At 38.2% G+C, this 288,358-nt stretch overlaps 4 protein-coding genes and 1 long non-coding RNA gene across 9 annotated transcripts; 1 reads left to right on the top strand and 4 right to left on the bottom strand.

The window, feature by feature from the left end:
* Positions 1–14,632: 14,632 nt before the first annotated feature.
* xbp1 (X-box binding protein 1) lies at positions 14,633–19,238 on the bottom strand. The gene is made up of 5 exons (XM_079813966.1): positions 18,825–19,238; positions 18,227–18,323; positions 18,014–18,130; positions 17,426–17,592; positions 14,633–17,278 (listed from the first exon to the last, which is right to left on the bottom strand). Exons 1-5 carry the CDS (start codon positions 19,046–19,048, stop codon positions 17,092–17,094), a joined length of 792 nt encoding a protein of 263 aa, XP_079670092.1. The 5' UTR covers positions 19,049–19,238; the 3' UTR covers positions 14,633–17,091.
* A 30,460-nt stretch (positions 19,239–49,698) lies between these two features.
* znrf3 (zinc and ring finger 3) lies at positions 49,699–147,097 on the top strand. Of its 2 annotated transcripts, none has more exons than XM_079815795.1 (8): positions 49,699–50,254; positions 110,022–110,144; positions 134,516–134,590; positions 137,867–137,998; positions 139,386–139,493; positions 139,610–139,777; positions 143,617–143,719; positions 143,805–147,097. In XM_079815795.1, exons 1-8 carry the CDS (start codon positions 50,033–50,035, stop codon positions 145,454–145,456), a joined length of 2,583 nt encoding a protein of 860 aa, XP_079671921.1. In that variant the 5' UTR covers positions 49,699–50,032; the 3' UTR covers positions 145,457–147,097. The 2 variants fall into 2 exon arrangements, with proteins under 2 accessions (XP_079671921.1, XP_079671922.1); XM_079815796.1 differs by having other exon boundaries at positions 49,790–50,168; positions 143,805–146,871.
* LOC307124566 lies at positions 105,100–106,933 on the bottom strand. Its single transcript, XR_013816278.1, has 4 exons — positions 106,845–106,933; positions 106,671–106,730; positions 105,260–105,382; positions 105,100–105,166 (listed from the first exon to the last, which is right to left on the bottom strand). It is a non-coding gene; the product is annotated as an uncharacterized lncRNA (long non-coding RNA).
* On the bottom strand, positions 138,886–160,111 carry coq5 (coenzyme Q5, methyltransferase). Of its 3 annotated transcripts, XR_013816414.1 has the most exons (9): positions 159,893–160,111; positions 159,291–159,440; positions 151,377–151,598; positions 151,184–151,290; positions 150,840–150,928; positions 149,399–149,510; positions 147,605–147,764; positions 143,583–143,699; positions 138,886–139,805 (listed from the first exon to the last, which is right to left on the bottom strand). XR_013816414.1 is itself a non-coding variant. In XM_079815797.1 (7 exons), the coding sequence occupies exons 1-7, from the start codon at positions 160,092–160,094 to the stop codon at positions 147,663–147,665; spliced, it is 984 nt and encodes a 327-aa protein (XP_079671923.1). In that variant the 5' UTR covers positions 160,095–160,111; the 3' UTR covers positions 146,323–147,662. The 3 variants fall into 3 exon arrangements, 1 of the variants encoding a protein (XP_079671923.1); XR_013816415.1 differs by lacking the exon at positions 143,583–143,699; XM_079815797.1 differs by lacking the exons at positions 138,886–139,805; positions 143,583–143,699 and having other exon boundaries at positions 146,323–147,764.
* A 9,202-nt stretch (positions 160,112–169,313) lies between these two features.
* On the bottom strand, positions 169,314–265,492 carry kremen1 (kringle containing transmembrane protein 1). 2 transcript variants are annotated; one of them, XM_079814969.1, is made up of 10 exons: positions 265,212–265,486; positions 217,804–217,966; positions 202,061–202,152; positions 182,136–182,260; positions 179,294–179,447; positions 179,096–179,205; positions 178,760–178,982; positions 177,356–177,571; positions 175,638–175,722; positions 169,314–173,566 (listed from the first exon to the last, which is right to left on the bottom strand). In XM_079814969.1, the coding sequence occupies exons 1-10, from the start codon at positions 265,285–265,287 to the stop codon at positions 173,419–173,421; spliced, it is 1,392 nt and encodes a 463-aa protein (XP_079671095.1). In that variant the 5' UTR covers positions 265,288–265,486; the 3' UTR covers positions 169,314–173,418. The 2 variants fall into 2 exon arrangements, with proteins under 2 accessions (XP_079671095.1, XP_079671096.1); XM_079814970.1 differs by having other exon boundaries at positions 169,316–173,566; positions 177,398–177,571; positions 265,212–265,492.
* Positions 265,493–288,358: the final 22,866 nt, after the last annotated feature.

The raw sequence follows: 288,358 nt of genomic DNA, 5'->3' as shown, positions 1-288,358 counted from the left end.
AGAGCTGTTTTTTACTGCCTCTACTGTCACCCGTGGCAGGCATCCATGTGTTTCTTCTATCAGTTGATGGCCAAGACAAACAGCACAAATCCACCTCTATAGACTCAATACACTATGTTAGTCATGTGTTTGTGTGTCTCATTCTTCCTGGCATAAAGACACTATTTGACAAATAAACCATGTCCGGTAAAATGTCATGACCTGTGTGTCTGCCCTTTAAAATAAGCAGAATTTTAAGTGTAAAGCAGAATTTCTTATCCATCAAGATAAGCTGTTCTATTTTTCCCCCAGAGGGAGAAACTCTAGGGTCAAAGTTCACCCAGGAGGCCCGTGGGTAAGTGCTGTTTTTCAGACATTTCTAGAATGCCTCAGCGCCTGTGTCCGGGACACATCTCCGCCTCTTTCAGAGCTCTTTCTGGCGATTGCATTATACTTTTCCTGATCACAGAAACAGTGGCCGTTGCAATGTTTTTGTTGTTCTAAAGGGATGCAGCAATTTTAGCCACATTAGTTACAGTACATGCTTCTGCCAAGCAGTTAAATAGAAATGTTCCATTTAAGAGGCATGAGAGGAGACAGAAGGTTGCCCATTTGGAATATTACTTATTTAATGTGTTTTCAATTGAACCAGTTTGAGCAAGAGAGCGGGTGTGTGTGTACATATTGCATGGTGTGTGGACATGCGTCCACTTGGTTGTCTATGCAAGTGTGCTAAGAAGTGAAGCCTGTTCTTGAGCTTCACTGCAGTGTCAATTCTTAATAAACAAAATTCAATATTTACCCTTCATTTACCAGCAGCCCCCTCTAATGTACACAGAATGGAAAGTTGGCCATCAGTCATGTGACATAATGAACATTAAACCTTGTAATTCTCTATCATTTCCTAATCTTGATCTAAAAATAAATATGGTCTAATTATAAATAATTTATACTTCAAATAAATGCTTTTCTTTAAAACATTATATTAATCAAAGAATCTATAAGCAACAACTATTTTCAACATTGATAATAACAAGAATGTTTCTCAAGCACCAAATTGGCATATATTAGGATAAATTTCAGGACTAAATTACAGTTTAAAATATATTATAATAGAAAACAGCTGTATTAAATTGTAATAACATTTCAGAATATTGCTGTTTTTACTGTATTCTTTATTAAATAAATGCAGCCTTAAAGAACATAAGAAACATTTTTCAAATTATAGGATGTATGTGTATGTGGCATATTTCAAAAACAGTAAAACAAAATGTTGTATTTGTTTTAGGAACCCACCTTTTAAATTCTTAAAAACAAAACATGTTTGAGGAATTCCGATACTTTATTGGAAAAGCCTGTAAGGCAGTGGTCGGGAACCTATGGCTCGCGAGCCACACCTGGCTCTTTGACAAAAATAATGTGGCTCAGGTCTCTCACCCTTTACCAACAAATTATCGATAAAAGAAATTAGACACATCAACAGAGATCCGCTCTCTGCAGAAAAAAGCAGCCAATTACAATTCCCTTGTTGTACAGCCAACCGAAGTTAATGAAACGTATGATAATAACTAATATTCAAGTTGTACCGGCCGTGCGCGTTCAGTGCTGTTCACGAGTGTCACGAGTCGCGACAGCAATCAATAGGCCTACCCTCTTACGTTTCTGTGGTAACAGCTTCTGCTCTGGGATTCAAGCAGCTGTGGCTTGTTTAAGGTAACCGAAAATCATTTTTAGAACAGCAGCGTAAATGTAAAAGTAGACTATACAAACTTGAATATATCCTTTTATTGAAACTGGTGGTCTGCTGTGGAAAAAGACATTTCGAAACATTTCACACGTGGGTACTTTCACTTTTGCCGCAGAGACCCTTGTGATAAATAAATGTGTATTTATGATAATCCACGCAGATTTCAGTTGACGAAAATGAATGATAAAAGCGTGATAACTCGCGAAAGACAACTGAATCACTGACAGGATGCTGTGCACGCGCTCTGAGCGCAACACGGACAAGCACAGCTGCACAAAAAAATTACGTTCACACACACGAAGAGGATTTATAACTCAACCTCACAAAGCCCTGCACAATTAATTGTTCGCTGCATATATGTGTTTGTTTTTAGTTATGGACCTAATAATTACTATTGTTGAAATTTTATTGGGAAAAAAAGCATGTTTTTTAATAATTATTTAATATTATTTTTTACTGTGGCTCTTTTGGAAAAATGCATTAACCAAAAATGGAAAAATGGCTCTTTGGTCAAAAAAGGTTCCCGACCCCTGCTGTAAGGCAACATTCCTGCAAAAGTCGTTTGTGACACTGTGATGGTCTTGACTTTTCTGATAGTGTCATGTGTCACAGCGGTGATGTAAATGTGACATTTCATGACCTGTTACTGAAAAATTACCTTTTTAAATTGAATTGAATTTAAATTGCTTAACTTAAACTGTGTTGTGATAAAGTTATAGTCATGCGTATATAGTGGAGGCCCCACCTCACAACTTACTGGACTTAAAGGTGCTCTAAGCGATGTCACACTGTTTTTTTAGGCCAAAAAATTTTTTTGTCACATACACACTTTTAAAAAAATGCGGTCTCTGTAGTCCGGGTAAGCTCCACAAACTGCAACCAGAACAACCTTGGGCAGTCTGGACCACAAAGCACCCCCAAATCATTCTTGTCGGCTATTGGCTGGAGCACTGTTTGTTATGCTTTGTGGTCCAGACTGCACAAGGTTGTTTTGGTTGCAGTTTGTGGAGCTTACGCGGACTACAGAGACCGTGTTTTTTTACAGTGTGTCCAGGGGACAGGCAGCTAGCGGATAGGAGAGGAGATGTTTGCTGTATGTGACAAAAAAAATTTTGGCCTAAAAAACCCGTGACATCGCTTAGAGCACCTTTAAAGGATCTGCTGCTAACATCTTGGTGCCAGATTTCAAAGCAAAACGGGTTTCAAACGGGTCAGGGCTGTTTTGGCAGCAACAGGGAGACCAACACACACATTGTATATACATTTTATATTATCTATTTTTGGCAGCTGTTACAGAAACATTTAATAATCGGATGTAAGCTTATTTTTTAGGCAGGGATACATAGACCAGAAAGGTGGGGGGGGTAGTCATACATTACCACATTTTTAATGGACATCTATGGCCATAAGCTACTAGAATGTGAATTCAAAGTCCATTTTGTCTCAAACAAGCCTACGCAAGATATAATTTCCATCAGTTCAGTGACTGTGTTGTTCTAGTATGCTCAATACCACACATTAACCGCAGTGAGTGGTGAGGTCAAGAGCACAGGAAACTAAAATGTATTTGTCATTCTGTGTAAATGCCTAAAATAGGCTTTTGTTTCCGTCTGAATGTTTGTGGTTTTGTGGGGGGCAATGATGATCATTAGGTGTCTGCACATCTTCATTTGATGTTCCTTTTCAAACTGACGGGTTTGTCTTTTTGTGTGTTCCTGGTAGATATAAAGTTCATCCATTCATGCCCCAACTAGAAAACCTGGTTTATAATCTTTACAGGAAAAGAGCATTGTGTAATAATTCTCCCTACTTCCTTTAGTTTTCTAGTGCTGCAATCTAAAAAAGCACATGTAACATGTTACTTCTTTATAAGGTGAATAAACATGGGATTATGCCCTATAATACAGTGTGTGAATTAAGATTATAGAGCATTTGAATAACATTTGTTTTAGATCAATTGTTGTTCCTTGCCTTTATTGGTTTCACTTTGACTAAAAACTGCATATGGGTCTGCACTCTTGTATGGTGACGGTGACAAAATACATATAAATGTTAGAACAATGGCAAGATAGATCTTATTTCAGTGTCTTGTCCAGGGTTGCCTGGTCATATAGGCTAGGTGAGAAAAACAATGGCCAACTAATAAAAATAGCTCAAACCAGACATTTTTAAATAATAATATATTTTCTAGCCTCTTTCATGCATTTTCACATTTGCTTCCACATGTAGGCCTTCTGTAAGTCATGTGAGCAGCAGCATTCAATATTTTCCTTCAAATAAAATGCAAATATTAAGTCAATGCAATTTTTGAAATATAAATATGAATTTTCAGCAGCCATTACTTCAGTCTTCGAAATCTTTTTAATATGCTGATTTGGGGCTTAAGTTGTCACAGTTATTTGGTTTTGTTCATTCTTAAGTTTTTACCATGGACCCTCAGAACCCTCCGTTTGGAACAAAGCAGTTTGAGCCCACTGTAGACTTTGAGCCCTTCTCCGCCACAAGCCTCAAGTCCACGCCATCAAGGATGTGTGTGCCCAACATCGCCGTGGAGCCTGAGATGCGCGTGTCTGACCAGCTGCACGTGGCGGCTGCATAAGCCACCATCTAGGGAGCTTTCGTAGAATCAGAGGGAAAGTATAAAAGCACCTCCCACCACTGATACCCCTTTTCCACCAAGGCAGTGCTAGAGCTAATTCAGAGCCAGAGCTAGTCCCAGTTCATAGTTGGTTCGACTGAGGAGCCTTCTAAGAACCGTTTGCTTTTCCACGGGCTGAGAGCCACAACAGAGCCAGGTCTTACGTCACTGTATACGTCTCATCTCTCTCAGCAACGCTAGCGAGGCAGCGGCAGTGTTGCCAAGTCTACGGTTATGCCGCGGGCTGTTTTTTCATGTCCGCGGGATGAAGCGACCCCAATTATGTGATATTTAGCCCCTGGAACGCGATTGGGCTTGTTTTGAGTAGCAATTGGGCGTGTTTGTTGTGAAAACCTGGCCACCCTGGGCAGCGGGAAACACAAACACACCAGGCTTGTTCGAGATGCATCGCAGACCGATCCACGTATGATATAAAAAAAACACATGAGTGAATCAAAAGCATAAGGAGTCATATGCTCTCGCTGGACTCGTTGTCATACGGCGATCGGTCTCTACGGTGGCCCAGTAGTGCACAACACAACGAAATTTAAAAAGCATATATAAGTTCACAACACAACGAAATAAATCCACAACACAACGGAATGAAACCACAACACAACGAAATCAAGCCACAACACAAAGAAAAATCAACAACACAACGAAATCAAGCCACAACACAAAGAAAAATACACAACACAACGAAATCAAGCCACAACACAACGAAAAATCCACAACACAACGAAAAATCCACAACACAACGGAAATGCTCCCGACCACTAGGGGACTCTTGGAGTGCGGTAAAGTTAGTTTTCCTTGCCTTGTTCTATATAGATTCGCCAATCTTACAAATATTTAAACTCTACGATCAGTTTTAAGTGTGCAGTTGTATATCGACATGAAATATCAATTAAAAATCACTTACGTGCATAATAGCTGCATATTTATACTCGAGAACGCTTTGACCCGCTGCCTCGGCGCTAAGGGAGCGTCTGGCAATTCCACCAAGTTGAAACATAATTTGTATGAATTAAATGTACTTTTTTTTTTACTTTTCAAATTCCAATGTTGTGTTGTGCATTATTAAGTCAATTTTACCAATACAATCAAGCTGTGGAATTTTAACATGTCTGTTTTTAAATGTTAAAGTAATTTTAATTCATACAAATTATACGTTTCAACCAATTGGTAGAATTGGTAGACGTTCCCTTAGCGCCGTGGTATCGGGTCAAAGCATTCTCGAGCATAAATATGCAGCTATAATGCATGTAGGTGATTTTAAATTAATATTTCATATAGATAAACAATGTTTAGCCTACATACTGTTAAAACTAATTGTGGTATTGATTTATTTGTAAGATTGCCGACTCTATAGAACAGTGGCAACTTTACAGCGCTCCGAGTGGTCGGGAGCATTTCCGTTGTGTTGTGGACTTTTCGTTGTGTTGTGGACTTTTCGTTGTGTTGTGGACTTTTCGTTGTGTTGTGGACTTTTCGTTGTGTTGTGGATTTTTCGTTGTGTTGTGGACTTTTCGTTGTGTTGTGGACTTTTCGTTGTGTTGTGGATTTTTCGTTGTGTTGTGGACTTTTCGTTGTGTTGTGGATTTATTTCGTTGTGTTGTGAACTTATGTATGCTTTTTAAATTTCGTTGTGTTGTGCACTACTGGGCCACCGTAGGTCTCTGCACAGCACCGCTGCGAACAAGCCTTCCATCAACAATGCAAACGTTGCGTTACTATTCATTCACATGGCTTTACGATCCTACATCGGCATCAAAACACAACGCAAACACAGCGAATCCAACGCATTCATGCAGTTCGCCGTAATTTGTATAGACGGAGATTACAAACGAACAGCAGCTGTTAGCTCCATTAGCTGCTATTTCAAAAATGGTGGATCTAAAGTTTGTGTTGGTCTTGTTGACCCCGCCCCCAGCGCCTGACGTAATCGGTTCTTACTTCTAGCCCTGTTCTAGCCCAGCAATGTTTTGGTGCTACTTAAGAACCACTTTTCCTGGCTCGGAGCTGAGGCTTTGTGTGTGGAAACACAAAGAACCGATTTGAAACTAGGCTCTGGCTCCGATCTAGCTCTGGCTCTGCTTTGGTGGAAAAGGGGTATGAGAGTGTAACACTGGCAGCACCAATTTCAGTTCTTCAATCAGACGATTCTTCTTTGGTCTCGTCAGTCCCAAAGACAGTTACCACAATAGACGAGTGCACCCTTTTCTTCTGACTATTTTTAACCGTCCTCCATCATCCTCAGCCATTCCCGTTACCCATCCGTCACTGTCTCCCACCATTCCCAATGGATCCATCAGTCCTCTCAGCGGCACGGATCCATCTCGGGCCAGCTGGGAGGCGTTTTCACCTGGGAAAGACTCCGCCTACAACCTCAGCGGACTTCGCTCCTCCTCGACCTGTCTCCCATACTCCTCGCCTTTGTTTCTCCTGCCCACGATTCCAGCGTGGGCCATCGAGCATTCGGCCTCGCCGGGCTCCCACGGTCAGGCGGCTCCACCTGGGTCAGACCTCGCCACACCTGCGCTTCGGATTTGCTTCCGTCCACTGCGGTTCGGCTCTCAACCCCTCGTCTACAGCCTGCTCAGCCATCCCTCGGGCTCCGCCACTGCCATCGGTCACCACAGCTCTCCCTCTACACACACTCTCACATCGCATGAGGTCGTCACTGGGGCTCAGTCACGGTCGCCAGGGCCTTCATCATCACTCCTTTGCCTCGGACCTTCGGCTATGCGGTGGACTCTCACTCCAGTGTCGTCGCCCTGGTGGTGTCAGGACTGTTACCACAATGGCTCCTGCCTCCATAGACGCCACCATGGAGCATCGTTCTGGCTGTGGCCTGGGCACCTACCATTATCCCCTGCTCAAGGCTCCTCCCTGGCTTTCACCACCATCTGCACCACCCTGGACCCTTCAGTTCTGTCTCCTCCCGGATAGCCGTCCTCCGCCTGAACCTCCTCCAGTCTTCTATGCCGGCATGCCTTCCCTTTGCCATCCCTTCGCCATCTCCGGGCTCCTTGCCTGCGGCATCACCTTGGCCACCTCCAAAGCCCCCTCCGTCCCTCCCCACTTCTTCTGATACGCTGTGAAGTCGCACCTACCGGGAGGGGAGTTCTGTTATGGTTGTTTGGTTTTGTTAATTGTTACGTTTTTCACCATATGGACTGTTTGTGCTTGCACCTTAGTTTGTCGTCATGGTTGATAATTTGAGTCATTATCAGTTCAGGTGTGTCATTGTGTTCAGGTGTGTTTCTCATTATTCTCTCTCTATTTAAGTTCAGTTCGTTTGGTGTTCATTGTCGGGTCTTGTTTATGTTGGCGTCAGATGTACGTCTGCATGTGAGTTTTGTTGCTACCGCTGTTGGATTACTCTGTGAATTATTAAACTGTTCCTCTCCTTCTTCTTCATCGGCCGTTTGTTATCTCCACACAACCTCGTAACACAAGTCATATTTCTTATTGATATTAATGTTGAAAACAGTTGTGCTGCTTAATATTTTTGTGGAAACCGTGATATATTTTTATAAATAGAAAGTTCAAAAGATCAGCATTTATTTGAAATATTTTGTACATGTAACATTATATGTGTGTGTGTGTGTGTGTGTGTGTGTGTGTGTGTGTGTGCGTGTGTGTGTGTGTGTGTGTGTGTGTGTGTGTGTGTGTGTGTGTGTGTGTGTGTGTGTGTGTGTGTGTGTGTGTGTGTGTGTCTTTATTAGTCATCCTACCTGATTAATAACTCGTTTATTAAAATCGCATAGCTTGCCATTGTTGTCTCAGCATGATGCAATCGCATGGACTTTCTACAGGGATGTTGATTGTTGTGCGGCTATAATTTTGTGATTTGATGATATGAGTTGTCGTGTTCAGGAAATGAAACCATGGCAACAGCAGAATGTGGTTTAATCAGTCTTTCCACCTTTATCTGACAGCGTTCTGCCTCAACCATGAAATGGAAGGTATAATTGTTAAAGGTCTTATAGTAGCTAAAGGTCGCCGGTTCAATCCCAACAGGGATCACTATCAACACTCATGCATTGCAGAATACATTTAGCCCAGGGTTGCTCCTGAGAGACTATCCTTGCCATTTGCACACCACTGGCAGGGCCAAATGGATTCTAAACAGCATTTTCTGTTGATTGTGGAGCAGCATTTGTAGAATCCATTGTGGCGCTCTAGCAAACAAACATGCAAGGCATAGGGAAATGTGCAGACGTTTGTATAGAAATTACACCTGTTTAACATCTGTGGAAATCAAAGTTATTTTATTTCAGCTAGTTGATGAAGCAACATTTTTCATTTAATTTAACTTGATGTACTAAATAACTAAACTATTAATACAAAATGATTAGACGTTTACAAAAAAAATGACAAAAACAAACAAGAAATAACTGATTTTTTGGTTTGTTTTTGTGTGTTATTTACATTTATTCATTTAGCATACTGAGGAATACAGGAAGTGATCCGTCATGAAGAGGCGAAAATCACAAAAAGGGCCTGAGATACTAAGTTTGGACATTACTTAGTGTAGCATAAGCTAGAATAGGGAGCTTAGGCTTTTTTATTATAGTTATCGTCTAAATCCCACAAAATCCATTATTTATATTATATATTATTATTACATGTTTTACCAGTGACCTTAACTTTCCAGTGCTCTCAATGAAATAGACTCTAAGGGTACGTTTACACTTAAACAATGTACAAAGGAAACGTTTTTCCTTTGTTTGTTTTTTTCTTACAGACGACAACGTTGTCAAAATGATCCCTGTTCACACGGAACAGCATAAATGAATGAAAACGCTGTATTCAGGCCAGTAGTTGGCGATGTCACTTTATAAACAAACACTACGCACCCCATGTCACCGTTTCCAAAAATGCACGTTTTTGTTGTTTCCATGGAGACGATAACGGCACTTTGAAACCTGTTTTCAAAAGCTTGCGCTTTCAGGCCCCCAAAAAGTTGTTGTCGGCCAGAACACATCAAATGTTTTTAGTTGAAAACGGGGTAGTGTAAATGGCCCCTAAATCAGGGGTTCTCAACTCAGACCCTCGAGGTCCATTTTCCAATCTGAACAAGCTAATCAAGGACTTCAGGGTTGATAGAGAATTATAGGCTGGGGAGTTTGATCAAGATTTGAGCTAAACTCTGTAGGAAAGTGGACCTCGAGGGCCAGAGTTGAGAACCCCTGCTCTAAACATTGTAGAAAGATCAGTCACATGACATTCGCTCTCACTGACCTTTTCCTGGACCGCCCCCACTTGGTGGAATGACCTGCCTATCTCAATTCGTGCGGCCGAGTCTGTAGCCATTTTCAAAAAACATCTAAAGACACATCTTTTCCAGCAGCACCTGACCAATCAAGAATAGCACTTATCATTCTATTCATTTTCTGTCTGTCTAATTTATTTAAAAAATAAAATAAAAAAAAATCTGTTCTGTGCTAGTTTAACTGAGACTTGTTACAGCACTTGCATATTGTTGCCCTTGACTGTTCTAGTTGCTTCTATTGCTCTCATTTGTAAGTCGCTTTGGATCAGAGGTGGACAAAGTACACAACTCCATTACTCGAGTAAAAGTAAAAGTACTACTGGTCAAATATTACTCCGTTACAAGTGAAAGTTGTAAAAAACAATTTTTACTTAAGTAAAAGTATAAAAGTACTTGTTTATAAAAGTACTTAAGTATCAAAAGTAAATTTCCTTTTTTATGTCAATGCATTATTTTATTATTGTTGCATTGTTGTATGAATGCACGCTATAGCCATCATGGTAATTTAACCCAGTCAGTGATGCTCCATCCAACATGCTAGCATAAGACCACCTTGAACTAATTTAAATACTTGTATAAAAGTTACAAAGCTGCTGTCACTTTAAGGCAGAATGCATGAATCCTATACACTGATACACATCCGATATTCCCCAACTGTTTACGTTCACTTAAGACATAATCAACTTTGTTTACGTGAATACTTTCCAAAATGAAAATTTTGACATTTTGTGTATATTGGTCTGTTTAAGTGCGAAAAAACACAAAAGAAAGCTCTATTCAGTACTCGTGCTCTGGCATCTCAGAGGCACAAAAACCAGACTGAACTGAGCTCTTTCATCATGCTTTTTCATGATTCATCCATATGTCTATGCTTCTCTTTCTCCCAGACATTTACATTTTTTAACATTTTATGAGACATTCATCAAGTGTATGCCAACAAAACTAATCTTTAATCTTTTCAGAAAACAGAAACTTACTTTCTAATATGGCCATGGGTGCACACACTGTGCCGAGGAACCGTCTTCTTCCATTTTACTGATCAGTGTTCAAAAAAATGACCCTACAAAAGTGTTTACTTATTGGCTGTCTGCAAAAAAAAAAAAAAAAAAAATTCATCCACTGACTTGCAAAGCTGCTACAGAAACGACTTTCGACTTCAAGGACCTTGGAAGAAATGTAGTGGAGTAAAAAGTACGATATTTGTCTTTCAAATGTAGTGAAGTTAAAGTAAAAGTTTCCCTAAAAAATTATACTTCAGTAAAGTACAGATACTCAAAAAGTGTACTTAAGTACAGTACTCAAGTAAATGTACTTAGTTACTGTCCACCTCTGCTTTGGATAAAAGCGTCTGCTAAATGACTAAATGTAAATGTAAATGTGACATATATGGCTCAGGTTATTGGTTCAGAAGTTTCCAGAACTAAGTGCTCTTGAATGCAAGGCTGCTTTTAACTCCACTTTTAGTCATACACTCATGAACTTCCCTAAGCTCTTCCCCTCTGGGAATCCCCACTGCCATTTTGAAATGCGTTCAACTTCGTCTAGTGGACGAGGGAAGTTTATCTGGATAGACCCTCAACCCTTTGATTTTGACCGAGTGAGCGAGTCTACTCAACTCAACAGAGATAGACCACAATGCACCATGACACACCCTCCCCACACAATTCTAGTGTATGATATTAGAGTTATTTTGATACTCATTTAATACTTCTTAATCTGACTGTTTAACAAAGTTATATTTTTTATTATTATTGTTTGTGTATTTTTTTAGGATTTAATATAAACATATTAATATATTCATATTTAAAGCTGCAGACCATAACTTTTTTTGGTTAAAAATGATCCAAAATCAAAATTATCTCCTTACCTTAGCCGATTCACAACGGTAAGTTTGTAATAATGTGTTATATGTGAGTGTTACTGGTAGCTTTCCGTGGGAAATTTGAGCAATGACGCCCAACTTACAGACTGTCGCTTTAATATTTGTTTATATAAAAAAATGTAACAGCCCAGGCATACATACAGGCCTAAAGAATGGTGCATAAAACAAATTCATAAGGAAAAAAAACGAAATAATAAATCGGCTCCATTGCGGATTCCAAGTGATCAAGGGTTTAGGGCGTTCCATTTAAACGCATTTCAAGGGTTACACCAGTAGTGGGCAATGACGTAACTACATCCAAGTGAATGAGGCGGAGGGAAGATAGCAAAGAAAAGACGTAAAAAATTGGACTTAAACGCAGCCAAGGATGGCAGCATTCAGGTCACGTGCCAGTCGAGAAACTGTCATTGAGGTGGGAATGTTAAAGGATAGCTTTTACCAGGTGTTTTATAATTCCTTGGGCCTAAACCATAGGTTGCTATGGAGTTTGGAGTTAAGTGCCTCCTAAATGAGTAGCCAAATAGGTAAATAGCAGGGTATGTACTTTTTTTATATAAAGGCAATGTTGCATAACTTTGCTAAGACAATCTGAACGGATACTTTTAATGATTGGTTATTGTAGTCTTTGTTTCTGAGCACACACAAAGCACGAGTTAAGAAATATAGGAAACAAGTGTTGTTTTCAGAGAATGGAGAGTAAAGCAAAGCTGTCTTGTCTCGGTTATGCTTCCTGTTTTGGTCATCTTGTTGGTCATGCAGACATGGACTGTGTTAACACCCTCCCCCCTCACTCACACTTACTCATATATGTCTCAGCACACTATACACACACACACATACTAATTTTACACCAGGACTGTTTTAAGAAACATGCACTTGTGGACATTGTAGAAGGGCAGTTTTCCTAGTACAGCTAGGGGTATTTAAGGGGAGAAAAATATGAAAATCTAAATGTAAAATATGAATATCCAGACCGAAAACTTCTTGACAATAAAGCTCCAGGCCTCCTGATTAAGTGCAGATGTTATGTAAATAATTTAATTTGCACAAGAGACTATAAAGTCTAAATGTCTTGTCATTCAAGAAGGAAAATCAATCGAAGAATGTTTGTTTTTTTGTCATTGTAAGCTTGTATTTCTGGTCTTGGTGACATATCGAGTCAGCATGAAACGAGGCGCAACAAACACACCTGTACAGGAAAGACTGGCAGTTATTTTCTCGTATAGCTTCTATTTCCGTTTTTCATGAACTGATATGTCATGTGATTTGGTGGTTATTCTGCGCCACTCGTATAGGATTAAGAAAATTATCTTAATTAGTTCTAGTTATATTGGTATATATAGTTATATAAGTGTAAAAAAGGCATGATATCAAGTTAATACTTGTACTGCCACTGATGGGTTCAATCTAAATGCTTTTATTAAGTTCAGTGTGTTGTTTCAGTAACATGAAAACACTCACAAACTTGGAATGTTCTTCAAAGCCTTGAAAACTTAATCTCTGTGAAAGCGGTTGCCCTACTTGACCTTCTGCATCACATGTCTGTTCTCACCCCCCTGTCTGAGTCTGAGCTGAAAAACTATTCAGCATAAACGCTTCTCCACAGCTGACTTTGATCCGTAATACATCCCAGCATGGTTTCTCCTTCTCCTTCTTTCTGTGTTGAGACATAAATTGTTGTTTGAGTTGATGTCAGGCAATATGTAAATTGTGGATACATTACTTTTCACCTGGCAGACAATAAAATTGGCAATAGAAGGAGGGACTACCAATTGCATGCACACTATATTGCCAAAAGTATTGGGACACCCCTCCAAATCATTGAATTCAGGTGTTCCAATCACTTCCATGGCCACAGGTGTATAAAATCAAGCACCTAGACATGCAGACGCTTCTACAAACATTTGTGAAAGAATGGGTCGCTCTCAGGAGCTCAGTGAATTCAAGCGTGGTACCGTGATAGGTTGCAACCTGTGCAATAAGCCCATTTGTGAAATTTCCTCACTACTAAATATTCCACGGTCAACAGTCAGTGGTATTATAACAAATATGGAAGCAATTGGGAAAAACAGCACCTCGGCCACGTAAAATCACAGAGCAGGGTCAGTGCATGCTGAGGCGGACAGTGCACAGACGTCGCCAACTTTCTGCAGTCAATAGCTACAGATCTCCAAACATCATGTGGCCTTTAGATTAGCTCAAGGACAGTGAGTAGAGAGCTTCATGGAATGGGTTTCCAAGGCTGAGCAGCTGCATCCAAGCCTTACATCACCAAGGGCAATGCAAAGTGTCGGATGTAGTGGTTTAAAGCACGCCGCCACTGGACTCTAGAGCAGTGGAGACGTGTTCCCTGAAGTGACGAATCACGCTTCTCTGTCTGGCAATCCGATGGACGAATCTCGGGTTTGGCGTTTGCCAGGAGAACGGTACTTGCCTGACTGCATTGTGTCAAGTGTAAAGTTTGGTGGAGGGGGGATTATGGTGTGGGGTTGTTTTTCAGGGGTTGGGCTTGGCCCCTTAGTTCTAGTGAAAGAACTCTTAATGCTTCAGCATACCAAGACATTTTGGACAATTTCATGCTCCCAACTTTGAGGGAACAGTTTGGGGATGGCCCCTTCCTGTTCTGACATGACTGTGCACCAGTGCACAAAGCAAGGTCCATAAAGACATGGATGAGTGAGTTTGGTGTGGAGGAACTTGACCGGCCTGCACAGAGTCCTGACCTCAACCCGATAGAACGCCCTTGGGATGAATTAGAGAGGAGACTGTGAGCCAGGCCTCGAAGAATGCGATTTTAGAAGAATGGTCAAAAATTCCCACAAACACACTCCTAAGCCTTGTGGAAAGCCTTCCCAGAAGATTTGAAGCTGTTATAGCTTCATATTAAACGCTACGATTTAAGAATGGGATGTTATTAAAGTTCATGTGTATGTAAAGGCAGGCGTCCCAAAACTTTTGGGAATATAGTGTATCAATGGCCTGGAATGCCCAGTCAACCACTCCCAACACCCTAGCATCGTGGTGAAGGATTTTTCCCATGAGCAAGCGAAAAGAATACAGAAAAATCGAATATGGTAGTTTGTTATTTTTTCATTTTCTATTTTTAAAGTCAGATGGTAGATAGTCCCCGAAACTGAGACAGGTGGGGCATTTGTGGGTATTTCCCAGTGTCCATCAGCTGCTGTAACTGTGACTGTAAGATGAGAGTTACTGTGGGATTTATCTCAATCACCCAAGTTGTTGATGGTGTCATTTTAAGACCTTGAAGAACATTCTAATTTGAGCCTTGGCTTTTGTATATAGGCCTGTAAGTATATTTTGAGAATTAACGACGATGTTGCTTGTCTGGCAAACTATTTTGTTAATCCATAGTCAGTAATGTTTGCATATGTAGGCCTATCCTGTTATGTCTTACTTCTACAATATCTATTTTAGCTCACATGAAACAAAAACCCACAATCCACGCCTTCCGCTCTTCTGCGCTGTCATGAAAGTAACTTCGCAATATCAAACGACATGAGCTTTCTCACCTCAGCAAATTTCAGGAAACTCACCCAATGTGACATTGAGCATGTACCACAGTGTGGTATTGCAAATATGCCAAGTGTATGAAGGGAGATTTCCTCTTCAAAAGGATGTTTGGTGAAAAGTTTTGTTTGAAAGAGAGCCATCACATGTGAAAGTTTCTTCAACACAAATCAACAAATAAGAATGATTTCTGTGACACTGAAGACTGGAGTAATGGCTGCTGAAAATTGATTTAGCTATTTTACATCTTAAAATATAGTAAGTTATTTTAACTTGCAATGATCTTTAACAATATTACGGTTTTACTGTATTTTTAATCAAAACGCAGCCTTGGGTGAGCATAAAAGTCAACTTGCAATAGCTTTAAAAGTGTGGTGTTGGCTGGAATTTAAGCCCCTAAGGGGTTTTGGAGATCTGTTCCCCTACCCAGTCTCCACCCTGCACTGAGAAACCAGGCTGATTGAATTAGCCTGGGGATAAAAAGGTGTTAACCACCCTACACCATCCTTTAACCAAAACACATTACACCCCAGTTGGCCCACTTTTGACTTAAACTTGGGTAAGATTTCAACAGGTCTATAGAAACTTTTTGCAAAAAGGAACGGATCCTCTATTGCAAGATTACACGTTAACATGCCTCAGTGAGTAATCAGATTAAAAGGCTGTTTTGACATGATAGGCTTCAAAAGTAAACGATTACACAATGGCTATCTTATCACCTCTTGTTTTAGAAAAGTACAGAAAGCAGATGGCAAAGTCCCAAGGGCAACTTGCCATGGCACTTGAACCAAAAATACTCACCATTTGCACAAGTACTCTACGTGCACAGCATTGGGATACAGTCAGGTAAAGGAGAGTTAATGTTATTTTCCAGTTTAGATAACACACATTTTCCACTAAATTGGAAGGTTGTCACTTGGTTAGAGATATAATATTCACCCCACAATCTTACTTAAGCAATCGAGTGCATAAAAAAAAGTTCATCCAAAACTGAAGTCATGTTGTTTCAAGTTTTCTGACTAAAAAGATGCTTTGAAAATACAGTTCAAGTCAATGAGGTCCAGTGTAGTTTTAGACCCCAATAACTTCCATTATAGAACTGAAAATATTCTGCAGAAGACAAAATAGGTTTGGAAGGACTAGAGGGGAAAGTAAATGGCAGAATTTTAAAATTGGGTTAACGATCCCTTTAAAAAGGAAGCTAAAAATGTATGGAACAGAAAGCAGATAAGAGCTCAGTCACATGTTCAAATTCCAAAAGTCAGACAACGAAGCACGTTATGCAATGCAGATTTTTTTTAATGCAATATGATTGAGGAGAGCATTTACAATAAAATTAAGTTGTATATTAAGCATTCGAGACAGATTACATTACAGAAAACTCTAGAAAAGAGAGATACAAATAAATAGATCTACTTTTAAAACGATTAGCCCCCCATCCCCTTCCCCAAGAAAAATACTGAGTTGCATTTGAACTGTACAGAGTCGCCGCAAGTCTTGCACACAAACAGACCTGCAGTATTAGCCTTAAAGCAATGCCTTTGGTCTAAATCGTGAGCGGTTATACGCTACTGTCGAACTGTCGCTGTGAAGCGACATGGCAATAGCTTACAATAAAAGAGCAAAGGCAAGCGTGTTGGATATTGCATGCATTTTTCAGACACTTATCAGTTGGGGAAAGAGTTCAGTTGCAAACATATCATCCCAAGAGCCCTCAGAGCAGAGAGGGGATGAAATGTTGCTGAAGGGGGAGGGAGATCTCTCGTATCCAGAGTCACTGTACGCATCTGTCAGACACTTCTCGTAGCTGCTGAAGGAAGAGGCGTCGGAGAGGAAGTCGTCAACCGCGTCTGGATTCTGATCCACCGCGGGGATGACCACTTCCTCTGGTTCGTCTTTAACGGACGCCGTTTGGATTTCCACCTCGATTTCTTCATCGACCTCAGAGAAGACAACGGAATCCTCACTTTTGACATCGCAAATGCTCTCCTCGCTCACCACCTCGGCGGGTTTGGTGTAGATGTGGTCAAAGTGGATCAGTTCATTAAGGGCCTCCAGCTTAACTGGTGCGGGCCCCAAAGCTGCAGGTGGGGAGGCAAGTACTTGTTCTCCGGCACCCCCAACCAGCTCAAGCTCCTGCTGGGCTTCCTGTGCTTCTGCGAGATCCGCCTTGAGGAAGAGCTCTGGGTCAAGGATGTCCAGAATACCAAGCAAGAGATCAGACTGCAGGAGACGAGAAAATTCAAAGTTAGATCTTGCCAAAAGTCATTAGTGAGAGTAAACTGTAATGGCCAATGAGATTTGCTTGCAATGTAAACTTTCAATGAAAGCGAACTCGAAAACTCGGAAATCCAACTGCAGGATATTTACCTCAGTGTCTGCAGGGCCAGGGCTGTGAGTATCCATGGTGAAGTCTTCAGATTTGGGGACTGCTGGGCCTGCACCTGCTGCGGAGGCACACGTAGCCTGAGTGCTGCGGACTCAGAAGACCCGGTCACCAAACCCAAATCGCTCACCGAGGACTCCAGTATCTGAACCTAAGAGAATGAGAGGCGTTAGTGGAAAGTGGAAAAAAAACAACACTTTACTGCTCTGTTAAAGGGATAGATCACCCAAAAATGAAAAGTGTAATTCAAAAAAAAAAAAAAAAAAAAAAAAGACTCATGTCATTCCAAACATTCTGTTGAAGATGTTGGTAACCAGACCAGTTGACAGCACCCATTGTATTTGTTTTCCTACTATGGAAGACAATGGGTGCCATCAACCGTCTGGATACCAACATTCTTCAAAATATCTTTTGTATTCAACAGAAGATAGATAATCATACAGGTTTGGAACAGCTTGAGGGTGAGCAAGTATTGACAATTTTCCTTTTTTTTGGTGAACTATCCCTTGAACCACCCGTTTAACAACTACCAATAGAATGTCAAACTGAGTTTTGACGACTAGTCTATTTACCTTCTCCTTTTCTTCCAAGGTATCCAACCCCAGTCTCTGTCTCAACTCCTCATTCTCAGTGATCAGATCGCTCGTTTTCTCTAGCAACAGCCTGTTCTCGACATGGAGTTTCTGATTCTGTGGAAAACATGTAAAATTAAATCTTAATTCTGAGCAACTATGGAAAAAAACTCAAATCTGCATTGCAAATTAGAAAATGGTCAGCCAAAGTACCTCGAGCTCCAACTCCAAAACTTGCTGCTCCAACTCCCCCATTTTGGCCTTTTTTCTGTCTCTTGCTGTCTGTGCAGCAACTCTGTTCTTTAGTTTCCTAAAATAAAAAAAACACAGTGGTTTAACATTTTTGGCTAAACAATATCTAGCTTTATCTGGGGACATTAAATATTTTTAATTGATTTAATCATTTCTGTTTATTCAATTTATATTTATACATTCCTATAACGACTTGATATAAGTTTATTTTGGTTGTTTTCCCTTCAACCCATTTTTGCAGGTCAAAGTGTTGAGGAAATGGCGCATGCGCGGTCATGTCCCTGCCACGCAGGCAGATGTGAATATTGATTCAGAGGGGGAGGGACTGACCGGCAAAACCCACGGGTCTTGGCTGGGATTCAAATTCGTCCATATGGAAGGGTCAAATTGGTTCATATTTAGACATTCCTTGAGTTTATATATCAGAACGTCTATATATATGAAGCATATTAAACTAAATATTAGCCCTCTGGTGAATCATTTCGGTTTAACCCGGTTTCAAACCAACTAAACAGATTAACGTTACAGGCTAATGAAATTAAATCCCAGCTCGCCTCACCTTCGAAGTTGTTTTTCCTCTGGACTCAGATGTGTGAGTCTCTGCCTTTTGCGCATTGGTTGTCCAGAGACGGTGGAGTCGGAGTCTGAAGAGGCTTGGCTCGGTATCATGACAGATATTGAACGGCTGTATCCGCCCTGTGTCGCCGCGGACGAAGCGCTCTGTTTCCCCGATATCAGAAGGACTTTATGGGCTCCTCCGGTCCCTGCTGTAACTACGACCATGTTGTGTGTTGTTCTGGCTTAGGATCTTGTAAAGACCCCTTTCTGTATTGTTTAGGGGTGGGAAATGTCCAAAGAAAATCGTCTTTATTTCCCGTATTAACTCCCTCTTCGATTTCTGAAAATTGAAGAAGTAGAAACGCTCGCGTTCTTTTTCTACCGTCGTGGTGCACAGCGATTGGCTGACAGGACCACTGACGTATTTTGGACGTCAGTCTCTCCTTGGGTTAAAGATGATGCAAGTTTCATTTTTACGCCATGGGCTTTCTAATGATATTGTTTTTCACTTGGATTTTTTAACAAAAATCTTGAGACTTGAAAAAATGAATTTTTATTTGCAGAATGTGACCAATTTCGATCTAATTGCAAATAAATTTAAACAAAATTGTAATGTAGTCCAAAATGTGGGCTAAAGCCATGCTCATTATTATTATTTGAAATAAGGCATTATGTTGAGTTGCTTATTATTATTTTGGTTTGATTTTTATGTGAAACTTTCCACTTAGGCTATTTTATTTTTATTTTTTCAACTCTACACTTTGCCTATTGGCATGAAAAGCTAGTTAAGTTAACAAAATTCAGGTGTTCATGTATATTTGAATGCTTCTGGAACTACACTACTGTCCATATTGATCACGTTTTCCTTTTGAAGAGGATTGCATTTTTTAATCCTTTCAATTCATCAGGAAATTACATCAAATGGCCAGGAATCCTTTAGACCTTGTTTCAGAAGTCTGATGCCTTTTTATTTTATATTAATATTATAGAAAAGTACTACATTGAATAAGTTGAATTGAACTATTGCATGGTGATTGCATCAGGAAATCTTTCTTTTTTTTATCCCCTCATTAGAAAACGAGATCAAGTGATTAAGATCCCCTTCAGCTTTGTTGTGAATGCCTGTTCATTTCGATCCCTTTACCATTTGAAGAAGGTTAAACTAGCTGTAATTGGAACAGGCTCATTAGCAAACATTTGCTTGAATGAAGATGTAGGTCTACCGTCAAAGGAACAGCTGAACAAAGGAGAAACTTCTGAGGGGACTTTCATGTCCTAAAAAATCCCTCCTGAGAGTGAGAGTGAGAGTGTAGGCAAAGTGGATTTCCCTGTTTGGACAGCGTACATTTGCATGAAGTCTATGTTTGGAAAATACTTTTACATAAAATCTGTCAAATTTGTTGTAAAGATTTTAGAAACTGATTGAATTTATCCATATGTTTATGTTGATTCTTGTGTGGGAGGTTTCATGACATGGTTTCAGGATTTGTATCATTTGAAATGTGGAAGTACATTTGGAATAGCCTAAATTTTGTATGATCTACAGGTGGTCCTCTGTATAAGCATCCTGTAACAGTGCAGGAATTGTGTATTAAAGGTGTAGCTGTGAGCGGCAGCCCGTTGAATGAGAAGTCTGTCACCTCAACTTCTAGGTTTGTGTGGAGAGCAAACAGCGGCTGTTTGCTTTACACACTACTATAGTCGTTCAATCAACATCGTAAATCTAGATCTAGAATATGCAAAATTCAGTTCCTTAAGTTATAAGAAAAGCCATTTAGATTGACATTTTCCATGAAAAAAAAAACAGTATGCTGGTTATGTATGTTTTGAAGCACGGCAGCTAGTTTGAGCTGGTTTAAGATGGTCAAGTGCTAGTCCTAAGAAACTAGCTCCAACTCAGCTTAAACCAGCCCATGACCAACTAAGGACCAGCATAAACCAACTCAAACCAGCTGCCATGCTTTAAAACATACCTAACCAGCATATGCTGTTTTTTTTCCCAACAGGGTTGTGTCTAAAGCAATACAACTCAAACATGTTTAAATTTGACGTAAATGGAGAGTCGTTCGTCACCCTCATGTCGTTCCAAACCTGTATGACTTTCTTTCTTCTGTGGAACATAAAAGAAGATATTTTGAGAAATGTCTCAATGGGTCTTTTTTTTTTTTTTTTTTTAGGTCAAAACTGTTTGGTTACAGCATTTTTCAAAATATTTTCTTTTGTAATCTGCAGAAGAATATATGTAATCTTTAGAATTACATATGGGTGAGTACATTATGACAGAATTTCAATTTTTGGATGAACTAACCCTTTAAGTGTCCAAAAACACCCCGAAACATTTATATTTTGAATTCACATTCCTTCCCTGTTTCTTAGAACACTTAGAACAGTTGTTTTTCATATTTAGTTTATGATGTAACATGCCTGTAATCTAGAGTAGTGGACTGTGAAGGGAACTGAAACCTCAACTTTTGGACTTGTCATTTAGCAGATGTTTCTCCCACTTAAGCTGCTTATAGTACTCTAATCGGAGGGACGGTCCCCCCTATAAGTGCCCTGCTCAAGGACACAAATGCTGATAGGGCAGAACTGTGGTCACTGTACATCTTGTACTAAGCTTGTTGGGAGTCTAAGCATTTTTCTGTTCATTTAACTGTTCTTTTCCTTGTCCCTTCAAAAAGTATACCAAGAGCACATCATTGACACATTATGTCATTTCTCCTGCATTTCACCTGAAAAACCTCAAGGAGAGTCCCCGAAGTGCACTGGTTTTCTCTCTAAATAAGCTAATGCATTAGTCGTTTTTAGTTTACTTCCTGTGAATCAGGAACTATGTTTGAGCAGAGAATGTGTTTGGATGAAGAAAAACAAATATGAGCGTTGTCAAATTGACTGGATGATGAAACTTGCCAGCAATTCCTGTTAAGGAATGAATTGACTCTTGACAAAGTTGTTGTGACATTCTACAAAGTGTGCTAATACATTGTGGGTTAAACTGACCGTTAAAAGTGCAATGTAGTGTCATTGGTGCTAACATAATTGGCTTTTTTAGCATTATAATTTATTCGGAGAGGCACCTGTGTACTTGACTGCAGTTGAAAGTCTAAAAATATAACAGCACTCAAACTCCAACTGGATCTTGTCTAAAAGAGTAGCAATTTCGTATGAATTCATACACTGGGATTCATAGGGAAATGTACGATTTTTAGCTAAAGCATGAGCAGACCATACAAAAGGGAGATTGTACACATTCATATGAATTAGCCACCAATTTGTCCAAACGTAAAATAATTATGAAAGTGTGCTGTGACTCAAATTCTTACAGTACTTTTTCAGTTTCGGATCTTTCTTACTTTCCATAAATGATACAAATAAATAATGCTAAAATTATGCAAATTATGTTAAAGCAATGCTTATGGAAATTAAACAACAACTTCTGTTGTATAGGGTTATTATCATTAACTAAAAGTAATACCCTAAACAAATTAATTCCTTAAAATAAAAAATATAAAACATTAACTGAAATAAAACGTAGATTTATTTTATTTCAGCAACATTTCTCATTTTCGTTTAGTTCAAGTTGAAGTACTGAATATTACAATTTTAACTAAAATGTAAAAGAAAAATATAAAAACAAAATATTAACAAAAACTGCAATAGTATTTCAATGATACTAAAATAACACTGCTCTGTGTCATGCATCTGTTTATAGGCTACTAATGACTGAACAGTACATTGATCACATTGAAACATGACAAAGCTTTATTTATTTTTACGCTTATATGGAACAAATAGTAAAGCTATTCAAAACTAAATGAAATAGAACGCTGTTAAATTGTGCAAGATTTCATTAGTACATAGCGTGTACTGAATCAAGTCTGAGTAAAGGGTCAGATGGAGCACAGACGATAGTGTAACTCATATACTTGTATGCATAATTTAGTGTTTGTGGCTAATGTTGTCTTGCATGATCACTTGTTGTGCAGAATCAACAGTGACACTCCAGTTAGGGTGGGAACGTCTGTGGTATTTTACCTATTGTTGTGTATGTTATAGGGATAATGGGGCGTTGAAGGGTCACACCCGTTCTCACACACACACACAGCTGGTTTACTCCCAAGGTTTAGACGATGTTTACCCAATCCTAGATCACACTCCCCTGTGTGTATCCACACCGCATGCTGCTTTCCCATCCATGTCAGTCAGAGAATACTGGCAAACGTGAATTAATGATCTGAGCACTAAAGTTTGGGTCTTAATGGTCACTTTTAATCCACTTTTTTAATTCAGTGCTTTGATAAATAAAAGTATTCATTTAAATAAAACTTTTGAACTTTAGTGTTTATCATAATACAAGTGTTACGGACATCCATGCGCTTGTACAGGTCTGAGTGAAGCAACAATTGTGTAACCAATTGCGAAAACTCTGCCATGGAAATTATCTCTGATCAAACGGTCTGAGTAGTGGATGTCTTTTTAATGTTATATCTGGCCACAAGATTATCAGCATTTGCATGTGTTTTAAATACTGGAAATAGATGCATTTCTTAGAAGAGTGCTTTTTTGAAGAACGCCAAACCTCTTTGTGGTCTGACCATAAATAGGCCTTTTACAGCCATTATCGAACCGATCTTGTTAACTTGAACTGCGCAACACTGACTATTCAAAAACAGTTGTAAACTAATCGCTTTCAAATCTATATTATTAGACATGGGTAACACACTACAAGTAACACAAGTTACGTAATCGTATACTCAATAACTTGAGTAGGTAGTTATTTTGAACAAGTAATTACATCACGATTGCTTAAAAGTATGTTCTATATAGTAGTATGAATGTGTGTAGTATGAATGTAATTTCAAGGGAAATGAAGGACGCATTTGGACGTACTATATACGGCATGCTGACATTATCATGTGACCTACCAGCGGAAGGAAGTATGCGATGTGCGTCACCGCTGCGTGAAGGAAGTTCCCAATTTAAAGGCTACTATTTCCCTTGAAGTGCGGCCTTATAGCCCAGAATTCATTGCACGCTAATTGCAGAATTACACTTTTAAACGTGTTGGGTTTCAACTTACTCAAATATCTAATGATACACAATAAAAATGTTAAATAAAAACTTAAAAGCAGTTTGAAATAGTATCTCACTAAGATGCGATTATATATGAAGACTTCAGATGCAAAAGCCTCTAAGTCCGTCTGATGTTTTTCTTTTAAATAAGCATTTTTGTCAGGTTTCTATGTATAGGCTTCTACCTAAGTACCGGTACTTCTGAATGGGCTGAGGCTGGGATTTAGAGGGTTTGAAGTGAAAGTATTTTATGAACGTATACTATATGCAGAGAGCATTCACTCATTCAGTTTCGTTATCTCATTTTTGACCAAAGTGGCTTTTAGATAACCTAGAAATCTAGACGCACCCTATAGCGGCATCAATTTGCAGCCAGGGTAGTCTAGCAACTTTCCGTTGGCGTGTGAGTTGGAAAAACCACACTCTGGTCAGGCCAATCAGATCGTGTATAGAGTAGGTGGCATAATGACGGCAGAGTTGTGGCGGTTCCGCGTGCTACTCGTAAACAAAGAAGCTGGCGAACAGCACTCTTTCCAATCGGCTTTGGCCGCGACTCTGGAAGACTTGGAGTTAAGCTTTTCTTTGAGAAAAGGACAAAGAACGGCACTGAAGTCATTCTTAAGAAAGGAAGATGTGTTCGGAGTTTTGCCGACCGGATACGGCGAAAGTTTAATCTATCAACCAGCTCTGCTTCACCTTCTTCGTTGCTCTGGTTGGTTGTAGCGCTATCCTATTGCGTGCAGAGGGAATTTGAAAGACAACCGTTTATCCCGCCCCTCGGATTGAGCCCTGCCAATGGTGAGTTCCCAGACCCAACATCTTGATGTGGGTCTGGCTGGTCAGGCTAGCTTTTAGAGGCTTTTGCTTCTGAACTTGTCATATTGTTTATACTCTTTATTATAGAAATTGAACATATTTAGACAGTTTGTGAACCCTGTTTTGTCTTCAGACAGTTTAATATAACTTTCTAGTTAAGTCAAACTTTACTGTCTCTCATCAACTATCACAGTAACTAGGCGACAAGAACAGTCCGTCCCATTTAACAACGCTCAGTCTGACCTCCACAGCCTTTGAAGGCGAGGCGTTTAAAGTTAGAGTCCTTCGAAGGATGCAGCCTTTGAACTGTTCGAAATCGCCCCCTATATATATATTCACTATTCCCTACATTACTCCACTAATATAGTTCACTTGAGGGAGTGAATGAAAGCGAGTCAGTGAATTCAGGCACTGAGCGCGCTGGGAGGGCTGCCGCTTTTAGTTTCTGTTTGCTGTTTAAAGGGTTACTTTAGTGATTTTGCATTAGGCTTTGTATCAGTAGAAACCCGGTAGTATATTCAAATTATGGTACTTTCCCCCCTCATATCCCCCTGAGACGAGAGAATTATGCATTTTATTTCTGGAAAAAATCCTCAGATTATGCAAATATCATCATTTTGTGTCATCTGAGGATTTTTTGGCCAGAGGCTAAAGATTACAGCCACTAGATGGAGCTGTTCAGCATGTTTTCAACCCGCCGATAGGGGAGAGATCTCATGCACAGAATGTAAAAGACACAGACGGCCGCACGGACATTCATAACGGAGCGATGCAGAGCAAAGTGAGTGTTTCAACTTTTCAATGAATTCCTGTGATCGTTTAGTTTCCATATGCGATCTGAAAACGTGCCAGACTGGCGCTTAAAGTCCCAGTGAACCGGAAGTTGCAACCGACTTTATTTCAGTGATTTGACGTATTTCCGAGAGAAACGGAATACAAAATGAGCAGAACAGAGGGCGTGGTTTGTTTTTTCCTCCCTGTGACCTGATTGGATATAGAAACATAGGCGTTTCATTCAGAAAACGCACCTCCTCGCCATCTCTGTTTATTAGCTCGCGGGCAGCAGACTGTCAGTTGGATGGGCGTGTTTAATGATGGCATGTCGGCGTCGAAGCCCAAGTCGTCAAAGAGACGTCATCAAAAAAGGCCTACCAATGTAGAGGGGAGGAGCATTTTCAGATTTTGATTAAAGATTACGAAGCCAAATAATTTTTTGATGCGGATTGACTTGCACGGATGGATTGTTCACCACAAAACTAGCAATTTGCGCTAACAAAGTAAATATGGTCAATTTTGATTTCACGAGGACATTAACGTTACCTCAGCTCTGCTCAGCTCTTCGTGATGAATGAAATCTGACACTGCTGCGTCTGTGCCGTGACTTTCGTTCGGCTCACTCACACTTTATTGAAAAGACACGTTTAGTTTTTAATTGTAGTGTTTATTCTCTAACTGAATGAAATGATTGTATTATGAAGATCAAAACGACGGTGTACGGAGTGGCCTCGTAGGGCAGCGAAGCAAGTGCATTCTGGGAGTTGATGTCTTTCATCCACATGAGACAAAAATACATTTTCTGTCTTTTCTCAGTCTAGAAGGCATCAAATTCAAAAATAATTTCTCTACTACATAAATGACCCAGTTTAAATACACATTCATCTTCCCAGCGCTGAAGTACCCCTTTAATAATCATTTTGAATCATTTGAATTTTACGTGGCAACACCAGTAGTAATGAAAAGATTTATCTTGAACTCTGCCATGGAAACTAACATGTATAAACCGTAATTAAACAATTTAATAATCAATTAAAAAGTCATTTATACCTGTATGAATGTGATATTATGCTGGACCTGTGCGGTTTGGAAAATGAATGGATGATTGATTCAGCAGCAGGCGCCATCTCCTGGCGAGACACAGGAATTCAGTGCATTAGGGATATTCTCTAGCCGCTGAGCAAGCGTACATCAGTTGTAGCCTACACTCGTTATTGCGGTGCATTGTGGGATTGAACGAATGCACTCAATAACGTACACTATGGTTTCGGACACCACTACAAATGGCTGTCCCCTCAAATAGTGCCCTATTTAAGGGTATAGGGGGTGATTTCGGACACAGCCAGAGTGTTGGGGCCCTATTTTAACGATCAGAGAGCATGGTCTAAAGCACACGGCGCAAGTGTCCGAATCCACTTTTGCTAAATGGTCGGTGAGTCCCAATGAGTCATGGGTGTTTTTTGGGTGTAAACCAATCAGACTAAACCAATCAGAGTCTCATCTTCCATTCCCTTTAAAAGCCAGTTGTGCTCGCGCCATGGCGGATTCGCTATTTACTTGGTAGAATTTGCGAGCGGATTGAACGCTTCTCCAGAGAGGAATCCTTTAATTTTTCATATTTAAACATTTTTGTGTGCTGCTGCGCGTCCCTGTGTGTGTAATAAGCAGAGTGTATGCGTGTTGTGCACCCGTCTATAGGCACATATTACTACGTGCTCTTTAAATAGCGGCGGTCAATGGCACAGTCATTTTCAGTTGCCTAAAAATAGAAATGCGCCAACAATGCACCTGAACACACCTCATTTTCAGACCAGCACGCCCATGGGCAAACAAATGGGCACAAATGCATTTGCTATTTAAACAACGTGGCGCAGGACATGAAAATGATAACTGCATCGGGCTGAAATGAGCAACAAACAATTGCATCGCATTGTGTCAGGTGTATGATAGGGCTCTTGAACTTTCTTCTCCTGCGTCCTATTCTTCTGCAATCCAGAATGGCAGCACAGCTAAAAGGTTTGTTTGAGCTGCGCCCTCTACTGTGCACGCGTGACTTTGCATTTCCTTCAGCCTGAGGCTTTTTCATTTCACTTTTGATGTGAAAAGGCCTTCACGTTTAGCAAAAATAGATATTTTTTTTTATTTATTAAAAATCAACCAAGCAAACCCATCCCAGGTGAGAAAAAGTGACGCAAAAGTAATGTATATGCATTACTTTCCATAAAAAGTAAGGTATTTTTTATGGGAGTAATGCAATATTGTAACATCACTTTTAAAATGAGCTTTCCCCAACACATAAACCTGCAAATTAAAAATGTTACAAGAGAAGTTTATTAAACCTTTGAACAAAATCTAAAAACAAAATCCAAAAAAAGTGCATATGTGGAAGAAAGGAAGAAAAACACCTGTTTTATTCAGAGGTCCAAACTGAGCAAAAATATGCAATTTGGTGCAGTTGCTGATATTTAGATAGCAAAAATTAAGATACAGTTCTCCTAGCTTGTAATGAAAATCAGTGGGATCTTTATTTTATGAGGACATCCATGCTGCATACAAGATGAATTATCAGTTTTGTTTTGCATATCAATGTCTTCTAAGCTAACATACATGGACTAAAACCAAGGGATGAGGAATGTATGAATGAACAGAGATAAAGCTATATTTATGGACAGAAAGTAAACATGTTTATTACATGGATTAGATGGGTTTCAAGAACGTTTGAGCATGTAACTGATTATTATCATCATGATTGAAGGTGTCCCTTGATCCATAAAAATTTGTTGTGTAAATTGCACAACATTTCACAAGTGGTGTCTTGCTTATTGTCAGCGTGTCGTGGTGTCTCTGCCAGGCTGTTAGCCGAATAAGCTGTGCTTTGTTTGTGGAATAGCTGACAGTGCAGGGTCTTTGTTGCTCAGCCCCCCTTGGCTTTCCCCTCCACTCTGGCTGCCTGTAAAAACAACAACAACAACAACTACATGACCCCAAACAACATCTCTCACTTTCACCCACAGGCCTTGCAAGAGGCTTTTGCTGAGAGGGGGGTGTGAATGCATAAGGAAACGGTTCCATGTTCGGCGTCTGTATCGTTTCGTTAGATGGTCATTTGATAGTTTAGCCTGACAGAACAGATCAGGTTTTCTGTCATGCACTGAACTTGCTCTTCTGTTCACTGCTTTTGCCAAAAGTGAAATGTTTGTTCGCTCTGATTCAATGAAGCTTCTTGGTCAACAGGTTAAGGGTGTTTTTCCTCTGAAGCACCTCCTGGTGGAAAATAAGAGATCACAGACCCAGAGGTAGCAGCATCACCACCTGAGCCGTAATTATCACATTTGAAAAGAACATTAGCCTGGAAAACTTCTTAAAGCAATACAGTAGTGGCCAAGAGGAAAAATTTGTTTTTTATGACCATATAGTGCAATTAAACAATCAAAATATTATGATATATGATGAAATATGATATATATATATATATATATATATATATATATATATATATATATATATATATATATAGCACTTTGTTGATTCTCTCTTGTTTTTGCATGTGTTCCTAATTTATTTGTTTGACAGAAGTCTGAAGATTATGTCCGTAAAATTCGGCATGTTTCATTACATTATCACAAATAAAACAAAAATGACTCCAAGCACAGCTAAGCAAATTGTTAACACATTTTTTAAAATATTATTTAAATAAAGGGTGAAGATGTACATTTTTCTAGGCCAGACATCACTTTTGGCCATATATATACAGGTAGTGGTCATATAATTAGAATATCATCAAAAGTTGATTTATTTCACTAATTCCATTCAAAAAGTGAAACTTGTATATTATATTCATTCATTACACACAGACTGATATATTTCAAATGTTTATTTCTTTTAATTTTGATGATTATAACTGACAACTAAGGAAAATCCCAAATTCAGTATCTCAGAAAATTAGAATATTGTGAAAAGGTTCAATATTGAAGACACCTGGTGCCACACTCTAATCAGCTGATTAACTCAAAACACCTGCAAAGGCCTTTAAATGGTCTCTCAGGGTGCTTTCACACTAGCAGTTTTAGTGCGCACCCGGATTCGATTGATGTCAGAGTTCGGTACGTTTGGATGATGTGAACGCGGTCTTACGAACTCGGGGTGCGCACCCGCGAACCGTACCAGAGTCCGCTTAAAAAGGGTGGTCTGGGGTACGGTTCATGTGAACTCCATTACGGTTCGCTGCTGATGTGAACGCAATCGTACTAAATCGCGGAAGTGAACCGCTATTAATGACGTATGATTTGATAAAAATGTGTGTTTCACTCATTTTCCTGACGAGCGTGACTGACATACTGCAAGCAGAGAGCTGTAAACCTCATTTCTGCTCGTCTTCAGTATTCTTTAGAGCATTGCAGTACATTTGCGCAGAGGTGGACAGTAACGAAGTACATTTACTTGAGTACTGTACTTAAGTACACTTTTTGAGTATCTGTACTTTACTGAAGTATTATTTTTTAGGGAAACTTTTACTTTAACTTTACTACATTTGAAAGACAAATATCGTACTTTTTACTCCACTATTTCTATCAAGGCCCTCGAAGTCAAAAGTCGCTTCTGTAGCAGCTTTGCAAGTCAGTGGATGATTTTTTTTCTTCTTTAAAAGTTTTTTTTTTTTTCTTTTTTGCTAAATGTAAATGTCTGGGAGAAAGAGAAGCATAGACATATGGATGAATCTGAAAAAGCATGATGAAGGAGCTCAGTTCAGTCTGTTTTTATGTGCCTCTGAGATGCACGAGTACTGAAGAGAGCTTTCTTTTGTGTGTTTTTCGCACTAAAACAGACCAATACACACAAAATGTCAATTTTCATTTTGGGAAGTATTCACGTAAACAAAGTTGATTATGTCTTAAGTGAACGTAAACAGTTGGGGGAATATCGGATGTGTATCAGTGTGTTGGATTTGTGCATTCTGCCTTAAAGTGACAGCAGCTTTGTAAAAAGCTTTGTAACTTTTAAGTATTTAAATTAGTTCAAGGTGGTCGTATGGAGCATCACTAACTGGCTTAAACCACCATGGAATAGCGTGCATTTATACAACAATGCAACAATAATAAAATAATGCATCGACATAAAAAAGGAAATGTACTTTTGATACTTAAGTACTTTTAAAAGCAAGTACTTCTGTACTTTTACTTAAGTAAAAATAGTTTTTAACAACTTTGACTTGTAACGGAGTAATATTTGACTAGTAGTACTTTTACTTTCACTCAAGTAATGGAGTTGTGTACTTTGTCCACCTCTGCATTTGCGGCATATAGACGCAAGTGCCATTACGTACTGAAGCTTTAGAAACAAAACCAACGGTTAAAAAACAAAAATATAAAAGTGAGGTGAGCAACGCTATGCATTTTGCCGCCTTCACGATCACTGTCAGCTGCTGCTTTGATGACGCAAACACACCCCGGTTCGAATCCAAATAATATAATATGAACACAGTCCAGCGGGGGCAGGGGGAGGGGGGAGCAATCGAACTCGGGTTCGGTCCAGGCAATCGAACCAAGTGTGAAAGCACCCTCAGTCTAGTTCTGTAGGCTACACAATCATGGGGAAGACTGCTGACTTGACAGTTGTCCAAAAGACGACCATTGACACCTTGCACAAGGAGGGCAAGACACAAAAGGTCATTGCAAAAGAGGCTGGCTGTTCACAGAGCTCTGTGTCCAAGCACATTAATAGAGAGGCGAAGGGAAGGAAATGATGTGGTAGAACATGTGTACAAGCAATAGGGATAACCGCACCCTGGAGAGGATTGTGAAACAAAACCCATTCAAAAATGTGGGGGAGATTCACAAAGAGTGGACTGCAGCTGGAGTCAGTGCTTCAAGAACCACTACGCACAGACGTATGCAAGACATGGGTTTCAGCTGTCGCATTCCTTGTGTCAAGCCACTCTTGAACAACAGACAGCGTCAGAAGCGTCTCGCCTGGGCTAAAGACAAAAAGGATTGGACTGCTGCTGAGTGGTCCAAGTTATGTTCTCTGATGGAAGCAAATTTTGCATTTCCTTTGGAAATCAGGGTCCCAGAGTCTGGAGGAAGAGAGGAGAGGCACACAATCCACGTTGTTTGAGGTCCAGTGTAAAATTTCCACAGTCAATGATGGTTTGAAGTGCCATGTCATCTGCTGGTAATGGTCCACTGTGTTTTCTAAAGTCCAAGGTCAACGCAGCTGTATACCAGGAAGTTTTAGAGCACTTCATGCTTCCTGCTGCTGACCAACTTTATGGAGATGCAGATTTCATTTTCCAACAGGACTTGGCACACCGTGCCAAAGCAACCAGTACCTAGTTTAAGGTCCATGGTATCCCTGTTCTTAATTGGCCAGCAAACTCGCCTGACTTTAACCCCATAGAAAATCTTTGGGGTATTGTGAAGAGGAAGATGCGATACGCCAGACCCAACAATGCAGAAGAGCTGAAGGCCACTATCAGAGCAACCTGTGCTCTCATAACACCTGAGCAGTGCCACAGACTGATCGACTCCATGCCACGCCGCATTGCTGCAGTAATTCAGGCAAAAGGAGCCCCAACTAAGTATTGAGTGCTGTACATGCTCATACTTTTCATGTTCATACTTTTCAGTTGGCCAAGATTTCTGAAAATCCTTTCTTTGTATTGGTCCTAAGTAATATTCTAAATATATATATATATATATATATATATATATATATATATATATATATATATATATATATATATATATATATATATATATATATATATATATATATATATATATATATATATATATATATATATATAATTATCATAAATCATTCATTATGCACTTCACTCATGCACCCATTTCCCCAAAGACAAAAAATTGCTAAATCATAATTATGACATAAAAAGTCTAAAATTATGAGATGAAACGTCATAACTATGAAAAAAAAATATATATATATATAAAAAACAAAAAATCTAAATATTTTTTTATAATTGACTTTTTAATTATGACTTTTCATATCATGCACTTTTGCGCATCTTAGGAAAATAGAAGGCAACATCAGGTCTATCAAGTCTTGGACTGTCAGCGGAGGGACAGAAATCTCTGATTTAATTAAAAATATCTTCACTTGTGTTCTAAAGTCTTAAAGGTTTGGAATGACATGAGGGTGAGTAAATAATGACAGAATTTTCATTTCTGGGTGAACTTTCCCTTTTACTAATATAGCTAACTAACAAAGAAACCTTAGGCCTACTGTAAAGTGTTGCCAACTTAACTAAACGAATGAACTAAGACAAATTAAATGCTATTTCATGAGTCTTTTATGAATAAAAAGTCATAATTATTAGATGAAAGCTCTCATTTATGAAATAAAGAGTCGAAATTATGGTTTCCAAACATAAGCCAAACCCTCTGCGTGAGATTTTCCATGTAGATGAGGGCGACGAGAAAGGTAACATGTAGACATTGCTGCCGTCTGGTGGAGAATATAGGAAGCGCACATTTGTTTGTGAGAAAGAGATGTCCGCCCTCTTCATCCTTTATTCGAATATTATTTAAAATTTGTTAACGATTTGGTAAACATATTACGTATACGTAACAAAATAGTTGTGCTTGGAGGTAATTGTTTTATTTGTGATAATGCAATGAAACGAAAGCAACATTTTTGTCAAGGCTATCAAAGAAATAACACATGCAAAAGCTAACAAGAGGGGACAAAAGGAATACTAATAATGTAGTAAATGTAGTTTGTCTGTTTACTGTTTTTATACTATATTTTATGTTTATCTTATATTTTTTACTATATTAAATTAAGCAAAATGTGTCATTACTCCTCTCACATAATTAATAAAAATATAACATAAATATACATGCAAAAATCCATCTCAGCATTATTAAAAGGTGTCCAAACGCAATGTGAAATTAAGAAAGTGAGACATAAGCAACCTTTGAACATAAACATCTAATTTTGAAGTTTTGTGTGTTTTATGAGCTTGTCACTATGATGACAATACATTTGGAAACGCTTCAAAGAGACGAGCGTGGCCTTTTATTGTGTGGACTTGTTCTCTGGAGATGTTGGTCAGGGTTGTTAAAACAATGAGGTTCAAATTAAAATGTGCCCAATTCATGGATGAACTTGCCAAGACATCATGTGGTAGCCGGCTTAGTTTCCATTCACTCTGATTTGAAGTCATTTCCTGACACACTGCTAATGTGGTTTAATATGTTGCCTCTAAAAGCACAGAGAGTGCTCTGTTTCTCTCTCTCTCTCTCTCTCTCTCTCTCTCTCTCTCTCTCTCTCTCTCTCTCTCTCTCTCTCTCTCTCTCTCTCTCTCTCTCTCTCTCTTTCTCTCTCAGAGGTACATGCGAGGTGTCATCTGAAATATTGGGAACACAGGGATAGTCCACCTAAAAATGAACATCGGATATCATTTATCATGCTGTTCCAAACCTGTATGACATTCTTCTGTGAAACACAACACACTGTAAACCCTAAAATTCAAAATAATTAACTGGTTTGAGTAGAGCCAACTCAAATTAAGCAAATTAACTTTCAGTGTTGGTGGTAACGCATTACAATTTCTTAAAAGCTGGGATTTCTATTTCCCAGCATGCTTTGCCATGACACTCAAAAGGGAGAGTAAATGCTAAAATTAAGAGTTATATAATGTATAATGTATATAATTTTTTTTTTGTTTGTTTTTTTGTGTGCAAGATTAATGTTAAGTGGGATATTTATTGTTTTGCTAGTTTAGAAGAGTTTCTTGGACGGTGTTGAGTGGAGCATGAGCTTAGTTTAAGAACTGATATACAGTATGTTAAGTGTTTTATATTGCTGCACTCATTCAGCAAGTGCTATGCTATGCTATGCTAATGCTATCAAAGCATTGTGCACTATAAAAAAAATTCAGGCCTCTCCAATTAAAAATTTTCTAGTTACTGGTCACATCTAAATTTTTCAGTTGGCCAAATTGAATTTCTGTGAATTGATTTAATTTTATTCACAGAAAATAAATTTGGCCAACAAAATTTTTTAGATGTGACCAGTAACTAGAAAATATAAAATTGGAGACCTTTTTTTTTTTTTTACAGTTTGTTTGCAATCAGCAAGGTAGCATTTATTGACTTAGCTAGTTAAGTAAGCAGAACTTGCAGATTTTTTATTTTGTATTCATACATTTTAATTGCTCCTAACTTCAAATATTTGAGTAAGCTAATTCATACATTTATATTACAATTATCAACTTAAATATTTTTTGTAGCTTTAAACCATTTCTTAACTTAAAAAATTGTGTGTGTTTGTGTGTGTGTGTGTGTGTGTGTGTGTGTGTGTGTGTGTGTGTGTGTGTGTGTGTGTGTGTGTGTGTGTGTGTGTGTGTGTGTGTGCGTGCGTGCGTGCGTGCGTGTGTGTGCGTGTGTCTATACAATGAAATTCAGTGGGGTTGAGTGTTATTTGATTATTATTATTGTTCATTATTGTTTAGGCAAAAACAGTTGACGAATTCTTCAAATATGTTATTTTCTTGAGTAAAACATATAAATACATATATACACTCAAAAAGAAGCTTTTTTAAGATTTACACATTTAAATTAATAGTAAAATTTCATCAAATTGAATTGAATAATTAATTAAGGATTATTAAATTCAAACATTTAACATTTAGTAATTATTCAAATCAGTTCAATAGTATTTTACTATTAATTGAAATGCGTAAATCTTAAAAAAAGGCTTATTTTTTTTGAGTGTATATATGGCTAGATATCATTTTTTCATTATACACAAATAACATCCTCATTTCTACTTTTACTCAGCAAATTCCCTTAAATAAGAGATTCTGAGGCTTGATCACTTAAATAATTTACATATCAGCATACAGATGATGTTATTTAAGCTTTATACAAATGTTATTAGCTTATATATTACAGTGTGTGTGTGTGTGTATTTTTTTTCTTCATTGAATCAATAAATTAATAAATGTATGATGGTGAAGATGTTCTCCTTTTCAAAGTTCTCAAGCACTCGCTCTTTCATGTAGAATAGATCATTGTAACATGAAAACATGTTGGTCACAGAAAGAACTTAAATGATCACAAAATCACTGTCTTTGATCCACACAAACTCTTTCTTCTCTCTATTTCTCTCTGGGTTTGTTTGAAGTTCTGCCCTGCGCGTGCGGATCAAGTCTGTGATCCACAGTAACTTTGAACAATCTACATTTCAAGGCACCCTTCCTGAAGCTCTACTTCTTTAGTGTCTTGGCTGTACCATAAAATAGACTTTCTTTGACATTTTAAAGTTTTCCACTCTGAGACCAAAGCCTGTTGTCTAATACAGTGATTTGATTCTAAAGTGCACTTAAAGTCCTCATGAAATCAAAATCGATCTTATTTAATTTGTTAGCCCACATTACAGGTCTTAGGGTGAACAACTAATCCGTGCAAGTCAATACACAGAAAAAAATTGTTTGCAGCGGGAATCTTTAATCAAAATCTGAAAAGTAACTTCCGGTCTTGAATGGCGTTCCCTTTCCGATGACGACTGTGTGACGGCTTGGGTTTGAATATCCTTAAACACTCCCCTCCATCCATTAGTCTGCTATGAGCGCGAGATGGAGAGGAGGAGCGCTGAAGTAAAACCCTGCCCTCTATTCAATATTCCGTTTCACTTGGAAATACGTCACAGCACTGAAATAAAGTCAGTTGCAACTTCCGGTTCACTGGGACTTTAAGGGACTGACATAATCATATTTTTAACTAGATTTTTTTTTACATTATTCTGATGAAAAAAGTCAGGGCTACTATTTGGTGTTGTATGTGGTTGCCAGGGTGAAGCTATGCACTTTCTGATATGTTTTTTTAACATGTTGCTATTTGGTTTCTTTGGTGTTGCTTGGGTTTCCTGGATAGTTGCTAGGTGGTTGCTTAGCCCTTATAGTAGAATGTAGAAAAATAGAAAGCACCACTAAAGTCACCATGAAATCAAAATAGGCAATTCTTTCTTTTTTCCCCCCTCTTTTTTTACAGAATGTTGCATTGTTTATTATAAATGATTTACGAGTGCACATCATTATTTTTTTCATTAATATGTTCGACATCTGTTCTTTACATGACGTGTATCCAATGCTGAATTGAAACTGAATGCAAACTGCCTAAATATAGTTGGCAATGCCCAACTTCCTACGATCCTATCAATTCCTGATTCTAATCTAATTAACTCGGATATAAACTGATCAGGCATAACATTATGACAGGTGAAGTGAATAACACTGATTATCTCTTCATCACGGCACCTGTTAGTGGGTGGATAGGCAGCAAGTGAACATTTTATCCTCAAAGTCAAGAAGCAGGAAAAATGAGTTTGACAAGGGCCAAATTTTGATGGCTAGACGACATCTCCAAAACTGGAGCTCTTGTGGGGTGTTCCTGGTCTGCAGTGGTCAGTATCTATCAAAAGTGGTCCAAGGAAGGAACAGTGGTGAACCGGCGACAGGGTCATGGATTGCCAAGGCTCATTGATGCACGTGGGGAGCGAAGGCTGGCCCGTATAAATCAACAATAGTACATTGGTGTATTAACATACTGTATATCTTATTTTAGCCGCGTTTCCACCGCAGGAACTTTCCCCAGGAACTAGGAACTTTGAGGTGGTACTCTGTGTGTTTTGACCGCAGGAACCAGGGTTTAAATGAAGTTCCGGGTAAATATTTCCCCCTCCAAACGGCCCTGCTCCCAGGGTAGTACTTTTTCAAAGTTCGGGAACTTTCGGGGGTGGAACTTGGGCGCTGAACATGCTGATTGGTTGAACTCACGCAGCGTTTTATGCGAGGTTCGTTCCTTCTGCGTTCAGTTCAGTAAATACAGTTCAGAAACGCGGCTTTAGAGTATGCTTAGATTTCCCAGTATAAGCACATTACTGTAATCAATGCTGGGGGGAACAACTCAAATATTAACTTTTCTGCAACAGAAAGAGATAGCATTAAACGCAATTTTGCAAATATCTCTAAGATAAAAAAAATAAGTCTTTACAACATTTTGTACTGGTCAATGAAGAATCAAAGATCACGCCTAGATCACGTTTGGACATCTTAATGGAGCTGATGAGGGGCGCCAATAAACATGACCTCAGTTTTATCACCATTTAAACAAAGAAAATAGTCAGACAGCCATGATTTTTATCTCAGAAATACATTTTGTGAGCATTGAGACCATGTTTACAATGAATATAGATCCGTGTCATCGGCATAAAAAAAAAAGAGTTTGCAAAGCTGACCACGTGTGAATAAATAAAGACCAAAAATCAATGGTCCTAAAATTGAGCCCTGAGGGTGTTACATACAGAGGTGACACGGAGAACTGATGGCAGGGGTAAACAGAGTTTATTAACAGAACCAGGAAGTGAGCAGATGAGGTGAGTATCAGAAGTGTGAGTCCAGTGGAATGGTAATGTCAATGGGTGATACTGTACTTCTTGATTGCAGGTTGAACGGGAGAACAGGGCGATGGAGCGATGGAGACAAGGAGCCAGGAGACAAGGAAACACTCAGGAGACTTAGGGAACAGGTAGGTAACGCAGGTGAGTCCGTGGAAGCAAGCAGTAGCGTGAGCATGTGCAAACGAGACCAGACAGTGACTGAGTGAATGCGTGGGGCTTAAGTGCAGGCAGTGATTGCAGTGATGATGACGTGCAGGTGCATGTAATCAGTATTCTGGTGAAGGTGCACATTGTGTCTGGGAGAGGGTGGAGCCTGGCGTGCTTGTGACATTCGATACTGTGTTGGGAGTTGGAGCTTGTAGGTGACAGGGTTGATCTGCTGCAGGAAGGTGAAGGGGCCAATGAATCTGGTACTCAACTTCCTGCACTGCAGATGCAGTCTGATGTCCCGGGTTGACAGCCAGACCTTCTACCCTACCTGGAAAGTGGGAGTCTCTGAGCAGCGAAGGTAGGCTGCCATCCTGCGTCTGCGGAGGGCCCGTTGGTGTTGGTGATGTGCAGAGTCCGAAGACCCTCTCACTCTCCCGGAACCAGTAGTTGACTGCAGGGACGTCGGAGGGATCCCCTGACCACGGGAATAGGGGAGGTTGATAGCCGAGTACGCACTGGAACGGGGTGAGGCCGGTGGTAGTGAATTCTGTGCGTACTCGGCCCATCCAAGGAACTGGTTCCAGGAGTCCTGGTGGCCATGACAGAAGGTATGGAGGAAACGGCCTATCTCCGGAATCTTGCGTTCCTCTGCCCGTTCGATTGGGGATGGTACCCTGACGAGAGGCTGACGGTCACACCTTGGAGGGAGAAAAAGGCCTTCAATACCTTGGAGATAAACTGGGGACCCCTCTCCAATACAATGTCTTCAGGGATGCCATAATACCGGAAGATGTGATTGAACATTAACTCTGCGGTTTCCATGGCAGTGGGCAATCCTCGTAGCGGGAGTAGGCGGCAGGATTTCGGGAAGTTGTCAACCACTACGAGGACACAGGTACAGTTGTCCGAGACAGGGAGATCCGTGATGAAATCCATTCCAAGGTGTGACCAAGGGCGGTTGGGAACGGGCAGGGATGGAGCTTTCCAGCAGGCAGATGACGTGGACTCTTGGACAAGGCACATTCCCTACATCCCTGCACGTACCTTCTGACATCCGATGTCATGTGTGGCCACCAGAAGCGTTGTCGTAGCAGTGTGAGGGTTTCATTGACCCCGGGGTGGCCAGTGCCGAGTGACGTGTGGGAAGAGGAGTGGAGTGCATCGTGATCAGGTGATATACTGCAAGCCTGGGGGACAACCCGGCGGAGCGCTGGCGGAGGCATTGGCTGAGGGCAGGGTTTCTTCAGACCAGGCGATGGGATTGACGAACAGATGGGTTGGTAGAATGGGCTCAGTCTCTTCGGGTTTCTCTTCTGGGCTATGGATGCGGGAAAGGGCGTCCGCCTTGATATTCTTGGAACCTGGTCGGTAGGAAATGGTAAAATGGAATCAGGTGAAGAATGGCGCCCACCTAGCTTGGCGGGGATTCAGGCATTTGGCTTCTTGGAGGTAACCCAGGTTCTTATGGTCGGTCAGTACCAGAAATGGATGTTTTGCGCCCTCTAGCCAGTGCCTTCACTCCTCCAGGGCTAACTTAATGGCGATTGCGGCTAACGAGTTTGCGGTTGCCGATGTCGTAATTAATCTCCGCCGGGTTGAGATTATGGGAGAAGAAGGCACATGGGTGGAGACGACTGGGGTTCCCCTGCTGCGGAGATAGGACCGCTCCCACTCTGGTGGTCGAGGCATCCACCTCCACGACGAAGGCCAGCTCTGGGTCGGGGTGGATGAGGAGGGGAGCGGTGGTGAAGGCGGTCTTGAGTGTCTGGAAGGCTTCAGTGGCAGATGGGGTCCCGGACAGAGACTTGGGCTTACTTCGAAGGAGGCTGGTGAGAGGACTGGAGATGGAACTGTAATGTTGGATGAATCGATGGTAGAAATTGGCGAAGCCGAGGAATCTTTGGAGCTTTGGACGAGAGGAAGGGGATAACAGAACTTGGTGATGTTGTTGAGAGCACGGTAATCTATGCAGGGCCGCAAGCCTCCGTCCTTTTTTGCCACGAAGAAGAAACTCGAAGCAGCAGGGGAAGTGGATGGACGGATGTAACCTTGCTCCAGCGCCTCCTTGATTTAATCCTCCATGGCCTTCTCCTCCGGGAGTGAGAGAGGGCAGAAGTTTGGGGCAGAAGATGTCGCTGAAGGGGGCGTAGCAGGAAGGGACATCCACCGAACGTCTCTCTACCGGATGGACGTGGCGCAGACTGGGCGATCTTGGGGACGAGGAGATTGACATACCGGTGGAGAGGGGAAACAGCTAATCGCCCCACTTCAGGACCTCTCCTGTTTTCCAGGAGATGAAGGGGCTGTGCTGCTCCAACCATGGGCGCCCTAGAATGATGTCAGCGATACTCTAGAACCAGCAGATGTTGATGTTCCATATGGAGGATTCCCACTTGAATGCTGATGGGGCCCATGGAGCGACTGACCTGTTTCCGACTGAGTGGCCTTCCAGTTATCGATTGGATCTGGTAGATGGTCGGAGTGGCAGTCGTGTGAAGTTCCAAACACTTCTTTGAAATGTGCGATGAAACTGGAGAGGGTCTGAATCACAGGATTGTTTTTGGACCACAGAGATTCCGCCCAACGGAGCGCTTTACCAGATAGCTGCAAAGTGATGAACGTCACCTTGGCGCGATCGTGTGGGTACAGGTGCGGCTGCATCTCCAGGACCAGCGAACATTGCAGTAGGAATCTGTTGCATTCCTCCGCCGAACCAGAGAAGGGCGTCAGTCTGGCCATGGGACTGGCGCACTCGGAGGGTGAAAAAGCAGTGGTGTTGTTTCCAGAAGTGCTCGCTGGTGAAGGTGCAGGTGGGCTGGAGGGAAGAGCTCCTTGAAGGGATCCGGGGAACAGGTAGGTAACGCAGGTGAGTCCGTGGAAGCAAGCAGTAGCGTGAGCATGTGCAAACGAGACCGGACAGTGACTGAGTGAATGCGTGGGGCTTAAGTGCAGGCAGTGATTGCAGTGATGATGACGTGCAGGTGCGTGTAATCAGTATTCCGGTGAAGGTGCACGTTGTGTCTGGGAGAGGGTGGAGCCTGGCGTGCTTGTGACAAAGGGATGCCAGTAGAAACTGGTCCGAGACCAATATTCCCCTCAACAAACTTTCTGCGTCCATTCAAATAAGATCTAACTGGTGCCAGAAATACCAAAAACAGTTTCAAGGCAATTAAGTAAAAGATTATGATCCATAGCACACAGCAAGTTATGTTTCATGCTGACTTTCATTTACAGCAGAAACTTCATATTGAATAGAATTTGGTGTTGCACTTTAAACCCACAAATACAACTAAATCAATGTATTTACATAATTTGTTATGATGCTCATATTGCAAAGTCATCATGATCATTATTGATACACAGAGTCATGTAGGGCGACTTGTACATTACATTTTTCTTTTGAGTGTGGGAGAGACAATGAAACATTAATATAATATAATTAATATGCGTCATGAAAAGAACAGATGTCGTTTCAAGGGGGGAGGGGAGGTTAATTTTTTTTAAATAAAAATATATTTAATACATTTCAAAATAAAAATAAAAATTGTTATGTTTAATAATAATATTTTTTTCAAAATTAGTTTTGAAGGATCTAAGGATTTTCTTTTCATTCCTTTTCTATGCAAAGCACTTTGAATTACCATTAACTCCCACTGTGGAAGGTTTATCCCCTGGTTTATTTGTGTATTATTGAAACTTGGACAAAGACCTGCTATTCATAGATCAAATATATGCAATAGAACATATAATAAACAGAGCATCCGTACACATTCCCGTATTTAAAACATAATTGTGTGGTGCAGTATACAGAGCAACTGTGTGACTTCTGTTCAAAGCTCTTTTCCTGTGAGAGTTTTATCTGAGAGGAGGGGCCAAAGATCAAAGCAGAGTGATTTTCAACACGCACACACACTCTCTCTCTCTTCTTCCTACATTTTCTCATCCTTCTCTCCAGCACAATGCCAGTTGGGTTACTAAAAATACCGGAGAAGCCATTTTGCATGTGAGCAATCCTCACAATGCTCTGGGAACTGTGCTCATAAATCAAATGTCCCCATGGTGAATCATGCCTTTGATGGGGCCCTGCTGACGTTATCCTCTAATGAAGAAAAGAGATGATGAGGAGGCCCTAATTTTGCGTCTCTAACTCACAACACTGGAGTGTATTATTACATAAAGCAATTAAGAGGCCCCTGGACGCCCACAGATGGAAATGTTTTCTCCCACTGACTCCGGGAGATATAGGGAGGATGTTATAGTCAGCCGATGTTGTATGCGTGAGAGGATGTCAGCTTTTTGTGTTTTGATTCGCCAATAAGCCTTGTTAAAAGTCACTAATGGTAAATCATTTTATGAGATTCACACAAACCTCAAGAAGTGCAACAGATTAAGTTTGTTTTATCAATGCAATAAACAGGCAATAGTTAATAGTTAATTTGTGCTGACCATTAGGTATCAATTGCTTCCAAACATCTGCCTCACAACACACACACATTTCCAAGAGAGTGTATAGCAAAACCTCGCTCACACATGGCTTTAGTTATTAGATCCACAGGTGATCAGCCTGTGGCATCCAGAATAAAACATGTTGTTTGTCACAAACACCACCAGAGGGCAGAGTTGAATTGAATTAACTGCTTGAGGGGACTTTCAGAACCACTTTCATCCTCTCTCTCTCTCTCTCTTTCTCTCTCACACACGCAACAAACAAACAATTACAAATGGAGAAGTGCTGTAATTGTTTGTGGTTTGTATGGTGTATACACCTAGTATATGAACCAAAAAACAACAACAGCATTTCTCCATATGTAATACAATGAAATGCACAGCATTTCAGCTTCTTTCTAGGTTGAATGTTTCTTGATCTTCGTAAACCATAACATTACACATTAACTGACTTGGAAGCTTTTACCCTGTCGGAATCATTTATGTTTGCTATACTTGCAATGTAAAGATTATTTTGGCTATGAAAATTAATCATACAACTATGAATTATTACATTTAAAATCTATGATGATCTAAACAAAAAGTTAAATAATCATAAACCATTGCAACATTCATTGCATGAAAATGAAATTTGTTCCAAAAACGACTACAACTTATTAATAATTTCCACAACAAATAAAAACAATGTTAAAAAAAGAAAAGAAAATGATCCTGTGATGCATGTACACCATTCAGCAAGAATGCTGATCAAAAGTGAGAGTAAAACTTGCAAATTTATTTAAAAAAAATTTACTCTGAAAAAAAGGTTTCATTAGTTAGCATTAGTTAATGTATTAACTAACATGAACTAACCATGAGCAGTACATTTGTTACTGTATTTAACGTTAGTTCATAAAAATCCAGCTATTCATGGTTTGTTCGTAAGTTCACAGTGCATTAAATAATGTTAACAAGATTTTAATAAAGTATTAGTAAATGTTGAAAGGAACTTTAACAAAGATAAATAAATGCTTTATAAGGGCAGTTCATTATTAGTTCATGTTAACTAATATTAACTAATGAACCTTATTGTAAAGTGTTACCACTGTATTTTTACTGTTCTTACTTTCTACAAAAATAAATAATTTTTCTGACCCCAAACTTTTGAATGGTAGTGTACACTGGGTTGGACATTATTAGAAGTCAAAGTAATGCAACTATTTGCACTGTGAGTGTAAAAAGTGTGTTATATGAGAGTTTACTAAGCAAAAGTTCTTGTAAAGAAGTGCCCATAGCTGAAGAAATACTCTTTACTCTAGTTTTAATGACAATCTACAATCTGAGTAAAGTGATAAACGTAATTGTATCTTTTGAACTGAGACACACGGAAACACGCTGCTTTATTCTTTTTGTATATCTTTTTAAATCTGATTCAATTTATGCTCAGTCACATGACCTACATGATTCCTTCCAGCTTTGGAAATTCTGCTTTTTTCGTCTTCTTTGTTTTAAGTAATCATCTGTATTTTGCTTTTATTTTTGACAGCAAACACACAACTTTTTTTTTGCCCAGAACAATAGCGATATCCTGCTTATCAGAGGATTTTAGCTGTTTATATTTCTCTCTCGGGACATGAATCAAAAACAAAACAGAAGAGGTTCTTTGTTCATCAACCCTTGAGGGCCTGCATACAATTTCACATTGATATGACACTGGGGGAGATGGTAAACATGCCATTTTTATGATTGTTTAGCATTACAGCCACTTAAACGCTGAACTGAGGCCACTATTGTTTAACTTATGGCACCTTTGACACTTTTCGCTCAGTCATTATTCTCTTGTCTTGTCTCCTAACAGATAGAACAGTCTGTTCACAGATGTTGATACTCCCACCCCGCCCACAAAAATGAGATTCTAAGCACTTCTTTGACCAAAATGATGCAATGTTATTATGACGAACAAGTGACTGTGCATGCAAACTATGAAGCTTGGAAGGACCAGCGGGTGAAAAGAGAAAACGCCAATTTTCCTCATTTGTGGTAGTTTTATAGATCACAGCTGAGGGTCTTCTTCAAAAACAGATGGAGTGGCGTTCTCCTCCTCGTCCTCGTGATCATTAGCATACAGCTTCAATGACATCATCAGCTGAGGGTCGATCTGTAAATAATTGTCATGCTGTAGGCAAACCAGCCTTTTTAGCATTCTGCAAGCTCTTTTGGGTTTTCCTGTGTTGAATCAGAACATATGTTGGCCATTTTGGGATCCGTTGTTTGTTCCTGATTCCTGACCTTGAGGAGCCGTGCAGTTGGTTTTCATAAAGCGAGTGTCTTCAAAAAAGGCCACTCGCCTTTTGAATATCTTGGGGTATTATTGCATGCAAATTCATAATCTGATTGTCTGAATAATGTTTACATTGGTTGAGCTAACAGTATTCAATACTATATTCAAGCTCTGACTTGACAAAAACAAAAATGTAGAATAAACGTGCTTTATTTATCAAAGTGGTATAGAAATGTGTATCTGTTTGATAATATAATGTCTTTGGGTCTTTATTTTTATGCCTCTCCGAATATTAAATGCAACTTTTTACTATACTTCCCAAGCTGAGTAAGTTATTTAGCAACATAAAGAGGCTTAAACATGATTACATATACATTATTTGCAAAAACAAATTCCAGTGTTTTATTTTTTCCTTGTTAAATGGTCATCGTGCCAAAGTTTACTTTCAAAATGCACACTTAACCAAGGCATGCTCTGTAAAATAAACAGATTTTCAATGTAAACTTGAGCTTCCTCAGATGAAATGCGTCCAGTCGAAAGTGATTACAAACGAGGGCACTTTGCTGTCAGTCCAAGGTCAAATCTTTGAATACTTCAAAGCTTCTTTTATTTTTGAAGCGTTGCGGCATAACTGAGCGCATAGGGTCTTTGATTTTGTCGTATTCCTCATGTGAATCAAAGGCGAGATCAAACCCTTTAACTTGATTTAATAAATGGGGTATTTTTGCTAATCAAAAGTACTGCACAGAAAAAAAAGAAACCTTAACCCTCATTTTCTGTTGAGATTGGTTTTCAAGAGATCCCAATGCTTCTTGTAAAAATACTAATAATAGTCATTTCAAAATTAGGCTAACCTTATGTTCATCTGACCTCATCGAAAACCCATTTGACAGATGAATATTTAACCTTTCTGTTGTAGCACAAAAAAACTATGTATAACTTATTTCAAATGTAATAATCAATTAAACAGGAATTTATACCTGTATGATATTACACTGTAGCCAAAAGGAAAAGGGATTGATGATTGAGCTGCGGGCACCATCTTCTGGTCAGACGGCATGCTACTCTCACAGTGCATTGTGGGTATCCTCTAGCCGTTGAGGGTACATCAGTTGTACGCTCATTATTGCGATGCATTGTGGGATTGAATGAATGCACTCGACAACATCCACTATGGTTTCGGACACCACTACAAATGTTCCCTTAACCCTTAAACGCTAGCCTGGCTCCGCCCTCCTAAGTACTTCCGCTCAATTTTCATTTTCCTTCAGTACTCCGTCTGGCATTGCGGTATATTCTCTGGTTTTCCCCGGTCAAATTTTAACCGGTCCAACCAGCGAAAAGAGGGAGTGGCTGAGAACGATGACGTTGATGTCGTGCGCTAGTTTGTGATGATATATGTCACGACCAAACATTAGCCACAACCATTGGTTATGGCAGATCCAGAGTGGCTCTGGGCAGATCCAATAGTTTTATACTTCAACAGAGTACCCGCCATCAAGGAAGTAAACGCTTATCAATGGAGAGTAGCCAGACTCTCTGTACAAATGAAATGTAAGAGAGTCTGGTAGGACCAGGCTACTTAAGCGCATGAATGTTTCGTCAATCATTATTACATATTCGGGTCTTTAGCGACCCGGATCTATATCTAACACAGATGGATCTCTACTTGTCGCGATAATGTAAAACTCTTCTGATATAAGAGTATTAAAATAAAAGCATATTTTGTTACCTTTTGGAGCTTGGAAGGGTTCAGTTTGAGCAGATGTTTCATACCACCATCACTGTCCTCGTCAGAGCTCATTTCATTCAGCATCTGGCTCATATTCGCAATTTCAAACATATTCTCAAAACGATCATTTTCAACATCTTCAAAATCAATATTTTGATCTCTGACAGTTTCTTCAGATTCACCATCAAGTGACTGTGATACTAACATTTGCGTTCAGTACTTGCTCTGCACTAGCCTGGATGCCAGCCGAATTTAGCCCCGCCCAAAAAAAGTTTTGCTCGGGCAATTCGGTCTGGACTCGCTCCATAGAGGAGGAATTATGCCCGAACAGAAACTGTTCGGACCAATGAAATTGTCAGGGCGGGCTTTAGACGATGATGGACAGATGATAAACAGTAGCGTAATCATCCACGTCATCGAAGGCTCTTGGGTTGAATTTGCTCTTATCCTAAACGGAGAACTTGTTCGTATATGCATTCACCTTCACTATTTCTCTCAGAAACGATGATCGTGTTGGTAAGTACTCTGTGTATCCTTAAATTATTTTATTACTGGCAAAGATTGTTTACACTCATCTTTTTCTTGTAACGTTACTTAATCCAGCGTGCGTGCAGACAGGGTTTCCAAGTGTTTTTGCAATGTCGCGCACAATTGCTACTCAAAACTATAGCCCAAAACTATAACTTTCCGGGGGGTTCTCCGGAAAAAAATGGCGTTTGGTTGGCAAAATATGTTATTTTGGCAAGGTTGCCTGCTAAAATTCGCATTCCTGGGTTTATATAATCACATAATTGGGGTCGCTTCAACCCGCGGACATGGAGAAAAACACGGACTTGGTTACAGTGCAGTTGAGTTCTGTTGACATTTGACAACTAACGTTACGCGTCGCTCCGTTGCTCTGATTGGTTGTGGGTCTATCCAATTGAGGTCTTTCCTGGCTCGGTTGAAACACGCCCCATAATCAAAGCTCAATGGAGCGGTACCAGACTCATATTCTGACTAGAATTGAGTATGGCCACGCCAGGCTAGCTCTGCAGTAAATCGCTGAGCCCTTTCAAGTTAGGCTGATAATACTTCCTATTCTTTTGTTTTCTGCCTGCGGTAACTATGAGTGAAACGTCACTTCATCACTGTGTATTAGGCATTGCCACCTTGTGGAATAAAGGTGAATCGCACTTATTCAGTCATCAAAGATTCAATTATTGTTGTGCAGAAAAAATATACTTACAGTTACACACCTCGGGTCGTTAGCGACCCTATACAATTTTTACAAAAAATGACAGGCATTCTTTAATAATTGTATTATTTTTTTCTTGTTATATTGTAATGATTTGATTGAGGAATACTAAGATGGTCGACGTCTAACTTTAAAAAATGAATGAAGAGGAAGGTAGTGAAGGACGTCCCGGGTCACTAAAAACCAGAGGTATGCATTTAATGGTTAAACAGTGCCATATTTAATTGTATAGGGGGCGATTTCTGACACAGGCCTATAGAATTTAAATTCATCATAAAATTGAAGTTGCAATAGTCTTTCCTTCCCATTGTGTGTAGGAAGACACATTGTGTGTTCTCTGATGATGTGTTTACTGTCATGTGATCTCATGTGAGTGACAGGTTGTCCCGTCCTCGCCAGTTAACACATCATCAGAGAAGAGATGTCACTATACTTTTCCCCCCCACTTATCCTCTTCATATATGTATATGATTATCTTTACTTCTTGCTTGAATTTACATACAAATGTTTTTTTGTTTTGTTTGTTGGATACTTCTTAATGTTCTCCTGAAGGTATTTGTACATTTTCATGTTTTTGAATAAAAAAAGTGAGGGGAAGTTATTTTGATTAAAGATTACGAAAGGACATGAATTAAAAAAATAATAATAATGATGTGCATAAGTAATTTATAATAAATACTGCAATATTCTACAAAAACTAAAGAACTGTCAATTATAATTACATGGTGACTTTAAACATTTTTTTTAAACTAATAGCTATATAGGCCTCCAGATTATCAAATTATCTCAGAAAGACAGGCCAGAATAGGCCTACTTGAAAAACTTTACACAATACATATCGTGTAAATCCACTTACTATAGAACAGTAGCTAACGCTTAATAATTTTGAGAAGGTTCAGTTCTCTTTAAGGTAGTCCACCCTAAGTTCAACAAGTTCCCTCACAGTCGGATAGCCTAATTACAACTAAGGGAAACGTTTACCAATCTTACAGCAAAAGTAATAAAACGATTTTGTAACTATAATATAGGCTATACGAAAGGACAATCCCAGCAATTAACTTCAAAGTTATTACTTCACATGCACATTTCTGCGTATGAATCATCCAAACAGTGACGCTCCTCCTTAACGATTCAATGCATAGAGGAGCAGGGGAGTGGAATTGACGTTGGCGAATCGGTTGTTTTGAACGAGTCTCTTAAAAAGAACGAATCCTTTTTCACTTCGATGCAACTCGTATTTTAGTTTGCTAAAGATTCTCCCTTTTGAAACGTACGTCTGTTGTTCATAATACGAATTATGAATGTGTAAAAATGACCACACAACTACAATTAAGTAACGTTACCGAATTTTAGTAAAGCAGCTGACAAATAATTATCTGTTTAGTTGTCATTTATGGGAAGGCTTATTATCCTTAAATAGCTACTGTTTATGGTGTCTCCTGATTGGTAGATATGAAAATTAAAGAATAATGAGAAAAAGATAACACAATATGTTTTAGCTAACATTCCAATTAAGATATGAAACATTATTTTTTAATGTTCTCTGAACGTTCAAACGTCAGGTTTTTGTTAATGTTTTAAAATGTTTATACAAACGTTCCATTTTATCATTATGCAAACATTTTGTGAAGTGAACATTAATCTTGAATGTTCTCTGAACATTCTGAAACAAGTTGAACATGTTAAAAATGTTGAACGGACATCCAGCTAAAACATTTCAGGATCCACGAACAATGTAAAGAACGTTTTTGTGCTAACAAATAACTTTGAATGTTTGTTCATAACTTAGCCATAGTTCTCTGAGAACGTTCTGTTGGCAATGAAATAACCTACAGGAGTTAGGCTACTGAGCCAATCTTTTTAATGAGCTGATTCAAAAGAGTCGGTTCACTCGGATGAACCAAAACCCCACCACTAGAATAGAGAGGGTCAGGAAGATCGGTGGGTGGGGTTAACCCTTTGTGGAAAAAAAAAATATTAAGGAATCACGTGTTCCCAGATCAAAGGAGATCCGCTTTGTACAGAGAGCGCGAGCAGCAGCCAGCGAGGCATACGCGAGCAATGCGATAGTTCGGGCAGCAATGGTGAAATAAGCCACGACATTCTTTCCAAGGACAAACTTTTATTTTTAATGATCGCTATTCTCATTTCGCACCATCCATTGCGGGTTTTTCTTTTTTGTTGTCGTTTGTATTTTGGGAGGGAGCTCTCTCCTCTCACATTTGATTCTGAATCAACACTCTTTTGAAGACCCTTGGAAATTATGTTCCGATCGGCGCCGATCCAACCGGCAAGATGATGATTTTACCGAGGAGTGGGTTCGGTCGTGGTGCTGATTCGGTGGTCTTGGTGTTGTTTTGGGTCTTGGGAAGCGTCGTAGCCAAGGATACTGCCTTTGTGGAAGTTGTGCTTTTTGAGTCGAGCCCAAATGGTGATTATACCACTTACACGACAGGTCTGCAAGGGCGCTTCTCCAGAGCCGGAGCCACTATCAGCGCAGAGGGCGAGATCGTGCAAGTACGTTTCCGTCTCTCTCGGTGCACTTGCATGGGAATTTTACACTCTAACAACTTCGTTTCTGTGCGGTGCATTCGCTCTCCGCAACTTTGTTTTTCTCTTTCTTTTCAAGTGGGTTGTGGGGTTGCACTTCACTCCGTGAGGATGGTACAAGACCAGAGAACCGAGCGGTCGCAAAATGGCCTCTTGTCTTGCAAAACATGAAAACGTACTTGCAAAAAAGTTACTTTGATGCATAACTTGCATGGATGGTGTACGTTAGTATACTGCAGAAACGACTAGGGACGTGCAGAAACAGACGTGTTGTAAACTTTGTAGCGCAGATGACAGCAGCAAACAAATGTCAAAGGTTATCAATTTTAATAACAGCATTTCCTAGATCTTTTGCAGTGCTAAAATGCCAAGTGTCAATGTTGACTCATAGTAACAGGATTCCCACAGTCAATGAAACCCTAGAAAGATAAAATAACTATACACATAGGATTTCCAGGCCTTTAAAAAGTCATGAAATGCTCCAGGACTCTCCCATGACTTTTATTCATATCCATAGTTAATATAATTATTATAGTTTTGATTTCCTGTTGAAATCAGTGCATGCGTTTTAAGACTGTTAAGATGACTTGAGATGATGATGATGATGATGATGATGATTATTCTTACTACATAATAATTAGAATGGTGTGGTTTAAATATGTCCATGACACCTGTCATAAAGGTCCTTTGTTTGAAGTTCATTGAAGGCTAGGAGGAATCTTCTCCGTAATGCTGTCCAGATGACCGCTCTGCTTAAATAATATCTCCACAGGGACCTGTGCTATTTGATAAATTGTTTATGAACCATCACACCTCTGGGTGATTTATTTTTCATGTTGCACGCAAGCGGGTTTGTGTTCTCTAGGGAAAGTTTAGCAATGCTTCTAAAGGGTGCCCATTTTCATGATTTGTTGAAAGTTTGTAATTCTTCCCTCTCCTCTTGTGAAAACAGAGAACAGGCATCAAAGAGCGAGCCGTTATTGAATGCCACGCCAAGAGGAATAATCTGTCCCTTAAACACTTGCTTAGAGTTTAACACTGTTGGCAGAGGTGCACTGTGGGAAGTTATGGTGACTCTGCCTGTAATGTGAACACTGTGAAAGAAGATGCAATGATCTCGCTGCAGATCAAAGCGAATGCCTGATGCATGCAACACACTGTACCTGGCATGCTTTACCTTTTTGATTGATACAAAAAAAATCTTTTTTTTTTTTTTAATGAAACCGTACAAAAGTATATACTCTAGCTGCATGCAATATCTTTCACAAGCTCCTACTATTTCTGTGCTTTACATTCCTCCTTGCGGTTTTAGTGTTGAAAAATGAAAAATATAGGCTTTTTTACATCCAGGTCTACTGTGTCTGTCCCACATCATTCGCTACTATGTGTTTACAGTTGTGTACTTAGTAATGTTAGAATGTCCGCATGTATAGGATTAGTGAGTATCACATTCTTCAAAATGGCAAGTGGTGATCATCATTTTTCAGTGATGGCAGAGGAGATTGCTTTCTCTGTAGTGGGGTGAAATGAGAGATTTAGTGGTTTAGATATTTAGACTGGCCGTACATCCATTTAGCACGGGCCATTTGGCTCTATCTTTAAACCCTGCTGAGATGCCGGACCTCAGCTTTACGTTGAGAAGCCTTTGAGGTTTGCCATATTTTCAGACTTAGTTAAACCTCGCTTTTATCACAGAGGCCAAGTTAGGATTCCTATTGGGATGGTGTTGGTGATATATTCCTGCTAACGCTGTAATCATTGTGCGCACAATGTTTTAGATCTTTTCCTTCGCTGTTTGTTCTCTCTCATTTTCCGAAATGCTATGCCATACCAATCACGATTTTCTTCCATCATTTCATGTCAACTCTTAGCAATGTCATAATTCCATGTGGCTTTGAATGGTGTTGAGATGTGAGAGATGTTTTTGCTCTAATGATCGTTTTGTTGTGGAGCTGATTGAATATTTTTGACACGATGTCATAAGATGTTGATATTTGGTTGCATTTTGGTTGTGACGTCAGATGACCAAAATTCAATGTCAGTTCAACGTCTAATGACAACGTTAACTTGACGTCCAAAACCGACGTCAGCTGGCATTGATATTTAGTTGTTTTTAGGTTGTGTTGTAAAGTAACCAAAATCCAATGTTGAGCCAACGTCGTAAGGACGTCAGATACTGACATTTAGTCGTGAGGTATGGTGACCAAAACCCAACGTCTCCTTAACGTCATAATGATAACGTCCACACAACATCAAATTATAACATCATTAGACGTTGTTGGTTTTAGGTTGTGTTGTTAACTAACCAAAATCCAGCGTTGAGCCAACGTCTCAAGCCGACGTCATTCTCCAACGTTGGACAGATGTTAGAGGTTGACGTCAATATGATGTTAGGTTCTGATGCCGATTTTCATTTTCAACCACAATGCAACGTCTGTCTGATATTGGGGACCAACGTCAATCTGACGTCATATTGACGTCCGGTGCCTGCTGGCAATGTTTGTCTTCTGATTTATGTTTGACAATATAGTTGCGTAATTCACTTGCACCATTCTCAGAGTCTTAAGGCCTGTTCACACCAAGAACGATAACTATAACGATATCTTAAATGCATTAAATGCTAGAGTTCTTTAAAGCAGGATGGATTCTGATTGGCTGTTTGTCAGCTGGAAAAAAAATCGTTCTTAAAGTGATTCAACAAAACCATTACGATAACAGCACATCAAAATGATTGTGTTGTTGACTCTGCTATTCTTTTACATTTAGTACTATATCTTTATTATTATTATTATTATATAGTTATCGTCTTTGGTGCGAACGGGCCTTTAAGCTTGTTCTGCATTCTTGCTCAAACATTTTCTTGTGCCTATTCGTCCAAATTGCTTTTATGCTGCTGAAAGTTTTCCTGCAAACCACAGATGCTGGTCTCAATGCATTGGCGGTTTAATTATAAAGGAGGGTTGTTGTTGAGAATCCAATTAAGTTAATAAGTGTGGGTTTTGGACCGTAGGATGTAAATTTCAAGTACATTAAGAAAACTAGCCCTAAGCCCTGGTACATCCTTGTCAGTTTTCCCTTGAGTGAAAAGGAGAGCCTGGAGTACCACCAGGGCCAAAGCAAACAAATTAACTCAATTTGCTACATACTCTACCTTATGGGGCAGGAAGCAAAGTGACTTGTCTTGGCTAATACGCAAAACCAATGTTCTCCTTGGCTAGAACCTCAATTGCCTCAATTTTGTCTTCTCATAGCATGAAAATCAGTGTCTTTTTAAATAATTCTTACATACTGTAGTTGTGGCTTTTCTCTTGGAAAGGTCTTGCTGATGGTGTTTTGAATATAGTGTTTCGTTTCTACAGCTAGTTCCATGGCCTGGTGTCCAGTAGAGACTTGCTAGCTGCTGGTTTTTACATTTTAGAACATGCAGTTGCATCCGATGTTTGGACTGTGATGATTTTGGCAATCGCTGACATGGTTATCAGTCTAATATACTGATGCGTGACTTGCTACTGCATTTGATTGGCTGAAATATTGTTTTTGTAAAATGGGAAGGCTAATGGTTGACGGTTTTGTCACAAAGTTTAGGCCCGATCATTATGCGTGCAACATTGCACGTTCAAACAATAAAAGTCTGCTGAATGTTTGGATAGCTTTGTCTTTTATGCTCTTTTTGTAGTGACTTCCAACCAGGGCTACTTGGATTTTTATTTAGCCTTGTTATACCTTGATTTTTACCTCCGTTAAACAGAACTTTCAAATGTATTTCAAGGTTGTCAGCAGGTTAAAATAACTAACCATGAATAATCTCTGGACCCCCCCCCCCCCAGTTCCTTTTTAAGGAAAGAAAACGTGTGCATATTTGATAAAATTGTCTGTATTATACCTTTAACATTATATATGCATCTCGGTGAAAACCTTTTGGTTTAAAAGTGACTTTAATAATATTGATTGTAATGCTAAATAGTATTCAGAATAATATAAGTTATATACTATCGTTTAAAAGTTTGGGGTCAGTATGTTGTTTTTGAAAGACATTAATACTTTTATACAACATTAAATTGATCAGAAGTGACAGTAAAGACGTTTCTGATGTTACAGAACATTTCTATTTAAAATAAATGTTTTTGATTATTTTGTTCATCAAAGAATCCTATACATCACAGTTTTTTCCCCATAATTTTAAGCTGCATATCTATGAAAATAAAAGAAATGTTTCTTGAGCATCAAATCAGCATATTAGAATGATATCTGATGGATCATGTGACACTGTAATGGCTGCTGACAATTCAGCTTTGCATCACAAGTTAATTTTAAAATATATTAAGTTAGAAAAACGTTATTTATTAATCATATAAATGCAGCCTTGGTGAGCGCACGACTTTCAAAAACATTCAAAATCGTACCAACCTCAACATTTTGAATGTTAGTGTATAGTTTGGTATAATAATGGATATCCAATATTAACAATAATGATATCATGCTATTTCTGCTTGATGGGATTAAAACAAAAAATTGGGAAACCCTGAATTACTAGTTAAACAAGCTTTAATAGAGAAGTTAGCCTGGTGTGATTGTCATAAGTCACACCTGTCTTTTAATTTTTCAGGGAGATAATGACTGTCACACCAACTGTTCTCAGTGTGGCACCAGACTGGTTTAGATTTATCTCTCATCTACCATCATAACTCAGTGCATCATTGTTTGTAGTTCATGACCGTTACTGCTGAAAGTCCCTTATATAAACAGAAATGAAATGGTCTGTGTGAACGCTGGTGGTACAGGCGATGACATGTTGTCATGGCGGCATTAGAATGATGCCATCTCCACATTCTCTCAGGCAGAACTTTAGTGTCAAATCTACACATGGCTGACCTAAAATACCTTGATTGATGACTCGCCTTATCACCTCCTGCAGCAGAACTAGAACAGTGCTGGTGGTTTTTAGACACTGTTCTCATTAAGGCCATGTCTACACTAGTACGTTTTTGTTTAAAAAAATATATTTTTCTCTCAGATTTGGCCTTTGTTTTAGGGCAACGAAAACATAGCTTTTTGAAAATGCTCTCCAAAGTAGATACATTTGAAAATGCCATCTTTGCGTCATAGTGTGGACTCTGAAAATGGAGGCTTTTGAAAACGATGACACATTTTTAGTCATGTGACGGGAAGATGAATGTGTATTTAAACTGGGTCATTTATGTAGTAGAAATGTGAAATTATTTTTGAATTTGGTGCTTTCTAGACTGAGAAAAGGCGTCCAGTCTGGCGCGTTATCAGATCGCATATGGAAACTAAACTTTAATAGGAATTCATTGAAAAGTTGAAACACTCTCTTTTCTCCGAACCGCTCCGTTATGAATGCCCGAGCCGAACGGCAGCGGGTGTGCGCATTTACATTCTGTGAGTGAGATCCCTCCCCTGTGGGCGGTTTGAAAACATGCAGAACTAGCTCCTGTGGTCTATAGGCTCTGGCCAAAAATCCTCAGATGACGCAAATGAGGGGGGAAAGTACCATAATTCAAATATACTACCGGGTTTCTACTGATACAAAGCTTAATGCTAAATCACTGAAGTTACACTTTAAGCATGATAGTTTTGTTGTTATTGTGAGTTTTGTGAGCTCGTCCTTACGGTGAGGTAAAGTGACGTCATCCGCAGGATACTGTTCTTTGAAGCGGTCCAATATTTTGCCGTATTTGTTTTGGCTGGTCTCCCAGTCTATATTCTTGCTCGCTTTTGCAACTTTATACTCCTGTGTTACTCCCCCTCACTGTCAGGCCATTTAAAAAACTCAGTGCATTTCCTCAACATTGCCGCAACGTTTCAAAGAGCCGCAAAGTAAATAAACGCCTAGCGGAAATGGCGCAGGTCGAAGCGTCTTAGGTTTTACATTTACATTCCATTTATACATTTAGCAGACGCTTTTATCCAAAGCGACTTACAAATGAGGAGTACAGAAAACGATCCGTCATGAAGAGTCGAAGAAATGCAAAAAGTGCCTGAAATACTACGTCTGTGTACATTACTCAGAACCATGACACTGAACCTTGGAAAGTTTTACTCATGCGCAGTGTGGGAATGTAAGCGTTTTCAGACGATTCAGTGTGGATGAGCAACTTTTGTAAAACGATTGAAAACAATAGTGTGGATGGGGAGCGTCTTTAGACGAAAACTCAGTTTTCAAATTTACCCTGGATTGTGTAGACATAGCCTAAGAACTGTATGTGGGAAAGTTCTTCTTTTAACCTTGTTCTCACCTGCTTGTTGTGACTGATAACCGTGGGAGTGAAATCAGAATGTGTTGGAAATTGACTGAGTGTTTATATTTGAGTGGAATGTTTATGGTTGGGATATGAGTTTCGCTCATCATGGCTCTATGGTGCCTTGTTTTTTGTTGTTGTAATACAATGTTTTCAAATGCTTTGCACATCTGACTTTGATTTTTGGGATTCTGAGGGACGCTGACACTGAACCATGGAAGTGACCATATTAAAGTCAAGGCTTCATTTCACAGAAAAGCCAACTTCCTTTAAGGAAGAACAGCGATATGGGTGATTTGGTTCTGATTCACTCATCACTTTTCAAGCAAAAACATGTCATGTATTATTATTATTATTATTATTATTATTAGTAAACGGATAGTTCACAAAAAAATTTAAATTCTGTCATTTACTCGCCCTCAAGTTGTTCCAAACCTGCATGTTTTTCTTCTTCTATTGAACACAAAAGAAGATATTTTAAAGAATGTCAGTAACCAAAGCGTTGATTGGGCCCCATTGACTTCCATATACTTTTTTTTTTTTTTGAAGTTAATGGGGCCCATCAACTGTTTGATTGCAGCAGAAGAAAGACATTCATACAGGTTTGGAACAACTTGAGGGTGAGTAAATGATGACCGCATTTTCATTTTTGGGTAAACTGTCCCTTTAAGGTCCCCTAGAGTTTTACTGATTAAGATTTCATCCTCATGGCATATCTAACTCATAGGTCTTAATTTATTAGGAGAATTTCTAAAGAATTATTCTGGTCACTCTTTTCCAGTGCCGTTACACTGAACGGGAACTGAGGCTTTGAAACTTCAAAGCTGACACAATAGTGTTGTAATATTGACATCCACCCTAGCACTCTTTGGCATATTCATTAGTTTGAGATAGAAGTGGTGATGTCCGCTTCGTGAACAAATCATTATTTTCAAAGAAATTGGTTGGAATCGGTCTGAATGACTCATTTATGAATTGGTCAGATCTGAGAGGCTGCTCACTGCAGAGCCATGGGTGGAACGTGAAGTCCAACTCCCCCTCTCTGGATTTAATTTGGACGTAATGGGTGGCACTAGATTAGAAGGTCTACACACACCCTAATCCTACCCATGACTCTATCTCTCCACCCATTATATCCACAGAGTTGGAGCTCGACTAGGTCAAGCTCAACACATGACGTCCAGAGAGATGGCGCTGGACGTCAGTTGAATCTGCTGTGAGCACCACTTGTCTCAAGTTCAACTCTCAATCACAAAGGTTAAATGGTTAGTTCACTTAAAAATTAAAATTGTCATTGTTTGTGCTCCAAAGAAGAAAGAACGTCATACAAAGATTTTTTTTTTTTTGTATACAGTTGTAGTCAATGAAGTCCAATGTTGTTTTGGACCCCATTATTTTCTTCTTTTGTTTTCCGTAGAAGAAAGAAACTTAAAGAATACAGGTTTGGAATAACATAAAGGGTAAGTAAATGATGACAGAATTTTTGACTGAACTATCCATTTAACAGCTCATCTGAGGGGAAGATCGTCAATGAACAGCAACTACTACTACGATTCCTTTAAAAGACCATGAGGCGACTTTCCTTATTTGCCATGTTGAGAATTTGAGGTCTGGGTGCATTCCTAGATGCATAAACCTCAATTTAGGACTATATATTTTTTCATTTTATCTTACAAAATCTGTTAAAGTCAGCCCACGATCTGTGGCATGATTGATACAGTGTCTTCCCTCAAAGCTCGCTGTAGTTGTGCGCTTAAATTAGGACCATAATGAGAGCTTGGTTTGGCCTAAGGAGTCTGCATGCTTTTCCCACAGACTGAAACCATGGGAGTCCAGAGCGGCCCTCCACGAGACAGTGGGTACCCGAAAACACGGGCCCCTCCCTGTCCACAGCAACAGTAGCAATATTCAACAACCGTGGGTTTAAAAGGTTAAAAGTGCTGCACGACTACTTTTCCATTTATTGGTTTTGTGGTGGCAGCTGTATTTTAAGACGTATCTACTCAAACCGCTAACCCGTCGGCCTTTCATAGCCGTGCCAAAGTAATTTGAGGCTGTTTTTTTTCTCCCTCTGTCAGAGTAGAAAAGATTAAACTGTTTTTGTCTCCTCTTTTCTTCTTTTACCACTGTCTGCCTCACTCTGATGCGCTTGAAAACAATGCTTTTTGTTGGTTTTCTTAAGGAGCAAATAGTTTAGTCCGAAATGAATAGAAAATTCAGACCGTCGGCTCTATTTTACCCAGCGCAGATCCACGGATGGTTTCTTTTATTGTGTTTTCCATGAAGAGACTGTCCTATTCTTGCTTCCTGCAAAGGCTTGAGCGATCGCTCCGCTCTCTCCTTGAACCCCCCTATTGATTTGTCCATCAAAGCTCATTTACAAGGACTGGATGTTCACTTGAGAGGCAAGTGCGGTCCTGATGGTGACTGACTACACAGATTGATTAGCTTATCACAGCTCATCATTCCAGTTGCTATGGTTACACCTCAAGAATCTCAGTTCCGAGAGTTGAAATGTGGGGCTTTTTGGAGGACAGACCTTGAATCCAATAAATAAGCTATTATTGGTGTTGAGTGACAAAATTGTATGGCTGATGTGCTTATACACTTCATTTAGTCTCTACTTCTCCAAAAGCAGCAGTGGGGGCAGAGGGCTATGGAATGACAATGCTCTGGGGCACACAGGGGCTCAGGCATGCTTTGTTGTTGTTCAGGAATGTGCTGACGAACGGCTGAAGTCCAAAACGCAGACCCATTGTTTCCTTCAAGCTCTGGTTTTCAGTCTTTCCCTCATTCAGTGTCTGACTGTCTCCCTGTCTGTCGTGTCCTCGTACTTATCGCTGTCTGTCACGCCATTAGACACTCTGTCATGCCCTGACTCTCTGTGGTACTTGCCTTCTTTTCTTTCTTTGTCTTTCTCTCTCTTTTTTTGCCCTTCTGCTTAACCAGTTAGCATGGACTTGAAGGTTTTCCTCAGCACTTGTTCATATGCTTCCTTTTCCTCTTCGCTCTCCAGGGACTCTTTGACATCATGAAGACGAGGGGTCTCAGAAAAGGGTTTGAGTTATTGTCAAGTCTAAGGCCCTGTCCCAAATGGCACACTTCATGTGCACTTTCGGTCTTGTGGACTTACAATGGCCGCTGTGTGCGCGTGTCCGTTAAGTCCACGAGACCGTAGGGTGTCCCATTTGTCATTTTAGGTCTCAGAAGGGTGCTCACGAGCGCCCCCTTTGAGGTCGATATGCGCCCTCGATGCGCACTTCTGCCGAGCCCGCACTGGTGCGAGCTACTCAGCGGACTTCTTCCCGGCAGTCAAAGCGGCAGTCATTACATCGTGAAAGTACGGACTCAGAGGAAGACCGTGAGGGTTTATGGTGCCATTTGGGACAGGGCCTTAGACTTCAAGTCTCAAGTCATGTCCAAGTTGTGATTAAAAGAGACTTGAGATTTGATTTGAGACTTCAATATGACTCAGACTATGCAACTTAAGACTGGATTCAAATATTTTCTTTCATAGCCCTAGACTTGACTTGATTCAAGTTTTCATTCAAGATTTCAAGTCTCAAGTCTAGGTCATGATGGGAAACACTTGAATCAAGTCGTAAGTTTCAGAGTTTTGAGTTACGTTTTGGATTCTTAAACATTAAGAAAAATAAATGATAGAACAATGGACAAATGTGGATTAGACCTGAATGATTGATGATTTTGTAGAATCATTGCATGTTGGTTATCTTTTTTATTTTATATGAGCAAATTAGCAATTTTATTTTTTTTAATTTACATGTCAGTAGGTATGTGATTTTTTTATTTATTTATTTATTTATTTATTTTAATTTTTTTTTATTGATGTTGTTAATTTCTAGATCATGTAAGCAGCTGTTAAGGTATCCCATATTATCATAATGGTATTAATTTCTTTCCAAAAAAAAGTACTTTGTTTTGTGAGGATGCATTAAATTGATCAAAAGTGACAAAACAGCATTTACAATGATACAAAAGATAATTAAACACTTGTTGTTCTTTTGAACTTTCTATTCATCAAAAGAATCCTGAAAATTATTTTTAAATGTGACACTGAAGACTAAAGGCTGCTGAAAATTCAGCTTTGCCATCACAAATATGTTAAAATATATTAAAATTAGAAAACAGTTATTTTATATTGTAATATTTCACAATATGTCTGTTTTTTTTTAAACATTATTTTAGAGCAAATAAATGCAGCCTTGTTGAACCTTTCAAAAATAAAAAAATCATATTGACCACAAACATTTGAACAGTGGTGCACAATACCTTAATTATTTTCTTGTGTTTTATGGTGAAATGTTCATTTTAAATTTCGGGGTCAGTTGGCAGACTGCTTTTGAGCAAGAGCAGAAATGTCATGGGCTTCATGGACCAACAGGATATAACAGAATTTATATCTCTGTTTGCCTTTAGGTTTTGTCTTTTGTTGGCTTATAGCACATTGTGGAATGTTGTCATACCTTGTGTTGCTAATTGTTTTTTTTATAGTCCTCACACTTAGGTTCCGGTCTTAAGTTGAGTTATCAGCCAAACAAACAAGTAACTGCAGCAAAATCTAAGCTTCGCACTAGTATTGTAATATTTACCACATATCTGCTTATCATTTATGCTACCTTCTTCTTTTGTTCTAGAACACTGGGTTCAAAGTATACCGCAGTGCACACCAGCAGAGAATTACATAAGCTGTAAGAGTTACACAGAACTATCAAAACAAACACTTATTCCTTTCCCCCATTTACATTATATTGTATTATATTGTATTATATTGTATTATATTAATTATATTATTATATTTATTATATTATATTAATTATATAAATGTTATTATACATTATATATATTTTTTTAATTATATATTATATTATATTATATATATATTATATTATATATTATATTAAATATTATATTATATTAATTATATTACATTAATTATATTATATTAATTATAGTATAGTATACAGTAGATTTATAAATGAAAATTTACCTAGAATTAATTATTCAATACATTATTTCTCATTCATTGTCATTTTCATGTTAGCTATTTCATTACTGGCATTGTATTGTGCTTATTTCTGGCTTTTATACAAAGTTCACTGTTGGAACTGAACTGGCTGCAATGCGTCTAAAGAAAAACCCGACTGATTTGGGGAAGTACAGATAAGTTCTTCTCTGAATCATGTGTTGTAACCCAGTTGGCTTATGAAGGCACTTATTTGTGTCTTTGTTAAATTAAGAAAGTCCTCTGTCTGTGATGGATGATCATTCTCGTTTGTTCTTTTGTTCACTCCACATGGCTTCTGTATAATTGCTCCCCTGTTGTTTCCTATGGTCACCAGGTGTTCATTTTGTCATAGACGAATGGATGCACACATCTCATCCAAGGCGTTGATTCTCTGCGGCTTCCGAAATAGACTACAATGCCTGACAACTGTCTCCTGGCTCCCTTTTTAATGAGATGCTCGCGGTCCCTTCGGTATAGCGGCTTCCAGCTTTGAAAGATTAGGTTGTCTGGTCCAAGCGGCAGAGTTATCTTTTTGGTTAATGTTTTGAACTGGTCTGTACTGTATAAAGGAGGTAGATTTATCTCAACTTGACCAGAATTTCCCCTTAAGGAATGTTATTTATTTATTATTATTTTTTACATTTATTTATTTAATTTTTTCGCCACTTTGGATTAGTTCTTCTGAGGTTCACATAGTGAACAGCCTGTTTTTTTGTTTTGTTTTTGGGATTTGTGTTGTTTTTAAATATATTAAAACATTTAAAATGCTTATGTACAATATTATAATTTGTATAATATATTTAAAAATATATATTTCATTTTTTTGTTTGTTTTTCTTCTTGGTTATATTTTTAAATTGTTGAAAATATTTTTTACTTTTTATTTTAAATTATTTTAAATGAATAAATTAAAATATTTTTTTATAAATGTATAATATATTATACAATAATAGTAATAATAATAATAATATCTATATATTACATGTTTAAATACCTAGTACCTTATACCTTTAGTATAAGGTAAATACATTTTAGTATTTAAATGTTGTTGTTTTTTTCAGTCCTAGTTGTTATTAATACTGTATCCATACATATTTAAACAGGCTGTGTCTAGCTTATAAAGTTGTATTTGTATGTTGGTAATTTCAGGAAAGGAAAAAACATTTTGGTTGTGCTTCCCCCCCCAGGCAGTTCCATGTTGAGATGACTTTCAGCACCTTGTCTATTTATGTGGTATTTTTCACACCGTTTTCTCTGGATTTACTGCCTGTGCGGAGGCCCTTCCCTCTCCTTTTACCTCATTACACATAACCAGTCAGACCTGAGAGAGAGAGAGGTGGCTTTGGAATCTGGTTCTGGGTTGAGCACAAATGTGCCGCCTGAGCTGATAGGATCGGCCGGCTGGGAGGCCACTGAGCACGCTCAGATCAAAGGCCCCCGGCGGGCTCTTCAAAGGGCTGGCTGAGCAATGCCTGACTGATAAAGCTGCACCACAAACGGCTGGTGATGTAATCACAGGCCTGCAGCGAAATCCACCCCTGCACAAATAAAGGTGGAGGTGTTCGTTGGACAAGTCGGGGAAAGAATAAATGCTTTGGGCGTACAGACTTTTGGGGTTCTCATTTTATGAATAATTTTAAGTTTTGCGCCCTATTTTTTTATTTTTTTTGTTATCACGGTCTCTTTTTATCTGCACACACGCAGGCATCACATAGTGGAATTGGTTAAGGTTTTAAACCGACTGAAGACACTTGAGTGTGGGGGTTTTTATCAGATTCGGTTAATCCATTGGGCGTTCCTAAAGTACACAACAGGTGGAACAGAGTTGACTCTGTGCTTTGTAAAGTTTATACAGGAACAGCATTGTGTGTGTGTTCATCTACGTGCATGCATGCTCTTTGAAGTATGCGCAAGGAAAATGGTGGTGCTCTAACAGGCGGCCAGATAATGTATTGACAGCTCCCGTGACTAAACACACACCATCACAAGAATGGGTTTTCTGTGTAGTAGTAGAAGTGTGTTTTTAGACTTAACTGAGAGAACATCTTGTCTATTGTGGTGTTTGAAGTCTTATTGGCAGTAAGTGTAATCAGTAACGTGTGTGTGTGTATACACTGTAAAAAATTTAAGGCCTCTCCAATTCAAAATGTTCTAGTGACCGATCACATCTAAATTTTTCAATTGGCCAAATTGAATTTTATCCATTGTGTTTATTTCTCACTGTCCCAAAAGACAAAAATGACTAAAAACATATATATTAAGCAAAATGAACACAGACAATTTTATCACATTACTTTATTAACAAGTAAATTCCAACACAGGATATTTGGTGAAAAGACCTTATTTTCAATAAGGAAAAACTGTGAATATTCAAGGAGTCTCTGCATAACAGGATGATAATGTGGTGAAGAAAACGCGGCACTGCATAGGGTAAACCTGCAAATAAAAATTTAAAACTAACATTACTGGCAAAGTTTAATATTAATGTGCAAGTAAGGGCTCCCTATATAACGGTTTCCGGGTGCAATCTTTAACAGTTCACAGTCGGCTTGTTTTAAGCGTGGAACACACTTCAATCCGAGTTCCCACACGAACATAATAGTATTCAGTCCATTTTATTACGAAATTCAAATTACGGTCATCTGTGAAGGCGAACGCGGTCATCTGTGAAGGCGATCAATCATCTCTTACTAAAGAATAAACATGAATGACCATCTGAAGGTATGCTGAGGATACATTACAACTTACTGTAATGCATATATGTGGTGTAATCGCTGTGTTTCAACGGCGGAAAGACGTCAATATAACTGCTTGTGAACTAAACAATGTCATGTAACGTTAGCATCACATTTACCTCAGGCAGTCATTCAGTGTCCACAGAATTGTATTCACTAGAGAAATCAACTCTTTCACTAAATATATGCTCTAAATTAGCCTATATATTCATTATATTCTACTTAACCTGTTAGTGATGTCTTGATTATTTCATTCATGTTAAATAAACCTGTCATGAAAATAACAGACACTGTGTGTAAATTATTATATTTCAACAACGAATTGGAGAAAAAAACTATTTTATAATTAGATTTAGAAGTTAATGCAAAAACTGCCTTATGTGAAGTTTACATGTTTGCATGCAATGTGTTATTTGAGTGTTGATTATTATACCTTAAAATAAATAGCAACTGAATTTAGGCTAATAGTTTGGGCTCTATTTTGTTAACCTTTAATATTAATGTGCTAGCCTGGATGCCAGCCGAATTTAGCCCCGCCCACAAAATGTTTTGCTCGGGCAATTCGGTCTGGACTCGCTCCATAGAGAAGGAAGTATGCCCGAACAGAAACTGTTCGGACCAATGAAATTGTCAGGGCGGGGCTTTAGACGATGATGGACAGATGATCAACAGTAACGTAATCATCCACGTCATCGAAGGCTCTTGGGTTGAATTTGCTCTTATCCTAAACGGAGAACTTGTTCGTATATGCATTCACCTTCACTATTTCTCTCAGAAACGATGATCGTGTTGGTAAGTACTCTGTGTATCCTTAAATTATTTTATTACTGCCAAAGATCGTTTACACTCATGTTTTTCTTGTAGCGTTACTTAATCCAGCGTGCGTGCAGACAGGGTTTCCAAGTGTTTTTGCAATGTCGCGCACAATTGCTACTCAAAACGTTTGGTTGGCAAAATATGTTATTTTGGCTAGGTTGCCTGCTAAAATTCGCATTCCTGGGTTTATATAATCACATAATTGGGGTCGCTTCAACCCGCGGACATGGAGAAAAACACGGACTTGGTAACAGTGCAGTTGAGCTCTGTTGACATTTGACAACTAACGTTACGCGTCGCTCCGTTGCTCTGATTGGTTGTGGGTCTATCCAATTGAGGTCTTTCCTGGCTCGGTTGAAACACGCCCCATAATCAAAGCTCAATGGAGCGGTACCAGACTCAAATTCTGACTAGAATTGAGTATGGCCACGCCAGGCTATTAATGTGCAAGTAAGGGCTCCCTATATAATTTACAGAAATATCTTCAATAAACTTCTTGAAATTCATTCAAGGACAGACACTTTTTTTCTTCTTCAGTAAACCAGAAATATAAAAATATAAATAAAAAGCAATTTTGTAAAACTGCTGTACCGAACCGTGATTTCAAAACCGAGGTACGTACCGAACCGTCAGTTTTGCGTACCGTTACTCCCCTACTGTCAGGTCTTTTATTTTTTGTGTCATGCGTCACAACACTTCCTTGAATTCCAGGCATTTCCGTGTTGTAAATAAAATCATTTTTAAAATATTAAATGTGTCATTTTCTTTAAGTCACACTCAGAAATGTGACCCCCCCCCCTCCCCCCACGACACTGTCACCTTTTTTACTCTGAGGAGTTTGCAGGTCTGTACTTTTGATGCCTCTTATGCTCACCAATTTATTTGATCAAAAATACTGTAAAAACAGTAATATTGTGAAATATAATTACAATTAATAACCCCCCCCCCCTATTTTAATATATCTTAAAGTATTATTTATTCCATGTCATTTTCAGCATCATTACTCCAGTATTCGGTGTCACATGATTCTTCAGAAATCCTCATGATATTTTTTTTTATTATAATCAATGTTGAAAACCATTGTGCTGTTTTATATATTTGTGGAAACCATAATAATTTTTTTCAGGATTCTTTGATTTAAAGTTCAAAGGAACAGCATTTATTTTAAATAGTTTTTTTTTATATTATAAATGTCATACGGTCTCAATTATCAATTTAATGTTTTCTTTCTTCATAAAAGTATTAATAAAAATAATAAAAAAAGTGTAAATCTTACAGATCCCAAACTTATGTATGGTAGTTTATTTACAGGTACTATGTAACCAGTATTTAGTAAGATCCCCCCCCCCCCCCATAGTAGATTGTGTCAAATGTTTTCGTTTACATTTTCATTGTTTTTTTTGTTTTTTGACAGATTTATAATATCTTGAATTAACAATAAAGTTATTGGCTATTAGCCATATCATGAAAATAATTATCGGTCAGAATTTCAAATATTGGTGCAGTCCTATTGTGAACACATTAATGTGCACTTTTGTGCTCCTGGACTTTTAGCTGATTAAATGTGATTTCTACGGTCTTGAAACCGCTAGTAATAGTTATAATGATTTAGTGTCACTGTAGAGCTTGAGCATCTCTTTTTAATAGAGGTTGATTTCATGAACATGGATTATGGTGGAATTAGGATCGCTACATGTGTGTGGGTCAAACCTCAAACAGGTTTATTCAGAAACCTTCAAACACAATCGCTCAGTGTGTAGCTGGTATGAATGGAGCTAGCGTTTCTACCCAAAGGGGCTTACAGGACTCTGAATGCTTTAGAGATCTGCTGTTTGTTGATACAACAGTTTCTAAAGGTTATAAAAATCCCTCTCTCACTGTTTCCTTTGGTGCCTGTGACTGAGTGTATGTATTTAACACTCTTTACAGCTTGTGTTGGCAGGATTTGAACCCTCTATTTTGTTTATTTATTGTTCTGGGCTCCATACGGGAGGTGGGATTTCGAGAGGATCTAAGGTACACGTTTATTCTCTTGATAGACATCAAGATCCTGATGGTCTAGACCACACATGAGGAATCGGTATTCAGTGGAATAACACAAGATGAGGACTCCAGTCAGGATAGGAACAGGACATTGACCTTGGTTTACACTTTAGGGTGGAATTAGATTTTGTATTAAAATGATTAGGTTGGATTTGGTAAATGTAATGCCCCTTTTCTGCAGAATTTTAGGATATGATTCTGTGTGTTTTGGTCTTGCAATTTATTGTTCTGTGTAGGTTGTGACTTGTCCGTGTGATTTTTAACATGGCTTTGCATGTTTTTTTGAATCTCTACTGTATATATAGTATGGTAGGAGTGTCTCTTTAAAGTCACCATGAAATCAGAGTTGACTGTCCTCATTTATGGAATATTGCAGTGTTTATTACAAATAATTAACTTCCCCTTCCCCCATAATAATCTCTTCTGTAATGATGTGCATTTTGCAAACAACAACAATCCAATGATCCAATCAATTCCCAATTGACAAAATCAAGTTCCGCTCTATATTTTTTCTTGTCCGAGAAGCAGTTTCACTTGTATACTGAGTGTCATATTAGAGAAGAAAAGACCAACACAATTTCCATTTTATGCTGACTTAAAGCATCAGTGACATGCTTCTTGACAGGCCCGTTTCAGAAAGGAGGTTAACTCTGAGTATGTTAACCCTGAAATGAGGGAAACTCTGGGTTTTCCGTTTCAGAATGGGAGGATCTAAATTAAGTGCATTTTACTTAAAACAAGTAAAAAAAATAATCTCAATGCAAAAGGAAACAAGATTACTTTGCTTAACACACTGGCAGATAAATAAAAGATAAAACATATAATTTTTTTTAAGAAATCCTGACTAAATACCTTATGTTATTTTTCTTATGTAGAAAATGCCTCTTGATTTAAGAATCTTTTAGACATTTTGAATGGAAACAACAAGACAAAAATATTAAGAAAAGCATTTTTTGCAGTGCAGGTTCATTCATTCATTGCTCATATTTCCATCATGCAGACACCGTCAAAGTGACAAAAATGGCATTTCCTTTACAGGATCCTGTAGATGAGGAGGCTGCATTAATTCATAGAGAGTTAATTTTTAAGTTTTTTTTTTTTTTGGCCATGTCCACATGCATATTTATTTGAGCGGCGGATTACCATCATCGCGCCTTCTGAAAATGACACGGATTACTGTATGGAATGGAAGGATGCCAGATGGAAGAAGGGCAGTCCAAGATATTATTATATGCCATAACCACCACCACAGCTGTTTTATTCGCAATGTATTCGGTCATCTTTTATTTCCTACAAATACAAAAGCAACAGTTATTATTTGTCCTGTTGGATTTCATTATTCTTCCTCCATCTCATCTGTCAGTGGTGCTGGTGTTTTGCAAGCCTCTGCCTTTTTGCTATTGGCTGAGTAGAAGTCAAAAGTTAATTTAGACTAATTTCAACAAACTATTCAAATACATGTTCAACTAAATTACTGATCTGCCCGCATTGTCACTATATGATAGCTGAAATGAGCTGGATAACATCATAGTTTTCTCCAGAGCGGCTGTACAGTCGAATCAAATTCTGTTGCATTATTTTCCTGTTTAACACTGTGAAGCTGCTTTGGAAACTATCTGCATTGTAAAAAGCGCTATATAAATAAATGTGACTTGACTTGATTGAATTACCCTGATTAAGAAATGTAACAGGTTGGATTAGAGAACATTTAATTATATGAAAAGAGCTTTAGACCATGTGGAAAAAGCTGCTGCACATTGAAATAGACACTGAATATTTATTTAATGTCAAACATTTGCAAAGTCATGCAGCCTACAACCAATATTTTATGCTTCAAGCTTTACCTGATTTAATTGTTTTTTTATACGTAATTTTTAGTTGCTGCTAAACCTTTTTCTTCTTTTGTTTTGCCCGTGGAATACCATGAAAATTAATATTAGTTCAATAACTTATTGTTCTGACAGTTTTATTAAACTTGCGTTTGACCCGGAAGTATGCAGACGTCTTTTTGTTGGGTGCTGTTGCCTTGGTGAATCCTAATTTCGGAGCTCCATTGATCGTGGGTTTTCATAGTCGTGGTGTACTGTACACGCTTAACTCAGAGTTGATTAAACTACCTCAATTCAGCTGTTCTGAAACCCAAAACTCAGAGTTTCCAATCTCAGGGTGAGTCAACTCAGAGTTCAAGTTTAAACTCAGTTGAACCTCCTTATTGAAACTGGCCCCAGATGTTCGATCTATATGTTTGGAAACATTAGTGTTTTGTATTTTTTTATTTATTTTAATGTTTCATATAGTTTTTCCGTTGTATTCTTCTTAGTGCTTTTATGTATCTGTGTATCACGTGATATTATTTTGTAAAGGCCTAACTCTTTCAGAATGAACATGCATACTTAATGTATAGCATATTATGTTGCTGCTTTGAGACTGACCTTGGGATACTTCAAGTGTCATGAAACCCCTCCCCTGTTTTAGCCTGGTCGCTCATACCAGAAATGGGTGTGTAAAGCTGTGGAAAAATGGGATTGTATAGGGTAGAAAACAACCAATAAAACACAGACAACACACTCATTATTCAGACAAATTAATATTAAAATATGAGCAGAGATAAAAAAACAACAACAACAACAACAGAGTTTGAGGCACTTTGTAATATTTACAAAAATATAAACCTATGACAAGAAACTCACCAAAATCTCATCATTACAAACTACAAACAACTATGATCAATTATTGGCATAAATATCAACAAATCAGCATTATAACTTTGCAGAGTTATTGGTCTAAATGAAATATGAAGAATGCCTGTAATAATATTTGAATTATGGTTACGAGCACTACAATCTCTGAACAGATGACACACGTCGGGTTAACACAGAAAGCTTTTTGTCCATTCTTCTTTGAATTTTCGGTCTATTATTGTCTTCTGAATAATCCATCGTGTCATTGCGTTCATGATCAGGCGTACCCCTGCATCAGTGTCCTTATTTGCACACATTTCATTTGAAAAAGTCATGATGAAAATGTGCACATACACGGACACGGTGCTAGTTGATGTTTGCAGATGGAGAGTATGAAATATGTCCGTAAAGACTAAATACGTCCGGTCCCGATATGAACTGTGATCGTGCTGCGGTTGTTAAACATTCTTCACAGAAACCGCTCTCGTGTGTTCTTGCATATTAAATATCAAAAAATGCCATTTTATGCACAATACAGCCCAAAGATTGGATTAAGATGGTTCATTGTCATAAATGCAGAGAAAAGCAGAAACTGATGACGTAGATGCGTGCTTGCAGCCAATCACCACTCCGGATTAACATATTATGTACCTCACTTGTCGTGACGTTGGTTCAATTTTGCTTTTTTAACCGGAAGAGCGAAATATCTCTGAAAAACTTAAGAAAATAACCACTTTGTGCATATCTGTTAACATCTAAGAAAAAGTGTTATTAGGGTCTTTGCTTGAATATTTTGGACTTTTAGAGGGTAGAAGGTTGTAGTGACCCAGTTATACCACCAAAGTGAATCACTCATACTTAATTTATGACTTTATTGCAGATTCAGGTTACCTCTGTGTCCTTTTAGATTTAGCTTGAAAAGATGAACTGCTTTGGACATTGGGGAGAAAATCTCTGGTGCATCGTTAAAGCTGGCATTTCTTTTTACCTCATGTTAGTCTTAATCCTTGTTAGCCTATTGGGGTAGTTTGAGGAAGTAGCTAAAGCTTAGATTTGGTAGCCGGATGGTTGTTGGTTCAAGTCCCATTAAGCGTGAGACTTTTATCTTTGTGCACTTGAGCAAGGCACCCCAAGTTGCTCCAGAGTGAACCATCTACACGTTTTCTTTAACCTGACAACACCATATTGGCTATTATTTAAAGTTGTGATGAAATGGAAGTAGTGACATATCTTGTATTGTGACCAGGGTTGTTGTCTTTGAACTAAAACTATAAAAAATAAGCACCAAGCATTTAAAAATAAAAAGCTATTTTAAAGGATTAAGAAAAAATAACAGTAAAACCTATAACAGTACATAAATAATAAATGGTAAATGGACTGCATTTATATAGCGCTTTTAACAGACCTATGGCCATCCAAAGCGCTTTACATTTGCCTTACATTCACCCATTCATACACTCATTCACACACCGACGGCGGCGTCAGCCATGCAAGGCGCCATCCAGCTCGTCGGGAGCAGCTGGGAGTTCTTTGTCTTGCTCATGGACACCTCGGCACTTGGTCAGGTGGAACCGGGGATCGAACCACCAACCTTCCAGTTTGTAGACAACCTAAATTAACCACTGAGCCACTGCCGCCCACATACTAAATACTAAATAACATTGATTGTGATGTACATCTGGGTGTAATGGAAAAATTTAGTGTTGTGACTTGGTTCTATGCATCGGTTGTTGATTAGATTTTTAGATTTCTGCCATTGATCGTTAACCTGAAATATTTCCCACTGCAGAATCAACACAGGTTGACATATTTCAGACAAACATTTTTATGGGTCTTTATTCCTTGTTTGCATTGCTTTGTCACCCCTGCTTTGTCTTCAATCTCTGTGTTTTTCTCTGCATCTTTTGCTGTCCCTCTGATTTGTCAGCTTGGCATCCAACTCAATGTGTTCCTCATGACAGCTTGTATTTCCTCTTATCAACCCTCCTGTTATCATAGCGTGGCACACAGGCCCAAGAGAGGCCTGCTCTGATGCTATCACCAGCTGCAGAGCGAGCCACCGAACCATCAGCACATCAAAGCGGCTGAGAGGGCCACTCTTGCCAGCGAGAGAGCTCACAGGATGGGCCAGAGCGAATGGTATGTGCCCCTCTTGGCATGCCGGAGATGATCCTCTGATAAGCTGAATGACGAGAGAGGGGGAAGAGGTTGAATTTGTACGCCTAGATCATAGACGTAGCAGATTTTGCTTTTGGTATTCCAGTACTTTAACATCCACACATACATTCATTTATATGGAATAATGCCACAACTTTTTATCTCACAATTCATTTTTTCCACTCTCAGTTCTGAGTTTATATCTCTCGATTCTGACACTTCTTGCTATTCTGCCTTTTTTTTCTCTCAGAATTTTGGGATATAATCTCAGAATTGTAAGATAAAAAATACTTTACTTTTAATTACGTGGTGGAAACAAAAAAAACCTGAATTGCGAGATGTAAACTCAGAACTTTGAGGAAACAAAAGTAAAAATTGTGAGATATGATCCCCAAATTTAGAAGAAAAAAAGTCTGAATCGCAAGATGTAAACCCAGATTTTAAAGAGGTTAAAGTTGTAAATTGAGAATTCTGAGGGTAAAAAAAGTAAAACTTGCAAGATGTAAACTCAGAATTTAGAGGAAAAAAGACTAAATTTTGTGATGTAAACTTGCAATTGTGATGAAATAAACGTCCCTTTTTATTTTGGTGGAAATAAGCTACCATAAATGTTATCCACTAGAATCCGTCACATATCCAAAATAAAACTTAGCATGGACCAGGTCAAGTACGACCTATCCCAGGAGAAAATGCGCGTAGAGGAGGTAAGAGAGAAGACGAAAAGCGCCTAAGCCACTAAGCCGATATCGGTAGAGAATATCAGGATGCCTGAGATGCCGGGGATGGTTGCCTCTCACTTCTTTCTTTGTGTGAGTATGAACAGAGTCTTCTGTACAGATGCTGATAGAGACGTGAGGCCAGGGAGGAAAAATGAGCTCATGGGTGTATGTAAGGGATCCAGGATGATGGTAGTGACTACAATAGGTGGTCTGTTCTTTGTGTCGCTGTCTGCGTTTTTATTTTCACACTTCAAATATGGCTGTGAAGCATCAGGTGAAATGCGCTAATAACAAAAACAGTAGGTCATGTGATAACAGGTAATGAATATCTTAGCATTTTTATGGTCGTCTTAAAAAGGTCAAAGGTGTTGAGAGTATTTTAAGGTACCAATTTACTGGTTTCCATCCACCTTTTTATGGACTGTTGTGAGATATTGCAAAAAGACATTGTACATTATTTGCAATAATCACTGATCAACTGATTTTGGTTTTTGTTTGCTATTGAACAAATCCCTAGATTGACCAACCTTTTTTGACTTGTCATGTGACTGAAAAAGTTGCTCACATGATTGGCTGCTACCTCCTACAACTGACAATCTGATGCACGAGACACACTAGCAAACATGGATTTTGAGTGTTTTGTCTGACTCTGCACATTCCCATGTAATTTATTACATTACATAAACAACTAAAACTCCCATTTTCATTTGTTTTTTGCACAAATTCCCTAGTTTTTTTTTTTACTTGTTTGCATGGGGTGGTACGAAGCCCTGAAACTGACATGGTGATGTGGAAAAAATGAGATGAGAAAAATAAATAAATAAATAAATAAATAAATATATCTAATGTACAAATAATGTACAATGTCTTTTTGCAATATCTCTCAACAGTCCATAAAAAGGTGGATGGAAACCAGTAAATTGGTATTATTGGTATTCCTAATATAGTTTTGGAGGTCTCAAACGACAGGTTTACATGCATCAAAGGTCAAAAAACTTAACTTATCTTAAATTTTCTCATAGTATACATTGCACATCACCACATTTCTCAATGATTCTTAAAAAAAAAAACACTCGATAGATGAATCAGTCTCTTTAAATCCCTCCTCTCCGTGAGCCTACTCTGCTCTGATTGGTCAAATGGCCCAGCCTGTTGTGATTGGTCTACTGCCTACAGCGCATATTTCGGAAACAAACGGCTACTACCATAACTGAACTCCAGATCCGTCTGGCGTCTGGAAGCTTTCTAAAGCTGAGCGATTACACACTGTAAAGACAGTAATGATGACGTTGATTTTACATAAATCCCAGCACGAGTCCAAATCGATGACAAAATTTTTTCAACCCGAACCTTGAGCAGGACGTTTCTCAGAGATGCTACTCAGTTTGAGGTACATTGAGATGTTTAAACTGTAATTCCTCACCATCAGCATTAACAAGTGTGCGTCCATCAACAAACCCGCGTGTGCGTGTCTAATGTATTGCGGTGCACAAGTGGAAAGTGGAAGTGCAGTTTTAGGTAATACTGCAGCCCACTGCTGATTTACAGTAGTATTTCAGTAAGACCGTAATTACGTGAGTTAGCCAGATACTTACACAATACTAAACGCATTGTAGAGCACAGCGTCTTCTCGACATGATGCTATCCAGTATCCCCTGTAGTGTTCAAGGTTTCCCATGACTCTGCTCGGCGTGCGTGCGCAATAAGTGGACGGGCAATATGCTAATGTTTTGTCTTGACGTCACAGCGAAACGGGTTGCAACTCTTTTTAAAAAATGATTAGTTTAATTGACTCAGAGTCGACTCTTACTTTTGAGAGATAATAATTTTATATATGCTGCACTTTCAGATTTAAAACTTTGCAGGATGTTTTCATTCACTTAGAACTAGAATGTGACACTACATGAAAGGTAATTTTCAAAAATCCATAATAGGAGCTCTTTAAATTTATATAATTTGCATTACCCTGGGAAATTATGCATTTGTTTACAAAACTTTTTTTCTTTTTTGTATTTTTCAGGGGAACACAATACTTTTTAAAAAAAAATTAAACTTTTATTTTAAGGTCTCTTTGTTACGCTGTAATTAAGGCTGAAACGATTCATCGAGTTACTCGATTAACTCGATTACAAAAATTCCTCGAGGCAAAAACTCTGCCTCGAAGCCTCGTTAAATTGCAGAAGCACACCATAGCGCGTGATACATTTTGAATTTAGTTGGCGCGATGGCGGAGAGTAAAGATGTCCATAAACGGCAGAGAATGTCTAAAGTTTGGGATCGTTACATTCTTAAAAAAGAAGAGAACAAGGTGCAATGTGTCTACTGCAAAGTAGAACTGGCATTCCACAGCAGTACGACTTCAATGATTCAGCATCTGAACCGAAAACATCCACTCCATGCTGTTTCACCAAGCGTCGCTGAAACGTAGCCTAAGCCTATACATTGATGTTCGCTGATTTTAATCCCATACTGTATTTGTAGCGATGTCGTGATGCGGTTTGACTAGATATGATGTTTAGTTTGATGTTTTTAAGTTGTAAACGTATTCACGTTCAATTGCAAGAGAGTGTAGCCTAAAAAAAGAACCCCTTCACACACACACACGTATGCACTCTCGTCTCTCACGCACCAGTCAGACCAATCGTGGAATGCATCACATATGCTTAAACTTTAATGTAGCCACGCAACAATAATTTCAGCATGCATTCACTGTATACACCGGACGTGATGTTGTGACACGATTTTTTCGAACGGATGCTTCACCTAAAATGCACCGCAATGCAAGTGATGCAAGCCAAATGCAGCGTTCTATTGAAAATGAATGTATGTATTTCTGCCGTACCAAACTGCAATGAAGCAACTGGTCTGACTGGGGCGACACTCTTACACACACACACACACACACACACACACACACACACACACACACACACACACACACACACACACACACACACACACACACACACACACACACACACACACACACACACACACACACACACACACACACACACACACACACACACACACACACACACACACACACACACACACACACACACACACACACACACACACACACACACACACACAGGTTGCTAGGTTCCCATAGCAAATAGGCTCACCCCAGAAATTATATATTATTTGTTAGTAGCATAATGGTAAATGCTGCAGGTGTAGAAATCTACATAAAACAGATAGGCAGATATGTCAGGGCTAGATTACAGCATTAAACCTGTTGTGCATATTAATAAATTAAATTGCTTTTTCTCCCTCTCTCAACACACATTTGTTTTATCCGATTAAATCCGATTAATCGATCGATTAAGTGCTAGATTAATCGATTACAAAAAGAATCAATAGCTGCAACCTTAGCTGTAATGATACATTTAAGTATTGAGTAATATTAAGAAACTACATGTACTTACTATAGTGTTATGATTAGGGTTTGGTTTGGTTTAGGGTTATTTGCATGCAATTATGCATAATTTATACTTGTTACTATAGTAACTGCATGTTACATATGTAACAATGACACTGTAAAATACAGTGTTACTGATTCCCCCCAAATCTCATATATTTCCAATCACCAGGTCCACGTTTTTGTGATTATTAGATTTTTCGCATAAATTCAGTTAGAATGAAAACATTATTATTTTTGAGATGGACTTTATCAGAACTTGTAACATTATTTGTTAGGTACCTTCTTAGATACGCTAATATAATGTATTTGGTGAGCTTGCATCTAGCTTCTCTACCAAAGAAGACTTGTCTTGCTAGTGAGCAACATTATTTCTTGCTTGTGCAACAACTCGCCAGCTTGGAATTTCATTGAAATGCAGTAAGAACAGCTAACTGTTTTTGGTTTTGTTGGACCAGATCATTTTTAAATTATGAGGTATGTTGGTAGAACATCACTGACAATAACAAGAAAACTGTTCTGTCTTCCTTTGTTGAGCTCCCATGCTGCATTGCTCACCTAGGCAAGTGCTGGGGGCTAAATACAAACATCTGTCAGATATGATTTTCATCAAGGCTGGGGTGGGGTTGATGGCGAAATGTCAAAACGTATGTGTGAAAGTGACAGACAGATGGTCGATTTCAGCTTGTGTTGTCCCTCAGGCTTTATTAATGGCTTCACAAGCCTTCATGAATAAAATATGTACGAAACATTGGCCAATGTGAACATGGCACAGGACGTGACAATTAGTGGTACATGATTTCTTCTGGATGACTCGGTAAGAGGTTGTATGTGGTAAAGCTGTAGATCAAGAGTCGCCTCTAGACACAGTGGTGATAGAGTGGCTCCATGGTTCAAGATCAGAAAACTTGTCTGATATATGCCTTTAGCTTTTCAGCTATCTTTGGAAAGTCTGTTTGCATAGCAGATTATGACAGAGACTTTTGAGGGAATCCATTTTGAGTGAATTTCCTGCATGCAACGCAACAGAGAGTTCTGTATGAGTGATGTCGGAATCTTTTTGACTTGTTTGTCTCAGACTCACTTACCCGGTGAATACAGTTTGTCTGATTAAAAAAAGGAACCGTTATTTGTAATCAAACACAACCTCACTGCAGAATTTTTATTTAAAGGGATAGTTCACCCAAAAATGAAAATTACCTCATGATTTACTCAACCTCAAGCCTTCCTAGGTGTATATGACCTTCTTTTTTTCAGACAAACACAATCGGAGTCATATTAAAAAATGTCCTGGTTAATCCAAGCATTATTAAAGGCAGCCTTTATAAAGCAAAGTGTTTCCATCCATTATAAAGCAATCCACATGGCTCTGGGGGGGTTAATAAAGGCCTTCTGAAGAAAAATATCCATATTTTACACGTTAAGTCAAATATCTAGCTTCCGGCAGACTGTCTTCTGTATTCAACTTACGAAAAAAGCATACTTGGCACGGCAATGACGTTGGACGCTATGTGTTCTGAACTGTGAGAGGCGTTACACTTTCTTCTTAAGTTGAATATGGATGGCGGTCCCAGAAGCTAGGTATTTTACTTTATAACTTTTTAATGGTATACTTTACTTTATAATGTTAAATATGGATGTTTTTCTTACACAACCCATCGATTCACTTCAGAAGGCCTTTATTAACCCCCCGGAGCCGTGTGGGATTACTTTTATAATGGATGGATGCACTTTTTTTGAGCTTCAAATTTTTGACTGCCCTTTACTGCCATTTTAATGCTTGGATTAACCAGGACATTTTTTTTAATATGACTCCGATTATATCCGTCTGAAAGAAGAATATCATATAAACCTAGGATGGCTTGAGGGTGAGTAAATTATGGGAAAATAATTTTTGGGTGAACTATCCCTTTACTAATAATTTTTATTTCAAAAAATATTATTGGTCGTTGTTCAATATAGTGAGGTCTGATTGTAATGGGGAATCATTTGTAAGGGCAATGTTGTTTGAGAGTAAAACTGTAATGTGGGTGACATAATCAAGTTCTCCCATACAGTCAAGCGACTTGCAAATGCTCGACAAATCGGTTAAAGCAAATCATTATCAAGAACCAGATCAAAAGAGCGTTTTGTCCACAAATGGGGCATAATTGCTTTCAACCTGCAAGTCCAGAGAATGAGTTGCTCATTACAATGAGTAAATTAGCTTTAAAGTTGAAAAACCCATTTTCCGGCCATATCACCTTCAGAGGTAGTTGACCATTAGCCCACCTTTAGAAAACGGCCCCCTCTGATCCTTCCTGCGTTTAGTGTGCGTATGTATGCGAACATTGTGTAGAAGATTGATGTTTAACTCTTGAGCATTTGAAGCGCTTCTCTTCCCCAGACCTCTCGGTGCTCTCTGTGTTTGCCAAGCAGACATACTTGGCTTACCTTTGGCAGAGGGTTCTGTAGCATTCTGAATCCGAACAAAGCACTGTTTGTGTAGCCTGCTCTCTTTGCTGCTATACAAATGTTTGGTGGAATTCAGGGGACCGACCGTGTCCAGCCCACTGCTAACCCCAGAAGACCTTCTACAGTCCTTAAGAATAATAGGCCTGTTTCGTGCAGGTTCTGTGGTGGTTGAGCATTGTGTGTGTATCTGCTCTGGTTTACGTAGCCTACTTGGTGTCTCTTCCCCTTTTCAGCATCTCCACAAACACTGGGATTTAAGCCACCTTTTTCTTTTAAGCAGTATGTTTACATGCACTTTAAAGGTTCAGTTTCAGTCAGACTAAAGCAATAATTTGTCTTTTAAAAATGACATTTAAACACTTTAAGCCAGGGGTGTCCAACCCTGTTCCTGGAGGGCCACTGTCCTGCAAAGTTAATCTCCAACCCCAGACCAGCTAATCAAGGTCTTAAAGGTGCAATAGGTGATTCCCTACAGCAGGGGTGGGGAACGTTGATCCTGGAGGGCCACTCTCTTGCAGAGTTTAGCTCCAACCCTAATCAAACACACCTGAAGCTAATCAAGGTCTTCAGGATTACTAAAGTTACAGGCAGGTGAGTGTTTTTTTTCAGGGTTGGAGCTAAACTCTGCAAGAGAGTGGCCCTCCAGGGTCAACGTTCTTCACCCCTTCCCTACAGAAACAATTTTAGTTTTTTCTACTCATATCCTGATAGCAATCACTGTGTTAAGCACTCTAAATGCATTTGTATACATATGTAGTCTATGGAAGGATTAGGACAATACATTGTATGTTCAATCATTGCTCTTGTTCAGAATTAAATAACATGTCTTCCCATCAGTTGACGTTTTTTACTTGCCACTGCGCAGCCTGTTCACGGTGACATCATACGTCATCAGCACATTCACGTACGCCGTGCAGACAGAGCTAGAATGGCAGGCAGACAGTTGTTTACGTCCTTATTGTTGTACTGTTACTTACTGTACTGTAAAGTTTGCTCACTGGTGAATGACACATGAGGTATTCCAATAACGTTGTCTCTCGCTTCTGGTCTATGCATGTTCATGTGTTTTGGAGGAGGCGTGGCTTTGGACGGCGATTTGCAGGGATCGTATACTTTTAACGCTAGCAGGCTTAAGTTAGCATTTTCACTGTCACCTATTGCACCTGTAATAGGCATACTAGAAACTTCCAGGCAGGTGTGTTGAGACGGGTTGGAGCTAAACTCTGCAGGACAGTGGCCCTCTAGGACCGAGGTTACCTTAATGCAATTGTATTTAATCCAAAATGAATAAATAGTAGTGGCCCATAAACATTTTTTGGAGGGGAAACCTTCAACACAAGGTGAAAATGATCATTAATTTGTTTAATTTCATCCCAAATATATAATAAAAAATACTTGTTTATTCATAACTGTTTATTCCACAGCAGTAGTATGTGTTTTGGATAGTTGTGGTTCGATTATATCACATCCAGCAGCCGTATAGTCATATACTGCGCAGTTGCACAAATTGAAATATTTTAATGCATCCGAAGCTCCATTTATAACAAGAAGTTAAAAAATCGGCTTTACATCTGTGTGATATTTTGTGTGTATGTTTGTAGTGTTTGTAACTAAGCATTGCTTGAAGTATGTTTGTGGTGTGTGTTCAAGTGTAAGTGTATTTGTTATTGTGGTGTGCGCTTCCCGTAAGCTTTGTTTACTCACCTCACCCATATGAGTGGATGCACATGTGGTAAAGTTCCACTACGTGGATTCATGTTGATCTCCAGAACAGTCTCGTTCAAACTGCTGCCATCTTCTTTTCATTTTAAATGCTGCCTTTATTATTATTATTATTATTATTAGTAGTAGTAGTAGTAGTAGTAGTAGTAGTAGTAGTAGTAGTAGTAGTATTTTATATTTTACCGTGAAATATTACAATAGTAATAGTGTGGTATGATTTTTATTAAAATGGTAACTATTTATATATTAGTATGATGATAATCTCAGCAATGGACAATTCACCTCACATCTTTAAAATAAATAAAAGGAAACAAGAACCTTCAAACTCATTGTGAATTGACAAGTGTATTCTTTGACAAAGATAGTTTCAGTAACTCAGTATGTATTTTTAATAATGTTAAAATGGTGTAGTATTCATGAATTTTAACCATTTTGTTGTGAGTGCCGGGAGCTTGCCAAGAGAGCGCACCCTCACGCTCTTCTGATTGGCTGTGATTTTTGATCGACTTTATTGTGGACAGACAAATGGTTTATCGCTGAAATCATATTGCATCGCTTCTGGTTAGGACATGGTGTTAGTGATCACCAGCTAATATTAGAGTTTTTTTTTTCCTTCTTTTTTTTCTAAGGCCATTTTTGAAAATCTGTTTTGGAGTTTGATTCCTTTTCATTTAAGAAAATGGTTTCAATTTCTTTTTTTTTTTTCTTTTACCATTTTCTTCTATGTCCGTTCTTTCCTCTCGCTCCCTCTGTCCCTCACCCTTTTTGATCTTTCATTTCATGCCTTCCTCCTTATTCATTTGTGATATACTCTAGCCAGCTGTTTTTCCAGTGCTCTGCTCTTTTGTTCTCCGTGACCTCCGGGGGCTCAGTAAGGGCTCACCTCACTCAGTCCTGCCCAGCGGCGAGCGTCTTGATCTGGACATAGTTTCTGCTGCGAGCCCCTCTCTCCCAGGCAACCGCTGTCTTTGTGTTCTACCCCTCGCTGTTTGCCTTGGGTCGGTTTCTCGTCCCTGGGCCTCATTTGTTTTCTCTGTCCCGCTCTCCCTCTCTGCTGGTCTCTCTATCAGTTTGTGTCTTTCTTTGACTCGTCATTGGTCTCACACCCCCCTCCTTTCTCTATGGGGATGGTCCCTGTTTGATCACTGTAGGGGGTGGCTCAGGGCCCCGGGGGCTTTTGATATGGTCACTTTGGCACTGGCCACTCCATCCGGCGTCCACTGAAATGACTGGCCTTGGGTGTTGTAGGCCTTTTGATTTTTTTTTTTTTTTTGCAGTACTTCTGGATGGGTTGGAAAGGATGGGATCCTCTGTTGTTGCCCCCCCCCCCCCCCCCCCCAGTCCTTTGATGGAGGCTGGCTCTGTGAATAGAGGCTTGTGTTGGAACAGATTTTTCTTGTTGCTGCAAATAGCTGCCGCTGCAGCTTTGTTCAAAGGGTGGAAGGCGACTCTAAAAGAGTTACAAAAGATCTGTATTAGTTCAAGAAGCAACCAAAAAACTTTGAACACTTTGAGAATCTATGTAGTTCGGTCTTTAGTGCTACACGATTTAGAGAAAAAAATCGAAATGCTAATTTTTCTAGTAAAAAAAATATTTTCTTTTAAATGTTTGCTGTGCTTGTTTGTAGGGCTGCACATTTTATGTAAAAATTTGGATTTATGTATCAGTATGGGTAATAATAATAATGATGTTGTTGTTGTTATTTTACTATTGTTAGTTATTATATATCATTTTGATATACATGAAAATTGCACTATGTATGTATGTATGTATGTATGTAAAGATAATTCAATAAATTCTCCCTTGCTGATTGGTAACAATTTTGATAGCATTAGCATAGCATAGCACTTGCTGAATGAGGACAGCAATATAATACATTTAACATAATATCTGTTCTCAAACTAAGCTCATGCTCCACTTGTCACCATGATGGTAACCCTACTCAAACCAATTAATTATTTTGAGCATTTACAATGATAGTTCTTGTAGTAATAATAATAAAAATAATTACTAAATAAAACTTAAAAATAGACAATACTATTGTAATATTTCACTGTTAAAATGTTGAATGTTATTATTAATATGTATTATTATTATTATTATTATTATTATTATTATTATTATTATTACAGTACAAATGTTACATTGCAATACACATATTAATAGGAATATAAATATTGCTTTTTGATAAATATTAAATATTATAATATTATTTACTTAATTTCTTCATTTTCAAACGGTAAACAATTGAGCTTTTATTTTGGTGGAAAACTGCAGGGAACCCTTAATTTCTCTTTTGTTGACAGCAGCCGATTTATAAGAGCTTCTCATTAAAAGTTTGGGAAGATGTTTGGCACATGTTGTGTTCCCAAATGCACAATATAATTGATCCAAACTCAGAGCAGATTCAAAGATGGAGTTTGTGTGGAGCTGCATTTACTGAACCAAGCCACTTTTTTTGACATTTGAAAATTGCACTAAGCCGTGCCGTGATTTCGGTTTTACCGTGATCAATCGCTCGATCCTTTCAATGAAATTGCCATTTGGACTTTGCCTAACCTATGTTCTATGGCGGAAGGGAGTTGCAGTCTATTAAAGAGTGAGTCAAAGAAAAAAATCTCTGTATTCGCCCCAAGGTGAAATCTTATATTTGACATAAGCTCACAGGGACTTAGAGGTCTGCACAGTGCGAGTACTCTGGCTGGGTGTGATTCCGAAGCAATGACTCTTTCCTAATTAAAAAGCGTAATGTGAGTCGTTGAGATGGCTGATTAAATTCGTGCAGGGATTAGGTCTGGCTGTGCAGCTGATCTCCCCGAGCGAAGGGTTTTGATGTGGGCCGCCGCATACGTGGAGGAGGGACCAGGGCCTGCCAGGTCAACGGCCAGAGATCAAAGCCATACCATTCATCCCATTCCTCAACAATGTTTCCATAATGCTGCCTAAGAGAGAGCGGGGGTCTGACTGCCTGGGCAGCTGTAGCACATAATGGAGGGATCGGGATTTGTTGGCACACAGTGGAAAAGAGGTTTAGATGTTTGTTTATTTGTTTGTTTGTTTGAATGGTTCTGATTCTTGTCTCATTTGCCCGGTGTTTGATATGGGTTTTATTTGCTTTAAGAGGTCCTGTCACGAGCAGACCTTTTCTGCAGCCTTTTTCCACATTTTCTGATGTGATTTTTAGGGAAGGAATTTGGTTTAGACTTAAACATGTAAAGTGAGTCCATTTTAACTGTTTCTGACCATTTCAGTTATATTGGTCGATATTAGATATACATTACAATTCAAAATGTTTTTTTCTTAGTTGCTTTTTGGAAATGAATACAAAAGAGATGACGTTTATCATTTTACAAAATATGTATGTATTTTTTAATAAATGCTGTTCTTTCAAACTTTCCATTCATTAAAGTATCATGAAAAATATATCAGTTCATAATATTTTAAAGTTTTCACAGAACTATTAACAAGCACAAATGTTTTCAATATTTATATTGGTAAGAAATGTTTCTTGAGCAGCGAATCAATAAATTAGAATGATTTCTGAAGGATCATGTGACACTGAAGACTGGAGTAATGATGCTGAAAAATCAGCTTTGACATCACAGGAATAGATTTCATTTTAAAATATATTACAATAGAAACCCTTTTTTTAATTGTTATAATATTGCACAATATTAGCCTGGAAATCTAGACGTAGCGGCAGTAAATCTAATTTGCAGCCAGGGTAATCTAGCGACTCTCCGTTGGCTTGCGAGCAGGAAAAAACAAACTCTGGTCAGGCCAATCACATCATGTATAGAGTCGGTGGGCGGGCTTAACATAATGACGGCAGAGTTGCTAGAGTGCTACTTGTAAACAAAGAAGCTGGCGAACAGCGGTCTTTCAAATTTGGCTTTGGCCACGACTCTGGAAGACTTGGAGTAAAACTTTTCTTTGCTTTGAGAAAAGAACAAAGAACGGCACTGAAGTCATTCTTAAGAAAGGAAGATGTGTTCGGAGTTTTTAGCTCCACTTCACCTTCTTCGTTGCTCTGGTTGGTTGTAGCGCTATCCTATTGCGTGCAGAGGGAATTTGAAAGACAAACGTTTATCCCGCCCCTCAGATTGAACCCTGCCAATGGTGAGTTCCCAAACCCAACATCTTGATGTGGGTCTGGCTTGTCAGGATTGCACAATATTGTTTTTACTGTACTTTTGATCATACTGTATATAAATACAGCCTCTTATAATCAAATTCAAATTAAACATCTTAATAAAGATACAAATCTTACTTACCCTGAACTTTTGGTCAGTTGTGTATTTTTGTAAAGATTTGGTTGATATTGACTAGGGATGCACGGATGTTCGGCAACCGAAATTATTCGGCCGAAAATAGTAAAAAGACCGAATAAATTTGACCGAACAATGAGGTTCTTGATGACGCGATCATATATAGCAACCAGCGCATGTGAGAGCGCCGTGCACACATCTAAATGCAGCACATGTCGGAAGTGTTCAAAGTGTCTGAGAAAGACGCAGAATGGCCGTTTGCAGACACTGTTCTGCTGAATTGTCTTAGCATCCTCAAATGCAAGCAAGAACACCCTTAGTTGATACTGTAATAATATATTGGCAAATGCTCAAGTGCATATTTGTGTCTGTAGAACGTCAAATGTATCCACTTACAACGTGATTCTGCAGCGGTGACATAGTTGTTGATCTCTTGTACGCAATGGCCAATATGTTTTAAGTTAGTCAGACTCCACTCACTGCTTTTTTATTCAGTGCTGAGTTGAACAGGCTTGCAAAACCTCTCATGAACAAACAAAATTTGATAATGATTTGATCACGATACCTGTAGGCACAATAGGCCTAAGATAAGATGGCCAAATAAAATAACAAAAATGTTTTAAGTTATATTGTGCTTTTGTTTGTATAATGTCTGCTGGAATGCTAAAAATGTTCAGTGTTAAATAAATATTTTTAAATTGTAGTTTTTGTAAAAAAAAATGTGTTTTCATTTATTTTAAAAGTAAGACAAAATGGTAAAAAAAGCTAATTCATGCAATGGTGAAAAAATTGGCAAAATAAATTAACAAAATAATAATAGTAAAATCACGTTCGGTATTCGGCCTTCGGCTAAGTGTTTTATTATTATTCGGAAGAATTTTCATTTCGGTGCATCCCTAATATTGACAAATATTGGTTATATATTGGCCATTATTGGATATTGGATATTGTCATCATCTAGCAGCCACTTTTTAAATTTACCATCACTTTTAAATGTAGTCTTCAGCAAATCTCATAATGAATATTCATTTTAACACTGTACATTACAATGTTGTGATGTAAAAAATCAGCTGAACATTTAAAAACAATTAATTTCATTTTATTAAGTAGTCTGCATTCTTGTTTGTCTTTGGCAACATTATATGGTGTTCTTTTGCGAATTAACAAAATGGAATTTTGTTTTCCATTTTCCCTAGATATACTTGTGGTTCCAAATGAATTTTGCATGGACCAAAGAGGGAACTTTTATTTATTTATTTTGCCCAAAAACTGTTAAACCATCAGCAACCAAATGAATGTCAATTTAGGTCATTTTCTGGTTTCACAAAAGCACAGGCCTCTGAATCCGTGAAGCAGAAAAAAGCTGATGTAATGGGTTTAAAAAACTCTCCAAGGGGAGTCAAACCTCCTCACCACCCCCAACACTTCACTTTTAACCACCCTAGATCAGCAACAGCCAAATATGGATGTGTTGAATATTTCATTGATGGTTCTTCTCCTTTGCCATCTCGGATCAGATGCTAATGCCACTCTGAGAGAGAGAGAGCCCATACGATAGCTGGTGAAGTGGAAACATTGGGGGAGTGAAGTTTCTGATTCAGTGGTTTGGTGGTGTTTGGTATGGGGGAGGGAAGACGAGTGAAAAGGATGTGGGGAGGAGAATGAAGAAGAGAAATCCCAGCCTTGGCACCCGCACATGGTTCTCACTCCTTTTTTGTTCTCCCAGCAGTGCAGGTTTCTTTTGTAGTGAGCGCAACGCCTCCAGATTCCTTATAGTCAAGTATCAAAGACATGCATGGGTAGGATGGGTGTGAGCAAAGCAGTGAACTCAACACAGACTGTTTGAGTTCAGCCCCACTGAATCTGAGTTAATCTCTCAGAAGTTTTTTTTTCTTCACAAATCTCTCTTCTCATGGAGAAATATTGGTGTAACTGTATTAGCCTGCATAGAGAGACTTGTCCAACCTGATCTCTATATACACCCTTACATGAGTAATTGAATAGATTGAGGGCATTTTAGACTTCCTCCCAGTGGGAAAGCTCCCTTGAACATAATTGATTTGCTTTTAACCTTAAAAATGACTGTATTGATCAAATGATGCAGTGACTACTAAAATCTGCACTTTTCCTCGTGTAGAATGAGAGCGTATCTCTTTCTTAGCCGCTTTGTTCCTTTCCACCCATGGCATTGATACAACAATTCTTGTTTTGATGTGCTTCCAAATAGCTTCCGGTTCTGCTGTGTATGGCGTCCAAGATTCTCCCTTAAGGAATATACCAGAGGCCTTGGCTGTTCCTAAATTCTACCTGCCTTTCCTTGTCCTGCTCTCACAAAACGCCAGGAAATGGCTTGGCCTTTCTATTTTTTTTTACACTTGTTTCCTCTGGAATATCATCAAGCCATGCTTCCTTCAAGTTTTCTGGAAAGGAGCTACATGCAGGAAAAGGAAGAAATTCAACAGAACTGAAAGGGCTTCTTCAAAGACTACTAAACTCAAAGACGAGTAGGGATGCGTCGACATATTACAATTTTAGATAATACTACTAAGCCAAGGAATTGTCTTCATGTTCACAGCCAGGTTTCTTGAGCACCAAATCAGCATATTACACTGATCATGTGACAATGAAGACTGGAGTAATGACTGTTGACAATTCAGTTTTGCCGTCACAGGACTAAATGACACTTTTAAATGTATTCAAATAAAAATGTATTGAAAATGTTAATATTTCACAATATTTCTGTTTTTACTGTATGTTTGATCAAATAAATGAAGTCTTGGTGAGAATGAGAAACTTTTTTCAAAAACATTCAAACTTCCAAACTTTTGAACGGTAGTGTAAATCGGCAGTGTGTATCGAGCATCCATACTCACACTGTCGCTGCGTCCAAAATCGAATGCTTCCTTATAGGGCTGTGTATCGGCAAGAATCTGGTGATACGATACGAAGGGGTTGCGATACGATATATTGCGATACTGTAAACAAGGCGATATATTGGGATATTTCTTATTTTAGTTATAGGATACAATTTTAGGAAAGCTGTTATGAAGAACACACCACCATATGCAAACCTTAGCAAATGTTTTTTATTTTTATTGAACCAGAACACAGTGGGAACTGCATTTGTGTTAATTAGTCTCTGTAACATTCAATATGATTGAGCCACTTTTTGTGCAGTACACTGCAAAAAATGCTCTTCTTGCTAGGTATTTTTGTCTTCTTTCTAGTCTAAATATCTAAAAATTCTTACATCAAGATGCATTTACTAGATAAGTAAAATTACATAAGATATTTTTTAACAATGGGGGGAAAATAAAGTGCTTGCAGGATTCTTTAGTTAAATTAAATGTATAAAATAGAAGCTGTTATAAATGTTCCATATGGGCTATGTATTTTTCGCCCCTGCTTTAAAGGTTCACAGTTTCACATTACAATTGTAACATGCAGTGTCCTAACATTTTGATCTGAACAAAAGAAGCATAGCACTAATGTTAACATTAAAATAGTTTGCTGCTAGTAATGGGGGATGAAAGAATAGTTCCAGCTCCCGCCTCTGTGTACAAAGCCGAAGTGTGGCGTCATTTCGGCTTTCGTGACAGACAAGGTACGCTCAATTTTACCTCATTGTACAAGTTGGGCACAGCGATATCCGTAATGTGCTGGCGGGATGGTATTGTGTAGCGAGGCTCCAAAGTTTTCAGCAGAATATGACGGAAGCCTTCGTTCTCTATGACACTGAGAGGGCGCATATCTTTGCAAATGAAATAAAGTACTGACTGAGCTTTTTTGGTTGCACGCATTGAGGTTGGTGGTAATTTTATATGTGTGAACTTGCTTGATGGGTATCCTCTCTTTTAATGTTAGCCGTTTACTGTACATCAGAATAGTGCCTCGTTATGTGCGCTCTCAGATTTGTTGTGTTCTTCGAATATTTGACATTGGCATTGCACATTTTACAACGCAAATTTTTTGTCAATCTCTTTTTTACCTTGTCTGTAATGTGTAGTGGCGACCGAAATGACGCCACACTTTGGCTTTGTACACCGAAGCGAGAGCTGGAACTATATTCCCATTAACTATATTAACGTTAACATTAGTGACGTGCCGTTATGCTAGTACTTCCTGTAACTGTTTTGGTTCAGAGATAAGAAGACTGCGATCTATGATTTTATTTTATTAATTTTTTTAAAATATCGATATTGTGTTCTTGAGAATCGATACAGTATCGGCAAACAAAATATCGCGATACTCATGTGTATCGATATTTTCTTACACCCCTACTTCCCTACTATATAGTATGCGAAAAACAGTACGCCAACAGAGTAGTATGTCCCAGAGTCCTGCACGGGTCCGATTTTGAAAACCCGCACCCGCCCGTACCCGCAGTGCTTAAACCTGCATCCGACCCGTTTTCCGACAACAGCACTAAATAAAATCCGCACCCGACCCAACCCGCTTAAAATAGAACCGACACCCGACCCGCACCCGCAATAAAATCAGTTTAGCATATCACATTATAGACACACTTACAAAAATGTTTATTGCCAGCATACAGAAGTTATTACACGACCATTAACACTAACAAATTCTACCGGGAGCTTAACTTGGCTTAATGTACTAAGACAGTGTTATTAAGAGGCCAAACTCCGTAAACATAATACTAATAACGTATACTATGTACAAACAATAAGATGAGCCCAGAATATGAACGCAACGCGTATAATTACACGTTAAACGTTTTCCTATCATAGAAAACCATTATAAAAAAACACTTAACGTGGCTTAATGTACTAAGACCAAACTCAGGAAACATAAAACAAATACTGTTTGATAGAACTGCTTGTGCTTGGTTTGTTACCACAGTTATCTGCGTGCTTCCTCAGCGATGAAGTTCCACATTTGCGGCTATCTTTTCTTCAATTCCTCATGATCCATCTTGACGACTGCAGTGCAGGTAGATCGCGCGCACGGTTGTGATTCTTCTGTGAGGGCACGCGCGCGCTGCGCGGCCACAGATAAACTGATATGGATTTGAAATTATTTTATCAACTTGTAATACAGTCAAGGCATATTTTTGTATATGCATATTTTTAGGAACATATCTACAATATACATGCATTTATTGTTTATATATAGGCCTATATTCGTTTGCACGTGACTGTTTAAAACCCGTGTTTAGACCCGTGTTTCTCCCTTGTCCGACCCGACCTGCACCCGTATCCGACACAGTAGGATGTTTTTCACCCGTTTCAGCAATATTCGCGGGTCACCCGTCGGGTACCCGCACCCGTGCAGGACTCTGGTATGTCCGAATACACAGTATTCTTCCTTTCTGAAGTGCGTATTCGATGGACACTTTACTATCCCATGAGGCCACGGGAGAGGTTTTGTGAATGGCAGTGAAGCGATGCAACTGACTTTGTCAGGTCACATGATCATGACAACATGACGGATGTAGTACATCCAGAATCCTTTCATACTACACACATTCCTACTATATAGAACTTACTTTTTTTAAGTTCAAATTCAAATGTAGTAGCTACTCAGACAATACAGGATTTCCATGTTTCTTTCATATCAGGAGTAGCGTGAGCACATGGAGTACGTCAGCAAAAGAACGGGGCATCAGTTCACTGTCTGGTATGTGTTGCGTCGCGCCGCATCCAGTGTAGACCGCATCACTGATTACAATGCGCTTTATTTGCTTTTCTCGCATCGTCATGTCTTCAACGTTCGCGTCCGGTGTAGACACCGTGTGATAAGTTGCTGGTATCAGTAGTCAGTGCTCCTGGATTATTATGGAAATTCTAGAAACTGTAAAACAGACTGAAGTCTGCTTGTCATGCCTCATTAACTGATTATTGCCTTATGTCCTCGCATACTTTGAATGCAAGCCTAATGAAATTGGGCGTGACCTTCAATTCAATCCACATGTGGCCTTGAATCTCTTCATCATCCAGCCATCTCTTCAGTCCAGTCCCACGTGTATAATCAGACCATAGGCTTTGACCTGGAAATGAAGTGTTTTTCTCTGGCAACCTCCTTAAGAAAACAAATCTAAGGCATCAGAAACTTGATCTAACCTAGTGGCATAGTGAAGGGGGACTGGCTAACGAGAACTACAGTCTGTGGAGGTGCAGAGTGCACATTTTGGTTGTACAGTGTGCAATTTTCCATGGCCGCACATTCTTGAGTCCTATCATTCAACCGGCATTTATCTCTGTAACTTGAGACCAAGTCCAGTAAGCTTTGAAGGATCTTCCAGTGATTGGATGAGGCAGTCTCCACCCCATTTTCCGTGATAGGCCCATGTTGGGGTTGTTCTTTTGATTGACAGGTGGCGTTGGCACAGGGTTTGCTTGTTGTGATTCTCTGGTTGACGGTGGGCTGAATTACCTCAGCCGGTTGCATTGCAGCTGAGCCAAATATTATGTGTGTGTGTAGAGGGGTGGAGGGTGATGCTTGCGGTCGAGTTATGTATGTGTGAGGTTGTCAGGGAATGGGTGGATATTTTGACTGGTTTGTCTCTTGGGAACCATGTTTTTGCTTTCTTTGAAAACAGGTCGCACATGAGCAAGAGCTCATCTTTTTTTCCAGTGAATTTGCATCGGTGCTGTCATAATTGAGAAGGGAATGTAATGCACTGTCATCTTCTCACAAGTTTGTTCAATGTTTAAAGGGGTAGCTCACCTAGAAATTAAAACTCATCATTTACACAAGATGTTTTCAAAAATGCGTTACTGTTTCCCCCACCCCATGCAATGAAAGTCAAACCGTGTTTTTCAGAATAAAGTGCATTAGTGCCCACCCACTTTTTAAGCTGCGTTTGTTCTGGAAGTGTTTTTTTCCATAACTTTTTTCGATAGATTTAAAAATAAAAACTCTTTGTTGAAGCGGTATAAGCCATGAACCTAGCCAACTAGCTCTGAGGTGAATAACATTACAAACTTTTATATTTTATAAATTGTAAAATCTGACAAAAAGTGTATTTAGTGAGGGAAAGAACTACAATCACATGAAGCATCGCAAATGACAAAATAAAACCTATAAAATATAAAGCTATTCATTCAAATTCTTTGAGTATATTTATAGAAACAATATATTTTGAGTTTAATGTATTGATGCAAAGTATTTTGAGAGTGAATGGAGACTCGATTATGCCATTCATGGTGCTTCATGGGAAAGTACTATAATTTTATAATAATTTGACTTGCTCGCTGTGACTGATTTTATTGTTTTGCTGAGTTTGTGTAGCATCATGGGTAATGTAGTTTTTCGCTGCTAATTCATCTATTAAACACAATAATAAAAAATGTAAATAACCTTTAAAGGGGTGGTTGACTTTTTAATTTTTGTTGGTGTGTAATGTTGCTTTTTGAGCATAAACAACATCTGCAAAGTTACAACGCTCAAAGTTCAAAGCAAAGGGAGATATTTTCTTTTAAAGAAATCTCTTTTTAAGGACTACAACAAACGGCTGGTAGGGGACTACACAAGCTTCCTTCTGGGTTAGTGACATCACTAATCTTGAAATTTACATAAACCCACCCCAGGGAACACGCAACAAAGGGGGTGAATATGCTAATCAATGACTTGAAGATAGTTAACTCCACATCAGCTACATACATTTATCAACCACCCATTCAGGAACATTCTACATGTTGTCACTTCTTGAGTCTCTCCATCATTGTCCGACTCCAGAACATAAAAGGCTGAACAGTTTCATTGCCTGCCTGCATGAGGTAATCAGAGCTGCTAACACAAACTCTTGAAGCTCCGGCCCTTTGAGCAGCAGCTCACTTGCATTTTAAAGGGATACAAAAATGGCATTTTGCTCACCCTCAAAAAGTGAGTTTTATCATGCTATACAAAATGATCTGTGGGGTATTTTGAGTTAAAACTTCACATGCCCACACTGGGGACATCAGACACTTATTTTGCATCTTGTAAAAAGGGGCAATCAACCACCCCTTTAATAAATCTTTAAAGACAACATCTGAACAATCCCATAAAAAACCCAGTTTAAGCCTTCTTAGATCTTGGCCATGCATCAAAATTCCCTGCTCATGCTTAGCCATCCATGCTGTTGATCTCATAAGGTCATTACTGTGATGGGATGCAGAAGAGACAGTTGGAGATGGTCTATACGGTGGTGACCTTTAAAGCGAGAGCTCCATGGATCAGCCCAGTCATCTCCAGCTTTACTTCCCCTCTTTCAAGAGCCGACCCAGTGTCTCAGCACTTGTTTAAGTGGTAAGACGTTAAGGTCGGTGTGGTATGTGTGTGAAAGAGAGGGCGTGTATATTAATAGAATTGTCCAGACTATGTGTACGCATTAGTTTTAAAGACGTAGTTTTTTGTTTCCCCCACAAACAAGCACTTGATAAGCCCAAGTACTCATTCTGCTGGAATGTTTGACTGACAACAAGACACTAGAAAATTGTTTCATAATGCACGTAAAACCCAAGAGCTATGGAAATATGATTAGTGAGTCTAGTCATTCTTGGAAGGATCAGCTCCAGTCTGGCCTGATGTTACTGTGCCAGTGGAAATATGCAGGTGTATTACTTGCTTTTATAGTGACACAGTTTTCTCATTTATTATTTATGTTCTTAGCAGATGTTTGTACCAAAAGGACTTTGAAGAAACTGCGACTGTTACTAGAGATGCACAATATATTTATGCAATATCAAAATTATTATAATGTTGTGATGACTAAATATACTTAAAGCATTTAAAATGATTGATTTTTTTGTTTGTATTGTTTAATTTTAGACAACATATTTATATAGAATTGACCATTTAGTGTCCAAAGCATGAAAATAATAATTAGTATAAAATAATATTTTAGAGTTAAGAATTACAAAGTCACTTGAAGCTTTTAAAATTATAGATTTTTTTTTTTTACGGTTTCATTTTTTTTTAGACAAAATAATATAGAATTGTAATATTGACCATTTAGTGGCCAAAACTTGGAAATAACCATATTATAATTTTTATAATGTTTGAATTCATAATTTCTTAGTCTGCAATTTCAAAGGCACAAATTGTCTTAACACATTTCACATATAACACATTTAAAACATTTAATTGTGGTACTGAAGTCCTTAACATTTGGCCTCTTTTTCTTTGGTGACCTCTTTGTTTCTTCTCGCTCAACCTTCCACCCACCTCTCATTTTTTTTTCTCTATGAAATATTTTTTGCAATGAGTGGGCCAGTGCCATGCCATTGGTGGTGGCAGCAGCCATTCCTTGGCGCGAGAGCCCTCGTCTGTTCCAGCGCTCTAATCGCATTCCAGCGGGCCGGGCAGCGGCTTGCTCCGCATTCCACAACTCTGGGGGCTTTCCAAGAGCCCAGTGCAGGCATTCCTCTTTGCCGGGACCTTCAAAGTGAGGGAGGGACTTCAAAAGCATCGGTGAGGCTAGGTGTTGATGACTACAATCCTCCCGGGTACAGATTTACCCGCCTCCTGAACTTCAAGAGCAGTTGTGGTAGTATTCTGGCGTGCACTTTTGCCTTCCTTGCCCATAAATCATGTCACGTTAACCCTCAACGTATGCTGGATTTTTTTACCTAGAGGTTGGAGTATGACGGGCTGAATGTTGTTGTCATGAGGTTTTCATACTTTCTCTGATCTGGCACTCCAGATTGAATAGTTTAAAGTGGCTGTGGATTGAGAGAGTTGTTGCATGGTGAAAAACACCTCCATTATGAGCAGAATTTATGTTTGAATGGTTTATATTACAATTGTATATTTTATTGTAATTTAATATTGATTAAAAAAAAATAGCAGCACAACTGTTTTCAACATTCATAATAATAAGAAATGTTCGAGTAATATTTCAGCTCTGCCATCACAGGAAGTATTTTCAAACAGTTGTTTTAAATTGCAACATTTCACAATAATACTTTTTAACTGTAAGAGACTTATTTTACAAATGTTAAATTGAACTGGGAATCAAACCTATAACCTAGCTCTATTGCCTGTTTGATTGAACTTGTATAGAATTTTAAACATTTTGTACTGCCAATGGCATAGCTTGACGAAGCCCTGAAAATGATTCCATTTTCTGAATTCGATATTGTTTAAAACTATTAGCATGATTGTTTTAGCTCCAACTGGTTGCATCTGAAATCACATACTCTCTTGAGGAGGTACTTATTAATTCAAGTACTTATTAGTGACTGCTAAAAAAGTATGTTCTGTGTAGTATGAACTATGAATGTGATCCGAACGTGCCACATTCGTCATGTTCTCATTATCATATGACCTACCAGCGTCTTTTGCGTTGCTTCACTGCCTTTCATAAACCCTCTCCCGTGGCCTCAAGGGATAGTAAAGTGTCCATATGCACACTTCAGAATCTCAACGGAAGAAGTTTGTCATCCGGGTACTTTTTGTCTACTCTTGTATGAGTACTGTGAATTCGGAAATACTGCTCTGGTCACATACTATTTCTCACCTACTCTATATTGCTAGGGAAGTATGCAATTTTGGATGCAGCTATTGTCTTTTCTCATGATCATCATTCAACTGTGGTTTTTATTTTGTTGTTTGAGTGGTAGTCGTTTCCATTAGAGAGAATCTTTCTCACACCATTGATGGTTTCAATCTCTACTCACAGTCTTATAATAGACTCACCAGTCACTTCCCCTCTGCTAAAGCTGTCCTCCCTAGTGGCTCAATGCATATTTTAGTATTTACACGATATTAAGTGTTCGCTCCGGTCTGAATTGCACCATTTGTTTGCTTATGTCGTCGCCAAGGGGACAGTGTGTCAATGGTTTTCAGTGAGATGGCATAAGTGCTCTCAAGACTCTTCTGGTGTTCCTGTGGCTCAAACATGCTGGTGACATTAAGAAATGCCTAAACGAATCAAATTTGTACCTGATAAAAAGTTGCGGCCAAATCCCAAAAGTGTGGGCAGATGTCTTGGTTATAAAGATACTAAAAGCAAATTGTCCTTGAATTGTCCACCAATGCACAACCTGTTCTCTAAACATGGAAAACACATCTAAGATGCTTGTGGTTGGTGCTTCATGATGTCATCTACTTTGCAGTATGTGCTTTACTTCTTGGGTACATACATGGTTCTGGGCAAGAGTTGTTGGTCTTTGTTGGACAGAGGTGACTTTTGCAACTGTCGTTCCATCGTTTTTGTCTAGACGACAAAGGAGAGGAAGTCACCTCCTTTGAAAAAGGGCCCAGTCTCCCTTTATGAGATAATATTACACCGTCAGAGCAGGCCCCACCTGCAAGGCTTCTCCAGCTGCCACACTGTAACTCTATCTGTGCTCTCTCTTCAAGGCTGCGATCCCCTTTGAAGTTATTTCCAGTGCTTGGGAAATGAGAAGACATAAGCAATCAGAGCGGCAAGCTCCTCCTCTTCTCTCCCTCTAGCTCTCTTTTTTAAATATATTTAAATATGATTAGAACTTTAGCTATTTCCAAGTTTTTTTGCTTTTTTAAATTCCTTCCCTTCTTATAATGTTTGTTTTGATTATTGCTGCTTTTGCAGATCAGAAACACGTTGCTATCGGAGTGTGATATTATAAATGTCCGACAGCTTTATGGCCGTGGGATGAAAGCGAAGAGGGAGAAGACGAAAGATAAATAGTCCAGGGCAAGTAGAGGAGAAGCTGTAGGCATCTGTCCCATTCCAGTATTTCACACTCTTCCGATAGACAAACCAGAATAGTGTTGGAGTCTGTGAGTACATCCTCTGTTTGGATAGTAGGTGGGAGTTCAGACGACCAGCGCCAAAAGGAAACTGGCCGGGTTGCCTTGTGTACCCAATGCAAAGCTCTTCCCGCTATGTGTGGGCATTTGATTACAAGACGGCCTTCCAGTTTTATAGATGAGGAAATGTTAGAGATATGTAACAGCTGAGAGGGACCGACGGCTACAGCAGGGATCCACGTAGGGTTAAAGAGAACATGACCTCCCGGTCTACGCCAAAGGGCACGGCTGCGCAACTGATGGACGGCGTTAAGCTACGGTCGCTGGCGTGAAATGCTTTCCATCAGTGCAAAAACAGGTCCTTTATGGATAAAGTTGCTTGTCTTATCATCACACCGTTTTTTGTTTTATTGATTTAGTGAAGCAATTTAGTCAATATTTTGTCATGACATATTTATTCATTTTAACCATATAATCCATTTTTAAATATTCATTTACTAATGTAAATACTTTTTTATTAAAATTGCATTTTAATATAATTAAAATAATTCATATAAAAATATTAAATAAATATATTTTTTATTCGGGCCCGAGCACCGATGGTGTGAGGACCCTATTGGAATTGCTCTGTTTATTCATTGGTTGTGTTTTAGTGCGTTGTTATAGAAAGACTGTATTCCCAACTTCAGTTACACATTCTTCACTATCTTCCATTGAGGAAAAGTGAAGCCGCCAATGTCCGAATATGGTGCTGACATCTTGCGCTGATTTGGGACTTGCGTCTGCGCAGTAGTGACCTCGGGACCTGAGTCTGCGCAGTAGAGAGTAGCAAGTAGAGCCACTGTATTAAAAGCCCGCCCACACACCCACAGTATCTGTTAGTACAGTTTACTGCAGAACAACTCATGTCGGTGTGAAATAAACCGTTATGGAAATGTAGAAAAAAAGCTAAAGCTCCAATCTCCTCCCGTAAATCCATAAAAAAATCAGGGAAGCTGTCAGTCATGACGTCACATCCCCGTTTTTATAGCATCAAATAACTAACTAACTAACTAACTAACTAACTAACTAACTAACTAACTAACTAACTAACTAACTAAAAAACGAACACTTGAACTTACATCAGTGTGAAATTAAGTTGTGTGTGTGTGTGTATATATTTAATGTATGAATATGATGTGTTGGGGTTTATTATTCCGCTAGCGAAGCCGCTTAGTTTACTGGTTTTAATTCACTGTTTCCCGACATACACCATGACTGGATTATATGAAACAATACATTTTTTTACCTAGATTTTTCTAAATCATTCTTGCTGTGTTTGTTGACCAAATGTTTTTTTAAAAACCTGGATAAACAACCTGTCCAACTGGACTACAGGTCGGCTAACCACTCATGTCTGTGCGTAAAGAATGTTTCTGGCCTAAACGGACTAGATTTTCCTACCATGATCTGATAGTTCTAAAACTATTTGTTTGCTAGCTAAACTGTTTTAGCTGCTTCTAGTACTTGAAAACAGTGGTTTATTATTGATAACTATATCTTTAGTGCCTCTTCTAAACCCTGTATATCAGAAGTATCCCACTCTATCTCTGTCAACCACTAAAATACAAACCGAGAGGGAAGCCAGCAGCCGTCCGAGGCTCCCGTGCACATGGTGTTCGCTAGCTCAGCTCGGCACTGAGAACTCCCAGCACTCTTGCTTGTTTGAAAGGCTCTTGGCCTTGTTTGAAAAGCTGCCCTGAGAGCCACGGCCGAGGACAGAGTTTCTCTAAGTGGCTGTGGGCCCGGGAAGAGGAGGGAGGGGGGGTGGTTCTGAAGCCCGCTTGTGGCTTTGATCAAATATTCCCCCACCTCTCCTGGCAGGATGGTCTGTTATTCCAGGAACTATTCCGCACTCCCGCGGCAGGGGGTGGGGGCTGGGTGACGGGCACAGGGTCAGAACTGGGAAGGGGGGGGGTGAGACCAGCGGCATGAGGAAGGAGAGAAATTGCCCCTTGCAGAAGGATTTTTTTTCCATGAAACTTTCTCAGCTTGAAGTCCATGGGCTTGTGGCCTTGTTGGCATGAATGATATATGTGTTCCGTGTCAGATTATAGTTGCGGTTAAGTAGGTTTGTTAGTTTTATACTCACTAATCAGAGGACATAAATTAGCTAGGAAAAATCTTGGTGTCGGGTTACATGCAGTTGAAGCCAGTGAAAGTGGTTGTAGTGTGGGTTATGGAGTGGAGTTTGATAGTGGAGCGTACCCTCGGGCTAGCTTGGGCTTTTTGATTGTTGTGGGTGAAATTGATACTGGCCTTGACCTAAATGCCATGCCTGTGGCTGCGACTCATCTGTTCTGTGTTCTCTACTACTGGACCACAGCCACGATCCATGAACACTTGCTCTGTGTGTACCAACACGTTTAGGTCAGCTTTGCCGATAAGAAGGGGTGTGTTTTTAAAATGGTTAGGCTACTATCTGCTGGTCTGCTGGTTTTAGACCAGCTCTGTTTAGTGTCCTTGAGTCTTGCAGCCTTTGAGTCAACTGTTTTTTTTAATTATTATTATTTTAATGCATTTGGTAATTTATCATCTCATTGAAGCAGTTTTGCTTATGTAATATAGGATTGCATGTCAGAAATGGCTCCTGGGTCTTCCTTAACATAGTTTATAGAAGATGAAAACTCTATTTAATGTCTCTACCAATCACTACATTGTCCGAAATAATGAGTACCTGCTAGGGTTCCACGATATCTTTCTCATTTGTTCATTTATTGTATTTATCTATGCTGCAATTGTTTGTTGTCTATGCAGATTCACTCCCCTCCATATTCATTCCCCTACAAAATCACCCCAATCATTCTAGAATTAGTTCTTTCCAAATAGAGCTAAATATTTGAATTTTATAAACCAGGGGTCTTCAATGTTTTTCAGGGCAAGGACCCCTTAGGTGATAGAAACATGGAGCAGGGACCCCCGATACAAAATATGTCAAACAGAGCTACATATTAAGCATATAGCCTTCGATATTAATATAAACAAACTATAATATGGTTAAGAAGAAGATATATTATGTTAAGACAGTAGATCAGAACTATGCACATTGTTGATGCACATGCATCACTGTCTGTGTATTACTTGCCATTGTTAAAATTAACATGCTGTGATAAAAATAACAATTTATTTAAATTATTTTAATTGATTTGGAGAGTCATACATTTATTTTACTAATCAGATGGACAATTAAACATTTACCTGAACTTTAGTTCCAAGTTTACTAAAACATCATTTTAATTTTACTGTGAGATGGACAATTAAGAATCAAATCACTATATATATTGATACAAATGTTTTTTTAATCTATGATTCTGCATTTACATCGCGTATCTATTTTGACAAGCCATATTTTTGTCCGTGCTAGCTATCACGGTCAATTGCAATTTTGAGAGTGAAACACATGCATTTATATGTGGACGTCGCTTCCAAGACTTTGCAGCGTGTAATTGGCCGTTGTTCCTCTTAGCAGCATGAAAAACAACACTTTTATTCAATGGATTATAGCTATAGCCTTGAAAGCCTGAAAGAGAGCTCACTTTACAATCATTAAGCTGTCACTCATCTCCGTTTGCGATCTCACAGCGTTCCATCAAAATCAGTAAAGTTGTCTACACTGAATAATGAATCTCTTACTTATGTCGTGTCTTTGTTAATGGAGAATTCACGAGAGCGAGCAGATCTCCGCACTGAATAAAAACTCTGGCATTTTGAGCGGTGAGTGGATTCTAACTTAAATACCTCTGATTGGACATTGCGTTCCAGAGATCAACAAGCATGTTTGTGATTGGCTACATTTCTCACCGCTGCAAAACCCGCTGTGAATAGGAATGTTTCACGTTCTCCAGAGCGCAAAATCAAACGCAATGTTTGCCAAATCTGCTTCTCCAATAATATTATACTATTACAGTATCAACGGAAGGTGCTCTGCTTTTGTTTCAGGGTGCTTATATTTGAATTTGACTTTTTGATGTTTTCTCCCCATGTTATAATTTTTGTAATCAAAAAATGATTTGTGATCAAACATTAATTGGCGGACCCCCTGTAGTACCGTTGCGGACCCCCGGTTGAAGACCCATGTTATAAACTAACTGAAATAAAGTAATTTTAAGATGAAGTCCAGAAGTTACTAAAACTGAAATAAAAATAAAAGCTAAAAAGAAATATTAAAAAACTAAAACATTCACATAACAAACAAAATTACTAAAATGAAAACTGAAATTATAAAAGAAGTTATTTTAGAATATTAAAAAATACTTTGTGTCTTCTCGTTCACATTAGTATAGCCTATAGAATATAAGATTGATCTTAGGATTTCTGTGTTTTTTTATGCGCAGGGCTCCAGACTGTAGCCAAATATATACTAGTGTCTGTGAATATGAAACCGCAAAATACTATTAAAAATATTACTCCTGCATGATCTGCGTCTCTGTGTGAATGACTGTCTTTGTAGTCTCTGCCTTGTGTCACTATATGAGGACACGGACGCATAAACCCTCACTTCATGGGAATTTACCGTTTCATTTGAGAAAAAGGTCATATCATGAACACCGACACTCAAAGGTCTTCACGGCAACCCGTCAAAATAAAAGTTCAGTTTAACGTGAAGAAATTGACAGAATATATTCGGCTTCTGTTGCACAGTAGATTTAGCTACAGTATGTCTCTATGTAATAATAATACGCTCTACTAATAATAATAATTATGCCTAGATGCTTGCTTATTTTTTACTTGTCTTGTTGTAAAGAGATTATTTTCTGATTAATATCATTTTTTATATTCCTAGATGTATTTGTTGCACTGTTTTTCATACAGTTATATTTTAAATCTGTGTTAGATTTGTGGCTGCATTTGAAGTTCTTTTTCGAATAATATTACTGTCAAATGCATTTGAGATAATAAAAATACTGTAATAAATACAGTAGTTACTGTATGTATTTTGTTCATGTTTATAAACATAAAGTAATTCTAGCAATTCATACAGGGCTAGTAGTATATACAGCTGGATATACAGATACACACCCAGGTATCGGATCAGTACTCGGTATCGGCCGATACCCTGAGCCCAGGTATCGGGAAGGAAAAAAGGGTATCGGAACATCTATAATTTTAAGAAACAATATTTAAATGGTTCAATTATTCAAATGAAGATTGGGATTAGACACTACCATTTGGTGCAGTGAAAGAAACCAAGTGTGCTCTAAAATATTTTCATGAGTTTTAGTTTGTTTTGGCCCCGGGCAGATGCACACATACTGCTTTCTTTGAATTGCAGGACTCTCTGAACCCCCCAAGAGTTTTATCAAACGCAGTCAAAACATCAGACAAAAACCCTATAAACGAAGGTGCAATAGAAACTCTGATACCTGGACCGATTCTGCTGAGGAGGCTGAAACGCATGATGATCAAAGAACCACTGACAAAGTTTGTGTAAGGTGTGAGTGGCATTTTGATTTTCTTTGAGATGGGAAAGGCCTCATCTGGCTCTGATCCCCTCACCAACTGCAAATCAGGTAAACCCTCATTTGAAGGCGAGGAGGGGAGAAAAAAACTTTTAGTGTTTGTCTTTCTATCCATTTTCTATTTTCAAATGCAGTTCTGAGAAATATTTTTAAGCTTTAATATTGCTATTATTAAGCAGGACATGCTTTTCTTCGCACATATTATGCCTTTATAATTATCATCATCGGTTAGTGCAAGCAAAAGACAAACAAACAAATAAAGGGGGGAGAAAAGCATTGCGTTGGCAGCCCTCCATATTCCATGTATAGAGAGATAACTTGCATGGCTAGCTCTATTGAGAATCACTTACGCCATTGCAGCACTTTATGTACTGACCTTTTTTTTTAATTCTGCTCATACTTAAGGTGCAACTGGGTATGAGAAGTTTGGCCGCCTGTTGTTATGGTGATTCCCACTGTGATTTCATTGAGTATTGCCCATGAAAGGAGATACACATGTGAACGGCTGTACAGGAGCCGGATAGATGAGAGGCACTGGGGGTGGCAGAGCTGAATAAGGATCACCTCTTTTGGTGGTTAAAGAAGAGATGGCTGGGTGCAGTGCAGAATGATGGACAGAAAATGAGAGGGAGAGATGGGGGACCCTGGGTTGGAGAAAAGTGTGCAACTGGGCATTCACCCAGTCGCGGGGGCCAACTGGGGAAATTTGTTGGGGCGAACTGGTGGGAAATGATGGTACTAGAGTGTTAACAGGGAGAATTGGTTTGCGTGTTAAAAAATAGGAGAGCAGAGTGCAAATGGTTGCAGGTATAGTTGAATTCTTAGTTCCATTTTTGATTTTCTTTCATAATACTTTTCATCTCATCCACATATTAACACAAAAAGCATCAGTTGGGTAGTTTCTTGGGAAGGAATCTCAGTGATGACCAGAAAAGTAGACTAAACTACAGAAGAAATTAAGAAAGATGTCAGTAAATGTGTGTGCAGAAAACAAGCTTTGTCCAGAAGCCTTTTTTTTTTTTGCCACACTTGTGTTTGCCATTGTTGACTGCTCCTGACAAGCCACTTTTGCAAAAGCACAATTAAATCCAATGAACAATCCTCATTGAAATGCAAGGTTCCCAAGGCATTAAAGGAATGCATTGTAGATGGTCACTGATTAGAAAAGGCATCATTTAACCACAGTATCTTAACCTTATCTTGAATTTTTGTATGAGGAATTAGTTTATCAGTGGTCACCCTACAGTGCTACTTAAATATGTTGCCAGTCTAATAAGATAAAATGCCACAACATCAGCAAACTTTTATGCAAATGAGAAATCCAAGGCCTCTTGGGAGCTGGTGTGGCTTTTGATCCCAGAGTTAAGATGATTATCAGCCTTTTCAGAGTGTTAATCCAATTTGTTCATTTTTGCCCAGAAGCTCTCAGCTATGGGTAGGGAACAGGTCACTAAGGTCAAACCAGATGAATCAGTTGTTGCCATGGAGTTTTAATCAGTTTAACCGTCGGTTTTACCTTTGAATGCAAGGCCAGCAAAGCTATCATTCATTTAATATAAAATCCAACAATCTCCGTGAAATGATCGTCTACTGAAGCTAATAGCACTAATAAAGTAATAAATCACCATTCTCAAACCATGCGTGGCCTCATTCAGCAGTTATGTAATTGCTATATAATATTTAACCTAGTTTTCTCATTTTAGGAGAGTTTTATCTCCTTGAAGATTTTCATTTGATAAACGTCCATTCTGCAAGATATCTAAACTGTCCGCTAAAATGCATTTGTCCTAAAGACGAGATTTTCTTTCTTCTCTTCTTCTTTGTCAGTCTTGGTAACAAATTGCAATGCGTTTAGTTGGGAATGGGAGAGCATGTGGCCAGAATATCACTGCATGAAAAAAGGTGTATCCGGACCAGGATACTCCTGTATACACTGCTGAAATTCGGAAGAATCCAGGAGTATACTGGCCGGATAGGTCAAATTCCATGGATCCGTATATGTCCGTATTCATCCGAAATGGTACCAAATCGGATGTATGTTGTGGCCGTATACTCCCATGCTACAGCCATTTGTTGCCATGGCAAATAATCCCATCAAGTTTTTCCCAGGAGACATTTTCACACCTCTAAACAGCTTTGCCTTCCACCCCCTATTGGTCCTTCATCTCAAACTGGATTGGTTGTTTTTTTTAAAACCACTCCCAAAACCCAGACTGCTATTGGATGACAGGACGCATTGAAAACCCAGTCAAGTGACTTTATTGGTTACTTCTAAGGCTAAGGGTGGGCTAGGTTTTGTAGCATAGGGACTTGATTGGTTATAGGCCAGCTATGCAGATTTTGCTCATTAATATATATATATATATATATATATATATATATATATATAAAAATAATCCCCTCTCCCTCCCAAAAGAAAAACACACACAAAACAATTTGAGAAAGTCTGAAATATTTATTAAAAAGGTATAAAAAAAAAACACATTCTTAACAGCATTATAAAAGAACATTAAAACAATGGTGAAACAAAAACAAGTTAACTAAATGTATTTAAAAGGGATGAAAATGTAAAGGAACAAATGTAAAAATATAAACAGTCCAAAGAACATAAATATACGTTAAAATGAATTGGTAAAGAAACAAAAAGGGGAAAAAAATGAATTTAAAAGACAGAGATGTAAAGGAATAAAATACACAGTGAACATAAAAAGGAAAAGAATAAATATACAAATTAAACAATATAAAATGAGAACAATACATTTATAAGACAAAAAAAGTATATATAAAATATATTAAAATACATATAAATATTCCAAGTAAACAATATAACCAAATAAAAAGAACAAAGAGCATTATAAACATACATTAAAATGAATGGGGGAAAAGATAAGTGAACAAAATGTTTCTAAAGGAAGGCGACGTAAGATGAACAACAATACAAAACGTGGAGATCAAAAGCAACATGGACATCTAAAAAGGAACAAACATACAAAGTATACAATATAAAACGAGACAAAGAAATCTATAAATTAAAAAGTGTATATAAAATATATGTAAATGTTCTATATATGGGAACCAATAAAAGTATAAGTATATAAACATAGGAATAAAGAAAATATAAAATGGAACAATTGAATATTAAAATTATAATTATAAAATAATTGTGACCAACTCTAACACAATGTTGTTTGAGTTTTGAACATTTTTTCAAACTGGCATGATGGGCTGGTGATGTGACATGTAGTGTGGGTCAGTCTAGTCTGGTTTGTAGTAGCTAGCCTAACCAAGCCTTCCATCAACAACAGCAGCATCTTCATCAGACATCTTGTCTATAGTTGCGGTCTTCCACAGGTTCTGTGTTGGTTTGTGCAACCCTGGACCTGGTCTCCAGCAACTGCAAAACATGACAGTAAATTAACCACTAAAACTCAGAGAGGAGTATAGTAACATTCTGGAGGGAAAAAGCTTAACCGGTTTCTTAACTTACCCGTCTCTTTCTCTGACGGTTCTGTGTGATGTTCTTCATAGTGTTTCTTTTCTGGGCCTTTTCAGACTGAGCCAAAGAATACTTCCTCAGCAAAGTCTCACAAAATAAAATACATCTTGAGACCTGCCAAATAATACATTAATAATATATAGTTAATGCCAATAAAAGTAAGTAAAACAATTCAATTAAAATGTATTTGTATAGCGCTTTTCACAATACATATTCAGGGTTTTTCTTGGGTCAAAAATGGTCTTCGGTGGTGGCTGACAGACATGGTCATCCATACACACACACATACGCACGGTAAAAAAAAAATACCCTACCCACATGATCTGCAAGCGCAATACTGACAATAAATTTGAAATAAATTCAAAGAAAGTTTGTAACTTTTGCTTATCTTATTTTGATACCTTGATGTTTGTTTTTGTTCCTCATTTTTACACTATTTACTGATAATTGTTTCGGTAATCATATCAATATTAAAAAAATAGTATTAAAAAAAAATGAACAAATAGCCTAATTTTCTGCCATATACAATCAGCTAGCTAACAACAAATTTGTTCTGGGTTCACCTCACTCCAGTCTAAACTAAATGATTTTAGGCTATTTATTTTACTACACATTGTCCACATAAATAAGCTGAAAGACTGTTGATAATTAAAACTAATTCTTACCATCCACTCTTGCTAAAGTGGGTAAGCACACTTGTGTTCTCATTTCAGGTGTTGTTCTGAGTAAATGATTAAACTAATTCGTGAGTTCAGTGTTGGACAGATAAATTCTAACCAGTCGTTAAAATGATTCTGTTCAAAGGAGTCATTAGGTGGCGAATCGGACATTAGCAGACGCGTTGTGTGTGAATCCCGTCTTTAGAAAATCGCGAAAGATTTGTCAAGACACAGAAAACACTTCATAACCGGATAGGATTTGTTTCCTGTTTATTTAAAGTATGCTTTATGTCAGCTGGTCAGAGAATCAGTCAATGTTTTTTGAGCGCATTTCACACCCAGCGGTAATTAAAGGAAGACGTCTGATAGCGCCACATGCAACATGGATTCGGTCTTCCGACCTTTTGATTTTGATTAACGTAATATGTGAAACATTAGAAAGCTAAGAATGCTTATTTTGAAGACAGAGAGCGTGCGAGCGGGGTAGGAGCTCACTGGTCGTTCTCTCTGTCACTCAGTTAACTCAAGTGCAGCAGTCATCTGTTCTACATCACTCATAAATCACAATAACTCAACAAATAAGGCTTTGGCGGGACAAAAATTTGTTTTGGCGGCCGGCAAAAAATGTTCAATGTAGGAAAAACCCTGATATTGTTTCAAAGCAACTTCACAGAAAATGCATGCGTCTACATTACAGAAAAAAACAGAGAACATTAAAATAATGACAACATTTTTAAGATTACCTTTTACACATTCAGGGTCAACATCTGTAAAAGTTCTTCAGGATCATGGATCCAAAACTTCTGGATCATGAGGGGGGAAGAAACATGCACACACACAAATGAATATTAATTTGTTTGATAAAACATTAATATTAATTATCAACTTACGGACATGGACTTGCAAAACATACTCACCAGGCCCATACAAAAACTTTACAGTAGATCCAAAATCCTGGTTTGCCTATAATTCTTCAGTCCAAGTATGGTGTTTTCCTGTCCTCTCTGCAGAACAAGTGTACATGATCTCAGATTATTCATTCCAAAGCTCTGTTACATTTTATGACAAGCTTGATCTTAAAACTAGCTGACAGTAGGGATGGGCATTATGACCATATAATTATACATACATGAGAAATTATATTTTACAATAACGATATCACAATATATTTATTTTGATGGATATTTTATTAAAATGCTACAGAATAATACTGCTTTAAAAGTCTTCACTGTATGATATTCAATTAATTAATATCACATGATTCTTAAAGAAGCAGAAGGTCTTCTCTATTCTTTTGTTTTATTAAAATGATGACAAAGCTGCAGCCCCTTTAAGAACGGATGCACAGAATGACACGCATCCGGGTTTCCCCACGTTAACTTGAACTGTTTAACGTACTTAAGACATAACTGACTGTTTAAATCAAGTGAATACCTCACATGACAAGGTTTCTGAGATAATTGTGTGCATTTTACAGAAAGATAATTGATTTCGGGATCGCCTGCTGTCTGAGAGAGGCTTATTTTAACACATGCATGTCCCGTTCATTATTCTACATTCATGCATGTTTCCTTGTCAAAATGTCAAAAAGTTTTAGTACAGTCAGTGCTGCGTTATATACGCTATATTCCCATTCCGCAATATAAAACGGTAATGTTAACGTTTACAGCAAAATCACTAACAATAGTCAGTATCATCAGATCGCCATAACACCCAGCCCTATCTTAACAATATTACAACAAAACACAGAAACAGAATATGTAAGTTAATCACGATTAGCATATGACTTTAATGCACTAACGTTATATATCTTGATAAGCAGTAGAAAAAATATAAAGGGGTTTACGTTACCTTCTGCCGTCTGCTGTCCGCCATTGGAAACTTAGTCTGTTCGTATTCATGTTTTTTCGTTCTCAGTCGACATCCCACAATCAAAATTCGTCCAAAATAAGATTTTAACAGGTTTAAAATGATCCATGCAATGCCATTAATGGACAGAAGAAGCCGTCCTGTTGAAGATTAGAAGCCGCGCGATCGCGTCGCGTCCCCGCGAGCCACGAGCAACGAGCAACTCCAACGGCAACGGGTGTATAATTCAAACTGAAGGCGCGCACTGTCATTGGTCAGATTTCTGGATGACGTTCAGATTGACCAATCACGCTCAAAAGAACACGGAAAGACAGCAAGTAGCCTTGCAAATATAGAAAAAAACTTGTTTAAAACAACAGTTAGAAAATGTGTATATTTATTTTTATTTGCTGTTATATTTAATGAATTGGTCAAATGTTGTTTTGTGGTGTGGGCAGAGGCCTGGAAGTTTCAACCTGTGCAGATTTGCAGTGCAGATTTGTACTCTTTAAAAACAATTATTGTTTGATATTTAGTTTGCTATATATTTTGTTATATTTGTATCCAGAATTGAATGTAAAACCAGTTTGAATGTAAAAATACACCTTCACTGTAAAACAGAAAATTAAAGTAAAATATCTTAATTTAAATAAGGAAAAATCTGTAAACTAATAGTGTTTTCTCTAAAACGTTTAATGTAAATTTCTGTGAAGTTTTTTAACTTTATTTGACTTAAGATATTTGACTTATTTTACGGTTTTTGTTTTGCAGCTGTAGCTGCGTTTTTTTTTTAGGTTTTTATTCTTACAGTGTAAATATAAAACTAATAAGATTTACTTTAAAATGACAAAGAATAATGTTAAATTGTTAGTATGGACATAAACATAAACCTTTAATATAATGAGCTAAATATTGTATTACAGTTGTTAATTTACAGATATTGTTTGTAATTTTGCATGAATTTGTTATTTATGAAAACAGAAAAATAATACAGTGATGTTCCTGTATAAAAAAATGAGAATTACTGTAATTTGTCATTAATGATATAATCCTTAAAATAACAGTCAAGTTGTTTATTTAGATATTGTTTGTAATTTTACATTGTTTTAAACATAATTCAAAATTACAAGAAAATACTGTAAAAAACTGACGTTTTTTTCTGTAAAATTAGGATTATTTTTATTGGTTGCCTTATTTTTATTGGTAACCTTATTGGTTGCACCTACATCTATTGTGAGTGGTGGATTTCAAACCTCAAAACGCCCCTCTTTTGCAGCGTGTTAAAGTTAAGAATCTTGGAGTGACACTTTTTGTTAATAGTTGCAGAGCTGAAAGATCTGCTTGTGTTTCTGTGTTTCTTGAGCAAGTGAATCCCTGCTCTTTTTTATTCCATATTTTTATTTTGAGCATATCAGTTTTTGGTGTTTTTAAAACAAACTTTTTCATTTTCCACATTTCATCTCCTTTTTATTTAATTCTATTATTGCCTACAATTTGTAAAACTTTGCAAAAATTGTTTGGGGATAGTCTAAAATGTTTGGTTAATTATCCTTTGTTAATTCCATTACATTTCTTTGTTTATTTCATTACATATTCAGATTTTTTTGTGAACGTATATGTTCAGACAGGGTTTTTATTTTGTACTGTTTTTATAAAAAATATTTGATTTAGAGACTCTTTTCATGCAGTGGTTTTAAGGCCCTGACACACCATTCTGATGGTTTGGCCCAGACCCAGGCAACGTGAACCAACCCCACAGTCGGCTTTAGTCATTGCTAGTTCAGTTTAGTGTTTCAGGGCCTTAAGAATTATTTTTTCTGTGTAAAAAGCTTGTTTGCTGTAGCCTACAGTAGACCAGAGATAATTCTCAATCCTGAAGTGCTCCCCTGCCCCCCTCCTTCTGAGAACAGCCAGCACAAGTGTCAGTCATTAACATAAGAAAGGTCTTCTTCACACCTAACAGTCTTCAGTCCTAGCACACCCAGCAGTGTTTCAGCTGTATATGTCCGTGAAATTTCACGGATTCCTGTATACGTCCGCATACGTAAGGTTTCCGGGTTTTTCTGGAAATATACTGTTCCGTGTTACTCTGATCCGCTTTTTCCCACATACATCCGGTAAACATCAAATTACACAGGAGTATACCATGCCCGGATAGAGCCGGATTTCAGTGTTTTCATGCAGTGAATTTTATTTTGGATTGAATTTGGAGGGAGATATTGAAGGAGATTCTCTTTGTCTTGCAGATGCACCCTTTGGGCCTGTGTAACAATAACGATGAAGAGGACTTGTACGAATACGGCTGGGTTGGTGTGGTCAAACTGGAGCAGCCCGAGTTGGACCCCAGCTGCCTTACTGTACTGGGCAAGGTAAGGACACTGAACTAATCTTCTACTGTGAGTAAACAAACATTGAGCAAAGTTCTGTTCGTAAATGTCACTAGTTTCTAGGAATTTAAATACTATCTGAAGTGATATTTCCCTATATGAGGCGAGTAGTATCTCTCCATCATTGTAGATTTTCATGTTCTATTGCCTGCTGGTCAAAGGCAGGGCTCCAGATTGCGACTAAATGGTCGCATTTTGCGACTAAAATTTGAGAGTGTGCGACTGAATTTTACATCCAGTCGCACATGTGCGACCAGTAAATTTGCCTGCTGTCGGTACTGGAGAAATTAAGAAAATACACTTACTAATTATAATTGATAGACGTTATGTCTGGCAAATTCTATCTTTGCCAGCCGTTTCTATATAAGAGAATATTAAACCATTTGTCCGTGATGCATTTTTGCCATTCGCAATCCAGAAGAGAGAAAGCGAGCGAGCTCTCTCACGTGGAGCTACAGCGAACACAACACCACAGTCAGCTTTAATGAGTGACGATGGCCAAGAACTAAACAAAAGTTTAGTCTGCTTAAACTTTAGGGATGTGCTGTGATATTAATCTAATTTTATTTTCGATTTTGGCTTCCAAGAATTATAAAAAGATGGTATGAGGTAAAACTATGCCGTCTTCCGTTGAGCGCGACATCCCTTCACAGCCTTGCGCTGTAATTTCTCCTAAAACCTAAACTAAACGTCAGATTCAGTGATTGTTGTAAACTGCAGTCTCTACTGTTGCTAAACTGCGGGATGTGTTTGATAATAAAGAGCTATTAAATGCACAATAATCAGCGCAAGAGACGCTGTTTCCAACTTCAAGGCGGCTTATGTGTGTGTGCTGCGAAATGGACCGACTTGCACTTAATATTTTAGGCTTCGTGTGCGAAGCCTAAACCATCAAATAAACAACAAATAGCCGGTGTCAAAATGACCAGATTGCAGAGTAGTTATTTTAACAGTTTATATCTTAAATGGGAGTAAATAGTTTGGAGAAATAGGAGAATATGATATTATTAGTTCTACATTCGATCGGTCTTAAAGGGGCAGCGTCTAATAAACCTGCTGTTGATTGAGCCATTAATTTGAATCGAACAAAAGGCAAATTGAAAATATTCACATCTCTTGAATTAATAACTTTAGCTTTTATAAGCATTAATCTATCAATTTATACAGTGAAAACTATGCAGTGTTATTTTACATTTCATTACTTTATTAGATTTCTTTGTAGGTTTGTTCTTTACTGTAATATTAATGTTAGCAGACCTTCTGAATGCCTGCACACTGGTCCATTTACAAATAGATGTTTTTTATTTTTGTTCAAACTTTGCGGTTTCTTTTGCTATAGATATTTTACTTTTCAGATTATAAAGCCATGTTAATTATGTTCTTAATAATGTTTTTTTTTTTAATAAAAAAAAAAAAAAAGTATAATAAAAAGAACCGGTAAGAATACTGTTAAAGTACCGGATCGATAAGCAGTATCGGTAAGAGTAGTAATACCATTAAAACCTTAACGATACCGATCCCTTTAAGTAATACAGTGGAAATTAGTAGATTTGGTTAGCAAGTTGATTTACGGTGTGCGCCCCTAAAATTTCTGGTTGTGCCCCTAAAATTTTCAGTTGGGGGCCACTGTGCTCCTAGTGAAAAAAGTTAGTCTGGAGCCCTGAAAGGCAATTTTGGAAAATCCAGACGGCAGTAACTCCACTTGGTTTCATACAGTTTTTAGGGCCCCGTGAACCCCCCCAAAGACATGTCTAATTAATTGAATTCATATTTAAATAATTATATTACTACTACTACTACTACTACTACTACTACTACATTGAGACTTACATTCTTCTGTACAATAGTAATATATTTCTGTCACAATTTCTTCAAATTAAACCAGACTTTTATTTTGACAGATTGCCATGATTACCTTAAAGTTTCTGTATGTTTATGATACGATGGTAGTTTTATCAAATGAAACGGTAAAATGCTCAGGAAGTGACTCAGAGCAGCTCTGGAGTTGAAGGTCATGTGTTTTTGTCCTCATATAGTGAGTCAGCAAAGGCTGAAAACGCCATCAGCTTCACGCGTGCTTCAGTATGTGTGTAGTTGATGAAACCACGCGTCTACGCCTTTCATTCACACAAAGACATGCAAATTGCAGAATTCCTATTTAAATTCCTTTTTGCGGCATAATATTCAGACATTAGTCCGTAACATGTTTTGATTTAAGTGTACGTGCCTACTTTTGATTTATTCATCCAAGATTTGACAAATTCTGACATTCCGCGTTATATAGAATTTCATTTTCATGGCTGAATTCCACGATTCCGTCTGCATTTTACGCATCACAGAAATTATAGGGCCCTAAGTTTCGCTGGAACTGTTGAATGGTTGTGTTGTTCAAGACTGACATACTACCCAAACAGCGTCGACTGATTTTTTTTTTTTTTTTTTTTTTTTTTTTTAACTGCTGTGATATGTCACATGGTAGAATACTTTCAGTGTGGTGTTGGCTACCATGTGTGCTCTTTAGACACAATGAACAAATCCAGACGCAGATGAAGCGTTTCCTAATTGGCTGAGCTTTCTGCAGTCTCAAGACACCAGTATCTATTTACATGTTTGATCTTTTTATGTGGAAATTTGAGGATTTCCACACATTAATGCTCAGCAGGACGCTCATGCAGCAAAACGGCTGAATATTTTCCCATGCCTAATTCTGAAATGGGCTTACGTTACACATAATGCATTCTCCCCTTTGGATTCTCATTGAGATGTTCTTTAATAATACGCATATTCATTTAAGTTTCTTATCGGCATATAGGAAATGCTTTTTGCGATTTTTATCAATGATTTTCCTGTAATACTGACGTATGAAATGGTCCAAAAAAAGTGCTAAAAAGTATGAACTATCAATCAGATACCAGAAGGCATGTGGAAGATTGTGTACATCTGGTTTCTTAGCAAACCGTTTCGATCATACTAATTATTTAGAAGCCTTAGAAATTGCATATTCACAGTGCTTTTTACAGGGTTAAGACAGATTTAGTTCTTGACGTGTGTTATGTCAGTATACACATTTTTCTTGTTGCTTTTATTAGACAGCATTTGTCAAGGAACATAATTAAAGTGCACAAATAATTCCTTGTTCTGTGATACCTGCATCAGTTAAGATTTTGGCTTATCATAAAACCAACACAAATAGCGCTTGAAAAGTAAATTTTGAACAGATATGATTTCCGGAAAGTTCACGTTAGGTGAACGGGGGTAAACACATTCCATCTCTTTTTCTTTCATAATAATGGGATAGAAAAACATCCTCGCCTTCTTTTGTGCCAGTGCTATAATTAGAGCGTCGGCTGTCATATCGGGCCTCTGATATAGGCCCGCGCTCAGCTGGGGTTCTCATTCTAGTCCCAGCATCAGTGTCTGTCCAGTCTTACCAGTGTCCCTTTGACCCGCTTGTGCCAGTCTGTCCCTGCTGTGCCACCCCTGCCCTTATTTTCGTTTTTCTTTTTCTTTCACTGTCTTTTATCTTTCCGCACTACCATTCATAAGTTTGGGGTCAGCAAGAGTTTTTCTTGCTGTTCTTTTTGTTCTTTTTATTTGATCAAATTATCCTGAAAAAAGTCTCATGGTTTCCAAAGTATTGTTATAGTGAGTGACCACATAATGTAGAATGCAGATGCTCCCAGACTTTTAACTTAACTTTTTGATAGTGCTTTGAGTTATTTAATTTTATTATATTTAAATTTTTGTATTATTATTATTCACCCCCTCCCCCCCTGTTTTATTTTAATTTTATTTCATTTATTTACTTTTAGTTATTTTAGTGACGTAAACAATTCCCAGTCTGTGTAAATGCACATTTTTATGGACATTGAGCCACGTAGTTTTGAGTCACTGTCACTCTGGTTCGTGTGTGTAATATCAAAGGGTTCGTTCACTCAAATAAAGATAATTCTGTCATTTACTCACCCTCATGTTGTTCCAAACCTGTATGACTGACTTCTGTGGAAGACCAAACAGTTTCGGTTCCCATTGATTTACAGTGTATGAACAAAAAATACAATGGAAGTCAATGGGAACTGAAACAGTTTGTTTGTCAACATTCTTCAAAATATCTTCTTTTGTTACGTTTATTATGTGGAACGACATGAGTAAATGATGACAGAATTACAATTTTTGGGTGACCTATCCCTTTAAGTAAGTGTATGCTGGTTTGAAACCCTCAATGATAGCATTACAAAATTGACTTAAAGCTAAAAAAGCAACACAAATCTGTTTTTGATGCAAAACAGAGCTGTATACCCAAAATGATATGTAACGTGCAGTGGGTCGCGTGAATGGTTCGTCTTTACTTTAAAGATGTGACTCGGGTTCGTCACACCCTGCCCTCTGTGTATATTTGAGAAAAGGTCACGTAGGCTTCTCCAATTTGTGTAAGGTCTTGACGGAGCTGCCCCGCTGACATGTATATGTACACAGTTTCTTCCTTCATTTCCTGTCTCTGTCCGCAGAGAGCCATCGCTTTGCTCACCTCCCACCTCTCCAGCTTCCTCTCTTGTTCCTGCTCATTCTTTTGTTCTGTTGCACCATTCTTTCTCACCTATACTAGCCTCATCGGATTGTGGATCTTCTCTAGTTTAAAGTGTTTATTGGTTATTCATGTACAGTATGCATGCCTGACCTGTAGTCTTAAAGCCTTGTGCACTGATTCCCTCAGTAGCCAATAAGAAGCCTGTTTCGAACTGTGGATGTGATGTCATGACGGACACTTTCATCAATTTCAGTCTCGCACACAGTCGTGTCAGCACAGCTTTCAAAGTAAACTCAACCGCGGAAGAGTGCGGATGGACGCGTTCGACACATGCATAGTAGCACACTTGATTTTGAATACTCTATCAGACATCAGAGGACAGCACAGAGTCGTGTCATTTACAGGACATTCGCTCGGAAGCATAGAAGAAGAAAGTAGCAGATCCGGCTGATCTGCAATTGCATGCAAAATTTAGAACAAGAACCAAAACAAAAACGATGCCGAAGAATATGCTGCTTTGTTTACTGTTTTGTATCACTCTTTACACACATTTCTTTGTCTACTGCACAGTATATCACAGTTGTGCATATTGCCACCTAGTGGACTCTTATACGCTGAACTCTCGAATACGCTGTTGTACGTGCACCATCCGCGCTGTCACAAAAATCGGGCTGTTACATCAATTATGTCACACCAAAGTATGCTTCGGGCATAAGTGAGCTCTGGGTTTTTTTGTTGTTGCCATATTTGCTTGTAAGGCACAACATATTAGTGCGGAAGAGTGTTTAATTAGGGGTTCAAGCGCTTGGCGCTGAAACCCTATTGTCATTGTTAAATTTTTCAAGGATCCGGAACTGATAGGGCAGACCAAACCGTAACTCATAGAGACTTGAAACTTTGAGGGCTGGTAGTACTCACACCGCCTACAACTGCAAGGCTCAAGGCTACACCGGTCAAAAGTACAAAATGGCTCACAACTCCTAAAATGTTAGGCAAAGGCTCAAGTGTCTTATATTTTTGGAATCCTTGGCTCAATAACTGTCGAAAACCTTTAAAAAACATTTTCCCTAAGTAAATTGCCTACATTGGCTGAAAATGGTCTTTTCCATCTATGATCTAAGTGGTTACATGATTGCTAAATAAAACTATCTTTTTACGCATGTCCTTAAAGGCCTTAAACGCTTGAACCTCGATAATTGCTGCCCGCAGCTATATTTATCCTTATTTTTGATGACATTACAGATCCACCAAGTACTTTTTCCCCAAGTTTTACAAAGAAATCAATGTTCTTACAAATGTATAAGTATGTATCATTTTACTCCAGTTTCATCTGTGGCATAGCTTTTATTCCTCTGAACTTTTAATCTTCAAGTGCAGTAAAACTTGTCTCCTATTTGTGTATCTTGTTGTTTCTCCTGTGGTGAATCTACTTCATACATTCCCAGCAGGTTCTTTCGAAGGCTGTCTTGATCTGTTTGTTTGTCTCTCTTTCTTTCTCTTTTTTTTTGTCTCCTTGCCAGCATGATATCCTTTTTTTCCCCAAACAGTGCTCTGCTCTGACACATGCAAAATCGGCCTAGGGGTTCTGTCCTTTCATCTCCCGACTGCATACTGAGTCTTCCCGTTCCCATTGCATCAGTCCACATGGCTGTGTGTGTGTGTGAGTGTGAGAGAGAGAGACAAACAACAAGTCCAAATAGTTTCTGTTTTTCTCTGATTTAAGTTCTTTAACTTGGAGAAAATGGACATACATGTATCATGGTATGGTAAAACCATGGCAATTCTTTGAACTTTGTAGTGATGTCAACTACTCCATTACTCCAGTTTTCAGTGCTATATGATCTTTTACAAATCACTCCAATATGCTGATTTGTTGCTCAAAAACATTTCTTCTTCTTCTTCTTCTTATTATTATTATCAGTGTTGAAAACAGTTGTGCTACTTATTTTTGTCGCACATCTGCCTTTAACTTGTGAAAGTCTCTAAGAGAAAGTGATTGAATCAGCTTCCAGGTGTCCACACATATGTGCGTTTTCCACATACATCACCGTTTGTTGAACTCCACTTTGATGAGCAGGAACATTGCTTTTTATGTGCCGTAATTGCTCTAGAAAGGAAGCTAAATCCTGATGCAGGCCAGAGGCGGCTTGAAGCACCTCCACCCACCTGCTGCTTGACTGCATTGCACTCGAGTCACTTCGATTAAAAACCAGAGGGAGATGAAGCTGCACCACTAGAGCAAAGATTTTGATGCAGAAATGTTTTGATTTTGATGCTAAAACTTTGTCTTTTTTCTCAGGATGGCGAAATCAGTGGTATTTTAGTATAATTGATATACTATTATATTCTATATAGCTTTATTTGTTTATTTTAATATTAAATGCTATTATAGCATTTATTATGTTTTAAATCGGCTTATTTTTGTTTTAGTAATTTTGTGCTTTTGTCATTTTTTTTTTATTAGTGTTTTTTTATTTATATATTGTTTTGATTTATTTTCATTTCACTTTTTATTTCACTTTTTTTTTTTTTTCAACTAAGTTTTTCAACTAACATTCGTATTTGATATTATTTCAGTTTTGTCCAACAACGCTGGTAGAAATTGTTATTATTTAGTTCACCCAAAAATGAAAATTGTCATCATTTACTCACCCTTAAGTTGTTCCAAACCTCAAAAGAAGATATTTTGGAAAAAAATATGGGTATCCAAACAGTTGATGGGCCCCATACTATGGAAGTCAATGGGGCCCGTCAACTGTTTGGTTACCCATATTTTTCAAAATATCTTCTTTTGAGGTTTGGAACAACTTAAGAGTGAGTAAATAATGACAGAATTTTCATTTTTGGGTGAACTATCACTTTAATGTACATCAATTGATTGTGATGTATTGGGGTTTTAATGAAAACTCAACACATTAGGTTTTCATTATTAACATGCGCATACACACTCCATCCAGAAGTAGCAGGAACGGGTGGGGAGAGGGGGACGGTTGGCGTTTTTGAAGCGTTGAGCGCTGATGGGGCCCTAGCTCTGGGGTTTCTCTTTTATGTTTGTGTATGCCTCAACTTGCTGATATTATCTCACTGGGTTTTCCTTTGCTTGGTGTCAAAGGTTCTCTCCCAGTGGGTGGAGCCTCTTCTGATTGGCCGGCAGGTTTCTGTCCCTCCACAAGTATGAAATCATGGCTTTGGAACCCACTGAGTGAGTTGCCATGGCCACTGGGAAGCTCCCTGTGTCATGTGTTTCAAAGTGAACCGAGGCCTGGCAGAATTACCCAGCCTTCAATGGGAGGCAAAATGACCATTATTAGACTTCACAGTCCTGGCCCTCTATTTAAAGAGAGAAGAAAAGAAACCCGGGGAGCTTAAGACAAGAGCTCGAGGAAAAGCGAAAGGAGGGGAACGAGAGTGCGCAAGAGAGGGAGACGGATAAGCCGCCAGAGAAAATGTCATGGTGGTATCTCAGTTCAAAGAGCTCCCCCAGGAAGTATTTTGTTTTAGTGTTTACAAGAGAATGAAAATCAAAGACTACGCAAATCACCTGTGGATTTTTCCAGGCTGCCCTTCCAAAAAGAATGGAGCGGAATACGCAAAGCGCGTCACTTTAGGGTGTTGCGGCGAACAGAGCGTGTAATGTTGTGTCTGCCAGATGCGGTAATAGTATGTGTGTGTTTCTCTTTGAACACTGTGCCATGCTGGGATGGGCCGGGCCACTTGGCGGGCTTTTTTTTTTTTTTTTCCTTTCGCTTTTCCTTTCATGGATTAAGTTCCATCCCAAGTTTTAAGACTCTTTTATACTCCGGAGGGGGGTGGTATCTGTGTGTGTGCGTACGTGTGTGTGAGGAGGGCTTGTGTAAGGGGGTCAGCTGTGAGTGACTTGGAGGGCTACAGAAAGAGAGAAGGGAGAAGAAAGCTTTAGCACACCTGCTAATTGAGAGGAAGTTGAGGACTTGACGGAGGGGGGCGAGGGAGAGGATAGAAAAAGATGCAGAAAAAATAGCCTAGAGGACATTTTTTGTGTAGCTTGACTCAAAATCGACCCCACTTACTTTCAAAATGCGCTTTCATGATTAACACCTTTACATTTATACATTTAGCAGATGTTTTCATTGCATTCAGTTTGTCAGTTTGCCTCGAACAACTGACTTTGGTGTTGCTAGCACCTTGTTCTAAAAGTTGAGCTCACTCCTGTCCGTTTTTCTTTCTTGTTCAATATTCTGTTTCACTCCGAAATGCTTTTCATTAAAGAAGTATAATGGGTTATGAAGACCTTTTACTTGATTAAGAATTAAAGGGATACTCTCCAATTCACCCCCCCCCCCAAAAAAAAAACCCAATAATAATAATTTATCATTGTTCCTCATGTTGTTCCAAACCCATAAGAATTTTTTTCAAACTTGAAAGAAAATTGAAGATATTTTCAATTAAATCTTGAGATATTTCTGTCCTTCCACTGAAGGTCCATTCCACCAAAACTTGAAAAAGTTCATAAAGAGATCATGTAAGATATCCATATGAATCGAAGTATGTAATTTACAGTAAGCCTTCTGAAGAGACATGATCGCGTTATATGAGCAGATTTATTTTAGGCTTTTATTCACATAAACATTGATGAACGCAGCAACATTGAGCTTCTGTTGATGATATTTGAAGAACCCTGACTTTGCTTGATGTGTGAATTAACTTCTTTAAAGGGATAGTTCAACCAAAAACTATTTTGAAGCATGTTTTATATGATGGAAAGTCAATGGGGTCCAAAAAAAAGTAAATGATGGGTGACCTATCCTTGTAACTTTTGTCTCAGATGTTTCTCCTAAAATTCCTGAGGAGAAATAAAACAGAAGCTGTCGAAAGTATAGAGCAATAAAAACGAATGTGGACAGCATAACTCGGATAATTTGGTTTTGGAAGAATTTGATGAGAAATCGTTTTGCAGAATCTTGCAGACTTTTGTAGCTGTGCAAATTTGAGCATGGTGGTTTGTGACACTGAGATGTCTTCTGAAACTCTAGACGAGACGTGTGAGATTACTAGGGCCTCTGGGAATCTCTGCAGGAGCCTTCAGTCTCCATTTGCACTCCATTTAATCTCATTGCCATCTAGGAGAAACAATTGAGATGTTAAACAGATCTCATGTGCGATTTGTCTTTCCTGTGGCAGGGGGGGACTGGAGGTAGGAAACTGAGAACGGGACTGGCTAACACACCTGGTAGCCTCAGGTGCACGAAGCCACCGGCTTGTGTGTCAGGTAAAGATACGCTTGTTAAAGTGTGAGACGTGTGAGCGCAGGGAGGGATTGCGGGCGGTTGAATTACAGCTCTCTGGAGTAGATGGGACAATAGAGCAAGAGGGAGAGTTCTTCTCCTGTTTCCTGCTCTCAGAACAGCCTTGAGAAAGATGAATGAATGAGAGGCCGAGGTGGAAAAAACGGAATGAACGTGCGAGAGGAAGCGAGGAGTTTCCATCAGATTTCTTCGCTCATTGAAAGAGAGACACCTTGTTTTTTGTGCTTGTATCAAAGTGCCCCCCCCCCCCTGCTTGAAATCATTGAAGTCTTCTGGTAAATCCCCCCGCTGCAAGGGTTAATCTAAGTCCTGGAAAGCCGTTGTGGTCTTGTATAGGCTGAGTCTAAACCTGCTGTTCTGTTTGCCCGGGGAGAAACGCAGCTCGCCAAATGCAGATCCCATTACAAAGACACAGACGCACACACAAAGTGTCTCCCTCGTTGACATACAACACACACACACACACACACACACACACACACACACACACACACACACACACACACACACACACACACACACACACACACACACACACACACACACACACACACACACACACACACACACACACACACGAAGCTTAGCTCAAATATACCCCACACACAGAGAGCCACTTCAAGGGAAGGTTAGATTAGAGAGGTATGAAGGCAGAGAGCTCATGCTCCTTTAATTAAAGTCATTCGCATTCAGCTGTCCTCATTCACCGCAGTGCATGAGCATCTGACGACTCCACGCTGTCTCATACTCTTCAATCAGAAACCCAAATCAGTTGCATGTCATTTAATGATTCATTTAACACATGTATTGTCTACTTGCATGCATATAAATTAAGAGACCGCTTTGAGATTGGGCAATCTCTTAATTTTTTCCAGAGCTATATAAATACATACACGTGTGTGCGCGTGACGTGTGTGTGTGTGTGTGTGTTATATAATACATAATATACATACATACATACATACATACATACATACATACATACATACATATATAGACTACATGTCTAATAATAATATAATGATACTAATATTCAAAGGTTCTCGATGACATGGTTGATTTAGCAGATAATTACTTTATTTCTCTGTAAAATCAAATCATCAGTAAAAATAGTATTTTTTTAGCACAATCTAGTTACCATGCTAACTTAAGGTAATGTGTGAATGCATTTGGTTGATTTCATTTTAAAATTGTCTTGATCATGACTTTTGCTTGGGTTTTGTGGTAACTCGTGTGTTTTTTTATTTCAGTTGAATGACCTGGAAATGTATCAGTCCGACATGAACATTTAAGTATGTAGGCAGGTTTTTAGCATAGTTCTACTGGTTGTATAGATGATATAGTGTAGACGCTGACCTCTTTGGGATGCCACATTTTTAAACTCTCAGTGACCCTGGGCAGCCCTTTGTGTCTGATTGTCTTAAATAGACAGTGTCAGCAGAGCGTCTCCCTGCAGTGTTAACTTTATTAAAGATAACTTATGCGTGTGTTTGTTTGCCTCGTGCTGTGGTACCCTTATTAAATCTAAACTCGCCTGGATTGAGTTATCATTGACAGGGAATCCACAGCACACACTTACTTAATAATGACTTCTTTGGTGAAAACTCTGAATGCTCCACTGTACTCAACAAGAGCGTTTCACATCCATTTAAAAGAACGTTTCTGAATGGTGTACGTGAGATTGTTGAGCCTTTCAGAAATGCATTTAGCTTCCCTTTTCCCCTGTACAGCTACAAGGATAGGCTTTGCTATCAAAACTGCGACGACAGCTTTTCAAACGCTACGTTTTATCATTTAAAAAAAAGTTTGTCTCTTTGTGATTGTGAGTTTGGAGATGTCAACTGCTATAGGCTCTTTAAAGTCAACATGAAAACACAACTGACCTTTTTGATAAAGATTTTGTAGTCTTATTGAGAATGATTCATAAACTCGCATTATTACAAATAATTATAATAAATGTATATGCACAGTATTTATTGTATTCGTACCCTTTAATCAAAATTGGTTAACTAGTTATTTTTTGGCATTGTTTTAGTGAACTATCATTCTGTCTGGCTGAATTGTATACTTTTTTTATGATTCAATCAATGGATGAGACTCCCAACATGCATAGTTTCTTGGTGACTTTCTTGTTTATTCAGAAACGTATGAGATTACGTAAGTACAATGGGTTAGAAACATCAATTCGCATTGACTTTAAACTTGCCTTAAAATGTGTTTTCTTTCAAAACTCTTGCAACATGCCTCACCTCAAATTTAGTATGAGAGGAGAAAGAAAAGACTGGATTGTTTACTTTTCCTGTGCATGGTTAAGACTGAAAAACCGGTATAAAAACAAAACATACACCCAAAAAGAGAGTGAGAGGAAAGCAAAAAAAATGAGGGGGAAATTTAATTAGCGGTTGTCCATCCTGAGGCGCAGGGTTTGCAGTCACTAGAGTTAGCGGGAAGCCAATGGGCTTTAAATTAGTGGCTGCATTTTTGACTGATCGTTGAGTGCAGGGAAAGGAAAGAGGGGGGGGGGGGAGAGCCTTGAGAATGATAAATGGAGAAGAGGGCAATTTTACGACCCCTCAGGAAGTTGCTGCCATAGCCGGCAACCAAAAGCTGGAGTTCATTCTATTAATGATGAAATGATGAACAGAGATTCTCCCACAGAACGTCCGACGACATCACCAGTTACTTATCATTGAGGCACGGCTGATAGATCTAGTGGGTATCATCTGGAGAGGAACATGTATTTCTTCCAAAACAACACCATTTGATTTAATACATCCACGTGTAGCTGTTGAAGAAGTGTGAGAAGAAATCGAAATCCACATCCACAAGAGCTAATATGCTAGTGATGGAGTTTTAGAGGCAGGAAAATAGGGTTTAAAACCAATTCAATGGACTAGTAAGTATAGACTGCCAAGTCAGTTTATCATCTGAATTTTGTTTTTTTTGTTTTTTTTAATATTTTATTTAAAGCTTTTCACATTTTTACAGAACCCCCCACCCCATGCCAGCAAATAAGTAACAAGTAAATAAAGTAAATAAATAATATAAAACATAATAAAAAAATAAAAAAATTAATTAAATGCCCATATATATGTATAAGTGCATACACACAGAAACATACAATATCCACACATACATATATACAGATACACATTGTAAAACATCTACTTACACATACATTAAAATAAAATACTTAAAATAACATGCCAATACCAATGGTTATTTGGTAAACAATTACCCAATTATGGAAAAAAGTTATTGCACCCTGCAGAGCGCTATAATCTACAGTACCACACCTAATATAAATCCAAAATGTTAAATTCAATGGTCCTCTTCCAGAAATTCTATAAAGGGCTTCCAAATCTGAAAAAATTTATTCGCTTTACCGGCCGTTTCATATCTGATCTTTTCCATATGTAGCACACTTCTAAACTCTGCCAGCCACAACTCAAATTTGGGTACAAACTCTTTGTTCCACGTCAACAAAATTGCCTTCTTCGCTATTGTCATCCCGTATTGTATCATCCGGATTTGATTAAGGCTATAGGTCTCTAATAAAGGGGACCAGCCTAATACTGCAACAAGGGGATCATGAGGAAACTCATTCTTAAGTACTTTAGAATAAAAACAAAAGACCTCAGACCAAAATTTGTATATTTTTGGGCAGAGTATATTTTTGGGCAGATTATCATCTGAATTTGAATGCAAAGTATTACTATTAGCTGAGCCATTGGCACAATCTGTTGTGCTATCTAAATTATCCATCCATCCATCTGTCTGTCTGTACCATCCATCCATCCGTCCGTCTGTCTGTTGTACCATCCATCCATTCACCCGTTTGTTGTACCATCCATCCATCCATCCGTTTGTTGTACCATCCATCCATCCATCCATCCATCCATCCATCAGTCTGCTGTTCCATCCATCCATCCGTCTGCTGTTCCGTCTGTCCATCCATCAATCCATCCGTCTGCTGTTCCGTCTGTCCATCCATCAATCCATCCACCTGCTGTTCTGTCTGTCCATCCGTCTGCTGTTCCGTCCGTCTGTCCATCCATCCGTCTGCTGTTCCATCCGTTGTTCCATCATCCATCTGTCCATCCATCCGTTCGTTGTTCCATCCGTCTGTCTGATGTACCATCCATCTGTCCATCCATCCATCTGTCTGTTGTACCATCTGTCCATCCATCCGTCTGTCTGTTGTACCATCTGCCCGTCCTTGTGTCTGTTGTTCCATCCATCCATCTGTCCTTTTGTTGTACGTCCATCCATCCGCCCGTTTGTTGTACCATCCATCCATCTGTCTGCTGTTCCGTCCATCCATCCATCCATCTGTCTGCTGTTCCGTCCGTCCATCCATTCATCCGTCTGCTGTTCTGTCTGTCCATCCGTCTGCTGTTCCGTCTGTCTGTCCATCCATCCGTCTGCTGTTCTGTCCGTTGTTCCATCATCCATCCATCCATCCATCCATTCATTTGTTGTTCCATCCGTCTGTCTGATGTACCATCCATCTGTCCATCCATCCATCTGTCTCTTGTACCATCCATCATCCAACTGTCCATCCATCCATCTGTCTCTTGTACCATCCATCTGTCCATCCATCCGTCTGTCTGTTGTACTATCCATAATCCATCTGTCCATCCATCCGTCTGTCTGTTGTACCATCCGCCCATCCTTGTGTCTGTTGTTCCATCCATCCATCCATCTGTCCTTTTGTTGTACGTCCATCCATCCGCCCATTTGTTGTACCATCCATCCATCTGTCTGCTGTTCCATCTGTCCGTCCATCCATCCATCCGTCTGCAGTGCCGTCTGTCGGTCCATCCATCAATCCATCCGTCTGCTGTTCTGTCTGTCCATCCGTCTGCTGTTCCGTCCATCCATCCATCCATCCATCCATCTGTCTGCTGTTCCGTCCATCCATCCATCCATCCGTCCGTCCGTCCGTATGCTGTTCTGTCTGTTCATCTGTCTGCTGTTCCGTCCGTCCATCCATCCATCCGTATGCTGTTCTGTCTGTTCATCTGTCTGCTGTTCCGTCCGTCCATCCATCCATCCATCCATCCATCTGTCTGCTGTTCCGTCCGTCCATCCATCCATCCGTCTGCTTTTCCGTCTGTCTGTCCATCCATCCAGCCGTCTGCTCTTCTGTGTGTCCATCCGTCTGCTGTTCCATCCATCCATCAATCCATCCGTCTGCTGTTGCGTCCATTGTTTCGTCTGTTGTTCCATCCATCCATCCATCCATCCATCCAGAAATATACTATTTTGTCCATTTGAAAGTTGCAGGAATCATGAAACGCCAGTCTTTCTTTCCTGTGAGTTATTCTTTGGCTGCACAGTTGCAGGGCCTTGTATTTGCTTCGTGACAGAGTCAGTCCCTTTGCTAGGTGCCCCTCACACACATACAGACCCCTCACACACCAAGTGCAAGTGTATTTTCTGGTTATGCAACAGGGAGCTGGAGTGATGAGAGATTTTGTTAGAGGAGAGAAAGGGAAAGGCTGACTGGAAATAAAAAGTTTGATGGTATGGTGATTTGAAAAAATCAATGCATTGCGCAGGAAGGAAATACATTTAGATTTATTTTTAAATTGATGTAATCCAGTGAGTCAAACTAGCCGTAAATGAAATGAATGGCAGCTTTATTCACCTGAACTAGCGGGTGCATTTTATAAGCAGCACACCCCTAAAGTTGACTAATTAACAGGTGAATGTTCCCTCTGTGAAACAACTTCATAAAAACATTGTTAATTATCTGTAAAAAGCATTATGTCATTATAAGGTTATTTAGCCCAATCTATACCACTTACCTGAACCTAGCCTTATCTTTTCAATCCTTCAAACTGTTATTGCTTACAGCATGAAACTGAACTCAGAACAGGTCTGAACAAGAAGCTGACCTGTAGTCCAGGGTCTTCTGGTGCCTTCCCTCAAATTATCCTATATTAGTTCTGCACTACTTAACAGGGGCCTCCAGTGAGACTGGCATCTCAGTTAGGTCGCTGCGCCCACGGACCGGGCCAAAACCAAGACCTGTTTTTCAGTAAATAACCATTGACTATCTGATGGCATGTTATTAAGACCCATTTACCTCTCTACTAAATGTTAGTTTGGAGTAAAGGCAAGCTTTAGATCAAACTTTAGTGACTTTGGTCTCAGAGGTCTCCATCGGTTTGCAGTAGTTCAGTTTGTTCAGTGATAATCAAGGATGCTTGTGAAATAAAGGATTTTTGGGTTTGCATACATTTTATTCCTTGTAGAACAATTCTTATTTGTTTATTTACCTTTAAGATGTGCATGTTGACACTTAATACAATGGTTCACTGTTTCCTCAAAAAAAATAAGCAGCATTTCAACATTGATAATATTAAGAAATTCAGTTTTGCCATTACAGGAATAAATTACATTTTATGATAAATTAAAATGAGAAAATATATATTTTAAATCATGATACCATGTTTTACTAGACTTTTGATCAAATAAATGCAGCCTTGAGAGAAAAAGAAGACTTGAATAGTAGTGCATATTTATAGCTATAATGAACTGTTTAGAGTAAATGAATGAAGGGAAAATCTGAATAAATATTCAATCAAATCTAAAACTGAAAACAGAGCTATTTTTCTGTCCAAATGCCTTTTGTTTGTCTTGAACGATTTTATATACTTCCAGGCAGAGTTGCTGAGAGAAAGGAAGTTTAATTTAGCACTAGGTTTGTACTGTGATTTGTGTTACTACATGACTTTTACAAGCTTCATAAACATTTTTCACCCATAAAAATAGTTTTAAATGGTAACACACTATACTCATGGTTGCTGTAAAATGCAGCCGTTGTTGCTTAATGGACTCTTTTGTCCATAAGACAAATATTAAACCGTAAGTGTGTGTTCTAGTTAAAGGCTCTTCCAGCTTGTTGGCAGCAAGTTTTGTGTGGCACATTTACGCAGCTTCTAAGAAATACAAGTTGGTGCAGTATGGAGAATGTGTTAAACTGTTTATCACGGTAACAAACATATGTAAATGGTACATCAGTAATGAACAAAGAATTCCCTTTTTTACATGATAATGGAGAATGATAATTCCATGGTATTCTCTACAATACTTTGGTGTAACATATAGAACAATATAGTGATCGTTCTGAACACAATGCCATCAGAACTCTCGACTTGTCAAGACTGTTTTCCAAGATGGCTCCTGTCTGTATACGTGTAATGTACTGCCTTTATAAAGTATCTTCTTATTAAACTGTTTGTACACTTACAAAGTTCTCAATGCTTCGGTTTGCATATAGGGACCCTCATTATGCTACCGTGTTAGTGTGAGGCTATTTTGAGCCTTGTTAGTGGTATTAACTAGCGATTTATTTGACTTATTTTATGCCCCATAGACTAGCGTTATAAGCTAATCTGTTTTTAGAGATAAAACTCTTTACATTCGATTTTCATGAAAACGCATCCCAGAGAACGATCTACTCGGTAACCATGTGTTAATTACCCCTAGGTTATTTTTTCACCGGAGTTGTCCTTTTAAGCTTAAGTGTGTTGTTTGGATTTTTGTGTTAAATGTAGCCCAGGCAAACCCAAGTTGTGAAGAGACTGTGAGAAACCAAGTAGGCACAGTTTTGTACTTTGCTGACTTGGATGCTTATTTTATTTTCCCTTTTTTTTTTGCTATTTCCATTTTCCCTTCAAGAATCTGGGACTTGCCTAAGTAATGTCTTGGCACATTCAGAAAAAATATAGGGTGATAAAAAAATCCTACCACATGTAAGTAAACTCTAAATGAGAAAAGTATGCCTTTATCTTTGAGGAATCCCAACGGCCAGAAGGCAACCTGAAATTACAGCGTAATGGCAAAGCTTTGCTTTGTGAGGACTTAATTACTTTAATTATAGCAATGCAGAGAGTGAGTGCGTAGGATTGCTGAAATATAAAAAAGGGTGAGGAGGAGAAATAGAGAGGAAAAATTGCAGAAAAATTGGAGAGATGATTGCTTCAAGGGTCTATAAATTGATTGTAGCACACCTGTACATCACAGTCACTTGTTTCGCAAAAGATGATGTAGTGCTTTCTAGCAATCATTGCAATTTCAACTATATATTTTGCATCCAATATCAGATTTGTTTTTACTACAGTAAAGGTAGAGTTATAGTACCTTCTTAGGGCTCTATGATTTCAACATTGCGGAAAATGCAGACAGATCCAGCCTCAATGTCTGGTCAATTCATTCTAATGAACAGATTAAGGGTTCCATAAAAAGTATTCACTTATTTCAGTCTCTGTGCACAAATCTTTGCACAGTATTTTAAATCTTATTGATTATAACAAATGAGTTGCATTTAGTGTAAATGTATCTTCAATATTCTGCAAATTCTGAAATTGTGCTTTCCAGTCCTGAAAGAATCATATAAAAAAAGTTAGTTTTAAAAGTATAAAAGTAAATTAGTTTTTCTGGTTATGCTTGACTCTAAAAGGTTAGAAATTGCTCATTATAAGTGCAATTGACATATATACGTTTTCAATGACCAAAAAAATCATGTTAATGCATTGGTTAATGCAAATGTTGTTGGAACTTGGCCTCTCTTCAAAACACTTTTCAATGCGGCAGAAAAATACTCTGGTTATCAAATTATAAATTATATTATCAGATAGTTTTATATTTAAAAAGATTTTGTATCCTACTTAAGTAGCTTTAATGTAGTTAGCTAGTTTTTGTAAGTAGCTTATAGTGTAGCTAACTACTCATTTAAAAGAGTAGCTACAGTTTCAAAGTAGATTCCTCAACACTGCTGGTGGCCATTGTGTGCAGGACACCTGAACAAGGTGTGTGTGTGTGTGTGTGTGTGTGTGTGTGTGTGTGTGTGTGTGTGTGTGTGTGTGTGTGTGTAAGTGGGAGGTTGCGTGGTGGTCTTTGGTTTGTCTTTAGAAGCTTTTTTGCTGTCGTTAGGCAAGTTGTTACATCGCAGCGCTTGCTCAAAGTAGATTCCATGTCTCTTTTTTTTCTGGCCTGTTCCACACGTGCACACTCTCTCACTCTGTTTCTCTCTCTCTGTTTTTTTTTTTTTTTAGTCAGCCACCCCTCTCTCTCCAATCCCTCATTTTACTCCTAAAGCTCTTTTATCAAGCGCTATTAATAATTAACTGAAATTGCCATCTTCAAAAGAGCTGAACCGTTCGAAGCACATTGATGTGGAGCAAACAAGGTAGAGTAAGAGAGTTCAGTCTGTTTCCGCATTCCTTTGGATCAGTCAATCAGCTAAACGGTAGTATGAATCTAAACGTTGACAAGACATAAACAGTCATTAACTTCCACTTTGTTTTCATCTCTCGAGGTGTTCCCTCATTCAGCGTCAACTGAATTCCTCTGGATTCTCTCATGTGTTTCTCATTCCAATGTTTACTGCATATTCACTTTTAAATGAAAACGACAGATCTCATCAAAGACCGTAAATTATGTCTTTGGGCATAATAAAAGATTTCAAAAATGAAGACTATTGTATGGTTTATCTCTCAAAAGGCCCTTTTTTTTACCTCTCCTGAAATGTGCTTGCTTTATCCAAAATTATGGGGAGATGCCAGAACAAGAAAGGTAGAGAATGGTTTCAGTTAATGTGCAAAATGTTTGCTTTGTCCTTTCATTTTGAATTTGAGTTTGGTAGTATTGCTGCATAAACTCTCACCCAACCCTGCCGCGCAATACGACTGCAGTCCCATGAGTTTTCTCTGGGTTGTTTTTGTTCTCTTGCACTTTCTTGCTCAAGCTTTAACAGAAGTCACAACAGAGTCTCGTGTTGAAAAAACATTTATGATTTGATAATGAATGTTGGCGTCAACATTGTTATAAGTGTTCAGATGTTTTATTTGGACTTGTAAGTTACTATTTAGCAAGATCAACTTACCACATCACCAGACTCATCATTGTGTGGTAGACATCAAAATACAAAATTACATGGTTAATATGTCAACTTTCAGCCAGGGTTTAGTTAGTTTTGCTAGTGTCTGTCTGTCTTAGGGGTGTAACGTACATGTATTTGTCCCGAACTGTCACGGTTCGGTGCATACAGTCAGACGATGAATACAGTCAATCACAGGCGATCCACACTTCTAACTAGAAGGGGGCGTGCGTGGTAATGCAACGCTGTTTGCCAACCACCACAATAGGAAAAAGAGCAGATGAAGAGACCCAAAGCAAGAGTTCAGATGGCAAGTTCAGAGCTTTGCTAGTAGCCTATACAGTCCCTCCAGAAAAACGCGATTATGCGATCGCATGATTTAATGCATAATCAGTCAAAGTCCGCATATTTATGCGGGGGCCGCATTTTTTCAAATACGCCGCACTTTCGCCGCGTAAATTGCCTATTTCCGCGTGCAAAATATGCGGGGCTAGCATGATTTCATAATCCCCGCATTTTCGTTGCAAAAAAGTCATATATATTAGCAGAAAGTTGAAAAATGTTTGTTTACTTCACACAAGAGCCGCCATTTACGCCTATTGCCATGGGAACGTTTTGAAGTGACGTAGTTACCCGACGTGAACGTCATCGAAAAGCTGCAAACCCCGTGGTGATGAAACCAAAGATATCGTGAAACCATGATGAAGCACGCAAATTCCCATTTGCCAACAAAAATAACAGCAAAAGACAGGCCAAAGCAGTTTCCCGGTGTGTTGACCAATTTCAAAAAACAGCATCATGAAGCTTCGAAGCGTTATGAATCAGTGAGTCGATTCAGCGATCCGAATCATGAATCGACTCGCTGATTCATAACGCTTCGAAGCTTCATGATGCTGTTTTTTGAAATCGGTCATCACTATATAAATCGTTATTTAGGTTTTAGCACAAAAACTATTCTCGTCACTTCATAAAGTTATTGTAGAACCGCTGTAGTGAGATGGACTTTGTAACAACGTCTTTAGTACCTTTTATGGTTCTTGAGAGTGTAAAGTGCAGTGCACAGGGCCTTTCTGAGCCATCGGATTTACACTAAAATATCTTAATTTGTGTTCCGACATGAGGGGAAGTCATTAATGACAGAATTTTCATTTTTGGGTGAACTAACCCTTTAAGAGATTGCACTTTGTGCATTGGAAGCACTCAAATGTCTGTTTTGTATAGCTACCTCTGTAAAACAGGAAGTTATTTATTCATTTTTTCAGAAGTTGTAGCATATTCCTTTTGTGAAGCTACAGAACTTGTTTGACTCAATGTTTTGTAAATTTGAGCCATGTGTTTATTAAGGTCTTTAAAACAAGATGAGAACTTAAATATTCCCAGCACTTTCTGTGATTTTGTGCTTTTTTCTCTTTTCCATGATCATCAAACTGCCGTTTTTGCAAATTCCCGCAATTTTATTGCATAAAATTGCATAAATATCCCGCATTTTCCATCGCATTTTTTAAGAAAACGTGCCGCATAATCAAGGATTTTTGCCCGCAACAATCAAAAAAAAAAGCCGCATTTTTTTTGGAAGGACTGCCTATACGCTGAGTTCCGATGAATTTTTGTGACGCGCTCCACAAACTTTGCGGAAAGGAAACTGGGACAGCAGAAAACGGCATCCTGTTTGTTTTCTTTATTTTACAAAACCATGTTTTGTTTTATTGTGAGACACATTATACAAATAAAAATAGACCCTTTGGAAGGATGTCTTACTCTTATCTGTATGACCATCGATGAGTATTACTAAGTTTTTTTTCCGCTGAGACAAAATCATTTGGCATTGTGCCGATTTGTGTCTACTACACTACTACAGTCCACTGATGAAATATGCATGTCCTGGAAATGAAAATTTTCTCCTTATGTTCTCCTCCTTAATACATTTTATGTTACCGCATGTTGATGAACGCGCAAAGACAATGACAGCATAGGCTACATGAAGTTTGTTTTTCTAGAGCAGCAACAGAGTTCGGCAAGTGTGTGTGTTTGTTTTAATAGACTATTAACTTAAAGCTTTTACTCTTAAACACAAAAGGCACGTCCACTTTAATAAAAAAGGAATATTTATTAAACAAGCCAGATCAAGAGCAGAAACGAAATAAAGCGCATAACTGAAAAATAAAGCATAGGCTCAAAACTAATACAAACAGTGGGCACAGCGCATTGCGCATTAGTCTCCAAATAAAAAACATTGAAATATGGCAATTATGATATGTTCATATAGCCTACTCAAAACAAGGGGCAAACTAACGCAGACAAGTTTGCTTACCGTCGTCGAGCTGTGATATGCAAACTGTTGCTTGCAAAATTTGCATTCGACTTTTTCATTCCCATTTTATATTTTTAAAAAATGTTGCCACACTGCCGATGTCTTTGTTGACATGGTAGAAGAGGACTGACTAGGAAAACGCTCTCACAATTAAATAAATGAAATACAGCAAACTAAAGCAGCCTACTTCAATCCGTCTCTCTTCTCTAGTGGGTTGGGCTAATCCAAAAGAAGTGAAAACAATGGGGGTTTTCTGAAGACAGACTGTTACCTGTGAAACAGGGGTGCTCTGAAAACACCCCCATTAGCAATTAGTGCTTTCCACCTGATAAAATGAACGCGGCAAAACTGATGAAATGAACGCGGCAAAAAATCGACCAATCAGAATTTTGGTCGAGCCAGAACGTATTGACTAATAATCGACTGGGAGATTACAGCCCTAAGCTCCACCCCTTCATGAGTTCGGCTAGAATCAGTACAGCGTATCTGTCTTTTATAAATATGATAAAACTAAAGACTCTTCGGAGATATGAAGGATGCAATACTACTATATAGGTACTCAAGATACTCAACATGGCAGACTGGCAGAAACTGTGCCCCTTTAATCAATTAGAGTAATAAATCAACAATTCCTTATTTTTTTATTTTAAGCAATCATGTACATGTAAATGCTAACACCTATCAAACAACATCATCCAGATGTGTCGTCACCGGAGCTAGGCAGATAAAGGCTACAGGAATGCAAAAAATCTCACAAGAGATGCTTTTCCGTTTTGTAGCTGATTGTGACCAAATACATTTAGTTTTTTATCAGCCCTACAAAAACTATGACCTATGCAAGAGTGCATTCTGTTAGCAGGCTGTACTGTACCAACGACCTCAGGGGGGACTAAATGCTGCTAGGTGGAACAAACTGTAATTTGCACTACTACTGTCTGTTCAAAATAAATGAGAAGGAACCTAGCATTGGGGATTTGTTGCTTTTTCTGGCAACAAAAACCGAGGTATGTCTGTCATTCTATCTAATACTCTCAGAGGATCATACTTCAAATCCTGAACTAAACCAGCCTTTTGAGTGCGACTTGGATATAAATCACTTTGAAATAAATGAACAGTAAACTGCGGGTACATGTATTGTTTGTTGAAATGTCTCTACCACACACAAACTCGCAGACATGCATAATCACACAGGCAGTGTGTGAAAAGGCCATGCTTGCTCTCATAGTACCCAGAATGCCTTGGGCTTGGAAAGGTGCCATTCCTTTGCTACTCTGATAACAGAGTTATAGAGCTGCGTATTGTCGCTTTGATCTCTTTATTTTCCTTTTTTTTGTTTCAGCCTGTTCTTTTCTCTTTTGCATGAGGGGAGTTGGAACATACCCAGCTGTCAGTGTGTAAACAAAATACGTTTCTGGCTATGTGATGTTGATCATCTATTAAAATAATAAAACAATGAACCTCAAGACGGCAATAAAATGGTGAACAAATGAAAGCACAACTTAAACACATTGATCAAAGCTTTGAACTGTAGTTATGTACAGAAAGCCACTGTAACCATCACAAAGTACTTGTTCTGCACACTGACTCATGTGAGCCATCTAGCTGAAGTGTAAGAGCGACCTCTATTGGTTGGGAGAGAAACAGGTAGAACGTTTAACATGGTGTGGAAATATTTACTTGAGCCTCAAGAAAAGAGTCACATTACTGCAGTGTGTCTTTAAAATGGGCTGCTTTTAAAGGAATCCAAATCTTTTAAATTAAGAGGAACTTTTGATGTGGATCCTACGGTTGCTCCCATTTTAAGCATTTGGGGTTTGCGGTCTTACGGTTTCTTGTATTTTGAATTGTTGTCTTTTCCTATAAATGCAGTAATTACCAGTGTTATAGTTGACAAAAAAGAAAGCTCAACCTATTAAAAGTAATCGGTTGTTTAAATAAAATCTAAATATTTGTTGGAAAACTCAAGTAAATATAATTTGAAGTACTAAAATTACTTCTAAAGTTAAACCGATTTAAATGTAATAAATTAAATTATAAAAAATAACTACAAAAAGCACATTTTAAATTTACTGAAACGTAAACTAAATTTAAAACACAAACTAAACATATGAAAATAAAAGCTAATATCAAATATTATATTTTAAATAAAACAAGTACTAGTATAATAGTACTATAAATATAAAGAATACCAAAGTAAAACTGGTAATTTGCAGCGCTTCAGTGATTTATTATTTTTCAACCGTTTACTTGCTGCACAGCATTGCCAGTTTTAGATGAGATTCCGGCCCTTCAAGTATAGAAGAGTTACCCTTTTTTTGTTTGTCCCCTTCCTCCCAGGCGAAGAGAGCTGTTCAGAGAGGGGCCACAGCTGTCATCTTTGACGTCTCTGAAAATCCAGATGCCATCGACCAGGTGAGTGTCTCTAACATCAGTGATCAGAGACAACTTCAACCTAATTTGACTTTATTAGATACATACATGCGTAATGTATGAAAAACATAAATGAAATATGTTTCTGTATATTTAGTTAGTTAATTATGGCAAGCTTTTGAAGATATTTTTATATATTTTATTTATTTCTACTTTATACTTAAATCAAGATCGAAGGTTTAAAAGCTCACATTTTGAATTTAAAAACTCCCATTTAGTGTTCAAAGAACTCGTGGGTTTGTAATGTGGTTTGTTAATGGAATTGCTTTCAATTGGTGGTTATGTCCCAATTTATTTATATACTTATACTACTTATACTACATACTAAATTACACTAATGTTCAATAGGTTGTGGTCCGTTTTTTTTTTTTATGAAATCAGTAGTGTAATTTAGGAATTAAGCATTTATTTGATCAAATGTGAGCGTGTAGTCACTGATACTAATAAGAAATGTTTCTTGAGCAGCAAATTGGCATATTAGAAGGATTTCTGAAAGGTCGTGACACTGTACTGGAGTAATGGATGCTGAAAATTTTGTTTTGGAATCACTGGAATAAATTACATTTTATTTATATATATATATATATATATATATATATATATATATATATATATATATATATATATATATATATATATATATATATATATATATATATATATATATATATATATATATATATATATATATATTCAATAAAAATACATTTTAAACATTTCGATTTCACATTATTACTGTTTTTACTGTGTATTTGATCAAAATGCAGTATTTGCAGACCTTCAAAAACTAAAAGAAAAAAAATCCTACAGACCTCAAACTTTTATACTGCATTATAAAAAAAAAGTCATACTTTTGAGTGTACAGTATATTAAGATACATCAGTATTTGTACCTGTGTCGTACCGCATCATATGTATTTTGCATCTTGCTAACAGATGTATTGCAATGTACTGTTACCATTTCAATGCTAATTGGGCACATTGAGCATACTGTTTTCTAATATTCTAGTACTAATTCTAGTACCACATACTATTTAGGACAGATGGGATGTATTGGTATTTTCCTCTAGAAACGTGAATGTAGTTAAAGATATTCAGGGGTAATTGAAAGAAGTGTGTTGTCCAGTACCACTTTATTTCCATTTACTTAATGGAATCACTACCGTGCTGCGGCACCTATTCTCACCACTGTCTGTGGCAAAGGCTGATCTGCGGAAGTCCTTTCCTTTGTCTCTGCTTTTGAGAGAGCAAGGGTCTTTTTTTCCACTCCCCTCTCTTTCACTGTGGTATTTTTCTCTTCCAAACCAGGCCCAGACTTGCTTTTTTCCCCCCTCTCCCTCGTTCAGTTGTAAACGGTGTACAGACGAGATAAAAGAGCTTCTGTGTAGACCACATGAAAAGAGTCAGCGCAGTACATTCCAGTGCCAGCACCTCTGTCCAGACTCATTCGGCTTCCTCGGTTGCACAGATTACAGTTTAAAGCCTCAAGGCTTTGGGGAGGACGAGGAGAGTTTTAATCACGGGGCGAAGCATTAAGGGAAAAGCTTTCATCATCACCTGCTAGATCCTAACCTAGTTCTGTCCTTATTCATTTCTCTCTCTCTCTTTCTCTTTCTTTTCTCCCCCAGTAAGCATATGTACATTGCCAAAAACATCTGTGATACCTCAACCTGAAAAATGTATGCTATTACTTTAAGTGATCTGATTCTTGTCTGATGGATTTAGGGCTGCACGATTAATCGCAAAACCTATTTGGCTTATTGCGATTTTATGAAATCCTGCGATTTAATTAATGAATTAGTTTTATGCTCAGCTTGTCAGTGAAGCACGGCTCTGTGATCAGTAGTAAATGCTTCTTCCGCTGAAAGCACTGCGAGTTTGAGTCGCTTATAATGTGCATTTTAAAAAGCAAACATGAGTAGCATTTATGAACAAAAGACAACTTTTAATAACATGTTTTTACTCCAAAATCACTTCATAACAACAGTTGAGCATCCTTCTGTGATAGTCTGTGGCTTCTTACACGGAATATTATTTCATAGTATTCTATACAGTGATAAAAGCTATGTCGATTAGCATTGAAGTATAAATATACTTTATTATCGTGAAAATACCCGAGAAGGCTTGAACTCCGATAAACCATGTTTTCGTAGTCTTGTCTTTATTAGTTGTGCAATTAATCAAAGCATTTCAATCTTCTGTTTATTCGGCAAACACCAATAGTATGATGCCCATAGGGATGTCCTGGAACGATGTGTTAATCGCACTTCTGCAGGGCATTTTTGGAGTTTCTGCATGAGCGCCTTCTGGCCTTCAGATGGAGCAGCATTTACTACTGATCACAGAGTCGTGCTTCACTGACAGGCTGCGCAAAAGAATTATCGCAACCTTTGCCAAACCGTGTGCGGTTTAATTTCGATTAATCGTGCAGCCCTATATGGATTACTAAATGTGTTAAAAATGTACGACTAGTTTTGCTTTTGTTGTATTTGTAAATGTGCTGTCAAATCGATTGATCGCATTAACGTCTCTCTGTATCTGTTAGAGCCTGTTTCTATCGTATTATAGTGTGTAAACACAGAGAACGCGTTGTTTGAAACGGGAGGCTTTCCATGTGTGTGTGTGTGTGTGTCTGTTTGTGTGTGTGTGTGTGTGAATCTTTTCTTGAATGAAAACCCAACAGACCTGAAAAATAAGAGGGGGGAAAGAACGCTTAAATGACTATCTTTCAACTTCCCATATTTCACATGAGAGACATGACGACAGAGGGAGAAATAGAGGCTTGAATATCCCTGGTATTTCCCTCAGGTTTTTCAAATTACAGACTGGAGCTGTAGTCTGAGGGAGCTACAAGGCTAAATTGAGCATCCACATTCGCAACATGCAATTGGTTTACTGCTACTTTCCCCTTCTATAGAAAAAAAGGCCAACCACAGTTTCCATGTCTGGACTCTATAGGTTGCTTTTTCACATGGGTGTATGTTGCCGGGGAGAGCTTTTCCCCGGCAACTGAGTTCATGTAGATTGGGCAGATTGAATAATGATTGGAAACGTTATTCATTAAAATAATTACATGTATTTTTCTAAGTGCATCTTCAGATGTAAAGCCATAGCAGCGCAACGGGTTTTGGTGCTGCTGCTTTTGAGAGTTTTTACTCTGAATAACTGTATCATTTTAGTGTAAAATGGTCTGGCATGAGAGCTTGAAGTCTCTCCCTTCTCAAGTTCTTACTGTCTTTTCTCTCATTATGTTCTCTAGCTGAACCAGGTTTCAGAGGACCCCTTAAAGAGGCCGGTGGTCTACGTCAAAGGAGCCGATGCGGTTAAACTGATGAACATAGTCAATAAGCAAAAAGTAGCACGAGCCAGGATCCAACATCGACCACCAAGGGTGAGAGTTCACACTTGTATTGCATGCAATAGAACCTACATTAGTATGTTAGTGATAGTATAAGCTTCATGGGTCATAATGTTTATCTACATCTTTTTCTTTTTATATATAATTTTTTAAAGCTACACTGTGTGATATTTTCCCCCATCTAGCGGTTAAAGGGTATATGACCATCCAGTGAATATTAGTTTCTCTTCCTCTCAATTCCGATTTCGTTTTAACTCCTACGGTGGCCGATTTAGTCCAAGATTAATATGGCTTCCAGTTCGACCTTGTCCACATTCGACACGGTGCCATCGAGTGTTAAAACGCGAAAGGCGAAGCTTGAATTCACGGGTATGTCCCTCTTTGGCTGATGTACTTTCAAGATGGAGGGGCAACATGGCGACTCGCATTCGAACCCCTTACCCGTATGTATTTTCAATGGCATATTATAAACTTACGAGAATACTTTATAACTTGAAAGAAGTAAATATACATTAATACATGAAAGAACTAAGTGTTTTTAGCTAAGAATAAACTAAAAAAGTTACACAGTGTAGCGTTAAGCAAGGGATAATGTACATCCAGCCGGTTGTTATTGCAGAATAAACCCAGACAGGGTGATCACTGTGAAGGGGTTTATTCTGCGATAACAACCGGCTGGATGTACATTATCCTGCTTATTACACAGCTACGTGCCACATAAGTGAATAATTAGACATGAAATATTGACTTGAGTTGAAATATTTGATTAGCTCTTTAAACACAAAGCTACCACGAAGAAAGCAGTTGCTAACTAGACGGCCATTTAAGGGATACGGTAAAGTCATACCACTATTACATGACATTTATATAATATATAAATGCATAATGCGTAAATATTAATGAGGAAGAGATATTGATTTGAAATGAAACCGTTTTAATCTTATAATCCAATACAGTGTCCAGAAGCTGCTTTTGTGTGAAATAAGAGCGAGACTGTGACACCCGGATGACATGATTAAATAATTGTACACAAAATATTGATTTGAGTTTTAATATTTTGTAAACTCACCAAATGCAAAACTTCCATGAAGAAAAAACGCACATATTAACAAAAAATTTTAGCGCTAACTTCACTTACCTGGATGAGCCTGTTTTATCAGTTTATCGGGAATAACATACCACTGGATGGCACGATTGACCAATCAGAATCAAGTATTCCACAGAGCCGTGTAATAAAACTCTCTAAAAAGTTGTCTTAAAATGAATCTCCTTTAAAGTACGCCCTATAGGGCAGGTTGTGTTTGGCTGTTGCATTGTCGCATCTGAGTGTCCCCCAGAACGTTTTTTCGTATGTAAGCTTTTTCCACATACACCCAATCTTTCAAATGTTCTGACATTTTCCTGTTGTTGTCTACTACAGCCCACAGAGTATTTTGACATGGGAATCTTCCTGGCGTTCTTCGTTGTGGTGTCTCTGGTTTGTCTCATCCTCCTCATCAAGATAAAGCTCAAGCAAAGACGCAGCCAGGTGAGGCTCCAAAATGCAGTTTGATACAGATTTGTATGTCAATGTACTGTCAAATTTAAAGAATTAAAGCCATTCCTGACATGCCTTCTTTACATAATTGTTTCGCCACCTGTCAGAGTTCCATGAACCGGATGGCTATTCAGGCCCTGGAAAAGATGGAAACACGCAAGTTCAAGGCTAAGATCAAGGGTCAACGTGAGGCCAGCTGTGGAGCATCGGACTCCGTGAGCAGCAGTTCCACATCAGACTGTGCCATATGCCTTGAGAAATACATCGATGGCGAGGTAATTATCTTCAGAAATGTTCAAAAGCCTAAAGGAAAGGGGAAAAAAAACAATTTAAAAAGGTGTTGCACACTGGCCAAATGTCCTCATTTTGTCAGTTCTCTAATATCTATTCCAAAACCAAATTACAGGCTAACAGATTAAAGGAATATGCCAAACCACTGTTACATGACCCTGGAAAATTAGTCATGCTTTCTAGTTTGTATTTTTTGGTTTATTCGGTAATGGACCTTTCTGAGGTTCTTAATAATGTTGTCTTAAACATCCGCGTTTTGGCCTCCCTGTACTTCTTTTGTCTTCTAAAAGTATATGAAGACTAACGCTGGTGACATTTTTTTAATTCGCCGTTGTGTCAGGCTAAAAACAGGCTACACAACAAAGAATTCAAGGCGTCTGAGATGCACAGAGGAAGTAGCTATATAAAAGGCTCAATGGCATCAAAGGGTTTGTCTGTGATGATTAAGAAAAGCAACAAAAGCAGGGCGGAAAGGCTGAGGGAGGGGGGATGAGTCATGCTTGGGGACAGAGAATGACTTCTGTGGGTGAGATCTGTGAAGTTAGGCTTTCTGTCTGAAAGCACAGGAGTTCATCTCTTCGAAAGGGATTGGGAATGATAAAGTTTTTGATTTTAGGACACTTTACCCGAGCAGGATTTAGGCTGAGAATCATAATTCAGTAGCTGATTGCAATTGTCAAGTCTTGTGAGCATTAGTCTTAAGAGAGTTTCGAGCATCTTGAGCACTGGACATGCTGTGCAACGGTGGCGCCATCTACAGTTCACATGCACAATGTGGTATTTTAGCATCTAAAGCACGGTCAAATCCTGCTTTTGGAGGGCCACCTTCCTGTAAACTTTTCTTCCAACAATTAAACACACCTGAACCAGCTAATCAAGGTCTTCCGGAGTACTAGAAACTTCATGGCTGGTGTGTTGGTGCAACTTACAAGACATTGGCCCTCCAGAAGCTCTAAAGCACGAAAACAGCTCTGTGACTTGGTAAAAGCATAAAATTGGTACCCATGGGTGTTGGGGGGGTATACTTAAAACTATACTTGAACATTTACGTATGTATTAAAGGTCCCATGGCATGAAATTTTCATTTTATGAGGTATTTCAACATTAATATGAGTTCCCCTAGCCTGAATATTGTCCCCAAGTGGATAGAAATGTTGATCGGTGTAAAACCGAGTTCTGGCTGTCTTTCTCTGCCTTTGAGAAAATGACAGGCCAGACGAGCCAATCCTGAAGTCTCCTGGTTTGACGTCCAAGCAGGAACGGTTTCCTCCCTTTCCTCCGCCCAGAGAATCAGGCACGCCCATGCAAACACTCGAGAGATCATTACTTCTGAACGAGTGAACGCTGGCAGTTTCTCAGTGTTTGGATGTACAAATGAAAACAGAAGTCTTTCTTCAGTTCCTTCTGATCTGTGATCATTGATTTCTTATGTGTAGCTAATTATTTATTATTCGTGCACACACTGCGGCTTCTCTCTCTCCCGACAGAAAGGTGTTTTCTATCTTGTGGGTCAGTGTTTTTGTACGTCCTCGTCGCGTCTATCTGTTCTTAAATGTGCATACAGTCTTTTCTGCTCAACACCAGCAGAGTCATAATCTTTAGAGATATACCTCACACACGCCGAAGCTCGGCCTTCAACATCCCCGACCCCCAGTACTGCATCTGGCCCACAGCGGAGGCACCAAACGCGGCGTGAGATTAAGCAGAAGGAGGGTAAGCGTGAGCATATCTGGGCTAGGCTAGCCAGCTTTCCCCACAATAAACTGGATTACATTCGATTACTGCTGTTGTGTCTTTGTTTGCGCTGTGTAAGTTACTCAATGCGCGTCACTGACGCTTTTCATATGATTGGAACATATCTAGAAATAATGCTATACTCAACACTTACTAACTCGTTCATCTCGACAGCTGTAATGGTACATTGCATGTGTTACAAAGTTGGTAGAATAATGATGAAGACGGACTCGGCGTGACTGGGACTCGTGTTTATTCAGAACTCTCAGATACAAACACAATAAACTCGCGCTGACAGACAGCGCTCTCACAACTCAGTAGTTACTATAAATAACTTTGTTAGCAATCGCTCCGTCTCCGTGATGTCCGGTTCGCGAACGAATCATTCTTTTGAATCGGTTCTTTTTAGTGAACCGAACCAGTTCACCAAATCGGACTGAATCGTTCTAAACGGTTCGCGTCTCGAGTCAGCGCTGATCCATAATTTACTAAAGTTACTAACTTTCTGACATGAGTGACAGCCCCTCCGACTAGAAATAAACTAATAACCTGAAGTATATGCTAGTAACTACAACAGTTCACCCTGAACTGAGACATGCTGAGAGAACTGATGAGAAGTGAACTCCGGTCCATCCGTCTCTCTGGCAGACTCGTGCCTGCTCGTGCCTCGTTAAACCACGCCCCCTCCGCTCATTTAAAATGCAAAGATGTCAGCCAATCACAACAGTGGGCGTTTTTACTGAAGTCTCACAGCAGACACGCCTCTTGAAACAGGGCATTCAGCCACAGGGCAAACAGCAGTATAGAAAATATGCCTTTTATTTCTAAATTATGACATTTTATGATGTAAAAATCATACTAACAATATAAGTACACCTCATGAAACACTATAAAATAATAGAAAAATGCCATGCCATGGGACCTTTAAGTATAATAATATCAATATAATAGAAGTATGCTTGTAAGTGTACTGTTTAAATACTACTTAGGACTAAATTGGCCCACTTTTTAGTGTATAAAACTTTACTTTTTAAGTGTAACAGTAGTAAACTTTGAGTACACAACTAGTTTACAACTATGTTTTTTTGTTTGTACAGTTCTGCAGCTATACTACAAGTGAACTTATAGGTATACTGATAGTTTATTAGTCAAATACTTGAAAGTTCACAAAGGTGTAAATTTTTTATACTTTCCAACAGTAATTTAACTGTACTTTAACTCTTTCCAAACATTTTAGTGTAGCTCCATGCATCCTTTTTTTTTAATGTGGGTAAGTTTCTTTAAAAAAAAGCAACATTTTAAACAAAAAGCTGAGAAAATCACGTTTTTGTCAAAGACTACAATTCAGAATGATGATCAAAACATAGATGGAGTAGATCAAATCCATCAACGCCCCCAAAGCTTCACAGTCGAAATTTCATTCGGTAATGTTAGGCAGTTTTGAACTTTAAATGCTGTTTGATGATTGCGTTAATTTAAATTTGTGTAAGCAATCTTCTATCACTTGTTTCTGTTTCTTCTTCATCTGTGTTTTTATCCGGAGATTCTGCACTCTTTCAGAAGATGCATAATAGCGTCCCCTATAGTAGTGAACACATGGAGAGCTGGAAAATTCAGACAGTGGCATGGAAAGAGTAAAGTAGATGTACGCTACATGTGAGCTACACAAAAAACCTAACATTTTCTTTATAAATCAATATTTTCAAACAATGTAAGTTTATAAGACAGAATGTGAAACTATGTGAAAAAGTATTTAATAGGCTACTCAATTAAAATTGTAAACACAACTACAAGCCAAGTGTACTTAGAATACTTAATTATACTTTTAAGTATATCTCGATCAAAAGATTGAGTACTAGTATGGGCCAGATATACTTAGACCTTTCTGTCAGTACAAGTCAAGTATACTTGTGCAATTTTAAGTGTATTTCTGAAGTACAAAAAAAAAGTTTTTGTTTAAAAGTACTATACTAATAGCACACTTGAATAAACTTATTTTTCGTAAGGGAAATGTCACTGCAATAACTGGAAGGCCCACAAAATGTTAAGACAGACCTGTTGAACTCACAAATCTTCTCCACACTTGCAGGAGTTGAGGGTGATCCCTTGTGCACACCGATTTCACAAGAAATGTGTGGACCCTTGGCTACTTCAACACCACACCTGTCCACACTGCAGACACAACATAATCGGTGAGCACTCAAACGGTCAAATATGTCTAAAGAACGGGTCTTGATTCGGTTCATTTTTGATCTGTGCATTTTTATTTTTTACCAGAACAAAAAAAGGGAAACCCAGGTGCCGTTTGCCTTGATCCCGGAAATCCAGTCCACAGCCGCCAGCAGAGGGTCGTCCTCCCTGTTCATTATCCAGGAAGGGTGCACAGAGCTGGGCAGGTGACGGCCTACCCTACACGGACCAGCATGGACCCCCATGGCAACCCCATCACTGTTTTAACTGTGGACCAGCACCCTGAGCAGGGCCTCTATCCTTCGCAATCTTCCTTCATACGGGGTTACCCTGCCCTCCATTTGGACCACACGCTAAACCCGCACCATTGTGGCCTGGAGCACCGTGGACCTGCTTACCCACAAACCCATACATTCAAACGGCCCAAATTCCATGGACGCAACTTTTCTCGTGCTGCCTGCTTTTCCCAGTACGAGACCATGTACCAGCACTACTATTTTCAGGGCTTGACCTTTCCACAACCTGACGGCCAGCCTGGTAATGGACTCCACAAAGGTCACAGTCGACCCTTCCAGCCAGGACTTTTGTATCCTACTGTGGTGCACATGGCACCAGCTTCCTCTACCCGTCTGGGTGACTCCGGAAGCACCTCAGGACTCAGTTGTTACCACGGGCACCGCTCCGTGTGTAGCGGTTACCTTGCGGACTGTCCTGGAAGTGACAGCAGCAGCAGCTCGGGTCAGTGCCACTGCTCCTCAAGTGACTCCATGTTGGATTGTACGGAAGTCAGCAACCAGGGCGTGTATGGGAGCTGCTCGACGTTCCGGAGTTCGCTAAGCAGTGATTATGATCCCTACGTGTACCGCAGTAAGAGTCCTTGTCGGGGATCGGCTGGGGAGGCTGGGACGGTGTTTTCTGCCGCCCCTCCAGCTGATGACACTTCGGCCCCAGTATCAGGGATGATGGACTGCCTACAAGCTCCAGTTGGAGCATGTTACAGTTCTGGGGACCAGTTGTCTAACTGCAGCCTGGAGCCCAACTGTAGTAGCCACTCTTCAGTGGAAACCAGGGAACTTACTAGCGCTACCTCAGCCGGGCCCCTAGAGGGCTCTGTGGCAGAAAGGAGCCACAGCTCTGTGAAGCCTTGTGGAGAGCAAGGGGTAGCTTGCAACTGCTGTTTTGAGGTACCTAAATTAAACTTCGAACGTAAAGGTAAGGAAGGTGAAGACCGAGGACGCTGCAGGTGGGCCGCGGAGTCTCAAGCGGTCGCTTCCCCACAGAACTTTTATAGCGTTAGCACCGAGCAGCTACCGTCTCCAGATCATGTTAGCTATGACGGACTGCCATGCTGCTTTTACACAGAGATGACTGTACACCGGGGAAGTGCTAGTAATTACGCTGAAGATTGTTCAGTTAACATACAGTATGCCCAGACGGACAGTGACGGCTGCATGGGACAGGGTTGCTGTGAGCTAGCACAGCGAATACCCATAATTCCTGAGGATACAGACTGTGAATTAGGCTTGGGTCCAGAACCACAAACATGTTTGCTCCCTCCAAGGGAAGAGAGGACTTCTGAGGAGAATTGCGACTTGTTTTTCACCTCAGGACAATGTAGAGGTCAAGTTTATCAGCAGCCTCAAGATGAGGAGGCGAGGGCACTGTTTCCCTCACAGTGTACTGGCGTGTCAGAAACACAAGGGGGCGGCAAAGCATCTTTCGATAGATCGGGGCTCTGATAGGAGACCCTTAAACAGCACAGGCTCTTGAAAATCAAAACATTTTAAACGTCTAAATAGTTGTGTTGTCAAAACTCTGGAGTGTACTTTAACAGAAATGGTTTGCGTTTCAAATTAAGATTTTACAATTGTACTTTTTTTTTTCTTTCGTTTTTTTTTCCTCAGTGTTGATCTTGTTCATTCCTGTGGCCTTCAGAATCTGTCACGTCAACACAATGGTTATAGAAGGCAAAAGTACAAAGCTATATTTGAATTTCACATACTTCCTCGTGCAACACAAACTCGGAGCATCATTATATGAACACTTTCTTGATTGGACTAGGACCAGGGATAATGTCTAAATGTATATGACTAACTTTTACGTTTTTATGACCATTTAGATTATGCCCAAGTTCCACGTTATTAGCGCTAAGATGATTTGAATGCTCTTTTTTATTGCATGCGAGCAGTAAGAATTCACACAGCATGTACGTACATCTCGGTAAACTAAATGATTTCATTTAGAGAAATAAAAACCAAAACACTTCATGTGGAGGGAGTGCACATCAGGTGCTGAGGTCATTTCTCACGAACAACTTAGCTGGGTGTAAATCGGACTTGAATATGTACATCTCCCTATCTCTTCCTCTCTCAGGGCCTTTTATCTTTTTAGTACAGAAATAGACCATTAAAAAAAGCTTCCTTTTTTATTTTAAATACTTGTCAATGGAGACTACTGAGCTATATGTATATCACGCCAAAGTTTAGTTTGTCTCCAGGGTACAGTCAAAACACCACTGGTTGAATTAGAACCTGACTACTCTAGGGTTAGAGGTGTAGGATGTCTAGTGTTTGACCCCTAAGTTGCTTTTTTTTTTTTTTTTTTATAAAGCTAGCAGTTTGTCAGAAAGACACCAAAGTATAATGGTTTAAAGAGATTGGAATGCAGTGGTATATATATATTTATATGTATCGAAAAGCGCATAATTACCTTTAATAACTACACATTGCACTCATGCTTTACACATACACCATCATATCATCATGCCTTTCTGTTTTTACAGAGTATTTTATACAGTTTCTATGAAATGTACCCATACAGCTTACACAGGCGGTCATTTTAAAATAACTTTATTTATACATAGACTAAAACAGTGCCGTAACATGAGAATCTACTCTTGCCTTGCATAGAAATATGTACTGCAAATATAGCATTTTTTCTGGGTACTCGAGTCACTATTTAATATTTCGTATTGTTTGTAGCACTTAAGATTGTATAAAAGAAAATGTGTACAAAAATTAATATTTTTTAATTTTTTAAAGATATAATTATTTTCTCCATTATCATTTTACAAATGTTAAAGGTTAGAGTTTGATCTGTGTATATTTCTGTATCTGTATAGCAGCACATTTCATAAATGGAAATATGTTCTCTGAATATTTATTGACTAATATATTTATCTTTAAGCCATGTCTTATGTTCAGAGTGTCTGAGGTTTTTTTTTTTTTTTTGAGATCACTAATAAGAGACTTTGTAAATACATGGTAATTGCACACAAGACGATTAAATATTCTCTGACCAAAAACTGATTTTAAAATTGTAGTACAATTTTGTAACAAAGTGTACAAAGATCTTTAAAAAATATATGGTTTTATTCAAGTAAAAACAATTGACTCTTTCCTTTTCACCAAGTGCAACACTTCACGGGATGTTTTTCATGTTATGGACCAGTTCCGCTAATACAAGAGTGGATCCGATTGACACCAGAGCTAGAACTCGCACGGCATTATATGAATGAGTGTTCATTACTATTTTGTAATGAATGAACTAAAACATTTTTATTTTGTTGTTTTATTAGGTCAGCGTGTGCTCGTGCTTCACAATGACCGAAAATCAAACGCATTGTCCAGCTTGTACAAATAAAAATAGCGCCCACATTTCATCAGCCTTTCACATTTTCAATATCACACAGGCAAACATAGCACTCAAAGCCACAATATTTTAATCTCTTCCATTTTCACCTCAAAGGCTGAAATGTGTTTCCATATACCAACAGAACAAATGCATGAACAAAGGACTTTTCGTGCTGAGTTTCCTAAGAACCCAGTGCCTGTTGCACAAGTGTTCTGATTTTACGGTCCTCTTTTTGTTTCGAGGACAGCACTCACCCTTGTCAGAGTTCATTTGGAGCGAAAGCGATACTCATTGTATGTGGTAGACTGTCACTCAGAGCTTGAATCCTGAATGAATGGCAACGATTCCTCCTGTCAGGTTAAAATACTGGACACGGAAGAAGCCAGCCTCCTCAATCATTTCCTTGAATGTTTCCTGTGGAAGACAAAGTATGATAAAGGTTTCGCACAATATATTCTATAATTCGTTTAAATACTGAAATGCTTTATTTCAGTCTTTGTTTAGGTTATCATATTTCAAATGTTATTTACAGGATATTTTAGTATTGAAAAATCCCTACCAAAAAAAAAGGCATTTGAAAAGTAGCAAAAATAAAACAGAGGCATTGATTAGGGATGTGCCCCAAAGCCTAAATCCGAATTTGGATAGGCACAGAAAATGAATAACATTCTACAGAGCCCCTAAAGGGACATGGTTAGACTTGTTGTGGTAGTCAGTTACATTACAGCACTTATGTGATATTAAAGAGAGATGACTGACAGGACGATGTCGGAGGATTTGGTGATCCGCCCATCTCATTTTTTTTTCTCTTCATCATTATGTCCCTTTAGGGGCTCTGTCGAATGCGTCATTTCCTTTCCTTTTATTATGGACAAAGTTTTAGTGTGGCATTCATATAACAAAGAAAAACTTTAAAGAATTAGTTCACTTCAAAATGAAAATTTCCTTAAATTTCACTCACCCCCATCTCATCCAGTATGTTCATGTCTTTCTTTCTTCAGTCGAAAAGAAATACAAATTTTTGAGGGAAACATTCCAGGATTGTTCTCCACATAATGGTTTTCAATTGCAACCAAAATGTTGAAGGTCCAAATCAATGCAGTTTCAAAGCGCTTTGAAGGGCTTCAGAGACTCTGCACGATCCCAGATTAGGAATAGGGTCTTATCTAGCGAAACCACTGGTCATTTTCAACAAAAAAAAGAATATACTTTTTAACCTGCTCTGCGGCCGCCAATGATTGCGCAATCACGTCAAAAACGTCACTAGACGTAGGCGGAAGTACCACCCCCGCATTTACAAAGCGCACATGCGAAGGCTAATACAAACGCCCTTTAACACACACACACACACAAAAAAAAGGTAAAACAACGATGTCGGACGATTTTGAAGTTGAGGTTGGAGTGTTTTTTGGTAAAGGGCGTTTGTATTAGTCCTCGCACGTTTGTTGGGGCGGTACTTTCGCCTACGTCTAGTGTGACGTCTCAACGCGATTTCGCCATCACTGGCGAGCCGCAGAGCAGCGCAAGATGAGCAATTTAGGTTAAAAAGTATATTAATTTGTAATTGTTTTTGAAAATGACCAATCGTTTCTCTAGATAAGACCCTTTTCCTCAACTGGAGCCCTTCGAAGCTCTTGGAAACTGCATTGATTTGGACCTTCAACATTTTGGTTGCAATTGAAAACCATTATGTGAAGAAAAATCCTGGAATATTTTCCTCAAAAAACGTGTTTTCTTTTCGACTGAAGAAAGAAAGACATGAACATCTTGGATGTGATGGGGGTGAGTAAATGATCAGGAAATTTTCATTTTGAAGTGAACTAATCCTTTAACCCTTAGTTGACGAAACACCCTTATATGTTCTTAAATTTCAGGACCCAACACTGTTTTATTTGAGGTAAAATGAAGATGGACATGTAGACTTTGCATCAAAGCTGCCAAGAAATGATTGCACTTGCACGAAATGTCTGAACGTTATTGTGCCATGTCTCTCCTGCCTATAAAACAGCTGTATCACTAAGGACTGTGTGGATTTTGTCTTTTGTCACCTGGTCTGGGAACTTTCGGATGCTCTCCACCAAATACTGATATGATTTCCAGTCTCCAGCAATCACTTCACCCAACACAGGGATCATCTGAAAACTATATGTATCATACAGACTGCAAAAAAAAATAAAAAATCATGAAGCAATTCACATACTATACTATGGAAGCCCGTTTCCGCCACTAATAAAAAATAAAAAAAAAACAGTAATTGCGACTTATCCCAGAATTCTGACTTTTTTTTGTGAATTGCGACTTTATATCAGAATTCTGACTTTATAACTCGCAATTGCGACTTTATATCAGAATTCTGACTTTATAACTCGCAATTGCGACTTTATATCAGAATTCTGACTTTATAACTCACAATTGCGACTTTATATCTCAGAATTCGGACTTTATATCACGCAATTGTGACTTTATATCTCAGAATTCTGACTTTATATCTCAGAATTCTGACTTTATATCTCAGAATTCTGACTTTGTAACTCGCAATTACTTTTTTATTTTTTTATTTAGTGGCAGAAATGGGCTTCCATACTATACACTGCATATCCTCTCTAAAACAGAAACATTTGATTACATAAAAAAAATATACTTTACAATAAGGTCTCATTTGTTAACATTGGTTTTAAAATGTAACTAACAAAATTGTATAAATACTGTAACAAACGTTTAGCTCATTGTTAATATTAATGTTAGTTAATAGAAATACAACTGTTCATGTTAGTTCAAAGTGCATTATCTATTGTAAACAAATATAACGATTTAAATGATGTATTAGTAAAAGTAAAAAATAAATACAATTTTGATTAATAAATGATTTAGAAGTATTGTTCATTTTTAGTTCAACAAATGAAACCTTATTGAAAAGTGTTACCAAATTATTTTATATTTTATTTTATAGCACAAAATACAATTCATATTATTCTAAAGTGTGTTTTGAAAGAATAGTGTTAAATAATGTAAAAATGTTCAATCCAGGGTTATTATAGTTAAAACTACAACACAAAACCATAATAAACATTACAAAATATACGGAGGCCCTAGAGGGACATGGTGATGGAAAAATATGAGAGGGCAGGAACAAAAAAAAAAATGCTTTTGTGTTCACCCATTCACTCACAAAACCTTTGCTTTCCTTGGCAGAAACGTTTGCCTTCCTCCGCTCGCAAAGGTTTGCAATCGAACCCCCACGTTTCTCGGGGGAGCGCAAAAGCATTGACTCCCATCTCATATTTATTTTCCACCACAATGTCCCTTTAGGAGCTCCGTAAAAATAAATGTTAACTGAAAATATGCCTGAAAGGGGGGATTCTGAAATCCACTACCGCTTCAACAAATAAACAAAGAAAAATTTAAAGTGCAAAAACAACAAAATTACTAAAAGTCACAATATTAATAAAAACTATAATAGTGATACTAAAATAACACTAGTTCAAGGACCTTGCTAGAAGAGGGTTGGTCACTTTGCTGAATTCTAGACACATGAACCTTCCGCCTGGCTTAAGGACGCGCAAAGCCTCTTGTAGCGCCTGCAAACAGAGACATCATAATAATAACTAGCCTACAGTGACGGAATGATTAAAGACTTCAAAACAAACCATTCTTCAAATATGGAAATGAATAAATGATAAGATTTTAGATTAGATAGTGAGACAAAAATTGTAAGTAGTAGAGCAATATATGCTACATTTGGAAGTTAAACGGCTTTCAGTACAGTGTTATTCATTTCAGTGTCTAGTTTGAACCTGTTCAGCAAACTGATGGAAATTGTAAAGAGTCTTTACTTGCTCTATGTGGGTGACATTTCTGATGCCGAAGGCAATAGTGTATATGTCAAACTGATCGTCATCGAATGGAAGCTCTTCAGCATCGCCTACGACCCATGACAGACCTGCAAACGAGACGAATGAAATCAACTTTTGTATTCCACTCCAAAACTTCCATGATTTACATGTCTATGGTTAAAGATGACCATACCTGTAGTGATTCCTGCTTTCTCCGCCCTTTGTTTTCCAACTTTGAGCATTTCTTTATTGATGTCACACACCACGGCCCGCGACTGTGGAGGCCCTGCATCATCAGACACATAATGATCGGCGATGTACTGCCAAGATGGTGTCTGATGGGATTTTGCTCTAAGCCGCTGCTGGCGATCATACATTGAGTGTGTGTACTCCAGGAAGCGGAAAGAGATGTCACCTACAGCAGAATGGAACAGTTCTGAATTTGTAAGAACATCTAGGGCAGGGGTTTTCAATCTTTTAGATGCCACAGAACAAAAAAATATATATATTATATATACACTGCCGTTCAAAAGTTTTTGATCTGTAAGATTTTTAATGTTTTTAAAAGATGTCCCTTATGCTCACCAAGGCTGCATTTATTTGATTAAAAATAATAATAATAAAAAAGTCATTCGAAAATATTATTAAAATGTAAAATAACTGTTTTCTATTTTAAATTATATTTTAAATGTAACTTATTTCGGTGATCCAAAGGTGAATTTTCAGCATCATCACGCCAGTCTTCAGTGTCACATGATCCTTCAGAAATCCTTCTAATATGATGATTTGATGCTCAAAAAACATTTATGATTATTTTCAATGATGAATAGAAAGTTCAAAACAACAGCATTTATTAATAGAATCTTTTGCAACATTATAAATGTCTTAACTGTCACTTTTGATCATTTTAATGCATCCTTGCTGAATAAATGTATTAATTTCTTTAAGTTCTTTCCCCCAAAAAAACTTTTGAACGGTAGTACAATGTTGCAAAAGCTTTCTATTTCAGATAAATGCTGTTCTTTTGAACTTTCTATTCATCAAAGAATCCTAAAAAAAAAATTACACTAATGTTTTTATCTGTATTTTTAATCAAATAAATGCAGCCTTGGTGAGCATAAAAGACTTCTTCTAAAAACATTAAAAATCGTAAAGATCAAAAACTTTTGAATGGCAGTCTGTATATATATATATACAGGGAGTGCAGAATTATTAGGCACGTTGATTTTCTGATCATATTTTTTTTCCAGGCACATTTGACCAATTCCAAACCACAGTAATCCTAATAACTACTATTGATTTAGTATTTAATAATGTATAAGTGATATATAATTGTTCATGAAGGCTGGAAATGAAAATCACCTTATATTCAGGTGTGGTATATTCAAGTATGTATTTTACAACACTTCAGCTTATGATTCTTATCTAGTGGGGGTCATTTTTTAGGATTCTTTACCTAACTGAAGTCTCTGAGATCCTGACACCTTGCACTTCTGGAGACTCCAGGTAGGTTGCAGCTTTGGAAAATGGTGGCGCTGGAGACTAAAGGGTTCCTGATGGTTTCCCCCTTAATTCTTCACCTTAATTCTTAATTCTTTTGCGGTTAACAGGTGTCTTTTCTTCACCACCTGTTTTTGTCTGACCCTGCTGACCCAACGAGCATTTCACTGTCCAATGGTCATGCCTTAACTGCAATGTCTAGTATTGCATTAGTATTGCATCCTTCTCATGGGCAATTAATACTTTTTGACTTTTCAGTCTGAGTTAAATCTCTTTTTTGGCTCAATTTATCTGTAAAAGAAAACATGCCTAATAATTCTGCACACCTGAATATAAGGTGATTTTCATTTCCAGCCTTCATGAACAATTATATATCACTTATACATTATTAAATACTAAATCAATAGTAGTTATTAGGATTACTGTGGTTTGGAATTGGTCAAATGTGCCTGGAAAAAAAATATGATCAGAAAATCAACGTGCCTAATAATTCTGCACTCCCTGTATATATATGTAATTATGAGGTGTATATATAAATAAACACATTCATGTATATATGAAAGAAATATTTGCATGTATATATATTTATATTATATATAAATATTTGATGTATAAATATAACACATTTTTCTTAAATATATACATGCATTAACTCAGCAGTGCTAAAACCAGCAGTGCATATACTTACTTCATGGCAACCCAGCCAAAATAAAAGCTTGCTGATTTTTTCGGTTTGAAAATTCATATAAAAAGAACATTTTTCAAAATTAAACTGTAAATATTCACATTTTATTTTTAAGCGTCCTATAAAATAATAGAATTTTTATTTAATACTCATTTTTTATTTTAAAATATAATAGATAACTATTTATAATTTTTTTATCATTATTTTGTTTATTTTTTATTTTTTAATAATCACTTTGGGATGATTGATCAGCGGCATAGGCGTAATTTGCGGGCATTTCCCTACCACTTTTCGCCAGGATCGATATTGTCCCCACCACTTTCTGAAACATCTCGCAGCACGGATGTACCTAATAGAAAGAAACATCTCAATTTGATTAGCAATTCGTTCAGTTGTGTTAAAGACGCAATCTATCACTGGAATGTGTTGTTATTTGTGAGTACTCGTCGCGTAGCTGAACGCCACTCCGGTAAAAACACAAAACAGTACGACAGTTACTGAGAAAAAATAAACTATACGAACTATACTATCGTAGATGTAAAGATGAAACTATCACGTTAAACAGACTTCTGTGTCAATAAATTAAACGCATGCAGCCTTCTATTAGGGCTGGTCCGAATACAATTTTTTGAGCTTCGAAGCTTTGGTAGTAATCAACATCGAATATTCGAAGCTTCGGAGGGAAGGAGCTGAACATATCCTTCTCTCTACTAAAGGCTGGAATCTGGAGAAGAGGCGCGTGGGCAGGGCTTATATGCTCCGCGAACGGGCAATGAACTAGTGATACAGAACACACAGGTCTGTTACGTCCCAGTTTCGATATATTATAGTAGGCTAGCTAGTAAAAATAATTCTGTTCAGTTATAGAACAGACTAACTAGAGCCCAGCATTTCTGCCCCTGGGGCCGGGCTTCGGGCCAATTTTCACGTCATACCTCAAACGCGGGCTTCTTCCTTCATTTTATATTTTAGACATTCATTAATTAAAAGAAACAATGAGGTGTGCAGCGCTGGTGGAAACAACATGAGACCATGACACCACGACTGTCAAGACGAGCCCAGTGCTTAGAGTAGGCCTATCGCCACAAATGAGTAAAGCAAGCCAACACGCAAACTGCCGAACGTCTTAGATGCTCAAAAACACAATCATCTTCATTAAAACCAATGAGACGTGTGTAGAGTCGGTGGGCGGGCTTAACATAATGACGGCACGTCACGGCAGAGTTGCGGAGGTTCTGCGTGCTACTCGTAAACACAGAAGCTGATGAACAGCTGTCTTTTGAATTGGCTTTGGCCATGACTCTGGAAGACTTGGAGTTAAGCTTTTCTTTGAGAAAAGAACAAAGAACGGCACTGAAGTCATTCTTAAGAAAAGAAGATATGTTCAAAGTTTTGCCGACCGTATACGGCAAAAGTCTATCAACTAACGTTAGCTCGGCTTCACCTTCTTCTTTGCTCTGGTTGGTTGTGGCGCTCATGGCGCTATCCATTTGCGTGCAGAGGGAATTTGAAAGACAACCGTTTATCCCACCCCTCGGATTGAGCCCTGTCAATGGTGAGTTTCCAGACCCAGCATCTTGATGTGGGTCTGGCTTGTCAGGCTAGTAAGTTAAGACAACCTGCCTGTTTTTTATTTATTTATTTTTGAACACTCAACATTCTGTATGGCACTAAAATAAAATAAATAAAACGATGCAACGATGTGTAGACCTAATAGGGAGGATACATTTTTTTTTTTTTTAAATCACGGGACTCGGGCCGATAGTTTTGGTAAGCTGTCGGACACGGCCGGGCTAGGGCCTAGATTTGAGGCCCGTGCAGGGCTCTAAGACTAACTACAATATAAAAACTGAACGTGCCACTTGAGCCAAACTAACGGGCGTCTCAGCACATCAGCAGCAGCAGTCAGATCATATTCTTCAAGAGAGCGAGGAGCTAAATTACAAGATGATCAGGGAATATTGGGTTTCAAAGCGATGTAAAAGCGCCTATTTAAGGGAGTTTGTCATTGTACTGTTTTGTTGCTATGTTTTTCATTAAGAATAATAGCTAATTAACCCACAATTCAAGTAACCCGCCCCTGAATTGGCAAACCGAAAGTAAACTGTGCATGGCTGCATGCGTTCAGCTGCTCAGTGCACAAGCACAGCAATGAGGGAAACGGTGAGGGAACATGTTTTCATCGTCACATCCCTAACGTGTAAAAAGGATAATACATTTTGATTCTATTTTCCACAATATCAAACGAACGCAGTTTAACCCAAAATGCAAGCTCAGACATGGCTTCTGCCATATAAGCTTGTGTAGTTGTGCGCTCTGCTGCAAGGAACACTAAGAAGAAGCAAATATATTTATTAAATATAACAAGGCTATTAAAAATGGCTTGGCTATAAGATAATTGAAAAAAAATAATTTATTTTATAGTGATTTTATAGTGTAAACATATGCAAGCGCGAATGAGAGCCGTTTCGAGCGGGATGCCAGGTGTTCGCGGAAAACAACAACGACGAATATTCGAATCACAAATTTGAAAATCGAATACCAACCCATCGAATGAATATTCGAATATTCTGGTCCAGCCCTATGTACTATTGGAATTAGGGTTGTGCCGATGGACGATGATATCCGACATCACGAAGGATCGCCACCATCGTGATGCCACGCCCCCCATTGCGAGTCTTGTTGTGAGTGCGGCACACACTAATCCTCTTCTATAGTTAAACTAAACACTTTGCAGGGATTGCTCTGTAAATTAAATTGAGAATATAACTAATGCATATATGCTATTTTAAATACTGTAGTCCATGCCAGATATAGCCTTCATTTTGAAATAATAAACGAGGCTCAAACATCCATTTCATAAGCATGCGTGTTTATTTCAGCACTTCCGTCAGTGAAACAACACACCACAGCCTGTAAAACATTTAAACAATTATCAGTAAATAATGGTAACCTAAAGAATATAAGAAAATTAAATATTAATTTTGTAAAGCAAGTTAAAAAAAATTGTTCCATTTCCCCTCAAAGATGTGTCATATACCGCTCTGCGCGAGATGACACGAGCTGGATAGACACCTTCTCAAATATCTTCTTCTTAATGTGTTCTCCTGATGTTGCAAAGCAACACTTGTTGTAAAAGTTCTGAAGAGCAAATTGTATCTTCCACAGGGTCAAGACATTTAAGCAATGTTTGATTATTCACTGCCAGAGAAAACGAAAGTAAAATGGCCTGTGTGTGTGAAATGCGCTATTCAAATAAACTTGACGCGCCTTACCAAGTCTAATTACAAGCACAAACTGTGTTAAATAAAATTAAGTAAAAAGGTAGCTTATTCATCCTACAGTGTTTCCCACAGTAAAGGACGTGAATGGGTATAATAGACTTAATTATAAACAAACGAAAGGAAGAAACGTTTATAATTCCCTGCGAAAATGGGTGCGACGCGAGTGAAGATTTGAGAAAAGAAACGAGATGTCCATGTGGGATAAAATGGACTAACGTTAGGCCTATTGGTAAAATTCACGGAAATCGCAAAACAGAATAAAAAAGCTGACAAATCTTAAATTGGGCTCAGCTACCTCTCTCACTCGGCATGATCCATTCATGGCTGCGATTTTATTTCCTTTGTAAACAAAGCTTTGTGCTTCACTCCTGTGGTATTATTCACGTAAAACAGCATTAACATACAAAACACTGGGTTAGTAACGAAATTATAGTTTTGAAGTAGAAAAATAGTATTTATGTAAAGAGATATATTAAAATAAAAAGTGCACAACTCCTCTTAAGTGGAAGAAAGCTATTTTTTTCCCTCACGTGCATCATAGCGCGGATGAGACATTATTTGGGTTAGTAAAATAACAACATTATATAGTTAAGTAGAAAATAGTATTTATGTAAAGAGATAGTAAAATACAGATATAGTAAATTATATATTTGTATTAATAAAAAAAAAAACGACGATATCTTCGTCCATCACAATGTTTTACTGTAAACGTCGTCAACTGTTCATTTCCCTCTTGAACAGTTAAAATACATACATACTGCTTCCTGTGATCGGCTCCAAAAATCCTGATCGGAGAACCCTTCGGAAATATTTAGATTCTACTGTGCTACATTATTACATTTCTTTAATATTCGTAATGGTTTATTTTTACATTTTAAAAATAGCACTCCCTTGTGCAAACCACCCCGAGTAATTACTGTAATTTAATTACACATTAAAGGGATAATTCACCCAAAAATGAAAAATGATGTCATCATTTATTTTCTGAACACAAAAGAATGTCATTAACTAAACAATTGATGGGCACCATTGACTTCCAAAGTAATTTTTTTTTCTCCCATACTATGGAAGTCAATGGGGTCCAAATGTTTAGTTACCCATATTCTTCTTTTGTGTTCAGCAGTAGAAAGAAATTCATACAGGTTTGGAAATGTGAGTAAAAAAATACTGTACCTTTAAATACTGTAGACTATAGAACAATTCTAGATCAAACAATAACGGAACATCAAAATGTAACATCTAATGGTAAAATGTATGTTTTTAATGTAACCTTCTCGCTTTAAATATGTTGGTCAGTTCAAGAATCATTTATGCAATTTTCCTTGTTTTGTTCAACTGGTCAAGGTTGATGTAGGATTTAGAAAGTAATTAGTAATAAAGTAATGCAATACTTTTAAGAAAATAACTAATTATTACAGTAATCTAATTACACTGTTGAAGATGTAGCTAATTAGCAGCTAGTAATTAATTACTCTTTTAGAGTAACTTACAAAACATGGATTTTCAAAGACCATTAATATTCAAGACACTTAATATTCAATTGTAAGTGACGCTATTGGATGAGAACAAAACTTGAACATGGTTACTGAACTGAATTGAAATTGAATTTAATTGCCTTCTGTAGAGCTCCTTATAGCTGAATTAAGTTTGTTTCATAATTTTATGAACTTTACTCTAAACCGAATCAACATTCAACTGACTTGAAAAATACACTATTATCCTCTGTTTTATAGTTCACTTGCAACGTTCATGCTGGCACTAATGTCTTTTTAGAGTTGCTTTTCAACTGAAATTGTATTCGTTTCATAAGTGAAGAACCTAGCAGCATTAAAGGGTTAGTTCACCCAAAAATGAAATTTCTTCCATTAATGACTCACCCCAATGTTGTTCCTAAGACCTCCGCCTAAGACCTCCGTTCATCCTCGGAACACAGTTTAAGATATTTTAGATTTAGTCCGAGGGCTTTCAGTCCTTTGAATGCAAGTGTATGAACACTTTGCTGTCCACATCCAGAAAGGTTATGAAAACATCATCAAAGTAGTCCATATGTGACATCATTTGGTTAGTTAGACTCTTTTGAAGTGTCGACAATACATTTTGGTCCAAAAATAACAAAAATCGCACCAGATAACACGTCACAGCGTCTTACGTCAGCAGCGTCACTGTGGCCTCGTGAACGCGGATTCCAACATAACCGGAAGAGAAGACAATGCTTCATAAAGTCTTAGTTTTTGTTATTTTTGGACCAAAATGTATTGTCGACGCTTCAAAAGAGTCTAACTAACCAAATGATGTCACATATGGACTACTTTGATGATGTTTTCATAACCTTTCTGGATGTGGACAGCAAAGTGTTCATACACTTACATTCAAAGGACTGAAAGCCCTCGGACTAAATCTAAAATATCTTAAACTGTGTTCCGAGGATGAACGGAGGTCTTACGGGTGTGGAACAACGGGGTGAGTCATTAATGGAATAAATTTCATTTTTGGGTGAACTAACCCTTTAATACTGTTATTTTCTTGTTTCCTACTGTGAAGCTGCTTTAAAACAACCTGTATTGTATAAAGCTAGATATGTAAATGTAAAAAGAATGAAACTACATTAAATAAAGAACAAGTCACAGTTTTGATTTACCTGTGCCACCAGCCGTGTCCAGTAGTCGTAGCCCCGGCTGAGGGTTCATAATGTGCAGCAGTGTGTCTTTCCACAATCTGTGTATTCCCAAACTCATGGCGTCATTCATCACGTCATACTTCTCTGCCACACTTTCAAACACCTTATACACTGACAGTTGAAAAACACAGAGAGAAATAGAAATGTAATGGCTGGTGGAAAAGGTTCTAGCACACACACTAACATCTAATATCATAGACTTCATTATTTAAACACTGTTAATAATTAGGCATGGCTAACTACTAATCATATTAATAAACAGTTTTTTTAATAAACTGACGTGTAGCCAGGGTAACAACATGTTTTTTTTAAAAGATTTTTCTCCGCCTTATGTGGTGAGGTAATGAGGTTTACACCTATACAAATATAGTTTTCGTTTCTTTAGGATTAACAGAGCTTTAGTTTCCATATACTTGTCTAGATCAACTAAAGAGGGGTTTTAGAGGCAGTACATTTTTCTCTTTGTGTGTGAAATTTTACTTAAATATTACTTATGTAATACTTATATATTATCTTTTAAACAGTCAAACAATTCTAATAAACTAATGATGCATGCAACTCACCTTTCTCTGCTTTCTCCTCCTCTGGGACTGTTTGGTAACCAAAATGCGTACTTCTGCCCTCTGTACTATCGCTATATTCGCGCCACCCTGTGATCCCAGCACGACAGCATACTTGTTTGACTTGACACCCTGAAACATTATGAATATTTCGGGTAGAATCGGAGAAAAATCTAAGGGCAAGTGTCCTGATGGAGGCCGCCATGTTTCTCTCAAGTTCAGTTGCGCAAGCACTTGCGTCATAAACCCGTAACGCGACGAGTTGTAGTTCCGGCGGATCTTTATTGGACTACAAAAATGTAGATCGATGTCCACCTACTTTTGCACACCCGATTAGACCTCTTGCGGTGCATCATCTTACACTGGAAATTTCAGCAAATATTAACAGACGTAAAAACTAGGGTGCTTGCATCTTAGAAAAAAATGACCACAAGTTTAAGTATCGGCCATATAGGCTAGGCTACTTTATTGGCTATTAAATGGCCATATTTGTGTGAGCCATGAATGAGCCAAATGTATTTTTAATGTGTGCGTGGAAGCTTGTTCTGTGAGGAAATAATTGTTCACTCAGTGTAGGTATCAAAATGATAATAAGAAGGGTAATTGATAGATTGGATTCTTTTTTCATATTTAATGGTAGGCTATTATTTTACTATTTACTTTTTATTATTGTGTATATTCTTGTTTTATTTCCCTCGATTTAATTACTATTCCGTTTTTACTGTATCACAGCTTACTGGAAAACGTTTATGCTTTGGCAAGTCAATTAAAGACACAGTAGCACATCAAACTACAAGTAACAGAGGGGCTTTGTTGTTTGAATTAAAGGCACAATATGTAGTTTTTCGCTGCTAGACCCTGTCCCAAATGGCACCCTAAACCCTCACGGTCTTCCTCTGAGTCCGCACTTTCACGAAGTAATGCTGCTTTGACTGCCAGGTAGAAGTCCTCTGCATAGCTTTCTTTTACTGTCTATGGCCCTGTCCCAAATGGCACACTTCATGTGCACTTTCGGTCTTGTGGACTTACAATGGCCGCTGCGTGCGCGTGTCATTTAAGTCCACGAGACCGCAGGATGTCCCATTTGTCATTTTAGGTCTCAGAAGGGTTAGGGACCCCTTTACGGTCGATATGCGCTCTCAATGCGCACTTCTGGACAAAAACTACACCGACCAAACATCCCACTTGTACACCGACTGAACAACAATAATGAGGTTAATATACTGCTTTTTACTGCATTTTTTATATTCAATAATATTCTTCAAAATTAGATACAAGTAACACATTACTGCCATGGATATTCTGTATCATATTCATAGCAATCAAAGTATCTCAGATGGAAAAACGCTGCCCTTGCAAAGCGCTCTCAAGCGCCACCAGCTGGCCGTTTTCAGAAGAGCACCAGGCATTTTTTAGCTGGCTAAAAATGCTTTGATGGACACATGATAATTTAATATGTATTGCAAGCAGTGATGCCAGTAACGCGTTACTCTAATCTGACTACTTTTTTCCAGTAACGAGTAATCTAATATGTTACTATTTCCAAACCAGTAATCAGATTAAAGTAACTTATTCAAGTCACTGTGAGTTACTATTTTTGTCATTTTCCTTAGTAAAAATATATATTTGTACTTTCTTCTTGCGTCTCAGCAGGGTTTTTCTTGCATAGAGAATTATGAGGCGGCCGCCTCCTTCAAATTCCGTGCCGCCTCCGTCTGTTGACAAAATTCAAGACAGGCAGTCACTTGCTCAGTTTAGGCATGTCGTGATAATTAAATAATCATCAGAAATATATATTGTCACTTGATCCTTCAGCAATCATTATTAGTATATTATAATTTGCTAGTATTACATTATTTAGGCATACATTATGCAGTGATATCCTATAGCCTACTATAGCTTATGGAATTAGTAGTATAAGAGAATGTAATTATATAATATTATATTATTAAAAATATGGATAGATTAACGCAATTGTATATTTGGTGCAGTGTTGTATTCTTTTGCCCCCCTAGGTCCTCAAACGTTCAAAGACCATATTAGTTTAATCAAGGCCAACCAAGGAAAAAACTGTCAGCTATGCAGGCAGGCTGTGAATGGGTCAGAAGAGCACCTGGAAAAAAGGCATTCTAAATATGCTGTGCACTTCAAAGAGGGCGATTTTGGAGAGCATATCGGTTTTGTAACATATTCTATGCATAAAAATATTTGTTTTATTATAATCTATTCTCTTTATGTGCTTCTTCACAGTTTTGTTCACAGTACCATGGTTTTGTGACAAAATTGTCCAATTAAAAAGAAGTCACTGGCATTGCTTAAAGTGTGACAGAATTTTACAAAGGCGGAATGCATTTGAAGAACATCTGCAAAAACATGGTAGGAGTTAATTATGCTATTGCATGATTATTAATCATGCTATTGCCAAACACATAACCATTTAAAATGACTGTTTTCACTGACAATATACCGGTACTTGTCTTGCAGGTTGCATGGTAACACCATTCAACGACCTGCCAAAGAAAAGTATGTATTCGTTTATTTTATATTCGCATAATTTTTTGTTGATATTTCAAGCCTATCTTACATAGTGTTTTCAGACTTGTCATAATACTCGGATTGGAAACTGATTGTTGTCACAGATAATGGCATTAGTCTTGGTCTACAATATGTGTACATAACATGGTCCATAGCTTTTAATTAAGCCTGGTACATAATGTATATGACATACTAATCAAACTCACCAGCTAATTCTGAAACTGCTACTGTAATTTATTTACATTTTTAGGTGAGCCAAAGAAAAATGACGAAAATGCAACGAGTGCTTCTGTTGGTGAGCAGAGCTTTCTGTGTTGCCACTGTTCATCCTCTTTTGCTACAGCAGGGAGTCTTCGAAGACATGAAAGTGAGTTTCATGCAACATCACATCCGGTGTTCTGTGTTGATGTACAGCAAGGTGTCTTTATCACAGCAAAAAATAGTAGAGGCCAAAGAGTCCCAATACATCTCAAGTAATTGCCTGCGAAGTAGCAGAGTGCCGGGAGTTCATGACTCTGGCCAAACTTAGTGGAAAGCCTGGAGCAGAGTGTGAGCATTCGATCAGAGTTTCTTCTGCTCCACCATACATTCCTCCTGAGCCTCTGAGGGAAGAATCCTTAAAGATGATGCAGGAAAAAGCACTGATTTCCACCACCAGAATGACGGAGTGCTTAGGACATAAAAAAATATTATTTGAGAAACATGGATATTCTGGCAGGTTTGTTTACTTTTCTATTTATTCAGGAAAGAAGGTAAGGTGGTGCCTCTTTGGGCGGACAAGAGTGTCCTTTGACAAATTGTTGGGGAACTGGAATTGCCTTTGTAAGAGTTCGAAGAGACAGTATAGATGCCTCCATATCTATATGGCGATGTGATGGCTCTTCCAAGAAAGAGAAGATTTATTAATCGAGTCTTCCAGAGCAGACAGTGACTTGTCAGGTGACCCCTCTGAAAATGAAGAACCTGGTGTTGTATGGGAGGGATTGACGAAGCACCAACTGGTTTCAATGACCAACTATCTCTGGCAAAACAAAAAAAATCCAGACAATTTGCCACAGAAATTTAGGACTCAGGCAAGTGAGGTCCCGAAAAGGTTTGAGCCCACAGAGGAAACATGTCCTTATTGCCCTGGGCCAACCCCACCAGGTCTCACAGAACCATTGGTTGTCACAAAGAATGCATCGGTCTACGACATAGATTCAGTCAAGAAAGGTTTGTACATTAAATTAAAAAAGCTAATTTGTAAATGTGTGATAATGCCATAGTAATTTTCTTTTCTTTTCGTTCTCTCCTAATAAAGGTGTTACAGTGTGTGTGTAAAAAAAACTGCCTGATCTGCAAGACACCGGTCAGGTTTCAAGAGTACTCTTCAGGTTTTCATAATTTCAATAATAGCATTATTTTGACAACCCGTCTTTGTGCAATGATGACATCTGCCCTAAAGGTAAGAAAAAGTTATTTGTAATTCTTATGTACAGCATGTCAACTATATTTTAAGGTATGTATTTTAAAGTATTCTTTTAATTACCCCACTTTTTTGTAGACAAACACAGCTATTGGGCGATTTCTGTCAATGATGGAGGACCTTCTTGAGATACCACAACACCCTGAGGAAAGCCATTTTTCATTTCTGGGCAATGACAAGATTTAGCTATGACTTTTCATGCATCCGCTGTGGCCATGAACCACCCATCTTAATTGCTGATGGTAATTGGAAGGTGGCCTTTGATTTACCTGGTAAGCTATTTATAGAAATTAGTGTAATAATAATATACAAAATTATTAATAACAATATTTTATGATAACAGGTGTAGCTAACTGTTAAATTTGACATTATTTTTCCACTAGTCAATCTCCTGAAGAGACCATGTACTCAGAATGTACAAGCAAGTGACCTTAGAGTTGATGTTGATGAGAGACGGTCATCATTAGAAAAGGAGCTAATTTGTGTTGGTTTCTGTTATGGTAAAAACTATACTCACAAACAGATTTATGTGATCATATGAATTATGAATCATTTAAATCCTACAGAATTGCTAGTAGAGATCATTTGGCCTTTCCCCTACATCACCTATAGAAACAAAGGAGAGAAACCCTTTCACCAGTGACCTGTCCTATTCATCTTTTGCCCCATGGCTTTTACCAAAAACAGAGATCCTCAAAGGGTTTTCAGATCGTCTAAGTAAATGGGGGTTGGCGTACCCCTGGGGGTACGTGAAGGCACTCCAGGGGGTACGTGAGATTTTAAAATATTGCCTACATATATTTAAAAAGTAGCATCAGTGCAAAAATCCTTTAAAAATAATTATTTAATAAATATTTCAGGAAAATATAAGTATGAGTTCATAAAATGAATTTTATATTCAGTAGGCCATTCAATTTCATTATCCTAAAAACCCAGAGTCTCCCCCATACCAGGATGGTTTGACCCAACCTGTCATATGCCGCCTGGCATCACCTGTCAATCACTTGGATCAACGATAGGGTGACCACGTCCCCGTTTCCCGGGGACAGTCCCGGTTTTGTAATGTTCTGTTCCCGACTGGAGTTGTCCCCGGAAATGTCCCCGTTTTACAGCTCGTTGCAAACAACTCGCAGATATATTGGAAAAAAGCGCCCAACCAACATACAGCTGCTATGCTGACTCTACTTGGACGCACGAGTGCCGCGCCGCTACTACTTCATGAAGAACGTACCGAGTCAAGAGCAGACAGAGCGCCATTATCGTCAAATATCAAAAGAAACCTTGTTGTCGCTTTCAAGGTAGTAACATACTAACTATTTGTTTTTCATTTAAAGTAATATTGTATATGCTTTATAACAGAGCCTCAACAAGGTGCAGGATTGTTTTGTCCCCAAAAGTTCCACAGTCACAACGCAGTGATTACTACACATCTGAACTATAACTTAAATATAAAAACCTTAACCCTAACCCCAAACAATTATCCTTGCAACCAATACATGTGCAGAATACATACTTTCTGCTTAAAATAATCCTAAAATGCTAAATAACAAGACCAATTAAGGACAGTAAGAATTATTTTCAAGCATAAACGTAACAAAACTTTTGAAGTAAAAAAAGTTATTTATATAGTATAACTTAAATACAATTATAAAATGTTATAATATTTGTTGAATAGTTTTATTTATCATATTTATGTTTTATTTTTGTAATGTGTTTTTGTTAAGTCATGTTACAATAGTGTTTTGAACTGCTTAGGCTATTTACAATGGTTAGCTTACCAAGAACTGTTTTCATTGTTTGTTTGTTTTTTGTGTTTTTTTTTATTGTATGAAATCCAGACCAAAAATCCTAATAATCAAAATAAATCATATTAATTAATGTTAATAATAATATAGTAATATAATAGGACTCCACAACAACAACAAAAACATTCAAAAATGTATTGTCCCTGTTTTTTAATTTAAATATAATAACAAATGAGATTTGAGTGATATTTTTACCACTCAAATAGGAAATGTCCCCGGTTTCCATTTCAGAAATATGGTCACGGTTTTCACTACATTCGTTTGAATCACTACATTTTAGTGATGAGAAATATTTGCAATAAATTTAGTCATGGATTATTATTATTTAAAAGGTCCGACGCAGAAGTATAATCAGCCTTTACGGACACGCGCACGCAGCGGACATTGAAAGTGCACATGAAGTGTGCCATTTGGGACAGGGCCTATGAGACTCTTGTTGCACACTGCAGTAAGCTAGATAAAACATGGTAAAACATAGGCTACTCGCGGTAAATAAAGAAAACGAAATTCAAACGTGTTAACTAACTATATAACAATTATTAGTTTTCTGTCTATAAATGCAGGGCCGGATTAACCATTAGGGCAACTGGTCACTTGCCCAGGGGGCAGGGGCACAGGACATCTAAGGGGCCCTGGGCACTGTCAAATATTATGTTAGATCACGTTATAAACGCAATCCTTACTTTCCTAATTATATTTTTGCAACCCGTTCGATCAACATATGTTAAATCACGTAAAAAAACAGTGTCTGTAGCTTCTTGCGCTGCTGTGCAGCGAGCGAGGACGAGCTGTCAAGTCGAATCACGTGACTTGACGCTCTGAAATCAGTGTTGCCAGATTGGGCGGTTTTGAATTGTATTGCGCGGTTAAAAACGGGTTTGGGCAGGTGGACAAAATTTTGGGTTGGTTTGGGGTCAGTTTGGTGGTTTTCAAACATCTAAATTGTATAGTCTAATTGGTTAATAACAAACTCAAGTGTGCATCATGACACACACCGGCCCAGCGTTCAGCGTAGAGTCAGCTGGCGTTGGTGTTGACGTCGCTGACGAGCACGCACTTTCAGCCAATCAGCGATCAGCAGGGAGTCGCGACTCGCGCTCATTCATGACAGGTTTTCAGCGCGAAATTGTAGCTGGATATCAAATGATCGCTATGCCAAAGTGGCATAAATATACAGTAAGTTATCTACAGTAATGAGTGGGAGAGGGATCCAACTCTCAAAACGTGGATTACACCTGTGACTCAAAGACTCTTACATATAACTAACTCCAAGAGGTTGAATGACTTGAATTGAAATCGAATAGGCTAGTAACTTATATGACTCCTGAGCATCATCACGTGCACACTGGCCTGATCAGGACATCTGCACCTCTTAAAGCGTCTAGACTGCGCTCTACTCGTCCCAACAGCTGCTGAAAGAGGTTTGAATCAACGATTAATCCATTTTGACTGTGTTAAGTTCTGCGTTATGTTCTATAAATATGTACTTCACGAAAGACATAACGTTACTAGTTATATCTGAAGTTAAAGCACAGCACAAAAGTAAACGCATTCTTGTTGTAGGAATATTGTTCAGCATCAGTGAATGACACATTTTGGCTGTGGTGTGTGCAGTAATGTGTGCGTAATGCCTGCTAATTACATTGTTTATTCTGATTATATTGGGCACTTTTTGCACTTAAATTAGTTTATTCTTACTGTTGACATTTGAAAATGATGCATGTGTTTTTCCATGTCATGCATGACTGTTTTTGAATGCCCTGTTTTGATCCATTTTCCTGGGATTTATTTTTTATTTTTACATCATTATTTTGTTTTAAGGAGATAAAATGGTGCTTATCAGTCTTGATTGACATGGCAATAAAATTATATCAAATTATTTTGGCAGTTCAAATTTTGGGTGTTTTTTTCTTGAATTGGGTGGGTTTTAGTGAGCTTTTGGGCTTGGAATCGTCGACCCAATCAGTCAACACTGTCTGAAATTTAAGCAGGAGCGCTAAAAGAAAATGTAAAAGAGAAAAGGAATTGAAATTAGTCGACATTATGAAACATATTCCAAAAATAGCCACAATTTCACATTGTAGCATTTTAGGAATAAAAAATCTCTGGTTTTAGGTTAAGGCTTCCCTAGCGGTCTGCTTTATTTCACTGTTGCAGTCAAAATATAGGTTGATTGGCTATATTGAAACAATTACTCTGTAGCAGCCACTAAGTTCTGTGAAAGATTAATTGTAAAAAGTTATGTTAAACATTAGTGCATCATTAGTGTTCTGTCTCTTGAATGCACTTTATGCTGAGGCTATTACATACATCGCCACTGAGCATTGCAGAAGCCTGATTTGTTAGTATAGAAGTATAGGCTATATGCTCTTGGTGATAGCGACTTTGCGATTGTTGCTTTGGGGCAGGGGCAGGGGCAGGAGGGCCCGTGAGTCTTGTTGCCCAGGGCACAGGAAATTGTTAATCCGGCCCTGTATAAATGCATCCAGACAGTTGTTCCCTTGTCTAATAAAAGACACAATATATTAAAGCATCTTTGGTGTTTCCATGGTTTCTACAAAATAAAACCAGAAATCGAGGGTAGGCGACGCACGGACACGGTCCGTGTCCTGGTAAAAAAAAAAAAAGGCTTATTTTTTCTTGATTTAAACATTTGGGATAATGTACGTATAGCCTACACAAGTCAACAAAATATATAACACTGTTCTGGTTTTCGGATATTTGAATCTAAAAATCTTAGGCCTACATAATCTTACATAATCAGTAATCACTCACTGGATACATCTACTTACTACTTTTCATTAGTTTCACAGTATGTGTTTAGTAACCCTTACCAGTAGGGGGCACTATAGGATTCATAGTCATTCTTGTCGAATACGGCAGTGCTTCTGGATAAATCAGCAGCATAAATGAATGTCGAACAGCTTGTTTGTCTTTCTGAGTGGATTTTGGTCCAATGTGGTTATTTAATGAGTAAAGGCTGGTTGCATTTATTAGACAAATCACCATGAAATTAATAGATGCATTAGCAATGAACTCTGAGTGCATTGATTTATTCAGCTCAATAATAAATTGTATTATTTTGCGATTCATATTTGTGTTACATTGTAATACTCTGTGCATCTGTTCACCTCACATACCATGGACATCTGCAGGTGGGCAACCAGGCCTCTCTCCCTCACACACGGGCGCGCGCGCGCACGCACACACACACTCACAGGGGAAATGGCTTACACATGGGGCCTGTAATACAGGCTTTGTTTGTGCATCCACTCTACGTCTGGTAGTCATTTTATCTGATAAGCATTTAAGCAACGCAGAAAACATCAGAGCTGAATTTCTTCCTTCCTTCAGTTTTTTTCCTCTTCAGCAGATGTTGTTTTGGAGGTCTGTCTTTTCAAATGCATGCTTGTTTGCATATTTCCCCTTTGTCATCTGTTTAATATGAAACTTCACCTTACAAGCAAATTTTGGAGTCTCCCTCCCGAAGGATCCGATTTGCATTGTAAATTCCCTCTCTCTCTTTCTCTTCTTACTTCTATGTAAATGACTGCATGTCATCATTAATAAATAAGGGCATTAGTGACAACACGTGGTGCACAAAGCAAACACGACAGGCATAAGAAACATGCATATTTATTTTTGCACTCGGGACACATTAAATAAAAACTACAAAGGTAACTTATACAAAAGATAGATTATATCCCATTTTACATCCAAAATAACAATAATTTATGGTATAAATTAAAATTCTCACTATTTTATTTACAATTCCATGAAAACAACATCTTTTTTTTATCCCTGGAAGCACCCTTTCCCAAAATTGTAGGGATTCCTATCTTGCTTTCTCAGAAGGAAGGCCCACTGACATTGTGATAAACCAAAGAAGGATATGACACTTTTTTCCACTGCTAAAAGTGCAATGCCGTTGGCCTTTGCGATCTAAATGGATGCCTGGTTTCTGCATTATTCACCATCCTTTCCAGATGAATATGACCTTGTTGGATTTAACCTGTCACTTTGGGTTTGTCTCTCTCCCTCTCTCTCTGACCGGTGACACTTTAGTATGCATGGGAAGCCTCAGGCACTGCAGATCTAAAGTTATGAAAAGTATGCAATAATTAACAGGGTGCAGATAAATACACTTAGATTGAGGTAAAGCGAGATCTTTGCGCTTGAACTGACTGGGTGGCTTGCTTAACTGAGGTCTTATTACAGATACATTGATTTTCAAAAGATGCAAGTTGTGATATAATTGTAGTTTTAAAAAGGTTGACCCTAAAACGTTACACAAGATAAGTACTTCGGTAATAAAGTGCAAAATGTAGTGATTTTGTTGTTAATTCGTTTTTGTTGGTAAGTGCAGCATTAGTGACATACCCACAAACAATGCAATGCTGATCACCCATGTGCCAGATCATATACTGAATGTTCGGTAAAACTTTATTTTCATGGACATTCTGTTGACTATAAGTGACTTTGCAACTACATGTCAACTAACTCTCATTAGAGTAGCCTATTAGTAGACTGTCTGGGTAATATCTGCTAACATTTTATTGTGATAATCCTCTGGACATTCTAAGTAACTTTGCAACTACATGTCAACTTATTCTAACCCTGCCAGTCTACTAATACTCTACTAACACTCTAATGATGCATGTAGGTGCAATGTTACTTACAGTTAGCCTAGAAATCTAGACGCACCCTAGCGGCAGAACATTTATTTTGCCGCGAGTGTAGTCTAGCAACTCTCGGTAGACCTGAGAGCTGGAAAAACCAAACTCTGGTCAGGCCAATCACAGCGTGTGTACGGGCGGGCTTAACATCACAGCAGAGTTGCGGTGGTTCCGAGTGCTACTCGTAAACAAAGAAGCTGACGAACAGCGGCCTTTTGAATCGGCTTTGGCCGCGACTCTGGAAAACTTGGAGTTAAGCTTTTCTTTGAGAAAAGAACAAAGAACGGCACTGAAGTCATTCTTAAGAAAAGAAGATGTGTTCGAAGTTTTGCCTACCGGATACAGCGAAAGTTTAATCTATCAACTAATGTTAGCTCGGCTTCAACTTCTTCTTTGCTTTGGTTGGTTGTCGCTCATGGCGCTATCCAATTGCGTGCAGAGGGAATTTGAAAGACAACCGTTTATCCCACCCCTCGGATTGAGCCCTGTCAATGGTGAGTTTCCAGACCCAACATCTTGATGTGGGTCTGGCTTGTCAGGCTAACTTATAGTCAACAGAATTTGTTAAAGGGACCATCAAAATAAAGTGAAACCAATTGTTCTCAAAAGGATTTTTAAATGAAGGGCCTTTACAATATCCCTAAAACGTACATTAAGTACTACTCACAGAAATAAGTACAAATTAGTTGACCTGTGACTGATGGCTGTGCAAGTGCTGTAAACCGCAAGCTAAATGTCATGATGACACTGAACAGGATAGTTTACTCAATATGTTTTCACATAATATTTTGTCCATACAACGAAAGTCATTTGGGAACACTGGGCTTCATTCAAGAAACTTTTGAAAATGCATAAGTACATAAAATGGACCGAATTGACAAACGCATTATCAACCTCAGATTTGATGGTTAAACGTGTTTTTCTATTGCTTTACAATAATTTGTAAAAAGGGATGTGCACAATTTTAATTTGTAACTCAAATTAATTATTCAATTAAAGTCTTAAGCTTGCAGGCAAACACTAGGGATGCATCGATATGAAAATTCTTTCCGATAACGATAATTCTTTATATTTCAAAGTCAATAACAGATGTATTGACCGTTATATCTAAATCCAAATTTGTATGATATTTGAGAGCCTGATTCCCAAAAAAAGTCTTACCATTAAAAGCCATGTCCCAAGCACACAATTATAATGATGTTCTTATAATAATTTCATGTAGCCTATATGACAGATTTGTGCGGCACGTTGCACTTAACTCTATTTTCCTTTTTTGAAGTGATTCCAATCATATTTTAAGCAATTCAAAACCATCATGGCAAACAGTTCACAGTGCGTTTCAGTGGAAGGGAATAATCCGTTATTTATCGGCTTTAATATATCGGCCTATAACGATATGATGGCCGATATATTGTGCGTCCCAAGCAAATACTATCGGTATAATCTAATAAAGAAAGATTACGCAACCGTTTTCAATCATTTTTGTAGATTACATTTCCACATTTAAACAATGTTAACTTTTGGATGTTTTACGCTCCATGAACGTGTGGTTGGGAGCAGGCATTCATTGTGAAAAAAATGTAAGAATCATGAATCCGAAAATTTACATCAGAATGGCTTCATGATCATGACTTTCCAGAATGAGGCCCAATGTTGTTTTGGACTCAATGTACGGACAAAAACAATTAAAACATTTGCTCAAAATATCTTCTTTCGCGTTCCAAGAACGTCGTACAGGTTTGGAACGACACGAGGGTGAGTAAATGCTGACAGAATGTTCCTTTTTGGGTGGACCATCCCTTTAGCCGGTTCCTGTGCAATCCTCGCAGCTAGCAGTGCAGTGATCCGCATGGTTTTTGGCTGGCTGGAAAAGTGCTTCAGAATGTGAGAGCTCAAGTTGTGGTGAAGGGGGAGAAAGAGCAAATTGTTTTGGAAGAATTTCACCACTGCCTCTGTTGGGGAGTGAAATGAAAGGGGATGACGTTTGATTGTTCCCACATAGAATTACACAATGTTCATCACAATGCTCCTCTTGCTCATGTCGAAAACCTGACAAGAATAATATGCACCAATGACACCCACAGGACTACATTTATCTTGAGAATCCCCAAGAAGAAAAACACTTCCTTAGTGCTTATTCTCATTTGCAATGCTTGTTTACATTAGCGAGACATTATGACAGCTTAGAAGACAGAGTTTTTTTCAGTCCTGAAGGCACTTAAAGGCAATGCAGAAAGATCAAAACCCAACACAAAGGACGAGAGACGAAAGCGAGGTCCATAGGGATGTCTCAACTCGTTTTGAACATTTGTAGCAATTTCAGGCTTTGGTTCTCTGCAGTCCATCTCGCAGATTCTCTCTCTCTCTCTTTTGTTGTTCACTTTGAGTCTTAATTGCTCTCGACATGATTGTGACATCAATCCTCTGCCGGTTCAGCCAGCTCTCTTACATCTGAAGAAAGGAGTTCTGTGCTCCTCAACAACAGGTGACCTACATTAAAGGTCAAAGAGCGAGTGAAGCAGAATCGTATCTCTCCTCCAGAGGGGCTCCGTGACTTCTTTTTTTTTGGTTATGCAAGTGGTTTTGTCTTTCAGTGTGCTCTGCAGGGAGTCTCACCCTTTCTTTAATGCAGACACTTATCGGTTGATCACTTCTGTGAAAGCAGAGAAAGAAACAGCTGGGCCACTTTTTTTAACCAATGGTCATTTGTTCATTTTGGTCTGCGGCAACAGAAACATCCCAGCGCTCCTTTGCTAATCAAATCGCTTGGTTTATATGTGCGCCTGTCACATGATTTGTGATTGGTTGAGATGCAAATTGAGAGTAAGCGCATTGGTCTAGTGGAATCAAGCTCTTTTTGCGCAGTTTATTTGATTCTTACCAACAACCGATCGGCACGTATAGACTGGGCCCTGCGCTGGTCATTTAAAGTGAAGTAGGGATCGGTCGGATCTCTTTTCATAGCCCAGCAGCAGAAGACCAGCATTGCGTACAGTGTGTGCATCTTTTAGGGGGCTAAAGCAGCCGTAGAGGTCAGAGGCGTTGAGGTTAGATTCCCACGAGAGGGCTGAGGTCTCCATGGTGGTTCTTGAGTTTTTTCTTAAACAGAGAGATGGTGGAAGGTCTGTAGAAGATGATCCAGGGTTCAGACGTTGTGCTCTGCGCGCACGAATCGGACCCGCTGATGGACGGGGATCTGAGAGGGAGCGGCAAACACAAAAAAGAAGATTAATTCACATCAAACTTGTATGTATGCTCCAATATGCCTGGTAAAAACTAAATGACATGCAAAATGTGCAGGCGAACATCCATTAAGAGACATTATGGGCCCTATCATACTCCCGGCGCAATGTGACGCCAGGCTGCGACACAAGTGTTTTTTGCTAGTTTCAGCCAGACGCAGTTATCATTTTCACTTCCAGCGCAACGTTGTTTAAATAGAAAATGCACTCGCGCCCATCTGGTCTGAAAACGAGGTGTGTTCATGCGCATTGTTGGCGCGTTGCTATTTTGAGGCAAATGAAAATGCAGTTTTTTTGTGTTATTTAATAGACGTTAGTAATATGCGGGTGCACAACACCTGTACACTCTACTTATTACGCACGCAGGGATGCGCAGCAGCACATTTTTAAATATGAAAAATAAAAGGATTCCTCTCAGGAGAAGTGTTGCAAGGGCAACTGGCTCTTAACTCTTTCTCCGCCAGCATTTAAAAAAAAAAAGTTGCCAGCCACCGCCAGGGTTTTTGATCATTTTCACAAAAATGTAATGGCCCATAGAATATTTTGCTGTGTGAATATCTGAGCATGCAATATATCAAAAGAAAGAGCAGACCCTCTGCTTTTAAACCAACAAAGTTATTCTAACTTCATGGATTCCTTTTTTATCAACACTTAAATATGGGTAAGTTTCATAAAAAGCTACATTTTGAACAAAAAGCTGAGAAAATCACGTTTTGGTCAAAGACTATATCCAGATCAGATTCAGAACAATGGTCAAACACAGATGGAGCAAATCGAGTCCATCAACACCCCTAATGCTTGCACAGTCCTATAGCTCGTTCTGAGTCGACATTTCATTCAGTAACATTAGGCAGTTCAGATTTATATGATGTTTAATGTTGATGATCACGTTATTTTACATATGCATCTGCTTACATACGATCGTTTGTTTTTTTGCGTCTTCCTCGCCTGTGTTTTGATCAGGAGATTCTGTACTCATTCAGAAGATGCATAATAGCGCCCCCTATCATATAGTGAAAACACAGAAACCTGAAAAATTCCGTGTTTGGCAGGGAAGCATTTTCTCACAAAAAATTGAAAATTCTGTGTTTGGCGGGGAAAGCGTTAAAGGGAATGGGAGATGAGTCTCTGATTGGTTTATTGCAAGTTACGCCCAAAACACACACCCATGACTCATTAACGGAATAATGGTTGCCCTTTTGGACAACCGTTTTTTCCGTTGTTAAACTAGCAAAGTGGATTTGTATATGCCCTAAGTGCACCTGCGCCATGTGCTTCAGAACATGCGCTCAGATCGTTAAAATAGGGCCCTATATATCTGACAACAGCACAGTGATAAAGCAGCAAATAAAAGCATGACTTCCTTGTACCTGCATTAAAACCTTCTATAAGCTAGTCAATTCATTAGCCCTATGTCATTTTAAAAATATGGAAATTAGCGAAAATAAGTTGCAGACTTATTTACATGAGGTAAACATAAAGCTGCTTGGTTTATATTTATAATGTATATAATTGTATGTAGCTAATAAAATTGTAATGCTGCCACAGTAATGGCCTATGTTTACATGCTCTTTCTCCTTTTTGTTCGCTGAGGAAGTGATGATGAAATAATGTTCTTTAAAAATACTTTCCAGCATTTCAGTTATAAAAGTGTACATCGTTTAAAATGCATGCAAATGACTGTGAAGCGCAACAGTGCTCCGCAGTGGATTTAAACAGTGAATTTTCAAGTGATCTCTTCTTGTAAACTCAGAGATGTGGATTTGGACGGCAATTCAATGACCACATGGCCTTGGTGTTAGTCAAAAAACAGTAGATAATTTGGCCAGGGATTTTTACGCGGGTGGTGGGAGAAAAACATTCTGGACATTCTAGATTCGAACGGCAATAAAATCACAGACTAGCCCCTGAAAATGTTGGAAATACCTTACGACCCCATGAGAAACAATTACTGTCCAAATAGGGCTATTCATCATCATCAACACAATTCTTCATCTCATGCTTTATAGTAGCATATGTACTTACTTTACAGTAAGATGCAGGAGCAGCTTAGCTACCATGGCTATGACTGTTAGCGTTAACAGAGCAGCTAATGCGTAGATGGTCCACACTGTAAAACATGACATGTTTATTAGTGACAAACAGTAAAACTAATGCAGCCTCATAATTACAGTTGTACAAAAAGGGAAAGATATCACTAGTGAAAACTCAAGTAGGCCTACTAGTATAAAGAGTGGCTAGCAATAGAAATGTAAAGCACAGAGCTACATAACATAAGCTAAAATTTGAAAGCTAACAATAAATAAAAAAACCCATGATAATCATTTTGCCAGCTCCTACATTACAGTAATGTCACTACTGTAAAATCACAATGTATTCATATGGATCTACCAAGGAAGCTTTCATAATATCAATAATATTCAATATATTTATCCATGGCTTTCCTGGCAATTTTGTGAAGCAATATTGTGAATATTGTGATGATTTTAATGCACTTTATACTTGGCCATTAGGTTCCCTAAAGACTGTGTTATTAGACCAGTTTTGTTATCTTTAAAGGAATAGTTCACCCAAAAATGAAAATTAGCCCATGATTTACTCACCATCAAGTCTGTTTTTGAAGTCCAAAAAAAATGCATCTGTCCATCAAATAACGTGCTCCACATGGCTCTGGGGGGTTAATAAAGGCCTTCTGAAGCGAATCGATGCGTTTGTCTAAGAAAAATATCCGATCGAAAAGGCCGATCGCCTTCCGTATTCAATTTATGGATAAAGTGTTGAAAGTGCCTCTGCAGTTCAAAATGCTTACGTTATTTGACGGACAGATGCATTTTTTATGGACTTCAAAAACAGAGCAACAATTACTGCTTTTATAAAGCATATCATATACCTAGGATGACTTGAGGGTGAGTAAATCATGGGCTAATTTTCATTTTTGGGTGAACTATCCCTTTTATATGCTTAATAGCATTTGTGATTCAAACTTTAGTAGCAAAACTGTTTTCAGAAGTTTTTCATATACACTACTTTTCATAAATTCTACTGTCGAAAAGCTTGGGATAGTAAGATTTTTTAAATGTTTTTTTTTTAAGTCTCATGTTTACCAAGGCTGCATTTATTTGATTAAAAATACAGTAAAATATGTAATATTGTGAAAAATTACTATAATTTAAAATAACTGTTTTCTATTTTAATATATTTAAAAATGTAATTTATTCCTGTGATGCAAAGCTGAATCTTAAGCATCATTACTCCAGTCTTCAGTGTCACATGATCCTTCAGAAATCATTCTATGATGATTTGCTGCTCAAGAAACATGTTGTATTATTATCAGTACTATGTATTAATATTGTATGGTAATATTGCAGCATATACACCAAAAAAAAAAAGTTTTTCCTTACTTTTTAAAACTAGATTATATTTTAGTTCTTAAATTAAATCCACTTACAATATACTTGGAAACAAATTACACTGAGCAAATACATAAATATCGAGATAAATATTGCATCTGAAAAATACTGGGATATCATTTTTTAGGTATTTTGGCAGAAAGTATGGTTACCATGTTAAACTTTATTAAGGGTAAGGTGATAAATCACGTCTAAAACAGTATGCAGCAAAACTGTTACGTAATCTTAGCAGGCTATCAGGCTGCATCTTCTAGTTGATGACGTTATCTAGTATAAAAAGTAAGTGAGGAAAGGAGCAGAACTGAAGCATAATGAAGAGAACTGGACACATACTGGTACTGTGGCCTGCGGTCTGGCCCGGTCCATGCCACTGACCTGGCATGTTTGCAGGACTTGATGTGATTACATAGTACAGGAGGGAGGATTTTCCACTCTGACTGGTATTTGATTTCGCTGTAGTGCTTCCTGTATGTGGCCGCACTGTACTGGCGTCCTCTTCGTCACCATCCTCATCCTCTTCCACAGGTCTGGCTCCTTGATTTCTTAAAGCTGTGGGGAGTTAATAAGTGGTAATCAGCCAATGAAACAAACATTCCTTGTTAAGATATGCATCATCTGATTAAAATTCATAACGTCTCTTTTGACGTCCCCCTGGACATTACGGAGAGAGATTTCTAAGCTCTTTCAAAATAACATCATGTCTTTCATTCAGCGTTGTAGATGCAGATATAAACGCAGTATGTGGTGTTTGAATCAAACTCTGCCTGCAGGGGGAAAAGGTTCTGTGAATAGTGAAAGCCAATTTGCCTCGCTGACCTTTTCTTTTAGAAAAACCTTTTTCCATTTCATACTTCCCACTCCCTTTTATTCTTCCTCAGATTGTGGTTATTGAACTCTGCCTCCCAAAACAACAAAGTGACAACGTGCCTGAAAATTGTATAGAAAAAGCAAAAAAGCATCCAGAGAGTGCTGCTTACACATATTTGGCTTCTATTTATTTATTCTTATGACTATTTTAAAGTCATAAAACAGCAGCGTTTGTTCAGTGACATCATATGATGCATCGTTTTAGAGATCAATAAGATTTTTAAAGTTTTTTATTTATTTTATTTTTTAAAGTCTCTAATGCGCACCAAATTTGCATTTATTTGATTAAAAATACAATAAAAACAGTAATATTCTGAAATTCTTTAAAAATAATGAAATAGTTGCAAATAATACATTTATATTATATAAATGTATATATATATATATATATAAGATATTTATATTATATATATTAAAATTAAATATATTTAACATTTAAAATTTTAATTTATTCCTATTTTGGCAACGCTGAATTTTCAGCATCATTACTCTTCAGTGTCACATGATCCTTCAGAAATCCTTCTAATACGTTGATGTATTGCTCAAGAAACATTACTATTATCAATATTGAAAACATTTGTGCTGGTTAATAGAATTGTGAAAACAATTATACATTTTTTCCAGGATGTTTTGATGAATATAAAGTGAAAAGAACAGCATTTATTTGAAATAGAAATCTTTTGTAATATTTCTAGCAATTTAATGCATCCTTGCTTTATAGAAGTATTGATACATTTGACTGACTCCAAACTCTTAGACGATATGTACATTTCAATTTCACACACTTTTTTTTTGTGCAACATTTTCAGTGATATAACCACATATAAAATTGTCAAATGTTTCCAAATATAAATCAAAAGTAATCCTCACCATGATAAAGAACAGAAAATCCCTGTGCCTCATTTGTCCTATCTGAGAAAAAATATAAAATGACGAAGTCTCCGGTGACATTCACAGCGCCCCGCGGTGGATTGCGGCCATCAAATCGCGCCACCACCTGATTGGAGTAGCCATCCAACAGTTCCACCATATCAGTCTGGTCCACGATATTGAAGAAAGTAAAGTTGAACAGAATGACGGAAGCACCTGGAACCTGGAAGAGCAGCATGACAAAGATAAGACAGCTGTCAGTATGCCAGATAAATATTATGTGTTTAGGCTCTAGCAGTCTCTCTCTCCATTAGGATATAAAAAGAATAATTGTACCTGAATGGTCCAGTAGCAGACCCTGCCAGGTTTGTATTTGTCTGGAAAGTCAGGAGAGTAGATTACTGCAGAGGGCGATGAGTAGTTTCCTCCACAAGCGCCTACTTTTGCTATAGTAGAAAAGTGATAGCTTCAGTTTTTTTCCTTAACTTGATAATCCGTGTGCTTTGCACAGGTAATGAAATTATAAAAACGTACTGTCGAAGACTATGACACGTCCGTCGCCTCCACATGGCTGCGTGTGGTCTCCAAAACACACATGGTTACACTCTGTGCTCGGAGCATCACCGTGACGATGATAATCAAGGTCGTTGCCACAGAAACAAGCATAGCCTGATTCCATACCGGCGAGCTGGAAAAAAGACACAAGAATCCACAAATGATCAGGAATTCATAATTCTCTCATGCCTGGACAATCCAAGGGTGCAGGCAATCAGAAAAGCAAGCAAAATACAATACATATTGATTTCAACCGACACAAGCAGATGCACATGATTACATCTTAAACAAATATTGATTCTTGTGTCATTAACTGTGGAATAAAGGGCAAAATTACAATTCTAGGGAAAAGGTTATGTAAGTATTTTTTATTATATATACACACACAGACTATATTGCCAAAAGTAAATTGGGACGCCTGCCTTTACATGCACATGAACTTTAATAACATCCCATTCTTAGTCCGTAGGGTTTAATATGGAGTTGGCCCATCCTTTACAGCTACAACTCTTCTGGGAAGGCTTTCCTCAAGGTTTAGGAGTGTGTTAATGGGAATTGTTGACCATTCTTCTAGAAGCGCATTTGTGAGGTCAGGCTCTGATGTTGGACGAGAAACCTTGGCTCGCAGTCTTCACACTAATTCATCCCAAGGACGTTCTATCGGGTTGAGGTCAGGACTCTGTGCAGTCAGGCAAGTACCGTTCTCCTGGCAACCACCAAACCCAGACTTGTCCATCGGTTTTCCAGACAGAGAAGTGCGATTCGTCACTTCAGAGAACACGTCTCCACTGCTCTAGAGTCCAGTGGTGGCACTTGGTGATATAAGGCTTGGATGCAGCTGCTCGGCCATGGAAACCCATTCCATGAAGATCTCTATGCACTGTTCTTGAGCTAATCTGAAGGCCACATGAAGTTTGGAGGTCTGTAGCTATTGACTCTGCAGAAAGTTGGTGACTTCTGCACACTGTGCGCCTCAGCATGCACTGACCCTGCTCTGTGATTTTACGTGGCCTACCACTTCGTGGCTGCGTTGCTGTTTTTCCCAATTGCTTCCACATTTGTTATAATACCACTAACAGTCGACAGTGGAATATTTTGTAGTTTATTAATATTTTGGAATATTTTCCTGTTTAACACTGTAAAGCTGCTTTGAAACAATCTGCATTGTTAAAAGCGCTATATAAATAAAGTTGACTAGACTTGACTTTCACTTGAAGCATTCATGTGCAAATATAATAAAAAAATGTATGTAGTAAAGTTGTATTATATTAGTGCAAATCTAATGAGAATCACAATTAACAATAATGTGAATTAAAAAATAAATAAAGCTTAATTTTATGTTATATATATATATATAAAAATATATAATCTTATAATATATAAATATACACTCACCTAAAGGATTATTAGGAACACACCATACTAATACTGTGTTTGACCCCCTTTCGCCTTCAGAACTGCCTTAATTCTACGTGGCATTGATTCAACAAGGTGCTGAAAGCATTCTTTAGAAATGTTGGCCCATATTGATAGGATAGCATCTTGCAGTTGATGGAGATTTGTGGGATGCACATCCAGGGCACGAAGCTCCCGTTCCACCACATCCCAAAGATGCTCTATTGGGTTGAGAGCTGGTGACTGTGGGGGCCATTTTAGTACAGTGAACTCATTGTCATGTTCAAGAAACCAATTTGAAATGATTCGAGCTTTGTGACATGGTGCATTATCCTGCTGGAAGTAGCCATCAGAGGATGGGTACATGGTGGTCATAAAGGAATGGACATGGTCAGAAACAATGCTCAGGTAGGCCGTGGCATTTAAACAATGCCCAATTGGCACTAAGGGGCCTAAAGTGTGCCAAGAAAACATCCCCCACACCATTACACCACCACCACCAGCCTGCACAGTGGTAACAAGGCATGATGGATCCATGTTCTCATTCTGTTTACGCCAAATTCTGACTCTACCATCTGAATGTCTCAACAGAAATCGAGATTCATCAGACCAGGCAACATTTTTCCAGTCTTCAATTTTGGTGAGCTCGTGCAAATTGTAGCCTCTTTTTCCTATTTGTTTGGTCTTCTGCTGCTGTAGCCCATCCGCCTCAAGGTTGTGCGTGTTGTGGCTTCACAAATGCTTTGCTGCATACCTCGGTTGTAACGAGTGGTTATTTCAGTCAAAGTTGCTCTTCTATCAGCTTGAATCAGTCGGCCCATTCTCCTCTGACCTCTAGCATCAACAAGGCATTTTCGCCCACAGGACTGCCGCATACTGGATGTTTTTCCCTTTTCACACCATTCTTTGTAAACCCTAGAAATGGTTGTGTGTGAAAATCCCAGTAACTGAGCAGATTGTGATATACTCAGACCGGCCCGTCTGACACCAACAACCATGCCACGCTCAAAATTGCTTAAATCACCTTTCTTTCCCATTCTGACATTCAGTTTGGAGTTCAGGAGATTGTCTTGACCAGGACCACACCGCTAAATGCATTGAAGCAACTGCTGCCATGTGATTGGTTGATTAGATAATTGCATTAATGAGAAATTGAACAGGTGTTCCTAATAATCCTTTAGGTGAGTGTATAATTCTATACAATCTGACTGGATGAGTCGCATTCATTAGTAAAGTAACCAATATATGTAAACGTGACGACACATGATTCTATATTAATGTGCCAAAACAGTGATAATAATGAATTATATCGCGAAGTGGTAGAGACGCCTTCCAAACAAAACTCTTTAAATGTGTACAATCTTTTTAATGCATGATTCTGTTTTATCACTTCCTATTGTATGCATTTCCCATGGTGAATTGGTACCTTGTATCTTTGGTTGCGGCAGAAGCTGATGCAGTTCTGAATGGTGAGTTTGTTGGAGGTCTGGTAGCCTCCGGAGAGAGGTGTTGGATCACCGCTGTCCTTAAAACAGCCCAAATTACCAGGCACTGAAAGAGAAAGAGAGAGAGGTTTATCACAAACAATGCAAACATAAAAAAAAATCACTGGAAACATGACATGGGCATATTAGGGCTTTATGCCCATATTTTGATGTATCAGCCACTATTAAATCCAGTATAACAGAAACACTTGCAAATCATTAACTTTCCTCTGCCGGTAAATCGTCTGGAAACGTGTCTTAAAGACTGAGGTGTTTTATGAACTATGATTAAAACAGCACGCATGGCCCAAACAGTGTGAGAATGGAGAGCGCTCTGTATGTGACTAAACCTCATCCTAAGGGAATGCACAGATGGATTCTGGGGGGGTTGTTAATTATGAAATGAATGAGGTCTCAGGGTGAGAGAACACAGAGGTCAGAAAGAAAAAGAGAGACAGAGGGTGTGTTGGAATCTAGAAAATGTCTGAAAGTCCATGTCAGTGCCATTAAGTGTGTGTGTGTGCTATTGTCTACATGACACAACTAGAAACCAGCTCGCCAAGCAGCTGAAGACCATCTTAAACCAGCAAGTTCAGTTTCAGTCGTTTTTTTTTTTTTTCAGCATGGAAAGACTTACAGCAGGAGTGCAAAGAGATATAGCAAATAGGGCTGGGCGATATGGCCCAAAATAGTATCCCAATTTTCATACAATATCAATATTTATCACAATATTCATTTACCATTAATGGGGAAGGAAATGCTTTCCACATACTTTGACCGACAAACCTTGAGAATGAATGTAAACCTTGTTATTTGTAATGCGTTACCCCCAGCACTGCTAAAATGTACTTCGTATTAATAATAATATTATTATTTCTAAGGGTATCATACAACCAAGATATTTTTTCATCCATGTTTTAAATTTATACAGTTATTTTGTGCAGCATCTTATTTGACATACAAATGGTTTGTTGTAAATTGTTATATTTTCATTTGATTACACTTTAAAAGCTGTATTAAATTGTTTATATAAATTTGTATTAAATCATAAAACACCGAATCCACCCCAAAAAAAGGAAAACAAAGAATTTAGGGAAAAATTAAATAGATTTCATGGGGCCCTGAATTAAAAGGTAAGCTACTCTGTGGAGTTTAATTGTGAACTTGAGTTACGTAATCAGATTACTTTTTTCAAGTAAATAGTAAAGTAACGTGTTACTTTTAAATTTACTACAAAATATCTGAGTTACTTTTTCAAATAAGTAACGCAAGTAACATTGGTTTTCCATTTATGGAGTGATAGTCCCTATGTTGAGAGAAATCATGAGTAAGTGCACAGGCGTTGTGTGCGCTGTGTGAACATGATGGTTATTGTAGTTTTAGAATAAATGTGAGCACTGAGCAGTCATTTACTCATCTCACTTGCAAAAAAAACAGATTAAGTTTTAATCAAAGTTAATATAAACAGAGAAATACAATCTCAGAATATTACTCAAACTATAATTAAATATATTAAATTACACAAATATACTTTATGTATTTAATCTCACTTTATTAACCAAAGTCTTTGTTGCTGACCTTCGATGACCCACTTCAACCATTCTAATGAGCAAAAACTTTAGATAAACATCACATTTGTGTTTCTTTTTTTTTTCTTTTTTTTTTTATGTATTGCTGAATGAAGCGTGTTGAACGTTCTTCTTTTTTAAACCACGATCTATACTGTACAGGCGTGACTTTTTAAATGAAGCAGTGACAAGTTTGTGAAGTGACTCTCAAAGAAACTCTGTAGATGAAGTTCATGTCCTCATATATTGAGACACTGTGAGTGTCACATGTATGTGAGTTTGTGTATCAGATGAAAAAGTTGCATGAATTCTAATATGACCGTTCAGAATGAGGTCGCATTGCAAAACATCAGACCTGATCGGATTTAGTACCACGTATGGAAGTGGCCAAAATCGGAATTGAAAAGATCAGATTCCATGTGGTTCGTGCTGTTCACACTGTCATGAGAAACACAGATCTGAATCACGTGAGCAAGAAAATCGGATTTGGCCAACATGCAGAGGCATTCAACACACACATACATGCTTTTTATTCAAAAAATGAATGGATGATTGGGATTTGTTTGTGTGAACATAAGTGTATCTGTTCTATCAGAAGAGTTTTGAAGAACCATTTGGATGACAGTGTAGGTTAAATAGTGAAAGGTTTGATTGCAGACTGGAGATAAGGATTAAAAGAACCCTCAGACAGTCCAGAACTCTCCAAGAACACATCTCAGCACAAGTCAGCACTTGCACAGGCTCTTGTTCCGCTAGCTGGATACAAAGAAAAGTTTTGTTTTCAAAGGGATACACGTTGGGGCCAACTCAGGCCACACACACACGCACACACACACCCACATTCTGTTTCTCTGTGTTTGTGTGAAAGTGTTTTACTGAAATATTTCATGCTATTTGATGAACAGTGAAATTACAGCAGGAAAAGTTTAATAATGTTTATGCAGTCAGTCAAAACACAAACACACAGATTAACTACAACAACAAATTGTGACAGTAAAATTCATCTCCATATAATCAGATCTCAAATGGGTTTGTTGAAAATAAACCAAAACAAAGTCATTGTTAAAGGCAATGTCAACTTGTAGATACTATATACTATTTAAGGAGTCCATACTGTAACCTTTTATAACATTTTCCCCTGAAATCCATATTTGTTACAATTTCTTGATCCAAAAACATGACCATTTTACACCATCTCAGTGACCTTTAAAATTAAATAGGCTGCTTACCTTTAAGAAACATATACACACTACCGTTCAAATGTTTGGGGTTGGTAAGATTGATTTCAGATAACTGTTTTCTATTGTAATATATTTTTAAATGTAATTTATTCCTGTGATGCAAAGCTGAATTTTCAGCATCATTACTACAGTTCCCAGTGTCACATGATCCTTCAGAAATCAATCTAATATGCTCCAATTTTTTATTATCATTATTAGTGTTGAATAAAGTAGTGCTGCTTAATATTTTTGTGTAAACCGAGAGATATTTTTAAGTATATTTTTTAATGAATAGAAAGTTCAGCATTTATTAAGAACATAATTTATTTGAGGGTATGTTTACACGACACAACAACGATGTAGGCTACTAAAAACAGAAAAGTTTTCCTTTGCGTTTTTCGGGCACAGGTGACAACATTGTCAGAACGTTCCCCATTCACACGGAACTGCGAAAAAAACAAACAAAAAAAAAAAATGGCTGCAGGCCATTAGATAGAAATGTCACTTTTTAAAGAATTACTACGTGACTATCGAGTATAGACGAACATGTAATACACATGTGCATGACCGTTTTTCACAAATTCACGTTGTTGTAGTTTACATGGAGACAATAACAGTATCGTTTTCTAAAGTTTGCGTTTTTGGGCACCCAAAACACTGTTGTCGTATAAATGAACAGCCAAAAATGGTCTGGGTAGATTCTGGAGGGAGTGAAATCTCATCAGTATATATATTTAAAAAAAATGATGTTCTGTTTGACGGATTGTGTTGCATAATACAAAATTTGCACTTTCACTTAAGACTAAGGCCCAATCTCAATTCTATTTTATACCCCTTCCCCTACCCCTTGAAACAGAGTGCCCAGGCATAGGGGTGAAAATATTCCCCTAAGAAATGGGACACCACTACTATGCCATTGCACGTCATCATACCCCGTTTCTTTTATTAATGTCCTGTAACATTTAACCAGTATGAACAGCAATGAAGAGCGTAGGCTATATCTAACAGAAATCAGGCGCGAGCACGTTTAACAATTTACTCACTCCTAACAGAGTTTTGCGCTGTATTTGGACTTTGGCACTTGTTTTCAGTTCAAAAACGTATGAGCTAGAGTTTCCTAAGATTATACAGAATGATACAGAACATACAAGACTAGTGAAGCCGCTTTTCCATTGGGCCAAACTGTTCTCTTTGTTTATTAATCGCTCCATTCCGTGCTGATCCGAGGCGGCCGGTACAGATATGGTTTCGTTATCTACTGAGGTGCTGTGATAATGTAATACGTCAAGTCAGTCGTCGCCTTGGTAACGCAAGAGTCTACAGACGATATGTGATGTAAATAACGACTGCGTTATGAAGGATGAACATATATATTTTTTAAACTATTATTAATGTGTTCAAATCACTCAAATAGTGCGTTTAGCAAGCTACGGAGAAACTGGCAGCCAGGCGACACGCAAGTGATCGATCCCGAGTGGCAACATACACACATTCTAGCAGCACGGTAGTCGGTGGAGGGAAACTCCTCATACCCTTTCGTTCGAAGTGTGGTCCTGAAAAATCTTCATTTGAAGGACTATCTGGCCCTTCCCCTTACCCCTACCACTCCAGCCAAAAGAGAATCGAGACACCCCTACCCCTTCACGTGAACGCGCAAAACGAAGGGATAGGGGAAAGGGAAGGGCTGAGGGGTAGAAATGGGATTGGGCCTAATTAGGCTCTTATTTCCTAAGAGTAAAGAAAATTCAGTTTTCCTTTGTATGCAAATATATTGTAGTATCATTCAAAATGACCATAAAATAAATGTTATCTATAGACTAAGCAGAGTTCAACAGGCAAAGACTGTGCAAACCCTACAACATTCCTGCTTGTCTAAACACAGACATGTACAATGTAATCCACAGTCTGTTCCTCTTATTAATCAGAGTGTAAAAAACCACCACAAACTGCAGTGCAGCGTGTTCCTCCCCCTCATAAATCTGCAACAATGTCCACATGAGCGGTGTTGAGTCAAATACGGGCCTGTTCTAGTGGACTGGATCTGAAGATGATCCATTGCTGCCAGCGAGGAATTTCTGGGTGGAAATTAAATGGAAGACTGCATGTAATTAAGGCTTTTGTCCTCTATCTAACGATCATAATTACACTGATATGCTTTTACAGAGAACAGAAAGTCATTTTTCATTCTCGGATGCCTGGAGAACAGGGGGGAAAAGAGAGAATTTCTCTTGGCCGTTCCTTTGCCACTTCAATGGCAATAGCTCTGCACTTGAAAGCAGGACATTCTGCTCTCCAGGGCTCATGCAAGATTAAAGACCACAGGTATTCTGCTTCTGACAGAGTGATTGTACTTTACCATCCATTTATCTGTCCTTAACCTCTCATCACGCACCAGGGTTTGCTTCCCCCTGCACAAAAAAGGACTCATCTCTTTCACCAACGCAGCTGCTGTTTTTAGGCAACGCCATGTTTTTTTAGTTAACTTACCTCAGAAAACTTCAAAAGAGAATTGCAGAACATACCTCATGCAGTTAAGATGTGCTGAACAAGGGTAACAACTGCAAATATCCATGCTTTAAAAGTAATACAATCGACTTCAAAGTGTAGAGTGGAATTTGAAGATTTTATAAGGCGCTTGGCTGGCGAACGCGATGGCATTACGTGTGCTAATGTGCCTCGTTTAGACTGGCTCGCATCCAGATACGGCTTTCAGGAAACACACACTTTCACAATGGAAAGATGCAACACACGCACACACACACATCTATTTTTTACAGGCCTGCATCTGCATCTCAACATGGAAAGAATTGGGAGACTTAAATTAAACACAGTTGGGAATGTGGCTGGTTCCACTGCTGAAATACATAAAATTATTAAATGCTTCACAAAAACACACAGTGACATTTGATACTATGCAGGCCCATGATGAAATATCTATTCGGTGTTTTTTATAAGGTTGCTGGTTTGATTGGCGTTAGGGGCAGCCAAGGAACATTCATGACATTTACAATTGAGCCCTTGAGCAAGACACCTGAGTTAGTTCACAGTAAATTGCTTTAGAGGAAAACTATCTGCTAAATGACAAAAGAAAGAAAAACTCACTTGACTCTGATGTACAGCTTACAGGAATAGATCGTAACAAAAAACCCGCCAGATTACGATCTTCTAGCAATGGCTTCCGGTTGTTTGAAAAATGGCAGTGACCTTTTCATATTGCAAGTAGCTATAAAGCTAACACACTAATTTAGTTTAAAAAAATTAAGTATTTTTCCTATGTAAATTCGGTAATAAGGTGAGATTATTGGAGAAATTCAAGTACAACCTTTATTTTTTTGTGAGTGCACAGTCAGCACAGACCCAGCTGTTATCCCAACTAACAAAGAACGTTCTCAGAACTTTGGCTAAAGTTCCGGCAAGGTTACAAACAAACCTTCTTCCAGTAACATTAATACTATAGAATGTTAGTTCAAAGTTATCTGGTCTTTAATAATGTTCTCAAAACGTCAGCACAAAAGCATTATTCATACATTGTTCATGGAATGTTTTTTTCTGAAATGTTTTAGTTGGACGTTGCTCTAACGTTTTTTAAATGTAACTACTTGTTCCAGAATGTTCAGAGAACATTCATAAGATTCAAAGTTAGCTAAATGCTAGTCTCAGCCTCATATGTCACGCACACAAAATTGGAAACACTTCAGGAGTTTCGAAGTCGTCATCTGAATTCTACAGGATTTCCGGGAGACGTGTGTTGCGTTCTTTACCAGTCCGTCTGGAAACAAATATTCCCTCATTGAAAAATAACACTGTCTTGTTTACAACTGTGACAATGAGATCTTATCAGGATCAACTAAATGCTGGGTTTTCAAAGTATGTCAAGTCTGTAAAGTTCATGGCATAGACTCTTTAAAATACGTCCAAGAGTTTTACACACCAGACTGTTATTGTAGGGACATCAGCATTACATTTTCACCCCCCCTGATTTCATGTCAGACCAGTATGGTTATTGTTAAAGGTGCCCAAGAATGCATTGATACAATATTTTAAATGTTCTCTGATATCTACAAAGAAGGTATATGGCTTTGGTAAGGGCAAACATACTCCAGATACAGTTTTACATGTCCATTTACAACTCTAGGATTTGTCCCTAGAATGAAATGGTCTGTTTTTGCCTTATTTGGAAGGGTCATGAATAATAATGTTTCATTAGCTCACACAAGTGCAGTTATTCAGCAAACACAATCACAAACAGCACCAGCAGCTCGTGAGTCGTGACACCGACCGACTGAATGACACTTTAAGCATCAAATCTCAAATGGAGATTGCTGAAATGCAGCTTACATGTTTATTGGCGTTTTCAGATCATCCGCACGCGCGCGAGAGAGAGCTAGCGTGCACATGGTTGCCAGATTGCACGTTTAGGTAAAACTTCGGATAGAATACGTGTTGTTTTAAACAGAAACACTCTGTTTGGGGATTTAAATTACTGGCAACCGCAAGCACGAACACTCGAACGTTCCTTTTTCACCCCCCGACAAAGCCAAAGATTTTTTAAACTACATTTTAGTCTCGTCTTTTTTCGTTAACGATATTGCATGTTTATATAGTCACAGTTATCGTTTAAGGACATTTGTGTCATCTCATCTTGTCTTAGTCATGGAAAAAAAGGTTGTCAATGAACATTTTTCGTCATATTTTCGTTACGAAATTGACACTAGCAAATCAGAGCAAATTAACTTTGAATTCAATTGTTGCCGTATCCGGTTATAGGTAAACATCAACCATGCCTGTTGACAGTTCTGTTCTGTGGGAAGGCTATGAAAAGGGCTCACATCCCCTGCACAGCCTGGAACATAACATTTATATCCATGATCTGCCATTTTCACTATATTGTCCCCATCTTCACAATACCTGCAGAACTTCTGTTGATTCGGTGGCAGTGCAGATCCACGTTAATGCTGCCTGTCCTTGAACATGGGCTGGTTATATGCAAATTTGAGGAGGCTGTTACGTCACAGTCTGTGTTGTGTTGGGATTCACCCGTTTTTCAGTGGTCTTTTTCAAGCACAAGATTTACATATGAAGGAGGAAACAATGGTGTTTGAGGCTCATGGTATGTTAGTTCCATGTACAGAACTCGTATTATTCAACTATGCCAAGGTAAATACAGTTTTCCATTCTAGGGTACCTTTAACTAAAAGTAAGCTATTAAAAATGTTATTTGTAAATTGAAATAATGTTGAAATAAAATATAAATGTCAGATGAAAACCTTAAACTTAAAAAAATTTAAACAAAAATAGAAATGACAACTGACTGATATAAAATAAGTTTAATAAAAAGTACTAAAATACTAAAAATAAAACAAATCAAAATAAATCAAGAGCTAAATAGAACAGTTAAAAAGGGTAACACTTTATTTTACAGTGTCATTGTTACATATGTTACATGTATTTACTATAGTAATAAAAGTAAATTATGCATAATTACATGCAACTAACCCTCAAACAAACCCTAATCCTACCCTAACCTTATAGTTACTAGATATTACTCAGTACTTAAATATATAATTACACTGTAACAATGACACCGTAAAATAAAGTATATCCAAAAAAAAGGTAATACATGACAAAAACATGACCAAAATTACTTGTTCAAGATCTTCACCAAAAATGAATGCACCTCTTGAAGGAAATAAATGTTGTGATGTTATTTCCATCAAGAGGTACGTACATTTTCCATCGCGATCTTGTATTGACAATGCAAGAGTCCAGCACTCTGTAAAGTCTCCTCCAGCACATCCCAAAGGTCTGGACACTGGGGTGCCAATTCATGTGTGTGTTCATACTCCCTCTCAACCATTCTTTCACAGTTTGAGCCTGATGACATCTTGACATTGTCATCCTGGAATATGACCATGATGTGTCTCCTACATGGTTGTTTAAGAAATGAAAAGCTACACACTCCATCAATTAGGGTTGGTTTTGCCAAACAAGCTAGAAAAATAACAATCACTGCAATTTTTTTTTGGCCAGGCAGTGTATAATAGTATATAAATAATATTAAAACAACACTATGGTGACTTAAATGGCATAATATCTCAGAAATGGCTGTACCACGTGTAGCATGTACTTATCGATAACTTTTCCAATTTCAACCACGATCCTTAATCACAAGGCCACGGCACTCATGAATTATCCCAAATAACCCTCTGATGAAAGATTCCACTCTCACCTTCAAAAACTCTACAGCGGCAGTAAATACCACTGATATTCTCTTAAGCTCTCTAGAACCGCCGATATTGTTCAGAGGTCTGAACGATGGTCTCTTGCCTTATATTGCACATCATATCTCAGCTGTGGTGAGTCATCCGTGCTTTTCACAATTCAGATTTTCATTATTGCAGGGCTTGACGGGGGTGACGCAAGAGTGAAAGACGTGTCACAAGTCCACTGAAGCAGAGAGACAGACATAATAGCACTCAAAAGGAGAGCGAAAGAGAGACTGACACAAGGAAGAAGGAAAGAAACACCCAGATAACAAACACAACAACATCAAACGCTGCAGATCTTGGCAAATACACTTGGCAGAAACAGCGGATAAGCGTGTCTGAGAGGGCCTCTCTCTTTGCCTCTTTCATTCTCTCTCTCTCTCTCTCTCTCTCTCTCTCTCTCTCTCTCTCTCTCTCTCTCTGTGTTATTAAAATAAGGTAATTACAGACATAAATTCAGATGACATCTGTGGTGTGTTTTTTCCTCTTTCTTTTTGCAGAGGATTGTGGGTGTTTCTTTTTTCCAAAATACATTCATAAGTTTCTGTGCCACACCCTGCAGACTCTGCCAGGAACACTTTTAGTTGAGAGCTGAGATACACTTGAGGTGAGGGGGTGAAATAATAAAGAGACGTCTTGTTATTGCTAATAAGACAGTCTGTCTTTCTGAATGTTTAAAGGGCTAGTTCAGCCAAAACTGTAAATTCTGTCATCATTTATTCACCATGTTGTTCAAAACTTCTATGACTCTCTGTCTTCCACAGAACACAACAAGCAGAAGAAATTTTAATAATGCGCTGCTCGCTCTTTTCCATGTACTGTAATAACAATGAATAGTATCAGAAATGTTATTATGACTCTCTACACTAGCATTCAGAAATGTTTTTCTTTAAAATAAATGAATGCTTTTATTCAGCTAGGATGGATTAAAATGGCCATTAATGTTACAAAAATGTCGTATTCATGAAATAATCCTGAAAAAATGTAGGCTATATTTTAATTGATAATAATAAGATTGTTTTCTTGAGCATTCTTGAGAATGATTTCTGGAGGATCGTGTGATCATGTGAGTAATGACGTCACAGAAGTGAATTACATTTTAAAATAGAAAACGGTTAAATACATCACATTATACTGTTTTACTGTATTTATGATAAATGCTGCCTTTGTGAAACTTCTTTAAAAAACATCAAATACGTTACAAATTTTTTGGCGTATACACATTTTTATTCCAAATCTGATTTATTAATATAAAAATATTTGTTTCAGGATTCTTTGATGAATATGACACTTTACTGTCACTTTTAGCCATTTTAATCCATCCTAGCTGAATAAAAGCATTCATTTCTTTTAAAGAAAAACATTTTTGAATGCTAGTGTATCTGTTCATCATGCACAGCTCATATGGTTCCAGAAGTTGTGCAGACTACTTTTATGAGACTTTTAAGAGGCTTTGCATCCATTTTTAAGCTCCAGTTCCAGTTCAAAACGTTCTTATTTTGTGTCGCACAGTTTGGAACGCGAGTAAACAGAATCTATAGTGGTTTAAGGATAGTGTACTCTGAAATCATTCATGTGAAAGTAAAAAAAGCTAAAAATGGGACATAGAAAATGAAATAATACAATACACTAATAATAATGATGATAAGATCTCGAATAGAGAGAAGTATATATTCCTTAAGCATGTGTGCGATTTAACTTTTTCCACAGTTATGTTATTAAAGGGATTGTTCACCCAAAAATGAAAATTAGCCCATGATTTACTCACCTTCAAGCCATCCTAGGTCTTCTTTCAGACAAATGTAATCTGAGTTATATTAAAAAATGTCCTGCCTATTCCAAGCATTATAATGGCAGCCCAAAATTTGATTACCATCAGATTGACAGTTTTGAACTTTCTTCGTAAGTTGAATACGGAAGGCTGTCCGCCAGAAGCTCGATATTTTACTTTATAAAGTTTTAAATATGGATATTTTTCTTACACAAAAACATCACTTCGCTTCAGAAGGCCTTTATTAACCCCCCGGAGCCGTGTGGATTTCTTTTATAATGGAAGGATGCACTTTTTTTGAGCTGCCATTCACTGCCATTATAGTGCTTGGATTAACCAGGACATTTTTTAATATAATTCCGATTGTATTCGTCTGAAAGAAGAATTTCCTAGGATGGCTTGAGGGTGAGTAAATCATGAGGTAATTTTCATTTTTGGGTGAACTATCCCTTTAAGCGTGTTGTCTTACTGAAATAATAAAGCCCAAACAGATTAGAAAACTATATTAACAGTCTAATTTTGTGAAGTCCACATACACAAAACCACACGTAGCACTGCCTCTCACCACATCAACAGGTGTTATTCCACAGACGTATTCCTCTGGCTGTTGCAACACAAATTCATTAACACATCTACGGTCGTGCCAACACCTAGTGCTCTCAAGGGCCACTCACACTGACAGCAGTTTTATTGCTGGAGGTCACTTATTTGCTGTATTGTTGGCTGTAGTAGGCGTTCCTATTTCTCAATGCTTTGACGTTGCTGGTGGGCTGACAACAGTATCAATGCATTAATCAAAATCTCTTGGAATGCCCACGATTTTTCATTATGCTCATGTACGTGGGCAGATACAAATCATATAGAACAGTGAAACTGCTCACAATGAGCCCATTTTGCCTAACTAGTGGTTTGTTAGTGGTAGTTAAACTACTGGTTGATTGAACTGGGTTATTTTTTAATAGCCAATGTTGATACATTGCAGGATGCTTGATGACAGAAATAATAATGGCCATTAAATACACAATAAAAAAAAATAATAATAGAATAACAACAGATTAACAGATTATTTAAAAAAAAATAAAAAAAATAAAAATAAACACTGATATTTAGGGAGCAGGATGCTTGATGACAGAAATAATAGTGGTCATTAAATACATACACAAAAAATTTGATTAATAACAGATTAACATATTAAAAATAAAATAAAATAAAATAAATAAAATAAAATAAAATAAAATAAAATAAAATAAAATAAAATAAAATAAATAAAATAAAATAAAATAAAATAAAATAAAATAAAAAATAAATAAATAAAATAAAATAAAATAAAATAAAATAAAATAAAATAAAATAAAATAAAATAAAAAATAAATAAATAAATAAATAAATAAATAAATAAATAAATAAATAAATAAATAAAATAAATAAAATAAATAAAATAAATAAAATAAATAAAATAAATAAAATAAAATAAAATAAAATAAAATAAAACAAAATAAACATTGATATATAGGGAGCAGGATGCTTGATGACAGAAATAATAGTGGCCATTAAATACACAAAAAAACAGATAAATAAATAAATAAATACAACATAAAAAGTTTTTAAATAAAAAATATTTAAAATAAAATAATTATTTCGAAATTGTCATTTCACTTTTCCAGTATTTTCTGGTTTCTGTCAGTATGAACAGCAATTCAGGGATACACAGTGCAGGTTGGGTAGAGGAGGGATTTTAACCTCTAGCAATTATCTAGTTTTAGTGCTGCACTTCACAGTTTGGTGTAAAACACCTATAAAATGACTATATTAAGCGCTGGGGTTTGGTGATTTGTTGGTAAATCATTCAAAAGAGTCCTCACATCCTCTTTTCTTCTTTTAGATCTGCATGTCTGTCATTAATTCAGATACTAAAGTTGTGTTCCTGTTTTGGCAGGCTCCCTCCTGTTACAGACACACTTATCCAGCCCAGAGTACATGTGTTTTTGGTTTAACTTTTTTTTTTTGTCATCCAGTTACAACAGCTGGATCTGCTTCGGAGTGAAATTAATTTGTTGATGTTGTGGATCATTCCATAAAAAACAGACTATTAATATGCTTTCATTTTCTGCTCGGGGGAATTTGACAGTGTAGCTTTGTTTATGAGGCAGGCGTTTCTGACTGAGTTTCTGTTTGTGTTATGCCTCACTTTACCCATGACCCTTGTATCTATCATACATTTAGCAGCTGAGATTTACATTGGGAGAGAGAAATATTGAGAATCAAAGGAACAAGTCAACGGGGTCGTTTCAAACATCTTGAGTATAAATCTTCGGTTGGAATACAACATGCAAGGAACACAAACAATACCAACGACCCTTTAACGGGGGACACATGAGCCCTGCTGCGCAACTTCACGGCATACTTTCCCATGTCGTGCATCTGCAAGGCGGTGAGCACATTGCATTAGTCGTGCCTGAGGCCGGGTTACGACACAATTGAGGCAGAGATCAATGCTTTTCACCGCCATACCCTTCAGGGAGTGACTGCATGCTTAATTAAAGATTGAGGGAGGCGTTCTCAATAGAAACAGAATAATTAAAGTGTTTTCAGAGGCTGGAGAAGTGAAAAAACAAGGATGAACAGTGAAAAGAGCTGTGTACATCTCATCTCTCAACCCTCGCTGGACCTGCCCTGGGTCATGAGGTACGGCGGCGCAAAGAATTTAGGGACAGAAGAAAATACAAAAATAGCACCTGTCTTTGTCCTCCCGAAACTAACATCTGCTGAGTGTGGAAAAAGAACAGCAATTTGGCCTTTGTGTTGTTATCTTGGTAAAAGATTGCGATTTCGATTCAAACACCCACGCAATCTTCCTCTGACAAGTACGTTCACAGCGAACATTCAAATCTGCGTTTGCGCTGTCGCTGACCCAGAGAGAGCAGTTGTCATGTATAGGTATGAAACTTCACAAATAAATCTCTTCAACCACACAGTATCATTATTTCTGTGTTACAATAATTCAAATTATCACATACTGGGATAACAATTTACAGTTTGGATATACATTTGTGAAAATCACCATTTGAAAATAACTTGACGCTTAAATAAAGATAGTATCAATTACATTGTTACACCAGTAGTTGGCGACAAGTGACTGTTAATAAATGCATTAATGCTGATTCATTCAGTACCGAAACAAGTGAAGTTTTTATGAGTGAGTCATTGAATCATTCATTCAAACCATTAAAAAAAAAATTCAAATTAATTCAATATTTTTTAAATAGACTGCAGCAATTAACATTTTGTCAGAACCTCTAGTAATTTACATGCATAGCATATTTTAATAGGTATGGTTCTGTTCTGGGCAAGAACTCCCTGCGCATCCATGCAGCATAGCATGGATAAGCCTAGCAGCAATAAATCAGAACAGAACCAACATAATGTATTGCAGATATCATTAATGTCAAAATAATTTGGGAATTTAGTCTGATTCAAGGGGAATCAGAATACCAAATCCTGGCTGGACGAGAGGAGGAGCTGGGGATGGAGGAGGGTAAATGTGCTCGGACTGGAGAACGTGATAGCTGCTGATAGTACTGAAGGAGCTTATATATGTATGCTGTGATAGACGTCGTATTCCTATAGGTGGACGTAATCAGCTGACAGTCAGCTGATGCGAGCTTGACTAACGTGACCTGCCAGAACTGACGCTACACTTGAAATTTAACATTTAGTTAAAGATGTGAGTTTTGGCAGTAGTATTTTATAAAAATGACCAAATATTTTTTTTTAACCAAAATATTTATTATTTAAAAGTACTAAAAAAGCATTAAAGGGTTAGTCCACCCAAAAATGAAAATCATTTCCTTTATTACTCCCTCTCATGCCGTTCCACACCCGTAAGACCTCCGTTCATCTTAGGAACACAAATGAAGATATTTTTGTTGAAATCCGAAGGCTCAGTGATTTCTTCAGCAATTTCCTCTCTCAAGATCCATTAATGTACTAAAAACATATTTAAATCAGTCCATGTGAGTACAGTGGTACAATATTAATATTATAAAGCAACGAGAATATTTTTTGTGCGCCAAAAAACCCCGAAAAAACGACTTATATAGTGATAATAACCGATTTCAAAACACTGCTTCATGAAGCTTCGGAGCGGAAACAAATCAGCGAGTCGATTCAGCGGTTCGGAGCGCCAAAGTCATGTGATTTCAGCAGTTTGGCGGTTTGACACGCGATCCAAATCAGGATTCGACTCGCTGATTCGTTTTCCGCTCCGAAGCTTCAAGAAGCAGTGTTTTGAAATCGGTTATCACTACATAAGTCATTATTTCGTTTTATTGGCGCACCAAAAATATTCTCGTCGCTTTATAATATTAATATTATACCACTGTACTCACATGGACTGATTTAAATATGTTGTTAGTACATTAATGGATCTTGAGAGTGTAAATTACATTGATGCCTATGCAGGCCTCACTGAGCCTTCGGATTTCAACAAAAATATCTTTATTTGTGTTCCGAAGATGAACGGAGGTCTTACGGGTGTGGAACGGCATGAGAGTGAGTAATAAATGACATTATTTTCATTTTTGGGTGAACTAACCCTTTAATGGAATTGGAATTGAAAAGGAATCATAACCAGAATGACTGTACTATTATATTTGATTGATCTGTCAGTGTAAATGTGGCAATGAGACCAATCTTCTCATCTGTTATTGCAGGAGGTTAAAGAGCAAATCCAAACATCACCCTGAGCCAGCCATCACACACAAACCCATGACTGAAAACTGAGTGTGATCATTGATTAAAAGGACAAAAAATGCACCTTTAACAGATAGTGTTGCTGTTCCCTTTAAGAAAATAAACGATCTATGAGGAATGCAGCTGGTTCTCTTATGACTCACTGTTAACCATCCCAATTATTTGGCACTAAACCAACATGCTGAATATTCACATACTATAAAAGTGAAAGATGATAACCGTCCCTAGTTAATCTGCATATTGAGTCATTCGAATCAGTGCTAACAGTATAAATAAACATCAAGCCCCTCTGTTACAGACGGGAAGGCTTTTCTGGATATTATAAACGAATACATAATTGTGTGTGTGCGGGTTGGCAAAAAAAAAAAAAAAGTCTGCAGAAGGTTAACATGATAAGATATCTAAAACAGGTTATTGTTATTCAGAGAAGATACAAAAAACACCAAAACAGAACAAACAAAGGAGAAAATCTACCTCTCTCTACGTGCTGCAAAGATAGGTGTCATTTTGCACATGACAGCGTGCCTAATGGAGATTGGGGCAAATACTGTTCTTTCATCCCACGTAACAAATAGGAAAACAGCCTCAGGTGCATGTACGCGTGTCGATTGTGATGCTACAATTGCGCCGACTGCCTTCTGATTTTACAGCATAACGACTGCCTGGAGCTAAAAAGTCCAACAAATCGCCTTGCTTTCATTGCCAACATTGTGGGCATTGTGGCTTTAGGGCACCACCCAAGACCCAAGACCTATCTAATGATATCCAAGCCGAAACAGGAGCGTGCAGAGGACTGTACTTGATATGGGCGATGCCCTGAGAGTTGACGAGAATCTGGGACATGAAAAAAACTAAACAAACAGATGGGTTACAAGCCGGTGCACACAAACACATTTACGGTAAACCAGACTCAAACCAGTGAACCTAACGCACAAGACAACTGGCTGTGACAAAAGCTGTCCTAAATTTGCCTGCCGTTGAAGACAGTCTCAGCCCAGAGGGGCAATAGTTGGGTCGGCTTTGCTAGCTCCACTCAGGCACAGAGATAAGGGGCATCCAGACAGATTAATGTGTGTATGGCACTTTTGGGAAATGGGGTCAGTGAGTGCAGTTGGACTGGACAATGAGTACGGAGATGGAGGAAAATTAAAGCTAAAGTCACGCATCACAACCCTGAGATGGACTATTAAATACTGAAAAGCCTCAACAAAACCAGCACAAAACCAGGAGTAGATGTGATTGGGGGAAAAAAACAAAACAAGATCAAATTGATGGATGGCCATAAACAACAATCCTAACTATATTTGAACTAAAGTTAACCTTTTTTTTTTTTTAAGTGCCATCTTATGCCATGATTTTTAGGAAAGACTTTAGCTTAGGATGGAAAGAACAGAAGTACAGTCTAAATCGTTATCCAAAATGGTGATCTTTCAGCAAATTAAATATATGAAATACACTACTGTTCAAAAGTTTGGGGTCGGTAAGACTTTTTAAATGTTTTTGAAAAGTCTCTTATGCTCACCAAGGCCACATTCATATCATTATAAATACAATAAAAAACAGTATTATTGTGAAATATTATAAAAATTTAGAATATATTTGCCTATTTTAAAATATTTTACAATGTAATTTCATCCTGTGATTTGCTGTAGCAATTATTTCAATCTCTTAGTTTCCTTCAGAAATCATTATAATAAGCTGAATTTGGGCTCAAGAAACATTTTTTTATAATTATCAATGTTGAAAACAGTTGTACTACTTAATATTTTGGACAGGATATTTGATAAATAAAAAGTAAAATGTACATGAACTAGGACCATAAAACAATAAGACATCTGAATTAAACTGAATAAACTTTCCCCCTATAGCCACACTTTCGTTTGCATCAAATTAAATATGGAATATAACTTTGAAGCTTCAGATTTAACCCATTTTTGACCAAACAATTTTACATTTTGTGGGGGTTTTTATATAATTTTTTACTTAATTGGAATGGTCCAAAACTTGGTCAAAAATTACCATATTGGAAATTAATGGAAGATGAATTTCATCTAGTGGAAAAGTTTGGTACTGTGCCCAAACAAGAAAGGTAATTGTTTGAGATATCAAGTTGAAATTTGGAACACAATGAGATTTATACAATTTAAAGCAGCGCTAGGTAGTTTTTGCTCTCTGGCTCCCCCTACAGTTGGAAAACAGTATTGTCCTCTACTACTGTCGTAAACTGTCATTCTACATCAGTGGATGCATCGCACGTGCATTTATTGACATGACAACTATGATAGCCCTGAACACTGCAGGAGGAGTTCACATGCAGGTGTTCTGCTTGCGTCGCGTGTGAAATGTCTTCATCCCAGGTACAGTGGCATATGTTTCAGCATGTCATATGAATATAATTTCATGGGTTTTATTTTTTTCAAACGCCAAATGATCGCTCACGTTTACAAGCCAGCGTCATTATAGTAGCCTAGTCTATTGGTTCCCGTTTTACAGAATCTATATGATACTTCAATTCAATGTTTGAGTGGTAGGTAATAACCATATATCGTCAATATTATAATATCAAGCTACCATAGATGAATCTGCAAATTTGAAAAATCGATTTGCATTATAGCTTGAGGCAAGACAAATAAACCAATATCACAGACATGTTAGGTATCCTAAAATATGATTTTGTACGTCTTACGTATTTACTTGCAAGAATGTAGCTCCTCCTCCTTCAGCTCACGCCAACGAGCAAACGCTGGCCCAATGTTGATCCTCGTCCTGCCTTTAATCCGATCACTTTCTCGTTTCCTCTTTTTGCTTTCCTCCGACAAAACATTAGCTTTCTTATTTTTCTGTGCTGCTTCGGCCATGACAAAAAAATGATAGTTTGGCTCGCATGTCCGAATTTAAGGAAGTGGGGGTGGTGGTGGAAGTGACGTATATGCCGTAAAGCAGTCGAATTTTGTAGTTCTTTTTTTTCTCGGGATAGTACCCGAAACCCGAAGTTTAAAAGTACGATTAAAAACGATACAGACCCCGTCAGGCTATGGCAGACGTGTCATTCAACCTATTGTAAGTCGATGTATCATCACAAGAGGTTTGAAAATATATTATAAAGGTTGAAAAGTTACCTAGTGCTGCTTTAAAATAGTATTTTTGTGCATTTTCCATAACAGTAAATGTAAATTCTGTAACTTAAAAAAAAAAACTTTTTTCAAGTGTCGTCTGTTTCTGTGCTCTAAAGCATTCAAGATTTACGACAGTTTAAGTTAGACATTTTATCTTCAGGTCTATGCTAAGTGAATAAATGGATTATAACTACAGCATAAATATAATTTAGTACCATAAAATCCCCCCCAAAATACAAAATATTAAATAAGAGACATTTAACTAAATATAGTACATTCATTTAATAAAAAAAATAAAAAAATTAAAAAAAATGTTTGACTGCCACGCGAAGACCGCTAGAGGGTTAAATGGTACATTAAGCTTGAATTGCTCCATTGGTCATTAAATGCATTCATTAATAAATTGAGCTAAATTAACATGTTAAATTGACCACCCTATTTTACAGATTTACTTGATATACTGGGAGGCTGTAGAATCACACAAATCAAGTGTAATGGAAGTGAAATTCAGATTGAGATTGTTTCCTGGTATATGTCACAGCTGTTAAGTTTTGTATTCATGCTCTACCCATCCTGTGATACTGTGTGTCAGCTCTTGTTTATGGGGTGTGATTAGTGAGAAGAAACTGAGGAGCTGGGGATATCATATTACACACACACACACACACGCACATTCTCTTTCTCTGCCAGTACAGTAGAAAACACGCTTAGTGGGATTATACAAATCTGACTGACAGGAAAATGAGTTTGCACTCGTATGCACATGCACATGCCCTCGAGACATGCACAGAAAGACTTATTCACTAATAGCAAGAAGTTGTCTGCACTGATTATATGAAATAATACTGAATACAGATACATCAATAATCAATATAATCACCCTATAAGCTTTGAGGTAAACACATACTTTCAATACACACACAGACGCTTGCGTACACTCTTTGGATGGAGAATTCAAAAACGTCAAGTGATGACATGCTCACCGCAAATGTATCTGTGCATGCTGGGACAGTGTGATTTCTGATGGAGCAATTAGTGTCCTTTCCAAAAATGCAGTTTTGCATATCAGTTTTATAATCCAGATGACGGGAACTTAAAGTTTTTTGGCCCTGTTCCTTGTTTAACTTGTGCTCATTGTTGATTCAATGTTATTTTCCCCATTTTGAACACTTACTTTGGCAGGTCGGAATATCACAGTATTTCCAGTAGATTCCGTCTTCGAGATCTGCGATGTAACACCATGGCCGAACATCTCCATCTGGGTTCCTGTGCGAGAAAGAGACTTTTAGGGGAGCTACTTTACAACTGCAAACTACTTGTAGTTCAATAACAGTCAAGTTCCCCTTTTGAAAAAGTAGGCTAGTTAGCTACAATAGAAACTAACAAACTAATTGGCGAGCTATAATTTCAGGGAGTCTTTCTGCAGGTTACACCAGTAGGTGGCGACCAATGACTTTATGAGTGAATCACTGAATCATTCATTCAAGTGATTTGTTCAAAAACAATTATTCATTCAGGAACTGTCTTTGACTGTGTACGAAAACCTAGGCAGCTGACTCGTTGCCTCGCTGCCTTATCAGACAATGGCTTGTAAGGCAGCGTTTGTGCATGAAGGCACCTCACTCAACTAATTTCGGACAGACTTCTTAGGCAGTGTAATTGTTTAATGATCTGCAGCAAAATAGAGAGAGCTTTGGTGAGAACTAAACAAATATTTAATTACTACATTGGTAAATTCTCGCTAGAAATTACATCAGAAGTAGAAAATGTTGGTTAAAAACGTACATTTACACACAAACTGACCAGCAAACGCAACTTTCTGACGCCATCTTTTTTCCCCAGCTCAACTGTCACAGAATGGAACGCACAGGATTGTGGGATATCAAAGGCAGTGAATCTATCAGATGAAGGTATCTCAGGAGACAGGAAGTGAAGCTAATATTAGATTCGGACGTGCCTTGGTGCCTTCCTGCTTTGAAATGTGTCCTCCGAAGGTAGCATTTTCCAGGTTTCGGAAGCAGCCTTTATGGATGAAACACTGACTCGATCACTCTACTGATTCATTCAAAAATGCTGAAAACGTTATAGCTTTATTTTCATTGAGCAAAAACAAAGTTAACAGCAATAAAAATGTAATTAATAAAATGTTAAACAATATTCAGGAACATCTTGCTCGTGTTCCATTGCTTAAATAATGAAGTTTAATGGGCTTTGTATTTTTAAAATATATAAATATCAGAGTATATGACTTTAAAACATCAGCATTTAACTGGCACACAAACAATACATAGGCCTACAGGTGCTGGTCATATAATTAGAATATCATCAAAAAGTTGATTTATTTCACTAATTCCGTTCAAAACGTGAAACTTGTATATTATATTCATTCATTACACACAGACTGATATATTTCAAATGTTTATTTATTTTAAGTCATAATTTTAATATTACTTAAGACCAATACAAAGAAAGGATTTTTTAGAAATCTTGGCCAACTGAAAAGTATGAACATGAAAAGTATGTCAATGCTTAGTTGGGGCTCCTTTTGCCTGAATTACTGCAGCAATTCGGCGTGGCATGGAGTCGATCAGTCTGTGGCACTGCTCAGGTGTTGTGAGAGCCCAGGTTGCTTTGATAGTGGCCTTCAGCTCTTCTGCATTGTTGGGTCTGGCGTATCGCATCTTCACAATACCCCATTTCACAATTTGAAAAAAACAGTTTGCTGGCCAATTAAGAACAGGGATACCATGGTCCTTAAATCAGGTACTGGTTGCTTTGGCACTGTGTGCAGGTGCCAAGTCCTGTTGGAAAATGAAATCTGCATCTCCATAAAGTTGGTCAGCACCAGGAAGCATGAAGTGCTCTAAAACTTCCTGGTATACGGCTGCGTTGACCTTGGACCTCAGAAAACACAGTGGACCAACACCAGCAGATGACATGGCACCCCAAACCATCACTGACTGTGGAAACTTTACACTGGACCTCAACCAACGTGGACTGTGTGCCTCTCCTCTCTTCCTCCAGACTCTGGGACCCTGATTTCCAAAGGAAATGCAAAATTGACTTACATCAGAGAACATAACTTTGGACCACTCAGCAGCAGTCTAGTCCTTTTTGTCTTTAGCCCAGGCGAGACGCTTCTGATGCTGTCTGTTGTTCAAGAGTGGCTTGACACAAGGAATGCGACAGCTGAAACCCATGTCTTGCATACGTCTGTGCATAGTGGTTCTTGAAGCACTGACTCCAGCTGCAGTCCACTCTTTGTGAATCTCTCCCACATTTTTTAATGGGTTTTGTTTCACAATCCTCTCCAGGGTGCGGTTATCCCTATTGCTTGTACACTTTTTTTCTACCACATCTTTTCCTTCCCTTCGCCTCTCTATTAATGTGCTTGGACACAGAGCTCTGTGAACAGCCAGCCTCATTTGCAATTACCTTTTGTGTCTTGCCCTCCTTGTGCAAGTTGTCACTGGTCGTCTTTTGGACAACTTTCAAGTCTGCAGTCTTCCCCATGATTGTGTAGCCTACAGAACTAGACTGAGAGACCATTTAAAGGTCTTTGCAGGTGTTTTGAGTTAATCAGCTGATTAGAGTGTGGCACCAGGTGTCTTCAATATTGAACCTTTTCACAATATTCAAATTTTCTGAGATACTGAATTTTGGATTTTCCTTAGTTGTCAGTTATAATCATCAAAATTAAAAGAAATAAACATTTGAATATATCAGCCTGTGTGTAATGAATTAATATAATATACAAGTTTCACTTTTTGAACGGAATTAGTGAAATAAATCAACTTTTTGATGATATTCTAATTATTTGACCAGCACCTGTATATAATTTAGTGTTGACAGCATCAAAATTACTATATTAACACATATAACTTTACACTACACATTAAACTAAACAATATTTTCTGACAAACTGAATTGGGGGGGTGAGGGGCTTGGGTTCAAGAACAATTCACTGATGATTCAAATGAATCAGTGACTTGTTAATGAACCAGATCATTAAAATGAACTGTCTGAATGATTCAGACTATTCAATCTGAGAAAGAGAGAACTTTTAGCATGTTTAGGACATAATATAAATATAATGTGACATAAAAATAGTGATCTCCATTAACGTTCAAAAGTCTTTTTTTAATATATTTATATATATATTTCTTATGTTAACCAAGGCTGCATTCATTTGATGAAAAACAGTAAAAACAGTAATATTGTAAAATATTCTTAATATTTGATTTGGTGATTTTGTGCTGAGGAAACATTTCTTATCATATTATATTATTATCAATGTTAAAGACATCTTAATATTTTTGTGGAAAGCTTCTTTGATGAATAGAAAGTGCAAAAGAACAATATTTATTTAAAATATTTTTTTTCTTTACTGTCAGTTTTGATTTAAATGCATACTTGCTAATGCCTTTTGAATGGCAGTGTACCTTGTAAACAGCTGTAAAAGTGTCATGCTATACTGAAAAATGTTAATTAGTAGCGTCACTGCTTTTAGTTAGTTACTGCACGTAATTTAGTTCAAGCGTAACTGTCACTGAAGAGAAAAGCCTTTTCATGGGTTGTCAGTCAGACAGAAACACCCCCTAGAGCAAGCAGGAACCTATGTGCTTTATTGAGCTTCTTTCTCTCCCCCTGCCTTGTCCATCCAAGCATGTCCACCTCCAGTTCGGCGTCTACGCGAAGGCCCAGGGAAGGGCTTTGTTCCTTTCCAGACAGTGACCTGCGGAGTTCTCCGGCTTTGTCTGCTTCAAAACCCCTTCAAGCTCTCCGGTGTGTACTTTAAACCTTGATTCCCAAACCCCAAAAAGCTTCAAACAAGGTATTGATTACAGCCACACAGCCAGACAAGGCAGTGATTGGTTGATTTCTTCATGAACCGAGCATTCATCATAAAACAGTCCAGCCGAATCCCCCTTCACGTGCGCTACGGGTGCCCGCACCGTCAGAAATAACGATAATTGCGAGAAAAGCTATTCTTCTTGTCTTTAAGGGGCTACAATGCAACATCTCAAGCTCGACCCCGAGGCGACAGCTATCTGATTTCAGCTATTGTGCGGTGGAATCAAAAGGGCGTGCCACGGTCTTTTCTTCCCCTATCAAAAACACTTTCCAGCTTCTCTTCTTTTCTCTTTACAACAGGAAAGTGTATTGAGTGAAGCGTCTTTTCATGTGCTTTCTTTTTTGTGTCCGGGGGAAACTTAACCTCAGGTTGGAGTCAGCTAAACATCTCCCATTTTCCCTCCTTTTTTTCTTTTCTGTTGAGGAGAATGAGATCTGGCCTGCTAACAAACCAGTCTGGCTTTGGAGCGGAGTGTGTATTTCTACCATCGAGATTGACAAACCCCTCCAGCCTGATGGGATTTTCATTATGACTCAGTCAAATGGATATTTGCATAGTTTTTTTTTTTTTGGAATAATGTATTCTCCTCTTCAGGAGAGACACCTGTTTGGAGTTGAAGTCTTGAGGGCAATTGAGGTTCAATGGAGGAGATTATAAGAGGAATCTTTCTCGTTGGCAGACACACATAAACATACTCATACACAGTGCCAGGTTTCTATATGGCTTTATTATTTGATCCAGTCTGCCTCTGGGGTCACATGGCGAGCACTTAAAGGAATAGTGGACACAAAACTGAAAATTCTGTCATCATTTAGTCACCATCATGTTGTTCCAAACCCACATAACATTAGATCTTCTGTGGAACTCAAAAGATGAAGTTTTGAAGAATAGCTTTGGACAGTCTTTTTAATGAAAGTGAATGAGAAGTAAGGCCAGCCAAGCTCCAAAATGACAAAAAAGCGCAATAAATATGTTCCAAACAACTCATATAGCTACTACAATTAAAACCATATAACACCTTTGTGTGAGGAACAGACACAAATTAATTGTTCATCGCTGACGGTGTTTCTTGGCACGTTCATGAGAAGTAGCAATCTCCAAAAATGTGATCATAATGTTCTTTGAAACTGATCTTTTCAATGATTTGTTCATGAATGTGACTGTTCTGGTTCTTGAGTTCAACGCAGTAACTCAATGAATTGTTGGCTTCTCACTGTTAGCAGCTCACTGGAGGGGAAGATTATGAGTAAATAACTGAAATTCTGATCACTTAATACAAAATGACACTGAATGAAAGGTGACTTCAGCTTTCAAGGTTCAAAAAGGACTCAAAATCACCATGCAAGTATCATAAACATAATTCCATTGACTTGTGTCAAAGTAACTGACTCGTTCATCCCACGATGTGCATGAGTCATATCAATAAACTAATCCTTAAATTCATCTATCTGTTTAACCTCTAATCACTCCCCTTCTTCCCTCAAGGGTGAGAGGAAAGCACTGCCACAGAGAATGCTGGGGTGAAGTCTCATACCAGATATAATAGGTGGCTTTGATCACCAAACGCAGGCCTGTTTACCCTCAGGACTCCTCAAAATGTGTGGACATGTATGTGCGCATGTGTGTGTGTGTGTGTGTGCAAGAGTTTACTTTATGATGATAAGTGTGTGTGTGTCCGGTTAAGCCTGCAGGGTTAAGTCCCCCTTCAGAGAATGAGTATAGAATCTCAGGGCCTTTCATGTGTTACCGTAACGATGGGATCATCATCTGTCCGGGCTGGTTAATGGGATGGGGAATTACCCCTGCCTTTAGAGATTTATAAACTCTTAAACGAGATGGCAAGAATTTACAACTGCCCTGAGGAAACAACCATTACCAATGAGTTCTCTTTTTGTGATCACTCTTCATTTTGTGTAAAATGTAATTGAATTTAAATACACAATTTTTTATGTGTATACTTGTTTTTTTAAAGAAATTCCAAGACCACAGTGAAAATCGAGATTGGACATCTTAAATCTGGAATAAATAAAAAGTAAAAATAAATTAATTAATTAAAATTTAAATTAAACAATGAAACGTTCATTATGATGTAAATGAGGCTGACATTCTGCACTATTTGGTCTGTAATCAAATTTGTGACATCTGAAGTCTCTGTTTAGATGGTCAGATGTTCTTGGTTCCATTGAAGCAAAGGATGCTCTTAGGAACAGTACAAGGGGGGTACATTTTAACATCCTGAAAATCTTTTTTCACTCAATTTGTCATTCTGACGATATAATTGGTAAAGTAAATAAAAAAGTTCTGTCATGAAACTCTAGATGGCACAGGCTGATAGGTTCTCAACTCAATCTAATAGCAATCACATCATTCTCTATAGGGCACAGCTGATTGGTTCCTCCTGTATCAGTAGCCAATGAGCACGCTGCTCAACCCTCAAATGCTTGGTCTGCATTTGCTGTAGCAGTTGCAGCGCGCTTTCTGAAACCCTCCACCTTCCCCAGCTCCATCTCTATAGTTCTGCTACAGGTAATTCATGTATGCCTTATTGTAGAGCATCCGCATGTCTTAATTGCTCACATCAGTGTGTCGTTTAAGTATTGGCAGTAGCAAGTCTCGTACTTTCTCTGCAGCAACAGCAGCATAGCAGATGAATTCGGCCAAGACCAAACATATCGACATTGTCATATCCATTACCAAGCCAAACACTCAGAGTAGTCATGACTCTTGAATCTTAGTATAAAAAATAGAAGTATTTTCATCAGTGGTCTTTTGGTTTCTTTCTTTCTTTATAAATTGTGTCTTGTAGACAGCAATGATATGGAGAGCAAACAGATGCTGCGTCCCAATTCGCATACTATCCGTACTAAATAGTATTCGAAAAAAGAATTAGTATGTCCCAAATCGTAGTGTGTTGAAAAGAGTATTCCAAAGATTCCCGGATGGTTTACTATTTCCGGTCAGAATCCGAAGTGCAGATTGATGCGCACTCTAACGGCTGATATTGCCCAAAACCCATTGCGAGATGGACGAGGATTCGATTAGAACTACAAACGCGGATAAAAAGTGTTAAAAACTACAAACATGACGGTTCCGCGAGTCTGACGGTTAAGTGGAGATGATTAGATAAAGTGGTTTGAGTGAGCAATTATCAGTATTTAACCTGATGAAAAGATATTTATTCAATATTATCCACATTATATTTCACCTGCAGCCGCATTGAGAACTTTTGTAATGATACGTTTGGCCATTAACTTTGCAAACACATGAGAGGAGTCCCACGATTAAAGACCCACGAAAGGCAGATAAACGAGCGACTACATTTCTCTCCGATACGGTAGGAAATTAAATTGAAAGTGGGGGATTTGAACTGTGACGATGATTGACAGGGCAGTTTAAACGGTGACGCTGATACTTCAGCGCTCTTCCTCTCCATCTCTCACTCATAGCAGACCAACGGATGGAGGGGAGTGGTTAAGGATATTCAAACCCAAGCTGTCAAACTGCCGTCATCTGAGAAGTAACGTCATTCCAGACCGGAATTAACTTTTCAGATTTTGATTAAAGATTACTGCGACAAACATTTAAAAAAAATGTTTAAACAAACCTTAACTTGCGCGGATTAATTGTTTACCCTAAGACCTGTAATGTGTGCCAACAGTAAATGGGGTCAATTTTGATTTCATGAGGACTTTAAGAATAGATCTCAACAATAGCTGCATTTCCATTACATCCCAATGGAAACAGTTAAATTTCGTAAAAACTCCCATTTATCGAAAAAAATTTTAACGCTCGCATTAGGTGGTTTTTCAGGCAATTCGAAAAAGGAATACAAAACTGCAAAACTGCAATGTAAACAGATTTTGTTCGCATTTACAGGTCACCTGGCGTAGATGCCGCAGTATGTTTAGACAGAAGACGAGAGAGTTCTTTATTGAACTTCTAAAAGACAAAAGAACTATGGGAATACTGTATTCTAAACAATGAAATGCCATAATTGTTCAAGTCCCTGAAGCAGATATGAGGGAGAAAAATCCAGAAACACCTCATATGTGGCCGCTCCCAAGTATAAGGGACTTTCCTTGCTATTAATCCTTGGATAACACGCCTACGTCTCCTTCGATTAAAAAATAATAATAGTGCGGTGGCTGCGATATACGTTGCCACGATTTTCAGAATGACTTATCGGAAAAATTAAGATTTAAGTCGCATAACATTGTGACGGAAAACCTGTAATTTTACAATAGTTTTTTAATCGACATTTAGAAAATATTGCAAATGTTTTGTGCAAATCTGTAATGGAAACGAGGCAAATGTCTCCCAAGACCAAATGAATGAGTTATGGCATTCATCTTAAAGGTATAATTATTATTTTGAATAATGTTGGTAACCAAAAAGGTTTGGTGACCAGTGACCAAAAATAAATACCACTGAGACATTTCTCAAAATATCTTCTTTTATGTTCCACAACAGGAAGAAAGTCATATAGGTTTGGAATGATGTGAGGGTGAACTATCCCTTCAATTTTACAGTTCCATACTCTTACTAGAAACATCCGAGACAAAGTTGATATTTCAGAAATAACTGAGGATCATCATTAAGTCTTCTGAACTATAAGAGATTTTATTCTGAGTAGATTCAATCAACAGGGATCTAAAACTAAGCAGAACTTAGAGTTGGCATTTGTACGCATTGTATCAGGAGACAATCACTATATGTACTTAAGACTGATAATCTTCTGTGCATTTTTTTCAAAACAAAAAATAGAAGGCTTTCCATGGTGACCACAAATATCAATGTGACACTAAATCTGACGTGTAAGAACAATGTGTTGAGCCATTATGGTTTATTGCAACACTCTCTCGCTCTCCTTTTCGCTGTTCTTTCTCTCTAATTTGTTTCAGCATTACTGGCCATCTGAACTGAGAGAAAACCAGCTGTTCTTGTCTGGCCAGCGTTCAAAAGCTTTTCTTTAATAACCGCTTTCCATGCACCATAATCATAAAATGTATGATAAACTTTTAAAATGTTGGCATAGAGCAATACATAAAAAAAACTGGGATTCTTTAACAACAAAAGAGTGTAAAATCTATAGTAGGGTACGGCTGAAAATAGCTTTTTCTTGAACGCCAACCCCAGCCACACTATTAGCCCGCTGCAGCTAACCAGTATCCAAAGCAAATATGAGCAAGGGAAATTTGCCTAATATGCTCAGAGCCGAGCTTGGTCAACATGGCAAACATATGCTACAGCAGGAATGAAACTCAAGTATGAGCCTGTGCAAGTGCTGATACTTCTAAATCAAATAAAAATGACAAAACAGTCAAATAGACAATCATGTACTTCTTTAATGTAGCTAACATAGTTCTTTTATGCAGCTTTAAGTTGGGGCCGAGTCCAACACTTGTCCAACACTTTTGAGAGACTGGTTGTCAGTCTATTGTATCTATATCACACATAGACATTCTTGCGGTATTACGCGTCGATTCAACCACAACAATTCAAGCCCGCCTCACTGAACTGACATCTGAAAGTGGATAACAAACCATTCAATTTCACAGTCAAGTAAACAACAGTGTAAACGGAAAAGGCACAAATGCTTAACGGTTGCTTGCACTTTCGCTTAAGCTAAAGTCTAGACAGATTGAAGGTGGAAAATTAAACATTAAAGTTTCTCTGGGAAACAATATACAAAGCAGCAAAACATAACCGGACTTAGTCTAGGCCTCCCTAAAGTCAACATGGAATGGTTTAACACTTTACACTACACGATAATTACACTTAATTTAAATATACTAATATACATTGTCATGCAAAAGTATTCAACAAATTCTGAAAATAAATGGCTAAAACATAAAATATCCAGACAAAAAGTACTGTGATGGAATCATAATTCAATGTTAGTATTATAATACCATTGACTTACACTGAATACAGAGATTATATCACTATTAAAAACATTGATACATTGAATACTTTATACAATGCATGTTCATCATATTTATGTAAAATGGTATTTACATGGTACTTTAAGGTACTTTAAAGAATACCATGATACATGTCCAAAAGGTCAGGCCATTACAATTGTACAATATTACAAAATTAGTATCTCATTAGTATTTATTATATACAGTAAGTAGGTCTACTATGATTATTTTGAACGGGTCATTGAGGGAGTCATTTGTGTACAGTTGTAACGGTTCTGAATGATTCACCGTGAGAGTCTGATTCCAAACGCTAATTCACGAGCGACTTTGAATCTGTTTATGAGAATGTTTTTGACCGACTAGTTCATAAGGGTCGTTTGTTCGTGAATCGACCATCACAACTCACATTGTGTTCGTTGCTCTGTGATATGTGACGAAACAGCATATGGATGGATACAGTTTTCCAGACCAGATTTCAAATTATTGTAGCTCATGTTTATATTATATCGCATATACTGCATGGTATATAAGCATCTGCAAAATAAATAGTATAAATACACATTCTTTTTCTATTAATGGGATTTACCTTAATACCTTGATTAAACATTGCTATTTGTGTAAGGTTTATGATTGCTCTATCTGTAAGGAGACACCAATCATAAACCTTACACAAGAAACAGGTGGTGGTGAACAGGTCTGAGAGGAGGCTGATGAGTTGTACACCTTTCTGTCTAAATCTCCAACATTCATAGCTCTTTTATTCACAATTAATAGGACATTTCCTCTCTGCCCCATCTCTCAATGTTTTCATAGCTATTTTACAGCACACAATAAAGATGAAATGTGAGGCATATTAGAACTTGGCACCTTCATTTCACTCTCTTTCTGGCTCTCTCAACATACCAAGACTGCAGTTCTTTCTTTCAACTCAATTGGCGTGAAGACAAGCTAACAAAGAAATGCAAAAAGTTTATGACATCATTAAAGAAACACACACACTTACAGCTTTCCAGAAGCATTCCTCTCTCTTACAAGTAACTGAAACTATAAAAACATGCACTACACAAATAACCTATGTCATATCTTTAAAAACATACACCTGTCTCTTTTTCTCTGACTCTTTTAAATGCTTAAAAAATCTACTAAGACAGATAGAAAGATAGATAGATAGATAGATAGATAGATAGATAGATAGATAGATAGATAGATAGATAGATAGATAGATAGATAGATAGATAGATAGATAGATAGATAGATAGATAGATAGATAGATAGATAGATAGATAGATAGATAGATAGATAGATAGATAGATAGATAGATAGATAGATAGATAGATAGATAGATAGATAGATAGATGACGGACGGACGGACGGAGGGAGGGAGGGACGGACGGACGGACGGACGGACGGACGGACGGACGGACAGACAGAAAGACAGACAGACACAGACAGATAGGTAGATAGATAGATAGATAGATGATAGATGATAGATAGATAGATAGATAGATAGATAGATAGATAGATAGATAGATAGATAGATAGATAGATAGATAGATAGATAGATAGATAGATAGATAGATAGATAGATAGATAGATAGATAGATAGATAGATGACGGACGGACGGACGGACGGACGGACGGACGGACGGAGGGAGGGAGGGAGGGAGGGAGGGAGGGAGGGAGGGACGGACGGACGGACAGACAGAAAGACAGACAGACAGAAAGACAGACAGAAAGACAGACAGACACAGACAGATAGGTAGATAGATAGATAGATAGATGATAGATAGATAGATAGATAGATAGATAGATAGATAGATAGATAGATAGATAGATAGATAGATAGATAGATAGATAGATAGATAGATAGATAGATAGATAGATAGAAGATAGATAGATAGATAGATAGATAGATAGATAGATAGATAGATAGATAGATAGATAGATAGATAGATAGATAGATAGATAGATAGATAGATAGATAGATAGATAGATAGATAGATAGATAGATAGATAGATAGATAGATAGATAGATAGATAGATGGATGAATCGATAGATTCAATTGGGAATATGGAATTGGGGATGATCCGAGTACTTCTTCTAAAAGTTTCATTTGGTGTAGTCCGGCAAGATCTTGTGAAGCCTAAAACCTAAAGTCTGTTCTGATACAAAGACATTCCTACACACACCCAGCAGACATAACACCATGCCACCGTGTGCCTAAAATCAACACTAGTGTTCCTGACGGTGATCTCCCCCTTTTCACTTAATCTCTGTCTGCTGTTTTGAATCCGGCTTTCACTTCCCATATCATACAGTCTGCTGGACCTGCACACACACACATATACAGAGTCACCTCTGCACTCCTCCTCATGGTGGAAACAGCAATAGGCAGGCAGTACAAGGCTGTTTTAAAGGGAATGTTCTTTAAAATGAAAAATCTGTCATCTGACATCAGGCTGGTGACATTTCTCCAGCCTGGCCAAACTTGTTATGTTGTAGCTGTTTTTTCAGACTCTTTTATTGGTTCAGAATGGGAGACTAGCTTAAAACAGCTAAGCAACCAGCAAATAAGGCTGGTTTACGTGTTTTGTCTAGATCCAAAAAGGAGAAAAATCACCATCAAAGTACAATAACAGTAGTCAGGCCCGTCGCAAGGGGGGTGCGATGCCCTGTGCGAACGTGATGTGCGAGGCCCAGGGGTATATTAACGGGGGTATACTGTTGCTATAGTGACGAATTATTTGTTGTTTATGTGGATATTTAAGGGGGAAAATAAAATAAATTCCGTTTAACAGCATTAGGTTCAAGAAGTTAAACTGTAGGCTACCTGAACTGCACGGTGCGCACATTTTGACGCTTAAATTATGTTGTAAATTATGAATTGGTCACACGTGTTTGCAAAACGGCCTGAATCCACTTGAATGTGTTTGGACTGCTTTCTCTCACTTAATCATCTGAAGCGATTTCTCACTCAGTAAAATAAACAGACAGTATTGAGAGAACAACCAGCGCTGTTTTTCAGTTGTTTTCCTCTGTGAACATGCGCTAAATGGATGTCTGACAATTGAATTGCTTTTTGCAGTTTAAACATTTAAAAACGTCTAGAGATATAGTAGCCTATAGGCTTTCCTCGTTCTGCGGCACTGATGCTCCGAAAGGTGCGTAATAGTTAGGCTATATGGTTATTTAACTTTATAGTGTTAAATAAAAAACCTTTTGTGCGTACCGTCAGATGAAATGCAGGCGTCCTGCTTTCTCCGTCCATGCAATACATGCACATCCTTCAATGAGCGCGCATTTCTAGTGTAGCCTATTTACTTGAACTTCTTAGGTAGCGAAATATCTATGGTTTAACCCATTTCAGAGGCAGCCAAAATCAAATTTAAATGGATTGATTAAAGCTTTCTAACTTGAGGTGCGATGCCCGCTGACTGACATGTATGCGCATGAATCACTGTTACACGCACAGTCTCACGCAAAGAGGAATATTGTAGCCTATTGTAGTTACTGCATAGCCTAATACATTTTTAACAAGCAGAATAATACAGCATCATGATACACATTTTTAGCTGTGTCTTTTTATCAATTATAGTATTTTGAAGGACAAAAACTTAAACTTTAACTGTCGGCTTTTACATCAAGTCAGCTGTCACTTTACTTTGCGAGGCCCTGGTAAGGCACGAGGCCCTGTGCGGTCGCACACTTGGCACAGCCCATGCGACGGTACTGACAGTAGTCATATTCCAAGTCATACAATAGCTATACAGTATGTGACACACATTTAAGAAGAAATTCAACAAATTGAACCGTAATTGGCCTTATTTCCGTTCAAAACTGGTGTGTTCATGCTACACATGGAAATAACTTTGTTCAGTTTGAGAGATAACTCCTTTTGTGTTTAACATTAAAATGATATTCATTCACTTGAATTAAGGATTCAAGTAACTTCGTGATTTTGGGTGAACTATCTCTAAGCCATCTCCTTTGTGTTTTCTGATCTCACTCCAGTTACTATCGTCAGTCCGAGGAATGACATAACAGCTGAAGAAAACGGTGAGAACTCCAACAGATTTGGCTACTCGGCAAGAAAAAAAGAGATTTTTTATCAAATCGACATACTTTATAAACAGAATAAGGCTGCAATATTGTGTTACACGTGTGCCTGAACCAAATGCTTCAGCATATTGTAATCTATCTTTGATTAGACATCGATCAGATTACACATTTGTTTATTACTGAAACAGGCCTATGACAGTAACGTTTTGTTTCTCGCATTGTGGGTTAGCATGTGCATCTAGAACAAATGTGAAGCTGAAGAGAGAAAGAGGCTATCGGTCATCCAGGCTGTCGCTCTGCTACGTTTGTTTTCTGTACAGAGGGATTTGAGGCGACTTTGCAAATGTAAACTCTTCAAGCCCTGCTGAGTCCACATAATGGCACGAAGACAAAAACGTATACTCATGGACCACAGTCAAACACTGCACTGTGACTTTCTGAGAAACAACAGGAGCGCATATATGCTTCTTTCCAATAACATGAAAATAATTTAGTATATATAGTTTTTTAAGGATTAAATATGGTTCATGGTCAAAGACAGAGAGACTTTCAATGAATAAAACATATGAAATGTTGAGGACATGAAGTGTGAATGTGAGTGTGGAGACAACACTTACACTCTGACACTGAAGAATGTGTCAATAAAATTCTTACATCACACTGCCAAAATCACACAATGTCCCTCACAATTTTGCAACAATGTCCCTCTTGGTGTTTTTCTCTTAAAATGCATTCTTCTATTTAAAGAAACAGTTCATCCTTAATAATTCTGAATCTTAATCACAAACAGTCTCAATGCATTAAGAATAAAGTACCAGAAAGGTTTTATAATGTTTTTTGGACATTGCACTGTACCATGATGTCCCAGGATGTCCTTCGATAAAAAGTAGGGGTGTAACCCCGGCATCCTGGCCAAATTTGCCCATTGGCCCTTGTCCATCATGGCCTCCTAATGATCCCCATATATGATTGGTATCATCACTCTGTCTCCTCTCCACCAATCAGCTGGTGTGTGGTGGGAGTTCTGGCGCAATATGGCTGCCGTCGCATCATCCAGGTGGATGCTGCACATTGGAGGTGGTTGAGGAGATTCCCCCCTTCTATGTAAAGCGCTTTGAGTACCCAGAAAAGCGCTAAATGTAACAAATTATTATTATTTATTATGATAATCCCATTGTAATTTCTTTAAAGACCTTTGGAGTAACATGTAAATACCATAGCATATGAGTACTTTTTGTAAAGGTAAACATCTGCAAATTTGTATTCATCCTGCAACTCTATAGATATTAGGGGCTTTCGCACCAAAGGAACATAGCTTCATAGTTCCAAGAACTAATGGCGGAAGTACCCGTTTTTTGGCTTGTTCGCACCGCAGAAACTGGGAGCGATTTTAGTTTTAAGAACTCCTTTTGGAATTAGCTCCTACTTCAGAGTACGACAAGAACGACCAGTAACAAAAGTTTACGCTGATTGGCCGAACGCACACGAAACACCTGCACCCACCATTTAAAAAAAAAAGCTGTGTACACACACAGTTTATAGCCTATATATTTACTCCACAAACTAACTCTACGAACATGGAAAACAGCGATAGATGGACCTCTAAACCTTTACGTAAGGAGAAAATCCAACGCAACGGGGACTATGCAAAACATGATTACGGTATGTATTTCTGCTCTGCTAGCGACATTGGACATCAACCACATGGTAAACGCTAATACTTTTCTACTTTCTTTGAATAACAATTCTAATCTAATAACGTAGTAGTCAGGAGTCAGGACTGTTAAACATATCGTAAACTAAAGACGGAGTATTGGAGCGATGTGTGCTCAGGCTCTGGCGTTCTCAGCGCTGTCAAAATAAATGTCCGCCTTGCCTTCAAAATAAAAGTCACAATAACAAGCGCTGCTTACATCACTTCAGAGTTCCTTCTGGTGGTGTGAATGCAACCAGGAAAACAGCCCTAGGGAAACATTTAGTTCTCGGGTAACCACCCTGGTGAATAGTTCTTATAGATAAGTTCTACAGAGCATCCCTATTATTTTGCTTTTCTTTCAACTATACAGTATTTGGCTTACCTGCAGAAGTTGTGGGGTCCAAGGCCTCCTTCACCATTGGGGTATTTGAGGGTGTTGTATGGATGTTGGAAAGTCTCGTTCCAGAAAAGGCACGGCCTCCCTCCTTGCAGGCTGGTCTGGTTCTGTCGGCCTCTGTAGTCCTCTCCATTTGCTGTATAACACTCTAAGAGACAAAAGGGAAAATATCCTTTAATATTTCCTTTAATAATAATGGCGCAAATAGTAGTAAATCACCTTGCATTATTCATTTAAATACTCTCCTCCAATACATTTTGCGTCTGAAAGGGAAACTCCTTCAAATGCATATGCAATAAAGTCAGCCTCAAAAATATCCCTGTCCACGCGTTTATAGCACTATTTTTTCACTGCCTGTCTTTAGTAAATTCTAATAAAGCAATAAGCCCAGAGAAGCCATGGTTACAGTGAATTTATAACAGCTAAGGGGCATTGTTAAGCATGACACGGAGCGGAGATGCTTTTATTTAACGGTTACCACACAATACAAATTTTAAAAAGATTAAAGCCAAAATATATGTATCAATGCAATTTTCATGAAGTAAATCACAAAAAGCCTTCCTTCAGCTGGAAAAAATTTGTCCCTGACCGTGAACAGCAACCACTGATCTCAGTGACTGCAACAGAAGTTACATTATTACGCCATTAGATGGCGGCAAAGACTGTCTTAATGAGTGAGTCACTCAATAGCTTAGACTTTTATATTGAAATGACTAAAACTTGTGTGAACACGGGAACAAGACGCAACTGACAAATGAGTGCTCTCACTGTCAGCCAAGCGGCAACGTCCCAGAGTTTCTCTTGAAGCCAATATGGAAGTGACTTAAACTGCAATTCATCGACTGGCCACTAGAGACAGGCTCCAGAAGGGAGCAGAATTTCATTGAGCCCCATGTTAAAATGTCCAACTTTACAGCAGATAAAAACATGTTTACAGCCTGGTACACATTGTGGTTTTGGTCTATACGGCTAAATTTGCCCTTCATGACAACTGTGAGGGGGGTGAATTTTTTTATAACTCATTCGTTTACATTATATAAAGCCTTAAAGTTCTGCATAATTAAGGGCGTGGCCACTTTGAGTGACAGGTGAATAGCCATTTATCTGCTGTCCGTTAGTCATCGCGTCACCTCAGCTCTTTACCCACGTCCCGCCTCTTTGCCCATTTTCTGTTATCCGGGATATAATTATCCTTTATAATGGCAGTAATTGTTGCTCTGTTTTTGAAGTAAATATAAAATGCATCTGTCCGGCCGATCGTCTTCCGTGGAAAAAGTGTTGAAAGTGCCTCTCGCATTTCAAAGTGCTTACGCTACGTCTGACGAGGGCAACTGGTAGCATAAGCATTTTGGACTGCAGAGGCACTTTCAACACTTTTTCCATAAATTGAATAAGGAAGGCGATCGGCCGAAACTTTACTTTATAAAGTTTTAAATATGGATATTTTTTACACAAACGCATTGATTCGCTTCAGAAGGCCTTTATTAACCACCCAGAGCCACGAGGAGCACATTATTTGATGGACAGATGCATTTTTTAAGGACTTCAAAAACAGAGCAACAAATGCTGCCATTATAAAGCTTGGATTCGCCAGGACTTTTTTAATATAACTCCGATCTTATTCGTCTGAAAGAAGAATGTCATATACACCTAGGATGACTTGAGGGTGAGTAAATCATGGGCTAATTTTCATTTTTGAGTGGACTAACCCTTTATATCTGAATGCCGGTAATATAATCAGTCACTCAATCTCTCTCTCACAATAATACAAGCTTCAATGAACAATATCAATGAGAACAATTATGTTTATGTCGATAAGAGTGGTTGCTACGGGTGTTGTGTAGTGATACAGAGAACCACTGGGTGAAGCAGTCATAGCCATGTTTTATTGTGAATAAAAACAGCAATTGACCAATCAGAATCAAAGACTGGAACTAACCGTTTTATAATAGTATTTTATTAACAGCAAAATAGGGTTTGCGATAGCGCAAGCTGTTAGTAAATCTGGCACTATTTTGCCAGAAATTGTGGTTATCATGGTCATTTTTTGTAAGGGAATATAGGGAGTCACACTAAAACTGTTATAGTAATTTGGTATTGCATCTGTTAGAATGTAAGTCTGCTGTCCCAGGATGAGTCATAGCACTGCAGGGAAGAGACGAGTGTGAATAATTATAACGGAAGAAATCAATCAATTACGATTCAGGTTTATGATTGCATTCGTGCGATATGACCTGTCTGCAAACTAATTCCATAAGCATGCGACAGTCAGGTGAAATGACAATCGTGTTATTTACCCTTCTGTGAACCCCTAGCAAAAGTTAAACTGCAAAAAGGAAGAAGAAATCTGGAAGGCAACCATATGGACGCTTTTTCATCAACCAAAAGCAACAGAGAGGCAGGACTTTTGCACAGTCAAAATAAACAAGAGGGTATCCATCAAAGGGTATCTGTTGGTATTTCTAAGCTCTAGACTTCAAAGCCTCTCATTTGGACTGAGTTCTGGTTTGAATGAGGAACCTGGTATGTAGCGAGAGCGTGGATTTAAACCCTGGCTTTCATATGTGAGGTACCTCATAATCTGATAACATCTCCATTCTGATCTGCTCTCCAAGATCTCCAAAACCCAAGAAAATGAAAATGTGGAAAAATAGCATCCCATGAATGAATATTAATAATAATAAGTAACAAAGCAATTTCCATTGCTATGTAGCAATAATGTTCTCGGTGGTTGTTTACAGGGTCAAGTCAGAAGTTCTGGTTCCTAGATATTCTATGGCCATTTTTCCCCCACTCGTTATATATGTACATATGCAAGAATATACTTCATAAGGAGTCAAGTATTACAGACATTTCCAGCATATTGGATCACAGTGAAGATTCTGAGATAATTAGCCTCTGTTTTCCAAGCTGAGTTGCCTGGATGCACCACTGATGTGGGTCGAGCCCTTCCTTAAGGGGATGAGTGGGGCATCATGCACCAAATCAAAAAACCACACAACCTCCCTGAACAAATTTTCTGAACGGCATTAATCAAATGCAATTAACATACCCCAGGCAGGACTGCCTGAAATGAGCGCACACTGATAATCATTTTGATTTGTGTGAGGCTTGTTTGCCTCAAAAAAGGGCAAATGCTTGCCGGTGGCTGGCAATGAAAAAGGCACATTTGAGCATAGGGTGCATCTACATATGTGGAAGGACATTTGCGCTGTTGCTCGCACAATTGAAACAGTTGTATCCAGAAAATAAAGTATGAGAAAATACAGCCGTAAAAGCCGCAGAACACTTGGATAGTGTCCAGGCAGCCCTGTGGAAGTCATGCTCACTGGAATAAGAAGAAAGAAAATCAGGCCTCATTAAAATGTGAAATCACAGGCTTTGCTTTTTGGGTGTCATGTAGATTTTAATTAAAGTCATGCAGGTGGCAAGACTCTGAAACAACCCCTGCTGGGACATGCTTACTATTGTTTAGTTTTTTTTATGACTTACAATAACCATGTTTTTTGTTTGTTGGTTTATTTTTTGTAAGTGACCTGCATAAGCGCACTATTAATATGTGGTTAGCTTGACTTGTATTGTATGAAGTTTTAGAGTTAAAGGCTCATTATTTATTAAATTTTCTCATGTTGCTCCAAACATGCATGACTTTTTCTTTTGCGGAAACACCAGATAATGACTGTTTAGATAGATAGATAGATAGATAGATAGATAGATAGATAGATAGATAGATAGATAGATAGATAGATAGATAGATAGATAGATAGATAGATAGATAGATAGATAGATAGATAGATAGATAGATAGATAGATAGATAGATAGATAGATAGATAGATAGATAGATAGATAGATAGATAGATAGATAGATAGATAGATAGATAGATAGATAGATAGATAGATAGATAGATAGATAGATAGATAGATAGATAGATAGATAGATAGATAGATAGATAGATAGATAGATAGATAGATAGATAGATAGATAGATAGATAGATAGATAGATAGATAGATAGATAGATAGATAGATAGATAGATAGATAGATAGATAGATAGATAGAAGACAGACATATAGACAGACAGATAGACAGATAGATATACAGACAGATAGACAGAAGACAGACAGACATACATACAGACAGACAGACAGACAGACAGACAGACAGACAGACAGACAGACAGACAGACAGACAGACAGACAGACAGACAGACAGACAGACAGACAGACAGACAGACAGACAGACAGACAGATAGATAGATAGATAGATAGATAGATAGATAGATAGATAGATAGATAGATAGATAGATAGATAGATAGATAGATAGATAGATAGATAGATAGATAGATAGATAGATAGATAGATAGATAGATAGATAGATAGATAGATAGATAGATAGATAGATAGATAGATAGATAGAAGACAGACAGACATATAGACAGACAGATAGATATACAGACAGATAGACAGAAGACAAGACAGACAGACAGACAGACAGACATACAGATAGATAGATAGATAGATAGATAGATAGATAGACAGACAGACAGACAGACAGACAGACAGACAGACAGACAGACAGACAGACAGACAGACAGACAGACAGACAGACAGACAGACAGATGGATAGAAGACAGATAAACAGATCGATAGACAGAAGACAGACATATAGACAGACAGATAGACAGATAGATATAAAGACAGATAGACAGAAGACAGACAGACAGACATACAGATAGATAGATAGATAGATAGATAGATAGATAGATAGACAGACAGACAGACAGACAGACAGACAGACAGACAGACAGACAGACAGATAGATGCCAGACAGACAGACAGACAGACAGACAGACAGACAGACAGACAGACAGACAGACAGACAGACAGACAGACAGACAGACAGACAGACAGACAGACAGACAGACAGACAGACAGACAGACAGACAGACAGACAGACAGACAGACAGATAGATAGATAGATAGATAGATAGATAGATAGATAGATAGATAGATAGATAGATAGATAGATAGATAGATAGATAGATAGATAGATAGATAGATAGATAGATAGATAGATAGATAGATAGATAGATAGATAGATAGATAGATAGATAGATAGAACTTCTTGAAAATTGTGCTGATAATAATAAAGGTTGTGGTTAAAGTTTATGGCAACACTCATCCAGAGACGCTCGCAGCGACAGGCAGCAGATTAACATTCATAAAGCATGCCAATAAATAATGTGTGACTGGATGGTGTTGTCATTCCGTTAGGGGTCGGTCGATGGCTTCTGCTGTCGCATGAAGCTCAGGGAGTTTACGGCGCATTGGAGAGTCACACATCTCCCAGAGCAATCATGATTTCCTCTTTGTAATCTTGGACCAAGTTACTGCCAGCCAAACCATGCATTACTAATGGGATGGACGTCCTTCACACCCACTGTCCACACAGCACAGGACTCATTATTCCTATTTATGCTTAATGCTCACCTGCAAAAGGCAAGTCACCTGAAGAGCAACTTTACTGCCCCTGTGATGGGAAATAACCATCTACTTTTGCATATCGCATTGGTGTTGGGCCACGAGCCGGCAGACATCTTGCTGCTGTGGCTAACCTCTGCAAAAAAGGTTTCCAGACGGGATGGCTGAAATAAGAAGGCCCGGGGAAGGGTAGCAATTAGCAGCAACTTAACTTGATGTGGTCGGCAGGCATCGTTAAGTTGCGGCAGTGTAGGGAAACAGCGAGTAGACTGGGAAGAACCAGATAAGAAGGTCCATCATCGAGATGAATGGGTAGTCAAAACCCAGTGTGGGTTGTTGAGCGGCGTTCAAAGAAACATAATTTCTGGAAAAACTGAGACTATTTGCACTTGTAGTTTCCTGAGGATGAGCTTTCACCCTTCTTTTAGTTGTAATAATATAATCTCCAACCGTTTCTCACTCTGTCACCAAGTTTCCCCCTGTATCGCCATGTGATGCCTTTGTTGTGGTCGGATCACAGGCCTTGATGGGAAACAGAGCCTTGGCCGCATGAAAGAAAGGAATGGAAAAAAAACCTATAAAATGCAAGTACATCAACAGAAAAAGAAGCTTGGTTCAGGAGGAAGGGAGGAACCGCCCCACAGAACCAGAAACAAGAGGGTCTTAAAAAAAACGGACAGAAGGGGATTATTTGCAAAGACTTACTTGCCCTGTTATTATATGTGAAAGGATTCATTGCTAATTGCTTCCATATTGAGTTTGCAGATGCGCTCATCTTTGTAAAGGACAGAGAGACACTTTGTAGCACTGTGATCAGTACACATGTATTAGAAAATAAAATAAAACAAAGAAATAAATTACAATAAATTTGTTTTGTTTGTGACAACTGAAGGCACTAGGATTTAATAGACCTAATATATATATGGAGGGGGGGGTGTTCGAATGCAGGCTGTGAGAAAGTGAAAATGGAACTAGTGTTGTTTGGCAGTACTTTCAGTCAAAAGAAGGCGATTCAAGTCGAGCTACATGTTCAATTTGTTCCGTTTAATGCATTAAAATATTTAACACAATTAACGCAGCATGCGTTTTTTCTATCATCCTTTGGCTAGCATTACATTATATGATCAAGCTCTTTTTCATGCAAATGCTTTTAAACCATTCAAGCGCAACAAAAGAGAACACGCTGTCTGTGAATATCCTATGTGACACACACAACGCACTCATAAGAGCAGTCTTAAATTAGTTAAATAATGTCTTAAATTAATTTAAAGAGTTGTGAGAAAATGAGATGCGGTTGACAGCGCGGCAGCGGCAGATCTTAAAGTGACAGCAGCCTAATAAAGCATGTCATTAATGTGAATGAAAGAACAAAGTTAACAGATAAAATTTTAGCTTTAATAAGAATTTGTCTATATTTAATTTATAATTTATGTAGTTAATAAAGGTGCTTGATAACTTTATTCAATTTCTGTATATGTCAAACAGATAGGAAGCCCATAGGTAAATATGACATTTATTATAATGGGTTTATGTGAAGATTAACGGTTCATGTGAAGTTCACTTAAATTCAAAATTGTTATTTTTTCAAAGCCTAATAAATGTTGGAATTGATTGCTTTCAATTACACTGTATTGTTATGTCTATCATTAAGTTTTAAAAAAATCAATTTCATAGAGACATAGTATTATTAGAATCAGTGACACTGGCCTTCATTCATAAAAAGAAGCCATTACAACAAATATTATATACTGTCTTTAAGTTGTTTGGAGAGTAACTGTGAAATTATTACAATATAAAAATATTAAAAACTTCAATGTTTACTAATTAATTACAGAAGAAATATGTCAAAAAAGGAATGGGGCTTTCACACATTGTTGCAGTCAATGGGGGGCCTTGAAGTCAAAAAAGGTTTAGAACCACTGCCCTAAATGCTTAGCCTGACATTGTCATACTCAGATTCTAGTCAAAATATGAGTCTGATACTGCTCCATTGGGCTGTGATTGTGAGGCGTGTTTCAACCAAACCAGGAAAGAAAATGCCTCTGCACTCAATTGGATAGACCTGCAACCAATCAGAGCAACGGAGTAAGTGACGTATGTTGAGCGACGCATAGTTGTCAACAGAACTCAACTGCACGCATGCTGGAAGAAGTAGAATTATTGTTAAAAATTTAATTATTAACAATTATTTAATTAATAATAATAATTATTAAAATAATTGTTAAATCGATATGTCATCCTCAATAAACTCGTCTCCGGCCTGACGGCTCGGATCTTTCGAATATTGAACTTTAATAATTGTTTCATCAATACGGCTTCCTCAATAAACCCGTCTCCGGTGTGTTGCCTCCGACCTTTCGAATATTCCAATCTATTATGACCTCTGACCTGTAAAGTTGCCAGAATAATAATCATACACTGTTTGTTAATTGGCCAGAGGAGAACTGGTACCCCAACTGAGCCTGGTTTCTCCCAAGGTTTATTTTCTTCCATTAGGTCACCTGGTGGGATTTTGGTTTCCTTGCTACTGTTGCCTTTGGCTTGCTCAGTTGGAGACTAAATATCTAAATAAATCGAATTATTAAACTAAATTAACCATATGAACTAAATTACTGATCTAATTACTGTTCTAAAGCCCACATTGTCACTGTATGATAATTGAAATGAGCTGATGACATCCCCGTTTTCTCCAGAACGGCTATACAGCTGAATAAAATTTTGTTGTATTATTTTCCAGTTTAAAATTATTTTCCTGTTTTATTTTCCTGAAGTTGCTTTGAAACAATCTGCATTGTTAAAAGCGCTATATAAATAAAGTTGACTTGACTTGACTAGAAGAAAAAGATGAGTGTAAACGATCTTTGCCAGTGTTGTAAAAATAATTTAAGGATACACGGAGTACTTACCAACACAATCATCATTATTGAGAGAAATAGTAAATGTGAATGCATTTATGAACAAGTTCTCTGTTTAGGATTAGAACAAATTCAACCCAAGCGCTCTTTGGTGACGTGCCTGATTACGTTACTGTTGATCATCTGTCCATCATCGTATAGAGCCCGCCCTTACAATTTGATTGATCTGAACAGCTCTGGTTGGAGCATAGTTGCTCCACAACGGATCAAGTCCAAACCAAACTTCCAAACCTCAAATGTTGTGGGCGGGGCTAAGTTTGGCTGGCATCCAGGCTACTAAATGCTCGTTTCTACACAATAAAAACGAATGCAGCCAGACACTTACCAAAAAACACAGAAATAACATAAAAATGGTCTGCATGACATTTTTGCTATATTCCAAGTTAATGTTGAAGTAAATATTCACTGCAAATCTACCTCTCACAAATTCAAAGTCACATTATGATAGGTCACATGACACACAAGAACCAATGACATTTAGCATAACTGACAGTGTCTTAAGGCAGTGTTGTTAACTAAAATTAAAACGAATAAAAGAAACAACTGAAACTGAACATTAAAAAATAAATATTAGATGAAAAACAACCTGTACAACTATATAGAAATACTTAGATAAAGCAAATAACAAAATGACTCAAATTAAAATGAAAATGTTATAATAGTAATAGTGAATAATAGTTTATAAATAATACCACAACAGCACCGCCTTAAGGAAAAGTCCATCATCCATAGTGTAGAACAGAAGAAAAACCATTCAGATTTTGGATGACATGAGAGTGCGTTCGTGGTTTTAGGGTTGAAAAGCAAACACACTTAAAGCCGGTTTCACACTGTATGATTTTTAATAGTCCTTTACGAGTGTTGTTTGTCAGACTGTATAAACATAATCCCTGCTGTGAGCCATGCCACACTGTAGGATCTCAGTTGTCATTAAAGGGTTAGTTCACCCAAAAATGAAAATTCTGTCATTAATTACTTACCCTCATGTCGTTCGACACCCATCAGACCTCCGTTCATCTTCGGAACAGAAATGAAGATATTTTAGTTGAAATCTGATGGCTCTGAAAGGCCTCCATTGGCACAATGGCACGGTTCACTCTCAAGACCCTTAAAAGGTACTAAAGACGTCGTTACAAAGTCCATCTCACTACAGTGGTTCTAAAATAACTTTATAAATCGGCGAGAATAGTTTTTGTGCGCAAAAAACCCCCTAAATAACAACTTACGTAGTGATGACGATTTCAAAACAAGGCATCATGAAGCTTCGAAGCGTTATGAATCAGTGAGCCGAATCATGATTCGGATCGCGTGTCAAACCGCCAAACTGCTGAAATTTGGCGATTCAAACTGCTGATTCGACTCGCTGATTCATAACGCATCAAAGCTTCATGAGGCCGTGTTTTGAAATCGTCATCACTACGTAAGTCGTTATTTAGGGTTTTTTTGCGCACAAAAACTATTCTCGCCGATTTATAAAGTTATTTTAGAACCACTGTAGTGAGATGGTCTTTGTAACAACGTCTTTAGTACCTTTTAAGGGTCTTGAGAGTGAACCGTGCCATTGTGCCAATGGAGGCCTTTCAGAGCCATCAGATTTCAACTAAAATATCTTCATTTCTGTTCCGAAAATGAACGGAGGTCTGACGGGTGTCGAACGACATGAGGGTAAGTAATTAATGACAGAATTTTCATTTTTGGGCGAACTAACCCTTTAATGTCAGGCTGTACGGCAGTCAAGACGTCCGGAGTTTTACATCATTCATCCGTGACATTGACATTCATTCGGTGACTGTGAGCTGCATTTATATGTGGGATATAAATGGAGGCTTGCGAACATCTCTAAAATTAATTTCTTAAAAAAGATAGCTGGGTGAAAAACAAAGACGAGTGAAGGTTTGTTGTTGTCTCACCAATTGCGTCATCAGGTTATGAGCTCCTATTGGTTTTTGATCTGATGGTTGTCGTAAGAGAAGTCACACTGCAGGACTGTGTCTCAAAACTTCTGACACTGCCAGAATTTCGTTTGAGGTCAAATTTAATCGCAATGGTCATTAAGCGGATGCCGGCGAACATGTCAAATTATAGCGATCAAAGAATCTTCACAAAACTTGTCTCAGACGGCCAAATCAAGGCCAAAATCGCACAGTGTAAAACCGGCTTACACTGAGAATCATTTTAGAAAACGTTCCGAGGTTATTTGCATAATAAAACCCCAAATCTTTCAGGTACGCTCTATGTCTTGATGACTAATGCACTGGGAGGGAGGTGAGGTAATTCAACAAGACACTGTGCTTCCTCTGGGTCTCATTCTGTGTCACACTGAATGGAGTGAGGAGACAATGGCAGAGGCTAAAACAATTTCCCACTCCAACTAGCTTTAGCCAGCCACAGGCTCAGCTGAGAACGTGGCAGGCCTATGAGACAAGCAGAGAAAATAATTATGTATAAAAGTGACAGTGCCAAACCATCTGCTCATCCACCACATCATATGAAACACTCACTGAGTCTATCTGCTTCAGGGCGGTGCGCTTTCAAAACGATCAGACAACAATTGGACAAACTTCAACTATACCATCACTTTAGGTCTTGCTGCAGAAGCCTCTGTATTATCAAAATCAGTTCCCATTAAGGGGACATGATTACAAGAGATGTATGGGTCATGACGCGTCGCTGTCCCCACCAAGGTGGCCTATTAAAGGGCTTCTCAAATGGTGGGTCATGACCTAAAAATGGGTCACAGAACTGTTCTGACAAGACAGTGGGGAAAATGCCATGCTTAATGCAAATGATAAACTGCAACTGACCATGTAAGAATGCAAAGTTTGGATAAAATAAATAGGTTTATTTAATACGGTATTTTACCACAAATTCACTTTAAGCTAGCCAAAATAGATCCTTGCCAACAAGGGCATTTGCATTACATCCATCCATCCTTAAAAAACTGTGTACCAAATTACAAAAGGGGGGAAAAAAAACTAGTGTTTAACTGATATATTACCATGGCTGATATTTGACATTTTTTTTTACCTTGTCTTTATTTTAAATATTATTAAGATATTATTAATATTATTAAGTACATTTAATTGTAGAAATTGTGTGTGTTATTTACTATCTTTATATAGGCTTTATATCCAGACTACTTTACAAAGGTATAAACATGGTTATGTGATGACCACAATATGTTTTTTACAGTATAACATTGTAGTTCTGAAGCAAAACCAGTCCAGAGGGAACTACTTTTACCTGGAGCTAATATCTTCTTAACTCAGTTTAAGGAAAGTATTGCCTACCTGAGTAGTTCTCACTCAAAATACCCATACTTTAGCAGGAGATACTGTAGAACTCAGCATCTCAGAGTCAGAGGTGCTTCTCGATATTAACTTGATTGAACATTCTCTAACCTCTCTATGACTCACGTATGCAGTGTGCATATTCAATCTTGTGTGCTGCCATGTCACACCTTTGAAGGGTATAAATAGAATGAGAAACGCCTTAAGGCAGCCAACAGGTAATTCTACTTGTAACTTTCCTAGGTGAGAATTCATTTTAAAAGTCTTAAATAGAGGTGGGAAAGGCAAATTATTTGTTTAAAAGGATAGATCACAAAAAAATTCACGCTGATGCCATTCCAAACCTGTATGACTTTCTTTGTTCAAAACCACAGAAATACTGTCCAAGTTGCTCTTTTCCAAAGCGCCAAAATCATATGGGCTTTTATGATTTATCAAATTGCATGGGAAAAAAGTCATGCATGTATGGAATGACGAGAGTGAGTAAATGATGACAAAATGGATGAACAGTACCTTTAAATGTACAGTATAGGCAATTTGTTTTCTAAACACTTGTTTTATAATAAGTTGAAACTCACTTCACATCCTGATAGCGATCAATAATAGAATTGGTCTAAATATTAAAACATGTACATATGCACTGCCTGGCCCCCCAAAAAAGTCGATGTTTGAATTTAAATTGGCAAATGCTTAAGAGTCAATGATTGGATCATTATTGCAGTGATTTTTGTGTTTCTAACATGTAATATGTTTGGCAACAGTTCTTCTAACCCTAATTATTGGAGTGTGTATATTTTCATTTATTAAACAACCATGTAGGAAGACACATTATGGCTATATTCCAGGATGACAATGTCAAGATTCATCATCATCATCATGATCTTGACCAAAAATAAACGCACCTCTTGATGAAAATAAATGCTGTGATGTTATTTCCATCAAGAGGTGCATACATTTTTGGTCCAGATCTTGTATTGACAACACAAGAGTCCAGCACTCTGTAAAGTCTCCTCCAGCACATCCCAAAGAATTTCAATTAATTTAAGGTCTAGACTCAGATGTGCCATTTCAGGTATGAAAATGATCCTTCATGCTCCCTCCCAACCATTCTTTTTGAGCCTGGTGAATCCAAACAGCGGCCGGGCAGTGTATCTTCTTGTGGAAGAAGTCTCAAGACCCAAAAATTTGGTCCGAATGCAATGATACAATGCAAGGCAGTAACCATGTCTTGAACATTGGAGGGGACCAAAGTTTTGGGGGTAAAAGTTCCAGGTCTATTGTAGTTATGATGCAAATAATATATATTTAAAATATTTTAATGTTATGTGCTTTGAGACAATAGGTAATTTAACAGCATTTCTCGTCTGTGTTGTGTTTTGGAGGAGACATGGCTTTGGAGAGCATTCTGAAGAGAGGGCTTTCTATTGCTAGCCTCTCCAGAATTGCCTACCCTACCTTTAATATAACATCATCAACTGCCACAGGAGTTCTCAGGAAAGAATATGTATATGAGTTGGCTCTAGGTGATGAATAATAAAGGTCTTGAATGAGCAGTCACAGAGGTTTAGCTGGAGTGCTGGCCAACACACACAAGTGCCTGACACTGTGAAATTATTATTTCATGCATAGACATCCTCTCTTGCAGTGGGAATCCTCCAACGCTACATCTGGACTCACAGAGTCCAGCTGGATGAAAACTGTGACAGAATCCACAAGGCTTTGCTGCCATCTTTCATCTTCACATTCCGTACGGGGAACAAAAGCTTCATGAGCTGCGACGTGAAAGTGGGACCACAAGAGGTTAAATAAATAGAAGTGGGAACGGCAGGCTAACTTAGCACACGCCACTGACACCACCTCAAATAGACCCTGACAGGAAAGTAAACAAACGGGAATAACGCAGAATAAAGGAAAGCAGAAGTCTCTTTCAAAAAAATTATTGTGGCTGTACCATGGAATAACTCCTAAATGTTTATCATGTGCATATACTGTGTACCATGGTGTTTACAAAAATACCATGGTATATGTTCAAAAACTATGGTATTACATGGGCACCAAGAATGGCTATAATGACTGTCTGTTTTTTTACTCAAGTGTTAATGTTTTTGTACTGATGCCAGACTTATGTATTTGTTATGATTTTTTTGTTGTTGAGTCCTTTAAGTTCCAATTAAAAACAGAAAATAATCAAATAAAATGAGAGTACCTTTAATTTGTAAATGACTTAAATAACTGAATTCGCTCAAAAAATACCAGATGTTTATTATAATATTTTATTATAATATATGATCTAATATATAATCTAATAATAATATATAAAATATGTTGTAGTAGTTTTTTTTCCCCCTCAAAATGATACTGTGACCACTATTGTTCAAAAGTTTAAGGTCAGTGAGATTTTTACTTTAAGAAATTAATACTTTTATACAGCAAGCATAAAATTACTCAAAGGTGACAGCAGAACCATTAATAATGTTACTAGTTTTCTATTTAAAATAAATGCTGTTTTATACATTTGTATTCAGAAAAGATTTAGCATAATCTACACAAAACTATTAAGCAGCACAACTGTTTTCAAAATGGATAATAATAAGAAATCTTTCTCGAGCACCAAATCAGCATAAGAATATTATCTGAAGGATCATGTGACTCTGAAGACTGGAGCAATGGCTTCTGAAAATTTGCCAACACAGGAATTTACATATTTTATTCACATAATATTTCACAATATTACTGTTTTTACTGTATTTTTTTAACAGAAAAATGCAGCCTTGAGCATAAAAACATCCCACTGATCATAGACATATGAAAGGTAGTGTATTTTTATACATCAAATACATGTTATGCCAAGGTGCAGTATATCAAAGTATAGCGCAGTATTATCCTGCTGCTGCATAAAAAACATGGTATTGTTCTGTAAAAGATGTGATAAGGAAAGAATGGTCGATTTTAGGTCCAAAAGCTCAGAAGTAAATTTGTTTAAGTCAGATAAATCTGAAATGATAAAGCACAAGTCAAGGTAATATACACAAAATAGAAAGAAAGAGAACCAAACAAAGAAAGAGCCTATTCAAAAAAGTCAGATAGTGGAAGAAAAAGAAGGAATGGTCTTATTGCCGTTGTTCTCTCCTCAAGTGCCCCAATTTCCCCCACAAAAGTCGAGTCGAGCGTATGAGGTAACAGCCGGTTTAATTTACATTTCCTTTTGTTATGAAGGGTCACAAAGCCAAGACTCGTAAAATTAACAGCAAAACAAAGAGATAGCGCCCACGCTAGGTTCATGTTCACTTTCCAAAACCGCTCAAGCCAGTCTTTGAAGTGCAACCCTAACCGCCAAATGAACCTGCATATAAACACACAACGGGAATCTGAGACATGTGTGGGTTGTGTAAGTGCGTACTAATGTACACTGTACTAATGTACACCGGAGAGCTAAAATATTCCTAACTTGTCAGCTTTATCAAAGGTTGTAGATAGTTGCGGTCTAAACGTTCCCTTGTATTCTCGCTCAGTATCTGCATACATCGACATGAACAGGATTTTCAAAGGCGGGATAATAAACAGGACAGTTCACTCTCTCGAACAGTAAAGTGAGCGGCAGCATGTGGGTGTATTCTTATTGTATAAAAGCATGCTTGAGTAAAACAACTCCTACGAAAGCTTGCATACAGAGACCACTGATACAGACAATGTGGCAGTGAAAACATGCATGAATTGGATTCTTCCCACAGCATTCTTCCCTTTTCAGCATCATCTTCTGTCTCAGCCTCTTGTTCTCCCCATCCATTCACAGGAGGAGTGAAAGAAAGGGAGCGGTTTTAAGCTGTAGACTGCCGTCATATTGTAGGATTTGTCTGAGAGGACACTAGAGCTCATTGTTCCCACAGGATCTCATCATGCTTGTGTCATTTGCACCCCACTCTCTTACATCAAGACCTCTCAACGGATATCCGCCTACAGATCCTTGATTATTTTAAGCGCTACTACCCATGAAACCCCTTCGTCTGGAGGACACAGTTGTGGAAAGAAGAAAACTACTAGAAATAATCCCTTCTGGTTAACTGAATTCGGAGGCTTGAATTCTATACTTTCTACTGCAGTAAATCTAGATTTAATTTCGAGTCTTAGAAGGGTCATTTCAGAACTTTTTTAATACAAGTAGGCCAGTAGGTGGCGGCAATTGACTGAATAGTTTGAATAGAATAGTTTGCTCAACCAAATTGATAATTTCAAAAACATGGATTCATTTAAGAATGAAACAAGTGATTGTCTTTAAGAGTGAATCACTGAATCATTCACTTGTTTAAGACACTCCGGCTGTGTTCGAAATCACCCCCTATACCCTCATTCACTATTCCCTACATTTATCCACTAATATAGTTCACTTGAAAGAGTGAATGAAAACGAGTGAGTGAATTTGGGCACTGAACGTGCCGGAAGGGCTGCCACTTTTACCACTTCTATTTAATAATTATTTGTAACTTAGTAAACTGGCAGCTCCAGTAGTAAGATGAAAAGATTTTTCTTGAACTCTGTCAGGAAACTAGCATGTATAAACCTTATGAAACAATTTAATCATTTGAATCCCTGTAATATCATACAGGAATTTATACATGTATGATATTACGCAGTAGCCACATTGGACCAACGGTTTGGATAATGGATGGATGAATGGATGATTCAGCTGCAGATGCCATCTTCTGGTCAGATGTGGGAATTAAATCAGCACACGACTCTCACAGTGAATTATCGTATTTTCTAGCCATTGAGTGCACATCGGTTGTACACTCGTTATTGCAAATAACGCCCACTATGGTTTCGGACACCACTACAAAATGGCAATAGTGCCCTATTTAAGGGTATAGGGGGCAATTTCAGACACAGCCACAGTGTCCTCTCTGCTAAGAGTCACACCTGTAAACGCTGAAAACAAGTGCTAGCATCGCATAGCATTGTTTATTCTCCACAGTTTTGGTTGTTGTCTTTTCTGTTGACAACTGCAAAGCTAAGGGTATATTTACTGTCATTATTGTGCTTTTTACGTCATCTTCAGCAAGTTTGGTAATAGAACGCCTTTATGTTGTATGAATATCACAAATCCCACATTTAAAACGCAATTTATGAGGTGTGGGTTTGCCGTCAGATCCAATATAGTATCCACTGGGAAGTTTTGTATTTTAAAGGGGGGGGTGAAATGCTGTTTAATGCATACTGAGCTTTTTACACAGTTAAAGACTTGGATTCCCATGCTAAACATGGACAAAGTTTCAAAGAAATAAGTTGGACGTTTTAAGGAGTATTTCTGTGCCAAAAATGTGAAACGGTTTCTCACAAGTTTTGGAACGTTTTTTTCGAGTATGGGTCTGCGTGACTTCAACAAGGGTGGAATGTCCTTGTACAGGCCGGAAGGGCGCGCGCGACCAGAGTGAGAGAGCAAATGCACGCCCATAAACGTGCTTTGCTCGGCTGCGCTGCAGTCACAGGACTTCACGAAATCAACAATGTCACCAAAGAAGTGTGTTTTTGGCTGTCAGGGCAAGAAAAACCTGTACAGCTTCCCAGAGAACCCAGCGTTAATGGGACAGTGGATGGAGTTTGTTTTTCCGGAGCAGCAATGGAGTTGTGCAAGTGTGTTTGTTTGTTCCCTGCATTCCGGCGACAATCGTTTTATAAACAAGGTACAGTTCAACTCCGGATTTGTAGCTCGTCTAATGCTGAAAGATGGAGCAGTCCCAGCGATTAAGGTTCATGGTCGTGCGTTGGAAGCAGGCGGTGAGTAAAACTGCTTCAAATGTCTTTGTGTTGTTAGCTATCGGCGTGTAAGGGCATCTCAAGTAAACAACATGATTTGCAAAACCGTTCCGCTTGCTACTGCTAACGTTAAGTCGCATACAATAGTCCATAAACCAAATCATGTCCTCATAAACCATGAGTAAACACACACAAATGTTGTAAAACTCACGCATGACAAGCGGCTAAGCAAATACAGTTCCAGTACATACTGTAGTCGTTGTTGCTGCTGCTCCTGTTCAATTTCAGATTCTGGATCATATATGCGTGGCTGATTCTGATTGATAGCCATGGTTTATTTAGGATAACGTTTTCTTTTCCACATTTAAGGATGTCACAGCTTTCAGACGCTCTCAACGCAATAGGTGCGCGCGCGTCATTCTTTAGCTCCGCCCACACGACACGCCTCCATCCACTCGCTTTTATTCGGAAAGACTCTGTACAGCGCATCTTTCTTTTATAAATATGATCAAACGAAAGACTTTTCAGAGATATGATGGATGCAATACTCCTCTATACTGTAGATACTCAAGATTGACATGAGATTGACAGAAACTGAGTGTTTCACATTTGACATTTGCATCCCTTAACCAGCTCCATATGTATGACTTTTCTGATGTAGTAAACTTGCTCGGTCACTCATCTGGTACAGCACTGCACTTGGGTGCAAGTCCTGTGAAATAAAAGTCAAGATAAAAGACCTCAAGACTTGCAAACCAGCAGCCATATCACCCTGCAGCCCAAGACTGGTTTCCCACTGAAGCTAAGCAGGGCTGAGCCTGGTTAGTACCTGGATGGGAGACCATCTGGGAAAACCAGGTAGCTGCTGGTAGAGGTGTTAGTGAGGCCAGCAGGGGGTGCTCACCCTGTGGTCTGTGTGGGTCCTAACACCCCACTTTAGTGATTGGGACACTATACTGTAACAAGCACCGTCCTTCGGATGAGACATTAAACCGAGGTCCTGACTCTCTGTGGTCATTAAAAATCCCAGGATGTCCTTCGATAAAGAGTAGGGGTGTAACCCCGGCATCCTGGCCAAATTTGCCCATTGGCCCCTCTCCATCATGGCCTCCTAATCATCCCCATATACTCTCTAAGTCTCCTCTCCACCAATCAGCTGGTGTGTGGTGGGCGTTCTGGCGCAATATGGCTGCCGCCGCATCATCCAGGTGGATGCTGCACATTGGTGGTGGTTGAGGAGATTCCCCCTTCTATATGTAAAGCGCTTTGAGTGCCTAGAAAAGCGCTATATAAATGTAACAAATTAGAAGTAAACTAAAATGGCATGGTTGCTTCAGGAAATGCACTGTGGAGTAGGTCGGGTAGGGCTAATTGTCATTGTTTTCAAACAGCGTCACTCACTTGACATTTCATTTCCAAACTACTAAGATACGTACAACAACGTAATAAAACATTTCATTTTGAAAGTGTTGTGAAGCGTGCAAGAAGAATGCGTGTCCTAACAGGGACGATTTCCAATGAGCCTGGGTTGGTAATTAAAGTAATTACTTAAATGTACAGTATGTTTACATTGCCATCATATATTTCACAAGATCAAAGAAAAAAAAATCAGATTTTTCATGATATGACCCCTTTAAGAGTGAAGCAAAGGCTACATTCTCCTACTCTGCCCTTCTGCACAGCATTACAACACCCAGATGGCCCTTAAAACATTTAGAGTGTGATTTACAATGGGGCAAAGCATATGTTTAAGCTGTTAGCAAGAGAGAAAACAACAGAGCGATCAATAATCAGTGCTGTCAGCTATAGATTCAGTTCTATGATTTAATAAATGTTAGGGTTATCAGCCAATGTTCCCTCACCGTGTTATCCTATAAAGCCTGAAGGGCCAGATGTTTCAATGGATAACTGGGTTACTGGATCATGGTTTTATGTGTAATTCAAATCAGGACAGTTTCGGTCAAATCAGAATTGGTTGGAGAAATGAGAAATGATTATGTTACCACATCTTTTCTCAGATGGGAGTTCAGTTGAATTATTGAAATAAAAGCTGACTTTCGTCCAGGCTTTGGGTTTGGCCATGAACAGAGCAAAGTTGGATCAAAGTTTGGATCCACTTGCCTGTAACACCTCAAAGATCTGTGTTGTATATTATTACACATGCACACATGAACTCACACCTGTTTCGGATCGCGCTGTTTTCGCTCAGGTTTATTGGTATGGCAAGAATGTTAATTATATGTGGTTTTAGGCAGGCAGACATGTGTCGGGTGCATTGAAGGGCATGTGTGTGCAATGTTAGACCCTCTGATACTGAGAAACAGTGATTACAGGCCACACCACAGCACAGTTTCTGTCTCATGTTACTTTAGGCCAAACAACCTCAATTCACAACACAGAAATACTGCAGAACAGCACTGTTTTAAGTGTTTCCATGTCTGTGTTTTTGGTAACTGTCTTCAGTGGAGTTCTCTCCTTTGGGAAGAACATGTACATATAATCAATAGTTAAATCAATCAAGGGTATATAAACAGACCTTCCCCAAACTCTGTACATTTGCCCAAGAAATGAGTCAAGTCTCAAGAATTACAGGCAGCAGGCCACACCTGTCAATCTTTCTAAACCCCTGATACACATACACTCTTACAAATACTGTGGAAGAACCATGGTACAGTAATGGTATGTTTACCCCCAACTTTGATACAAACCATTGCACTGAATGATTTTCATAGTTTATGATAGTATGGTAACACTTTAATTTAGGGTCCAATTCTCACTATTAACTAGTTGCTTATTAGCATGCATATTACTAGAATATTGACTGTTTATTAGTGCTTATAAAACACATGTTAATGCCTTATTCTGCATGACCATATTCTACATCCCTTAATCCTTCACAGTACCTAAACTTGACAACTACCTTTACCAACTATTAATTAGTAATTAGAAGTTTATTGAGGCAAAAGTCATAGTTAATAATAAATGAATAGTGAGAATTGGACCCTAATCTAAAGTGTGACCAAAATAACTATATAGTGTGATGCACACTTTGTTTATATGAATAGAGAGGCACACATCCACAGACACTTCCTGACACGGGCACAACTGTGTCACAGCACACATTGTAATACCATAGTTCACATTTTAGGGTATGAATATTAGGAATGTACCAAAAGCACATCATTTCAAAATTGGCTTTTTGATGGGATGTCAGACACCAATCAGACAGGTTTCTTAAAAGACACTTTCTTGCTCAATAGAACAGTATGCAAAGGTCTAGTTTAAAGGTGCCCTAGAATGAAAAAATGAATTAACCTTGGCATAGTTGAATAACAAGAGTTCAGTACATGGGCATTACATACAGTGAGTTTCAAACACCATTGCTTCCTCCTTCATATGTAAATCTCGTTTGTGAAAAACACCACAGAAAAATAGGTGAATCTCAACATAACAGCGACTGTTACACAACAGTCGGGATCATTAATATGTACGCCCCCAACATTTGCATATGCCAGCACATGTTCAAGGCCAGGCGGAACTGCACAGCCAAATCATCGGAAGTAGCGTATTTGCAGGTATTGTGAAGAAACAAGCATCACGCGAGGATAGCGAAAATGGCAGATCATGGAAATAAATGTTATGTTCCAGGCTGTGCCGGGGACGTGAGGACTTTTCATACTCTTCCCACAGAACAAAACTGTCAACAGGCATGGTTGATGTTTATCTATAACCGGATACAGCAACAATTTCAAAGTTGTTAGTTTACTCGGCCCATTTCACCACGAACAGTTTTTCTAACCTGGCTGGGACAATATCAAACATGCTTCGCTCAGCGTCTGATACTGGAGAAGCAGCAATTCAAACTATATTCCCGCAAGCAGTAAGTAGCGTTTTTATCCACTTATTGACTGTCTAAACAATTTCGGATTAAATTGAATGTTTCTTAGTGAGACAACATTAACGATAATATCCCCTGTGTTGTCTAGATCCAACGCAAGATGCTAGTACAGTAACAATAGGAAACTCCAAGTAGCATACATAGCAGTTTGACAAATGTCAAATGACAAAGCTTAATATTATTTCCTGCCACTGTTGTCATATAAATCTACAAAATACAACTGTAGATACATATGGCAAGTCCTTTTGGCGAATAGAATTATAATTTAGCCTATATTTCATCAACAACACAAAACTCAGGAGCTAACTACATTAGTTTAGATGCTTATAGCTCATTCGATCCTTCTAGCTAACGTCACCTTCTCCCCCACTTAAGTTGAAACGATAGTCATTTGACAAGGCATCTAGTCAATTTGTTTAAAAAAAACTGTACTGTACAAACCACATATTTACGTGCAAACCAGTTCGCTGTTTAGAGTTTGTGATTCAAAGGGAAGAAGCTATCATTGTAAAATCATACGGTGACGCATTACAATAATTAAAATATTTTTACAATGCTAAAAACAAAGTTGCTGACGTTATGTGTTAACCTGTAAAGTTAATGTTATATGCTAGTTCACATGTAGGCTGAAGTTATAGTACTGACGTTACGAAAATAAAGTCTAAACTTACCACTCAGAAGCCTCCATGTACAAACTCAAAACAATTGGTTGTTCCTATCTGCATCTTCGTCAGAAACAGTACCAAACATATAAGGTTGGATGCATAATCTCTCCATTTTCATGACGGACAGTATAGATGTGTTTCTGTCACTAAAGCTACTGAAATTAGCCGCGCAGTGAAACAGCCAATCAGAGCAGAACTCTATATTAATATTCATGACCCTTCCAAAAAAGGCAAAAACAGACCATTTCATTCTAGGGACAATATCTAGGGTTGTAAAAGGACCTGTAAAACCGTATCTGGACAATTTTTGCCCTTAAATAAGTCACATACCCTCTTATATAGATTTCAGAGAACAATTTAAAATATTGTTTCAACTCATTCTAGGGCACCTTTAAATATTTTTTAAATATGAATGAACAAAATCTCCGAAGGTTCTAGCATGCTGACAGTTCAGCAGTTACTAAAGCACACATGCTAACACTGCGTCCCCTAAATTCATCCACTTTAAAACACAATGTAAAAATCTAAATAACAACTAGTTGACCATCCCAACCCAACTGTAATTAGCATTAGTCTCCATTTATAACATACTTTTTTTTCAAACTCGGTCCAGGATAACATTCTTCAATCTTGCTAATTAGACCTAATTAACATCTACAAAGAGTTTCTAAACATAAAAGAGATTTGTACATGATGACGGCATCTGAGAATGAGGTTTTTGGGCTCTGTTGTTTTCAATTAACGCAACATTTTCAATGTGTTTCTGAACATAATTATGTAATATGAGAACAAAAAGTGGAGACAAAAAACGTTAGAACATTAAGAAGGATGAAACAAATAACATACAAAATAAAATAGGTGTAAATTAATTTCTTCCTTGATAGCGCTGCCGGCACCTATAAAGTGAATGCCAAACCTACATAGTATTTTAACTGCTCCACTGAAGCTCCAATTAAACATGGCACGAAGAGGTTTTGGGGGAAATACTTAATTTCATTTTATTCCATTTTAATTTTCTAACACGTCTGAAAATCGCTCCGAGCCATGTGTTTTCATTAAAACTAATTACACTGAATGTAGTGTGGGACTCATTCACTCTGTAAAAAGTAAGATGAGGGGTTGCCACACACGGCAGGTACAGACATTGCCCAAAAAACTCAATAATCTCACGCCTTTTCGCCTTTTCCCTCAGGAGAGAATCAGCGCATGCATGCGTGTTGCACAAACATCCACCATCTGTGGCCAATGTTTCAAGCAAGCTGTAAAGTAAGAAGTTGCCTCTAAGAGCTGTTCTGAGAGCAATTATGGTTACATCTACAAGGCAGAAACTTTTATCCCCAAAAAAAGTTAAGGTTTAAAGCAATAAATTATAAACAAAACTAGATTTATTTTGTACATGTTCTAAAGAAAATATGAGTGGTACTTGCCTGTGCAAAGCTTTCCATAAAGTTGTCAGGGAGTTGCTATGAGGTTGCTATGAGGGTTTTGAGTGTTTGAGTGGTTTGCTAGGGTGTTTTGGGTGGGTGCTACAGAATTACTTAAGGGCTCAAGTCAAAAGAGTTCAACCCGTAAATGTCTATGATCATCCGCAAGTTGCGGTAAGTATAAAACTATGGTAATAGTTATGATCAACAATCAATCACCACTAGAATTGGGCAAATCAAGCTTGTACTAGAGTAGTAAAGTGATGACGTATTTTTATAGGCCAACCCGGAAGTTAGCATCACCCTGGTTACTCAACAAAAACCAAATAGGATTTTCCCATTGGCTTTTGGATTATTGCAGAAAATAAGGTCTGTGACTAACAAAATTCTTACACGTTTTTTTCATTGTGAAGATCTTCACAAATTAATACAACTTTTATGAATTTTGAAGCATAAATACAGGCAGCGGAATCAAAAACAAATTTTCATATATTCTTGGACTACGAATTTAAAATGTCCATTTAATAAATATTTAGTTTTTCTTTTTTTTTTATGAAACAAATGTATGTAAAGGTGATTTTGAAAATAATATTTTAGATAGGGATCCAAAACACGGATTTCCAAAGGTTTCCAAGATAATGGTATAAATTAAATAATTAAAAAATTTATTTAAATTAAGAAACATTTACAATATAATAAAAATACATGTAAAAAGGTTCATAAAACATATACACAATAGGAATATCCTACATCAGAAAAGGTAGAGATTTTGAAAAAAATTATTACATTTTGTTATAATTTACTAAGGTTAACAAACATTTAATAATAGTGAGTTAAAGATCACCCAAAAATGAAAATTCTCTCATAATTTACTCAACCTTATGTCGTTCCAAACCCTAGGGTGATCTCCGTTCATCTTCGGAACACAAATGAGGATCTTTTTGATGAAATCTGAGAGCTTTCTGTCCCTCCATTGACAGCTACGCAACTAACACTTTGACACTTCAAAAAGTTCATAAAGAGATCGATAAAACTAATCCAAATGAATTGAGCGGTTTAGTCCAAATTTTCTGAAGAGACTCGATCACTTTATATGATGGACAGATTTAATTTAGGCTTTTAATCACATATAAACATTCATCAACGCAAACATCGGTTATGGTAAACATGCCTACTTGACGTGCAAGAACCAACAAGGTTCATTCTTGTGTGTTACGCAGCACGTTTGAGCTCCGCAAGAACCAACGAGGTTCATTCTCGTGTGTTATGAAGCACATTTGAGCTTCTGCAAGAACCAATGAGGTTCATTCTTATGTGTTACGCAGCACATTTGAGCTTCTGCAAGAACCAACAAGGTTCATTCTCGTGTGTTATGAAGCACATTTGAGCTCCGCAAGAACCAACAAGGTTCATTCTCGTGTGTTACGCAGCGCGTTTGAGCTCCGCAAGAACCAACAAGGTTCATTCTCGTGTGTTATGAAGCACATTTGAGCTTCTGCAAGAACCAATGAGGTTCATTCTTATGTGTTATGCAGCACGTTTGAGCTTCTGCAAGAACCAATGAGGTTCATTCTTAAGTGTTATGCAGCACGTTTGAGCTTCTGCAAGAACCAATGAGGTTCATTCTTATGTGTTACGCAGCATGTTTGAGCTTCTGCAAGAACCAATTAGTTTCATTTTCATGTTGCGCAGCACGTTTGATCAAGCAGGTTCAGTTGAGCTTCTGTTTATGTTTGCTGATCAATGTTTATATGTGAATAAAAGCCTAAATTCAATCTATTCATCATATAAAGTGATTGTTTCTTGACTGTCAATGGAGGGACAGAAATCGCTCAGATTTCATTACAAATATCTTTCTAATTTGTGTTCCAAAGATGAACGAAGGTCTTACGGGTAAAGTAAATTACATAATTTTAATTTTTGGGTAAACTATCCCTTTAAAAGTAAATCACTTGTCATATAGATTTAGCTGAAAAAAATTTGGGAACCCCTGCTATAAAACACTAGCCTAGAAATCTAGACGCACCCTAGTGGTAGAAAATTTATTTTGCCGCGAGTGTAGTCTAGCAACTCTCGGTAGACCTGAGAGCTGGAAAAACCAAACTCTGGTCAGGCCAATCACAGCGTGTGTAGAGTCGGTGGGCGGGCTTAACATAATGACGGCACGTCACAGCAGAGTTTCTGCGTGTTACTCGTAAACAAAGAAGCTGACGAACAGTGGTCTTTTGAATCGGCTTTGGCCGCGACTCTGGAAGACTTGGAGTTAAGCTTTTCTTTGAGAAAAGAACAAAGAACGGCACTGAAGTCATTCTTAAGAAAAGAAGATATGTTCGAAGTTTTGCCTACTGGATACGGCGAAAGTCTATCAACTAACGTTAGCTCAGCTTCACCTTCTTCTTTGCTCTGGTTGGTTGTGACGCTCATGGCGCTATCCAATTGGGTGCAGAGGGAATTTGAAAGACAACCATTTATACCGCCCCTCGGATTGAGCCCTGTCATTGGTGAGTTTCCAGACCCAACATCTTGATGTGGGTCTGGCTTGTCAGGCTAATAAAACACTATATAACATTATCTTTCCTTGCACAACAAATCTGATTCAACTTTCTTTCAAAAGTCTTGCAGACAAGTCAGCATTGTTCACTTCACTTTACCATTAGTTCCTTTCCTTTCTTTTTTGTTGGATAAATGGCCTCCTGATATTGGTTTCCTTTTGTCGGCTTTCTCGACAATCCCTCACCAAAGAAACACCATATGAAATGTGCCTTTCACAATCTGAAACCAAACAAAAGCAGCAATACAGACAGACAACCATCAACATCTCCTTGCTTTCTCCCACAGCCTGAAAGTACAACCTGCTTCAGTTCAGCCGCTCAAAGATACAGGGGAAAAAACAAAAGAGCAGAGAAACAGATGGAATAGCGCGCGCGAGAGAGAGAGAGAGAGAGAGAGAGAGAGAGATTGAGAGACAGAAGGCGTGAGAAAGAAAGTCCAGGGCATCCCTGTTGTCCTCCCTGAGAACGGGATCAGTTTCATGGATCCATGGAGGACTCTGAGATCCAGTTACATGGCACTAAGAGTGACCTGCTCAAGTTGGACCTGAGGAAGCACTCTATGAGTCCTCTATTGAATAGGCCTCATTCATCCCTATTAATACACAGAAAAGAGACTACGCCAGCACTAAGATAAGATAACCAGCCATTGAATTTCAAACCACCCTGCTGATTTCAAAAACTCTTAGGAAAACAGTAAAAGAAACCAACAAGACTGACTGAGTAATCGAATTTAAATAAAGTAATCGAAATGGCCACAAACTAAAGCCTTAAAAAGATGGTTTAACCAAACATCATTTATTCATGTCGTTCCAAACCTGTAGGATTTTCTTTCTTCTGTTGAAGAATAATTGTTTGTGTCTATATAATGAAAGTCAATGGGGTCCAAAACAACATTACATTTTTTATTTTCTTCTTCTGTTTCAAAGAAGAAAGAAAATCATACATGTTTGGGTGAGTAAATGATGAAAGATTAATATTTTTAGGTGAACCGTCCATTTAAATCAAAAAAGTTTATGGGCTCTTAAACTAAATGAAACACAGTTGAAAGTCTCCGAGAGGAATAAAAGTTTAAATCTCTTTTAATTGCAAGTTAGCTTGAACTGCAAAACACAAAGTTATTTCATCCCTACCACAAGTATCTGACCCTCCACAATAGTCTTCCTGTTGTTCCATGTCACAGTTTCCCGCGAAAAGAAAAGGGAAGGTGACAATTTGCTTCTTTGCCACAAAAGTCTTTCTGGGCTTTCGAGCAAGTGTATTCGGGGAAGGACGGCCCGACGGTTTTATTTTTTGCCTTTTTCTTCTTCCTTTAGAGCTCTCTGGCCGGTGGAAGACAACCAAAGTCAATGTTCGCATAAAAGTGAGGGAGTTCACAGGACAGGTCACGTCCCTCTCCGTGGCAATTCAATATCCTACTATTATGATATTGGTCATGGCTTTTGAAATCATAGCTGTACAAAACACCACATAAGTACATGTTTGCTTGTTTGAAAAGGTTCATATTTGGTCTTCAGAGATGTGGGAACGTTAGAGGACTTCCTTCAGATAATGGGCAGTTTCTACAAAGTACAATTGGTAGCATCTCCTTGGTGTGTTTGCAGAGCATCTGCTGACTTCACCGCCATTTAAGAAGCCCTAGTGAATAAACTCAAGTACTAGAGCATTTTAAATGTTCTCGGCTCCATTACACGGCCAGACAAAGATAAAAAGCCCCTCAAAGACTTTCAAAGAACCGTCTAATCCCATTCTTCCCTAGAGTGAACTGAAACAACCCATTACAAAAAACGCTGTTACTTTCAGACGAGCATTTGCTTGGATCAGCAGTGTAGATAACTACACTCACGGCGTTGAGCATCCAGACAGATGTGTTTGCATGCTGGTGGCACTAGCCTATTGTTTGTTTTAACCGTTCAGCTTTTTTTTGCTAAGCACTGCGACAATGTTAGATACTGCATTTTAATTGAGCCCAAACAAACCAATGGTAGTTTGAAAAACAGTCATTATCTTACACAATTTTCATATGTTTTTTGTTGCATTGTTCCTAGAGCGCTTTCCCTATGCAAATGGACTCTGCTACAGCTTCGATTATAAACCAATTGTTTGCTTCTGTGATATGAATTCATTGTTGAGTGCACACAAGACTTTCACGATGTTAGTTATGAGAAAATGAAAGAGAAAGAGAGGAAGAGTGTGAGAAAATTCCAAATTGAATATGACAAGCTCTGTCTGCAGGCATTTGCAAATGTCAGAGAGAAGCAAAGAAGCTTGTGAAGCTTGCATAAGCGTAACAGTTTTCGGATCAAAACCACAGAGATGCATGGAAAAGGGTGGACAGTGAAAGCATAAAGGGGAAGGGAGAGCTATGTTAGAAATAATTAAGGGAAACACTCCTCTTATGTGGTAGATCGTGTATTTTCACTTTTACATCCTAAAGATGTGATGGATGTTTGGTAAGCTTCAGCTTATATTAGTGTCGGCTACAGTGATGGCACGCAAATATATTTCTGTGAATATGCTTCAAAACAATCCCCAGGTAGTTTGATGGCATATTAAAGCAATAAACCACAAGAGGCAGTGTGTTACAGTGAGTTTGCCATGGGTAAGAGCTGTAAACCCTTAAAAATCACTAAAACACACTTTCATAAAATGGTAGTAACAGAAATATGATTAAAAATGTTTTAATGATTAAATAACATAAATATAATTTAATATATAAACAAAAAATTATATACCTTTTAATATATAATATTATAATATTTAATATATCAAATGAAAAATGCTTATATATTAAATTATATTACATTTTTATATCACAAAAAAATTATATTTAAATAATATAATAATTAAATAATATTTAATTATGATACAACTGAGAAAAATGGTTAATAATTAATTTTTTTATATATTTATATTTACTTATATATTTAATATATAATATAAATGAAATATATAATATAAATGAAATATATAATATAAATGAAATATATATATATTATATATATATATAAATGATAAATAATAATAATCAGTAAAAGAAAAATATATATATATAAAAATTGAGTAGGATTAAGGATGTAGAATATGCAAAATAAGGCATTAATATGTGCTTTATAAGCACTAATAAACAGTCAATATACTAGTAATATATATGCATGCTAATAAGCAACTAGTTAATAGTGAGAATAGAACCCTAAACTAAAGTGTTATCATATATTACCTAACTGCTTAGCATGCATATTACTAGGATATTGACTGTTTATTAGTACTTGTAAAGCACATATAAATGCCTTATTCTGCATGACCATGTTCTACATCCTTTATTCCTTCACAGTACCTAAACTTAACAACTACCTTACTAACTATTAATAAGCAAAAGTCGTAGTTAATGGTTACTTAATATTGAGAACTGGACACTAATCTAAAGTGTGACCAAAATAACTATATAGTGTGATGCACACTTTGTGTATATGAATAGAGAGGCACACATCCACAGACACTTCCTGACCCGGGCACAACTGCCTGACAGTTTAATGTTCCGCTGTCTTCCACTGCTCCTTTGAATTAGTCAGGGCTGATATGACAAACTAACCGAGGCGTCGCTCTCCCTATATCTCTTTCTCCCTCACTGCCGCTCTTCACACAGCTATCATTCCTGTCAGGTTTTATCAGCTCATTCAAAGACCGACAGGAGTTACTCACTTTTCCACTCTGTTTTATCACACTGCAGGCACTGAGCAATCACACCCTGACAGCTGGATTCCTGGACAGGTGACGAGTGATAGTATGGATTAAACAAGTGTAAGCCTTTCAAACTCTCCCAGGAACATGACACGTCTCACAGAATAACAATCATAGCTGTAATCGGAAACATACGTTCCATGTTTCTCAATGCACTATAATGTAAAATCCTCAACAGCAAACGTACAGTACGGTTGTCCATCGAGCACCTGTAATAACCAACGAAGAGGTCTTCTATCTAAGTCATAATCTTGATTATTGTTTGGATTAATTGTGCCATGATATCATTGTCATGTGCCTCCAGAAGGATGGAGAAAAAAACAAGAAAAAAACAAGTGAGAAGCAATGCAACGACCAAAAACATTTGTCTAAAAAGATGAACAATTAAACAAATCTCAAATGTAAGAGATGTAAGACATTGATTTGTTACAAAAGAGGTGTTTTGATGGCTAAAGAGTTGAAATTTAGATATGAGATGAATTTGGTGTAATTCAACGTAATTTCAGCTGGTCAGTGCGGCGAATTTGAGTGAGAAACTTGAACATGAGCGAAATCACACAAAATTCCACATTGTGTGGATTCCTTTTGAAATGACTGGATTTGACCCATGAAAATTTGCTGAACAAGGTAACCTAAATGTTATCCAAGCATTAAAGGAACACTCCACTTTTTTTGAAAATAGGCACATTTTCCTAAACAGAGTTAAACAGTTGAGTTTTACCATTTTCGAATCCATTCAGCCGATCTCCGGATCTGGCGGTAGCACTTTTAACATAGCTTAGCATAGATCATTGAATCTGATAAGACCGTTAGCATCTCGCTCAAAAAATTACCAAAGAGTTTCGATATTTTTCCTATTTAAAACTTGACTCGTCTGTAGTTACATCGTGTACTAAGACCGACGGAAAATGAAAATTGCGACTATACTCCTGAGTCATAATCAAGGAACTTTGCTCCCGTACCATGGGTGCAGCAGGCACAATGATATTACGCAGCGCCTGAAAATAGGATAACTTCCATCAACATTACCAACATGACAACCTGCTTGCACAAGGAGCATGCTGGGGACTACTTCCAGGCGCTGCGTAATATCATTACAATATAAAGATGCTAACAGTCTCATCAGATTCAATGATCTATGCTAAGCTATGCTAAAAGTGCTACCACCAGAGCCGGAGATCTTCTGAATGGATTTCGAAAACAGTAAAACTCAACTGTTTAACTCTAGGGGAGTTGGAAAATGAGCCTATTTTCAAAAATAGTGGTGTGTTCCTTTAAGCCTCCTTTCCACCGCAGGAACTTTCTTCAGGAACCAAGGACTTTGGGGTGGTACTTGGTGTGTTTTGACCACAGGGACCAGGGTCTAAATGAAGTTCAGAGTAGAAATGTCCCCCTCAGAAAGTCCCTGCCTGTAAGGTAGTACTTTTTCAAAGTTCAGGAACTTTCGGGGGTGGGACTTGGGCGCTGAACATGCTGATTGGTTGACTTATTTCAACCACCATTTATAAAAGACATGCAGTCCTACGTCTATTAATCTTAGCGGCACTTTAGACAACAACAGGTCTGGGGGGAAAAAAGTTCCTGGGACAAAAAATTGTTCCGGGTAATTTTAGTGGCTTCAGAGAGGGTTTTAGCATGCTAAAAATCCAATAGCTACTGTTAGCATGCCAAAACAGAGCACAAACACACTGTCAGCATGTTAAAAACCCTCTCAGAGAAGTTTTTACATTCATTGCATTTTAACCCTTTCACGCGTAAGTTTAAAATATTCTAGCTGACCCCCCCACAAGTTTTTTTTAAAGCGACTGGTGTTTTAGAACGTATCACGTTATTACTTTCATGCGTATTACTTAGTTTTTGCATTTTTATTCAAAATATTCACAAACTTGTAAGCTATGTCAACAACTACCGGATATTCCGATTCTCAAATAATGTGTTTTGTCATTTAAAAACCTTTAGAATCTGTAACACGCAAAGGGGCGCCACCATGTTAGTTTACGCCGCATTTTAGAGAATCGGATCTATTTAAAGGGTTAAAGTAAAAAAAAAAAAAAAGTCAAAGGTTAAAGTACTCTTGCTCAAAAATACTAAACCTAAATAGAAGTGAAAAAATCTCACTAATCAATCTCACTAACTGACTGACGACTAGTCGATCATCTTGACCCATCCCTACTTGACAGTAGATAGATATAGTTGTCCTTTTGACCTGTACGGGCTCCACAGAACACCAATCAGAGGTCAACAGGAAGTCGTGAGCGGATGGCATGGGCTGTAACATCCTGAGCCAAAATAAATGGCCTCAGACAGAAAAAGGCAGCATGGGAGGCGGCTGAGGTATTCTCTCTCTCGCCAACTTTATGCAAGCACATTCCAAATTCATGTTTATAAATATGGATATTTTTCTGTACTAAGCATCTGACATATCTCAGCATGTTGGATACCGTGATGGTGGTTAAGCAGATCTCAATCTCTCTCCCGCTGTCTGTCTCTCTCCCCTCTCACTGACCTTTGAATACTTCTTCTGAGAAAATAACAGAGTCGAATATAGCTTTAGCAAAACACAAAATATGCTGTGCATAGTACAATGAAAAAAAATGTTGCAATGTTAACTTGAGACCGGTTTTTCCCTAAATGCAAATGTTAAACTCAGTAAATGGGTGGTAACGAAGTCATTAATGACTAGAGAAAGCATTAATTAAAAACACAATCAGTAGGCTTTGTCTATAGACAGCACGCAGATTAAATCATAGCCTAAGATAAAACATTTTTAACAGCCTAAAGGAATGATTTGCAGATGCCACACTAGCTGGGAGGGGAACTGGTTTAAACAGGTTTGAGCAGGCATCAGGTACAGAACAGGAGCTTCTAACTATCCCTAGGTCAACTAAGGCCTTGACCTTTGACCCATGGTGTAACATCAAACAAAAGAGAGAGACATAGATGACCATTATAAATCTCTCGTATACACCCACGTACAATTCGCTTAAAGGGATAGTTCCCCCAACAATTAAAATCATCATTTACTCACCCTCACCCTTGAACACAAAAGAAGATATTTGAAAGAATGTTGATAATCAAACTATTGATGGTAGCCATTGAAATCCCTGCTATGGAAGTCAATGGCTATCTTCAACTGTCTGGTTACCAAAATTCTTTAAAACACCTTGTTTTGTGTTCAACAGAAGATAGAACTTAAATTATGCCAGAAACTATCCTTTTAAGGGTTCACAACTATTAAACTAAATGTACAGAAGTCTCTAAATGTATCGAAAAGAATGATTTTGATTCATTTACTACATTCATTAGATTCATTCAGTTTGATTCATTTCACTAAATCATTAGATTCAACTGATTCACTGAAACATTTTGATTAATTCATTGATTCATTTGATTCACTTTTGAATCAAACGAATCAATGAATTAATCAAATGTTTCAGAATGATGATAGCCATTGACTTCCATAGTATTTTTTCCCTATGGATTTCAATGGCTACCATCAACTGTTTGATTATCAGCATTCTTTAAAATACCTTAGATAGCAACTCATACAGGTTTGGAACAACTTGGGTGTGGGTAAATGATGTTTTCATTTCTGAATCAATTAATTAATCAAATGTTTCAGTGAATCAATTGAATCAAACGATTTAGTGATTTATCACATAAATATGTTCACAGAATCCAGTCTTCAGTGTCGCATGATCCTTCAGAAATCATTCATATCTCTGATTTGGTGTTCAAGAATCATTTCTTATTATTATCAGTAACGAAAACAGATGTGCTGCTTCATATTTTTGTGAAAAACATTTTTTTCAGGGTTCTAATATTAATTTATTTTTTACAAATCTAATCGAATCTTATTGACCCCAAACTATACAGCTCAGATAATAATTTGGTCTTGGTAGAACTGGATGAGAAGTGTATGAGTTCATTTAGCCTCTTTTGGCACCTCTCATTCCAGCCGAACTTGGCGTTCAGGTATTGTCATTAACACATGACGTGTTGTCTGCTTATTTTCTGCTTAGTTTCCCGTAGAAACAGGGATTGACAGAACCGACCACAGGCTGTGTCTCTGTCCAGAGGAGCAGCGCGGCCTGTATACTGTGTCACTCTTGGATACAGAGGCATCTTTGTGTTCCATGTTTCTCGGTGGTTGGTTCTGGATCGGATCAGCTGGGTGGGTAATTACAGCCTGTTGTGTGTAAATGTGAGGATATGCTGGCAGGAAATGGGTGGAAGGATTTCTGGGAAATGTATGGGACCAAAGGAATGCCAGTGCCCTCTGAAACGACGGCCTCTGATGTGGGTATTTCTGTTGCTAAATTAGAAGAAGCACTCTCAGCTAACCACCTCTGCACCACAGATACATAGAAAGATATGTGTGAGTGGGCACATGGTCCAGTGGTTAAGCATTATGAGGGTCCCTGGACTGATTCAAAATCACTATCTCTTTATTTGTACATCAGAAATCTGTACGAATCTGCCGTCTATGGAACGCCAGCCAATAGGAAATACAAGTCTCAGTAGTTTCTCCTATTTCTCCAGAATGTTTCAAACTGCACCAAAGTCAACAAGCAACAGTCAGAGATCTCAAATATTTGAGATAATAATTAATCTGGGCATATGTTCTACACATTCATTTGACAGAGTTGTTCTTTAATTAAATGTCTCATTTGTTTGTTATCATCTCTGATTTCTTTTTACCTTGATTTACAGGGAAAATATTCAGAAAGATACATTTACCTGAGAAGCAAGACTGCATGAAATGTTGAGATTTAAATTGTATTGTTTCATTTTATTTTGTTTATTTTGCCAATAAAATGTTATTTTAAAAAATAATTTCTAATTTGAGTTTAGCAAAGTAATAAAAAAATAATATGTATGTATATATATATATATATATATATATATATATATATATATACATATATATATTAAACATACATTACATACATACATACAGTGTGTGTGTATTATATATTAGTGCTGTCAAATCGATTAATCGTATCCAAAATAAAAGTTTGTATTTACATAATATATGCGTGTGTAATGTGTATAATTATGTATATATAAATACACACATGCATATTTAAGAAAAATGTGTTATATTTAAATATAAAATATTTATATATAAAATATTTATATTTATATATAATATACAACATATAATATACAATATACAATATAAATAATATTCTTAAATATATACATGTATGTGTGTGTATTAAAATATACATAATAATTATACACAGTACATATTATGTAAATACAAACTTTTATTTTGGAATACGATTTGCACTAATATATATATATATATATCACTGGAAAAATAATACATTTTATAAAAAATTATCTCACTTTATGCTTAAAACAAGAAAGATGCCAATGCTTTATGTTTAAAATAATGAAGTTTATTAGGTTTATTTTTTAATTAAGTTTCTTTTTCTTAGTCCATGGGCAATTTTTTTTTTTGGAGAATAAATCTATGCTTAAAACAAGAAAAATGCAAGTGAGGTGAGACACTCTCAAAAATATCTCATGTAATTGTGCTTCTCAAGTAAATGTATCTATCTTGTTTTAACAATATTTAGAATTTTTACTGGAAAACAAGACAAAAATGCTGATCAAGAAAATGTATTTCACAGTAGGGGACAAAATACAATAAAAAAAAATAATAATAAACGATTTAAGCGACATGTGAAGGACAAGTATGGTAACCAAAAATGTCCTCTGCATAATTTAACTCATCCAAGTTAGAGCACACATTAGGACACACTGCAAGGTCATTTCCTGCCGGTTTAGAGAATCGAACCCACAACCTTCGGGTTACCCACTGCATGAAAAGTGGGATTTTCGTCAGTATGTGGCACTGTAGATTGCCGTGAAACTTCAGGTTTACAGCTGTGCACGGCAATTTGCAGGCAACACCGAAAACTGCCGTAAATTGTCGGAAATTGGCGTGGGCCTTGCTTGGCAGTTGTCCCCCCATGACCCCCCCCCCCTAATTCTAGGGGAGGCTTTATCATGTAAATGAACATGCTGTGAGCTACACAAATGCAAATCAGAGTAGCAGCAGGGGGAGTTTTATCTAGGTTCTGAATTTTTTAAAGGGTAACTAAACCCTAAACCAACTTTTTTTAGTTAATGATCTGTAATACTGGGGCTTTATTAATGCTGTTCATTGATTCGAGTAAATGTTTTGACATTTGAGTATAAAGTGTTTTAATTCTATAAAATATGGTGTAAAACCGCCAAAGTGCTGCCCTCTTAAGGTTGAACGGTGGCTACTGCAGTTGAGTTTTCCTATTGGACGTTGTGGTACATCGTGACGTAGGACGGTACCTCCAACGGCTCACTATCCGCGCCCCTGGCACGAGCTCACCACGCCCTCAAAAATGATTTCCCCCAATCACATGATGAGAACGGCTTCACTCCAGTATGAACTCTCATGTTACATGAGGTAGAAACATTATGAATGAAACTGACTTGACACTTGCTTTAACATTGTATTAAAGAAAATACGGTTAAATAATGCAGTTGTCAGTACACGTCAGGCTTTTCTTGCGATATTATTGCCGCCCGTCATGTGTACAGATAATTTTCATACATGAGACGCGCTTTCAAACCCTGACACGCAAGTGGTTGCCGCGGACGCAGATAGATTAGGTCAGTTCTCTTGCGCGGCTGCTTCACTAGCATCGTCGGCATCGGGAGTTAACGCAGTTTGAGCCAGCGGCTCGCATTGATAAGGCTCCGGGTTTGTGTCTACAGACAATCCACCCTCCTCCACTTCAGGTGAAGGTAAGAGAAATGACCGCTCTGTTGCAAAGCTGGCGTCACTCCAGTCATTCTCCATCTTTGCCACTCACGAGTCTGACAGCTGTCAATTCAAGATTCAAGATTCAAGATTCAAGAGTTTTATTTGTCACATACACAGTTATATACACAATATACAACTGGCAGTGAAATGTAAACAGGTCCGCTCCATGGACAGTGCAAATAACAGTTACAAGAAATTAAATAGAAATAGAATAAAATTAGAATAAAAAGTATTAACATAAGTAGAATTATAAATAAATCAAGTAAAAGATAAAAAATAGGAAATAAGATTAAAAAAAAATATATAAAAAATATGTGGATATGATAAGTGAGATAAACTGTAGACTTAAAAATAAGTGGTTAACATAAAATATATAATATGTATATATAAAGAAGTATAATGTGCAAGGTTTATTACAGGTTGTTACGCAGTAACAATAGGAACGTAAAGTGCAGTGCAATTGCAGTATGTGGATGTTAATGTTAAAAAACTGTATGTTTATGCGTGTGCGGGGTGAAGTGAAGTCACGTGACTGAGTTCAGGAGTCTGATGGCCTGGGGGAAGAAACTCCTCCTGAGTCTTTCAGTCTTTGCCATCAGGCTACGGAAGCGCTTACCAGATGGCAGCAGGGTGAAGTGAGAGTTTGCAGGGTGATTAATGTCTCTGATGATTTTAGTAGCTCTACCTCTGCAGCGTTTGGTGTAGATGTCCTGCAGAGACGGGAGAGCTGAGCCTGAGATGCGCTCGGATAAGCGCACCACTCTTTGCAGGGAGTGCAATCATTCCGTCACTGCGGGTCTCAGGTGCACGCCCTCCGCTCAGTCCCGCCCTCGGTTCGTCCCCTCTGTCTCCGCGGGGCTCTGCCCACTTTTCCAGCATTTTTCAAAATTTGCCAGTGGGTGGAGTTAAGCTCTGAGCAGGGGTTTAGTTACCCTTTAAACTAAAACATTTTAAGTTAAATGTACTCGTTTTAGTTCACATTACTAAATTTTTAGGGCAACTAGTTTGCTCCAATTTTTTAAGTAGATTCAACTTGTCCGGGCTAACAGAGTAGATTAATTACTCTGTATGTCATTAGCAATAACCAATGTTATGTAAAAAAAAATACACACAAAATAAAAAGTTACGGTGTTATGCCTATATGTAATTGAAGCACTTTTGCCACACCCATTAACTTAAATAAAGTGAAAATAAATATAATAGGTTTTTCTGGAGCTGGTGGTCTGAAACCTCAATGAGGTTGAAGAATATAGGGATAAATTAAGCCCCTCTGTGGACTGATTTCCGGACTCTAGTGATTCTCTATCTCTCTCTCTCTCTCACACACACACACACACACACACACACACACACACACACACACACACACACACACACACACACACACACACACACACACACACACACACACACACACACAAAATCACACGCACACACACAATCACACGTACTCACACACACACACACAACCACATCTGTGCAGGCAGACACACACACACACACACACACACACACACACACACACACACACACACACACACACAGCCAAAATAAATCAACATTTTTTTATTTTATTCACCTCTTAACATTCTTTTGTTTCATTTTCTTCTTAATTTAATACATTTCTTAAAATCAGTTTGTTGTTAGACTCCCTTCTTTGTAAACTGTCATAAACTGACTATATCAAGACAATCAATCCTAATCCCATCAAATTTGTGAGCGAGAACTGTAGTCTGTACATGCATGTGGTACTAAATACATTTTCCATTCTGTCCAGGAAAATGTATTAATACAGAGTTTTTTCATTAATTCTGGAAAACATCCTTATAACTATGACCTCGCATGTGATTGGAGGAGCCCGACGAGCTTCTCACCCTCGTAATCAGGTGCGAGGTCATGGCCATGACGCGTACAAAACTTGAAGACGAGCTTTAAACAGACGTGTTTTGGACTCTCTTTTTTTTATACATTTCCTGTGTTTTTGCTGCTTTGCTTTTTCGTGATCAACAATGACAGGACGCCGTCTCGCCTTCAGCTCCCCTTCAACTCCTCTGCATGGACGCTGCCAAATTTTTCGACTAATCTTTCAGGCGTCTTCACAACTCTGAGGAAAACTGCAGACGCTATGAACCAGAGCATGGGTAATGTAACGTTACGATTTAAAGAATATGCTTTTATTCAGCTGTATAAGGAAATGGATGCGTTAATAGATCCGAGCTTAAAACTGCACATTTTGTTTACACAGACTATCCTCGCCTCATAACGAAGCCGTGAGCTCTTATCTGCTTGGAGCGATTTCCGCGAGTCCAGATTTAACCGCTGAACATGACGACATTGTGTGTAAGTATAACGTCTAATGTTTTTCTCATTCCTTGTTTAATTTTACCGTGACTGTTTTTGTTAATACCAGTCTCATGTAATTGTTTTCCAGCTGCCTGTAAGACGTATTATGAATCGACACGCCGGAGCTTCAGATACAAACAACCTGAACTTACATCGCAGGCGGAAACTGCGAAGTTTAGCTCGGAGTCGATCAAGAAGAAAAAGGGTAAGATTTATTATGTTAGATCCGTTTTTTGTCAATGTGAGTATTTTTCAGGTTGCTTATTGTCTTTATGGATTGTATTACAGTTGCTGAAAGCGAGACGAAGTGTGCTGGCTGAGGATGAGGTGGACATTTGGAAGTCCGCGACCATTGAACTCATATCTGATGAGGAAGACGGCATTGTTGACGGGGTGTCTGGATGGATTGTGCGGCCACTGCCCTCTCGTATACGCCTGTGTTCCCCGAATGTGTTGGCCACTTCTCTTTGACGTTTTTGGAGGACAACATAAGATACATTACTGCTGCACTGTACATAGTTGTGTTTGACAATAAAGCTCTTTCTTTGAATGAACAGCTGTGTGTTTATAAATTAAGCTCTTTCTTTGAATAAACGGTACGGTCCGTATAATTTTCCCATATATTCCTTGATGGTATGAATAGTGTACTTCATAGCACAATAACATTAATTTAAAACATTATTACAACATAAATTATATATTTATTATTATTATTATTGGGGTTTACATTTATAATGAGCCAGGGTGACCAATAATGATTGGTTTGCAGTGATCTGCCAACCAATCACGAGGGATTTTTCTTGTTTAAAAGTAGTGGCCTCAGCCAATACTGAGTGAGTAAATTCAAGTCAGGCCGTTGACTCTATGGTTTCGCTGCTATTCATATGCTAATTAGAGGTGTCGCACCTCCGCGGGCTCTCAGCGGGGGGCTCTCCACCTACGTCATGGTTCGTTTACGACAATTTGTGGCACAGACGAACGCGACGTTCGCTGCCTCTAAATTGTCGAAAATTGCCGAAAATTAGGGAGATTTTCGGGAGTCTACAGGCGTTTACGGGGTCGAAAATCCCACTTTTCATGCAGTCTGACTCTCAAACCATTAGGCCACAGCTGCCCCTACAGGAACAGGATATTGTATGAACTACTGGTGTAAGCTGTTGTACAAGACTACACATACAATTACACACATACAGTAATGTAAACATGCCATGACAAGCAAGTCTCACTGGAAAAACTAGTCAAGGCTTCGAAATGACAGCATTGACAGCATTTTATGTGGATGAACAAGAACAAACAAAAGCACAAAAAAAAGAAAAGAAAAACTGTAATCCCTAAAAAAATAAATCATCCATTTACAATCTTTAAATAATAGCCATGAACTCCAAAGGTCAATGCAGCAGTGCTTTCTAAACAAGTACACATAAAAAGAAAAAGAAAAAAAAGGAAGTGGTTGAAGGGACAGAGAAAAAGCACAAAAGTTCTTCCCCTGCCTACATTTCCGACCACCTGGCTACTGTTTCCCTCCCAAGCCATACTTCACTGTCAGAGCGACTTTGACTGAAGACAAGACAAAACGCAGGCGCTGCGCTCTAAACAGCCCTGGCAAGAAACAGAGGAGGAGAACAAGAGCGAAAGACAAAGATGGAGGGAAAATAGAGAGAGGAGAGAGGTAGTCAGTAATGGCAAGCAGTCAAGCAGCAGGAGAGAAAGATGATTCCAGGACCGATGAAGGATGTGTCAAGCAGACGCTAATGCAATATGGCAACAAATCCTCCTTTAACACTTTCAGCAAAGGCAGCATCATGTGATTTTATCACGCTTTAACTGACTGACAGTGATGTAGACTGATTGAGTTTTCCTGTAACAGATGACAGTTTGAATGAAAATATAAACCAGTATTTTAATGCTGGATCTTTGCTCACAACACAACAGGCAAACTGAAGAAATATCTGGGAGGTTTCGTTCTGGAGTTCCCAATCTTTTCAGCCACGTTTGCAAGATTAGATTAAATCTAGTCAAAGGGTTAACTAAGTGTCTGTCTGTAGATGAAATGCTGATTCAGTGGATCACACACGCTCAAGAACAAAAATAACTTTAAACGGTGCTGATTCTGAGCAGAGATCTCATTTCAGATAACATGTTAATTTCGCACGATTGGTCAGGACCAATAAGCCACATGGTGCTTGCGTCGACTTTTGAAACGAGATGAAAGACGAAACTATCACGACAGACAAGGCATGACATGGATTTAATAACGCTGGCAAAATTGTTGACGCTTTGAAGTCTTCCGTTTGCCCTTCAGCCATAACCATTCCATTCATTTTCACAATCAGCACATTTCGCTTTGAATAGAAAAACACAGCAAACAAGTATCACCAAGTTCACGCTTAACAGCAAAAATATGAGGAGAAAATGATGCATCTGTCATATTTATCTAAAATAAAATCTTCAACAGAGATTTACATCATAAATGCGTCCTAGCGCTGTCTGGGAATCACTTACTACATTCCAGTCAACAACATCTATCAACTAAACCCAAATCCACTTTACATGAACGCCTGTCTGGACAAAAATGCGTCTTCGTAAAAAGTCCCTAAATAATACTCTATTCGTTTAATACATATTTTTGTCTGAGGAAATACAAACTTGGTCTCTGGCCTGCCATATCTCTTAGATAAGTTTAAAAACAAATGAGAATAGGCTTTGAATTCATACAATATAAAGAAAAAAGCAACAAAATTAGGGTTTTCTGAGGACAACAATAATATATTTCAGTAAGCGATTTCTGAGAAATGCTGTTGAAGGTGAATCGGACCGGGCACCACAACACTAGCCAAATCCCTAGCCAATCAGCAGTAGGGGGCGTATCCACTCATGAGAGAGCGAGAGAGCAATTTGAAGACAGACTGTAAAAAAGAGAGATCGCCTTTAGTATATTCAACTTAGGGAAAAGTGTAGCGCCCGCGCCTCTCACAGTTCAAAATGCTTGTGTGCAATGTCGTCACCCATAGCGTAAGAATTTTGAACTGCGGGCGCTACACTTTTTCCCTAAGCCCCTCCCCTTTCCTCCTTTCCTATATCCCTTACTCAGTCCCAACAAAAAATTCCATCACATGACCACGTGTACTGTGTTTTGTGTGTTGTGTTTTTTTTTTGCATGTATGCTTTGCAATCTGCATTTCTTTTTTTTTTCTGGAAAGCGTGTGGCGGCGCTTTAAATAGCTGCGGCTCGGAGGCTTGCTCCAAACACATTTCGTTGCATTACTTGTACATGTGTAATGACAATAAACTTGAATCTAATCTAATCTAATCTAAAGTTGAATATACATAAGGCAATCTCTCTTTCTACAGTCTGTCTTCAAATTGCTCTCTTGCTCTCTCTCTCTCTCTCTTTCCCCAAGTTGAATACGGAAGACAATAGGCCGGAAGCTAGATAATTTACTTTATTAAAGGTGCACTACTTAAAAAAAATTCAGTAAAATATCCCAAAACCACTAGGCCAGTGTTATATATTTTTTTCTGTTGAGTACTTTCAATATCCCAAATGTTTCCAACTATTTGTAAATCGTGAGAAAATTGCTATTTTAACCAAGGAACCGGGACGTGTGAGGATGTAGCCTGTCAATTGCATCATATCTGCGTTACCCTCGGTTTTATTTTGCATAAACGCTTTAGTTTTACTGCAGTGTGCAACAAGTGTCATAGCAGCCGCCGAGAGAACGCACAGAGTAACGTCATTTTCAACACACTCAGATGTATCTAATATGATAAATAGAGCTGCGTTACCTCATACTCATGACCGGAAAAGCGACTGTGGCATACATAATAAAAGTCCTGCCGGCAACTATGCCATAATAACAGTCCCGCTGTCCGCGAGGCGTGTGTTCCGCTCTTCTTATTAACAGAATAATAAGAAGTGGCCTTGCTCAGCTCCCACAACACTCTGTCCTACTCTGCTTCATTCTACAGCAGGGGTCGGGAACCTTTTTTGACCAAAGAGCCATTTTTCCATTTTTGGTTAATGCATTTTTCCAAAAGAGCCACAGTAAAAAATAATATTAAATTATTATTAAAAAACATGCTTTTTTCCCCAATAAAATTTCAACAATAGTAATTATTAGGTCCATAACTAAAAACAAACACATATGCAGCGAACAATACATAAGTTGCAATATGGAATTAATTGTGCAGGGCTTTGTGAGGTTGAGTTATAAATCCTCTTTGTGTGTGTGAACATCTACTATGTTTACGTGAATACTCGACTTGGCATTTTGATATATTTCTGTAGCCTATAAATTTGACGTGCAGCCGAGGACAAAGCTGTGCTTTTCCGTGTTGCGCTCGGAGCGCATGCACAGCATCCTGTCACTAATTCAGTTGTCTTTCGCGACTTATCGCGCGTTTATCATTAATTTTCGTCAACTGAAATCTGCGTGGATTATCATAAATACACATTTATTTATCACAAGGGTCTCTGCGGCAAAAGCGAAAGTACCCACGTGTGAAATGTTTCGAAATGTCTTTTTCCACAGCAGACCACCAGTTTCAATAAAAGGATATATTCAAGTTTGTATAGCCTACTTTTACATTTTCGCTGCTGTTCTAAAAATGGTTTTCGGTTACCTTAAACAAGCCACAGCTGCTTGAATCCCAGAGCAGAAGCTGTTACCACAGAAACGTAAGTGGGTTTTGATTGCTGTCGCGACTCGTGACACTCGTGAACAGCACTGAGCGCGCACGGCCGACACAACTTGAATATTAGTTATTATCATGCGTTTCATTAACTTCGGTAGGCTGTACAACAAGGGAATTGTAATTGGCTGCTTTTTTCTGCAGAGAGTGGATCTCTGTTGATGTGTCTAATTTCTTTTATCGATCATTTGTTGGTAAAGGGTGAGAGACCTGAGCCACATTATTTTTGTCAAAGAGCCAGGTGTGGCTCGCGAGCCATAGGTTCCCGACCACTGTTCTACAGTAACGTTAATAATAGCATCCATGAACATGAGTCCTATCCCGATTCTTTTCCACCGGCTGTGAGGTGAAGACCACATGTCCCAAGATTCTGCGCTCAAACGTGGCATCATCAAACTACGCCTTTGTTTTGAATAGGCGACCTCTAGTGGACGGAAAAGTTACATAGTGCAGCTTTAAATTTTGAATAGGGATATTTTTCTTACACAAACGTATGGTTTCGCTTCAGAAGGCCTTTATTAACCCCCCTAGCCGTGTGGAGCAGTTATGATGGACAGATGCACTTTCATGGACTTCAAAAAAAGAGCAACATTCACTGCCATTATAAAGCTTGGAAGAGCCAGAACATTTTTTATTATAACTCCAATTCTGTTCGTCTGAAAGAAGAATGTCATATACACCTAGGATGACTTGAGGGTGAGTAAATCATGGGCTAATTAAACATTTTGGGTGAACTAACCCTTTAATTAGGGCAGCATGATTAATTGGTAAAAGATCACAATCTCATTTCAAACACTCACGTGATCTCATTCCTAAACGACAATGAATCGCCTGTGTCTATTAAACCTTTGACAAACACTTTCAACAACACAGTGTTGTTGATAAGTTGATAGTTCGGATATAAACACTGATGTTTATGGTAGTAATCAAAATAGAATAAATCACTATTTGAAAGTAACTCAGCGCTTCAAATAACAATTGTGTAAATTACATCGTTACGCCAGTAGGTGGCGAGAAATGACTTTTAAAAAAAAATTATTTGAATGATTAATTCACAAGATTCGTTCAAAAACGCTGATTCATCCAGTAATTAACAAATGAAGTATTTATGAGTCACTGAATCATTCATTCAAACCGTGTATTTTGTTGTTTTTTTAATTTATTCAGATTAACTAAACATTTGAAATAAACTGCAGCAACATTTTGTCAGAACCTCTAGTACATTCAGAGAATCCTGATCAGGAGAATCGTGAAACCAAAAGGGCAAAGTGTACAAATTTGCGCTATCTGTCTCACTGTTGTTGAATGATTATCATTATATTTTACATGGAACACATTCAAACCATTTTACTACATCCCTTATTAATTATTACAGCACTAATTAGCCATAAACCTGTCAAAATTAGTCATAAACCATGTCACATGTCACAAAATGATAGAAAAAAACTTTTAAAGAGGAATAAGTCACCCAAAGGCCTGAGTTATTATTATGCATATGTTCTGGAAAGCAGCTTTAAATACATTGCTAATGCATAGGTATAGACGGCAGTGCTTACGTATTGCTCAGATAGCCTAACCTGTCATTTGATTCAAAGGCTATAATTAAAAAAAAAAAAACTTAAAAGAGAGCGTAGGGGATTTGGTTCAGAGACTTGAAACAAACACAAATTACAGCTTACGCTGCTAGTGAAGCGATGCGACGAACTAGAGCACTCCCATTATAATCAATGCAAGTGCCTTTTGCATTTTAGTTAAGTCAGCTTCATTGATTCTTCAATTAGAGGCAATTTGAACTACCTGAAATCTAGATAAACAACATGTCGTTAAACTAAGTTTCATCTATGCTACTAACTACATTCATATCAATCTTCAAATTCATTTTGGTAAATGATTTTTTGAGAAAAAGTTGGGTAAACCTAGATCAAGTTAGCTAACAGTCAATTAACTTGACCGTCAATTAAATGTATAACAATAAAAAAAGAAAGTCATTGTTTCAAATAATAACCTATTTGATAATGACACCTAACAATCCAATTTTATATCAGATTTTTACTAAACTCATTCTAGGAAACATACAATTTCCATTAAATGAACGTTTTTGTGGCTTGACGTACACATAAACTTTGATTGGTCGACAGGTTGCTGATGTCACGATTCCATCCACAACCCTGGAAGAAATGTCGCTCTTTCTTTGCCGTTTGGGGTGCGAGATTTGCTTTATGTACTTGCTTTATGTGCTCATATTGCTAAACATTTATGAATTAACATTTATTTTGGGTTTTGCATGGAGACAATGGTTGTCTGATGCTGGAGATGGATTTATGATACAATTAAATGTCTCAAGTTCACCTCCCAGGGAAAGGTATACTTGAGATATGGGACGAAAAATGTTACGGTTTTGTGGATTCTAGATAAAAATGAATCTGTTGTTGAGCTTTCAACTTCTATATAGCATATGAATCACCCCCAGATTCACACAGAAAAAGGGTGTCAAAATTGTACCTTTAGGGACAGCAGCTTGTTGCTGCAGCAGTACCCTTAAAAGGACATATTTGTACCTTTTTTTACCACAAAAAGGTTCATAGTTGTACCTTAAGGTACGTATTTGTGCTTTTAAGGTACTAATATGCAGATTTTAGGAGTAACAAAGGTACAAATATGTCCTTTTAAGGGTACTGCCCCAGCAACGAGCTGTTGTACCCCTAAAGGTACAATTTTGACACTCTTTTTCTCTGTGCGGTTTGAAAGACATCAAGTATTGAACATCAATGGCAGAGAAGTAAATCTGTCAATAAGAGTAATTTAGAGTTTTTTTGTAATCCCAAATGCAAAATAGACAATGATGACACAAAGAGATGCCTTAAAGATATTTACAATGGTAACAATAGCTTCCACCAAATGCCATAGTTACTGTGGTTATTGTACAAGTAAAACAAAACTGTGGTAACTTGTGGTAATCAGTCAGCTAATTCTTTCATCACCAAATTTATTGAAAGCTTTTTACTCTCTTTGATGAGATCCCATATGAGGATTTTGAAGTAACAACAGTCACTGTTGAAACTGGTATTGTGGTGGAAACTATGGTTACCATGATACATTTTTGTAAAGGATTTCATATCCGTCCTAAAATAAATACATTAAAGCGTGCAAACATAGCCAGGTGTGAAATATCTGTGTGGCATATTGTGATTCTTAAATTGGAGATGATTGCAAAGAAAAAAATACAATACATCTCGTATCATATTTTTGGTGTTGGTGTTGAAAGAAAAAATTGACGCAATTTCTGTATTTATACTTTTTTTTTTTTTAAATGAGGAAAAGTAACTTAATAAAAAAATATATATAAAAAATCTATAGGCAAAAAGTCATTACATCGCGTCATTACCTACTCTCACCATATGTCCATCACACTATACAAACATCCCCTTGGTGGTTCTTTACCAAGATATGCAATAACTTTAACAAACATAAATGAAACATAGTTGAAATAAGTTTCATTTTTCAAGACTTAAACAGTGTCAAATGTGTCTCTAATTGAAGTATCATCAACTGCAACATCGATGCTTAGTCTGCTTAGTCTCAAATGGTGCTTTTGAAATGATTTAGTAGGCTACTACACGGATTGTGTGATTCATACAGCTGTACCAGAGGCAAGACGAGGCAAGAAAAGTGACAGAACGCGCTGCACGCCGATGCTCATCTCGAGACTGGAGTCGGGACAATCAATGCGGGCTCAACGCAGTGCACGACTGTAAGAAACATCTCATAAAAGACCTACAGCCACCAGAATGCACAAAGTTACAAGTCACAAGAGTTGAGGACTAACCCGTATCGAACTGGTCTGAAGTTGAAGCGCTGAGGCAGGCAGCAAGGAGCAAAGCTGCGATTCTCCACGAATCCATCTCTCTTCTGTAGTGGGCTATAAGGGATCTGAACACCTTCTCTCCTTCTCTTCTTGCAGGTGAAGTGTTTTGAGTCCAGTCAGGTCAGTGGAGCTGAAGCAGTGAGCAGCAGAATGACATGAAATCTCGCTGCGCGTCCGCGTTAAGAGCGTATGAACTTCTAGGCAGATCAGCGCTGCCCCCAGACACACACACACACACACACACACACAAGACAGATAGCAGAAAAAGTAGGGATCCTATTTCAAATCATGTGACAGGAAATCGGGGCAATAGATTCAACCTGCCCCATGCATGGGGGCATATACCTGTTGCGCGCGGTGGGATGGCCAGAAATCCAATAGCTGTGAACGAGACAACACAGAGAGTTCCGGAAAAAAAAATCCCTTTAGACTTTTAAATCGGTGTTGTTTCCAATATGACATTCTCATTCTCATGAGAGAGACGGATAGACAGACAGGCAGGCAGGCAGGCAGGCAGGCAGGCAGGCAGACAGACAGACAGACAGACAGACAGACAGACAGACAGACAGACAGACAGACAGACAGACAGACAGACAGACAGATAGATAGATAGATAGATAGATAGATAGATAGATAGATAGATAGATAGATAGATAGATAGATAGATAGATAGATAGATAGATAGATAGATAGATAGATAGATAGATAGATAGATAGATAGATAGATAGATAAATAGATAATGTTAACAAATAGAACTTTTGATTTTTGAAACGTATTTGTAAATTTTGAAATTAACTAAGATTACTAATACATACGGTAGAAGTATTCATGTTAAATAATAGTTCACTAACAAAAAAAAACCTCAATGTAAGGTGTTAAGTGTTAAACATTATTATGAAATATTATTCCAAATTCTTTTGAATTCCGCAGAAGAAAATCATGCAGGTTTAATTTGTATTATTGTAGGTTAGTTACATGTTAAAAAGGGAGGGATAGTTCACCCAAAAATGAAAATTATGTCATCATTTACTCATTCTCAAGTTCAATTCTCAAACCTTTATGAATTTATTTCTTTGGCTGAACACAAAAGAGGATATTTTTAAGAATAACCAAACAGCTGATGGACCCCATTGACTTCCATAGTATGGGGGGGGGGGGGGTACTATGGAAGTCAATGTCGTTAACCATCCAACCTTTAAAAAACTTTGTGTGTGTGAGTGTGAGTGTGTGTGTGTTAAGCAGAAGTAAGAAAGTCATACAGGTTTGGAACAGGGTGAGTAAATGATGACAGAATTTTTATTTTTGGGTGAACTATCCCTTTGAGTTAATTTGAAGCAATACATTAGAAACGTTAAAATTGATGAATGAATACATGAAAAATTTACAAAAATAACAAGTTAACACTAACTGTAAAACACTGTAAAAATAGCTGCCTTAAAGGGTTAGTTCACCCAAAAATGAAAATTCTGTCATTAATTACTCACCCTCATGTCGTTGGACACCCGTAAGACCTCCGTTCATATTCGGAACACAAATGAAGATATTTTAGTTGAAAGCTGATGGCTGAGAAAGGCTTCACACAGGCCTCCATTGGCATTCAGTACATTGACACTTCCAAGATCCATGAAAGGCACTTAAAACGTCGTTACAAAGTCTATCTCACCACAGTGGCTCTACAATAATCATACAATGCGACGACAATAGTTTTTGTGCGCAAAAAAAAATCAAAATAACACCTTTATCCAACTTGTTCTCGACTTCCGTGTATGCCTCCACGACGCATGCGCGAGAATATGACGCAGATCCGGCGTTCGGACATATGACCCAGAAGCGATTTGTTTACGAGCAGAGGAAGACGCGCGTGTCTCAGCTGTTGGATTCTACATTGATCGTGCTTTAGGTCTCGGCGTAGTGCTCAAAATGGGGCTTAAGTGTGTATTTCATCGATTCCCGAACACCGGCGCTACGTCATATTCTCGCGCATGCGTCGTGGAGACACACACGGAAGTCGAGAACAAGTTGGATAAAGGTGTTATTTTGATTTTTTTTTGCGCACAAAAACTATTGTCGTCGCATTGTATGATTATTGTAGAGCCGCTGTGGTGAGATAGACTTTGTAACGACGTTTTAAGTGCCTTTCATGGATCTTGGAAGTGTCAATGTACTGAATGCCAATGGAGGCCTGTGTGAAGCCTTTCTCAGCCATCAGCTTTCAACTAAAATATCTTCATTTGTGTTCCGAATATGAACGGAGGTCTTACGGGTGTCCAACGACATGAGGGTGAGTAATTAATGACAGAATTTTCATTTTTGGGTGAACTAACCCTTTAAATTCTTTAGGTAATCAACTTGGCTGTTTAAGTCATTTCAACTTAAATGACATTAAGTTGACTTTAAAAAATTAGTTAAATCCTGTATAACAAAAAGAGTTGAAAATTGCACATATTTTGTACAATTGAACTTATTTTGATGATCATAACTTAATCATATCATTTATTTATTTATTTTTTTTACAGTGAATGCATATGTTGAGTTAATATTTGCACTCTACACAAACGTGAGGAATATAACTTAAATGTAAATTTAAAGCCTGTCAGCCTTCTGTGGTAAATAATGACACATGCTCACTGGAACATAAACCTCATTTCAATGTCATACATTCCAGCCAATAAAATAAGCAGCATCAGTCGTGCAGAATGTCTCTCTCTAGTGGGAGAACACATGAATGGAGGATCCATTACCTCAGAGCACGAAGGGGACAGCAGCCACAACAGGCTTCTTCAGTGACTTCATCCACCGCTGAAATTAAAACGAACTCACCCAGAACCCCAAACGGCTCTGTAAAAATAACACTCGCAGCCTGCTGCCTTTTTTAAGGTTTGCAATGATTCAGTTGTGTATGAAAGTGACCATAACGGAGTGAATCATCAGCAGGATGTTCGGCACACTGTAATACAGAGCTGGCTTGGAGATGTCTTAATTTGTCTATTTGTAAGGCTTGTTCCAGTAAACTTACATAACCCTAAAACCCAAAAATCCCCAAACCAACATAATTCGATTTTTCTCCTGCACCAGCAACACCTTATAATTACTTACAGTTCACTATTAGGACCATTACATCTACCTAGTCAATACACACGCATAAAAGAGCATGTGACTACTTCACAATTAGATGGTCGAGTCCAAACAAGTTACTCAGGTGTATTCCGGGTTGTTAGATGTGTCAGTGTCTTTAGCCTTTGTCTGATGTTTGTAAGTGTATAATTATATGCATTTAAGACAGAATGGACACACTCCCTGTCCCTATAAGAGTAGACCCACATGATCTCATCTTTTCCAATGTCAAAAAAGCTGAGAATATACATAGTCATTCAAAAATGTATGATGGATTATTAAATTTATTTCCATGTAACTTCAAGGGTTTACAGTTCATTTACTTAACATATAACATTTTATATATGAATTGTATATGTATATGTGTTAATGTATAAGTAAATTAACTGCAAACCCTTAAAGTTACATGAAAACAAAATAATCCATACTTCATACATTTTGCTTTGTTATGGATATTGAACGTTTAGAAGGGTCAAATAATCGTAATATTTGACATGTTTTATAGTTGTGTCTTAATTTGCAACAACAAAAGGCCTGTGATTTAAGTAGATAATGCAGTCTTTCTAACTTGCTAGAGCATGTTAAAAGGAGGTTCTGGGTTCACTGGAAAGTCCAGGATTATATCATTATACTTGCTTCTTTAGAGCTTGTATGCGGTTTACACATTTCCCAAGATCTATACAGATTTGGAGGCCTCGGGTCCGTGTACGTTTTGATCGTTTGATTTCCTATTTGAAATGAAATAAGCAGAAATGAGAAAATGGCTCCTTTATTCGTTTTTTCGTTTAAAAAAAAACGCAAAAACGAGATTTCTGCTTGATTTTTCGTTTCTCGTTTCACGGGTAAAAAACGGATAAATGACTTCAAAATTCGTTTTCCACATGTGGGCGGTCATGAGACGCCCCTTTCCGCTGATTGGTCAAGCAAATCTGAGCATGTGACGTCATCAGCCCTTCCCCAGTTCTGTGTAACAAAATAATAGTCTTCTTAAACTGTACAGGGCATGGGCTTTCTTCTGTGCAACTTAACGCGTTTCACAGAAAAAGTTATATCAGAAATATTAAATATTAATCTGCACCCAGCCTGATTTATTTAGCTGTGTGGAGTAGGCTAAATATGTGTGGTGAAGCTGCGCAAGACAACGAAGAGCGGGTGACCATGCAATGTTCAGACAAGTGTTATACGCATCAGTCATAACTTTTCTTTACAATTCGCTCGGTTTTGGACAAGGGATGGTCATTGCTGTAGGCCTAATACATATCGGCATATGGGTAGCGATGATGGTGATTTTAAATTTTACTATAACTGTAATCAGAGCCGCGAAGCAAGGAGATGACTGACAGGACGATAGCGGAGGCAAGCGCAAGATAACTTTTGTTAATAAAAAATATTGATTTGTTTAATGTAAGAGTTTGTCTTTGTTTTATTGTTGTTGTTTTCAATCAAATAATAGTGAACCACAAACTGAGCATTCGTTTTAAAGAGGAATTTCCAAAGATTTTTTATTTATTAATGTGAGTATTTTGTCATCCGCTTTTTTTTTTTTTTAAATAAAAGTTTAATATATATAGTTTTTTTTTATGGTAGGCCTACATTTTTTTTGTAGTTGAGTTTTCATTAAAAATGGTAATGCCGGTAATGATGGAAATTCATGGTATGCGGGTGTATCATGTAATTTGCTTATTCGTTTTGATATATATAATAATAGTATATAATGTTAATAATGTTTGTTTTGTTCAAAGAGTGGAGGAAGATCAAAATAACCACTACAGCTGCTGAACGTCATTGACAAATCTTTTCTTGATAAATGTATGGATAACACAAGTTATGGTGTTGTCACAATTCATCAAAATATCCAACTTTAACGTTGCTAAATGGCATCTATACAATTATGATTTTCTATTCTATTTAAATGCACATTTCTTTTTACAGTTTTCTCTATTTTTCCAACAAAAATAGCTTCAAACAATGACTCTGTGTGACTAACAGGATAGAGTAGGCGCCCTCATTATGCGTCATAAGATTCCATAATAGAATTTTGGATAATAATGGAATATCGCGAGCGGGCGCGCCTTGCGTGGGTGCCGGCGATTTGACAGCAAAACGCACGTCCTTGACGCGTGGTTTAGCCTACCACAAAAACGCGCTTTCTTAACATGGGCTTCGGGGTCAAGGAAAACGCGTTAACAACGCGCGCTTAGGCTATGGTAAATCAAGCATCGAGGACGCGCGCTATGAGTCGGACAAAAGCATGTTACTAATGTGTAGGCTACACAGGTAAACCAAACAGGCAGTGCAAACTTGTGTTTGAAGTATCCAAACAGACTAAAGAACGTGCGCTTTGGTGTTTTCAAAATTGCATGCTCACTTTTTAGGGCACACCTCTTATAAAGTAAAGTTACATATTGTTGACCATCTTTCTAAGTAATTACACTATTTACCACGATACATGGCTGTTATAAGAATTAAATGAAATCAATATCAACAAAATCTATCTTACCATTTATCAAAATCCACTTACACTGTAATTACAATTGCCTAAATAATGTAGGCTAATGAGATTTTTAGATTTATGTTCTAAATATAATATTTTAATTATAGAAATATGAAATTTTGGGAAAAATTTTATTATTCCAGGCCTATGAAATTATAAAACTGCCAGTAGCTATAGTTGGCAGCGTAATGGATTCTAGAATCATCCAACTGTTCAAAAACGCTGAATTATGCAAGAAAGAAACCTATACTTTGTTTGAAGCTATTTTTGTTGGAAAAATAGAGAAAAACTGTAAAAAGAAATGTGCATTTAAATAGAAGAGAAAATCATAATTTTATAGATGCCATTTAGCAACGTTAAAGTTGGATATTTTGATTAATTGTGACAACACCATAACTTGTGTTATCCATACATTTATCAAGAAAAGATTTGTCAATGACGTTCAGCAGCTGTAGTGGTTATTTTGATCTTCCTCCACTCTTTGAACAAAACAAACATTATTAACATTATATACTATTATTATATATATCAAAACGAATAAGCAAATTACATGATACACCCGCATACCATGAATTTCCATCATTACCGGCATTACCATTTTTAATGAAAACTCAACTACAAAAAAAATGTAGGCCTACCATAAAAAAAAACTATATATATTAAACTTTTATTTAAAAAAAAAAAAAGCGGATGACAAAATACTCACATTAATAAATAAAAAATCTTTGGAAATTCCTCTTTAAAACGAATGCTCAGTTTGTGGTTCACTATTATTTGATTGAAAACAACAACAATAAAACAAAGACAAACTCTTACATTAAACAAATCAATATTTTTTATTAACAAAAGTTGTCTTGCGCTTGCCTCCGCTATCGTCCTGTCAGTCATCTCCTTGCTTCGCGGCTCTGATTACAGTTATAGTAAAATTTAAAATCACCATCATCGCTACCCATATGCCGATATGTATTAGGCCTACAGCAATGACCATCCCTTGTCCAAAACCGAGCGTATTGTAAAGAAAAGTTATGACTGATGCGTATAACACTTGTCTGAACATTGCATGGTCACCCGCTCTTCGTTGTCTTGCGCAGCTTCACCACACATATTTAGCCTACTCCACACAGCTAAATAAATCAGGCTGGGTGCAGATTAATATTTAATATTTCTGATATAACTTTTTCTGTGAAACGCGTTAAGTTGCACAGAAGAAAGCCCATGCCCTGTACAGTTTAAGAAGACTATTATTTTGTTACACAGAACTGAGGAAGGGCTGATGACGTCACATGCTCAGATTTGCTTGACCAATCAGCGGAAAGGGGCGTCTCATGACCGCCCACATGTGGAAAACGAATTTTGAAGTCATTTATCCGTTTTTTACCCGTGAAACGAGAAACGAAAAATCAAGCCGAAATCTCGTTTTTTCGTTTTTTTTTAAACGAAAAAACGAATAAAGGAGCCATTTTCTCATTTCTGCTTATTTCATTTCAAATAGGAAATCAAACGATCAAAACGTACACGGACCGCCTCGCCGTGTTAGGGTGGATATTGAAACTGAGGAACGGAGCCAAGGTATCTTCCGCAAGGCTCAGTCTCTCCTTGATTTCACGTCTAATCTTTTCATCACTGTCAATCCAATTATTCTCACCTTTTAATTCGATTTATTAAGCAACGTACATGCATACGCCTACCTATTGCAACAATCATGCTTGCTAGATAGATAGATAGATAGATAGATAGATAGATAGATAGATAGATAGATAGATAGATAGATAGATAGATAGATAGATAGATAGATAGATAGATAGATAGATAGATAGATAGATAGATAGACAGAATGATAGAAAGACAGAATGATAGAAAGACAGAACGATAGATAGATAGATAGATAGATAGATAGATAGATAGATAGATAGATAGATGGATAGATGGATAGATGGATGGATGGATGGATGGATGGATGGATGGATGGATGGATGGATGGATAGATAGATAGATAGATAGATAGATAGATAGATAGATAGATAGATAGATAGATAGATAGACAGAACGATAGAAAGACAGAACGATAGATAGATGGATAAAAAAGACAGATAGATTATAGATAGATAGATAGATAGATAGATAGATAGATAGATAGATAGATAGATAGATAGATAGATAGATAGATAGATAGATAGATAGATAGATAGATAGATAGGCAGATAGAATGATAGAAAGACAGAACGATAGATAGATGGATAAAAAGACAGACAGTATGATAGATAGATGATAGAAAGACAAATAGAAAGATGGATAGAACGATAGAACAATAGAATGATAGAACTATAGAACGATAGAACGATAGATAGATAGATAGATAGATAGATAGATAGATAGATAGATAGATAGATAGATAGATAGATAGATAGATAGATAGATAGATAGATAGATAGATAGATAGATAGATAGATAGATAGATAGATAGATAGAAAGACAGAACGATAGATAGATGATAGAAAGACAAATAGAAAGACAAATAGAAAGATGGATAGAACAATAGGATAGAACGATCGATAGATAGATAGATAGATAGATAGATAGATAGATAGATAGATAGATAGATAGATAGATAGATAGATAGATAGATAGATAGATAGATAGATAGATAGATAGATAGATAAAACTATGATAGATAGATAATATGATAGATAGATGAATAGAAAGGCAGATAGAATGATAGAAAGACAGAACGATAAAAAGACAGAACGATAGATAGATGGATAAAAGACAGATAGAATGATAAAGATGGATAGACAGATAAAACGTTAGATATATGGATAGCAAGACAGACAGACAGACAGACAGACAGACAGACAGACAGATAGATAAAACGATAGGTAGATGGATAGAAAGACATATAGAACGATAGATAGATAAAATCATTTAAATAAAATATATACATAATACATAATAAGAATGACTTTTTTTGTAAGGAGAATTGTGGGTAAACATGCTTAACAGCTTGAGCGATGATCACTCACTCATATAGACATTCTATCTCTCTATAGTTTATTTGAAGTTGTGTCTTCTCCCTCCAGCAACAATATATACACAGGTATGTATTCTTTACCCTTGCAGGGTTTTAAAGTCTTTGCATTCTCAAAGGAAAGATGAAAGTGGCGTTCTTAACCATTCTACCTGGAAAGAACACCTCTCTCACACACACACACACACACATACACACTCATCCATCTCCCTGCGTTGCTTTGAGCTCTTTAATTAAAGCACAATGTCACCCAGAGGAATGGTTTGTGTTTTTACTACCTCTCATCTTTAAGACCTTTGAGCTGAACAGAACACCCACAGAAACTATTCACACCTGCTTGGGATGTTCTTCCTCTGATCCTCCTCCTCCTCGTTTTAAAAACCTGGAAGAGGAAGAACACCTTTTCACCTGCGGCACAGAAATGAAAACCTTCAGTCAGGCCTGGTCTGATCTGAAGTCTTGCAGTCGATTTCTGTGAAGAGATTCCAGTTGGCCGCAGTGCTTTGCTGCTTGTGTCAGTCATGTAACGTAATTAACAGAAGCATGAGTATTGTGTAAGTTAAAGGGTTAGTCCACCCAAAAATGAAAGTACGCCCATGATTTACTCACCCTCAAGTCATCCTAGGTGTATATGACTTTCTTCTTTCAGACGAATAAAATCGGAGTTATATTAAAAAAGTCCTGGCTAATCCAAGCATTACAATGGCAGTGAATTGTTGTCTTTTTTATGAAGTCCATAAAAGTGCATCTATCCATCATGTAACTACTCCACACGGCTCCGGGGGTTAATAAAGGCCATCTGAAGCGAAGTGGCGTGTTTGTGTAAGAAAAATATCCATATTTAAAACTTTATAGACTAAAATGACTAACTTCTGGCGGAAAGCCGTACGCAATTTGACTAGTAAACTCTGACACGATGTATTGAAGCATTTCTCTTTCTCTCCCATTGCTCTATAAAAATTCGCGTTTTAGACTCTAATTGATGACCGGTGTTTTGTTTTGCTCTATCCTCTGCGCTTCTGCGTTCATTAATACATATGCGTCAAGGGTTCAAGGGTCAAAGGTTACTCTTTTGCCGTAAATCGATGCATACGGCTTTCCGCCGGAAGTTAGTCATTTTAGTATAAAGTTTTAAATAAGGATATTTTTCTTACACAAATGCATCGTTTTACTTCAGAAGGCCTTTATTAACCCCCCGGAGACGTGTGGAGTAGTTATATGATGGATAGATGCACTTTTATGGACTTCATAAACGAGACAACAATTCACTGCCATTATAAATCTTGGATTAGCCAGGACTTTTTTAATATAACTCCCGATTTTATTCGTCTGAAAGAAGAATGTCATATACATCTAGGATGACTTGAGGGTGAGTAAATCATGGGCTTATTTTCATTTTTGGGTGAACTAACCCTTTAATAAACTGTTATTCCGGTACATGAAAAGGGCCAGTTTGTAATAGGCCACAGCTCCAACAGAGCACACAAACTGTACTAGACTTTGCCAGTTTTGTGTGTTGAGCCTAATTACAGGGTGATTGTAACTTCAACTGTATTGGTGTGACTGAGAAACCTCAGAGGTTTGTTGGTGGAACAATCTCTTGCTTTGGACTAATTACATTTAAAACAATGACTTCTATATGAGGAAAGAGTAAGAGGAAAACACCACCACACTTTAAAACTACACATACACTATACTGTTAAAGTTAAAGGTCAGTTAAAGTAGAATTAAAAAACCCTTGATATTAGTGACACCGGTGGCCGTTAAGAGAACTGCAGCCAGACCACATTGGCAATTTACTGCTTGTGCTCTCATGCACACGTAACGCACAGAACTGCGTTTCCCAAAAGCATTGTGAGCCCAAGTTGATGGTGATGACCATTGCCACTAATGTTCTCTATGATCAACTTAGCTCACGATGCTTTTGTAAAACGCAGCCCAGGAGACTAAACGTGACTAATTCCCTGATATACTCACACAGCAAAGTTCTTTTTAAATTTTTGCTTAAAGGGTTAGTTCACCTAAAAATGAAAATTCTGTCATTAATTACTCACCCTCATGTCGTTCGACACCCATAAGACCTCCGTTCATATTCGGAACACAAATGAAGATATTTTTGTTGAAAGCTGATGGCTGAGAAAGGCTTCAGATAGGCCTCCATTGGCATTCAGTACATTTACACTCCCAAGACCCATAAAAGGCACTAAAAACGTCATTACAAAGTCCATCTCACCACAGTGCATTCTCGCGCATGCGTCGTGGAGGCACACACGGAAAACAAGAACAAGTTGGATAAAGGTGTTATTTTGATTTTTTTTTTGCGCACAAAAACTATTGTCGTCGCATCATAAAATTATTGTAGAGTCACTGTGGTGAGATAGACTTTGTAACAACGTTTTAAGTGCCTTTTATGGGTCTTGGGAGTGTAAATGTACTGAATGCCAATGGAGGCCTATCTGAAGCCTTTCTGAGCCAACAGCTTTCAACAAAAATATCTTCATTTGTGTTCCGAAGATGAACGGAGGTCTTACGGGTGTCGAACGGCATGAGGGTGAGTAATTAATGACAGAATTTAAATTTTTGGGTGAACTAACCCTTTAATGGGGTGGTTGATTGCCCCTTTTTCAAGATGTAAAATAAGTCTCTGATGTCCCCAGAGTGTGTATGGGAAGTTTTAGCTCAAAATACCCCACTGATAATTTTTTTAAGCATATTCAAATTGTCACTTTTTGAGGGTGGCGTTTTTGTGTGTCTCTTTAAATGCAAATGAGCTGCTGCTCACTGGGCGGAGCTTCAAGAGCGTTAGCAGCTCTAATTACCTCATGCAGACAGGCAATGAAACTGTCCGACTCCGGTTTGAACATAGAAGACTGAACAATGATGGAGAGACTCAAGAAGAACTGACAACAAAATGACAGTGGTGAGAAAACAGCAGTTAAGAAAGTCTCTGATCATAGCGATTGTGTTTGCACAAGCTCTGCAATTAGACACGCCCCCTTTAGTTACTGTTGCTATGCCCGACAGGCCATGGCGCTCTGACACCACACACGTTCTCGCGTAGAGAAAATCTATCGCGGAGCAAAGAGGACACTGACAACACGCCGACAGACAGGACATAGCAAGTTTAATAGCAAAACACCACCACACTTTAAAACTACACATACACTATACTGTTAAAGTTAAAGGTCAGTTAAAGTAGAATTAAAAAACCCTTGATATTAGTGACACCGGTGGCCGTTAAGAGAACTGCAGCCAGACCACAATGGCAATTTACTGCTTGTGCTCTCATGCACACGTAACGCACAGAACTGCGTTTCCCAAAAGCATTGTGAGCCCAAGTTGATGGTGATGACCATTGCCACTAATGTTCTCTATGATCAACTTAGCTCACGATGCTTTTGTAAAACGCAGCCCAGGAGACTAAACGTGACTAATTCCCTGATATACTCACACAGCAAAGTTCTTTTTAAATTTTTGCTTAAAGGGTTAGTTCACCTAAAAATGAAAATTCTGTCATTAATTACTCACCCTCATGTCGTTCGACACTCATAAGACCTCCGTTCATATTCGGAACACAAATGAAGATATTTTTGTTGAAAGCTGATGGCTGAGAAAGGCTTCAGATAGGCCTCCATTGGCATTCAGTACATTTACACTCCCAAGATCCATAAAAGGCACTAAAAACGTCGTTACAAAGTCCATCTCACCACAGTGACTCTACAATAATTTTACGATGCGACGACAATAGTTTTTGTGCAAAAAAAAAAATCTAAATAACACCTTTATCCAACTTGTTATTGTCTTCCGTGTGTGCCTCCACGACGCATGCGCGGGAATATGACGTAGCGCCGGGGTTCGGGAATCCATGAAATGCACACTTTAACCCCATTTTGAGAACTACGCCGAGACCTAAAGCACGATCAATGTAGAATTCAACAGCTTAGATACGCGCGTCTTCCTCTGCTTGTAAACAAATCGCTTCTGGGTCATCTGTCCGAACGCCGGATCTGCGTCATATTCTCGCGCATGCGTCGTGGAGGCACACACGGAAGACAATAACAAGTTGGATAAAGGTGTTATTTTGTTTTGTTTTTTGCGCACAAAAACTATTGTCGTCGCATCATAAAATTATTGTAGAGTCACTGTGGTGAGATGGACTTTATAACGACGTTTTAAGTGCCTTTTATGGGTCTTGGGAGTGTAAATGTACTGAATGCCAATGGAGGCCTATCTGAAGCCTTTCTGAGCCATCAGCTTTCAACAAAAATATTTTCATTTGTGTTCCGAAGATGAACGGAGGTCTTACGGGTGTCGAACGGCATGAGGGTGAGTAATTAATGACAGAATTTTCATTTTTGGGTGAACTAACCCTTTAATGGGGTGGTTGATTGCCCCTTTTTCAAGATGTAAAATAAGTCTCTGATGTCCCCAGTGTGTATGGGAAGTTTTAGCTCAAAATACCCCACTGATAATTTTTTTAAGCATATTCAAATTGTCACTTTTTGAGGGTGGCGTTTTTGTGTGTCTCTTTAAATGCAAATGAGCTGCTGCTCACTGGGCGGAGCTTCAAGAGCGTTAGCAGCTCTAATTACCTCATGCAGACAGGCAATGAAACTGTCCGACTCCGGTTTGAACATAGAAGACTGAACAATGATGGAGAGACTCAAGAAGAACTGACAACAAAATGACAGTGGTGAGAAAACAGCAGTTAAGAAAGTCTCTGGTCATAGCGATTGTGTTTGCACAAGCTCTGCAATTAGACCCGCCCCCTTTAGTTACTGTTGCTATGCCCGACAGGCCATGGCGCTCTGACACCACACACGTTCTCGCGTAGAGAAAATCTATCGCGGAGCAAAGAGGACACTGACAACACGCCGACAGACAGGACATAGCAAGTTACTTTTGATATGAAATGAAGTCTCAACTTTGAAATTGTCATTTTTTAAAGAAATTTAAACAATAAATACCGTTTTGTGGCTCTTTCATGTGTCGTGAACGCTGTAGCGCCTCAGTTAAAGCTGCTCGTGAACCGATTATCTCTTCCTTCTATCTAGTTCATTGATAAGCATGAAATAAACATGAATGAAATGTTGTTTCAAACGCGGAAAGACGTCAGTACACGCCGTTTTTCCAAGTTCAAGTCCACCGACGTTAATCTACTAGCCCTCCTGACTACTTTGTCGGACAAAACGGCAGATTCAGCGATGTGATTGGTCAGATCACCTGTCAATCAAACTTGCGCGAAGGGTGAATTCACCAGCATCATGTCGACAGATGAGGTCATTATAATCAAACCAGTATCTAGTCTTTCAAGTATAATTTTAAAGTATATTTGAGAGTAAAATAGCAGTAAAAGTTTTTAGGTAAGAGTTCTCTCCTAAAACCAATTTTTACTTTTAACTTTTACAACCCAAGTTGGGTTGAAAATGGACAAACCCAGTAATTGGATTGTTTTAACCCAGCGGTTGGGTTAAATGTTTGCTTAAAACAACCCAATCGCTGGGTTTGGGTTTGTCCATTTTCAACCCAACTTGGGTTGTTTTTAACCCAGCATTTTTTAGAGTGATAGCGAATTGGGACGCAGCATTGAGCTAAGAGAAAGGGTGGGGTTGACCTCGTTGCTATGGTTGATGTCACCACATATCGAGAGATTGCAGAATTCAAGGGACAAATAATATTTTGACAAAGTTCACGAGCAGTACGTTCAAATGAATCTAATCAGCTTGAGAGGAGGCATATATACACACAGCCAACTCACCTAGTTACCTCGACAGTTCTCTGCCTCCCTACGCCACCCCGACTCACTTCACTCTTGACTGGTTCCTATTCCCATGCGGGAATACGGGTGAGTACTAAATTTTGAATTCTGTTTGGGCTAAATTTTGAATTCTGAGCCCTCGATCCCCTCGGACAGCATGCCAAATGCTTATTTTACTCTTTTACTCTATTCGACCATTTGTAAGTGTGAACTCGTGAAACAGCTGCCACAAGTAATTGGACATTATTTTCTTATTTATTTATTACAGATTTATTTTTGCTGTTTTTGCCTTTTTTCATTTTGATAGAACAGTGAGCAGACGCAGAAGTGGAAGACAGAAAGGGGGGGCGGGATCGGGAAAGGTCCATGAGCCGGAACTTGGGGCATTATTTTCAAATTACCTGCAATGTTCTATTCTTCTCTATCATTCAATGCATATTGCCTGTACATACATTAACCTTTATGTTATGTCATCGCAGAATAAAATCTACAAAATCAAAATGTTTATTGCATTTATTAGGGGAGAAGGCTCAGAACCCAAGGCTCTATCTAAAATTAGGACTGACGCGCCCATTATTTTGAAGAGTTTCGGCAAGTTAGGAGCTACTTTTAGCCTTAAGATGTTTCGTGAAGACGTATGTATAAAGCCGCTCAGAGTAAAATTTTTGTCTTAAGTGTCAAAATTCTGAGAATTATGTAATTTTACTCTATTCTTAGACTTAATAATAAGTGTGATTCATAAAGGTTCCTAAGTGTCAAGACTAGGTCTCAGTTCCCAAATTATTTAAGAGAGCTGGAGAGGTATCCTAAACTATTTAGGAGTAACAAGATGGCAGCAGAGAGGATGAGACCACACCCTTTCCAACAAAAATATAGTTGATAAAAGCTTGATCGTCAAGACACTCTTTTAACCTGAGAAAGAACTTCTCCACAAACCAATGCTCTGAAAATAGCACTATTGTGTCACTGACCACACCAAACATACAGTAGTGGCTAAAAGTGGGAGGAGGTTTTGTTTTTGTTTTTAAATGACCGTACAAATTTGCTTAAATATGAGGAAAGAACCAAACACTTAAACTTAGTGAAGGTATATCTGACTAATTATTAGGCAAAAAAAGCAAACTACAGCTAAAGGTTTTAGAAAAACAAAAAAGCTCACAGGGGAAAAAATGATGCATTTACTGCAACATAATCAGTTATTAATATTTCATTGGTCCTCTCTTGTTTTTTCATGTGTTCATGATTTCTTTGTATGACAGCCTGGCCAAAAATGATGTCCACACAATTTGGCATGTTTCATTGTGTTATCAAAACTATAACAATATATGGCTAGGAACTACTTTCTCATTCCTGCGTAATAGTCGCGGATCTTCGCGGCAGTACCATGGCTGCAGCAGCACAATGATATTACAGCGCCTGAAAGTAGCCCCCAACTAGGTAACTTTCAATGTGACCGGCACTAAGTTTATGTAGTTGATGAGAAAGTTTCAGGCTTGCAGCCGACAAATTGTGTTGTGGATTTACCTGTGTGATTAGCCATGGTTCTGTGTGTTGTAAAGGGCTGTGATAATAAGTCGAAGGTGTATACTACCACCATGTTTCACAGAATACCAACGAATCATTGCGCCGCTGCAGCCATGGTACGGCCGCGAAGATCCGCGACTATTACGCAGGAATGAGAACGTAGTTCCTAGCCATACAGGTGTAGAAAATCACAACTTTTCATTTTCAGTTTGTCTTAGCACACGATGTAACTGTAGAAGAGTCAAGTTTTAAATAGGAAAAATATTGAAAGTGTCTTTGGTAATTTTTTGAATGAGATGCTAATGGACTGATTAGAATCAATGATGTATGCTAAGCTATGCTAAAAGTGCTACCGCCAGATACAAAGATCGGCTGAATGGATTCAAAAACGGTAAAACTCAACTATTTAACTCTAGGGGACTTGTAAAATGAGCCTATTTTCAAAAAAAGTGGAGTGTTCCTTTAAGAGCATTTCAAGTTTTATACATATAGGCCTTGGTATGTGAGACTATAATTTGGCATAATCCTGAACAGTGTATAGGCTAGCAGAACCTGATTACATCATTGTTGATCCTGGAACAATATTACAATCAACCAATCAGAATTGAGGAATAAGTTTACAATTTATGTCAAGTTTAGGCTTACAAACAGGGTTGGGTGCTCCTACATCAGTGCTATTCACCACCATCATTTCCCTCTGATTTTAGGGATAATTTATGGGTAGGGTTAGGTTTAGGGGTAGGGATTAGAGGCTCTTGGGAGTGCACCTAAACATCACATCCTTTTGATTTTCCTTTTGAGTCCTTCACAAAAAAAAAAATTTGTCTACAGGTTTTCGGAAATCGGGGAAGGTCTTGTTTCAAGCTGTTCACACACTGGCAACAAAAAAAGCAATTAATACATTAAAATTCATTCATATAGCCCCTTTAAAGCTACACTATGTAACTTTTCCATCCACTAGAGGTCGCCTGTTCAAAACAAAGGCGTAGTTTGATGACGCCACGTTTGAGCGCAGAATCTTGGGACATGTGGTCTTCACCTCACAGCCGGTGGGAAAGAGTCAGGATAGGACTCGGGCAGAAATCATGTTCATGGATGCGATTATTAACATTACTGTAGTCTGAAGCAGAGCAGGGCCGAGTGTTGTGGAGCTGAGCAAGGCCGCAGGAGCGTTTGAATAGCGGGACTGTTATTATGGCATAGTCGCCGGCGGGACTTTTATTATAACATGGTCGCCGCCGCCACTTCCTCTTTTCCAGTCATGAGTATGAGGTAACGCAACTCTGTTTATCGTATTAGATATATCTGAGTGTGTTGAAAAGGAAGTTATGACGTTCACTCGGCGGCTGCTATGACACTTGTTCACACTGCAGTGAGAGTAAAGCGTTTCTGCTAACTCACACGTCCCGGTTCCTTGGTTAAAATAGCAATTTCTCACGATGTACAAATAGTTGGAAACAATTGGGATATTCTAAGTACTCAACTGAACAAAATATATAACACTGGCCTAGTGGTTTTTGGATATTTTACTGCAAAAATCTTTTCAATTTTAATAATATTCCACACTATTAAATTTTAAACAAATAAATGCAGCCTTGATGAGCATAAGAGGCTTCGTTCAAAAACATTCAAACAAAACATCTTACTGACCCCAATCTTTTGAATGTTAGTGTGCATGAAAGTCATAATTAAAGACTTGGAGCTGATATGTGATGCAGTGTGAGCACCAGGTGCTGATGGTGAAAGATTATTTGCAGCATTTGCAATGTATTTCAAACATATTGCATTTTAACAACATACCTTTTCTGATACTGACACTTGTAGCAGGTGCGTTTCTGTTCGTGGTAATTTCATATCAACTTCAGATAAACATCCCTCATAAATTATAGGAATAAGCCATCTGGAGTAGATCTGGAACTAAGATGTTTTCAACTGGGATGTGGCATAAGGACAGTCTGTCTCACTTTCTTTTGTTTTCTTGGAAAAATGACAATTCTGTCATCGTTTACTCACCCTCATGTCGTACCAAACCTGCATGGCTTACCTTCTGTTGTGAAACACAAAAGAAAAAGTTTTGAAGGATGTTCACGCTTCTATATTCCGTACAGTGAAGGAGGATAGGAACTCAATGTCCAGCACCAAAAGGACAAAAAAAGCACCATTAAACATCATAAAAGGAGTTTATCTACTGCACTATAATGAACATCATAAATAATAACACCTTATAATACTAACTCCGTTTGTGCATAGAAGAAAAAGTCATGCAGATCCTGAAAAAATGAGTGTGGCCTAATGAAACAACTTCCATGTTCATGCATTCAGTCCTGCGATGTGACATAATATAAAGAGAGATTTTCGACATTAATCAGTATAGAATAAGCAAACACTTTATTAACGGTACATGCAGGGATGCAGCATATGAGAGTGGAAGAAGTATTTAAAATATCTTAATAATTTGAAAATAACATGATAAACTCAATTTAAACAATCTTAAATTGTATTATACTACAAGTAGTAATGTGGTACAATACATAAAAATGACTATACAAGTCAAAATACTTTTTTCAAAGCTTATATTCAGTAAGGATGCACACAGGTGTATAGAATCAAGCACCTAGTAATGCAGACGCTTCAACAAACATTTGTGAAAGAATGGGTCGCTCTCAGGAGCTCAGTGAATTCAAGCGTGGTACCGCGTGATAGGTTGCCACCTATGCAATAAGTCCAAATTTACTCACTACTAAATATTCTACGGTCAACTGTTAGTGGTATTAAGATAAAAAATAAAAAAGATCACAGGGCGGGGTCAGCACATGCTGAGGCTCACAGTGCGCAGAAGTCACCAACTTTCTGACGAGTAAATAGCTACAGACCTCCGAACTTTGTGTGGTCTTCAGATTAGCTCAAGAACAGTGCGTAGAGAGCTTCATGGAATGGGTTTCCATGGCCGAGCAGCTGCATCCAAGCCTTACATCACCAAGTGCAATGCAAAGCGTCGGAAGCAGCGGTGTAAAGAATGCCACCACTGGACTAGAAGTGGAGACGTGTTCTCTGGAGGGATGAATCCGATGGACGAGTCTGGGTTTGGTGGTGGCCAGGAGAACGGTACGTGCCTGATTGCATTGTGCCAAGTGTGTCAAGTTTGGTGGAGGGGTGGATTATGGTGTGGGGTTGTTTTTCAGGGGCTGGGCTTGGCCCCTTAGTTCCAGTGAGAGGAACTCTTAATGCTTCATCATACCTAGACATTTTAGACAATTTCATTGTCCCAACTTTGTGGGAACAGTTTGAGGATGGTCCCTTCCTGTTCTAACATGACATGGTCCATAAAGACATGGATGAGCGAGTTTGGTGTGGAGGAACTTGACTGGCCTGCACAGAGTCCTGACCTCAACCTGACAGAACACCGTTGGGATAAATTAGAGCGGAGACTGTGAGCCAGGCCTTCTCGTTTAACATCAGTGCCTGACCTCCCAGATTCCCATAAACACACTCCTAACCCTTGTGGAAAGCCTTCCCAGAAGAGTTGAAGCTGTTATAGCTGCAAACTCCATATTAAACACTCTACGGATTAAGAATGGGATGTCATTAAGGGTGCTTTCACACTAGCACTTTTGGTGCACACCCGGGTTCGATTGACGTCAGAGTTCGGTTCGTTTGGATGATGTGAACGCTGTCTTCCGAACTCGGGTGCGCACCAGTGAACCGTACCCTAGTCCCCTCGAAATGGTGGTCTGGGGTTCGGTTCATGTGAACTCCGGTACGGTTCGCTGCTGATGTGAACGTAATCGTACTAAATCGCGGAAGTGAACCTCTATTAATGACGTATGATTTGATAAAAATGTGTGTTTGTTTCACTCATTTTCCTGGCGAGAGAGACTGACGTACTGCAAGCAGAAAGCTGTAGATCTCATGATGATTAAACAATGAACCAATGACAGAACAGAACTGAGAACCCACATGGCTAAATTAACCACGGTCAACATGACACAAGAGACTAGGGAATCACAATACAATGGAGCACATGACAGGATCACATGACAAAAAGGAAACATTAAAAAGACAGAAAACACGACTGAAATAAACTTGAAAATAAAAGACATGAAGCGTGAACATGAACAAGACCCAAAACCATTACAGCAGCGCTGTGTCATATATGCCATAGCTGTCCTGTACACAAGAAAACCTGCGTTCGCATCTCAACCTCAGCTCTTATTTGTTAAAGGGGTGGTAAAACACATTCTTTCGAAGGCTTGATTGTGTTTGTGGGGTACACTGTAACATGTGTTCATGCTTGGTTTTTAAAAAAATGCCTTATTTTTCATATATTTTACCTTTATTCTACACTGCTCTGTCCCTCCTTGTAAAAACGGTCTGATGGTTTCCGGGTTCTATGAAGCCAGTCCCTCAAAAATACACAGTGGGCTCAGATTGGTTAGCTGGCCCAGTGTGTTGTGATTCGCTATCCGCCTAGTGCACGTTTGTCGGAAACGTCACGCCCCTTACCTTTACCGGTAGACTATGCTTTGGGTAGTATTAGAAACAATGGCGTCAATAAAACCATACCAATTTGAGCCCGAATCGGACCCAGACAATTTTAGTGAAGATGATCGAGCAGAACCTGTTCAACCTGTTCAGTCCTCAGGAGTAAAGACTGCGGATCTATAGTGATCGCTACTGAATGGCACTGTTACTTTTGTATTTTTAGAACGATTATAGCCAAATATCTGTTGCAAGAACTATTAACCCAAAACAAACCCTAAACATTGGCTTTACTATAGTAGCCAAATCAAACACAGAACCATGTTTAGCATGCCTGTAGATAAACAATACATAAAAGCTCTAATCAAAGAATAATTTACACTAATGCCAAGTTCGCTGTTGAGATTTTAAAAAAAAGTTTGTAACATTAGGTGTTTGTCGGATAACGTTAAGTATGAATGAACATTTAACAAACTGGTTTGCAGAGCCAAACAGCATTGTCATCTGTGTACTTCCTTGCTACAACGTACAATTAATAATACGAACTAACGTTATTACAGGAGACCACATCGACGAAAAATAAATCATACTTACAGGCAGTGTTGGGCACGTTACTTTAAAAAAGTAATTAGTTATAGTTACTAGTTACTTCTTACAAATAGTAACTGAGTTAGTAACTGAGTTACATCATTATAAAAGTAACTTATTACCAGGGAAAGTAATTACTGCGTTACTTTTTTTTTTCTCAAATGTTCAAATATGTCAAATAACTTGGATGCCCCAATATTAGATATGTTAAATGAATGAATTGGACACTAAATAGAATAAATTATTATTATAAAACATTGTACATTAATGTACACTATTGTAATGTTGCTGTGGGACAATGTGAGAGACACCTATCAAATTCAATGCATTATTGTAAATATTATCAGTAGGCCTACTATAGTGTAAATATTGTGTAAATATTATCAGTACTATACTTTCCTTTGGTAGTGGAGCTCACGTTATCACCTGGTTTTTTAGCCACTATTTTTGTGGCATATGATGATGTGAGGCGCTTCAGAATCACTTGCCACCGGCGTGGAGAGACTCTTTCTTCCAGGGCATAAGTTGCACGTTACATAAATATTCTTAACTTTCACCTCAACGAGGGAAAAGTAGCGCTTATACTTCCAGTTTGCGAAAGCTACCTTTGAAGTCGTTGGACCATCGCTGAATGTGCATTATATGCGTGTGCGTCATAGGTGTGTGTGTGTGTGTGTGTGTGTGTGTGTGAACCATAGACCGTGAAAAAAATAGGTGTGAACTCAACCTATCAACTTCAACCTTGTTTCCCACCCACCAATCATCATCAGTTATGTGTACCACTACCACCCCACCCACCCCCAACACGCATGGCTGGTGCGCGCGCACACGCACACACACACACGTTGCAGGTCTGACTGACAGAGAGCCTGTTCGGATGAAAAGCGATTCAGTGAGCTCAATTATAGTAACGCGACTAACGCCGCATTTTTTTCCTCAGTAACGCTAACGCCGTTGTAACGGGAGAAACAGTAATTCGTTTGATTACTCGTTACTGAAAAAAATAATTCCGTTAGTAACGCCGTTTATCTGTAACGCCGTTATTCCCATCACTGCTTACAGGTTGTGGCCCGTAAACAGCTTCTGTTTTTAAATCCATCTTTCAGGACAAGCCGTTGTGCGAATCCTTCATTGAACTCGCAAAGATTGTGGAAGCTTTCCTCCATGAAATGTGCAGCGGGAGCCGCGAGTGCCCGTTGTGCATTCACACTGGCAGTGTTTGTCTCGCGCAGCTGAACCGTGGCTCCTGTATTGCAAATACAGACGAATATTGTCCATTATGTCACATTTTCCGGTCTTCTCCTCCGACCCCTGTCTGTCTCGTGCTTTGATTTATGATGGGCAGCATATATCTGCTGCAAATGCGACCTGTTCTCCTCTGTCTCATACACACATGCATATAAAATGTTGTATGTTAAACGCACTGCAACGCACCACCGTCCCTAGGAAGGCTGAACAAAGTGGACCTGTAATCCGGATGAAAATAACAGCGTGTCATCGGCATTGCGGCAACAACACTCCAGCCTACTAACTATACCACAACAACATTTCACCGCAGCGATACAAAATGGCCTCGCCCCCACTTATTTAATATTCTCGGAGGAGGGGTTTATGTAAATATTGGGGCTAGTGATGTCAGCAACCCTGGAGGAATGTCTAGTAGTCCCTACCGGCCGTTTGTTGTAGTCCTTAGAAATTGATTTCTTTAAAAGCAAATATCTCCCTTTGCTTTAAACTTTGAACCTTTGCTGGTCAGCTTGTGTGTAAATGTACGTTTTTTACCAATATTTTCTACTTCTGATGTCATTTCTAGCGAGATATTACTAATGTAGTAATTAAATATTTGTTTAGTTCTCACCAAAGCTCTCTCTATTTTGCTGTAGATCATTAAACTGTTACACTGCCTAAGATGTCTGTCCGAAATTAGTTTCGTGAGGTGCCTTCATGCACAAAATGCTGCCTTACAAGCCATTGTCTGATAAGGCAGCGAGGCAACGAGTTGGCTGCCAAGGTTTTCGGATGCAGCCGTGGTCTTCAACTCACAGTCGGTGGAAAATAATTGGGCAGAAATCATGTTTACTGATGCGATTATTAACGCTACTGAAGTATGAAGCGGAGCAGGACC

The sequence above is a fragment of the Gobio gobio genome, assembly GCF_949357685.1.
Source record: "Gobio gobio genome assembly, chromosome: 4".
NCBI lineage: Eukaryota > Metazoa > Chordata > Actinopteri > Cypriniformes > Gobionidae > Gobio > Gobio gobio.
This window is presented reverse-complemented; position numbering and strand designations above follow the sequence as displayed.

Bases quoted from the DNA above. Each gene is read 5' to 3' on its own strand.
- xbp1 (XM_079813966.1), bottom strand. From the start codon at position 19,048: ATGGTCGTAGTTACAGCAGGGACCGGAGGAGCCCATAAAGTCCTTCTG. The intron at 18,324-18,824 runs GTGAGGCGAGCT...TTTTTATTTTAG, and splicing joins GAGGAAAAACAACTTCGAAG to GAAACTAAAGAACAGAGTTG. The intron at 18,131-18,226 runs GTACTTTGGCTG...TGTTTTCCACAG, and splicing joins TTTTGGAGTTGGAGCTCGAG to AATCAGAAACTCCATGTCGA.
- znrf3 (XM_079815795.1), top strand. From the start codon at position 50,033: ATGATGATTTTACCGAGGAGTGGGTTCGGTCGTGGTGCTGATTCGGTG. The intron at 50,255-110,021 runs GTACGTTTCCGT...TTTGTCTTGCAG, and splicing joins CAGAGGGCGAGATCGTGCAA to ATGCACCCTTTGGGCCTGTG. The intron at 139,494-139,609 runs GTGAGGCTCCAA...GCCACCTGTCAG, and splicing joins TCAAGCAAAGACGCAGCCAG to AGTTCCATGAACCGGATGGC.
- coq5 (XM_079815797.1), bottom strand. From the start codon at position 160,094: ATGGCGGCCTCCATCAGGACACTTGCCCTTAGATTTTTCTCCGATTCT. The intron at 159,441-159,892 runs GTGAGTTGCATG...TTCAACTGTCAG, and splicing joins GGAGGAGAAAGCAGAGAAAG to TGTATAAGGTGTTTGAAAGT. The intron at 151,291-151,376 runs GTATGGTCATCT...TCTCGTTTGCAG, and splicing joins GAAAGCAGGAATCACTACAG to GTCTGTCATGGGTCGTAGGC.
- kremen1 (XM_079814969.1), bottom strand. From the start codon at position 265,287: ATGGATTCGTGGAGAATCGCAGCTTTGCTCCTTGCTGCCTGCCTCAGC. The intron at 177,572-178,759 runs GTGAGGATTACT...AACTCCCCACAG, and splicing joins ATTTTCTGTTCTTTATCATG to CTTTAAGAAATCAAGGAGCC. The intron at 175,723-177,355 runs GTATGTGTCCAG...CATGTTTTACAG, and splicing joins GACCGCAGGCCACAGTACCA to TGTGGACCATCTACGCATTA.